Below are 245,825 nucleotides of genomic sequence, written 5' to 3' on the forward strand. Positions count from 1 at the left end.
CAATACAGAATAGCCAAGATATAGAATATTTGAAAGAACAATGAACTTTGGTAGGAAGATCTTAAATTATTTCCAGATACAAGTATGTTTGTAAATGTCACCCTTTTAGAAAACCTCAAGGTGATCTAGGAAAAAAAGGTTGACTTTTGCTCTTTAATGAATGGATTTCATAAAAACTGAGGGACTTCAAGGGGAAAGCATCAATTCAACAGACCCAGTGTATATGGAAACTCTCTGGGAGTGATGGAAAGCAGTTATCTCAGGGAGAAGGTGGATGATATGGGGAGATGGCAATGACTGGAACCTTTTTCAGTGATATAGGTTCAAGAAGCAGTAATGTTAATTTTCTTCAGGCTTCACTTGAGAAAAAAGTAATGGAAGGGGGACTAGGCTTTCTGTCCAGTTCAGTCACTCAGTCGTGTCCCACTCTGCAACCACATGGATTGCAGCATGCCAGGCTTTCCTGTCCATCACCAACTCCCAGAGCTTGCTCAAACTCATGTCCATCTAGTCGGTGATTCCATCCAACCAGGTCAGCTAAATGGGGTGAGAAATGGGTTTGGCAGAACATAAGAAAATGTGGAGACAGAATAGCAAGAAAGATGTGACCGGGGGACTCAAGACCTCAAGGATCAAGAGTCCCACTGACCAATTCCACATCGCCTTTATTGAGCTCTTGGTGTGCTGGTGGTGTCTAGTTTTATAGATAACACATGGTTCCCAGGCCCCCAGTCACATCCCAGGGTTAATGTTCTTCTTTGTACCTTTATGTTATCTCCTAGTACCAAGGACATCACACAGCAGGGGTGATCCTTGCAAGAATATCAGAGAACAATCAATGTGTTCACAGGCAGCATTCTAACTTGCGCTGACCTGTTATTCCTAAGTCTGCACCTCCTATCCTTTCACTGTTCATGCGGGTCTCACTGACCTCAGCTAATCAACCCATGTACCCTGGTTACTTTAAACTGTATTTCCTGTTGTTTTCTCAAGGCTTCAAAAAGACATCTGGATGTTTTCCCACAGTACCCTTTTCCTCTTGCCTTCAATCTTTCCCAACATTAGGGTCTTTTCAAATGAGTCAGCTCTTTGCATCAGTTGGCCAAAGTACTAGAGCTTCAGCTTCAGCATAAGTACTTCCAATGAGTATTCAGGACTGATTTTCTTTAGGATGGACTGGTTGGATCTCCTTGCAGTCCAAGGGACTCTCAAGAGTCTTCCCCACCACTGCATACAGTTCGAAAGCATCAGTTCTTCAGTACTCAGCTTCCTTTTTAGTCCAACTCTCACATCCATACATGACTACTGGAAAAACCATAGCTTTGACTAGATGGGCTTTTGTTGGCAAAGTAATGTCTCTGCTTTTTAATATGCTGTCTAGGTTGGTCATAGCTTTTCTTCTAAGGGGCAAGCAGGAAGTCAAATTTAGTTTTATGGCTGCAATCACTATCTTCAGTGATTTGGAGTCCAAGAAAATAAAGTTTGTCAATGTTTCTATTGTTTCCCCATCTATTTGCCATGAAGTGATGGGACCAGATGCCATGATCTTAGATTTCTGAATATTGAGTTTAAAGCCAGCTTTTTCACTCTCGTCTTTCTTTCACTTTCCTCACGAGGGCTCTTTAGTTCTTCACTTTCTGCCATAAGGGAGGTGTCATCTGCATATCTGAGGTTATTGGTATTTCTCCCAGCAATCTTGATTCCAGCTTGTGCTTCATCTACCCTGGCATTTCACATGATGTACATACAGCCTTGACATACTCCTTTCCTGATTTGGAACCAGTTCGTTGTTCCATGTCTGGTTCTAACTGATGCTTCTTGACCAGCATACAGATTTCTCAGGAGGCAGGTCAGGTGGTCTGGTATTCCCATCTTTTTAAGAATTTTCAACAGTTTTTTGTGATTCCTATGTATTCAGTACTAACCACAGGGTTTTAATCTATTGCACCTGTCACTTCCAAGGCGGTTCCCTCTGTTTTAGCTTCTTCTGTTTGCTGGTCTCTTCAGTGTCTGATATCAGCCCTGACACAAGGGGGCGGTGGTGGACACTTTTTTAAGGCTTACTTGTTCAGTCATGATGTGGGGAGGGAGGGACGCTGCAAACAAATAACACTGGTATGTGCTCGCAGTGTCTCAGCCACACTGGGCCTGCTCCCACTCACAGCACGTGTGCCCTTCCTTCCCACAGAGCTCAGGCTCTAGGTTGTTCCACTGGGAACCATCCGAGCCCAGCCCTGGGCTGCATGAACCTCCCAGGTCTAAGCCACTCAGGTTCAGGCACTCAAGTAGTCCTCAGAGACACAGACTCAGTTGTGCCTGCGTTTTGTGCCCTTCCCAGGTCTGAGAAGCTCAGGTGATGAGGTGTTTGGTGAGGACGGTCACTGTGACTTATCCCCTCCCCCGTCCCTGCTGCTTGGTTTTCTGGGTGTACAACTGGCGCACCTTTTCAGGTGGATGTTGACCATCCAGAACCCCAAGAAGTCTTAGCAAAGAATCGTGCTTGCAGTTTGACAGATAATGCCTCTCTGGGGCTGCGATTTCCCTTCTTCTAGCTCTGGCTGTGATGGCCGGCACACTCAGCGCAAGCGACTGCTATGACCGGCACACTCTGAGCAAGCGGCTGCGATGGCTGGCACACTAAGTTCGGCCGAGAGGAGCTACCCCACATCCGAGGTCAGGGGCAGCAGCCAAGAGTGCCAGCCTGCGACAGCGCAGGAACAGCCTAAAGGAGCCACCCCGCGTCCGAGGTCAGGGGCAGCAGCCGGGAGGAGCCACCCCGCATTTGAGGTCAGGGGCAATGGTCTGGAGGAGTCACCCCGTGTACAAGGCCAGGGTCAGGGGCCAGAAGGAGCCACCCCATGCCCGAGGCTAGGGGCAACGGCCAGGAAGATCAACCCAAGTCCAAGGAGCGGTGGCTGCCCTGGCGCAGGAGGGCCTAGAGGAGCTATCCCACGTTGAAGGTCAGGAAGGGTGGTGGTGAGGAGATACCCTTCATCCAAGGTAAGGAGCAGCGGCTGCGCTTTGCTGGAGCAGTCGTGAAGAGATACCCCACGCCCAAGGTAAGAGAAACCCAAGTAAGATGTTAGGTGTAGCAAGAGGGCTTCAGAGGGCAGACACACTGAAACCATACTCACAGAAAACTAGTCAATCTAATCACACTAGGACCACAGCCTTGCCTAACTCAATGAAACCAAGCCATGCCTGCAGGGCAACCCAAGATGGGCGGGTCATGGTGGAGAGGTCTGACAGAATGTGGTCCACTGGAGAAGGGAATGGCAAGGGAATTCTTGCCTTGAGAACCCCATGAACAGTATGAAAAGGCAAAAGAATAGGATACTGAATGAGGAACTCCCCAGGTCAGTAGGTGTCCAATATGCTACTGGAGATCAGTAGAGAAATAACTCCAGAAAGAATGAAGGGATGGAGCCAAAGCAAAAATAATACCCAGCTGTGGATGTGACTGGTGATAGAAGCAAGGTCTGATGCTGTAAAGAGCAATATTGCATAGGAACTGGAATGTCAGGTCCATGAATCAAGGAAATTGGAAGTGGGCAAACAAGAAATGGCAAGAGTGAACATTGACATTCTAGGAATCAGCAAACTAAAATGGACTGGAATGGGTGAATTTAACTCAGATGAACATTATATCTACTACTGTGGGCAGGAATCCCTCAGAAGAAATGGAGTAGCCATCATGGTCAACAACAGAGTCCGATGAAGATTTTTGGATGAAGTCTCAAAAATGACAGAATGATCCTATTCATTTCCAAGGCAAACCATTCGGTATCACCGTAATACAAGTCTATGTCCCAACTAGTAATGCTGAAGAAGCTGAAGTTGAATAGTTCTATGAAGACCTATAAGACCTTTAGAACTAACACCCAAAAAGATGTCCTTTTCATTCTAGGAGACTGGAATGCAAAAGTAGGAAGTCAAGAAACCCCTGGAGTAACAGGCAAATTTGGCCTTGGAATGTGGAAGGAGGCAGGGCAAAGACTAATAGGATTTTGCCAAGAAAATGCACTGGTCATAGCAAACACCCTCTTCCAGCAACACAAGAGAAGACTCTACATATGGACATCACCAGATGGTCAACACCAAAATCAGATTGATTATATTCTTTGCAGCCAAAGATGGAGAAGCTCAATACAGTCAACAAAAACAAGACCGGGAGCTGACTGTGGCTCAGATCATGAACTCCTTATTGCCAAATTCAGACTTAAATTGAAGAAAGCAGGGAAAACCACTAGACCATTTAGGCATGACCTAAATCAAATCCCTTATGATTATACAGTGGAAGTGAGAAATAGATTTAAGGGTCTAGATCTGATAGAGTGCCTGAGTAACTATGGAATGAGGTTCATGACATTGTACAGGAGACAGGGATCAAGACCATCCCCATGGAAAAGAAATGCCAAAAAGCAAAATGGCTGTCTGGGGAGGCCATACAAATAGCTGTGAAAAGAAGAGAGGCAAAAGCAAAGGAGAAAAGGCAATATATAAGCATTTGAATGCAGAGTTCCAAAGAATAGCAAGAAGAGATAAGAAAGCCTTCTTCAGCGATCAATGCAAAGAAATAGAGGAAAAGAACAGAATGGGAAAGACTAGAGATCTCTTCAAGAGAATTAGAGATACCAAGAGAATATTTCATGCAAAGATGGACTCGATAAAGGACAGAAATGGTATGGACCTAACAGAAGCAGAAGACATTAAGAAGAGGTGGCAAGAATACACAGAAGAACTGTACAAAAAAGATTTTCACCACCTGGATAATCACGATGGTGTGATCACTAATCTAGAGCCAGACATCCTAGAATGTGAAGTCGAGTAGGCCTTAGAAAGCATCACTATGATCAAGGCTAGTGGAGGTGATGGAATTCCAGTGGAGCTATTTCAAATCCTGAAAGATGATGCTGTGAAAGTGCTGCACTCAATATGCCAGCAAGTTTGGAAAACTCAGCAGTGGCCACAGGACTGGAAAAGGTCAGTTTTCATTCCAATCCCAAAGAAAGGCAATGCCAAAGAATGCTCAGACTACCACACAATTGCCCTCATCTCACACGGTAGTAAAGTAATGCTCAAAATTCTTCAAGCCAGGCTTCAACAGTATGTGAACCATGAACTTCCTGATGTTCAAGCTGGTTTTAGAAAAGGCAGAAGAACCAGAGATCAAATTGCCAACATCCACTGGATCATGGAAAAAGCAAGAGAGTTCCAGAAAAACATCTATTTCTGTTTTCTTGACTATGCCAAAGCCTTTGACTGTGTGGATCTCAATAAACTGTGGAAAATTCTGAAAGAGATGGGAATACCAGACCACCTAACCTGCCTCTTGAGAAATCTGTATGCAGGTCAGGAAGGAACAGCTAGAACTGGACATGGAACAACAGACTGGTTCCAAATAGGAAAAGGAGTATGTCAAGGCTGCATATTGTCACCCTCCTTATTTAACTTATACGCAGAGTACATCATGAGAAACCCTGGACTGGAAGAAATACAAGCTGGAATCAAGATTTCTGGGAGAAACATCAATAACCTCAGATATCCAGATGACACCACCCTTATAAGCAGAAAGTGAGGAGGAACTAAAAAGCCTCTTGATGAAAGTGAAAGAGGAGAGTGAAAAAGTTGGCTTAAAGCTCAACATTCAGAAAACGAAGATCATGGCATCTGGTCCCATCACTTCATGGGAAATAGATGGGAAAACAGTGAAAACAGTGTCAGACTTTATTTTTGGGGGCTCCAGAATCACTGCAGATGGTGACTGCAGCCATGAAATTAAAAGATGCTTACTCCTTGGAAGGAAAGTTATGACAAATCTAGATAGCATATTCAAAAGCAGAGACATTTCTCATTTTTTGTCTTTTATATTTTTTCCTACCTCCTTTCAAAGACAATGGGCTGCTTTTCTGGGTGCCTGATGTCCTCTGCTGGCATACAGAAGTTGTTTTGTGGAATTTACTCAGCGTTTAAATGTTCTTTTGATGAATTTGTGGGGGAGAAAGTGGTCTCTCCACTCTTTTCCTCTGCCATCTTGAGACCTTGTCTCTTAAAAAAGATCTACAAAGGGAAACTCCTTCCCCCAGTTAGGAAAGATAATCAGACTAAAAGAAATAGCATCAACTTTGACAAATATCTACAATTTGGGGGTCCACAGCCCTCTGCTGTGGGAAATAATGCATATATTCAGACTTCCTATAATCTTCATGGGTTCAGCTTGACTCAGGGAAAAGAAAGGACATATGCATTAGAGCCTATCTCAGCAGGAAGAGGCATCCTGTCCATAGCAGTGTGGATGGCTAAAGGACCTGGAAAAGTAGGCCATAATTGCAGCTGTGGGAGAGGTGACTGGGAGAAGTGTAAGGGTGACAACAGTAGGGGAAGAGTAGCCAAAGGATCTTTTTTTAAAATTAATTTTTATTGTAGTAAATCAATTTATAATGTGTTAGTTTCAGGTGTATAGCAGAGTAAATCGGTTGTACATATAGCCACTCAGTTTTAGATTCCATTTCCACACAGGTCATTAGAGAATATTGAGTAGAGTTATCCATGCTATACAGTATGTTCTTATTAGTTTCCTATTTTATATATAGTGGTGTGTATATGTCAGTCCCAATCTCCCAATTTATCCTTCCTCCCCTTCCTCATGGCAACCATAAGTTTATTTTCTATATCTGTGACTCGGTTGCTATTTTAAAAATATGTTCAATTGTACTATTTTTTTTAGATTCCTCTTTTAAGCAATATCAAATGATATTTGTCCTTCTCTGTGTGACTTGTATCATTCAGTATAACAAGCTCTAGGTCCATCCATATGGCTTCAAGGGACATTATTTTTTTTTTTTTTTTAGTGGCTGAGTAATATTCCATTGTGTGTGTATATATAACATCTTCTTTATCTGTTCCTCCATCAATGGACATTTAGATTTCTTCCATATCTTGGCTATCGTAAATAGTGCTGCAGTGAACACTGGGGTACCTATCTTTTCAAATTATGGTTTTCTCTAGATATATGCCCAGGAGTAGGATTGCCGGACCATATGGTAGCCATGCGCTCATGGAACAGGTTCAGCCCTGAGATGAGCTACAGAGCTTCTTAGTGGTATCCTCAGTCATTAACAACCAGAGAAGGCAATGGCACCCCACTCCAGTACTCTTGCCTGGAAAATCCCATGGACGGAGGAGCCTGGTGGGCTGCAGTCCACGGGGTCACTAAGAGTCGGACACGACTGAGCGACTTCACTTTGACTTTCCACTTTCATGCATTGGAGAAGGAAATGGCAACCCACTCCAGTGTTCTTGCCTGGAGAATCCCAGGGACGGCGGAGCCTGGTGGGCTGCCATCTATAGGGTTGCACAGAGTCTGACACGACTGAAGTGACTTAGCAGCAGCAGTCATTAACAACAGTGCCGCTGGCAAAGAGAAAGGAGCAAAAAGGAGGCAGGGATTTTAGAATGATGCTGGCTATGGGTTATGTTGCCAATGTTGAGTTACTCAAACTCCATTGATTATCTTTCCCAGGGCCAGTCACCAGGCATGTTATCAATATAGCTTTATTCATTTTTCTTAAAGCATAATGGCTCTAGGATTTTTGTTAAAATTATAAATTCCATTATAAAAAAATCAAACAATCTAGAAAAGATATGACAAAAGTAAGTTTTTCTCTCAATTTCACCATCTGGAAAAAAATCATTAACATTTGGTGAATATTTTGTGAAAATTGCATATTTGGCTATATAAGTAGAAATAATTTTAGGAAAATGGGATCATATACTGAACATTTGATTTAAAAATGAAATATTAAAATCGATACTTAAATTAAACTGAAGAAATAGTAATTAAAAGAATAATTTTTTTTTAAGTTTCTAAGTCATTTAATTTCCAACTCATTTAATTGATTTCCTGAATTGGTATATATGAATCGGTACTATACAAATCAATGTAAGAGGGGCTACCCCTGTCACCTGGGGCGATCCCCTGCCCAGATAAGTCAGGTTCCCTGCCTCCAGATTTGGTCCAGCATGTGAAACGAGTGACAGCTTACAGCCCCCTACCCACCTTTGACCAATTTTCCAGAAGAGTTCAGCTAGGGGGAAGAGAGCCTCGGGAGTTCAGAGGCTGACTAGGTTAGGGAAAGTGATTAGTGTTTTGGGGCCTACCCCCAAAGAAATGGGTTTCCAGAATATTCATGGTTCCTTCTTTTGCCTCAAAAAGCAACATTTATTCAAAGAAAAAAAATGGCAAGATGTCCAGCCCTTGGCTCCGTTCCTCCCCCTTCTTGCTGCTCCTTGGTCCCCCAAGGTCGATTCCTGGCTGGGGCTAGATAGTAGAACAGCTGCTGTCAGATGCAGTCAGCTACACTGAGGGGCAGCTCTTCATTGGAGGTGTTGCAGGAATTGTCTCCAAGGCCTGTCACCATGTTAATAGCCACACTACCACCACCAAAATGTTCACCATGACTGATTATATGGACTTACTTTTTCCTGTTGGTGGGAAGATCATAGTTTATGACTAAGGAAACCTGCTGCACATTGATACCTCTAGCCAGTAGGTCAATGGTAATCAATACTCTGCTAGAGCCAGAGGGGAACTCCGTCATGATTACATTTCATTTTTTGGTTCATATCTCTGCCCATGGCAGAGACAGTGAAGTCTCAGTATTGCATCTTCTTAGTGGACCAGGAGGCCTTCCTTCAGGTGTTGAAGATGACTGCCTGTGTAATGGTCAAGGTTTTGTTTAAGTCACACAGTGAGTCTGATTTCCACGTCTCTCGTTCCGCATTGATGTGGAATTGGTGGATACCCTCCAGGGTCAACTCTTCTTTCTTGACAAGAATTTGAATTGAGTCCCTCATGAACTTCTTGGTCACTTCAAGCACATTGAAAGGCATTGTAGCTGACAGCAGAACCACCTGGGTTTTGCTATTAAGCTTTTGGAATATGTCATAGATATTCTGGTCCTTAATCATTTCATCAACTTCATCTGGTATAAATATCTGAATGTGTTTGAGAGAAAGATGTCTCTTGTTAAGCATATCAAACCTATGGCCTAGGGTGCCCAAAGTGAAATGAGAGCTTCCTACCTGTGTGTTCTGCCCCTCAGCACACACATTAGTACTCGCAGTGGGTGTACCCCCAATGGAGGCATGGCAGAGGGCACCCATATAATCCCCTAATGCTGTGACTTCCTTCTGTATCTGCTGAGCCAACTCTGAATGGCTGCTAGGACCAAGGCCTGGTGGTCTTTAGATCAAATTCATTCTGTTGCAGAATTGATATGGCAAAGGTTGCCAGTTTACCAATCCCAGATTGGGCTTGAGCAGTCACATCATAGTCCTTGATACAATGAAGAATGGTTCAGTGCTGGATGGCAGTTGTCTCAAAACCATAGGTGTAGATGTCATGGAGGAGGCACTCAGAGAGGTTCATGTCATCAAAGTTGTCACCAGTCTCTTTCTTGTTACTCTTGATGATGCCTTAGGGCTTCATCCCAATGGGGCTATTTTCTCTGGGTTGGGAATCTTGAGTTGCAGACATGATCCGTACTGAATTAGCTAGCAAACTTCAGATCTATATTTTTTCAATCATAAAAATTTGGGGAGTGAATTTTTTGACATCATGTTATTGTTCAGCTGCCAAGTTGTGTCTCACTCTTTGAGACCCCCTGGTCTGCAGCATGCCAGGCTTCCCTGTCTCTCACCATCTTCCAGAGTTTTCCCAAGCTCGTGTCCATTGAACTAGTAATGCCATCTAACCATCTCATCCTCTGTTGCCCTCTTCTCCTTCTTCCTTCAATCTTTCCCAGCATCAGAGTCTTTTCCACTGAGTAGGCTGTTCACGTCAGGTGGCCGAAGTATTGAAGCTCCAGCTTCAGCATCAGTCCTTCCAATGTGTATTCAGGGTTGATTTCTTTCAAGATTGATCTCCTTGCTGTCCAAAGGACTCTTGAGTCTTCTCCAGCACCACAGTTTGAAAGCATCAGTTCTTCAGTTCTCCACCTTCTTTATGGTCCAGCTCTTTCTGTACATGACTACTGAAAGACCACAGCCTTGGCTATATGGGCTTTTGTTGGCAAAGTGATGTCTTTGCTTTCTAACACACCATCTAGGTTTGTCATAGCTTTCCTGCCAAGCAGCAATCATCTTCTAATTCATATGACATCATATAATACTGTAAAATGATGAATTTTATAAATCTATTTTTAATTAACAATAGATATAATAAAGCTTAATGCATTTTTATAAATGAATAAAACCATACAACTACAACCTAAATCAAAATTTAAAACATTCTCAGCCTCCCAATCAGTATTCTGGTCCCAAAGGTAACCACTATTTTGATTTCTGTCACCAAGGATTAATTTTGCTTGTCTTTGAATTGCATGTAAATAAAATATTCTTTTGTGTCTATCTTCTTTTGCACATTGTTAATATCTCTGAGATTCATGCATGCTGTTGAATGTAGCAGTAATTCAGTCTTTTTCATAATTGTATGTAAGTTTCACTACATAACATTACATTTAGTTTACTCATTCTACTACTGATGGACATTAAGGTTGTTTCTAGATTTTTCTGTTATGTGTAAAGTTTCTATGAATATTTTATGTTGTTGACATACATCTAAGAGTAGAAGTGCTGGATCATGTTCAGATTTAGCACATATTGACAGTTTTATGAAATAGCTATACTACATTACATTCCCATTAGTTCTATTTGCTCTATGTCTTTGCAAATACTTGGTAATTTAAAAAAATCATTCTAGTGGGATGTAGTGTTACCACATTGCATTTTCAGTTTGCATTTCTTGTGACCAAAGATGAGCACCTTTTTGTGTGCTTATTCTTCTGAAGTGCCTTTTCAAGCCTTTACCTATTGTTAAAAATATGAATTGTTCCCCCATCTCCTTTTTTTTTTTTTTTTTGGCTTTTTAGATGGCTCATGTACTCTGAATATGTCTTTTGACAGATAGTTAAATTCAGATGTCTTTCTCACATAACTTTTTAAAATGTCATCTTCATAGAATTTTATAGGAACCTGGGATTTAAGCATCTCATTTTACAGTTAAGAAAATAAACCCAACAAGTCTAGTTGATTTGCCCAAGGTGCCATAGAAGGCTAAAGATAAGAGCTACATTCCTCTCATTTTTAAAAATTCTAATACTCTGCCTATGCTAAAATTTAAAGGAAATAATTTAATCAACAGTCAAAGTTTTCACAGCATAGTCTATTCTACAGGTATTTGGATTTGTCTTCATTTATTAGTCAAACATCTTTCTTATCAAACTTACTGTTAATACTCTTAAAGTGAAAGCAGAGAGATCTTATGTTCTCCCACAGCACTGTGTGTCATTGCTTTCTTCTTAATGCCAGCTTGAGACTGAATTACTTAACTTCTATGCCCAAAGATAAGGTGAGGTCATTTACAGATTAGGTTAAAATGGAGGCATGATATTCAAGGATTTAGTAACTATTCCTTGGAGTCTAATCTCACAGTTTCAAGGTTGGATATTGCTTAAAATAAACCGTTCAAAGGTCATTTTAAAAAGCAGTAAAACCTTCCAGCAAAAAATTATCAACTACAGTATAAACTAAAAACAAAACAAAATGAAAGTCACTATTTAAAAGTTTATGGGCTTGCCTTTCTCTAACTAAAATGTCTGTGTTTTTTTTTTTTTTTTTTAATATATTGAGCTGCATGTGCTGCTTGTATATTTTGGAGATTAATCCTTTGTCAGCTGCTTCATTTTCAGATATTTTCTCCTACTCTAAAGGCTGTCTTTGCATCTTGTTTATGGTTTCTTTTGCTGTGCAAAAGTTTTAAAGTTTAATTAGGTCCTGTTTGTTTTTACTACCATTACTCCAGGAGGTGGGTCAAAAAGATCTTGCTGCAATTTATGTCAAAGAGTGTACTACCTATGTTTTCTGCTAAGAGCTTTATAGTTTCTGGCCTTATATTTAAATCCAATCCATTTTGAATTTATTTTTGTGTATGGTGTTAGGAAGTCTTCTAATTTCATTCTTTTACATATAGATGTCCAGTTTTCCCAGCACCATTTATTGAAGAGGCTCTATTTTCTCCATCGTATATTCTTGCCTCCCCTGTCAAAAGTAAGGTGTCCATCGGTGTCTGGGTTTATTTCTAGGCTATCTATCCTGTTTCATTGATTTATATTTCTGTATTTGTGCCAGTGCCACACTGTCTTGATTATTGTAGCCTTGTAGTATAGTCTGAAGTCAGGAAGGTTGATTCCTCCAGCTCCATTTTTCTTTCTCAAGATTGCTTTGGCTATTTAGCTATTGGCTTTGGCTATTTGTAAAATTTTTATTCAATTTCTGTGAAAAATTCTATTGGTAATTTGATAGGAATTGCATTAAATCTGTAGATTGCTTTGGGTAATATAGTTATTTTCACAATATTGATTCTTCCAATCCAAAGAGAGGGTATACCTCTTCATCTGTTTGTGTTGTCTTTGATTTCTTTCACTGTTTCCTGCATACAGATCTTTTTTCTCCTTAGGTATATTTATTTCTAAGTATTTTATTCTTTTTGATGTGTTGAAAGGGATTATTCCTTAATTTCTCTCTTTTTATTTGTTGCTGTTAGTGTATAGGAATGCAAGAGATTTGTTTCTGTGTATTAATTTTGTATCCTGTGACTTTATTGAATTCATTGGTTAGCTCTAGTAGTTTTCTGATGCCATCTTTAGAATTTTCTGTGTATAGTATCATGTCAGCTGCAAACAATAACAGTTATACTTCTTCTTTTCCAATCTGGATTCCTTTTATTTCTTTTTCTTCTCTGATTGCCATGAACTTCCAGAACTATGGACTTCCAGACGTATGCCAAATAATAATATTGAGAGTGAGCAGCCTTGTCTTGTTTGTGATCTTAGAGGAAATACTTTCAGGTTTTTACAATGAGAATAATTTTCAATGTGGGTTTATCATATATGACCTTTATTGTGTTGAGATAAGTTCCTTCTATGCCCATTTTTTTAGAGCTTTTATCATAAATGGGTGTTGAATTTTGTCAAAAGCATTTGCTGCATTTTTTGAAATTATCATTTTTTTAATCTTTCAATTTGTTAATATGGTTTTATCACATTGATTTATTTGCATATATTAAAGATTTGTTGCATCCTTGGTGTAATCTCTGCGTAACCATGACATATGTACAGACAATAAATGCTGGAGAAGATGTCGAGGAACAGGATCCTTCTTGGACTGTTGATGGGAATGTAGACTGATACAACTGCTGTGGAGAACAGTATGGAGATTCCTTAAGAAACTTGGAATAAAACTACCATATGACCCAGCATTCCCACTATAGGTCACATATCCTGAGAAAATCATAATTCAAACAGACACATGTACCCCAGTGTTCATTGCAGCACTATTTACAATAACCAGGACATGGAAACAACCTAAATGTCCATTGGCAGATAAATGGATAAAGAATATATTGGGCTTATAACAGGGAAATGTTATTTAACCATGAAAAAGAATGATATTGGGTCATTTGTAGTTTTGTGGATGAACCTAGAGTATGTCATACAGAGAGAATTAAATCAGAAAAAAAAAAAACCAGCAAATATTGTATATTATCACATGCATATGGAATCTAGACAAATGGTACCAATAAACCTATTTGCAGGACAGATATATAGACTTGTGGACACAGTAGAGGGAAGGAGGAGAGGGCGGGAAAAGTTGAAATAATAGCACTGACATATGTATACTACTATTTGTAAAACAGATAACTAGTGGGAAGCTGCTGTATAGCACAGGGAGCTCAGTTCAGTGCTCTGTTATGATGTAGAGGGGTGGGATGGTGGGAGTGGGAGGGAGGTTTGAGTGAGAGGGGGTAGATGTTCAAGCTGGTTTTAGAAAAGGCAGAGGAACCAGAGATCAAATTGAAAACATCTGCTGGATCATTAAAAAAGCAAGAGAGTTCCAGAAAAACATCTATTTCTACTTCCTTGACTATGCCAAAGCCTTTGACTGTGTGGATTACAATAAACTGTGGAAAATTCTGAAAGAGATGGGAAGACCAGACCACCTGACCTGCCTCTTGAAAAACCTGTATACAGGTCAGGAAGGAACAGTTAGAACTGGACATGGAACAACAGACTGGTTCCAAATAGGAAAAGGAGTACATCAAAGCTGTATATTGTCATCCTGCTTATTTAACTTATATGCAGAGTACATCATGAGAAACACTGGGCTGGAAGAAGCACAAGCTGGAATCAAGATTGCCGGGAGAAATATCGATAACCTCAGATATGCAGGTTACATCACCCTTATGGCAGAAAGTAAAGAGGAGCTAAAGAGCCTCTTGATGACAGTGAAAGAGGAGAGTGAAAAGTTGGCTTAAAGCTCAACATTCAGAAAACGAAGATCATGGCATCCAGTCCCATCACTTCTTGGCAAATAGATGGGAAACAGTGGAAACAGTGTCAGACTTTATTTTTCTGGGCTCCAAAATCACTGCGGATGGTGACTGCAGCCATGAAATTAAAAGACGCTTACTCCTTGGAAGGAAAGCTATGACTAACCTAGACAGCATATTGAAAAGCAGAGACATGACTTTGTCAACAAAGGTCCTTCTAGTCAAGGCTATGGTTTTTCCAGTAGTCATGTATGGATGTGAGAGTTGGACTGTGAAGAAAGCTGAGCGCCAAAGAATTGATGCTTTTGAACTGTAGTGTTGGAGAGACTCTTGAGAGTCCCTTGGACTGCAAGGAGACCTAACCAGTCCATCCTAAAGAAGATCAGTCCTGGGTGTTTATTGGAGGGACTGATGTTGAAGATGAATCTCCAATACTTTGGCCACCTGATGCGAAGAGTTAACTCATTGGAATAGACTCTGATGCTGGGAAAGATTGAGGGCAGGAGGAGAAGGGGACGACACAGGATGAGATGGCTGGATGGCATCACCGACTCAATGGATATGAATTTGAGTGAAGTCCGGGAATTGGTGATAGACAGGGAGGCCTGGTGTGCTGTGGTTCAAGGGGTCGCAAAGAGTCAGACATGATTGAGTGACTGAACTGAGCTGAACTGATGTCTGATTCATGTTGTTGTACAGGAGAAACTAACACAATATTGTAAAGCAATTATACTCCAATTTAAACAAACTTTTTACAGCTGATGGGAATGACTAATTTTGTCTTGTGTAAAATTTCTGGAGATAGCTTCCTACAGAGATTCAAAGAAAATATGAACTATGTAGTAATTTAGAAGGAAATGAAGTGACATACTGTGGGAACTGTTCAGTGGTTCTAGTGATTAGGGAGGCAGTGCTATCAAGGTTGCATGTGAAGAGCTTGAATAAATAGCTTTGTGCAGTGTAAGGATGGGGAAAAATTCAGTGTTTTAAAATTGCCATGTTTATTGTCATTTTACATCATACACCTGTATGAATGTGAGAGTGGGCCATAAAGAAAGCTGAGCAGTGAAGAATCGATGCTTTTGAACTGTGGTTTTTGAGAAGACTCTTGAGGGTCCCTTGGGTAGCAAGGAGATCCAACCAGTCTGTACTAAAAGAAATCAGTCCTGAATAGTCATTGGAAGGATTGATGCTGAAGATCCAACACTTTGGCCACCTGATGCAAAGAGCTGACTCATTGGAAAAGACCCTGATGCTGGGAAAGATTGAAGGCAGGAGAAGGGGGAGGACAGAGCATGAGATGATTAGATGGCATCAGTGACTCAGTGGACATGAATTTGAGCAAGCTCCAGGAGCTGGTGATGGACAGGGAGGCCTGGTGTGCTGCCGTCCATGGGGTCACAAAGAGTTGGACATGACTAAGTGACTGAACTGAAACAAATAATTTAAAATACGTATATAACAAAATGAACAAATTCTACTTTTATGGAGTGATCTTACTGTTTCATATACAGTCCTAAAATGTTATATTGTCAGTTCAGTTCAGTTCAGTCGCTCAGTCGTGTCCGACTCTTTGTGACCTCATGAATCGCAGCACGCCAGGCCTCCCTGTTCATCACCATCTCCTGGAGTTCACTCAGACTCGTGTCCATTGAGTCCGTGATGCCATCCAACTATCTCATCCTCGGTCATCCCCCTCTCCACCTGACCGCAATCCTTCCCAGCATCAGAGTCTTTTCCAATGAGTCAACTCTTTGCATGAGGTGGCCAAAGTACTGGAGTTTCAGCTTTAGCATCATTCCTTCCAAAGATATCCCAGGGCTGATCTCCTTCAGAATGGACTGGTTGGATCTCCTTGCAGTCCAAGGGACTCTCAAGAGTCTTCTCCAACACCACAGTTCAAAAGCATCAATTCTTCAGCACTCAGCCTTCTTCACAGTCCAACGCTCTCATCCATAAATGACTACTGGAAAAACCAAAGCCTTGACTAGACGGACCTTAGTCGGCAAAGTAATGTCTCTGCTTTTGAATATACTATCTAGGATGGTCATAAATTTTCTTCCAAGGAGTAAGCGTCTTTTAATTTCATGGCTGCACTTACCATCTGCAGTGATTTTGGAGCCCCCCCAAAATAAAGTCTGACACTGTTTCCACTGTTTCCCCATCTATTTCCCATGAAGTGATGGGGCTGGATGCCATGATCTTCGTTTTCTGGATGTTGAGCTTTAAGCCAACTTTTTCGCTCTCCTCTTTCACTTTCATCAAGAGGCTTTTTAGTTTTTATATTTTCAAGGAAGCCAAAATTTTTTGTTTGTAGGGTCTACTTATTGGGAAGTGAAGATCATTAGACATTTGGTGTAATTTACTGCTTGAATGTATTTGCTTCTTTTGTCCTTTTTGTGCTTTCCAGAGCCCAGAGAAACATGTTCTACTACTGACACAATTTTGAATTGCCACCCCATGTGTTGGCAATAAGACAGTGTGTTGTTTTAAATTGGAAAATGGTAATTAAACTGACTAAAATATGCTCTAGCTTTTATTATTACCACGTGCTGACAATTCTAAATGGTATCAGTGGTAAATGCTCTTCTTTACCCGAGGCTGTTCTCTATCACTGATCCAATCCACCTCCTCCCCAGCCACCATCATGTCATTGGTTCCTTTTAAGTTTTTAAAGGATCATAAGAAATTTCTGGTAACAAAAAGGAGAAAATGACAATAACCGTAGTTTCTCATAGGATCAAACTTTGCCAAACTGGAACCTTTGAGTAGACAAGTATTCAGTTGCAGAAAAAACACTGGTGTTGGAGTTAGGAGGTTAGGAAACCCCTTTCTGTCACTAATCAGGTCGTGTGTAAACCAATTCACCATTTCTGCCTTAGGAGAAATATCAATAAACTCAGATATGCAGATGACACCACCTTTATGGCAGAAAGTGAAGAGGAACTAAAAAGCGTCTTGATGAAACTGAAAGAGGAGAGTGAAAAAGTTGGTGTAAAGCTCAACATTCAGAAAACGAAGATCATGGCATCCAGTCCCATCACTTCATGGGAAATAGATGGGAAAACTGTGGAAACAGTGTCAGACTTTATTTTTTTGGGCTCCAAAATCACTATAGATGGTGACTGCAGCCATGAAATTAAAAGACGCTTACTCCTTGGAAGAAAAGTTATGATCAACCTAGATAGCATATTCAAAAGCAGAGACATTACTTTGCCGACTAAGGTCTGTCTAGTCAAGGCTATGGTTTTTCCAGTGGTCATGTATGGATGTGAGAGTTGGACTGTGAAGAAAGCTGAGCACCGAAGAATTGATGCTTTTGAACTGTGGTGTTGGAGATCCAACCAGTCCATTCTGAAGGAGATCAGCCCTGGAATTTCTTTGGAAGGAATGATGCTAAAGCTGAAACTCCAGTACTTTGGCCACCTCATGCAAAGAGTTGACTTATTGGAAAAGACTTTGATGCTGGGAGGGATTGGGGGTAGGAGGAGAAGGGGACGACAGAGGATGAGACAGCTGGATGGTATCACTGACTTGATGGACGTGAGTTTGAGTGAACTCTGGGAGATGGTGATGAACAGGGAGGCCTGGCGTGCTGCGATTCATGGGGTCGCAAAGCGTCGGACACGACTGAGTGACTGAACTGAACTGAACTGAACTTTTATTTATCTAGGAAAAGAATTGATAAGAAGGGTTGAACTTGATACTTCTAAACTTACTTCCAGCTGTTAGCTTCTGAATGCTGATATAGGATGCACGGCAGACAAAACACACCTTGTAGTCTTGCTGTCCCTGACTAATGTGATCTTAAGTAACTCAACTGGCCTTAATTTTGTAAGTTAAAGTCCAAGCTGCTCTGTGTAGCTTAGAAGGCACTTTTTCTGTTTCATCTTTCACACCACATTTTTTTTTTAATACTTGTCTGGTAAATCTGATTTTAAAAAGTTTCTGCAACTGTGTCTTTATATTAGTTCTAACCACTTGTGTTCCTTCGGATAACAAGAGAAAATCAGGTGATTTTTACGTAGCCAATTTTAGAATATTTTCTGATACAAAGTAGATACGTTGAAGTAGGTATCTTTGGATGAATGGTTTTATAATTTTTTAAAGCTTCTTCCACATTTTATCATTTTATATTTCCTTAAAATTCAGTCTCCTTTCATCACCATAACAACCCACAATCCATGACAACTATTAGATCATTATCAGGAAAGGTATGTGGATAATTCCACCAATCTTTGCATACATTTTGTGGCTACATTTTAATTTAGATCATTTAACATGTGTTGTCTATGAAACCCTCTCAGTTCAGTTCAGTTCTGTTCAGTCACTCAATCATGTCCGACTCTTTGTGACCCCAGGCCTCCCTATCCATTACCAACTCCCGGAGTTCACTCTAAGTCACGTCCATTGAGTCGGTGATGCCATCCAGCCATCTCACCCTCTGTTGTCCCCTTCTCCTCCTGCCCGCAATCCCTCCCAGCATCAGAGTCTTTTCCAATGAGTCAACTCTTCACATGAGGTAGCCAAAATACTGGAGTTTCAGCTTTAACATCATTCCCTCCAAAGAAACCCCAGGACTAATCTCCTTTAGAATGGACTGGTTGGATTTCTTTGCAGTCCAAGGGACTCTCAAGAATCTTCTCCAACACCACAATTCAAAAGCATCAATTCTTCGGCACTCAACTTTCTTCACAGTCCAACTCTCACATCCATACGCAACTACTGGAAAAACCGTAGCCTTGACTAGACAGACCTTTGTTGGCAAAGTAATGCCTCTGCTTTTTAATATGCTGTCTAGGTTGGTCATAACTTTTCTTCCAAGGAGTAAGTGTCTTTTAATTTTATGGCTGCAATCACCATCTGCAGTGATTTTGGAGCCCCCCAAAATAAAGTCTGACACTGTTTCCACTGTTTCCCCCTCTATGAGCCTTTAAAAATTTCAATTAGGGACAGAAGTTTTGGATAGCTTAGCACAAAGGATATGCCTTGGGTCTTTCTTTACATTATCTGATGAGCAAATACCAAAGTTACATAAATCCCACAAGGATGAAGTTGAAGGCAAAATATTTTAAGCCCAAAAGGAGACAATACCGTATGATGAATGAGAGCATAACTTCTGACTAGAGAGCTATATCTCAGGTCCAATTCCTTCTGGACCTTAGTTTCCTCAACTATAAAGTGGGAGGAATAATAATTCATACTTAAAAGGATTTTCCTGAGAATCAATTAAGAAGAAAAGCATTTAGAGCCATATTGGGCATTTAGTATATACTCAGTGTGTACCAGTTATTTTTGATATTATAGGTCACCCCTGGATAGCCTTGTGTAATAGATATAAATGTGTGTGATGTTAGAGGGATGTAAAGATTTTCCATTAGAGAACATAGAGCAAGACACACTGGGTATTGCAGATTTGAATCACAAATTCTTGCCTCTTAGAAAGTCCCTGTCATACATTGTGCTAAATTCTCCTCTCTATATTTCTGTATTCTAACCATTTCTTTACCTAATTAGTACTCTACGGTCAAGACTCACATCAGAGACTAAATCTTTTGAAACACTTCCAGTGACTATCTTCCTCAAGACTATTTTTCCAATTTTAACACACTAGACTGTAAGTTTCTTCATGTGCTCATGCTAGGTTCCTTCAGCCGTGTCTGACTCTGTGCAGTCCTTGGGACTGTAGCCTCCCATGGGCTCCTCTGTCTGTGGGATTCCTCAGGCAAGAATACAGGGGTGGGTTGCCATTCCCTTCTCCAGGGGACCTTCCTGATGTAGGGATTGAGCCTATAATCTCTTACGTATCCTGCGCTGGCAGAAGGGTTTTTTTTTTTTTTTTTTTTAAACCACTAGCACCACCTGGGAAGCCTTTTCATGTGCTCTGATGGCCTCAAATGCACACCTCCTTCATTGCCATCTTCATCTTTGTTGTTGTTGTTCAGTTGATAAGTCATGTCCGACTCTGCCACCCTATAAACTGCAGCATGCTAGGCTTCTCTGTCTTCACTATCTCTTGGACTTTGCTCAAACTCATGTCCATTGAGTCAGTGATGCCTTCCAACCATCTCATCCTCTGTTGCCCCCTTTTCCTCCTGCCCTCAATCTTTCCCAGCATCAGGGTCTTTTCCGGTGAGTCAACTCTTTGCTTCAAAGTATTGGAGCTTCAGCTTCAGCATCTGTCCTTTCAGTGAATATTCAGGGTTGATTTCCTATAGGACTGACTGATATGATCTCCTTTCTGTCCAAGGAACTCTTGAGAGTCTTTTCCAGCAACACAATTTGAAAACATCAATTCTTTGGTGCTCAACCTTCTTTATGGTCCAGTTCTCACATCCGTACATGACTACTGGAGAAACCATAGCCTTGACTAGATGGACCTTTGTTGGCAAAATGATATCTCTGATTTTAGTATGCTGTCTAGGTTTGCCATAGCTTTTCTTCCAAGGAGAAAGAGTCTTTTAATTTCATGGCTGCAGTCATCATCGGCAGTGATTTTGGAGCCCAAGAAAATGAAATCTGACATTGTTTCCATTTAACCAAACAAATATTAACTGAGCATAAAATTTGTGTTAGATGTGAGAAATGCTGGGATAAAATGGTCACAAGATCTCTATCCTCATGAGAGTTAACTAGAATGAAAGGTGAGCTGAGGAGTGGAGTTAAAGGACAGTAGATTTATGGAAATTAAGTTACAACAATGAGGAGCAAACCAGAGGTTAGAATTGGTCAAGAGCAAAGGAAGACTCGGCTATTAACCAATCTAAGACTTACAGGAAAGAGAGGAAATGATTGCTTGATGGAAAAGTAATATCTGAGGGAAAATTTTCAGTTTATTGAATTTTCAATTTATTGAATTGTTTACTTTTTTAAATGCAGAGACAAGCATATTTCTGGGCTGAGGGAAATATCCAGATGGAAGGCAGAAAAGAGAGGGCAAGAACAAATTGGGGGCTTGAGATCAAGAACACAAGAGGATCATCAGCCTTGAAATAGGGCCCCTTTCAAGCAGAATGGAGAGAGGATGCAGGGAGAATGTTAATTAAACTTTGAGACAAAGGAAAGAGAAATCTAGAGAGTTCACACTGGATGAATGGAATCTAGCTACTCTGAAAAGCAGAGAGGGAGAGGACCAGGCGTGGATTTGAAGAAACCTCCACAGGGAATTGTCACTGAGCCATGGCCTCATGTTCACAGAGATGGGAGAGGTCAGGTTGTGAAGTGGAGCAAGTGGGTACAGAAACTATAGCTTGAAAATTAAAAAAAAAAAAAGAGTGTAAGAAATGAAAAGTATATTAAGAAATGTGCATTTCATAGATACACTTGAAATAGTTATATTCTAGATTCCAAACAGTGAGAAAATGCAGATCTGCCAGTTGACTATCGAAATGGAAATACCCTTCTTGAAGCCAGAGAACAAAATCAAAACACGATTAAGTGGTTGGCAGTGCCTGCGGGTGGCAATCGCAGAGTACAGGCTCTAGAGGACAGATTGGCTTCTCTTGAAGGTCGGGTTATAACCAAGTGGGAAACAGACTGTGGCGGGATGTAGCCCTAGGACAAACAGGCTTCACTTGGTGGGGAGTGTTGGTGGAAGGGAGCCCCTCCAGCTTGGCCAGCTCACAATTCTTTTCTGCAGAAAAGGAATTCCCTTTGCTCCTCTTCTTACTGTGTAACCTCAAGCAGTTCAAATTTGGATATCTTATTTGTGTGTGAGAACCATGCTGAACCCCCAGAGATGGGCATAAATGTTTATGGGGCATTTTTTGCTAGGTCCCGGTCAGTGCTACTCACCTTTTTCCCAACAGGTGAATGGAGAGCTGAGGGGGTTGTTCCTTGGGGCTCACCTTGTAATTGGCAGGGTTCCTATGCACAGTCCTTCTTTTTATGAAGTAGGCTTAAGTTTTCTCCTCTCCCTCTTCTGTCTCTGAAATTGATTGGTTCAATAAGCCAGGGCTGGCTTTTCAGAATCCACCATCTTCAGTTGGAAGAAGAGAAAGCAGGAAACCTTAATAAGGTCTCCAGGACTAAGCTGTAGCCTACAGCTGTCACGTGTCAGCAGAGAGTTGTATCTTGATTGATTGTGGGGAGAGGGGCCATTTGGTTTCCCATTTGGCTACTATTTCTTGCATCTTCCTCTCTTCATTGGAAACTGTGCGTAAAGAAGTGTGATTCATGTCAAAGTATGGCAAAACCAATACAGTATTGTAAAGCAAAATAAAGTAAAAAAAAAAAAAAAAGAAGTGGAATAAGGGATAGTTGTCACTGGGTCTCATGAGAAGGTTGAGAAGAGAGAAGTGGCCCTATCTTTCTGAGATCAGAAGTTGAAGGAAGCAGAAGAAAGAGTGAAAAGAGAAAGAGACTCTCCAAGGACACTGTTTTGAGTGTCTGTTCTTACTGAGCCTGAATGTAGACAAATTCCTGGATTTTCCATTACATAAGCATGTTCCTACTTTTTTTTTTTTTTTCCTTTCAGTAATATGAGTTGGCTTTCTGTCACTTATCCGGAAAGAGTCCTGAATAAAACAGGAGGTGATTAGTGAGGCTGAATCTAGGCATGTTCAGGACCCCTACTGCAACTACTTTCTAAAATCATCAGAAGCTCACTCCTATGAGTACACAAGCCCTTTTTCTTTACATGAACATAGACGTTAACTTAAAAATAAAATAGCACTTTCTGAAAAGGACAGCTCTAGTGCACGGGAGCTAGTGCTTGAAGTGTACACCCATGGCGGATTCATGTTGATGTGTGGCAGAACCAATACAATATTGTAAAGCAATTAGCCTCCAATTAAAATAAATAAATTTAAATTTAAAAAAAAGAGAAATGGATGGAATCCATTCCATTGTTGAGCTCTTGAGAATAAGCATAGGCACTCTGGGGGTGGTTTAAATGCTATCCTGTCTAGAAGCAGAAGGGAGAATGGAGGAGGTCATCCCATCCCAGCAGTGCCAGCTGTTTCACACTGCTTTGTCAGAAACAAGGAGGGCTAGTTTAGACCATGTTGAGGGTAAATTGCTACTGACCACCTCCTATGCTCCCATTTTTATTCTTCCCCCTGAGTTTTAAATTCAGATTCAATAAAAACCAAAGGCAAGAAACACAAATACTATATGATATAACTTAAATGTGGAATCTAAAATATGACACAAATGATGGCTCAGATGGTAAAGAATCTGCCTGCAATGCAGGAGACCTGGGTTCGATTCCTGGGCTGGGAAGATCCCCTGGAGGAGGGCGTGGCAACCTGCTCCAGTATTCTTGTCTGGAGAATCCCCGTTGACAGAGGAACCTGGCAGGCTACAGTCCATGGAGTCGCAAAGGGTCAGACATGACTGAGCAACTAAGTGCACACAAGCACAAAACAGAAACAGACTCACAGACATAGAGAACAGACTTGTGGTTGTCAAAGAGTGGGGAGTTAGATTGGTAATTTGGGACCAGCAGATGCAACTGTTATATACAGAATGGATAAACAACAAGGTCCTATTTTATAGCACAAGGAACTATATATATATATATTTTTTCAATATCCTGTGATAAACCATAGTGAGAAAGAATATATGTGTATATAGGTATAACAATCATTTTTCTGTACGTCAGAAATTAACTCAACATTGTAAATCAACTGTAATTCAATAAAAACACCTCCTGAACCCCCCTATAAACCCAAGGCAAAATACTTATTGAGCACTTACAATTGGTCGGCTCTGTTGCACTTTTAGAATTACAGTGGGTTTTGGAGTTTATCTATGGGCTTCCTAGGAGCTTAGATGGTAAAGAATCTGCCTGTAATGTGGGAAACCGGGTTTGATCCCTGGGTTGGGAAGATCCCCTGGAAGGAAATGGCAACCCACTCCATTATTCTTGCCTGGAGAATTCCATGGACAGAGGAGCCTGACAGACTGCAGTCCATGGGATCGCAAAGAGTTGGACATGACTGAGTGACTTTCACACTGAGAGTTTATCTACTCCAGTGCCCTTCATTTAAAGTTGAGATAACTGAGATTCAGAAAGAGCAAATGATCTAGCCCAAAATGGGATAGTTAGTAAATAACAAAGCTGGGATTCAAACCCAGACTTTCCGACTCCAAATTTGTAGGTTTACATTATAATGTGTTCTTTCTCAAAGAACTATTGGAAGTAATTAGATCCTTTTAGACTTCAGGGGGTAACTGATGGTGGTGTGTGAAATGTAGAGTGAAACGGCAGTATATAGCTCTATTTATGACATAGTCAATGGGCTCTAGCTAATGCAGCTTTCAATAATTGGCTGGTAATCAAAACACAGGAAGAACTCAAGCACAAATACTGTATAAGCATACCTAATCAGAAATGTGCAATCTGAAATTTTAATTAGAAAGGGCAAAATATATTTTCAAAATTAAATCATTCTCTTGATTTCCTGGGGAGCAAAATCTCATGTATATTGTTCCACTTTAATAATTCCACATAATAAGAGATTATGTTTTTCTTTATACTAATATAACTTTCTTTGTTTCCATATGAGAGTCTTATCACATAAAATGGAAGGATGAAATGGGAAGTTCAATATTCAGAGATCTTAAGAGGTACCCAAATGGGTAATTTAGCTATCTAAAATAAAGCCAGGGGCTGGTAATAATCAAGTAAAACTCCTGAGATTTAAAAAAAAATTGTTTTGTGTCTGCCTGTGTATGATTTCTATGACCCTAAAAGGTTTAGGGCTCTTAAACTATACTGTGGCAAGTTGCATCTGAAAAATGAGAGGGGAGATGCCAGAGAGCCTCTTCTGTTTAGATGTTATGTAGTATTCCCCTTTCCTGATTTCAGATTTGAGATCAAGAGAGGTTGTTCCTTTCTCAAAGTCTCCATGGCTGCTAAGTGACTGGGCCATGGATCTGAAGCTGTGAATCCGAGGTCATCTGACTCCCAGTCATGTCTTCTAGTGGCTTCTCTGGATCTCTTGCTCAGTTTTGTACTCCAGTAATAGTTGTGGGCTTCTGTTTTTTTCTCTCCTTGATTTTTTTCTTCAAAACCTTTCAACACAGGAGATAATCCTCTGCCTCTGATTATGGTCTTCTGTGAAAAGTACTGTACTTATTTGTGAATACTGTACTTGGTCTATGAATAAGTATTCCTGCCCACCACCTTCCAGGCACTGAGCTAGCTGTTGTCTATGCCAGGACTAAACCATACTCATTCCTACCCACGTAAGGTTTATAATCCAGTGGGGGCCACAGCTGATAAATAAGTGTTTGAGAATGTTTTATTACAAATTGTGCTATGTCCTATGAAGTAAAACATAAGATGTTTTGAGAGGTAGGAAGAGGATCAGTTCAGTTCAGTAACTCAGTCGTGTCTGACTCTTTGTGACCCCATGAACTGCAGCACGCCAGGCCTCCCTGTCCATCACCAACTTCCAGAGTTCACTCAGATTCATGTCCATCGAGTCATTGATGCCATGCAGCCATCTCATCCTCTGTCGTCCCCTTCTCCTCCTGCTTCCAATCCCTCCCATCATCAAAGTCTTTTCCAATGAGTCAATTATTTGCATGAGGTGGCCAAAGTACTGGAGTTTCAGCTTTAGCGTCATTCCTTTCAAAGAAATCCCAGGGCTGACCTCCTTCAGAATGGACTGGTTGGATCTTCTTGCAGTCCAAGGGACTCTCAAGAGTTTCCTCCAACACCACAGTTCAAAAGCATCAATTCTTTGGCGCTCAGCTTTCTTCACAGTCCAATTCTCACATCCATACATAACCACTGGAAAAACCATAACCTTGACTAGACGGACCTTTGTTGGCAAAGTAGTGTCTCTGCTCTTCAACATGCTATCTAGGTTGGTCAAAACTTTTCTTATAAGAGGTAAGCGTCTTTTAATTTCATGGCTGCAGTCACCATCTGCAGTGATTTTGGAGCCCCCCAAAATAAAGTCTGACACTGTTTCCACAGTTTTCCCATCTATTTCCCATGAAGTGATGGGACCGGATGCCATGATCTTCATTTTCTGAATGTTGAGCTTTAAGCCAACTTTTTCACTCTCCTCTTTCACTTTCATCAAGAGGCTTTTAGTTCCTCTTCACTTTCTGCCATAAGGGTGGTATCATCTGCATATCTGAGGTTATTGTTAGGGAAACTTAAATTACTTGGTGGAAGAAAGGAAAGGTCTTTGAGGAAATAATACCTATGGTGTGATCTGAAAGTTGCATATCAGTATCAGTTCAGTCACTCTGTGTGATCCCTTGGACTGCAGCACACCATGCCTCCCTATCCATCACCAACTCCTGGAGCTTGCTCAAACTGATGTCAAGTCAGTGATGCCAGTTTTTCACATCAGGTGGCCAAAGTATTGGAGCTTCAGCTTTGACATCAGTCCATCCAATGAATATTTAGGACTGATTTCCTTTTGGATTGGCTGGCTTGATCATCTTTCAGTCCAAGGGACTCTCAAGAGTCTCCTCCAACACACAGTTCAAAAGCATCAATTCTTTGGTGCTCAGCTCAGTTGTATAGGATCCAGCTAAAAGAAGTAATGGGGTGAAGTGTTGTAGTGAGAAGTTGCAACGTGTGTGGGAAACTGATAAGGTTGGGGAGAGCTGGGTATGTTGAGAGATGGAAGGGTAGCCTTGTCTTTAGGCTTTACTTGGTACTGATAAGGAAAAAAATTGAAGTGGGATAAAGGAGATGGGTGGAATTCAGAATAGGCTTTTTGTTTTGTTATTCAGAGATGAATAATTTGCCAACTCCTTTTTTGATTAAATTTGTTCTTTCATTTAGTTCAGTTCAGTTCAGTTATTTAAACACTACATTGATCTCAGAAAGATATCAGGTATCTTTCTTGTTAGGACATCAAAGTCTTCACAGCATTTTTAATTTTTCTGTGATGATTATTACATGAAAAGAGAGATATTCCTGCTTTGTTGACTTTTTACTGTGTGACCCATGCATTAAACCCAGCCTGACTTCTGGATTTTCTTTTAGTTGGCTTATTTTACTGCATTTTGCCTTCAACTCAAAATCTACTCAGTTGTTTCAAATTTTTCATTTATATGGAAGTCACAGTATGGAAAATAAAGTCAGGAAGCCATAGAAATTTAGGTGAAAGAACAAAGAAATTATTATTTGATCTGTGAGTGTCTTGCTTCACAATTTTCTAAAAAATATTTATTTTTCAGTTTGATGTTAAATAACTGGAATAGGATAAATCAATGTATTTTTCTACTTATTGTTATAACTGTAACAACTTTCTTGGGTTGTGCTTTTGATTTCTTTGACTATTACGTACTTAGTGGTGATAAGACAGAGACTGTCTTAGGAGCTGGGGTACATGTGTAGTACTGGAAAGTGAAAGTGAAGTCACTCTGTCGTGTCCAACTCTCTGTGACCCCATGGACTGTAGCCTACCAGGCTCCTCTGTCCATGGGATTCTCCAGGCAATAGTACTGGAGTGGATTGCCACTGGAGTCCATCTGTATTCTCTGAGCATAGAATCTCAGTGGCTGTGAGGTTTTAGTTGGAAATAAGGGGAGGAAAATAGGCTTTTTTTTTTTAATAGGATTCAGACAGAGAGAAATGACTGGAGCAAAACACGTAACTAAGCTGACAGACCTCTTTAATCACTAATCTTGAGTAGTTCTTAGAGCGTTCAGAAATCTTACTTCACTTCCATCGTCAATTCACTTTTCTTCTCTCCAAGACAAAATCCATTTCACAGTTTCTCTTTTCCTCAAGGCTTTACTACTTCAAGGTCCTTCTTTATTCTCATTTAAAAACTTGGCTTTTTATTCTGCTGAGAAAATAGTAGCAAGCAAGACAGAACCTGTTTTTCCACCACAGCCTACCAGTGTCCACGACCATGTATTCCACTTCATATTTAAAATGGAAGAACTGTTTGTGTTCCTAAAACCAGTCCTGCACTTATACACTAGATTTTATCCCCTTTTTGCCTATGCAGGGAGGTTGAGCTTGTAAATATATCTTTCTTCTCTATCGCCTATTATTTCTTTCTTTAGGATCATTCCCATCATTATATGGACAGGCTGTAATTTCCCCCCCCCCCTTAAAAAAAATCCTCCTCTGATCAAAAATGTCACCTCAAATTGCCACTCATGTTCTTTGCAATTTTGCAAAGCAGGAAGGCATTCTTCACCTGCATGGTTCTAATAGGCGTGGATTTCAGTTTCCATAGTTTAGTTGAATAATACCAATCCCTCAACAGCAAGATTCTAGTTTCAGTTACCATAGTATGTTAGCTACTAGGAGCGGCAGATGTGTGGGTGCAGGAGGGCCATGAGGAGCTATTCCACGTTCAAGGTCAGGAGGGGCAACCTCATCCAAGGTAAGGAGCAGTGGCTGTGGTTTGCTGGAGCAGCCGTGAATAGATACCCCATGTCCAAGGTAAGAGAAACCCAGATAAGATGGTAGGTGTTGCAAGAGGGCATCAGAGGGCAGACACATTGAAACCATAATTAAAGGAAACCAGCCAATCTGATCACATGGACCACAGCCTTGTCTAATTCAATGAAACCAAGCCATGCCGTGTGGGGCCACCCAAGACTGACAGGTCATGGTGGAGAGGTCCCCAAAACATTGTCCACTGGAGTTGGGAATGGGAAACCACTTCAGTATTCTTGCCTTGAGAACCCCATGAACAGTATGAAAAGGCAAAATGATAGGATACTGAAAAAGGAACTCCCCAAGTTGGTAGGTGCCCAATATGCTACTGGAGATCAGTGGAGAAATAACTTCAGAAAGAATGAAGGGATGGAGCCAAAGCAAAAGCAATACCCAGTTGTGGATGTGACTAGTGATAGAAACAAGGTCCGATGCTGTGAAATTCAATATTGTATAGGAACCTGGAATGTCAGGTCCATGAATCAAGGCAAATTGGAAGTGGTCAAACAGGAGATGGCAAGAGTGAATGTCGACATTCCAGGAATCAGCAAACTAAAATGGACTGGAATGGGTGAATTTAACTCAGATGACCATTATATCTACTACTGTGGGCAGGAATCCCTTAGAAGAAATGGAGTAACCATGATGGTCAACAAAAGAGTCCAAATTGCAGTACTTGGATGCAATCTCAAAAATGACAGAATGATCTCTGTTCATTTCCAAGGCAAACCATTCAATATCACAGTAATCCAAGACTATGCCCCAACAAGTAATGCTGAAAAAGCTGAAGTTGAATGGTTCTATGAAGCCCTACAAGACCTTTTAGAACTAATACCCAAAAAGATGTCCTTTTCATTATAGGGGACTAGAATGTAAAAGTAGGAAGTGAAGAAACACCTGGCATAACAGACAAATTTGGCCTTTGAGTACTGAATGAAGCAGGGCAAATGCTAACAGGGTTTTGAAAAGAGAATGCACTGGTCATAGCAAACACCCTCTTCCAACAACACAAGAGAAGACTCTACACATGAACATCACCAGATGGTCAACACTGAAATCAGACTGATTATACTCTTTGCAGTCAAAGATGAGAAGCTCTCTACAGTCAGCAAAAACAAGACTGGGAGCTGACTGTGGGTCAGATCATGAACTCCTTATTGCCAAATTCAGACTTAAAATGAAGAAAGTAGGGAAAACCACTAGACCATTTAGGTATGACCTAAATCAAATCCCTTATGATTATACAGTGGAAGTGAGAAATAGATTTAAGGGACTATATCTGATAGAAAGAGTCCCTGATGAATGATGGACAGAGGTTTGAGACATTGTAAAGGAGACAGTCCTGGGTGTTCATTGGAAGGGATGATGCTGAAGCTGAAACTCCAGTACTTTGGCCACCTCATGAGAAGAGTTGACTCATTGGAAAATGTTCTGATGCTGGGAGGTATTGGGGGAAGGAGGATAAGGGGATGATAGAGGATGAGATGGCTGATGGCACCACTGACTCAATGGAAGTGAGTCTGAGTGAACTCTGGGAGTTGGTGATGGACAGGGAGGCCTGGCGTGCTGCAGCTCATGGGATTGCAAAGAATCGGACACAACTGAGTGACTGAACTGAACTGAACTAACTGAAAGGAGACAGGGATCAAGACCATCCCCATGGAAAAGAAATGCAAAAAAGCAAAATGGCTGTCTGAGGAGGCCTTACAAATAGCTGTGAAAAGAAGAGAAGAAAAAAGCAAAGAAGAAAAGATATAAAGACCTGAATGCAGAGTTCCAAAGAATAGCAAGAAGAGATAAGAAAGCCTTCCTAGGCTATTAACGCAAAGAAGTAGAGGAAAACAACAGAATGGGAAACACTAGAGATCTTTTCAAGAAAATTAGAGATAGCAAGAGAATATTTCATGCAAAAATGGGCTCAATAAAGGACAGAAATCTCATGGACCTAACAGAAGCAGAAGATATTAAGAAGAGGTGGCAAGAATACACAGAAGAACTGTACAAAAAAATATCTTCATGACCAAGATAATCACGATGGTGTGATCACTCACCTAGAGCCAGACATCCTGGAATGTGAGGTCAAGTGGGCCTTACGAATCATAACTACAAAAAAAGCTAGTGGAGGTGATGGAATTCCAGTGGAGCTATTTCAAATCCTGAAAGATAATGCTGTGAAAGTGTATTCAATATGCCAGTAAATTTGGAAAACTCAGCAGTGGCCACAGGACTGGAAAAGGTCAGTTTTCATTCCAATCCCAAAGAAAGGCAATGCCAAAGAATGCTCAAACTACTGCACAATTGCACTCATCTCACACACTAGTAAAGTAATGCTCAAAATTCTCCAAGCCAGGCTTCAGCAATATGTGAACCATGAACTTACAGATGTTCAAGCTGGTTTTAGAAAAGGCAAAGGAACCAGAGATCAAATTGACAACATCTGCTGGATCATCGAAAAAGCAAGAGAGTTTCAGAAAAACATCTATTTCTGCTTCCTTGACTATGACAAAGCCTTTGACTGTATGGATCACAACAAACTGTGGAAAATTCTGAAAGAGATGGGAATACCAGACCTCCTGACCTGCCTCTTGAGAAACCTTTATGCAGGTCAGGAAGGAACAGTTAGAACTGGACATGGAACAACAGACTGGTTCCAAATAGGAAAAGGAGTACGTCAAGACTGTATATTGTCACCCTGCTTATTTAACTTCTATGCAGAGTACATCATGAGAAACACTGGACTGGAAGAAGCACAAGCTGGAATCAAGATTGCCGGGAGAAATATCAATAACCTCAGATATGCAGATGACACCACCCTTATGGGCAGAAAGCGAAGAGGAACAAAAGAGCCTTTTGATGAAAGTGAAAGAGGAGAGTGAAAAAGTTGGCTTAAAGCTCAACATTCAGAAAACTAAGATTATGGCATCTGGTCCCATCACTTCATGGGAAATAGATAGGGAAACAGTGGAAACAGTGTCATATTTTATTTTTTGGGCTCCAAAATCACTGCAGATGGTGACTGCAGCCATGAAATTAAAAGACGCTTACTCCTTGGAAGAAAAGTTATGACCAACCTAGATAGCATATTCAAAAGCAGAGACATTTCTTTGCCAAAAGGTCCTTCTAGTCAAGGCTACGGTTTTTCCCGTGGTCATGTATGGATGTGAGAGTTGGAATGTGAAAAAATCTGAGTGCCGAAGAATTGATGCTTTTGAACTGTGGTGTTGGAGAAGACTCTTGAGAGTCCCTTGGACTGCAAGGAGATCCAACCTGTCCATCCTAAAGGAGATTAGTCCTAAATGTTCACTGGGAGCACTGATGCTTAGGCTGAAACTCCAATACTTTGGCCACCTCATGGGAAGAGTTGACTCATTGGAAAAGACCCTGATGCTGGGAGGAATTGGGGCAGGTGGAGAAGGGGACGACTGAGGATGAGATGGCTGGATGGCATCGCCGACTCAATGGACATGAGTGTGTGTAAACTCCTGGAGTTAGTGATGGACAGGGAGGCCTGGCATGCTGCTGTCCATGGGGTGGCAATGAGTCGGACACGACTGAGCGAGTGAACTGAACTGAGTATGTTAGGTGAATGATGGCAAAAGTACAAACTCAGCTGCCATCTTTTCAGGTCACAAATCACTATGCAAATAACAGTCGTACATCCTGATCAGTGAGGAGTCATGATATTTCTTTGACAGGCACATCTGATACTCAGTTACACACGGGCAACAAAGTTGTCTTGCCTTTGAGTAATAAACTCATGTGAAATGTTTTACAGAAATGGATATTCTCATCTGGAAATTGGCCAATGAAGATGAAATTGCCTCCAAGAAAGAGAAGTGTTATACTTCATACTGGAAGTGTAAGTCAAATTGGACATTGGTGGAAATATAGAAGTAATAGCTGACCATGAAATTGCTGAACCTTTGTCTTCAAGAGCCGTGAGATACATATCTTGAGCATGTCAGTAAAGGTGAACTTAGAAATATAAACGAGCAAAGTGGTTGTGAATGAAGATGTCCCAGATGAAGTAATGCTGTCAGACATTTCACATTAAAGGAACTCTTGGAGATACATTGAAAGCACAAAAAGCAAAATACTGAAAGATGACCCAAACTTAGGAATATGACAATTTGCATGGAAATGATGCTTGCTCCATATAGTGGGTTTGAACAAACTCCAGGGGATACTGAAGGACAGGGAAAACTGGTATGCTGCAGTTCATGGTGTCCCAAAGAGCTGGACACGACACAGTGACTGAACAACAACATGATGAGAAGAAAGCAAGCACTGACCAATCTATTCTTGATAATTTTTTACAAAGAAATAAAAAACTTTAACTACCTCAATGTTTCCAGTATTTTAAAATACATTGTACTAAATAAACTCAGAGAAGGGAATGGCACCTCACTCCAGTACTCTTGCTTGGAAAATCCCATGGATGGAGGAGCCTGGAAGGATGCAGTCCATGGGGTCGCTGAGGGTCGGACATGACTGGGCGACTTCACTTTCACTTTTCACTTTCATGCATTGGAGAAGGAAATGGCAAGCCACTTCAATGTTCTTGCCTGGAGAATCCCAGGGACGGGGGGAGCCTGGTGAGCTGCCGTCTGTCTATGGGGTCACACAGAGTCGGACACGACTGAAGGGATTTAGCAGCAGCAGCAGTACTAAATTGGTATATTTATAACTATCAACAGAAGAGTTTTTAATGTTTTGAAAAAGATTTTTAAAGGGCATGGAGCAACCCTAATTTTCCTCATGATTATTAAGATCACTTTGCATGGTTTCAGCTTGTATGCTCATTTCTATGGTTGTGCATTACTATGCAAAGTGAAAACTGCCTGTGTTGCCCTTAGACAGGGACAAGTGGAGTGCCTGCACTTCATAGGGTCCTGACTCATCTTTCTCCACCCATGCTGTCTGTCATTGCCCCTTCTCTGCTAGTCCATGCTGGATACTTGGGACCCCAGAATTCACTTCCCCAGTGACACTACAAAATGACACTTGGGACCCCAGAATTCACTTCCCCAATGACACTGTACAAAATGACACTATACAAAAAAGATCTTCATGACCCAGATAATCACAGTGGTGTGATCACTCATCTAGAGCCAGACATCCTGGAATGCAAAGTCAAGTGGGCCTTAGGAAACATCACTACGAGCAAAGCTAGTGGAGGTGATGGGATTCCAGTTGAGCTGCTTCAAATCCTAAAAGATGATGCTGTGAAAGTGCTACACTCAAAATGCCAGCAAATCTGGAAAGCTCAGCAGTGGCCACAGAACTGGAAAAGGTGTTTTCATTCCAATACCAAAGAAGGGCAATGCCAAAGAATGTTCGAACTACTGTACAATTTTGCTCATCTCACATGCTAGTAAAGCAATACTCAAAATTCTCTAAGCCAAGCTTCAACAGTACATGAACCATGAACTTCCAGATGTCCAAGCTGGATTTAGAAAAGGCAGGGGAACAAGAGATCAAATTGAAAATATTTGCTGGGTCATCAAAAAAGCAAGAAAGTTCCAGAAAAACATCTACTTCAGCTTTATTGACTACGTCAAAGCCTTTACTGTGTGGATCACAACAAACTGTGGAAAATTCTTCAGGAGATGGGAATACCAGACCACCTGACCTGCTCCCTGAGAAATCTGTATGCAGATCAAGAAGCAACAGTTAGAACTGGATATGGAGTAACAGACTGGTCCCAAATTGGGAAAGGAGTATATCAAGGCTGCAGATTGTCACCCTGCTTATTTAACCTATATGCAGAGTGCATCATGCAAAATGTCAGGCTGGATGAAACACAAGCTGGAATCAAGATTTCCAGGAGAAATATCAATAACCTTAGATATGCAGATGACATCACCCTTATGGCAGAAAGTAAAGAATAACTAAAAAGCCTCTTGCTGCAAGTGAAAGAGGAGAGTGAAAAAGTTGGCTTAAAACTCAATGTTCAGGAAACTAAGATTATGGCATCTGGTCCCATCACTTCTTGGCAAATAGATGGGAAAAGAATGGAAAAAGTGACAGATTTTATTTTGGGGGTCTCCAAAATCACTGCAGATGGTGATTGCAGTCACGAAATTAAAAGACACTTGCTCCATGGAAAGAAAGCTATGATCAACCTAGACAGCATATTAAAAAGCAGAGACATTACTTTGCCAACACAGGTCTGTCTGGTCAAAGCTATGGTTTTTTTCCAGTAGTCATATATGGATGTGAGAGTTGAACTATTGAAAAAGCTGAGCACCGAAGAATTGATGCTTTTGAACTGTGTTGTTGGAGAAGACTCTTGAGAGTTCCTTGGACTGCAAGGAAATCCAACCAGTCAGGACTGATACTGAAGCTGAAACTCTAATACTTGGGCCACCTGATGTGAAGAAGTGACTCACTAAAAAAGACCCTGATGCTGGGAAAGATTGAAGACAGGAGGAGAAGGGGACAAAAGAGGATTAGATATCTGGGCGGCATCACTGACTCGATGGACATGAATTTGAGTAGGCTCCGGGAGTTAATGATGGATAGGGAAGCCTAGCATGCTGCAGTACAATGGGGTCGCAAAGAGTCAGACACGACTGAGCGACTGCACTGAACTGACTGACACTGATTCTGCTTCTGTGAGCTTCTTCCCTAATATCTAGACACAACCAGTGTGCACACACTGAAGGGTGAAATGTTAGTTGCTCAGTTGTGTCTGACTCTTTGTGACCCCATGGACTGTATGTAGCTCACCAGTCTCCTCAGTCCATGGAATTCTTCAGGCAAGAATATTGGAGTGGGCTGACATTCCCTTCTCTAGGGGATCTTCCCCACCAAGACATCGAACCTGGGTCTCCTGCATTGCAGGGAGATTCTTTACTCTCTGAGCCATCATGGACGCCCATGTACACACTGGAGGTGGTCAAAAGATAGTTCTATGCAAGAGGTGGACCAGTCTTGAGTGAGCTGCCTGGGGTGTCCACATGCATTTGTGTGGAGAAGTGGAAACAAGAGGGCGGGGGACAAAAGTTCTGGGACTTCCATTTGCATTCCGGCTCTTCCTGTAGAAATGTTGGGGCAAGCCAGCTTCCTGGTAAACCTCCTCAGAAACAAATTCCATGCTCTCTGCCTCTACTTTAAGTACCCTTATTCTTTCAAAAACTTTTTTTCTGTCAGGCTTTCATTCCCACCATTGAAACTGTTATTATAACGTTCAATGACCTCCATGTTGTCAAATGGTTTGTTCTTTATCCTCAGTTCTCCTGCTCTCTAAGGGGAAGGTGGCATTGGTGGAACATTTCCTCCTCTTTTGAAATGCTTTCTTTACTTGGCTTCATAAAAGGCAATCTTCCAGATACTTTGGCTTCAGAGACTCGGTCTCTCTTGGTTATTTTCTTAGTTTATTTACTCTTTGTTGGTTCTTGGCTTTCTCTGCTTGTCCCTGTTGATTTCTTACCTGCTTCATGTTGCTGTGTCCCTAGCCTTGACCCTTGGTTTCGTTTTCTCTGTTATTTCCTTGGTGGTCTCATCTAATCTCATATCTTTCAGTTTTATCTATCTACTGACAACTCCAAAATTTATAGTTACAGTTTATATCTTACTTCTCCTAAGAACAACTGACTCATCCACCTAACTGTTTATTCTCTATACCCAGTTGGGTATTTGGGATAAAAATGTTAATAATGCCCCATTAGGGATCTTGGCTCTGTCTTCAAAATGTATCCAAAATAGGACTTAAAAAAAAATTACTTTCATAGCTGTGACTTTAGTCCAAGCTAAATTTTCTCAATTGGTTCTTGCAATAGTCCCTCAACTGTTTCCAACCTTGGAAGGAGTTTCATCATGCTATGCAATATGGCATTTAAAAAATTCTGAATCTGATCTTGTCACTCTCCTTAAAACCCTCAGCAGCACCCTCATCTCAATAAAATCCAAGGCCTTACCTTAACTTCTATAAAAGGCTTATAATTCCTATTCTCAGGACTACCCCAGCATCATCTCCTATAGTTTCTCCCTTTTATAACTGAGCTAAAGTCACACTAACATGTCTCTTCTGTGAATAGGCCAAGCTTCTGCAGTCTCAAGGTCTGCATAGAAGGATCCATTATCAAAACTCCAAAATGCCAATGGCATTTAAGCACAACCAGAGTTTATTTCTCCTGAAGTTCATGGTTTTATGTGGTTTGGTGATGAAGAAGAGTAGGGAGCCCTGACTTCATTCCACACTGTCATTTGGGACACAGGCTCCTTCCATCCTGGCGCTCTCTTGACACCTCCAAACCCAGGTCCAGGTGTTCTCTGTTCAGCTGAAGGATAGGAAAAATCAGAGAAGATTGTGAAAGGGGCCTGCAGAGAAGATTCTGTAGGTTAGAATTTGATCCCATGGTCCCACCTAAACTGAAGGGGAGGTTGGAAATGTAAATTAATATAGGAAGAAATGTGAATTTCAATGAGTACATTATCCTTAGTGCTTATGATAGGGCTTGGCACATAACAGACACCAAACAAATATTTGTTGGATGAATAAGAGTGGACTTGGGAACCATGGCAGGCTGAACCTTTAGTTACAGTCTGAGTGGGCCCTAATGCTAGGGTCAATTCATTTGGAGGCTGGTATTTGGAATATTTTGCTGTGCCTTAAATTTTGTTCTACCTTAATATATTTAAATATAATAAGACATCACTTCTTTTATATTACATGGTATATGATGTTAACCTTCTTAATTTAAAGGACCGTCTGTTTTTACAGATTAAAAATCTCATATTGCAAAGCATTTTTCTCTCTCTTACATCCTTATGGCAAGTGGACTCACTCTATAGCTGAGACCTTGAATATAAAGGGAGAAGGACTTTTTATTTCTTCTCTATCTAATCTTTATACCCATCTCACCTCTCTTTATATTTGTTTGCATCAGATTAAGAAACCCCAATTAATGTAATTTTTATTCATGCAAAACCTTGGAAGGTAAAAAGTATCATTGGACACATATTTATGAATCACAATGTTTCTCTCAATGCGTTCTGATATACTAATACATACATCTTCTCAAACATCCCAAATTCAGAACTACTGCAACCTATTCAGAGTGATTAGCTCTGTTAACAAAGCAAACAACTAGGCAAGCAACACACCCACATATTTTTCAAAGCTCCTTAATAAATTCCAAAATATTTTTGCAAGTTTTTCTGCCTACTTATTGCTGAATATCATTTTTTAAAAAATATCATTTAAGTAATTGGCTTTCTGCCAGCATCATGGTGTTTTGTGTAGGTAGGGCTATTCCTATTGGGCATCATATAGTCTTTCTTGTTTGATTCAAAAAATTAGGTTCTCAGCAGTCCTGTAAACCTTTGTTCTTTTTATGTTCTTCCACGTCCTCTTCTCTATCCCTGCTGTCACTGCTTTGACTTAGTGCTTTATTTTCTCTCTCTTGAATTTCTACAGCAGCCTTACTGTCTGGTCTGCTCCACTTTCAGTTTTAGCTACTAGAGTGTTGTTTCTCAAGTGCAAAGAAATGTCAAATGGAATCCAAAAATTAAAGCACTGATGACAGAGATAGAGATGACAGACAAGAGGTCCAGAGATACAAGAATGTCCATTGTATTCTTTGTCCCTGATAATAGAACCCCAAGTTTGAATTGGGTGATTTTTTTTTGTCAGAATGAATATATACTCCAACCTCCTTTGGAACTAAGAGTGGTCATTAAGTTTGATCTAGAAACTTGTAGGTGGAAAAATTCTATAGAAGTTCAGGAAAGGCTGCTTAAAGGCAGTTGACTCAGCTGAGAGATGTTGTTTTTATCCTCTCCTTTCTCCTCCTGTTACTTATTAGCAGTGTGTTCAGCCATCTTGGGCCAAAATTACTCTTAAGGATGGAAGCTAAGTGCTGAGGATGGCAGAACAGAAAAATAGGACACTGGTTTCCTGATGTCACCATGAAATCATTTCAGCTCCAGGTTTCTTTTATATGACAGAGAATTAACATTAAAATTTTTTTTTTCCTGATATATTCAGAAAGCATAGTATTAACTGGTTCATCATGGGATGAATAACGTGAGCCTTTGAGTTTGAGGAGATGGCTAGAAATCTGGACTAAGGTGTCATATAGGTAGTTGGAAATAGTGGATTGGGGGGCAGGTAAGAAAATAGAGAGGTTCAGAGTTATCTCTTTAACCAACATCGCTTGAGCCTTTACTGTGTATCAAGCTCTAAGTCCTAAAATAAAAGTGCTAACAGTATTAATATGAACTATTCCTTACCAATAAGTAGTTTCCGGTTTAATGGGAGAAACATAGGTACCTAAAGATATTTGTATTGCATTGTGATAAGAGATCAAATATGGGACAAAATGAAGATAAGTTTAATTTCATTAGGATGTTAGGGAAGACTTTTGTATGGTCATTAACCACGTCATGTTGTAAATTCCATTGTTTCCTCATGTATTTCCCAGGAAATGATGGGACTAGATGCCATGATCTTAGTTTCCGAATGTTGAGTTTTAAGCCAACTTTTTCACTCCCCAGGGGACCCACATGTGCCTTCCAGGGGACCCACATCGCTGTCTGGGGTACATACGACTGTACAAATGACTGTGGCAAGGATTTTCTGTCTGATTCTCATTCCACCTAGACTGTCACAGATCAGCTGCTTGACTCTCAGCCTCAAATGTTGCTCCTCTGTCCCTAAGAATTCCCTTGATGTGGGGATCAGACCACTGCTTCAGTTCCTCTACCTGCCAAGGGCAGGTCTAGTCCTCCTAACTCCTCTTTTCCCACTACTTCCTTCATCCTGCCCAGTTTTGCGTGGTTCTATATATTCTTTTCTGGTGCTCAGGTTCTGCTGCCTGCTCTCATTTGGTGTTTCGCAAGCGCTTCTGTGTCTGAAGGTGTATTCCTGATGTTTCCATGGAGAGAAACTACTCCATGTCCATCTATTCCCCCACCATCCTGTTCTCTCTCCATCCCTTCTTTCCTCATTTAACTCAACTCTGTTTGTAGGTTTCTATACAGTAGATGAAACAACCACCTCTCACAGTTTGAAGGAATGACCTTATACAGGTGGTGAACCTTATTATTCAACCCTGTCCTAGCTCTTTTTGGTCTCTCAAACCTTTGTGCTCATCCAAGCAGCCTATTATACTTTTAATAGCCCTGGTAGTTGAGGATATGCCAAGACATGCCAGTATCCCTAAGGGAAGTATTTCAGCACCTAGATTCAAGGTATTCAGAAGCCAGATCCTCAGGCAGCAGTTTTTGAAAGAATGCAAATATATACAATCCTATGGGACCTAAAGAGTAAGCTTTGCTGGCCAGAGGATCTGGCTGTGTTCCCTAGGTGGCGGTCTCAAAAATTAGGGGCTCCAGACAAGTGTATAAGTTCTTTTCTGAGAGACACCAGTGAGCTAGAGCAAGTCAGAGACAGAGCACCAAAATGGTGTCCACAGCCCATGTTTCTTAGAAGAAGTTCCTCAGTCCATTAGATGTGTGCCAACTCTGAAAAGGAAAAACAACAAAGCCGAAAGTAAGTACTAGACTAGAGCAGAAATAAATGAAATAGAGACTAAAAAGACATAGAAAAGGCAAAAAACTAAGAGTTGGTTTAAAAAAAAAAAAGTAAATTGATGTCTTTAGCTACAGTTACCAAAGCCAAGAAAAAAGACAGACTTAAAAAAAATCAGAAATGAAAGAAGGAATGTTACAATTGATAACATCTAATTACAAAGGATAATAAAAGACTGAACTCTGAACAATTATGCACCAACATATTGTACAATCTAGAAGAAATGGATAAATTCCTAGAAACATACAATCTCCAAAGACTCGGTCATGACAAAATAGAACATATCAATAGATTTATTACAGGTAAAGATTAAATTAGTAATGAAAAAAATTTCCCAATGGACAAAAGTCCAGGACCAGAAACCTCCACTGTGAATTCTAGTGAATATTCAAAGAATAATATGAACACTTCTCAAATTGTTCCAAAAATCTTCCAAACATCTCCAAGAGAAATGAAAATTATAGGCTGATTAACATAGATGAAAAAATCCACAACAAAATATTAGCAAATCAAATTCAAAAATACATTAAAAGGGTCATACACCATGATAAATAGGATTTATTCCACATCTACAAATCGGTCAGTGTGATATACCACATTATTAAAATGAAAGATAAAAATCATATGGTCACATAAACAGATGCAGAGAAAGCATATAACAAAATTCACCATCCATTTATGATTAAAAAAAAAAAACTTGCCAAAAAGTGAGCATTGAGGAAACATATCTTAACATATTAAAGGCCATATATATAACAAACCCAGAACTAATATCATACTCAACTATGAAAATCCTTTAAGATTGGATGCCCACTCCCACTTTTATTCAATATAGTATTGGAAATCCTAGCCAGAGCAATTAGTCAATAAAAATAAAAAGCATTCAAACTGAAAAGGAATAGGTGAAATTGTAGCTATTTGCACATGATATGATATTATATATTGTTGTTAAGTCACTCAGTCATGTCTGACTCTACTGCAGCATGCCTGGCCTCCCTGTCCTTCTCTATCTCCCAGAGTTTGCTCAAACTCATGTCCATTGAGTTGGTGATGCTGTCTAACCATCCCATCCTCTGCTGCCTCTTTCTCCTTTTGCCTTCAATCTTTCCCAGCGTCAGTGTCTTTTCCAATGAGTCAGCTCTTTGCATTAGGTGGCAAAGTGTTGGAGCCACCTGATGGAGGCTTGAGCATCAGCTGAAGTATTGGAGCTTCGGCTTCAGCATCAGTCCTTCCAATGAATATTGAGGATTGATTTCATAGGATTGGCTGGTTTGATCTCCTTGCAGTCCTAGGGACTCTTAAGAGTCTTTTCCAGCACCAGAGCTGGAAAGCATCAGTTTTTCAGTGCTCAACCGTCTTTACGTTCCAACTGTCATGTCTGTACATGACTACTGGAAAAACCATAGGTCTGACATATAGGCCCTTGTTGGCAAAGTGGTGACTCTGCTTTTTAATACACCGTCTAGGTTTGTCATAGGGTTTTTCCCAAGGAGCAAATGTCTTTTAATTTCATGGCTTCAGTCATAGTCCACAGTGATTTTGAAGCCAAGAAAATAAAGTCTGACACTTTATTTTCCCCTGATTTATTTGCCATGACGTGATGGGACCAGATTCATTTTTTGAATGTTGAGTTTTAAGCTAGCCTTTTCACTCTCCTCTTTCAGCTTCATTAAGAGGCTCTTTAGGATCTCCTAGCTTTCTACCATTAGGGTGGTGTCATCTGCATATCTGAAATTATTGACATTTCTTCTAGCAATCTTGATCCCAGCTTGTGATTCTTTCAGCCCAGCATTTCACATGATGTACTCTGCATATGAGGGCTTCCCTCATAGCTCAGTTGGTAAAAAATCCACCTACAATACAGGAGACCCCAGTTTGATTCCTGGGTAGGGAAGATCCGCTGGAGAAGGGATAGGGTACTCACTTCTGTATTCTTGGGCTTCTGTTGTGGCTGAGCCTGTAAAGAATCTGCCTGCAATGCAGGAGACCTGGGTTCAATCCCTGGGTTGCAAAGATCCCTTGGAGAAGGAAAAGGCTACCCACTCCAGTACTCTGGCCTGGAGAATTCCATGGACTTTATAGTCCTTGGGGTCACAGAGTCAAACACAGTGGAAAGAATTTCACTTTCATTCTGCAGTACAGAGCTTTAACATACTCCTTGCCCATTTTGAACTAGTCAGTTGTTCCATGTTTGGTTCTAACTCTTGCTTCTTGAGCTGCATACAGGTTTCTCAGCGGGCAGGTAAGGTGGTCTGATATTCCCATCTCTTTAAGAATTTTCCACAGTTTGCTGTGATCCATGCAGTCAAAGGCTTTAGCATAGTCAATGGAGCAGAAATAGATTTTGTTTTTTTTTTTTTTCTGGAATTGCCTTGCTTTCTCTATGATCCAGCAGATACTGACAATTTGATCTCTGGCTCCTCTGCCTTTTCTAAATCTTGCTTGTACATCTGGAAGTTCTTGGTTCACATATTGTTGAAGCATAGTTTGAAGCATAGCTTGAACATTTAAAGCAGTACCTTGCTAGCCTGTGAAATGAGCTCAAAATGTGCAGTAATTTGAATATTCTTTGTCATTGCCCTTCTTTGGGATTGGAATAAAAACTGAGCTTTTCCAGACCTGTGGCCATTGCTGAGTTTTCCAAATTCACTGGCATATTGAGTACAGTGCTTTAATAGCATCGACTTTTAAGATTTGAAATAGCTCAGCTGGAATTCCACCACCTCCACAAGCTTTGTTTGTAGTAATGCTTCCTAAGGTCCACTTGACTTCACACTCCAGGAGGTCTGGCTCTAGGTGAGTGATCATACTATCCTGGTTTTTTCAGGTCATTAAGGCCTGTTTCATACAGTTGTTCAGTGTATTCTTGCCCCTTCTTCTTAATCTCTTCTGCCTCTGTTAGGTCCTTGCTGTTTCTGTACTTTATTGTACCCATGTTTGCATGAAGTGTTCCCATAGAATCACTAATTTTCTTGAAGTGATCTCTAGTCTTTCCCATTCTATTTTCCCCTATGTTTCTTTGCATTGTTCACCTAAGAAGGCTTTCTTATCTCTCGTTGCTACTCTTTGGAACTCTGCATTCAGTTGGTATATCTTTCCCTTTCTATTTTGCCTTTCACTTCTCTTCTTTCCTCATTTGTTTGTAAAGCCTCCTCAGACAACCATTTTGCCTTCTTTTCCTTTTTCTTAGGGACTTCTTAGGGATTCATTTTTCTTTTTCTTAGGGATGGTTTTAGTTAACACCTCATGTACACAGTTATAGCCCTCTTCCATAGTTACTCAGGTACACTATCAGATCTAATCCTTTGTATGTGTTTGTCGCTTTTACTGTATAATTATAAGGGATTTGGTTTAAGTCATACCTGAATGACCTAGTGGTTTTTTCCTGCTTTCTTCAATTTAAGCCTGAATTTTGGAATAAGTAGCTTATAATCTGAGCCACAGTCAGCTCCAGGTCTTGTTTTTGCTGATTGTATAGAGCTTATCCATCTGCAAGGAATATAATCAATCTCATGTTGGTATTGAGAATCTGGGGTCCATGTGTCATCTCTTGTGTTGCTGGAAGAGTGTATTTGCTATGTCCGGTGCACTCTCTTGACAAAACTCTGTTAGACTTTGCTCTGCTTCATTCTGGACTCTTCTGTTAACTGTGAGAGCTATCCCATTTCTTCCAAGGAACTCTTGCCCACAGTAGTATATATAATGGTCATTTGAATTAAATTCACCCATTCCTATTCATTTTAGTTCACAAATTCCTAATGTTAATTTTCATTCTTGTCATCTCCTGTTTGACCACATCCAATTTACCTTGATTCATGGACCTAACTTTCTAGGTTCCTATGCAATATCGTTTTTCACAACATCAGACTTTACCTTTACAATCAGACACATCCACAGCTAGGCTTCATTTCTGCTTTGGCTCAATTTCTTTGTTCTTTCTGGAGCTATTTCTCCATACTTCCCCAGTAGCATATTGGATACCTACCAACCTGGGGCGCTCATCTTCTGGTGTCATATCTTTTTGCCTTTTTGTACTGTTCATGGGGTTTTAAACGCAAGTTTACTGAAGTGGCTTGCCATTCCCTTCTCCAGTGGACCACATTTTGTCAGAACTCTCCACCATGACCCATTCATCTTGGGTGGCCCTGCATGGCATGGCTTATAGTTTCATTGAGTTACACAAGGCTGTGGTTCATGCAATCATTTTGGTTAGTTTTCTTTTTGGAGGCCATGGTATTGTAGTTCTTGCTTCTTCCATCTTTCCATTTATGGTGAGGATAAGAAGCTTGTGCAAGCAAGCTTCCTGATGGGAGGGTCTGGCTGTGGGGAATCCTGGGTCTAGCTCTGGTGGACATGGCCATGCTCAGTAAACTTTTAATCCTATTTTCTGCTGATGGGTGGGGCTATGCTCCCTCTTTGACTTGTTGTTTGGCCTGAGTCAGCCCAGTCTTGAAGTCTTCAGTCTCTGTGGTAGGGCTACAGGCTCTATGGTAGGGCTAATGGTGACTTTCTCCAAGAGAACTTATGCCAACAAGCTGCACCTCCCAGTATTGCTGCTGCCAGTGCCCTGATCCTGTGTCAGGCCACTGTCAATCCACTCCTCTGCAGGAAACCCGCAAACACTGACAGGCAGGTCTGGCTCAGTCTCTTGTGGGAAAGGATATTCTGTTCATTAAATTGTGTTGGAAAATCTGGACAGCTGTGTGCAAAAGAATGGAATTCATCTACTATCTTCCATTATATTAAAAATATATTGAAATGAATCAAAGACTTGAACATAAGACCTGAAATCATAAAACTCCTAGAAGAAAATACAAACCATAAACTCTTTGACAGAGGTCTTAGATATGATTTTTTTAATTTGACACCAAAAGCAAAAGCCACAAAAATAAAGAAGTAGAATCATATCATTATAAAGGGCTTTTGTACAAAAAAGAAAATGATCAACAAAATGAGAAGACAACCTATTAAATGAGAGAACATCTTTGCAAATCATGTATCTAATAAGGGATTAAAATATATGAAAAACTCATACAACTCAATAGTAAAAATAAATGAAGCAAATTTAAAAAAAAACCTCCAACAATACAATTAAAAATGGGTAGAAGATCTAAGCAGAACTTTTCCCAAAGAAAACATAATACATGGCTAAGAGTCACTAAAACAACATTGTCAAGCAACCATACCCCAATTAAAAAAAGAGATGCTCAATATTATTAATCATTGTGGAAGTGCAAATCAAAACCACAATAAGATATAGTTTCATACTTTTTATTTATTTATTTATTTTAGTTTTGTATTTTTTAATTTTAAAATCTTTAATTCTTACATGCATTCCCAGACATGAACCCCCCTCCCACCTCCCCTCCCCATAACATCTCTCTGGGTCATCCCCATGCACTTTTTAGAATGGCTATTACCAAAAAGACAAGAAATGACATTTTTGTGACAATATGGAGGAAAAGGGACCTTCTCTTTGTGCATTGTTGGTGGTGTTGTATACTGGGACAGCCACTATTAAAAATGGTATGAAGTTTTCACACACACACACACACACACACACACACACACACACAAACTACAATATGATCCAGAAATTCCACTTCTAGATATTTACCCAAAAAAAACCAAAAACACTAACTCAAAAAGATACATATACCACCATGGTTATTGCAGCATTATTTGCAACAGCTAAAATGTAGAAAAAATCTGAGTGTCAATTAATGAAAGGATAAAAAAGATGTGGTATTCCTGTCCCTCGCCACCACCCCCCCCCCACACACACAATGGAGTATTATTCATCCATAATAGAATGAAATATTGCTATCTGCAATAACATCAGTGACCTTAAGCATTCATTACACTAAGTGAAGTAAGTCAGACATAGAAAGACAAATACTTAATGAATGATTCTTCTTATTAATGAAATATATTAAAAAAATACACACACACACACACACACACACAAAACAGGGTCATAGATACAGAGGTCTGGGTTTCCAGAGGTCTGGGTTGGAGGGTAGAAGAAATGTGTGAAGAAGGTCAAAAAGTTAAAAGGAGTTCAGTTCAGTCTCTCAGTCATGTCTGACTCTTTGCGACCCCATGGACCGCAGCACTGACAGGCCTCCCTGTCCATCACCAACTCCTGGAGTTCACACAAACTCATTTGCATCAAGTTGGTGATGCCATCCAGCCATCTCATCCTCTGTTGTCCCCTTCTCCTCCTGCCCCCAATCCCTCCCAGCATCAGGGTCTTTTCCAATGAGTCAATTCTTTGCATGAGGTGGCCAAAGTGTTGGAGTTTCAGCTTTAGCATCAGTCCTTCCAGTGAACACCCAGGACTGATTTCCTTCAGGATGGACTGGTTGGATCTCCTTGCAGTCCAAGGGACTCTCAAGAGTCCTCTCCAACTGCCAGAGTCCAGCTCCAGCAGCCAGGGAATCGGCCTGAAGGGGTGAGCAGTGTTGGCGGACAATGATGTAGCTTTTGACTCACAGTACAGAACTACATGTTTATTTCAAGCTTCAGGTTTTCTTTTATACTTTGACAAAAGCACTAGGTCAGAGGTTTGACATTTTTAGTTTTCCCCACCCAGATTTATTGTCTCCAGAAATCATTGTTGTCCTTCAAACAGAGTTCCTGCTTCAGCGGTTCTCTCAGAATCGGCCTTACTATCTATTATCTACTTTCTCTTATGTGTCCTATACTTAACTTGTGATTACATTGTAACTCATACCACATTCCTCTGTTTATTTATCTTTCTAAATCCTGTTTGCCTGTAGCATCTTAAGATCACTATATCCTGAAAAGACTTCTAGCTATTTTTAATGATTTCTAAACCCTAAGCTCAGCAAACTACTTTTGCCATAAATATTTCCTTCACAAACAGGTCTCAGAAAACAATCCTTCCCATAGCCTCAAGCTGTGCCCTACGTGCTCATCCTGGGACATTCTTTGTAAAGATCTTTGAACAAATGTCAATGGTTATTTTATAGATTATTTTCTGGGCACAACTGCAGAAGGCTTTGTGCTTTCTCATGCTTCTCTCAAGCACCTTAACATTCTTTGCAGCCAACTCAACAGAAGAAAGGAAAGAACAAGTCAGAATCATGAGGCCTAACTCCTTCATCCCAGGACCGTGCCTGTGAGATGAGGAGAGGAGGTTGGGGCCATGCCTCCATTTTGTCAGTAATGCCTAACGTGGCTCCCGACATCTCCCCCTTTCTTATTTTTTAGAGCATTAAGTATGAAACTCAGTAGATAAAGCAGAAACACTTCTGTTGAGTATTCTGAAAAGGCACGGGGCTAATACACAAATCAGAACCAACAGGCATAAGCACATGGCTGCATTAATCATTATTGTAAAAAAGGATCCATGGGAAAGATACCCCTCCAGATTTTTAAAGAGGGAATTAGAAAGCCATTGAGAGGAAAAGTCAGACTCCGCCTGTTTCATACTCTGAATATCCTGATGTAACTTAAAAATATCAATACTAAAATCTGAATGATTCCAGACACCTAAAATATGATTCCTAATGTGTTCCCAAGAATGTACAGAATCATTCCCTTGTAGAGGGGTAACACACATCCATTTAAATTCAGCATGGCACCTTTAAGATAACTTAATTTTTAAATTAATAATTTCTTGCCCTATAAGCAGGACTGCTTCTTCTAAAGCATTGATCTTATTTTCTATTTTCCTATCTAGAAGTTCCTGTGTAGTAAGAGCTACAGAGATATTTTTTGGACAGCTGATCGACAAACAAGGCAGTATGCACTTCTTTTGACAGGGCAAGAGCAGAAACTGTAACTGAAGCAATTATGGCAATCAAGGCAGTTATTCCCACAATCAGAGCTGCAATGAATATCTTAGGTCGAGAAATTAAGCCATTAAATTCATACAAAACTTTCAATGCATAATCATCAAACCATTGTCCCTCTAATTCTACAGGAACCATCAAATATGGTGGTTGCTTTACAATCATCACAGCCTTATAATTACTATAATCACTCCCATCAACACAATTTGATATAAAATAATACACACGTTCGACATTATAAACAGTTTCTCCTTCAAAAACTCCCAAATCACTCTGATTTTTGGCCAACAAAAAGGCATAGGGAGAATGTATGCAGGCCCGAACAATATACCTTTGTTCATTTAAAGGTCTGTGTTAAGTCACAGGTGCTATAGCAGCCAATGCTCTCCATAACTCCGGCTGCATGGGACCCGTTCCATTGAAACTCACTAAAGGAGGAACTCATCCCTTAACGTGCCATCTAGTAATTGCTAAAGAATAAGGGATGAATGAATCATTCCATATGGATCTATAAGGTTCTTCAAAAATCAAGTACAATCATTGATCCGAAAGATAGGGGCACCCCCATTCGGTCAGAAAATGTCTGGTGGCAACAACGGGAATAGATACCTTTATGGCGTACATGCATTTTTTTCCAGTGAGGAAAGCCAGAAATTCTGCTCATGATTCCCCAGGCCTGTAGTCCTTGTTCATCAGAATCCGGAGGGGAGAGTGAACAGCTCGGAAAGTCCTTTAAATGAGGGGCTGCCTGTTTTATGGCATTGTATAGTTTTTCTTGCAGCCCCGGCATCAGCAGCTGTGAGGACCAAAAGTCTCTCTTGCCATTGCTTCTCGGAGAATCAGTAAGCATGCCTTTCAAGGAAGTGCTAACACATCCATTCAAAACCGGAGCTGATTCTTGTAAGGATGAAGGTATGGCAAAGCAAATAGGTGGATAAACGGACACGCCTGAAAAATTGAAGAGAGTGCTGACCACTGTTTTAGCATTATTAGGATAGATGGAAGCCCCACCCAAAAGATGAGTATCCTTAACAAAAACACAAATGGGCTCATTCATCCAATCAACAGGCTGGAAAGAAGGTGGATTAGGCAAATAGGCACAATGAAGTTTTTCTGTGTTGGAGGGCCTCCGCCGACAAGCCAACACAGCAAGCATAGCCACAAACATTACCCTAGGAGTGGCCTCATGCCTCCCCCTTTCTATTAAATCTTCAGCCTGCTGAGGGAGACGTTTCAGCTGGCCCCAAGATGGCACCATGCTGGAGGTGGCTGCTTGAGTACGATGGTGGCAACGAGATGGAACAGAATATGGTTGGACTCGATCAACATGTCTCTCCTGAAGCGCCAGGTGCCTGAAGCGATGTACTAGTGGTGAAGCCTCAGGTGAAGGGTCACTTGCCCTTCGGCTTCTCCTTGGCTCCTTCAGGTCCGGACTCGACGAGCTTCTGATCTCCCCATCTTCCCTTGGTCCCGGACTCCAGGACTCCAGGGATCTCAGTGACCTCAGGACCAAGATCCTCATGTGATCTTGGAGATCTCATGGAACTGGACATGTTGAATCAGCCTGTCAGGAATCCAAACAGGAGAAGTGGAATCCTGTGGAAAGACACAAGCATACCCTCTCCTGCCAGTTAACAGCACATCTGGCCCTTTCCACTCTCCGGTAAGGAGGTCCTTCCAGTTGACCAGGGGCCGAGTCGTAGCCCCTTCAGGAATCCAGTGTCTCATCATTGCAGTCTGCTCCTGTGTGTCCATGATTAAATGATTAATTACAAAGAATGGTGTAGAACATGATGTGGAGAGAAATACTTAAATTCTCCCTGCCTTAATTTGAATATCCTAGACCTTCTCTATTCTTGTTAGGAACGATTTCTAATGGAGAAACAACTCTCTGCTGATCTTTACCAAGCTCCTTGTCAGGATTATACCTCATTTGCAGCATTTGGTTAGTAAACTTTTCATCTGGGCTGTATAAAAGCATTCTCATCTGAGATAATATCTCTCTCCCCATAAAGAAAAAGGTAGTGAAGGAATCACATATGGACAAAAGGTACCTTGTGCCCCCTTCTCATCTGACGTCAAAATTTGTGAGCTCTAGCAACCGAGGGCACTGACCCTATTCCCACCAAGACAACATTGGTCAAATGTGTCAGCCAGGATGAGGGCCAATCTTTTCCAGCAATGCAAGAGACATCTGCTCCAGTATCCAACAGTCTTGACATTCTATTTCCTTGAATTAAAAATCTTTCAAAAGCCTTGAAGCTGTAGTTTCCTGCACCCAAAAGGCTAGATCACTAGATCCAAATCCTCTGGGGCCCCTAGCTTGAGAAGTCAAGGTTTTTCCTGTCTGATAATAAGGTAAAAGCAAAAGCTGTGCTATTCTTTGACCTTTATTAATTTGCACAGTTTTGGCAGGCTGCGAGATCAAAACTTTAATTTCCCCGGTATAATCAGAATCTACTACACCAGGCACCACAGAAATTCCTTGAAGGGAAAGTGAGCTATACCCTAGCACAAGTCCTACAATGCCCTCAGGCAGGAGGCCAGCCTCTCTTGTTGGAATTGGAGTAACCAATACATCAGGGGTTAATATTGTTACAGTGGTGGAACTGAGGTCCAGTCCTGTGCTACCTGGGGTTGCTCTGAGGAGTTTTGAGATGGAACAAAGGGAATAAAGGGATTCATCACAACTGCCCCTATTGTTGTCTGGGGCCAGGGCTGCCCCTGCTGCCCATTTCCCTGAAACTGGGAAAAATTACTTCCTTGTACTTGGGGGGTGAGCACAGTCCCATCCTTATGGAATTTAGATCTACAGTCTTTTGCCCAATGATACCCCTTCTGGCATCAGGGGCAAGGTGTCTTTGGAAGGTTGGTTTTAGTCTGTATTGGCACCGGCTTGTTGTCCCTGCTTGGCAGGACATTGCAGGCAAAAATGCCCCATTTGGCCCCAAGAGAAACACTTTTTATTTGTAGAATCGTTTCCATTAGGGTTAATCTTTTTTCTCATTCCCTGAATAACTTGGGCAGCAGTTTCTCCCCTCAAGGCTGCGGCTAAGGCAACCCCCTGCATAAAGGAAGTTCCTACTTCCTGGCAGGTCTGTATGTAAGTCCAAAGACTTCCTTTACTTCTAACAGGTCTAAGCAATGCCTGACAGGTAGAATTGGCATTCTCATAAGCCAATTGTTTAAGAACTATCTTTGCTGGCTCAGTACTTTTAATAGTTTTTTCTACAGCAGTTTTCAATCTGGCCACAAAGTCTTCATCTCTCTCATCAGGTCCCTGTTTGATATTACTCAAAGTGGATAACTTTCCATCTGAAGGGGGCAACGATTTCCACGGCAAGATACCTATGGCCATAATCTGATTAAGTGCTTCTTCAGACAACCTTGCTTGGGCTATGTTAAATTCATATTCCCCATCTCCTTTTAATGCCACAGATCCCACTGTCCTGAGCTGTGCATCATTAGAGGTTTTGTTTTCTGCTGACTATAGTCTAGCCAACTTATCATACTCTGCCAACCACAGGAGGAACTCTCCTCCAGGAAGGCAAGCCTTTGCAACCATTCTCCAATCATATGATGTCATCCACCTTCCAGCCAAGGCATCTAGCAGGGTGAGTGTATAGGGGGAGGCAGGCCCACAATCATGACAAGCTTCTTTCATCTCTTTCAGTAGCTTATATGGGACGGGTTCCCATTTTCCCTCTTCCTTGCTTCCCCCTTCTGTTTTGATAAAGACTACCGGAAAGACCAGAGAGAGTTCCAAGTCCCCCAGTTGTTCCGCTTCTCTTCTAGCCTGGGTGAGGCCCCCCCTGAGGGGGTTTTCTCCAAAGAGCACCCTCTGTATATTGTGGATGCATCTGCTTCAAAAGCTGCTTTGTTTCAGAATACTCTTTATCTTCCTCAGCCTCAGGCAATGCTCTGGGAGGCTTTGGGGGCAAAGTGGGGAACTCCTGGGCCCTGGGAGTACAAACGGAGGCAGCGGCGATCGCCTTAAGTAAGAAAGTGATGGATAAATTTTTAAAGGTTTTCGTAGAGGAGGAGGGGCCTTGCTAGGGCTCCTGGCTGCAGCGTCCCGCAAGTCCTCCCTCTCCTCCGGAGACAGAGTACAGTCTCCCTCCGTTTTTTTGGTCAATGGCAGAAAACATGATCTGTGCAGAAGGCAGAGACCCACCATCCACTGCTGTAGCCTCTTCCATAGGCTGTCTAACAGCCTCATGCCCGAGGGTCCAGGACGTCCCTAATCATACTCCACAGAGCAAAAGCATCTACAGGAACCTTTTCTGGCCCATGCAAAGTATAAAACAAATGTAACTGATCTCCATCCTTAGTCCAGGTTTCTAGATTTACAGTAACCTTCTCAGGAAACCACGGGCATTGCTCTTGGACAAAAATTAGAAATTTAGACGGTCTTCCTGTGCTTACTTTAACACCTCTATGGGCTTACATGTGAAGTAGTATTTCAATAAACATTTGTCTATTCTTGGGTGCAGAGAGACCCATTTTCCTAGAGAATATTCTTATTCCTTCTGTACCCTCCTCACCCTGCCTAAACTGCAGAGGGGTGCCGGCCACCCACAGGTACAATCCTAACTGCTCTGCATTGCAGTCACGAAGCTACTTGGCCTTCAGATGTCCCTCTTTGAGGGCGCCACTTGCCAGAGTCCAGCTGCAGGAGCCAGGGAATCAGCCTGAAGGGGTTAGCGGTGTCGGCGGACAATGATGTAGCCTCTGATTCACAGTACGGAACTACATGTTTATTTCAAGCTTCAGGTTTTCTTTTCTACTTTGACAAAAGCATTAGGTCAGAAGTTTGAGCTACTTTTGCCATAAATATTTCCCTCACAAACAGGTCTCAGAAAACAATCCTTCCCATAGCCTCAAGCTGTGGCCTACATGCTCATCCTGGGACATTCTTTGTAAAGATCTTTGAACGAATGTCAATGGTTATTTTATAGATTATTTTCTGGGCACAACTGCAGAAGGCTTTGTGCTTTCTCATGCTTCTCTCAAGCACCTTAACATTCTTTGCAGCCAACTCAACAGAAGAAAGGAAAGAACAAGTCAGAATCACAAGGCCTAACTCCTTCATCCCAGGACCGTGCCTGTGAGATGAGGAGAAGGGGTTGGGGCCGTGCCTCCATTTTGTTAGTAATGCCTAACGTGGCTCCCGACATCCAACACCACAGTTCAAAAGCATCAATTCTTTGGCGCTCAGCCTTCTTCACAGTCCAACTCTCACATCTATACATGACCCCTGGAAAAACCATAGCCTTGACTAGATGGATCTTTGTTGGCAAAGTAAAAATAAAGACAAATTTACAAAATTGTTTTTATTCAAATTCACTAAAACCAATTAGAGTGCAAAATTTTAAAATTGATTCTACTAAAAAATCAATAGGAATTAAATACCAAGAAACAACTTTACTAGGAATTGTGAATAAACCAACACTTCAGTGAAAGACATAAAATAATTTTTAAATTAAACAAAAGGTTATTTGAACATATCACTTTCTCCCAAGCTGCTAAGTTGAATGCCATTCCAAGTAAAGTCCCAGTAGAAATTTTTTGGAGAAACTGATGCAGATTCCTATTTCTAGGAATCTTTAAAAGGTTGGTAAAGGAGTCTCTCCTCAGCCATCATTTGGTCTAACTATCATTGAAAAGATAAATGAAAATATCAAGAAATTAAATAAATATCAAGAATACTGTAATAAAATGTCCTATAATGCTATAATAATGAAATAGTTTGGTGCTGGCATTAGTATTGACAGATGAATCAATATATTTATACAAAATTTTCCCTGAGGTTGAATTCCTTGAGCACATACATCTTTTCACTAACAGGGACTCTGAAAATTCTCAGTCAAGGCCAGTGATTTATCAAAATTACAGATCCTACAAGTTGTCAAGGAAGTCTTCTTAGAAAGCAGTGCTATTTTTGGAGTTTTTCATGTAACTGTTTTTTTTTTCATGTAATTGTTCCATATATTGAAAGTCAATTATTCTTTGCCATAGGATGCTTTTAAATAATTTGGTTTGGGGCTTTTCTTTTCTTTGATTTTATGTTTATTTATTTTTTATTTATATACTTGAAAAGGAATTATAGATTTAACCCTTAAATATTTCAGTTTGGGGAACATGATAAACAGAGACTGTTTTCAGTGCAGTGTTATATCTAATATTTATTATTTTATGGAATTTATTTTATTTTTCAAAGTTTTTACTGATGTATAGTTGATATACAATATTGTTACAGGTGTGTAACATAGTGATTCACAATTAAAGATTATACTCCATTTATTGGAGAAGGAAATGGCAACCCACTCCAGTATTCTTGCCTGGAAAATACCATGGACAGAGGAGCCTGGTGGGCTACAATCCGTGAGGTTGCAAAAATCTGGACACAACTGATCAATTAACACATACACCATTTGTAGTTGTTATAAAATATTGACTATATTCCCCATGTTGTACAAGATGTTTTTATAGCTTATTTTATAATTATAAATCAATCATGTATAAATTAATTCTCTACCCATATTTTGCCCCTCCCTCCTTTTCTCTCCCTGTCCCTTTCCCCTTGGGAGAATGATCTTTAAAAGTCTTTTAAAGGAGTCACTTCTTGGTTTTGATTTAGTGCACAGAACACCATTGAGAGTAATACATAGAAAGAACTAGAACTGGATATATTAGAAAGGACTTAGGTTAAGAAGGGCACATTTAAATGATCATTTGTCAAGTCATTTGAAAGCAAACATAAAATCTCTATCTGCTCCATCTTATGATTCATCCCTCTTCATATCACTGTTTTTCTCTGAAGCCTATGAAATCTCAAAGGTGGCCACAAACTAATATTAACAATTTAATATGAATAAGTTGAGATTCCTGAGCAAACGTCCCAGTAAAAGTCATTTCTAATGAACTAAGGGTGTACTCTCTTCAGCAGCCACACCTATTACGAACAGATTTTGAGATCCTGATCCCCAACGTGATTCCCTAGGGAACAGATTAGTCAAAGGATGAATTTTCAGAGGATATTTTGTTCCAGGGAGGCTCATTTTAAAAGGGATAAGGGAAAAAGGAAATTCCATTCATCAATGGTGGACATTTGTGGAGAACAGTGTTTCAGCACAGAGAGGGAATCCTCACTAGAAAAAATCATGTTGCTAAATTCCAGAAAAACATAATTTTCAGGAAATTTATAACATAAAAATTATATATAAATTATATACGATATAATTATGATATATTAATTATTATAATATTATATTATATATTATTATAATGTAATAATATATAAGACTAAGTTCAGTTCAGTGGCTCAATAGTGTCCAAGTCTTTATGACCCATGAATCGCAACATGTCAGGCCTCTCTGTCCACCACCAACTCCTGGAGTTCACTCAAACTTATGTCAAAGGAGTAGGTGATACCACTAACCATCTCACCTTCTGTCTATATAGGAATAATTATAATGTATAAAATATATTATATATTTATAATATATAAAATTACACATATTTATATATTTATAAATTATATGTATCATATATATTTATATTATATAAATGTATATATTTATAAATTATATATTTATGATACATAATATATTTCAAATCCTGAAAGATGATGCTGTGAATGTGCTGCACTCAATATGCCAGCAAATTTGGAAAACTCAGCAGTGGCCACAGGACTGGAAAAGGTCAGTTTTCATTCCAATCCCAAAGAAAGGCAATGCCAAAGAATGCTCAAACTACCGCACAATTGCCCTCATCTCACATGCTAATAAAGTAATGCTCAAAATTCTCCAAGCCAGGCTTCAGCAATATGTGAACCATGAACTTCCAGATGTTCAAGCTGGTTTTAGAAAAGGCAGAGGAACCAGAGATCAAATTGCCAACATCCGCTGGATCATGGAAAAAGCAAGAGAGTTCCAGAAAATCTATTTCTACTTTACTGACTATGCCAAAGCCTTTGACTGTGTGATCACAATAAACTGTGGAAAATTCTGAAAGAGATGGGAATACAGACCACCTGACCTGCTTCTTGAGAAATCTGTATGCAGGTCAGGAAGCAACAGTTAGAACTGGACATGGAATAACAGACTGGTTTCAAATAGGAAAAGCCGTACATCAAGGCTGTATATTGTCACCCTGCTTATTTAAGTTATATGCAGAGTACATCATCAGAAACGCTGGGCTGGAAGAAACACAAGCTGGAATCAAGATTGCCAGTAGAAATATCAATAACCTCAGATATGCAGATGACACCACCCTTATGGCTGAAAGTGAAGAGGAGCTAAAAGCCTCTTGATGAAAGTGAAAGAGGAGAGTGAAAAAGTTGGCTTAAAGCTCAACATTCAGAAAATGAAGATCATGGCATCTGGTCCCATTGCTTCATGGGAAATAGATGGGAAACAGTGGAACCAGTGTCAGACTTTATTTTGGGGGGCTCCAAAATCACTGCAGATGGTGACTGCAGCCATGAAATTAAAAGACGCTTACTCCTTGGAAGAAAAGTTATGACCAACCTAGATAGTATATTCAAAAGCAGAGACATTACTTTGCCAAAAAAGGTCCATTTAGTCAAGGCTATGGTTTTTCCTATGGTCATGTATGGATGTGAGAGTTGGACTGTGAAGAAGGCTGAGCACCAAAGAATTGATGCATTTGAACTGTGGTGTTGGAGAAGACTCTTGAGAGTCCCTTGGACTGCAAGGAGAACCAACCAGTCCATTCTGAAGATCAGCCCTGGGATTTCTTTGGAAGGAATGATGCTAAAACTGAAACTCCAGTACTTTGGCCACCTCATGCGAAGAGTTGACTCATTGGAAAAGACTTTGATGCTGGGAGGGATTGGGGGCAGGAGGAGAAGGGGACGACAGAGGATGAGGTGGCTGGATGGCATCACTGACTCGATGGACGTGAGTCTGAGTGAACTCCGGGAGATGGTGATGAACAGGGAGGCCTGGCGTGCTGCGATTCATGGGGTCGCAAAGTGTCGGACACGACTGAGTGACTGAACTGAACTGATTGCATTTCAGACTCTTCTGTTGATTATAAGGGCTACTCCATTTTTTTCTATGAGATTCTTGCCCATAGTAGTAGATATAATGGTCACCTGAACTAAATTCATCCATTCCCGTCCATTTCGTTCACTGATTCCTAAGATGTCAATGTTTACTCTTGCCATCTTGCCTGACCATGTCTGGTTCACCTTGATTCACAGACCTCACATTCCAGATTCTTATATAAGACTGTTCTTCACAGCATCAGATTTTACTTTCAGCACCAGACATATCCACAACTGAGCATCATTTCTGCTTTGGCCCGGCTGCTTCATTCTTTCTGGAGCTATTAATAATTGCCCTCCACTCTTCCCTATTAGCATGTTAGACTCCTTTTGACCTGGGTTCTCATCTTCTACTGTCATATCTTTCTACCTTTTTATACTGTTCATGGGGTTCTCGCAGCAAGAAATACTGGAATGGTTTTCAGTTCTCCCCTCCAAAGGACCATATTTTATCAGAAGTCTCCACCATGACCCTTTTTGGGTGGCCATACATGGCATAGTTCATAACTTCATTGAGTTACCCAAGCCCCTTCTCCATCAAAAGGCAGTGATCCATGAAGGTGTTCCTTTTTTCAAAAGGACACTTAGAAGGATGAGGGCTCACCTTAATCCAGTATGACCTCAGCTCCTCTTGATTACATCTATAAAGACCCTAGCTCCAAATAAAGTTACAAGTATTAAGGATTAGGACTTAAACATATATCTTGGGGGAACCCAATTCAATCCACAAGAGGCAAATAGAGGGCGTTGATATTGGTACTGAAAAAGAAGCAACTAGCAGCCTGCAGGAAGGAGGGACGATCTTTCAGAGAAAGTGATGCAGGAGCCAGATTTTGAAAGATAGGCAGGTATTTGCCATCTAAAGAGCAAAGGGGAGGCCATTTACACAGATATCACAGCATATGCTGTAACACAGACACACTACAGGAATGTCAAGTTTTGTATAGTGAAGCATAAGGCATGCAGTGTCAAAGCTTTGGGGAAAGAGACCAGACATGCAGACTGATACCAGCTTGTAAAGGACTCTTACAGCTTTGCCCAAGAATTGGTCTTCACCCTGAAAAAAATGGGAATCTGTTGAGGCTTAGATGTAGGGAAGGAGTGAAATCAGATTTGTGTTTGAGAGATGTCTTTGTGCTGCTGTGAGGATGGATAGCAGGATGCAGGAAGAAGTTTAGGGCACTTACTTGGTTTCACGGCTGTTGTAATTGTCCAGGTAAGAGGGAATGAGGGCACAGGCTAAGGATGTGGACAAGGAAGAGGGCAGAAAAGAGGAAGACTTTGGAGGCAGAGTTGAATAGGCTTAATGAGGAAGGAGTAATTTGCTGGATTTTCTAGATTAGGAAGCCAAGTAGATGGTGAGATCAGTATCTATGACAGACACAAGGAAAGGAGGGATTTTGGTGAAAAGACAGTGGGTCAGTTTTGATCATGTTGAATTTGAAGGACTGGTGGACATCCACGTGGAACTGTCAGGTATGAATTTGCATCAGTCAGGGTCTGGAGCTCTTAGTCTGGAAATAACTGAGAATTGTCCTGAGAACGTTATATTGCTGATGAAGACTTTGGGCCTTCATCTGGGGGAAATGCATAGTATGTATAGGCTTCCTTTCAGTTTTCTCATTGATCTTTTGCCTGGGTGCAAATTTTGTGAATGGAAGTGAGAAGGTAACTGGTTTGTAAGATTGGCACACACTAAGTATCTTCTGTGCAGCCAAAAGCAGTTTTAAAATTTGGGGTCACAGGTAGCCCTAGGACTCAGTGGAGAATCTGACTTTAGCTTCTGTGGCTTGTGAAGGGTGTTTTGTAAAAAACAAACAAACAAAAAATTCCTGGATCTTTGTTATATTCCCTTGATTATATAAATATGTTTTAAGTGTTGTGGTTCTTTGAGGAACCACCCCAGTAGAAGTGATAAGGCAAGGGACCAACTTAAAAATTTCCCAAAACACTTCACATGAGATTTTATCTGCATACTTTTCTAAAAATACCATTGTCATGAACTTTCAGTTTGTAACAAAACTTCATAAGTTTGGCATATAAAGGACTGTTCTCCGTACTTGAGATCACATATGCTGGGGAGCCCTTGAGAGCTTAGCTAGATTTAAGATTTTCAAACTGTGCTCTGGGGAAGATAACATTCTGCAGGGGAATATGTAAAGGAGAAGGCCGAGTTTTAGAAAAATCTGCATGATTTTTTTCTACCCAGAATTATTTAGTTATCCTCTCTTCTTTCTCTAAATGTGTTCCTTTATTTACAGGTAACCTTTTTATTTATGGATCCATAGCTTTGTTTATTCCCTTCCTTCCATCCTGTGGGTGCCCTTCAACCCTTCTTTTTGCCTCTACTTGGCTGCTTCTACAATTGCCTGCAGTTTTCTTGGAGCCTAAGGCATAGTGTTCTCATTAAAAACAATCATCAGGTGCTAAAGATAGCTATTAAAGGCAAACAACATGCTTGAAGGATGCTTGAAGCTTCCTCTATAATGTGATCAGAGGAATTTAACAACAGCTTTGATAAAGGTAGGGCTTTTGAAGAGAAAATGGGCAGCTGAGGGCTTTTGTATCTGCTGGAAGATGGACAATGCATTTACGTGGAGTGAATCGTGACTATTAAAAGTACTGGCCAGCTTGTCTAGTTCTCAAAGTTTTTAAGTATGAAAGTTTTAGAATGTGAAACATAGCTTTCCTCCAGAATATAAAGATTGGATATTGACAAAAGCAACTTATAGACAACTAGTTCCTGGATGTGACTGTATGAGATGTAGGTGACCCAAAAGAAAAAATGCATCCATGCATGTTTCCGTATTAAATCCATTTCTTTCTAAACTAAATATACTATCCACTAGTCACTAATTTTATAGTTTTCTAAATTACTTTTCCTGTCTGGTGTGCACATTTCAGATCAGTTACTCGTGGGTGGGAACGTTTAACAGTGAACTTCCTTTTTTATTCCTGCCATTCCCTTCTGAAAGTAAGACTGCTGGACTTGGGAGAGCAGAATTCTGTTTCCTTTTTGGCTGTGGTTGTTCTTGACTGTTTCCTTTAGATAGAACAGACCACTGCTTGCCCTTAGGCATTTTCACATATGTTGCTGCTGCTGTTAAGTCATTTCAATCGTGTCTGATTCTGTGTGACCCCATAGACAGCAGCCCACCAGGCTACCCCATCCCTGGGATTCTCCAGGCAAGAACAATGGAGTGGCTTGCCATTTCCTTCTCCAATGCATGAAAGTGAAAAGTGAAAGTGAAGTTGTTCAGTCATGTCCGACTCTTAGCAACCCCATGGACTGCAGCCTACCAGGCTCCTCTGTCCATGGGATTTTCCAGGCAAGACTACTGGAGTGGGTTGCCATTGCCTTCTCTGATTTTCATATATTCTGCCCTATTTGTAGCATCTCAGCTTTGAAATGGGGCTTGTGCTATAGGAGGAAGAACATAGGTGTTGGAAACATGGTTTGGTTGAAAGTCCTCTTTTCTACTGTCAGTTTAATGGGCAGGAAAGCAAAGTTTTCCAAGCCTTTATTTCTGTCTATAACATGAGGTAGAGAGATCCTGAGCTCAAAAGTGTTGTATTTACCTCCTAGCACAGTCACTGTTACCTGCGTATTGAGAATAGGTAGCTTCTCAATGAATGGTAGTTTTTCCTTCCTACCCTTAAGAATTAGTGTTGGCTGTGACATGTTCAGCGTGGAATCTTTGAAGGTTATTTTAAGGCTAGCTTTAATAAAACACCCACAATATGCTTCTGTTATATTAGTGCTTCATTTCTGAAAGCATATGTTTAGACCTTGATGAACTCAAGGACTTTCCTTTCCTTGGCTCTTACCACTTCCATACAAAAAAATTGGAAGTCAAGAAGGGAAATGAGCTTTATTTCACAAGGAGGAGAGGAGTCACTCAAGATCAAGCACTCTGATGGGGCCACATTTTCAAAGGCAGATATGTCAGAGGGGCTGAAGTCCTGTGTGGAGATAATGTTGCTCCTCTCTTTGCGTCCTTCCATCTAGAAGAATAAGGAACAATGGGAGAAGGAAGCCTCCTTCTCTCTGTTTAAACTCGCTGCTTAACCTCTTACCTTGGCCTGAGAAGACCTGAAATAGGCGGGTTAATAATGAATCAACTTCTCTTTCAGTCTTTGTTCCCATCTGCTGTTCTCTGGTTTGGGAATAGAGTTTCCATGTGATATACCACCCTGTGTGTAAGATCTCAGGCTTAGTTGGAGTCAGCTGGGGAAACCAACAAAGCATGCTTCACACTCTGTTCATTTTCATCCCTGCCAGCCATCCTTGCTTGAGTAGCAGAGATCTCCATGCAGACTGGTCAAGTTTATCGGACTTGTTTGCTGGGCTTTGGGACCAAAGCCTCCAGCTCTGTGATTGAGAACTTTTTTGTTTCATTTGTACAACTTTCTAAGTTGCATTCCTAACTGTTTGTAAGCTGGTCAGATGCTGCTTCTCCCACCACAATCTTACAAAGTATACACCTAACTATGCTTTCTCAGTAAGGATACGTTGGCAATAACCATCCACATTTTCTTTATAAGTATACTAATTTATTTCCGGAAGCACACATTTGCTAGATTTGAGGTGAATTTCTGTGGATCAGAATGAAGCTAACTCACCCATGAGGGGCTGGAAAGCAGGACTGGAACTATACTGATATTATTTTCTGAGTGAGTTAACTAGTTATAGATGATCTGGATGCATGTTTAAGTATGAGCAAGGTGGGTGTCCTGGTGAAGGAGAGATTCACTTAGCCATCAGCTTATCCTATCCAGTTATTTTGGCTGTTAAGATAACAAAAATATTCTTTTTCAGTAAAGGTATTGATGGGAACACAGTATCATAGGTTGGCTTGTGTTCTGTAGTCGTGTCTCCAAACGATTGCCTAACCCATATGCACACACACATTCCCAGACCTTTAGGCTAGGTTAGATCCTCGTTGTCTGAGAAAAGTCACCCTGTGCTGGGTCCCTGCTCTCTGCCTGCTGTCCCTGGAGTGCAGTTATAACAGCCTTTCTCCATATGTCTGTTCTCCTGATTGACAGAAAGATACTTTCACCAGCAAGGAATCCTAAATTCCTTAAATCCCTATATAAAATTCCAGCAATGTGTAACTCATTGTGCTGTGCATACCTGGCTACTTTAAGACACCAGAAACATGAAAACATGACCTTAGGAACCCCCATATTTGTGAGGCATAAGACTTAAGTTTTGAGTCCAACACGAGACATACAGAATAACATTGCAGACTGTCTGAAGTAGATGGAATAAATCTACTCATCCTTTAACAGGAAACCCTGCCAATGCTGTGCTTCAGTTTAGCCATTTCCTTCTCTAGGGATCAATACTCATTTGATGCCTCTTTTGTGGAAGCATCCAATCTGGATTGTATTCCTCTAAAAGCAGTGGTTTGCAACCTTGCATACAAATGTTACCGCTTGGAGAGCTTTATGCACTCCTGATACCCAGGCTGCACTCCGGACCCGCTATTTATTATCATTTTCTCAGTGGCAGGAAGCTGACATCATTATTTTTTAAAGCTTGCAGATGATTCCAACATACAGTCAAGGTGGAGAAGCATTTCTGTAAAGACACTATAGCTTACAAATATTCTCCTTAAACTTTATTACCTGAAGTAATTTTTATTTTTACTTTATTTTACTTTACAATACTGTATTGGTTTTGCCATACATTGACATGAATACACCACGGGTGTACATGCGATCCCAAACATGAAACATCCCTCCCCACAACATCCCTCTGGGTCATCCCCCTGCACCAGCCCCAAGCATGCTGTATCCTGCATTGGACATAGACTGGAGATTCGATTCTTACATGATAGTATACATGTTCAGAAGAAAATTTGTTAATTCTCCTACAGCATCTATCTTAAAGAAAAAAATTTTCTAATTGAATCTTGGTACTCTTTCAAAATGTATTAGGTTGTGGAGGTAGGAGTAGGCCAACAGGTAGAAAGTAACAGAATAAAAATTAAAAGAGAGCGTCTGTCCTGTTTTCATAATGGCTTATGTATTTATTCCATTCATATCTGATGTTCTGACCTGGAGGCTTCTTTGTAAAATTTACAGCTCATTATGAGTATCATACATTCTCAGTATGTGTATCTTTGTTTATACTGTATGGTGTAATAAAGTAAGATTTAAGAAGGTGTCTCAAAGATACACTGCTACAAGGAAGAAAGAAGAGTGAAACTGGGATGCTAGCTTAAGGAAGAGGAGGCCATAGGTAAGGTTAGTTTCAAAGGCACATTCTAAGTTACTGAGATGGGTTCAATAGGCAGGGCACATGAACAGTTCTTGGTTCTTGCCTTTTATTGCCTTATAGTTATTCTTTTCAAAGAGATAAATGTACTCTATTTAATTTATGACATCCATAACATAGTAGTAATAATCACTGTGGCCCAAGGAAAGTACAACTCTTCTGAATACGGAGCGCTATGGAGTGACTTCCATAGATCAGGGAGTGATCTCTGCAGTGACCCACCTAGGAAAAATATCTTCTTAGTCTGGCACTTGTCCCAGCCTTTTGAAAGATCTATATTGTTTTCTGGAGTTTTAAATACCAACTTTTTTTGTCAGTTTTAATATAGAATTTTTTAAAAAATGTGTATTTTAACATACTTGAAGTTGGAAAGTATTGCTCAATCTGTGGGATTTTAGGTTCAGTGTATTTCATTTGGACTGTTTTAACTCAGATACCCAGGAGGTATCTTGTTATGTATAAACCTGCTCTTTCGCTATGTGCAAAGACTCCGTGTTTAAAAATGTTTAATTAAGACAAAGAAATCATCTGGTGTACATTCTTCACAGGCATGCCATGTTGAATTTAAGCTTCGAAAAGTTCCCTAGACTATAATTTCTATTTTGTCTCTGAGTTTCTGAATGCATATTATATATTTACCTGTGATCATTGACTCGATGGACGTGAGTCTGAGTGAACTCCGGGAGTTGGTGATGGACAGGGAGGCCTGGCGTGCTGCCATTCATGGGGTCGCAAAGAGTCAGACACGACTGAGCAACTGAACTGAACTGAACTGAACTGATTGCTTGCTTAGGGTAATATTAAATTTAATTGACATTTCTAAGGCCACAGAGAAGAGAACTGTCTGGGACCATATTGCATAGGAGCCTTGTTTGGAATTTACAAAAAATATGCAGGTAATTGAGAGTAGTTATAAAAGTTACAAAACTTCAGTTATTGTACGAGTGTGTTTTATGTCCTCCTCTAGAGATAAATTGACAGTAATTTTTCTATGAATGGTACTGCCCTAATATATTGGTTTTTTTGAAAAAATTTATTAGTAAGTTTTCCAAAAGATTCATCTGAAACAGTGGAGCCAACAAGCTAAATTTATTAATAGGATTAGGGTCAGAATGTTCTGATCTTATTAAATTTCTATTGCTACTTTGAAAGATCCCTTTTGATTAGAAAAGAGTGCAAGCTAGGAGAAGAATACTCTGAACATGATTTGAAATTTTATTGGACAGAGATGACTTTTTCTCTGTGTTACCAATGTCATTTATTAAAAGCAAAATAAATACATCCTTGCAGCACCGAACAACTGCAAAAGAAAGTAAAACTACTGCAAAATGAATTGCATTATATGTTAAACTATTGCTTGAGGGATTGCAAAAAGGAGGGTTTTTGCTGTTGTTGTTACGAGTTACTGATGTTTTCTTTGGTTAGTTCTTTTTCCAATTAGATTTAGCAGCCGTGTAATATATTAATACATATGTATAGCCACATATGGGCTTCCCTGGTGGCTCAGACAGTAAAGAATCCACCTGCAAGGTGGGAGATCTGGGTTCGATCCCTGGGTTGGGAAGATCCCTTGGAGAAGGGAACAGCTACCCACTCCAGTATTCTGGCCTGGAAAATTCCATGGACAAAGGGGCCTTGTGGGCTATAATCCATGGGGTCTCAAAGAGTCGGACGTACCTAGCGATTTCACTTATAACCACATATATACCCATATATATATTCACACATACAGAATGAGTCTTCATTTAAGTGTACATTTGTTAGATTATTCAACTATTTAAAGGTTGAAAGTATACAAAATAATAAACCTCATGAATGTTTAATAGTAATGGACAATAACTAGATTGGAGAGCTAGAAACAACAAATGAAAAGGCTTAACAGAAAAAAAATAAATAAATAAAAAAGAAAAGGCTTAACAGGAAAAAAAATTCTAAAATAAGAGTCTATATTGTTGTAGAGTATAGCTAAGCACCAGTCTCTATTTCTATAATTTGTTGTAGCCAAAATCTGACTTTGAATTAAGATAATCCGGCTTGAATCCTTGTTTCACTAGTTATTACCTGTGGGCTTTCTGAGAAAATTTTTTAAGGTTTCTACACCTCCATTTTTTCATAAATAAGGTAGGAATGTTAACAATAGTTCCTTGTTGAAATTTTTATGGTAATCAAATGAGTTTATAAATATAAAGTATTTAATTAAAATAGTGCATATAAGTACAAAATAATGTATAAGCTATTGCTGATGCTTTGAGATGTCAATTGTTGACATATGTTAAGATATCAAAAATCAGCTTTTATAAACATGTAGAAATAGAGAAAGATAATCACGTCATGTTGGGTTTTACAAGAAACAAAATGTGCAGTATTTAAGTTAAAGGAAGGTAAAGGTCATCTAGTTTACCCCCTTATTTTTTACAGATAAAGAGACAGATGCTTGTGGGATAAAGCATTTCCTCTAATATCATACGCCAGACTAGTGGGTTGCCATTTCCTTCTCCGGGGGATCTTCCTGACCTAGGGATTGAACCTGGGTCTATCTGCATTGCAGGCATATTCGTTACCATCTGAGTCACCAGGAAGTCTCACAGGAAATTCTAGAACCAAATCTGATACTCTCATCAAGGTGCTAGGTGGCATAACATAGGTGTCACTGTGGCATATTTCAAATGAAGACTGAATGAGTGAGGTCACCGTTCAAAATCTGGAATGAAAACCAAAGCTGAACTTATTTCTAACGTAAGGAAGGAAGAACTAGACTGAGCAGTCAAAGGCTCATTAAACAAAGTGAAGTGCTGATTTTACATAGGGTTGAGGGGAAGGATTTGTTCAAATGTATATTGGTTTCCGGGAAAGAAGTGGGTTAAATCAGTCTGAGAGACACGGTTGGATTGCTTGCACAAGACAATGTGTTGATAGTGTACTGACCTTTGCCTTAGAACCATGTTTTCTAGGGTAAGTCGTCTGCTAACTGGCTTTCGGTGTCACTAGTCGGTTGACTTTCAGAGGCGTGTTCAATGAAGCAAGTTGTCGCTGATCTATTCGGTTACACTAGCTGTGCTGGTTATTACCATGGCTGTGAAACAATCAATCTTTCCCTAGGAGTGTGAGACTGCTTTTTGTTTTTAAAGCAATATTCTAGCAGAAAAATTGTTCAGGATGGTGAATAATTATGTAGATGACTTAAAGTTGTTTCATATCATATAGAAGCACCATATATTTTTTAAAAAGCCAACATAAACATACAAAAAAGAGGGACACTTAGAGCAAGGAAGACACAGTGTTTCCTCACAAGAGCCAGAGCTTAGCAAAGTCCTCTTTTCTTCCCCTTCTGTGGGTCCATTAAACAGAAGGGAGCAAATAGAGACTCTTTTCTTGCCAGTTTGAGAGCTTGGAAACCTTAGTTACTCCATGTAAGAGCCTTTTCAACATTCCCATTGAGTGCACACTCCTCTCCTGGCCCCTCTTAGGTATCCTACCTCCGCTTTGAAGGCGCCATCACTGTTTCTAAATCCTTTTCTTCATTATGCAATCCTGAGCCACAGTATCTGTTTGATGAGTTAAACCACATTCCATAATCAGAGCACACACAAATATATCCACCTACTCCTGCAGTTTTCCTCCTGTCCTGACCCTCCTACATATTTAATAAGATGTCAAACCAAATGTGCCATCACCATTAAAAATACACATAAGCAAGGGAAAGGGACCTCTGGTCCTCTTTCTTCCACAACTATATCATCTGAAGGGTAAGGTCAACAAATGTATGACTTCTTGTATCAAGAAATAGACTTAGTGATTCATGATCCTTCAGTTCAGTTCAGTTCAGTTGCTTAGTAGTGTCCAACTCTTTGCGACCCCTTGGACTGCAGCACGCCAGGCCTCCCTGTCCATCACTAACTCCTGGAGTCCATCCAAACCCATGTCCATTAAGTCGGTGATGCCATCCAACCATCTTATCACCTCTCATCCCCTTCTCCTCCTGCCCTCAATCTTTCCCAGCATCAGGGTCTTTTCAAATGAGTCAGTTCTTCACAACAGGTGGCCAAAGTATTGGAGTTTCAGCTTCAACATCAGTCCTTCCAACGAATATTCAGGACTGATTTCCTTGAGAATGGACTGATTGGATCTCCTTGGGACACTCAAGAGTCTTCTCTAACACCACAGTTCAAAAACATCAATTCTTTGGTGCTCAGCTTTCTTCACAGTCCAACTCTCACATCCATACATGACTACTGGAAAAACCATAGCCTTGACTGGATGGACCTTTGTTGGCAAAATAAATGTCTCTGCTTTTTAATATGTTATCTAGGTTGGTCATAAATTTCCTTCCAAGTAGTAAGTGTCTTTTAATTCCATGGCTGCAATCACCATCTGTAGTGATTTTGGAGCCCCTCAAAATAAACTCAGCCACTGTTTCCACTGTTTCCCCATCTATTTCCCATGAAGTGATGGGACCAGATGTCATGATCTTCATTTTCTGAACGGTGAGCTTTAAACCAACTTTTCACTCTCCTTTCTCACTTTCATCAAGAGGCTCTTTAGTTCTTTGCTTTCTGCCATGAAGGTGGTGTCATCTGCATATCTGAGGTTATTGATATTTCTCCTGGCAATCTTGATTCCAGCTTGTGCTTCTTCCAGCCCAGTGTTTCTCATGATGTACTCTGCATATAAATTAAGTAAGCAGGGTGACAATATACAACCTTGATGTACTCCTTTTCCTATTTGGAACCAGTCTGTTATTCCATGTCCAGTTCTAATTGCTGCTTCCTGACCTGCATAAAGGTTTCTCAAGAGGCAGGTCAGGTGGTCTGGTAGTCCCATCTCTCTCAGAATTTTCCATAGTTCATTGTAATCCCCACAGTCAAAGGCTTTGGCATAGTCAATAAAGTAGAAATAGGTGTTTTTCTGGACCTCTCTCGCTTCTTGGTCAATGCATTTAATCTGCTGCAACTACAGCCACACTATATCCTCATCATAACAAGATCCTTAAGTTGGACTTATGATGGCTCTCACTGAAAGAAGGAAAGAAAAAGCTTTTCACTGCACTGCCTGCCTCATCTCGGATACTACAAATAAATCTTTCTTGCTGGGGTTTTGATCTGGCTACTCTGCATGTGGATTTATAATGAAGTTCAGAAGATTTAACCTATAGTTTAGAGGGTTTAAGTAGTTAAAGTATTTCAAGCTTCTGGTATCCAGGGACTCTTTTCCCTTCTTTGAGGTAGAAACTGAGGGACAAGACAGGGACAAAACATATCAGTGATTGCAGACATGCAGTAGATGATTAAGCATCACAGAGTCACCATCTCAATCTTTATTTTTAAAAATAGATGGGAGGGGGCAGTCCTAAGATGGTGGAGGGATAGGATGGGGAGACCACTTTCTCCCCCACAAATTCATCAAAATTACATTTAAACGCTGAGTAAATTCCACAAAACAACTTCTGAATGCTGGCAGAGGACATCAGGTACCCAGAAAAGCAGCCCATTGTCTTCGAAAGGAGGTAGGAAAAAAATATAAAAGACAAAAAAAGAAACAAAAGAGGTAGGGACAGAGTTCCACCCCAGGAAGGGAGTCTTAAAAAGAGAAGTTTCCAAACACCAGGAAACACTCTCATTGCTGCGTCTGTGGTGAGCCTTGGAAGCACAAAGGGCAACATAACAGGGAGGACAAATAAATAAATAATTAAAACCCACAGATTATGAGCCCAACGGTAACTACCCCAGAGGAGAAGCAGCGCAGATGCCTGTACCCAACACTAGCAACCGGGGGCTGGGCAGCAAGGCGCCGGCTGCATTGCTTAGAGTAAGGACCAGGCCTGAATGCCCCTAGGGCAATCTGAGCAAACTAACTTGGGCTAGCAAACCAGACTGTGGGATAGCTACCACGGAAAAGCCCTAACCTAAGACACTGCCAGGCCCACGCACAGAACAAAGGACTGAGCAGAACTAGCCGGCTGCAGACCATCCCCCTCCAGTGACAGGCAGCCAGAGCCAGAAGGGGGCAATCGCAGCCCCAGAGAGACATTATCTACCAAACTGCAAGCGGGCTTCTTTGATAACTAAGACTTCTTGGGGTTCTGGACATCCGCCTGCAAGTTGTACACCCAGAAAAACGAGCAACAGGGACGGGGGAGGCAATAAGTCACAGTGACCGTGCTCGCCAAACACCTCGTCACCTGCTAGGACCTGGGAGGGGCACAAAACACAGGCCCAGCTGAGTCTGCACCTCTGAGGACTACCCACTACCTGAACCTGAGCGGCTTAGACCTGGGAGGTGCATGCAGCCCAGGGCCAGCCTCGGACGGTTCCTGGCGGAGCAACCTAGAGCCTGAGCAGTGTGGGCAGGGAGGGCACACGTGCCGTGAGCAGGGGCAGGCCCAGTGTTGCTGAGACACTGCGAGCACACGCCAGTGTATAGCATTTATTTGTTTGCAGCGTCCCTCCCTCTCCGCAAGTGAGCCAAAAAAGTGTCCACCACCGCCCCCTTGTGTCAGGGCAGAAATCAGACACTGAGGAGACCAGCAAACAGACGAAGCTAAAACAGAGGGAACCGCCTTGGAAGTGAAGGGTGCAACAGATTAAACCCTGTCGTTAATACCAACTACATAGGAAGGGGCCTATAGATCTTGAGAAATATAAGCCAGATCAAGGAACTATCCAAAAATGAACTGACCCCACGCTGCCCACAACACCACTAGAGAAAATCCTAGATATATTTTTACTATTTTTACAATCATTGTTTTTTTTTAATTTTTTAAAAAATTTTTAAGTCCTCTATTACTCCTTTAATTTTCAATTTTATAACCTACTATTAATTTGCCAAAAAAAGACCCTATTTTTAAAGCAAACTTCATATATATATATTTTTTAAATAATTTTTGTGACTTTTTTTTTCTTCTTTTCTTTAATATTATATTTTTGAAAATATAACCTCTACTCTAGAATTTTATTCTTTGCTTTCTGGTATTTGTTATCATTTTTGTACCTTAAAAGCCCAATCTCCAGTACCCATTTTTACTTGGGAGCGAGATTACTGGCTTGACTTCTCTCTCCCCCTTTGCACTCTCCTTTTTCTCCACCAGGTCGCCTCTGTCTCCTCCCTCCCCCTTCTCTTCTCTACCCAACTCTGTGAATCTCTATCTGTTCCAGACGGTGGAGAACACTTAGGGAAATGATTACTGGCTGGATCTGTCTCTCTCCTTTTCATTCCCCCCTTTTATCCTCCTGGCACCTCTGTCTCCTTCCTCCCTCTTCTCTTCTCTGTGTAACTCAGTGAACATCTCTGAATGGTCCAGACTGTGGAGCGCACATAAGGAAGTGATTACTGCCTATCTTGCTCTCTCCACTTTTGATTCCACCTCATCTCATTCGGGTCACCTCTAACTCCCTCCTCCCTCTTCTCTTCTCCATGTAACTCTGTGAACCTCTCTGGGTATCCCTCACTGTGGAGAAAATTTTCATCTTTAACCTAGATGTTTTATCAACAGTGCTGTATAGAAGGAGAAGTCTTGAGACTACTGTAAAAATAAGACTGAAAACCAGAAGCAGGAGGCTTAAGTCCAAATCCTGAGAACACTGGAGGACTAATTCCAGGGAACATTAATCGACAGGAGCTCATCAAACGCATCCATAGCTACACTGAAACCAAGCACCACCCAAGGGCCAACAAGTTCCAGAGCAAGACATACCATGCAAATTCTCCAGCAACACAGGAACACAGTCCCAAGCTTCAATACACAGGCTGCCCAAAGTTACTCCAAACCCATTGACATCTCATAACACATTACTGGGTACTTCATTGTACTCCAGAGAGAAGAAATCCAGCTCGACCCATCAGAACACCGACACAAACTTCCCTAACCAGGAAACCTTGATAAGCCACCCATCCAACCCCAACCACAGCGAGGAAACTCCACAATAAAAAAATCTCCACAAACTGCCAGAATACAGAAAGGCCACCCCAAACTGAGCAATATAAACAAGATGAAGAGACAGAGGAATACCCAACAGGTAAAAGAACAGGATAAATGCCCACCAAACCAAACAAAAGAGGAAGAGATAGGGAATCTACCTGATAAAGAACTTTGAATAATGATAGTGAAAGTTATCTAAAACCTTGAAATCAAAATGGAATAGCTGGAATCAAAATGGATAAATAGCTGGAGACAAGGATTGAGAAGATGCAAGGAAGGTTTAACAAGGACCTAGAAGAAACAAAAAGAGTCAATATATAATGAATAATGCAATAAATGAGATCAAAAACACTCTGGAGGCAACAAATAGTAGAATTAGGGAGGCAGAAGATAGGATTAGTGAAGTAGAAGATAGAATGGTAGAAATAAATGAATCAGAGAGGAAAAAAGAAAAACGAATTAAAAGAAATGAGGACAATCTTAGAGACTTCTACAGATTCAGAGAGCAATCTACAGATTCAATGCAATCCCTATCAAGTTACCAGCAGTATTTTTCACAGAGCTAGAACAAATAATTTCACAATTTGTATGGAAATACAAAAACCCTCGAATAGCCAAAGCAATCTTGAGAAAGAATGGAACTGGAGGAATCAACCTGCCTGACTTCAGGCTCTACTACAAAGCCACAGTCATCAAGACAGTATGGTACTGGCACAAAGACAAAAATATAGATCAATGGAACAAAATAGAAAGCCCAAAGATAAATCCACACACTTATGGACACCTTATCTTTGACAAAGGAGGCGAGACTATATAATGGAGAAAAGACAATCTCTTTAACAAGTGGTGCTGAGAAAACTGGTCAACCACTTGCAAAAGAATGAAACTAGAACACTCTCTAACACCATACACAAAAATAAACTCAAAATGGATTAAAGATCTAAATGCAAGACCAGAAAATATAAAACTCCTAGGGGAGAACATAGGCAAAACACTCTCTGACATAAATCACAGCAGGATCCTCTATGACCCACTTTCCAGAATATTGGAAATAAAAGCAAAAATAAACAAATGGGACCTAATTAAAATTAAAAGCTTCTGCACAACAAAGGAAACTATAAGCAAGGTGAAAAGACAGCCTTCTGAATGGGAGAAAATAATAGCAAATGAAGCAACTGACAAACAACTAATCTCAAAAATATGCAAGCAACTCCTACAGCTCAATTCTAGAAATTTAAATGACCCAATGAAAAAAATGGGCCAAAGAACTAAATAGACATTTCTCCTAAGAAGACATACAGATGGCTAACAAACATATGAAAATATGCCCAACATCATTCATTATTAGAGAAATGCAAATCAAAACCACAATGAGGTACCATTTCACGCCAGTCAGAATGGCTCCGATCCAAAAGTCTACAAGCAATAAATGCTGGAGAGGGTATGGAGAAAAGGGAACCCTCTTACACTGTTGGTGGGAATGCAAACTAGTACAGCCACTATGGAGAACAGTGTGGAGATTCCTTTAAAAACTGGAAATAGAACTGCTTTATGACCCAGCAATCCCACTGCTGGGCATACACACCGAGAAACCAGAATTGAAAGAGACACGTGTACCCCAATGTTCATCGCAGCACTGTTTATAATAGCCAGGACATGGAAGCAACCTAGATGTCCATCAGCAGATGAATGGATAAGCAAGCTGTGGTACATATACACAATGGAGTATTACTCAGCCATTAAAAAGAATACATTTGAATCAGTTCTAATGAGGTGGATGAAACTGGAGCCTATTATACAGAGTGAAGTAAGCCAGAAAGAAAAACACCAATATAGTATACTAATGCATATATATGGAATTTAGAAAGATGGTAATGATAACCCTGTATGCGAGACAGCAAAAGAAACACAGATGTATGGAACAGTCTTTTAGACTCTGTGGGAGAGGGCAAGGGTGGGATGATTTGGGAGAATGGCATTGAAACATGTATTATATCATATAAGAAATGAATTGGCAGTCCAGGTTTGATGCAGGATACAGGATGCTTGGGGCTGGTGCACTGGGATGACCCAAAGGGATGGTACAGGGAGGGAAGAGGGAGGGGGGTTCAGGATGGGGAACACTTGTACACCCACGGCATATTCATGTTGATGTATGGCAAAACCAATACAATATTGTAAAAAATAAAATAAATAAATAAATAAATAAAAATAGAGGGAGTGGAGACAAATCTTTGAATGACTGAGGATGAGCTTAAGAGAAACTATTTGTTGAAGAGAAGGTCAGGGTTGGAAGTGAGAACACATAGGTTGCTGGGTACAAGCACTGGAGGAATGCAACCCAGGGATGGACAACACGGAAGATGTGAAGGCTTGTTCTGATGGTTTCCTGCTTTACTTTTTTATCCCTTAGCATCTGTCATAGAGTAGACTCTTAGTAAATGCTTTTGGGATTAAGGAGTTAATTGTGACGAGATTAGAGACTGGCTCCTTTTTTAGAGCATCGCACCCCAGGCTTTTAAGGAGGGCTAGGAAGATTAATGGCACCCCACTCCAGTATTCTTGCCTGGAAAATCCCATGGACGGAGGAGCCTGGTAGGCTGCAGTCCATGGGGTTGCAAAGACTCGGACACGACTGAGCAACTTCACTTTCACTTTTCACTTTCATGCATTGGAGAAGGAAATGGCAACCCACTCCATTGTTCTTGCCTGGAGAATCCCAGGGACGGGGGAGCCTGGCGGGCTGCCATCTATGAGGTTGCACAGAGTTGGACACAACTGAAGTGACTTAGCAGAAGCAGGAAGATTTTGACTTGTTACTCTTTATCAGGCATATCTGGACATCCTGGTCTCTCAGCTCTGAAAGATGTTTTGGCTGTGTCTGACCTTGCTGTTTCAGAGATGTGATGGAATGAAAACAGAGCACCCTGGAGCACAGAAACCCCAGAATCATATCCTGGCGGCTTCCAGAGTGCTGTAGTAATAGGATGGCAGCCCCAAATGTTACCAAGGATGGAGCCATTTATGAAGACACTGTCAGCGCAGGGTACATAAGAGCATTACCTCATCTGTCTAGATATTTAGGTTATATATGTTCCATAGTGATAGGTAGCACATTTGTTTGTCAAGGTTTCTGGTTTAAGAAGAGAATGAAACACTGATCTACTGTAACAAATATTTTATTAATATCTTAAAATGCTTAGGGTTTCTTTGCACACTAAAGTTTAAAATCCTTGTATTTTGCTTCCACTGGGAATTAACAATCTTTAGAGATTTGGAAGGAAAGTAGAAGTATGTAACTGTCATTTTGAATTCCAAGCACCTAAAAAAATGTCTACTTTGAGAGAGTCAGCTCTTTCTTCTAACAGTGTTTTCTGAGGTAGTACAGTTGACCCATTAACAACACGGATTTGAACTGTGTGGATCCACTTATATGCAGGTTAAAAATATATATATATGGGTTTCCCACGTGGCTCAGTGGTAAAAGAATCCTACTGCCAAGGCAGGAGTTGCAGGAGACACCAGTTCAATCCCTGGGTTCAGAAGATCCCCTGTAGAAGGGAATGGCAACCCACTCCAGTATTCTTGCCTGGAGAACCCCATGGACAGGAGGGCCTGGTGGGCTACAGTCCTTGGGGTTGCAAAGAGTCAGACAGGACTGAGCACACATGTGTATCACAGTACTACAGAGTGGGCAGTTGGTTGAACTGTGGATGTGGAACCACTGACATGGAGGGACAACTGAAGTGAAGTCGCTCAGTCGTGTCCGACTCTTTGCAACCCCATGGACTGCAGCCTACCAGACTCCTCCACCCACGGGATTCTCCAGGCAAGAATACTGGAGTAGGTTTCCATTTCCTTCTCCAATTATCTGGGGTATTTTCTTTTATTGTGGTTTGCTTATATTGCACTTCAAAATATTGTGTTTTGTTGTTGTTTTACAATTTGAAGCTTTATGGCAACCCTGTATTGTCAGATGATGGTTAGCATATTAAGCAATGAAACATTGTAAAATTAGGGTATTTACATCGATTTTTGCATATTCATTTGTTTACTTTTGGCTGCGCGGTGTCTCTGATGCTGCACTCAGGCTTGCTCTGGTTGTAGTGATTGCGGTCTGCCCTCCAGTTGCAGTGTGAGGGCTTCTCTTGTTGCAGGGAACAGGCTCCAGGGGGCTCAGGCTCAGTACTTGTGGCATGTGAGCTTAGTTTCCCTGTGGCATGTGGGACCTTCCTGTACCAGGGAACCTGTTTCTCCTGCATTGGCAGGTGGACGTTTAACCACTGGACCCCCAGGGAAGCCCTTACGTTGTTTTTTAAGACACAGTGCTACTACATACTCAATAGACTAAAGTGTAAACCTAACTTTTATATGTACTGGGAAACCAAAAAAATTTGTGCAACTCTCATTATGAATGTTTGATAGAATATAAATTAGTGTGGCCACTCTATAAACAGTATGGCGCTTCCTCAATAAAAAAATAGAGCTGCCATATGAACCAGCAGTTCTACTTTGCGGCATTAACCTGAAGAATTGAAAACAGTAACTCAAAAAGATATTTTCACCCACATGTTCATTACAGCATTATTTATAATAGCCAAGATATGGGAACAATGTGTGTATCCATTAATGCATAAATGGATAAAGAAATCATATGTATATATATGTACACAGGGGAATATTATTCAGCCATAAAAATAAATGAAATCTTATAACGCCCAGCAATATGGATAGACCTGAAGGCAATATGCAAAGCAAAAAAGTTAAAGACAAATGCTGTATTATCCTTTTTATATATGAAATATAAAACAAAAAAACAAGTAATAGATTCAGTTAACAGATTGTTGGTTTCCAGAGATAGAAGGGGAAGGGAAGGAGAAATGGGTGGAATATAAATTTATTTTAAAATGTTTTTAAAAAGAATAAGACATTCTCCTAGACAACTACCATAAAATTACTGCCCTTAAATGACTAACAATAGTTAGTAATTAGTAGTTTCATCATATTATCTAGTATTCAGTTCATATTCACAAAAAAAAAAAAGGAAAAAGAAGAAAATCTTGTGTGGTCAGCTTTCTATGCAATTATACACAGAGTAGGCAGAGTAATTGCCTTGTCTGTGTCTCTTTAGTTTCCTAATATGTAAATTGAGAGGGTTAGCTGGAATGTGCGGTAATGTCTGGCTTTATGATTCCATGATGTTACTTGAGGTTAGGAGGGTTTAAAAGTAAAACAGTATAATAAAACAAACAAATCAGACTTCCTTGACTTAATGGTTCCCTAGCTCCCCCAAGCTCCTGAGGCATTTCTGTGCTCCCCTGAGTGGCAATGCTTCTAACAAGAGTGGTCTGTAGGGCAGTTTTCATGCCATTGAAAGTGCTCGTGGTTTTCAATGACTCCCAGGATGATACTGCCATAGTCCCCCGACTGCCTCCTAGCATGCTCTTCTTGAAATGTGCCCTTCTCTTGGCTTCCATGGAACCATTTTCTCCTTTCTGGATTTTCTCCTACCTCACTAGATGATTCTTCTGTTTTTGTTGTTCTTTTGATTCTTCTTTTTCTACTCAATCTTGGAAAGTTAGAGAATCCCAAAGTCCTGGTCCTCTTCTTCACTAACTACAGTCTATTCTTAAGTGTGTCTTTTCTTTCTATGGCTTTCAATGATATTTATATTTTGACGGCTTTCAAAACAATGACCATTGCTGACTCCTCCACTTAAATTCAAATACATGGTTAATAGATATTTCCAAACTCAACATAGCCAAAACAGAACTTGTAGTTTTCCACCTCAAAACCCATCCTCCCTTAGCATTCCTCGGTTTAGCAAGTGGCACTACAGTTGTTGAAGCTGAGCATTTAAGACCTATCCATAATTCCCTTGTGTTCCTCAAACTTGAGATATCATCTGTTTCAGCTACATACTGCTATATAACAAACTACAACAAACATAGGGGCTTTAAAAATAATGGTTTATTGGTTTTCACAATTCTGTGGGCTGGGAGATTATCCTGCTAGGTTCATCTACACTCATGTGGCTCATTCAGCTGACAAGCTGGCTGGATTGCAAGGACCAAGAAGATTTTATTCACCTGTCTGGCAGTTGATGCTGTTAGTTGGAGTGCTTGACTCTTTTCCACATGACTCTTTGTTCAATAACAAGCTAAATACATTTTCTTATAAAAGTGCCTCATCACAACATTTCAAGAGAGCAAACCTTAAGCGGAAATATCTTTTAAGGTCTAGCTTTCAGATTTGCATGAAGTCACTTCTTCCCCCAATTTACTGGTCAATCAAGTTATAAAGCAACCAGATTCAAGAGGGTAGATAGATTTCATCTCTGGATGAGAGAAAAAATTCACCTTGCTTAGTGGAAATAAAAACAAATATTTTTAAAAAATGGGACCTAAAAAGTTTAAAGCCTTTGCCCATCAAGGGAAATTGTAAACAAAATGAAAAGATAACCATCAGAATGGGAGAAAATAATTGCCAATGAAGCAACTGACAAAGGGTTAAACTCCAAAATATATAAGTAGCTCATAAGGGGAGAGGATCTAAACATACATTTCTCCAAAAAAGACATGCAGATGGCCAATAAACACATAGAAAGATGCTTAATATCACTAATTATTCGAGAAATGCAAATCAAAACTACAATGAGGTACCTCATACCTGTCAGAAAGGCATCATCAAAAAATCTACAAACAATAAATGCTGGACAGGATGTGGAGAAAAGGGCACCCTCCTGTGCTGTTGGTGGGAATGTAAGCTGATACAGCCACTATGGAGAACAGTATGGAGTCCTTAAAAAAATCCTAGGAATAAATCTACCATATGGCCCAGCAACCCCACTACTGGACATACACTCTGGGAAAACTACAACTCTAAAAGACACGTGTACCCCAGTGTTCACTGAAGCAATATTTATAATATGCAGGACATGGAAGCAACCTAAATGTTCACAGTCAGATGAATGGTTAAAGAAGTTGTGGTACATTTATTACATTTATTATGGAATATTGCTCAGCCACCAAAAGGAATGAATTTGAGTTTGAGGTAGTGAGGTAGATGAACCTAGAACCTCTTATACAGAGTGAAGTAAGTCAGAGAAAGACAAATATTGTATATTAATGCATGTATATGGGATATAGAAAAATGGTACTGATGAAGATAGCAGAAAACAGACTTGTGGATCAAGTGGGGGAAGATGAGGGTCGGGTGAACTGAGAAAGTAGCGTTGACCTATGTACATTATCGTGTGTAAAGTAGTTAGTGGAAGGCTGCTAAAAAACACAGGGATCCTAGCCTGGTGCTCTGTGATGACCTACAGGGGTGGGATTGAGGAAGGAGAGGGAGAGGGAGGCCCAGGAACAAAGGACATATATATATATATATAAAATCATGACTGATTTATATTTTTGTATGGCAGAAACCACGACCCACCCGTCTTGGGTTGCCCCGGGGGGCATGGCTTAGTTTCATTGAGTTAGACAAGGCTGTGGTCCTAGTGTGATTAGACTGACTAGTTTTCTGTGAGTATGGTTTCACTGTCTGCCCTCTGATGCCCTCTTGCAACACCTACCATCTTACTTGGGTTACTCTTACCTTGGGTGTGGGGTATCTCTTCATGGCTGCTCCAGCAAAGCACAGCCGCTGCTCCTTACCTTGGACGAGGGGTATCTCCTTACTGCCATCGTTCCTGACCTTCAACGTGGGATAGCTCCTCTAGGCCCTTCTGTGCCTGCTCAGCCACCGCTCCTCAGGTTGCTCCTCCTGGCCGCTGGCCCTGGCCTCGGGTGTTAGTGGCTCCTCCCAGCTGCCACCCCTGGCCTCGGGCTTGGGGTGGCTCCTCAGGGTCACTGCCCCTGGCCTCAGGCACGAGGTGGCTTCTCCTGGCCGCCCTGACCTCGGACGTGGGGTGTCTCCTCCCGGCCGCCACTGGCCTCGGATGCGGGGTGTCTCCTCCCAGCCACCACTGACCTCGGATGTGGGGTGGCTCCTCCCGGCCGTTCCTGCGCTGTCACAGCCTGGCACTCTGAGCCGCTGTCCCTGCCTTCAGACGTGGGGTAGCTCTCAGCCGCACTTAGTGCGCCAGCCTGCTGCCACCTCCGCCGCTGCCTGCGCTTAGTGAACCGTGAACTCCCTGATGTTCAAGCTGGTTTTAGAAAAGGCAGAGGAACCAGAGATCAAATTGCCAACATCCGCTGGATCATGGAAAAAGCAAGAGAGTTCCAGAAAAACATCTATTTCTGCTTTATTGGCTATGCCAAAGCCTTTGACTGTGTGGATCACAATAAACTGTGGAAAATTCTGAAAGAGATGGGAATACCAGACCACCTCACCTGCCTCTTGAGAAATCTGTATGCAGGTCAGGAAGCAACAGTTAGAACTGGACATGGAACAACAGACTGGTTCCAAATAGGAAAAGGAGTACGTCAAGGCTGTATATTATAACCCTGCTTGTTTAACTTATATGCAGAGTACATCATGAGAAACGCTGGACTGGAAGAAACACAAGCTGGAATCAAGAATGCCGGGAGAAATATCGATAACCTCAGATATGCAGATGACACCACCCTTATGGCAGAAAGTGAAGAGGAGCTAAAAAGCCTCTTGATGAAAGTGAAAGTGGAGAGTGAAAAAGTTGGCCTAAAGCTCAACATTCAGAAAACGAAGATCATGGCATCCGGTCCCATCACTTCATGGGAAATAGATGGGAAACAGTGGAAACAGTGTCAGACTTTATTTTTGGGGGGCTCCAAAATCACTGCAGATGGTGACTGCAGCCATGAAATTAAAAGACGCTTACTCCTTGGAAGAAAAGTAATGACCAACCTAGATAGCATATTCAAAAGCAGAGACATTACTTTGCCGACTAAGGTCCGTCTAGTCAAGGCTATGGTTTTTCCCGTGGTCATGTATGGATGTGAGAGTTGGACTGTGAAGAAGGCTGAGCGCCAAAGAATTGATGCTTTTGAACTGTGGTGTTGGAGAAGACTCTTGAGAGTCCCTTGAACTGCAAGGAGATCCAACCAGTCCATTCTGAAGGAGATCAACCCTGGGATTTCTTTGGAAGGAATGATGCTAAAGCTGAAGCTCCAGTACTTTGGCCACCTCGTGTGAAGAGTTGACCCATTGGAAAAGACTCTGATGCTGGGAGGGATTGGGGGCAGGAGGAGAAGGGACGACTGAGGATGAGATGGCTGGATGGCATCGATGACTCAATGGACGTGAGTCTGGGTGAACTCCGGGAGTTGGTGATGAACAGGGAGGCCTGGTGTGCTGCGATTCATGGGGTCGCAAAGAGTCGGACACGACTGAGCGACTGAACTTAACTGAACTGAATGGCAGAAACCAACACAAAATTGTAAAGCAATTTTCCACCAATTAAAAGAATAAATAAAAGCTAGCAAAAATTAAAACAAAAGAAATTCACCTTGCAAGGGATATATATATTGGGATGGAAGAAATTTGTGTCAGCTAATTTATCACCCGTCTATATAATCCTATGAGTTCTAATTTCAAAATATATCATAAAATAACTGTAGTTGATGTTACTGTGTGGGTCTACTTATATAATACTTATATTTGTTTTCAATAGTTAATGCTACAGGCATATATAAGTGGTTTGAATACTATGTAAATACAATCCAGTGCTATATAATTGGATTGAATCAATAGATACAGAACCACAGATACAGAGAAACATGTACAAGGAGGGTAGTTATAAAAATTATATGTAAATTTTTGACTGTGAAGAGGGTTTCAGCACTTCTAACTTCCACTTTGTTCAAGGGTCAGCTGCCCTGCTCCTGACCCTCTGTGCTCAACCTGTCCATGATGGTAATATCTGGCCTGCCTCAGTAGCTCTCAACAGCTCACCCTGCTTCACTCCTACTAGCTACCCTCTTGCTAGTACAAGGAGCATGAAATTCTAGTTAATCAAGATGAATAAGCTCTAAAGATCTGCTATATAGCATTGTGTACACCCCTACATCCCTTCACATATACACATACATAGCAGCCAGAACGATCTTTTAAAATTCAAAGAAAATTATTAGCTCCTTCTGTGAAAACACTTTAATAACTTTTCACTGTTACTAGAATAAGATCTAAAGTTTGAAGACAACTTAGGAGGTACTTCACAATTCAGCTTCCAATTAACACGCTGAATTATTTCCTATCACTGTCCTTGATCACAATGCTCCTGAAAAATTCAGTTGATATTCAGTGGAAATGGCACATTGTCTTTTTTTTTCCTGTTTTTATAATTTTTAAACATGTTGAAATTTTTTTTCCTTTGGCTCTTTGTTTTGAATTTCTGCACCCAAACAATCGCTCATCTGACTCATTAAGATCTCACCCAGCTCAAACAGCTCTGCAGACAGGCCCTTCTTTGACCTTCATAATCTAGCAGTTATGTTCTCTAGCCGTCATGCTTTTTAAAAAAATTGTATTTTATTGTGATAAGAACACTTAGCATGAGCTCTATCTTCTTAACAAAGTTTTAATTCATTATTGTTAGCTATAAATACAATACTTAATTAACTGAAATTTTCTGCTCCTTGATTAGTAACTCCCATTTCCCTCTCTGCCTTACCCTCTGGAAGTCACTAGTCCACTCTTTGATTGTATAAACTTGACAATTTAGGTTCCTTATATTAGAAGAATTATGCAGTATTTGTTTATGTATTATTGGTTTATTTCACTTAGTATAGTGTCCTCAGGCTCATCCATGTTTTCACACGTAATGCAGTTTCCTTCTGATTTCCCTTCAGAATTAAGGCAAATCGTATGTGTCGTACTTTACGTATCCATCTGTCGATGGACGTTTAAGTTGTTTCCACATCCTGACTATTGTGCTGCAATGAACATGAAATGTTAATATATCTATGAGATTCTTCCTGATTTTAATTATTTTAAAAAATTTTTATTGAAGTACAGTTCATTTACAATGTTGTGTTAGTTTCAGGAGTACATCAAAGTGAATTTGTTATTCAAATATAAATATAAATACCCACTCTTTTTTAGCTTATTTTCATTATGGAGTGTTGAGTATGGTTCCCAGGGCTATGGATACATTATTAGTTACCTATTTTATATACAGTAGTGTATGTATGTACACCTCAATCCACTGATTCCTCTCTCTCCTTCCCTCCCTCCACCCACTTTCCCACTTGTTTTCTACATCTGTGACTCTATTTCTGTTGTGTAAATACGTTAATTTGTTGTTGTTGTTCAGTTGCTAAGTTGTGTCCAATTCTTTGCGACCCCATGGACTACAGCACCCCAGGCTTCCCTGTCCTTCCCTATCTCCCAGAGTGTGCTCAGACTCATGTCCTTTAAGTTGATAATGTCATCAACCATCTTGTCATCTGTCGTCCCCTTCTCCTGCCCACAGTGTTTTCCAGTATCAGGATCTTTTCCAAATTCATTGACTCTTAGCATCAGGTGGCCAAAGTATTGGAGCTTCAGCTTCACCATCAGTCCTTCCAATGAATATTAGGATTGATTTTCTTTAGGACTGATTTGTTTAATCTCTTTTGCTGTCCAAAGGACTCTCAAGAGTATTCTCCAGTACCACACTTTGAAAGCATCGATTCTTTGGCACTCAGCCTTTTTTATGGTCCAACTCTCATATCCGTACAACTGGAAAAACCATAAGCTTTGACTATATGGACCTTTGTCAGCAAAGCGATGTCCCTGCTTTTAATATGCTAAGCTTCTCATAGCTTTTCTTCCAAGGAGTAAGTGTATTTTAATTTCATGGCTATAGTCACTATCCACAGTGATTCTGGAGCCCCCCAAAATGAAGTCTGTTACTGTTCCCATTTCCCCTCCATCTATTTGTCATGAAGTGATGGGACCAGATGCCATGATCCTGGCTTCTTTTTGAATATTGATTTTAAGTCATATTTTTCACTGTTCTCTTTCACTCTTATCAAGAGGCTTTTTAGTTCCTCTTTGTTTTCTGCCATTAGGGTGGTGTCATCTACATATATGAGGTTATTGATATTTCTGCTGGCAGTCTTGATTCCAGCTTGTGATTCATATAGGCTGGTATTTTTCATGATGTGCTTTGCATATAAATTAAATAAACAGGGTGACAATATACAGCCTTGACGTACTCCTTTCCCAATTTGAAATCAGTCCATTGTTCCATTTTAGGTTCTAACTGTTGCTTCTTGACCTGCATACAGGTTTCTCAGGAGGCAGGAAAGGTGGTCTTGTATTCCCATCTCTTTCAGAATTTTCCACAGTATGTTGTGAGCCACATAGTCAAATGCTTTAGTGTAGTCAATGAAGCAGAAGTAGATGTTTTCTGGAATTCCCTTAGTTTTTCTATGGTCCAGTGGATGTTGGCAATTTGATCTCTGTTCCTCTGCCTTTTCTAAATCCAGCCTGTACATCTGGAAGTTCTTAGTTCATGTACTGTTGAAGTGTAGCTTGATGGGAGAATTACCTTGCTAGTATGTGAAATGAGTACAATTGTGCAGCAGTTTGGGCATTCTTTGGCATTGCCCTTCTTTGGGATTGGAATGAAAACTGACCTTTTCCAGTACTGTGGGCACTGCCGAGTTTTCCAAATTTGCTGGCGTATTGAGTGTAGCACTTTAACAGCATCATCTTTTAGGACTTGTAATAGCTCAACTGGAATTCCATCACCTCCAAGAGCTTTGTTCGTAGTAATGCTTCCTAATGCCCATTTGATTTCACACTTCAGGATATCTGGCTCTAGGTGAGTGATCACACCATCATTGTTATCCGGGTCATTCAGAGTTGTTTTTTTTTTTTTTAACAGTTCTGTGATTTCTTGCCACCTCTCCTTTATCTCTTCTGCTTCTGATAGGTCCATACCACTTCTGTCCTTTATTGTGCCCATCTTTGCATGAAATTCATACTTGGTATCTCTAATGCTCTTGAAGTGATCTCTAGTCTTTCCCATTTTATTGTTTTCCTGTCTTTCTTTACATTGTTCACTTAAGAAGGCTTTTTTATCTCTCATTGCTATTCTTGGGAACTCTTCATTCAGATGGCTATGTCTTTACTTTTCTCCTTTACCTTTCACTTCTCTTCTTTTCTCAGCTGTTTGTAAGGCCTCCTCAGACAAGCAGTTTGCCTTGTTGCATTTATTTTTCTTGATGGTTTTGGTCACCGACTCCTGTATAGTGTTATGAACTTCCATCCATAGTCCTTCAGGCACTCTGTGTATAAGATCTAATCCCTTGAATCTATTTGTTCATTTGTATAATTTAAAAAATTCTTTTGACTACATACCCAGATATAAGACTGTTGGATCAAATGATAGTTCTGTTTTTAGTTTTTTAGGACCCTCCATAGTATTTTCCACGGTGACTATACCATTTTGCATTCTCGACAGAAGTGTGCTAATGTCCTAATTTATCCACCTTCTTCCCAGCACTTGTTGTTGTAGTTTTTGTTTTGTTTTTTGATAATAGCCATCTAAATAGGTGTGAGGTGACATCTCATTGTGTGTCTGACTTTAATTTCCCTGATTATTAGTGATGTTGTTGTTCAGTCATGGCAGACTCTTTGCGGCCCTGTGGCCTGCAGCAAACCAGGCCTTCCTGTCCTGCCCAACCTCCCAGAGTTTGCTCAAACTCATGTTCACTGCATCAGTGATGCCCTCCAACCATCTCATCCTCTGCCATCCCCTTCTCCTGCCTTCAATCTTTCCCAGGATCAGGGTCTTTTCCAATGAGTAAACTCTTTGCATCAGGTGGCCAAAGTCTTGGCCACTTCAGCTTCAGCATCAGACCTTCCAATGAATATGCAGGGTTGATCCCCTTTAGGATGGACTGGTTTGATCTTGCAGTTCAAGGGACTCTCAAGAGTCTTCTCCAACACCACAGTCCAAAAGCATCAATTCTTCACCATTTGTAAGTTTTCCTTGAAGAAATGCTTATTTAAGTCCTTAGCCCATTTTAAACTTGGTTATTGAAATTTTTCTTTTTTTAGTTTTATAGGAGTATATATTTTGACAAGTAATCTGTTGTTGCATATATGGTTTGCAAATATTTTCTCCCATTCCGTATGTTACCATTTAGTTGTTTGTTTTGCTATAGAGAAGCTTTTTAGTTTAACGTAGTCCAACTTTCTTATTTTTGTTGCCTGATCTTTCAGTGCCATATCCCAGAAATTATTGTTTAGACTAGCATGAAGCTTTTCCTCTATATTTTCTTCTAGAAATTGTTATAGTTTTGGATCTCATATTTAAGCCTTTAATACATTTTAAGTTGATTTTTGCATATAATATAAAGGTCCAGTTTCACTGTTTTGTACATGGATATCCACTTTACACAACAGAGTTTGTTGAAGATGCTATCCTTTCTCCACTGTATTTTATCAGAACCCTTGTCAAAGATCTGTTGGCTGTATATGTGTGTGTTTATTTCTGAGCTCTCTATTCTGTTCCATCAGTCTATATGTCTATCTTATGCAAGCGCCATAATGTTCTGATTACTGAAGCTGTGTAATATATTTAAAATCAGGAGGTGTGATGTCTCCAGCTTTTCTCTTCTTTCTCAAAATTTCTTGAGCTATTAGTGTTCTTTTGTGGTTCCATATAAATTTTCAAATTTTTAACAATTTCTATGAAAAATGCCATTGGGATTTTGATATAGATCATTTTGGGTAGTATGGACATTTAAAAAATATTTTCTGTCAACCCACGGCCACAGAATATTGTTCCATTTGTTTGTGTTTTCCTTAACTTCTTCCATTAATAGTTTGTACTTTTCAGCATACAGCTCTCACCCCTCCCCAGTTAAGTTTATTCTCAAGAGTTTTATTCTTTTTAGTGTCATTGTAAGTGGGATTATTTTCCTAATTTGTTTTCCAGACAACTGATTTTTGTATATTGATTATGTGTCCTATAACATTACTAAATTTATGTTTTAGTTCTAAGAGTTTTAGATGTAGTCTTCGGGGTTTCCTACGTATAAGACTATTTCAACTGCAAACATGAAAGATTTTACTTTTCCTTTCTGATTTGAGTGCCTTTTACTGCTTTTCCTTGCCTACTTGATCTGGCTTGGACTTCTAGTACTATGTTGAATAGAAGTGCTGAGAGTAGGCATTCTAGCCTGGTTTCTAATCTTAGGGAAAAAGCTTTCAGTTTTCACTGTTGAGTATGTTACCTATGGGATTTTCATATATATACTCTATTTTGTTCAGGCACTTTCCATCTATTTCTAGCTTATTGAGAGTTTTTATTTTTAAAGGGTGTTGAATTTTATCAAATGCTTTTTCTGCATCTATTGAGATGACAGTGTGATTTTAATCTTCTATTCCCTTAATGTAACATATCACATTAATTAATTTTCGTATGTTGAACCATCCTTGCATCCCAGAGATAAATTCCTTTTGGTCATGATGTATGATCCTTCTAATATACTGTTGAACTCAGTTTGTTAGTATTTTGTTAGGGATTTTTGTATCTGTGTTCATCCATAAAACATATTAAAAATACATCCCATCTTTGCATTCCAATCATGCACAAATAGGATTTTTTTTTTTTCCTAGTGGTGTCTTTGTCTAGCTCTGGTATCAGCATAATGTGGGCCTCAAAATGATTTTGGAAGTACTCTGTTCTCTTCAGTTTTTGAGAAGAAATTGAAAATGATCGACATTAACTAATCTTTAAATATTTGGTCAAATTACAGCAAAACCATCTGATTTTGGGTTTTTATTTGGCTGGTAGTTTGTGATTACCAACGCAATCTCTAAATTAGTAATAGATCTGTTCAGATTTTCTGTTTCTTCATAAATGTGATCAGATTATATGTTTCTAGTAATTTGTCTATTTATTCAAGGTTATTCAGTTCGTTAGCATGTAATTTGCTGTATTACGTAAGTTTTGGAGTATTGTGTTGTTCTTTTAATCTTGAGATATTTTCTATTTCTCTTGTTCATTTCTTCTCCGACTTTATGATTATTTAAGAGTATGTTGTTTAATTTTCACATATTTGTGGATTTTCCAGTCTTCCTTCTGGAAAGTTATTGATTTCTAGTTTCAGCTGTCACAGTCAAAAAGGTATTTGTTGTGATTTCAGTCTTCTTAGGTTTGTTGAGATTGTTTTGGACCTAACTGTGATCTATCCCACAGAAAGATCTATACACACTTAAGAATGCGTATTCTGTTACTGTTTGGTGCATTGTTCTGTGTATATCTCTTGGTCCATTGGTAAATAGTATTAGCCAAGTCCTCTGTTTCCTTACGATCTTCTATCTGTATAGTCTATCTACAGTTAACAGTGGGATATTGAAGTCTCCTACTATCTTTGTATTGATGTCTATTTCCCCCCTTAGTTCTGTCACTGCTTGCTTTATATATTTAGATATTCTGATGTTGGGCGCATATATAATTGTGTTAAAGCTTCCTGGGATTGACCCTTTTATCGTTATATAATGTTCTCCTTTATTTATTGTGGCAGTTTTTGAGAGTTTAAACTTAAGTTCACATTTATTTTGTCTCATTAAAGTATAGCCCCAACTGCTGTCTTTTAGTTACTGTTTGCATGGAATATCTATTTTTTAAAATCTCTTTGCTTTCAGCATATCTGTGTTCTTAAATCTAAAGTGAGTTTTTTGTGGATGACATATAGCTGGGTCTTAAAAATATTTTTTTACGTTTAGAAAATATTTTAACATTTTGTGTGTGTGGTGGGGTCTTTTTTTTTTAAACTCATTCATCACTTTATACCTTTTGATTAGATGTTTTAATTCATTTACACTTAAACTAACTATTGATAGAAAGGATTTGCTATTACTGTTTTGTTGTTTTCTGTTAGTTTTATAGTTATTTTCCTGTCTTTTTCTCTCTGCCTTCCTTTATATTTTATCAAGTTTTTGTACTGATATGATTTGCTTCTTTTTTACTCTTTTGTTTTTTTTATACTTAACAGCAATTTTAATACTTTTTTACATAAGATCATATTAAGGAATACATAGATTTATGAAGAAACTTTGAAACAGACCGACAAAAATAGCTGCAAGCAACTCAGTTGCATATACTGAGTACTAAGTAAAGCAGGATTTTAAAAACTGCAGTATAATAAACAATGAATAAATGTGTAAAGTATATTCTTTTTCTACATTGGTAAAAAATCAATAGTTATCATCATAGTTCTCCCCAGCAAAAATAAAGAAAAGTTAATGGGTATTTTCTACTATTTTCTACATAATGAATAATTACAGTATGTGCCCCCCAATTTCAACATGTATATTTAATTGTTCAGTAATACTGAATCTCTATCAGGAATGCTGAATCTCTATCAGGCATGGTCTGTGTCACAGTCTACCAAAGTTCATTAGGTAAAAAGTGAAGAGTACATATACATATAAATGCACAATGGAGTTGATAATTATATAAATAAGTAAAATATAAACCTCTTTTTAAAATGTACTAGTATATGTAGTTTGACAATTCAATTCTAATCCAAATATGAAACAGTTTTTGCGAAATCACAGTGGTATGGAAGAACAACACTTCAGGTTTAGAGAAACTTCAATTAAGTAATCAGCTGAATTAATTAATTTGATTAGTATTTATTGTAACTTACTCCATTTTCAGATTAAAGGACAGGAATACTAATACAAGACCTCATCTAACTATATGCAGATATAATTCCCTTAATTGCATTTAAGATAATGCATGATTAATAACTCTTCCCAAAGATAAAATAGACAGGAACCACTTAACCTTAAAAAAGGACATCTAATTTAAAAAAATTAAAAGAAAAAAATATTATGACCAACACACTTATAACCCTTAATAAGATCAGCAATTTTAAAAAGTTTGATTTTTAAAATAAATTTATTTATTTTAATTGGAGGTTAATTACTTTACAATATTGTATTGGTTTTCCCATATATCACCATGTATCTGCCACAGGTATACATGTGTTCCCCATCCTGAACTCCCCTCCCACGTCCCTCCCCATACCATCCCTCTGGGTCATCCCAGTGCACCAGCCTCAAGCATCCAGTACCACACATTAAACCTGGACTGGTGACTCGTTTCATATATGATATTATATAAGTTTCAATGCCATTCTCCCAAATCATCCCACCCTTGCCCTCTCCCACAGAGTCCAAAAGACTGTTCCATACATCTGTGTCTCTTTTGCTATCTCGCATACAGGGTTATCATTACCATCTTTCTAAATTCCATATATATATGTTAGTATACTGTATTGGTGTTTTTCTTTCTGGCTTACTTCACTCTGTATAATCGGCTCCAGTTTCATCCACCTCATTAGAACTGATTCAAATGTATTCTTTTTAATGGCTGAGTAATACTCCATTGTGTATATGTACCACAGCTTTCTTATCCATTCATCTGCTGATGGACATCTAGGTTGCTTCCATATCCTGGCTATTACAAACAGTGCTGCGATGAACATTGAGGTACATGAGTCTCTTTCCATTCTGGTTTCCTTGGTGTGTATGCCCAGCAGTGGGATTGCTGGGTCATAAAGCAGTTCTATTTGCAATTTTTTAAGGAATCTCCACACTGTTCTCCATAGTGGCTGTACTAGTTTGCATTCCCACCAACAGTGTAAGAGGGTTCCCTTTTCTCCACACCCTCTCCAGCATTTATTTCTTGTAGACTTTTGGATCACAGCAATTCTGACTGGTGTGAAATGGTACCTCATTGTGGTTTTGATTTGCATTTCTCTGATAATGAGTGATGTTGGGCATCTTTTCATGTGTTTGTTAGCCATCTGTATGTCTTCTTTGGAGAAATGTCTATTTAGTTCTTTGGCCCATTTTTTGATGGGTCGTTTATTTTTCTGGAATTGAGCTGTAGGTGTTGCTTGCATATTTTGAGATTAGTTGCTTGTCAGTTGCTTCAAAAATTAGAAATGAAAAAGAAGTTACAATGAACACCAAAGAAATAGAAAGGGTCATGAGATACAATAACCAATTTATGCCAATAAAATGGATAACCTGGAAGAAATGGCCAAATCCCTAGAAAATCACAGTTTCCTAAGACTGAACCAGGATGGAATAGAAAATATCAATAGACCAATCATAACTTCTGAAATTGAAACTGTGACTAAAACAGCTTCCCATGAATGAAAGTCCAGAATCAGATGGCTTCACAGGTGAATTCTATCAAACAGAAAAGAGTTAACCCCTTTCTGTCTGAACTGTTCCAAAAAATTGAGGAAGAAATACTCCAAAACTCATTCTATATGGCCACCACTACCCTGACACCAAAAACAAAGACACCACACATACAAAAATGGAAATTACAAGTCAGCATTACTGATGAACATAGATGCAAAAGTCCTCAACAAATACTAGCAATCCAAATCCCACAATATATTAAAAGGACCATATACCATGATCAAGAGGAATTTATCCCAGAGATGCAAAGTTTTTTTTTTTATATCTGCAAATCAATCAGTGTGACACACCAAATTATATTCAACAGTGAAAAGCTGAAACCATTTCCTCTAAGATCAGGAAGAAGACAAGCATGTCTACTCTCATCACTTTTATTCAACACAGTCTTGGGAGTCCTAGCCAATCAGAAGGAAAAGAAGTAAAATGAATACAAATTGGAAAAGAAAAAGTAAATTGTTACTGTTTGCAGATGACATACTATGCATAGCAGACACTAAAGATGCTATCAGAAAATTAGTAGAGTGCATCATGAATTCAGAAAGTTGCAGGATACAACTTGCACTTCCTAGGTGGCGCTAGTGGTAAAGAACCTGCCTGCCAATGCTGAAGATTCAAGAGATACAGGTTTGATCCCTTAGTAGGCTGTCTAGGTTTGTCATAGCTTTTCTTCCAAGGAGCAAGTGACTTTTAATTTCATGGCTGTAGTCACCATCTGCAGTGATTTCAGAGCCTAAGAAAATGAAGTTTGTCATTTTTCCCTTTGTTGTCCCATCTATTTACCATGAAGTGATGGGACCAGATGCCATGATCTTCACTTTCTGAATATTGAGTTTTAAGCGAACTTTTTCACTCTCCTCTTTCACTTTCATCAAGATCTCTTTAGTTCCTGTTTGCTTTCTGCCATAAGGGAGGTGGCATCTGCATATCTGAGGTTATTGATATTTCTCCCGGCAATCTTGATTCCAGTTCAGTTCAGTTCAGTTCAATCACTCAGTCATGTCCGACTCTTTGCGACCCCATGAATCGCAGCACGCCAGGCCTCCCTGTCCATCACCATCTCCCGGAGTTCACTCAGACTCACATCCATTGAGTCTGTGATGCCATCCAGCCATCTCATCCTCGGTCGTCCCCTTCTCCTCTTGCCCCCAATCCCTCCCAGCATCAGAGTCTTTTCCAATGAGTCAACTCTTTGCATGAGGTGGCCAAAGTACTGGAGCTTCAGCTTTAGCATCATTCTTTCCAAAGAAATCCCAGGGTTGATCTCCTTCAGAATGGACTGGTTGGATCTCCTTGCAGTCCAAGGGACTCTCAAGAGTCTTCTCCAACACCATAGTTCAAAAGCATCAATTCTTTGGCGCTCAGCCTTCTTCACAGTCCAACTCTCACATCCATACATGACCACGGGAAAAACCATAGCCTTGACTAGACGGACCTTAGTCGGCAAAGTAATGTCTCTGCTTTTGAATATACTATCTAGGTTGGTCATAACTTTTCTTCCAAGGAGTAAGCGTCTTTTAATTTCATGGCTGCAGTCACCATCTGCAGTGATTTTGGAGCCCAAAAAAATAAAGTCTGACACTGTTTCCACTGTTTCCCCATCTATTTCCCATGAAATAGACGGATGCCATGATCTTCATTTTCTGAATGTTGAGTTTTAAGCCAACTTTTCGCTCTCCTCTTTCACTTTCATCAAGAGGCTTTTAGCTCCTCTTCACTTTCTGCCATAAGGGTGGTGTCATCTGCATATCTGAGGTTATTGATATTTCTCCCAGCAATCTTGATTCCAGCTTGTGTTTCTTCCAGTCCAGGGTTTCTCATGATGTACTCTTCATATAAGTCAAATAAGCAGGGTGACAATATACAGCCTTGACGTACTCCTTTTCCTATTTGGAACCAGTCTGTTGTTCCATGTCCAGTTCTAACTGCTGCTTCCTGACCTATATACAGATTTCTCAAGAGGCAGGTGAGGTGGTCTGGTATTCCCATCTCTTTCAGAATTTTCCACAGTTTATTGTGATCCACATAGTCAAAGGCTTTGGCATAGTCAATAAAGTAGAAAGACTAGAGATCTCTTTAAGAGAATTAGAGATACCAAGGGAACATTTCATGCAAAGATGGGCTTGATAAAGGACAGAAATGGTATGGACCTAACAGAAGCAGAAGATATTAAGAAGAGGTGGCAAGAATACATGGAAGAACTGTACAAAAAGATCTTCATGACCCAGATAATCATGATGTGATCACTAATCTAGAGCCAGACACCTTGGGATGTGAAGTCAAGTGGGCCTTAGAAAGCATCACAATGAACAAAGCTAGTGGAGGTGATGGAATTCCAGTTGAGCTGTTTGAAATCCTGAAAGATGATGCTGTGAAAGTGCTGCACTCAATATGTCAGCAAATTTGGAAAACTCAGCAGTGGCCACAGGACTGGAAAAGGTCAGTTTTCATTCCAATCCCAAAGAAAGGCAATGCCAAAGAATGCTCAAACTACCGCACAATTGCACTCATCTCACATTCTAGTAAAGTAATGCTCAAAATTCTCCAAGCCAGGCTTCAGCAATACATGAAACATGAACTTCCAGATGTTCAAGCTGGTTTTAGAAAAGGCAGAGGAACCAGAGATCAAATTGCCAACATCCGCTGGATCATGGAAAAAGCAAGAGAGTTCCAGAAAACATCTATTTCTGCTTTATTGACTATGCCAACGCCTTTGACTGTGTGGATCATAATCTTGATTCCAGTTTGTGCTTTATCCAGCCTGGCATCTCACATGATGGACTCTGCAAGATGTACTTGCAGAGTACATCATATTTAACTCTTGCAAATTAAATAGAAAGATGACAATATACAGCATTGATGTACTCATTTCCCAATTTTGAACCATTCCTTTTTCCATGTCTGGTTCTAACTGTTGATTCTTGACTTGTATACAGATTTTTCAGACACAGGAAGGTTTTCTGGTATTCCCATCTCTTTCAGAATTTCCCACAGTTTGTTGTGATCCACATAGTCAAAGGCTTTAGCATAGTCAATAAAGCAGAAGTAGATGTGTGGTGTTTTTTTTTTTTTTAATTCTTTTGCTTTTTCTATGATCCAACAAATTTGGCATTTTGACCTGTTGTTCCCCTGCCTTTTCTAAATCCAGCCTGAACATCTAGAAGTTCTCAGTTCACATACTGTTGAAGCCTAGCTTGGAGAATTTTGAGCATTACTTTGCTAACGTGTGAAATGAGGCAGTTGTGCGGTAGTTTGAACATTCTTTGGCATTGCCCTTCTTTGGAATTGGAATGAAAACTGACCTTTTCCGGTCCTGTGGCCACTGCTGAGTTTTCCAAATTCCCTGGCATATTGAGTGCAACACTTTCACAGCATCAACTTTTAGGATTTGAAATAGCTCAATTGGATTTCCAACACCTCCACAAGCTTTGTTCGTAGTGATGCTTCCTAAGGCCCACTACACTTTGCACTCCAGAATTTCTGGCTCTAGGTGAGTGATCACACCATCATGGTTATCTGAGTCATGAAAATCTTTTTTGTATAGTTCTTCTGTGTATTCTTGCCACCTCTTCTTAATATCTTCTGCTTCCGTTAGGTCCATACAATTTCTTCTTTATTGTGCCCATCTTTGAATGAAATGTTCCCTTGGTATTTCTAATTTTTTGAAGAGGTCTCTAGTCTTTCCCATTCTGTTCTTTTCCTCTATCTCTTTGCATTGATCACTGAGGAAGTCTTTCTTCTCTCTCCTTGCTGGTCTTTGGGACCCTGCATTCAGATGGATATATCGTTCCTTTGCCTTTTGCTTGTCTTCTTTTCTCAGCTATTTGTAAGGCCTCCTCAGACAATCATTTTGCATTTTTGTATTTCTTCTTCTTGGGAATGGTTTTGATCATCGCCTTCTGTACAATGTTACAGATGTCCGTCGATAGTTCTGCAGACACTCTATCTATCAAGATATTGCCAACCCTATAATCCTTTCCCACAAGAGTCCCCAGTCAACTACTGAGGTTTCCTAGCACTTTAGAAATAAAGATAATTATAGTTAGAAATAGCATTCCTGAGCCCTCATTATCTGCCACCATATTTACAAATTATACTAACTCTCCCATGTAATCACTGCAATATGTAACACCATTACTACCTGTTTACATAGCTTAGAAAATTAGGGTTTAGAGAGACTAAGTAAATTGCCTGAGGCCACCTAGCAATTAAATTCAGAATCTAGAAATAGCACCAGGCAATTTAATGCCAGAGCCCACATGCTTAATCACTATGGTGCTCAGTGCTTTGCAGTAAGAAAAAATGCATTATCATTCTCCCGCAAGCTCCATGGAGACAAGCCCATAGACTGTGAGCATTCTCAAATGCTCTGCAGAGAAACTTTAAATACAAACCAGGCCATTGTTTGAAAAAATAAGAAATCTCACATATCATGCTCTTATTATGCCCCACATGTGTATCCTTGTATAGAATATATGTAACTAGCCTCCGTGCAGATACTCTCTCCCTGTTTCTCTACCTCTTTCTAGATGGCTTTTCTGGAATCATCTGTTCCTAACTATGTGGGGGAAAAGAAGGCTTGCTTCTAAAGTACACCTATGAGAGAATGTGCTATAGGCCAATTTTCCAGGTTCACCTTGCTTGGGCATCTGCTCGTTGGATAGCTTCTACCTGCCTAGAACTTCTCAGTAGGCTGTTTGGTGAGCCCTGGGGACGAGGGTGGGGGGACAGTACAGGGTAGGGCAAACCATGCTTTACTTAAAAGGAACAAAGTTCACTGCTGTTCCATTAACTTTCAAAGTATCACTGCCCAACATAAGTACAAGAAATAGACTTAATCAAGCAACTACTGAAAAATAACTACAGAAAACTGCAACATAGCAGACAACAACTTAACATTTGACACTAAATATAATTGATTCTAAGAATTCAAGGAAAAGGTAAGCCCTTCTGGGATGTATTCTCATAGGCGTATTCATTTTTGGTCTTAAGGTCTTCCTCTTTTGTCTCAGAAAGATATCTTCCTCTTCATTTTCAAACAATAAATCCTCAGCCAAGTTCAGGAAAATCTTATTGTCTGACCATTGAATCTTTTTCTGAGAATCCACTCCATGTCAATAACCTATGACAATGCATTTTTCAAGGGACCCAGTTCCTACTCTGCAGACACAGTGGGTGGGTGAGGCAGCCTTCGGTGCCCAGGTGTGAGCCTCCTGCACCCCACCCTGGAGGGATCTGGTGATGTGTCACCACCTGTTTCTGTGGCCTTCCACATGTGCTCCAAGTCTCTTGCTCTAATCCTTGCACAGATGTCTGTCTCTCCTTTCCCCTTTCCTACTGTGCAGACATACCTCTGACCTTCATATAACTTCAAGGACAAATAATATCTCAGTAGATTGTGTAAACAACTGTAAGACAAAGGCAACTGCCTTCTTGTGGGGCACATCACTAGTGGCATTCTTCTATTTGCTGATGAAGGATAGTAATACAAAGATTTCCTTGTGGAGCCTTGTCCACAAAGTGATACAGAGCACTTCCGCTTGCTCATTCTCTTCCTGTCTCCTCTTCAGGGTATGATAAATATAATCTATTACAGAATTAAGCCAACAGACTCCTCTTCCAAGATGCTGCCACAATTCCTGAGGAGACTGAGCTATATTATTTTATTTAATAATATTGCTTTTCTTGCTAGTACCAGGCTCTGAGGCTACAATTTTGGAAAACAAGACATATCAAAAAGTCCCTATGCTGTCATCATTGGAAGAGGATATACTTTAATTTTACTAGGAGGTTAAGAAGCTGTATGATAAAAATAGCAGACTTTTGTTTCAGAGTGACAGGGATTGAATCTTCTTCCTATTATAAACAGAGAGAGCTTTTTTTGTTAAATAGGTCCATAGCAAGGTGGCTGACTCACTGACCATGATCTCATCTATAGACGTAGATCTCTACCCATGGGGAATGAGCAATAGTTTTGTTTGGCTTGGTCCTGTCACCAGCATCATACACCAAGGAACTCAAAAGTAGTCCTGCTTACTCTGTATTTGGTAATAGACACACAGTCCTTGGTTCCAGCTGTGGATCCTGAAGTAACCTCTTGGCTATGTCTGGGAGCCCCTGGAGATAAACCCATCAAACTGGGTCAGACTGTGGACACTGAAAGGAACTTGTAATGGGGTAAAAAGGCCATTAGACAAAGAAGTAACATTATATTCATTAGTGAAAAGATGGAAGTGTTTCTTATAAAATCAGGAAGAAGACAGGGATGCTCACTCTTGCCACTTACATTAAACATAGTATCAGGAATCCTACCCAGAGCAATTAGTCAGGAAAAGAAATAAAAAGCACCCAAATCAGAAAGAAAGAAGTAAAATTGTATCAATTTTCAAGTGACATTACCTTATTTATAGGAAACTCTAAAGACTCCACCAAAGAACTTTTAGAATAAATGAAGTCAGTAAAGTTGCAGGATATAAAACAACATACATAAAATCAGTTGATTTTCTATATATAGCAAAAATAACTGAATGAGCAATAAAGAAAAAAATCCCATTTACAGTAGAATCATAAACAATAAAGTAATTGTTATCATTTGCAATTATGTTTGTTATGATTACAAGAGCATATATTCTTAGAAAAAAATAGTGGTATATAGGACATCCCAGCTTCCCCCAATGAATATCAGTGATTAGAGAGCTATCCACAAACAAAAGACAGCACCTGGAGACCCATATATTCCACTTAGGAAGTTTTAGGGACACCACAGAACAACACACACACACACACACAAAACAGAGTAATTGCACAAGAAGAAAGTACAACTTCATTTTGTCTGTGTCACCCTATATCACAAACTGGCACTGTCCAGCACCAAGAAGGAACTCCTCCCCTTGAAGGAATTTCTCTCATCAGGAAAGGAAGAGTGAGATGGGTGACCAGCTTCTCTAGCTCTTACAGGATACTGCATTAATGTCTAGCTTTGGTTTCACCCCACCCAGATAAGCAAAGAGCTGGCCAGGAACAAGAAAGTAAAGCAGAGGCTCTTATTAGCAAACACGTAGCAAGACTGTTTATCAATTCACAAAGACCTGCTCTGCAGACAAAGGAGCAGCTTCTGCAACTGACAGTCAGGGGTTAGCTACAAAGATCTCACCAGTTGCCCCACAGGTATTTACGTTTTGAATGCCAGTTTTACCTCAGTGCCTCTCTCCTCCTTCCCCAACCAATACTCTCTCTCTCTCATACCCTTCACACTTTGACTGGAGGCCAGGCCCACACTGACAGCTGTCCAAGCTCTCTGTGGTTATGCAAGTATAAATGTCAGACACTGAGGCCTCTCCCTGTCCCCCACTAGAGCCTGGGAGCTATGCTGGCAACTAGCTCAGCCTCCTTTAGCTGTGCAAGTGCAAGAACCCAGCACAGTGCCTCCTATGCTCCTTACTCCCACCAGCAGGTCCATGCTTGGGGCTCGCACAGCAAGCTGTGCCACTGTCCTGATGCCCAAAACTGGCCTCGATCACAGCAGGAGTGAGGAGACAACACAGCCATGAGTAAACCCATCAACAACCAGGGCTCACACAGCAGTGCATGGGATTGCAGATACACAAGGCCAAATATAAAGTTATACGAGGATTTTTAACTGCACAGCACGGGGAGTACCCCAACCCCTGCATTGTACAAAAGTCAACTGTAGAGGTGCAAAAATTCTCAACAAAGTATTAACAAACCAAATTTAACGGCACATTAAAAGAACCATTTACCATAATTAAGTGGATTTCATTCCTAGGATGCAAGGATAGTTTAGCATAGGAAAAAATCAATGTGATAACCTGCATTAACAAAGTGAAGGATAAAAATTATTTAATCATCTTAGTAGATGCAATAAAAGCACTTAACAAAGTATAAAAATCCTTTAATGATAAGAACTCTCAACAAAATAGGTATAGAAAAAAGCTACCTCAACAAAATAAAGGCTATATGTGACAAACTCACAGCCTGTATTTATTATACTCTGTGGTAAAATGTTGAATACTTATCTAAGATCAGAAATAAAACAAGCATGCCCACTCTCACACTCCTATTCAACAGAGTACTGGAAATCTTAGCCAGAGAAATTGGGAAAGAAAAAGAAATAAAAGACTTCCAAACAGGAAAGAAAGAAAAAATAAAATTGCTTTCTTTTTTTTTTTTTTTTTGCAGATTATAGGATCTTACATATAGAAAATCCCAAAGACTCCACAAAACACTGCTAGAACTAGTCAAAACGTCAATAGGGTTTCAGGATGCAAAATCAACATATAGAAAAGCACTTGAATATATATAACAGTATATTCAACTATCAATAGAATGTCTGAAAAAGAAAGAAAGAATCCCAGCCACATACCATCAAAAACAATAAAATACTTAGGAATAAATCTAACCAAGAAAGTGAAATTCTTTGAATTGTAAACTACAAGACTTTGATAGAAGAAATTAAGGACAAAACAAATGGAAAATATTTTTTGTTCATGGATTAGAGGAATTAATGTAAACATATTAGCAATATTGATTAGATTTAGATTTATTAGATTGGTTAAATTTATTCTAACCAAGAATAAGATTGCTTCTCCCCTGGAGAAGGAAATGGCAAACCACTCCAGTATTCTTGCCTGGGAAATCCCATGGACAGAAGGAGACTGGAGGGCTACAATCCTTGGGGTTGCAAAAGAGTCATACGTGACTTAGTGGCCAAGCAACAGCAATAGCATATCTATATCACCCAAGTTATCTATAGATTCAATGTACTTCCAGTGGCATTTTTCACAGAAATAGAAAAACCAATCTTAAAATTTGTATGGAGCCACATACCCCAAACAGCCAAAACAATCCTAAGAAAGAAGACAAAGTTGGAGATATCTCACTTCCTGATTGCAAATTATACTACAAAGCTACTTTAGCCGAAGCAGAATGCTTGGAACAGATTTGAGAGCCCAGAAATGAATCTTTTCGTATTTAGCCAACTAATATTGACAAAGCAGCCAAGGATACTCAATGGGAGAAGTGTCTTTTCAATAAATGGTGTTGGGAAAACTGGATAACCACATGGAAAAGATTAAAATTGGCCTCCTACCTCTCTCCACTCACAAAAAAATGCACTCAAAATGGATTAAAGACTTAAATTTAAGTTCTGAAACCATAAATGTTCTAGAAAAAAATGAAAAGAGTCTCCTTGGCATTGGTATAACCAGTGATTTACTGAATGTGATACCACAATCAGCAAAAGCAAAAACCAATAAGTGGAATCACATTAAACTAAAAAGATTCTACACGTAAAACAATCAACAAAATGAAAAGGCAATCAATAGAATAGGAGAAAATGTTTGTAAATTATATATATGATAAAGAGTTCTTTATATATCTTAGATATATTTATATATATATAATATATATATATTTCAAGAGCAAAAAATCTAACACAGTTGTTTTAAAAAAAATGGGAGAGGAACTGAATAGTTTTCCAAGGAAGAGGTGCAAATGACCAATAGGTGCATGTACAGATTCTCAACATTGCTAATCACTAGGCAAATACAAAACAAAGGCACAATGAGATATCACCTAAAACAGTTAGAATGGCTTTCATTAAAAAGAAAAGAAATAGCAAGTATTGGTGAGGGTGTGTAGCAAAGGAAATCCTAGTGCCTGGTTGGTGGGAATGTAAATTGGTACAACCACTATGAAAAAGATGGAAGTCCTCAAAAACTTAAAAATAGAACTGCCATATGACCCATCAATTCCACTCTTGCGTATATATCCAAAGAAATTGAAATCAGGAGCTTATAGAGGTATCTGCCCTCACATGTTCTTGAAGCAATATTCACAATAACAAAGTCATGGAAGCAATGTAAGTGGCCTTCAACAGATGATTGCATAAAGAAGACAGACACAGGCATAGACAGACAGACAGATACAGACACAGACACACATATATGGAATATTGTATGGAATATTATTCAGCCCTGAGGAAGAAGGATATCTTGCCACTTGCAACAACTTGGGTGGACCTTGAAGGTATTATGTTAAGTGAAATTAATCAAAGACAAATACTTTGTGATAATCACTTATATGTAGGATCAAAAAAAAAAAAACATAAACTCACCGGAAGAGTAGAGTAGTGCTTATGTGAAGTTAGTGAGTAGTGGAAAAGGGGAGATATTACTCAAACGATGCAAACCTCCAGTTGTAAGAATAATAACTTTGGCGATCCAATGTACAGCATGGTTATCATAGCTAAAAATACTGTATCATATACTAGAATGCTGTTAAGAGAGTAAATCTTAAATATTCTCACAAAAGAAAAGAGATGATAACTATATGATGGAATTGCAGTAGTAGCTAATTATATGGTAGTAATCATTTTTCAATCTATAAATTAATCAAGTAAACATGTAAACTTACACAATGTTCCATGTTAGGTATATGTCAATAAAGCTGGGGGGGCGTGGCAAATAAAATACCTATGAATACATTTAACCAAAAAATGAAAGATCTGCACGCTGAAACTATAAGATATTGATTAAAAAAAATTGAAGACACAAATAAATGAAAATATGAATAGTCCATAGTCATGGAGCAGAACACCAAAATGCCCATGCCACCTAAAGTCATCTATAAATACAATGCAATTCCTATCTAAATTCCAATGACACTTTTTACAGAAATAAAAGTAGCAATCCCCAAACTCATATGAAACCACAAAAGACCCTGAATAGCCAAAGCAATCTTGAATGAGAACAAAGCTGGAGACATTACACTTCCTGATTTCAAATTATATTACAAAGATTTGGAGCGCACCAAAATTGCAACTAACGGTTAAACAACCATCAACAGGAGGACACCGGAACACACCAAAAAAAGATATCCTATGATAAAAGGCAAAGAAGCAGCAGCAATGAGATGGTAGGATGGGTGCAATCATGATAAAATCAAATCCCATACCTGTTGGGTGGGCGAGCCACAAACTGGAGACAAATAATACCAAAGAAATTCTCCCACTGTTGTGAAGGTCCTGAGTGCCATGTCAGGCTTGTCAGTCTGGGAATTCAATGGAGTGAATGGGAATCCTCAGGGAACCTGCCTTTGAAAGCCAGCAGCATTTTATTACAGGACTTCCAGAATACTGGGGGAAACAGACATCACTCTTGGAGGGCACAAACAAAATATAGTGTGCACAAAAACCCCGGGCAAAGGAGCAGTGACCTCACAGGAGACTGAACTTGCTAGTGTTGGAGTGTCTCCTGTGGAAGCATGGGTCAGCAGTTGCTTGCCACAGGGATGGGGCGCTGGAAGTAGGAGTCCAGCAAGGCATCCCTTGGCCTAAGGCCTTCTGGAAATTGCCACTAACCCTACCATAGAGCCCATAGACACCAGGGCTAGGTAACCTCAGGCTAAACAACTAACAAGGGGGGAGCACAACCCCACCCATCAACAGACAATTGGATTAAAGTTTTGCTGAGCACAGCCCTGCCAACCAGAGAAAGATCCAGTTTTTCCCACTGCCAGTCTCTCCCATCAGAAGGCTTACACAAACCTCTTAACCTCCTCCATCAGAGGGCAGATAGAAGAAGCAAGAAGAGCACAATCCCACAGCAGCTAGAACAAAAGCCACATTATAGAAAGCTAATCAGGATGAAAAAACAGAAAGTTATGTTCCAGATGAAGGAGCAAGATAAAACCCCAGAAAATCAACTAAATGAAGTGGAGATAGGCAACCTTCCAGAAAAAGAATTCAGAATAACGATAGTGAAGATGATCTAGGATCTTGGGAAAATAATGGAGAGGATGCAATAAATGTTTACCAAAGACCTACAAGAACTAAAGAACAAAGAGAGATAAATAATACACTAGGAAGAAATAACAGAGAATAACTGAGGCAGAAGAATGTATAAATGACCTGGAGGACAGAATGATGGAAATCGTTGCTGCAGTACTAAATAGAGAAAAGTACCAATAGGGAAAAGAATGAAAAGAAATGGTATAAGAGACCTCTGGAACAATATTAGATGCACCAACATTCACATTGTAGGGGTCCCAGAAGGAGGAGATAGAGAGAGGAAGGACCTGAGAAGATATTTCAAGAGATAATAGCTGAAAACTTCCCAAACATGGTAAAGGAAACAGTCAACCAACTCAGGAAGCAAAGAGGGTCCCAGGCAGAATAATCCCAAGGAGGAAGACACACCAAGACACACAGTTATCAAACTGACAAAAATTAAGAACAGGTAAAATATTAAAAACAACAAGGGAAAAGTGACAAACAACATATAAGGGAACTCCCATAAAGTTATCAACTGATTTCTCAACAGAAACTCTACAAGCCAGAAGGGAATGGCATGATATATTTAAAGTGATGAAAGAGAAGGAGCTACAACCAAGAATACTCTACCCAGCAAGACTCTCATTCAGATTTGATGGAGGAATCAAAAGCTTTACAGACAAGCAACAGTTAAGAGAATTCAGTACCACCAAACCAGCTTTACAATGAATGCTAAAGGGACTTCTCTAAGCAGGAAACTCAAGAGAAGGAAAAGACTTACACAAAATTAAACAATTACGAAAATGGTAGTAGGACCATATATATTGATAATTACCTTAATGTAAATGGATTAAATGCAAAACCAAAAGACATAGATTGGCTGGGAAGATGAAAACATGTGTTGTATGCACTTCCACTTACTACACCATCCTACTTAATCCCCTAGTGGAAGAAAAAGTACATAGTGAAAGAAAAAGTCGCTCAGTCATGTCTGACTCTTTGTGACCCCATGGACTATAGCCCACCAGGCTCCTCTGTCCATTGGATTTTCCAGGCAAGAATACCGGAGTGGGTTACCATTTCCTTCTCCAGGGGATCGTCCCAACTCAGAGATCGAACCCAGGTCTCCTGAATTGCAGGCAGACACTTGACCCTCTTGAGCCACCAGGGAAGCCCTAAATTTAATTATTTTATATGGTTAGGTTAATCATGTTTCCATATGGCTCACATTTGTAATGATCTTTTATTTTTGCCTGGCTATTGATTATAAAAACTGATAAACTTCTACTATTGTGATTTTTGCTTAATACAATAAATTTATCATAATTGGTCAACAGAAAATAATAGAATTCTATATCACTAAAACCACCATTTAATAGAAAACAAGTAATCACTTTTTAAAATCCAGATGTATATCAGAATTATCTTGAAATTTTTTTTGAAAAATACAAATGCCCAGGTATAGCTTTTTTTCTTCTTCTCAAAGTGCCAGGTGTGTTTCTAATGAGCAGCCATGTTTAAAACCACCTGGACTGCATGATGACCTTTTACTTTTATCTAGTATGTTTCACTGTTTCTATTTTATTCGCATTACCATTTCATTTATGTTTTTCTTTTTTTAAATTTTATTTTACTTTACAATACTGTATTGGTTTTGCCATGCGTGTTTTTCAATTTCTCTTTTTTTAAAAAAATGTTCTTTCTCAAACCTTCACCAAGTTAGCAGAAAAGCGTTTGTGTACATACTGTGTGTGTGTGTGTGTGTGTGTGTGTGTGTGTGTGTGTGTGTAGAGAGAGTATATAAAAAAACTTCTGAAATTTTGATTCTACTTTTTTGACTTAGTAGAGTAGAATAGAATGCTAGATTTCTAATTTATATTCACTGAAAATTTTGATATTTTGGCATCTAGTATTAGTATATCAAATTGGTTCATAATGCTTTTCAGGTGTACTATATTCTACTTCTCTGTACATTCATTCTATTAATTTCTGAGAGTTTGATATTGAAACTCCAACTAAAAATGTTACTTTATCTATTCAAAACAAACAATTGTAATATATAGTGGAATTATATGTAAGTTTGTTCTGTATTTGCCAAGTCTCCTGTAAATGTGTTACCATATTTTCATAATTTAGAAAATAAAAAATAAATAACTTAGGGGGAAAAAAACTATATTACAAAGATTTAGTAACCAAAATGTATGTTAATGTCATAAAAGCAGACACAAAGATCCATGGGATAGAAGAGAGAGTCCAGAAATAAATCCATGCATATATGGTAAACTAATATTTGACAAGGGAGCCAAAAATACTCAAGGACAGAAAGGCAAAGTTTTCAATGAATGGTTCTGAGACAAATAAATATTCATATGTAGACTCCTACCTCACACCACTCATAAAAATAAACTCAAAATGGATTAAAGACTTAAATACAAGACTTGAAACCATGAAATTCATAGAAGAAAACATAGTGGACAATCTCCTTGACACTCATTTTGGCATTAGTTTTTTGGATATGACACCAAAAGCACAAGAAAAATTAACAAACTACTACATTATTTGATATTGTTGGTTGAACTACAGCAAATTAAAAAGTCTTTTCATAGCAAAATAAACAATCAAGAATATAAAGAAGCAACCAATATACTGGGAGAAAATATTTGCAAACCATATATCAGATAAGGGATTAATAATTAAAATATGTAATGAATTCATGCAACTCAATAGGAAAAAATAATCTAATATGCAGAGAAAGGCTGGAGACAATATGATAAAGAACAACTTGAGCTCACCCCCTCCATTCATTAAAACACAAAAATCACAACTAACTGCTGAACAACCACCAGCAAAAAATAGTGGAACCTACCAAAACAGACATTCTACATCCAAAGACAAAGAAGCCACAACAAAACAGTAGAAAAAGATCACTCATGATAAAATCAAATCCCATACCTATGGAGTGGGTGACTCACAAACTGGAAAATAAGTATATCACAGAGGTTATCCCACAAGAGTATGAACTTTTAAGCCCCAAGTCAGGCTCCCCAACATGGGAGTATGGCATTAGGAGGAGGAGTCCCGAGAACATTTGGATTTGAAAGCCAGTGGCGTCTAATCGCAAGAAATTTACAGAACTAAGGGAAAAAGAAACTCCACTCTTGGAGGGTACACAAGGTCTTGTGTGCACCAGGACACAGGGAAAAGTCAGTGACTTCATAGGAGCCTGGATCAGACCTAACTGTGGGTCTTGAAGGGTATCCTGGGGCGGTGGAATGGAGCTGTGGCTCACTGTGGGGACCAGGGCAGTAGCAGCAGTAGTACCAGGAAAAGCTAATTGGTGTGGGCTCTCTTGGAGGCCACCATATTAACAATATTTGAGCATTTTGATAGGCTGGCCCCACATGACACCTTTATGTTCCGGGGCTGGACATAAAGACAACAAACAAGGTGGGGAACATAGCCCCACTCATCATCAGACAGACGCCTAAAGTCTAGACAACAAACAAGGTGGGGAACATAGCCCCACTCATCATCAGACAGACTGCCTAAAGTCTTCCTGAGCCCATATAGCTACCTCTAAACATACCTTCTAACACGGCCCTCTCATCAGAGGGACAAGGCACAGCTCCAGACATCAGTGGGCAGGCACCAGTCCTACCCACTAAGAAACTTGTGCAAACCTCTTAGATTAGCCTCACACACCATGGGGAAGACACCAGAAGCAAGAGGAATATAGTCCTGTAGTCTGTGGGGCAAAAACCACTATCACAGAAATCAGGTCAAAATGAAAATACAGAATATTTTTTGTTTCAGATGAAGGGACAAGGTAAAACCCCAGAAGAACAGCTAAATGAAATAGAGAGAGCAATCTACCAAAAATACAGAAGAAAATTCAGAATAATGAGAGTAAAGATGATTTAAGATCTTAGAAAAAGAATGGAGGCACAGACCAAGAAACAAGCAATGTTTAACAAAGAGCTGCTGCTGCTGCTGCTGCTGCTGCTGCTGCTGCTGCTGCTGCTGCTGCTGCTGCTGCTGCTGCTGCTGCTGCTGCATTGCTTTGGTCGTGTCCGACTCTGTGCGACCCCATAGATGGCAGCCCACCAGGCTCCCTGTCCCTGGGCTAGAAGATATAAGGAACAGAGATGAGCAATAACTGGAATGAAAAAAATTCACTAGAGGGAATCAATAGCAGTAAAAATGAGACAGAAGTGCAAATAGTGAGCTGTAGGTAAATAGAATAGTGAAAATCACTTCTGTGGGACAGGATAAAGAAGAAAGAACAAGAAGAAATGAGGATAAATTGAGAGACCTCAAGGACAACATTGTTGTTGTTCAGTTGCTAAGCTATGTCTGACTCTTTGCGACTTCATGGAATGCAGCACACCAGGCTTCCCTGGCCTTTACTATCTGCTGGAGTTTGCTCAAATTCATGTACACTGAGTCAATGATGCTATCCAACCATCTCATCCTCTGTCACCCCCTTCTCCTCCTGCCCTCAATCTTTCCCAGCATTAGGGTCTTTTCTGGAGAGTCAGCTCTTTGCATCAGATTGCCAAATTATTGCAGCTTCAGCATCAGTCCTTCCAATGAATATTCAGAGTTAATTTCCTTCAGGATTGCCTGGTTTGATCTCTGTGCCATACAATGGACTCTCAAGGGTCTTCTCCAGCACCACAGTTTGAAAGCATCAGTTCTTCAGTGCTCAGCCTTCTTTATGGTCCATCTCTCACATCTGTGCGTGACTATAGGAAAAACCATAGCTTTGACTACACTTTGTCGCCAAAGTGATGTCTTTGCTTTACAATATGCTATCTAGGTTTGTCATGGCTTTTCTCCCAAGGAACAAGCATCTTAATTTCATGGCAGCAGTCACTGTCTGCAGTGATTTTGGAGCCCCCCAAAAGAAAAATCTGTCATTGTCTCCACTTTTTCCCCTTCTATATGACATGAAATGATAGGACTGAATGCCATGACCTTAGTTTTTTGAGTGTTGACTTTTAAGAAAGCTTTTTGACTCTCCCCTTTCACCTTCATCAAGCGGTTCTTTAGTTACTCTTCGCTTTCTGCTGTAAGGGTGATGTCATCTGCATATATTAAGTTATTGATATTTCTCCTGGTAATCTTGATTCCAGCTTGTGCTTCATCCAGCCCAGAATTTCACATGATGTACTCTGCATATAAGTTAAATAAGCAAGGTAACAATATACAGGCTTGACATACTCCTTTCCCAATTTTGAACCAGTCCATCATTCCATGTCAGGTTCTAACTTGTTCCTTGACCTGCATACAGGTTTCTTAGGAGAAATGTAAAGTGATCTGGTATTCCATCTCTTTAAGAATTTTCTACAGCTTTTTGTGACCCACACAGTCAAAGCTTTAGTGTAGTCAATGAAGCAGGAGTATATTTTTTTCCTATGATCCAGAGGATGTTGGCAATTTGATCTCTGGTTCCTCTGCCTTTCCTAAATACAGCTTGTACTTCTGGAATTTCTCTGTTCACATATGGTTGAAGAAGTACAACATTTGAATGACATTAAATGTAGCAAAATTCGCACTATAGTTATTCCAGAAGGAGAAGAGAAAGAGAAAAGCTCTGAGAAAAATATCTGATGAGATGATAGCTGAATATGTTTCTAACAGGGGGAAGGAAATAGGCACCTTAGACCAGGAAGTGCAGAGAGTCCTGTATAGGATAAACACAAGGAGGGGCATGCCAAGACACATATTAATCAAACTGATAAAAATTAAAGTAAATGGAAAAAAGTCAAAGCAACAAGGGAAAAGCAAAACATATACAAAGGAATCCCCATAAAGTTATCAAGTGATTTTTCAGCAGAAACACTACAGGTCAGAGGGGAGTGGCACAATATACTTAAAATGATGAGAAAGAAGAAGCTACAAAAACCATCCAGGAACCTCTCATTTAGATTTGATGGAGAAATCAAAAACTTTACAGATATGTGAAAGCTAAGAGACTTCAGCAACACCAATTCAGTCTTTTGGACTCTGTGAGAGAGGGAGACGGTGGGATGATTTGGGAGAATGGCATTGAAAAATGTATAATATCATATAAGAAACGAATCGCCAGTCTAGGTTCGATGCAGGATACAGGAAGCTTGGGGCTGGTGCATTGGGATGACCCAGAGAGATGGTATGGGGAGGGAGGTGGGGGGGGGGGGGTCAGGATTGGGAACACATATACATCCGTGGCAGATTCATGTTGATGTATGGCAAAACCAACACAATATTGTAAAGTAAAAAAAATTAAAATAAAAACAGAGACATTACTTTGTCAACAAAAGTCCTTCCAGTCAAGGCTATGTTTTTTTTTTCCAGTAGTCATGTATGGATGTGAGATTTGGAGTATAAAGAAAGCTGAGCACCAAACAATTGTTGCTTTTGAACTGTGTTGTTGGGGAAGACTCTTGAGAGTCCCTTGGAGTGCAAGAAGATCCAACCAGTCCATTCTAAGGGAAATCAGTCCTGAATATTAGTTGGAAGGACTGATGTTGAAGCTGAAACCCCAATACTTTGGCCACCTATTGCGAAGAACTGACTCATTTGAAAGGACCATGATGCTAGGAAAGATTGAAGGCAGGTGGAGAAGGGGATGACAGAGGAGGAGATGGTTGGATGGCATCACTGACTCAATGGACATGAGTTTGAGTAAATTCTGGCAGTTGGTGATGGACAGGGTGGTCTGGCGTGCTGCAGTCCATGGGTCGCAAAGAGTCGGACATGACTGAGTGACTGAACTGAACTTAACTGAACACAGGGGGCTGGGGGAAATGGGGAAAAAATTCAAAACAATCTACAGAACAAGTCAAAACAAAAGAATAATAAATGTTTTGTTGAGTCACTAAAAAAAACAAAATAAACAAACAAACAAAATAAATAAATAAAAGCTAAAGGGATACAGCATGCTTGGGGCTGGTGCACGGGGATGACCCAGAGGGATGTTGTGGGGAGGGAGGTGGGAGGGGGGTTCATGTTTGGGATCACATGTACAAACATGTGATTCGTGTCAATGTATGGCAAAACCAATACAGTATTGTAAAGTAAAATAAAGTAAAAAAAAAAAAAAGCTAAAGGGACTGCTGTAGGCTGAAAAGAAAAGCATACAACTAGAAACAAGAAAATTGCCAATGGAAAGCTTACCAGTAAAGGAAAGCACACAGAAAAGGTAGGACACCATCCACACATAAATAGGATGATATCAAAACCAGCAGTTGTGAGAAGGGGAGAGTAAAATGCAAAATATTGGTGATGCATTTTAAATCAAAAGATTAGCAACTTAAAACAATATTGTTTATACGTAGACTGCTGTATCAAAACGTTGTGGTAACTGCAAACCAAAAAAAATACACACACAAAAAAATAAAAGGAATCCAAACACATCATTAAATTTAGTCATCAAATCACAAGAGAAGAAAACAAAGAGTGAGGTAAGAAAAAAGACTACCAAAACAAATCGTGAACAGTTGACAAAATGACAAAACAAACATATATACCAAGTAATTATCTTAAATGTAAATAGTTTGACTGCTTCAATCAAAAACACAGACTGGCCGAATGGATTTAAAACAACAAAACAGGCCTCTATATATCCTATGAGAGATCCACTTCAGATCTAGGGGCACAAAGACTGAAAGTGAAGGAATGGAAAAAGTTATTACGTGCAAATAGAGATCAAAAGAAAGCTGGTGAAGCAATACTTTATCAGACAAAAGACAGTTTAAAATAAAGACTTTTATAAGAGACAGAGTAGAACATTACATAATGATCAAGGGATCAATCCAAGAAGAAGCTATAACAATTATAAATATATAAGCACCCAGCATACAAGTACCTCAATATAGAATACAAATGCTAACAGTCATAAAAGGAGAAATTGATAGTAACACAATAATACTGGAAGACTTGAACACCCCACTTGCATCAAAGAACAGATTACCCAGACAGAAAATCAGTAAGGAAAACAAGTCTTAAATGACACATTATAGGAAATGGGATTAATTGATATTTATAGAGCATTCCATCCAAAAGCAGCAGAAAATACATTCTCTCCAGTGAACATTCTCCAGGATAGATCACATGCTGGGCTAAAAGGAAGCTTTAGTAAATTTAAGAAAGTTGAAATAATTTGTTATCTTTTTTGACCAGAACACTACGAAATTAGAAATAAACTGCAAAAAACAAACAAACAAACAAAAAAAAAATACAAGCACCTGGAGGCTGAACAATATGTTGCCAAACAACTGGTGAATCACTGAAGAATTCAAAGAGGAAATGTATGGCAAATGTCAATGTATGGCAAAACCAATACAGTATTGTAAAGTAAAATAAAGTAAAAATAAAAATTAAAAAAAATACCTAATGAAGAATGTAAATGTGTCAGAACCAATACAATATTGTAATGTAATTAGCCTCCAATTTAAATAAATAAATTTAAATATAAAAAAGAATGCAAATGAAAACATGATGATCCAAATCCTATGAGATGTAGCAAAAGCAGTTCTAAGAAGGTTTACAGCAATGTAATCTTATCTCAAGAAAGAGAAAAATCTCAAATAAACAACCTAAACCTACACCTAAGCAACTAGAGAAAGAACAAACAAAATTCAAAGTTAGTAGAAGGGAAAAAAACACAAAGATCAAAGCAGAAATAAGTGAAATATAGACAAAATGACAGAAAAGATCACTGAGACTAAAAGTTGGTCCTTTGAAAAGATAAACAAAATTGATAAATCTTCATCCAGATTAATAAAAAAATGATTAGCACCAAAATCAATAAAGTTAGATATGAAAACAGAGAATTATAGCTGATACCACAGAAACACAAAGAATCATAAAAGAATACTACAAGCAACTATGCCAATAAAGTGGAAAACCAGTAGAAATGGACAAACTCTTAGAAAGGTTTAATCTCCCACAACTGAATCAAGAGGGGGGAAAAAAAAAAAACAGAGAAAATGAACAGATCAATCACAAATAGTGAAACTGAAATTGTAATTTTAAAACTCCTAACAAACAAAAGTCTAGGACCAGTCTAGCTTCCAGGCGAATTCTATCAAACATTTAAATGAGAACTGACTCTTATCCTCTGAAACTATTCTAAAAAATTGCAAAAGAGAGAACACTTGCAAACTCATTTTATGAGGACACCATCACCAGAGGTCAATCAGTCCAAGCTACCACAAAATAGAAAATTATGAGCTAATATCACTTACGATCATAGACACAATAATACTTTACAAAATACTAGAAAACTGAATCCAACAATACATTAAAATAGTCATACACCACAATCAAGTGGGATTATCCCAGGGATGCAAGGATTTTTCAATATCTGCAAATCATTCAGTGTGATAATTCAAATTAACCCATGCATCTATGGTTACTTAATCTGCAACAAAGAAGGCAAGAATATACAATGGAGAAAAGACAGTCTGTTCAATAAGTGGTACTTGGAAAACTAGAAAGGTACATGTAAAAGAATAAAATTAGAACATTCACTAACACCATACACAAAAATAAACAAAAATATATTAAGGCTTAAATATATGACTGGGCACTATAGAACTCTTAGAGGAAACATAAGCAGCAGATTCTTTGATATAAATTGCAGCAATATCATTTTGATCCACCACATAGTGTAATGAAAATAAAAAGAAAAATAAACAGAGGTAATTAAACTTAAAAGTTTTTTGCACAACAAAAGAAAACATAAACAAAATGAGAAAACAACATCAGAATGGGAGAAAATATTTTCAAATGAAGCAATCAACTGGGGATTAATCTCCAAAATACATAAACTGCAAAACTGCTCATGCAGTTCAATGTAAAAAAAAAAAAACCCAAACAACATAATCAAAAATGATAAGAAGACCTAAATAGATATGTCTCCAAACAAAATATGCACATGGCCAAAAATCACATGAAAAGATGCACAACATTATTAATTATTAGAGAAACACAAATCAAATCTACAATGAGGTATCATCTCACACTGGTTAGATGGCCATCATCGAAAAGTCTACAAGCAATAAATCATAGAGAGGGTGTGCAGTAAAGGGAACGCTCTTACACTGTTGGTGGGAATATAAATTTGTACAGCCAATAGGGAGAACAATATGGAAATTTCTTAAATAACTAAAAATAGAGATGCTGTATGATCTTCCAACAACACAAGAGAAGACTAAACATGGACATCACCAGAGGGTCAACACCAAAATCGGACTGATTATGTTCTTTGCAGCCAAAGATGGAAAAGCTCTATACAGTCAGCAAAAACAAGACCGGGAGTTGACTGTGGCTCAGATCATGAACTCCTTATTGCCAAATTCAGACTTAAATTGAAGAAAGTAGGGAAAACCAGTAGACCATTCTGGTATGACCTGAATTAAATCCCTTATGATTACACAGCGGAAGTGGGAAATAGATTTAAGGGACTAGACCTGAGAGACAGAGTGTCTGATGAACTATGGACAGAGGTTCATGACGCTGTACAGGAGACAGGGATCAAGACCATCCCCAAGAAAAAGAAATGCACAAAAGCAAAATGGCTCTCTAAGGAGGCCTTACAAATATCTGTGAAAAGAAGAGAGGTGGAAAGCAAAGGAGAAAAGGAAAGATACCCATTTGAATGCAGCATTCCAAAGAATAGCAAGGAGATATAAGAAAGCCTTTCTCGATGATCAGGGCAAAGAAATAGAGGAAAACAATAGAATGGGAAAGACTAGAGATCTGTTCAAGAAAATTAGAGATACCAAGGGAACATTTCATGCAAAGATGGGCTCAAAAACAGACAGAAACCATATGGACCTAACAGAGGCAGAAGATATTAAGAAGTGGCAAGAATGCACAAAAAACTATACAAATAAGATATTCATGACCCAGATGATCACGATGGTGTGATCACTCACCTAGAATCAGACATGCTGGGATGCAAAGTCAAGTGGGCCTTAGAAAACATCACTACGAACAAAGCTAGTGGAGGTGATACAATTCCAGTTTAGCTATTTCAAATCCTAAAAGATGATGCTGTGACAAAGTGCTGTACTCAATATGCCAGCAAATTTGAAAAATTCAGCAATGGCAACAGGACTGGAAAATATCAGTTTTTATTCCAACCCCTAAGAAAGGCAATGCCATAGAATGTTCAAACTACTGCACAATTGCACTCATCTCACATGCTAGTAAAGTAATGCTCAAAATTATCTAAGCCAGGCTTCAACAATACCGGAACCGTGAATTTCCAGATGTTCAAGCTGGATTTAGAAAAGGCAGAGGAACCAGAGATCAAATTGCCAACATCTGCTGGGTCATCAAAAAAGCAAGAGAGTTCCAGAAAAACATCTATTTCTACTTCCTTGACTATGCCAAAGCCTTTAACTATCTGGATCACCACAAACTATGCAAAATTCTGAGAGATGGGAATACCAGACCACCTGACCTACCTCTTGAGAAATCTGTATGCAGGTCAGGAAGCAACAGTTAGCACTGGACATGGAACAACAGACTGGTTCCAAATAGGAAAAGGAGTATGTTAAGGCTGTATATTGTCACCCTGCTTATTTAACTTATATGCAAAGTACATCATGTGAAATGCCAGGCTAGATGAAGCAGAAGCTGGAATCAAGATTGCTGGGAGAAATATCAATAACCTCAGATATGCAGATGACATCACCCTTACGGTAGAAAGTGAAGAACTAAAGAGCCTCTTGATGAAAGTGAAAGAGGAGAGTGAAAAAGTTGGTTTAAAGCTCAACATTCAGAAAACTAAGATTATTGCATCTGGTCCCGTCACTTCATGGCAGATAGATGGGGAAACAGTGGCATGAAAGCTGGCAGACTTTTATCTTTTGGGCTCCAAAATCACTGATGGTGATTGAAGCCATGAAAGTAAAAGATGCTTACTCCTTGCAAGATATGTTGTGGCCAACCAAGACAGCATATTCAAAAGCAGAGACATTACTTTGCCAACAAGGTCCATCTAGTCAAGAGTATGGTTTTTCCAGTAGTCATGTATGGATGTGAGAGTTGGACTGTAAAGAAAGCTGAGTGCCAAAGAATTGATGTTTTTGAACTGTGGTGTTGGAGAAGGATATTGAAAGTCACTTGGACTGCAAGAACATCCAACCAGTCAATCCTAAAATAAATCAGTCCTGGATATTCATTGGAAAAACTGATGCTGAAGCTGAAACTCCAGTACTTTGGTCACCTGTTGCAAAGAACTGACTCATTGGAAAAAACCCTTATGCTGGGAAAGATTGAGGGTGGGAGGAGAAGTGGATGACAGAGGATGAGATGATTGGATGGCATCACCGACTGCAATGGACATGGGTTTGGGTAAACTTCAGGAGTTGGTGATGGACAGGGAGGCCAGGCATGCTACAGCCCATGGGGTTGCAAAGAGTCAGACACAACTGAGTGACTGAATTGAACTGAACTGATCATCTTTCAATGACCTCATGGCCATATATACAGAGAAAATCGTAATTCAAAAAGATACCTGAGTGTTCACTGCAGCATTATTTACAATAGGCAAGACGTGGAAGAAATCTAAACATCCATTGACAGCCGAATGAATAAAGAAAATGTGGTCCATATATACAGTGGATATAACTCAACCATAAAAAGGGAGAAGAGTCAAATCAATAAAATTAGAAATTAAAAAGAAGAAATTACAACAGACAATGCAGAAATACAAAGGATCATAAGAGACTAGAGACTATGAGCAACTGTATGCTAATAAACTGGATAACCTGCAAGAAACAGGCAAATTCTTAGAAAAGTACAACCTTCCAAGACTGAACTAGGAAGAAATAGAAAATATGAGCAAACCAGTCACAAGCACTGAAATTGAAACTGTGATCAAAAATCTTCCACAAACAAAAGCCCAGAGCCAGATGGCTTCACAGGTGAATTCTATCAAATGTCTAGAGAAGAGCTAACACCCATCCTGCTCAAACTCTTCCTAAAAATTGCAGAGGAAGGAAAACTCTCAGTCATTCTATGGTGTCCCCATTACCTTGATACAAAAACCAACGATATCACAGAAAAAGGAAATTATAGGCCAATGTCACTGACAAACATAGATTCAAAAATCCTCAACAAAATCCTAGCAAACAGAATACAACAACCCATTAAAAGGATTATACACCATGATCAAGTGGGGTTTATCCCAAGGATGCAAGGATTCCTCAGTATATGCAAATTAATGTGATATACCATGTTAACAAATTGCAAGATAAGAACCATGTGATCACCTCAATGGATGCAGAAAAAGATTTTGACAAAATTCAACACTCATTTGTCATAAAAAAAATAAAACTCTACAGAAAATAAGAAGAGAAGTAACCAAACTCAGTATAATAAAGACAGTATATGGCTTTCCTGGTGGCTCAGCTGGTAAATAATCCGCCTGCAATGCGGGAGACCTGGGTTCGATCCATGGATTGGGAAGATCCCCTGGAGAAGGGAAAGACTACCCACTCCAATATTCTGGCCTAGAGAATTCCATGGACTGTATAGTCCATGGTGTCGCAAAGAGTCAGACACGACTGAGCAACTTTCATTCACTCACTCACTTCACGACATATACACAGCAAACATTTCTCTCAACAGTGAAAAACTGAAAGCATTTCCTCTAATATCAGTAACAAGACAAGATGCCCACTATCACCACTGTTATTCAATATAGTTTTGGAAATCCTAGTCATGGCAGTCAGAGAGGAAAAGGAAATAAAAGGAATCCAGATTGGAAAAGAAGTAAAACTCTCACTGTTTCCAAATGATATGATACTATACATAGAAAATCCTAAAGATGCCACCAGAAAATTACTAGAGCTAATCAATGAATTTAGTAAAGTTGCAAGATACAAAATTAATGCATAGAAATCCCTTACATTCCTATACACTGAAAAATCAGGAAGACAAATTAAGGAAACAATCTCATTCACCATTGTAATAAAATATCTAGGAAAAACCTACCCAAAGAAACAGAATACCTGTATGCAGAAAACCATAAGACACTGATGAAAGAAATCAAAGATGACGCAAATGGAAAGATATACCATGTTCTTGGATTGCAAGAATCAATATTGTGAAAATGACTATAATATCCAAAGCAATCTAGAAAGTCAGTGCAACACCTATCAAGTTACCAATGGCATTTTTCACAGAACTAGAACAAAAAAGTTTACAATTTGTATGAAAACACAAAATACCCTAACAGCTAAAGCAACTTTGAGAAAAGAGAATGGAACTGGAGGAATCAACCTTCCTGACTTTAGACTACACTACAAAGCTTGTCATTAAGATAATATGGTAGTGGCACAAAAACAGAAATATAGAGCAATGGAACAAGAAAGAAAGCCCAGAGATAAGCCCATGCACATATGGGCACCTTATCATTGATAAAGGAGGCAAAAATATACAATGGAGGAAACACAGCCTCTTCAAAAGTGGTGCTGGGAAAACTGAATAGCTACATGTAAAAGAATGAAATTAGTACAATCCCTAACACGGTACACAAAAATAAACTCAAAATGGATAAAAGGCTTAAATGTAAGGCCAGAAACTGAACCTCTTAGAGGAGGGCATAGGCAGTGCACTCTTCGATATAAATCCCAGCAAGATCCTCTCTGACGAACCTCTTAGAGGAATGGAAATAAAAATAAACAATTGTAACCTAATTAAAAGATTTTGCACAGCAATGAATACTATAAACAAAACGAAGACGACCCAGAGAATGAAGAAAACAATTGCAAACAAAGCATCTGACAAAGGATTAATCTCCAGAATATATAAGTAGCTTGTACAGTTCAATATTAGCAAAACAAACAAATTAAAAAATGGTCAGAAGACCTAAACAGTCTTTTTCAAAGAAGACATACAGACGTCCAATAAACACATGAAAAGGTGCTAAATATTTCTCATTGTTAGAGAAATGCAAATCAAACTTACAAAGTATCATCTCACACCAATCAGAATGGCCATCATCAAAAAATCTAAACAGTAAGTGCCAGACAGGGTGTGGAAAAAAGCACACCTTCTGCACTGTTGGTAATATAAACTGATGCAGCCATTTTGGAGAACAGATGGAGATTCCTTAAAAAAAATCTACCATATGACCCAGAAATCCCACTACTGGGTCTATACCCTGAGAAAGCCAGGATTCAAAAGACACATAACCAATATTTGTTGCAGCACTATTCACAATACCTAGAACGTGGAAGCAACCTACATGTCCATCAACAGATGAACATATGAAGAAGATGTGGTATATATATATAATATGCAATGGAATATTACTAATCCATAAAAAGGAACAAATTTGAGTTAGTTGTAGTGAGGTGGATGAACCTAGAGCCTGTTATACAGAGTTAAATCAGTCAGAAAGAGAAATATACATATTGTATATTAACATGTATATATGGAATCTGAAAAAATGGTACTGATGAACCCATTTGCAGGGAAGGAATGAATACACAGATATAGAGAATGGGCTTATGGACACGTGGTGAAGGTGGGACAAGTTGAGAAAGTAGCGTTGGTATATATACACTATCATGTGTAAAATAGATAGTTAGTGGGAAGCTGATATATAACACAGGGAGCCCAGCCTGGCACTTTGCGATGATCTGACTTAGCAGCAGCAGAGGGGTGAGATTGGAGGAGGGGAGGAGGGTGTGTGGGGGCATGTGTATGTGTGTGTGTATAATTATGATTGATTTACATTATTTTACAGCTGAAACCAACACAACATTTTAAAGCAATTTTTCTCCAAATAAAAAATAAATTTTAAAAAGAAAATTTGGTACAGACATACAATGGAACATAACTATCACAAAGAATGAAATAAGGTCATTTGCAGCAACATGAGGGGATCTGGATTTTATCATACTCAGTAAAGTTAGAGAAAGACAAACAGCATATAATATCATTTACTTGTGGAAGTTCATAAAATGATACAAATGAACTTCTTTACAAAACAGAAACAGAGTCAAAGACTTCAAAAACAAACTTACGGTTACCAATATGGAAATGTGGTGGTGGTGGGGGGGGGGGGTAAATTAGGAGTTTGGTATTAAAATATGCACATTATTGTTCATAAAATAGATGATCAACAAGGACCTATATATACATATAGCACAGGGAACTCCAATATATGAAAAGAGAATCTGAAAAAAGATGAATATACATACATGTATATTAAATCATCATATTATACACCTTCAGTTCAGTTCAGTTCAGTCGCTCAGTCGTGTCCACCTCTTTGCGACCCCATGAATCGCAGCACGCCAGGCCTCCCTGTCCATCACCAACTCCCAGAGTTCACTCAGACTCACGTCCATCGAGTCAGTGATGCCATCCAGCCATCTCATCCTTGGTCGTCCCCTTCTCCTCCTGCCCCCAATCCCTCCCAGCATCAGTCTTCTCCAATGAGTCAGCTCTTTGCATGAGGTGGCCAAAGTACTGGAGTCTCAGCTTTATCATCATTCCTTCCGAAGAAATCCCAGGGCTGATCTCCTTCAGAATGGACTGGTTGGATCTCCTTGCAGTCCAAGGGACTCTCAAGAGTCTTCTCCAACACCACAGTTCAAAAGCATCAATTTTATCTCAAATATATGTCAATAAGCTGGGAAAGATAATGTACCTCTTTAGATGTAAGGACCAAGGGAGATATGCGTATAACTTGCCTTTTTTTTTTTTTTAAAGGGATTTGTTCTCTTTTTTTTACTCACAATCTATCAGTACAATAGAGGTCAAATCCAGTTCGGTGAAGGTCATTTAAATTTACCTGCTAAAGGAATAAACCTTTAAAATGAGGCTTTTATAGCACAAATGAAATTAAATAAACCAAATAGAAGGTGGCAAACCCTTTTAAGTATCTCAAAAATCACATTTCCATGCACCATAAAGGGAAACACAACATAAATATTTCCAGTATTTTCACTGCAAAACATGGCAGATCTGAGAAGAATTAGGTTATGCATTTAACAGGCTCCATAGACTACTATATTCTTTGCAGACAAAGATGGAGAAGTTCTATACAGTCAGTAAAAACAAGGCAAGGAGCTGACTGTGGCTCAGATCAGGAACTCCTGATTGTCAAATTCAGACTTAAATTGAAGAAAGAAGGGAAAATCACTTGGCCTTTCAGGTATGACCTAAATCAAATCCCTTATGATTTTACAGTGGAAGTGAGAAATAGATTCAAGGGATTAGATCTGATAGACAGAGTGCCTGAAGAACTATGGACAGAGGCTCATGACATTGTACAGGAGACAGGGATCAGACCATCCCCAAGAATAAGAAATGCAAGAAAGAAAAATGGCTCTCTGAGGAGGCCTTGCAAATAGCTGAGAAAGGAAGAGAAGCAAAAGGCAAAGGAGAAAAGGAAAGATATATCCATATGAGTGCAGAGTTCCAAAGAATAGCAAGGAGAGATAAGAAACTCTTCCTCAGAGATCAGTGCAAAGAAATAGAGGAAAATAATAGAATGGAAAAGACGGGAACTCAAGTACACCCATGGCTGATTCATGTCAATGTATGGCAAAACCTATACAGTATTGTAAAGCAAAATAAAGTTAAAATAAAAAAAGAAGAAGAAGAAGAAGATTAGAGACACCAAGGGAATATTTCATTCAAAGATGGTCACAATAAAAGACAGAAATGATTTTGACCTAACAGAAACAGAGGATATTAAGAAGAGGTGGCAAGAACACACAGAAGAACTATACAAAAAAGATCTTCACGACCCAGATAATGTGATCTAGGTGATGGTGTGATCACTCACCAAGAGTCAGACATCCTGGAATGTGAAGTCAAGTGGGCCTTAGGAAGCATCACTACGAACAAAGCTAGTGGAGGTGATGGAATTCCAGTTAAGCTATTTCAAATCCTGAAAGATGATATTGTGACAAAGTGCTCAATATGCCAGCCAACTTGGAAAACTCAGCAGTGGCCACAGGACTGGAAAAGGTCAGTTTTCATTCCAATCCCAAAGAAAGGCAATGACAAAGAATGCTCAAACTACCACACAATTGCACTCATCTCACACACTAGTAAAATAATGCTCAAAATTCTTCAAGCCAGGCTTCAAAAGTATGTGAACTGTGAACTTCCAGATGTACAAGCTGGATTTATAAAAGGCAGAGGAAACGGTGATCAAATTGCTGGCATCCACTGGAGCATTGAAAAAGCCAGGGAGCTCCAGGAAAACATCTACTTCTGCTCTATTGACTATGCCAAAGCCTTTGACTGTGTGGATCACCACAAACTGGAAAATTCTGAAAGAGATGGGAATATCAGACCATCTGACCTGCCTCTTGAGAAATCTGTATGCAGGTCAGGAAGCAACAGTCAGAACTGGACATGGAACAACAGACTGGTTCCAAATAGGAAAAGGAGTATGTCAAGGCTGTAAATTGTCAGTCTGCTTATTTAATTTCATGCAGAGTACATCATGAGAAATGCTGGGCTGGATGAAACACAAGCTGGAATCAAGATTGCTGGGAAAAATATCAGTAACCTCAGATATGCAGATGACCACCCTTTTGGCAGAAAGTGAAGAAGAACTAAACAGCCTCTTGATGAAAGTGAAAGAGGAGAGTGAAAAAGTTGTCTTAAAACTCAGCACTTAGAAAACTCTGATCATGGCATCCAGTCCCATCACTTCATGGCAAATAGATGGAGAAACAGTGGAAACAGTGGCAGAGTATCTTTTTGGGCTCCAAAATCACTGCAGCCATAAAATTAAAAAACACTTGCTCCTTGGAAGAAAAGCTATGACCAACCTAGACAGCATATTGAAAAGCAGAGGCCTTACTATGCCAACAAAATCCGTCTAGTCAAAGCTATGGTTTTTCCAGTAGTCATGTGTGGATGTGAGAGTTGGACTATAAAGAAAGCTGAGTGCTGAAAACTTGATGCTTTTGAACTATGGTGTTGGAGAAGACTCTTTTTAAAATTTATTTATTTTAATTGGAGGCTAATTACTTATAATATTGTAGTAGTTTTTGCCATACATTGACATGAATCAGCCATGGGTGTACATGTGTTCCCCATCCTGAACCCCCCTCCCATCTTCCTCCCCATCCCATCCTTCAGGGTCATCCCACTGCACCAGCCCTGAGCACCCTGTCTCATGCATCGAACCTGGACTGGTGATCTGTTTCACATATGATAAAGTCCCTTGGACTGCAAGGAGATCCAACCAGTTCATCCTAAAGGAAATCAGTCCTGAATATTCATTGGAAGAACTGATGCTCAAGCTGAAACGCCAATACTTTGGCCACCATATGCGATGAGCTGACTCACTGGAAAAGACCCTGCTGCTGGGAAAGATTGAGAGTGGGAGGAGAAGGGGACCACAGAGGAGGAGATGGTTGGATGACATCACTATCTCAACAGACATGAGTTTGGGTAAACTCCAGGAGTTGGTGATAGACAGGGAGGCCTGACATGCTGCAGTCCATGGGGTTGCAAAGAGTTGGACACGATCAAGCGACTGAACTAAACTGAATGGACTATTCCACTGACCACTTGCATACCATGATCACTTATCCATGTCAACATTTGTGAACTTGAGATCTGTGAAATTAAAAATTCATTGCATTACTTGGGGCTGGTAAATGCAGACTCATTCTGTGCAATTATCTTATGTCTCTTCCCTGCCAGGTCCAGGGAATCTTGGTGAACGACAGCCATTCAGATTCAGGGCCCTGATGGTTTTCTGTAAGGTGGATACCTTATAGCTATAGGAAGTAGAGAATCAGCTAGTCTTCTTTCTTGGATAAAGCTGATCATCTGATTTGTCAACATTTTATTCAGAAAAATAATTATAATATATTTGACAAATTTAAGTGTCAGCATCCTTCCTTGTCCCTTCCAGTTTATTGTATATCTACATTTATTTTCTGGGAGATGTACCTGGAACTTTTGGTTTGCATCTTGATGTGAAATCAAGCCATGCTAAGCAATTTCTTGAAATTATCCTATTTAATCCTCACAACAGCCTTATGTAATTGATATTATAATCCCCATTTCACAGGCAAGGACACTAAGGCTGAAGCAGTGTGCTCAAAGTAATTTAGATGGTATGAGATTCTGTACATAGAACATGATAAAGAGAGGCACAAGACAAGTAATAGAAAAATAGAAAGTGTTTTTTGAAAGTTTTAAATTAACATGGAAGAAACGCATTTTAACTATTGGCTCCTTAAGACTAGAAGTTATATTATATGGTAGTTTCCTTTATTAGATCAAAGCGGTATCTGTGTGTGCATCTTTTAAATTTTGACATCTGGAATTTAGTTATGCCCTTGTTTGAAAAAGGACATGCCTTTTCTGTGACCTTGTAGGAAAACTTGAATATAATCAAAGTTAGCATCAGACAGTAGAATTTGTTGGTAATATACGAAATATGTTGTATAGGCATTTTTCCAAGTATTTTCTCTTAAGCATTTTTAAAAGTTTTTAAATATCTGACTTTTACTTCTCTTTTTTTATGCCATGATCTTAGTTTTCTGAATGTTGAGCTTTAAGCCAACTTTTTCACTCTCCTTTTTCTTAGTTCTTCTTCACTTTCTTTCTTTTTTTACTCTAATTGAATGGCAATGCTTTATTACAGTCATGTATCAAACAGGGACATCATAAATGCCATACATTTATGATAACACATTTATGATGTATTTATCATAAATGTCATAGAGCTATTTGCCAGTCCAATTTCGATGCATGATACAGGATGCTCGGGGCTGACTTTTACTTTAAAGAACCGGAATAAAACTCTCATTTCATATTCTCTTCAGAGAATCGATTTCAGGTCAATCATCTAAGGCCTGGGTGGCTCTATCCCAGGCTCTTGGCAGGACACCTACCTGGTAATGGTTTTCCCAGGGTGGATTCTAGTCATCTGGTCAAGAATTGTCAGAACAATTTCCTCAAATCACGTTAGACTGAAGTAATTATTATAAGTGATGCTTCTTCTGAGTTATCTAAGACAGATATTTCAGAGCTGGTTCCTCACAAATACAGTTTAAAGAACAATAATGTATACACTTTCTGAACATTTATCCTTTCTCCACAGCTCTTTCTTTGTGTCTCCAAGACAGAAATGTCTGTTTTGTCAAGAAAGATTTGGCACATGGTTTGTTTTAATAATAGACCCTGTTTGTTTTCACAGGGCTCCTTTTACAGCTCTCACATTAATCTAGAAGGGGATATTTCTTAGCAGAACATCCACTGAAGCACGTGATTCATGATAGGATCATTACTATCTATGAAACCATCCAGCACCTTCATGCAATTGATCTGATTTATGAAGCTTTAATACAAAAAGGCTTACTTTCATTTATTCCTAAATTGAACTTTGGGGAAACTCATTAATTAAACTGTATAGAAGAGATAGATATCACTGATCCTTCAGTTCTCTATCTGTGAAATGGGGAGAGTTGATGGTATTTGCTGTTTCTATAGATACTGTTATTAGGGAGTATAGAAGTTCCTTTTTGCTACTCTAACAATTTGCTACAAACCTAATGGTTCCAATTTGTTAATTTACAATACAAGTTTATTAATTTACAGTTTTGGAGAATGGGAGCCTGATATTTGTCTTAAATTGCTAAAGGATTTAAGCAAAGTTGTGCTCTTTTTGAAAGCTCTAGGGAACAATCCATTTTCTTAGCTTTCCCAACTATTTGAGGCCACGTTTATCTTGTGACCCTTTCCTCGGTCTTTGGGACTAAGGGTGTAGCATCTTCAAATACCTGATTTCTATCACCCCGTTCCTTTTCTGATTCTGACACTCTGGCTTCCCTCCTATAAAGACACTGTGACTTCACTGGGCATACTCAAAAAATTCAGGATCATCTCTCATCTAAATGTCCTTAACTTAATGGTGTCTACAAAATCTCTTTTGCCATGTAGAGTATACGATAGAGGCTTCTGGGATTAGGATGTGGACATCTTTGGAGGGTCATTATTCTGCCCACTACAGAGGGGAGAGGGGGTACTGATTAAACCTCTGTGGTGTCAACTTTTACTTACATACAACATGAACACATATGACTGCACAAATGAAGGCATGTAACAGTTGGCTTGGGATAAGAAGGGAATACATATAGCACAGCCTTCTTGGAAGCTGTATGCTTTCAGTAATATAAAGGACAGATTCTAAAGACACCAGTCATGGAACGGATTTTCTTAATGGGTCAGCTGATGGTAGATGTAATAAAAATTGTACAAATGACTGATTATTAGATCTGTGGAATATAAATTTAAGTGAAAAAATTCATTTTAGTTTAAACATCAGTGGTCCTAATGAAAAGAACGTCTCTGAATTACAGAAACTAGCACTAATTCCCATCTATTTACCGTGAAAATAAAGCTTTCACATCCAAATTTAACCTCACATCCACCTTCTCTGAAGACAGAGGTGCTGAGAAAGTGTCACAAGGGATCTGATGAACCCTCACATGTATGCAGAAAGCAAAGAGACTACCTTTCATGGAGGCCTGTGGCTGCATTTTATTACAGCTCAGAAATTCCCTTATATTTGAAGGATTTTTTCCCTGCTGTCTGACTTGCCAGCAAGGCGAATTGTACAACGTGTCAACTCACTGAATATTTTCTGCTCACTGTAGACTCTGTGCCTTCAGACTTTAAGAAACAGAGGAACTTTAGACATGTTCTAATCCAACTGTGGTATTTTACAAAATGAATAGACACACAGAGGCTAATTAACCTTCCCAGAGTCACACAGGCAGCATTTGAGCTACAATCAGGGCTCTAACTTGACACACACTTCAGGGCATTAACTTCTATGCCAGGGAAACTCTGACCTCTGTCTTCAGAGAAGGTGGATGTGAGGTTAAATTTGGATGTGAAAGATTTATTTTCACTGTAAATAGATGGGAATTAGTGCTAGTTTCTGTAATTCAGAGACGTTCTTTTCATTAGGACCACTGATGTTTAAACTAAAATGAATTTTTTCACTTAAATTTATATTCCACAGATCTAATAATCAGTCATTTGTACAATTTTTATTACATCTACCATCATCTGGCAAAATGGTTATTATTCTTTAATGCTCCAAACACTGTAAAGAGTAGAGGAAAACAATAGAATGGGAAAGACTAGAGATCTCTTCAGGAAAATTGGAGATATCAAGGGAATACTTCAAGCAAAAATGGGCATAATAAAGGACAGAAATAGTAAAGACCTAACAGAAGCAGAAGAGATTAAAAAGAGGTGGCAAGAATACACAAAACTATACAAAAAAAAAATGTCTTAATGATCCAGATAAACCCGATGGTGTGGTCATTCACCTAGAGCCAAACATCCTGGAGTCTGAAGTCAAGCGGGCCTTAGGAAGCATTACTACAAACAAGGCTAGTGGAGATGATGGAATTCCAGCTGAGCTATTTCAAATCCTAAAAGATGATGTTATTAATCTGCTGCACCAATACACCAGCAAATCTGAAATATTCCGCAGTGGCCATGGGCCTGGAAAAGGTCAGTGTTCATTCCAGTCCCAAAGAAGGACAGTGTCAAAAACGGTGAGAACTACCATACAACTGTGCTCACTTTGCATGTTAGTAAGGTTATGCTGAAAATCCTTCAAGCTAGGCTTCAGCAGTATGTGAACCAAGAACTTCCACATGTACAAGCTGGATTTAGAAAAAGCAGAGGAACCAGAGATCAAATTGTCAACATTCACTGGATCATAGAGAAAGCAAGGGGATTCCAGAAAAGCATCTACTTCTGCTTCTATGCTAAAGCCTTTGACTGTGGGGACCACAGCAAACTGTGCAAAATTATTAAAGAGATGGGAATACCAGACCACCTTACCTGTCTCCTGAGAAACCTGTATGCAACTGGACATGGAACAATGGACTGGTTCAAAACCTGGAAAGGAGTATGGGTGTTCTTTGGAAGGAATGATGCAAAGAATGATGGAAGGAATGATGCAAGAATACAAAGAAGCGTTAAGAAAGCCTTCTTAAATGAACAATGCAAAGAAATAGAGGGAAACAATAGAGTGGGAAAGACTAGAAATCTCCTCAAGAAAATTAGAGATGCCAAGGGAACATTTCACGCAAAGATGGACACAATAAAGGATAGAAATGGTATGGACTTCACAGAAACAGAAGATATTAAGAAAAGGTGGCAAGGATACACAGAAGAACTATACAAAAAAAGTTAGTGACCCAGATAACCACGATGGTGTGGTCATTCACCTGAGCCAGACATCCTGGATTGTGAACTCAAGTGGGGCTGAGGAAACATTACTGCTAACAAGGTTAGCGGAGGTGATGGAATTCCAGCTGAGCTATTTCAAATTTTAAATGATGCTGTGCAAGTGCTGAACTCAATATACCAGCAAATTTTGAAAACTCAGCAGTGACCACAGGACTGGAAAATGTCAGTTTCATTCCAATCCCAAAGAAGGGCAATGCCAAAGAAGGTTCAAACTACTGCAAAATTACCCTCATGTTAGATGCTAGCAAGGTAATGCTCAAAATCCTTCAAGCTAGGCTTCAGCAGTACATAGACTGAGAACTTCCAGATGTACAAGCTGGATTTAGAAAAGACAGAGCAACCAGAGATCAAATTGCCAACAAAAAAGCAAAGGAATTTAAGAAAAAAAAATCTGCTTCAATGATTATGCTAAAGCCTTTGACTGTGTGGATCACAACAAACTGTGGAAAATTCTTCAAGAGATGGGAATACCAGACCACCTGACCTGCCTCCTGAGAAACCTATATGCAGGACAAGAAGCCACAGTTAGAACCAGATATGAAACAATGAACTGGTTCAAAATTGGGAAAGGAGTATGTAAAGGCTATACATCATCATCCTACTTATTTAACTTATTAAAAGAGTATATCATGTGAAATGCTTATCTGGATGAAGCTCAAGCTGGAATCAAGGTTTCTGGGAGAAATATCAATAATCTCAGATATGCAGATGACACCACCCAGAAAGTGAAGAGGAACTAAAAAGCCTCCTGATGAAAGTGAAAGAGGAGAGTCAAAAATTTGGCTTAAAACTCTGCATTCAAAAACCAAGATCATGACATCCAGTAATATCACTTCATGGCAAATAGATGGGGTAATAATGGAAGCAGTGACAGATTTTATTTTGTTTGGCTCCAAATCCCTGCAGATGGTGTCTGCAGCCATAATATTAAAAGACACTCTCTTCTTGGAAAAAAAAGCAACAACAAAAACCTAGACAGCATATTGAAAAGCAGAGCCATCAGCTTGCTGACAAAAATCTGTATAGTCAAAGCTATGGCTTTTCCAGGAGTCATGTATGGATGTGAGAATTGGACTATAAAGAAAGTTGAGCACCAAAGAATTGATGCTTTTGAACTGTGGTGTTGGAGAAGACTCTTGAGGGTCCCTTGGACTGCAAGGAGATAAAACCAGTCAATCCTGAAGGAAATGAACTCTGAATACTCATTAGAAGGAGTGATGCTGAAGCACCAATACTTTGGTCACCTGATGTAAAGGGCTGACTCATTGGAAAAGACCCTGATACTGGGAAAGGTTGAGTGCAGGAGGAGAAGAGGGTGACAAAGGATAAGATGATTGGATGTCCACGACTCAATGGACGTGAGTTTGAGCAAACTCTGGGAGGTAGCAAAGGACAGGGAAGCCTGATGTGCTGCAGCCCATGGGGTCTCAAACAGTCAGACATAATTGAGTGACTGATCAACAACAATTAGCAGTGCTGGGCATCTTCTCATGTACCTGTTGGCCATCTTCTCATGTGCCTGTTGGCCATCTGTATGTCTTCTTTGCAAATTTTTCTATTTATGTCTTCTATGGAGAAGGTGATAGCACCCCAATTCAGTACTCTTGCCTGGAAAATCTCATGGACAGAGGCGCATGGTAGGCTGCGGTCCATGGGGTCACGAAGAGTCGGACACGACTGAGCGACTTCCCTTTCACTTTTCACTTTCATGCATTGGAGAAGGAAATGGCAACCCACTCCAGTGTTCTTGCCTGGAGAATCCCAGGAATGGGGGAGCCTGGTGGACTGCCATCTATGGGGTCACACAGAGTCAGACACGACTGAAGTGACTTAGCAGAGTAGCAGACACATTTTTTGATTGGATGTTTTTAATATTGAATGGTATGAACTGTTTTTATACTTTACATATTAATCCCTTGCCAGTCTCATTCTTTGAAAATGTTTTCTCTTAATCTGTAGGTTGTTTTTTTTTATTATTTTGTTATGGTTTTCTTTGCTGTGAAAAAGTTTTTCATTTTAATTAGGTCCCATTTGTTTATTTTTATTTTTTGCCTTGGGAAACTGATTAAGAAAATCTTGCTACAATTTATTGAGAGAATGTTTTGCCTATGTTTCCTGCTAGGAGTTTGATGGTGCTGTGTTTAAATTGAGGTCTTTAAATCATTTATTTTTGTAAGTGGTATGAGGGAGTGTTCTAATTTCTGCTGATTTGCATATAACTTTCCAGATTTCCTAACACCAGTTGTGGAAGATACTGTCTATTCTCCTTTGTATATTCTTGCTTCCTTTGTTGTAGATTACTTGACTTAAGGTGTGTGGGTTTACTTCTGGACTCTCTATTCTGTTCATTGATCTATATGTCTGTTTTCGTGCCATTAACACTCAGTTTTGATCACTGTAGCTTTGTAGTGTTATCTACAATCTGGAAGAGTTGTGCCTCCAGCTTTTTTTTTTTTTTTTTTTTTTCTTTTAGCTCAGGATGGCTTTGTCAGTCCTTTATGGTTCCATATTAATTTTAGGATTTTTTCTAGCTCGGTAAAGATTGTCATGGATATTTTGATAGGAATTCATTAAATTTGCAGATTGTATGGGGGTAGTATAGCAACTCCCAATCCCAGAGCAAGGGATATCTTTCCATTTCTTTGAATAACCTTTAATTTCCTTTATCAGTGCTTTATACTTTTTAGCACAGAAGTATTTCACTTCCTTGGCTAAGGTTTTTCCTAGATATATTTTTTTCAAATATTTTCTTGTGTTCTTTCTCTCTCTCTTCTCTTTCTGGGACCCCTATAATGTGAATGTTTGTGTGTTAATGTCCCAAGGGTCTCTTACACTGCCTTCATTTCTTTTCATTCTTTTCTTTGTATTCTGTTTTGCAGCAGTGATTTCCACCATTCTGTCTTCAAGGTCACTTATCCATTTTTCTGACTTAGTTATCCTGCTACTGACTGCTTCTAGTGTGTTGTTCATTTCTGTTTGTTTGTTCTTTTGTTCTAGTTTTTGGTAAACATTTCTTGCATAGTCTTCATTCTTTTTCTGAGATCTTGGATCATCTTTACTATTATTAGTCTGAAGGCTTTTTCTGAAGGTTGCCTATCTCCACTTCATTTAGTTGCTTTTCTGGGGATTTATCTGTTCCTTCATCTGAGACATAGTCCTATTCCTATTCATTTTGATTAGGTTTCCATTCTGGAGGCTACAGGATTGTGGTTCTTCTTGCTTCTCCTGTGGCCCTAGATAGGTCTAGTTCAGTCTCCTTTGGGGTCATTGCTCCTTTCCCCTGGGTCCTGGTGCATGCAAAGCATTTTTTGTGTGTGCCCTCCAGGAGTGGAGTCTCTGTTTTCCCTAGTCTTGTGGAAGTCCATCTTATTGCAGCTTCTCTGTCATCTTTGGATGTGGGATATCTTTCTTTCTTTCTTTTTGGTGGGTTTGGCATTCTCCTGTCGAAGTTTGTTCGGCAGATAGCTGTGATTTGGGGGCTCTTTCAGGAGAAGATGAGCACGTGTTCTTCTCCTCCATCATTTTGAACCAACCACTTAATGTGATTTTAAATGGAATTGATTTGTTTACTTTCTTTTTCTGGATATTTTGTTGTTAGTATAAAGAAACACAAAAGATTTCTGTGTGTCCTGCTATTTTGCTGAATGCTGCTAGTTCTAATAATTTTGTATGGAGACTTAGGGTTATCTGAACAGAGTCATCTGCAAATAGTGACAGTTTTACCTCTTTCTTTCCAATCTGGATACATTTTATTTCCTTTCCTAGTGAGAATAGGCATCCTTGCCTTTTTTCTGAATTGAGCAGGAAGGTTTTCAAATTTTACCATAGAGTACTATTTTGGCTGTGGGTTTGTCATAAATGGCCTTGTCATAAATGGCCTTTATTAGATTCAGATATGTTCTCCTTATATCCAATTTGGTGAGAGTTTTTATCCTGAATGGATGATAAATTTTGTCAGATGCCTTTTCTGTGTTCATTGAGATGATCATGTGTTTTTATATCTTTCTTTTTGTTAATGTGGTGTATCACATTGATTGACTTGTGTTTGCTGAACCATCCTTGTAACATTGGAATGAGTCCAACTTGATTACAGTTTATGATACTTTCTGCATTTACTGGACTTAGTTTGCTACTATTATGTTGAGTATTTTTGCATCCTTATTCAAAAAGATGGCTTCCCAGTTGGCTCAGTGGTGAAGAACCCGCCAGCCACACAGGAGATGCAGGTTCAGTCCTTTGATATGGAAGATCTCCTGGAGTAGGAAATGGTAACCCACTCCCATATTCTTGCCTGGAAAAGTCTGTGGAAAAAGGAGCCTGGTGAGCTGCAGTCCAGGGGGTCACAAACTGTTGGAGATGACTTAGTGTGCATGTTCATAAAAGATGATGGTCTATGATTTTCTTTTTTTGTGGTGTCTTTGTCTGGTTTTGGTATCAGAGTGATGGCAGCCTCACAAAGTAAATTTTGAAGTGCTTCCTCCTTTTAGATTTTTGGAAGAGTTTGAAAAAGATAAATATAAGTTCTTTTTTGTATGTTTAGAACTACCCAGTGAAACCACCCAAGCTTTTGTTTGCAGGAAGTTTGTGTGTGTGTGTGTGTTTTTTAATTACAGATAAGATTTTACTTCTAGTGATCAGTTTGATCAAATTATCTGTTTCTTCTTGACTCAGTTTTGAAAGCCTGTATATTTCTAAAACCTTGTCCATTTCTTCTAGAGGATTCAATTTGTTTGCATATAATTGGTCATGGTATTCTATTTGGGTCCTCCCTCTTTTCTTCTTGGTGCTCTGGTAAATGGTTTTTTTTTTTTTTTAATTTTGCTTTTCTTTAAAAAAAAATCTCTAGGTTTTTCATCATCATTTTTTATTTTTTTAACCTTGATTACTCTCCTCAGATCTTTATTATTTCCTTTCTTCTGTAGACTCTGGGCTTTATTTTCCCTTTTTTATAACTCTTTTAGATGATAGGTTTGATTATTTATTTGAGGCTTTTCTTCTTTCTTGAGTAAGGTCTGTATTTCTGCAAACTTCCCCCTTATGACTGCTATTTGCTGTTGTCCACAGATTTTGTAGGATTATATTTTTATTTTTGTTCAAGTTACTTTCTGATTTCTTCTTTATCTTATCATTGAGCCATTGGGTTTTTAGTAGCATACTGTTTAGTAACCTTGTGATTTTGTCCCCTATTTTCTCTCTGTGTTTGGTTTCTAGCTTTATAGTGTGTGATTAGAAATGATGCTTGAGATAATTTCTATCTTCTTGAATTTGTTGAGCCTTATTTTGTGACATAGTATGTGGTCTGTCCTATAGAATATTCCATGAGTGTTTGAAAATAATGTGTGTTCTGTTTTTGAGGGTTTTTTTTTTTAATTTGGATGTAGTTTAGATATCATATAAAGTACAGTTGGTGTAAAGATGCACATGTTGTCTTATTAATTTTCTGTTTGAAAGATCTGTTCTTTGATGTCAGTGGAGTGTTAACAATTCTGGTGCTCTGATATTGGGTGTATATATGTTAATGAGTGTAATATCATTTTACATTGAATCCTTTATCATTATATAATGCCTTGTCTTTCTTTATGACCTTTGTTTTAAAGTCTTGTGTTTTTTTTTTTTTTTGGTCTGATATAAATGTTGCTAATCTTGCTTGTCATTTCTGTTCACATAAAATATCTTTTTTTCCCCCCATAGGAAATATTGCTTACTTTATTTTATGAAATTAAAACCACTTAAGGAGAAGAGCAGAAAGAACAAAGACTGTTTCATTATGAGTGTAAATTAAAACAACAACAACTAAATAATAGCAAACTGAATCCAATAGAGTAAGAAGAAGATATGTCATAATCTAATTGAGCACAATCCAGGGATACTAAGATTGAGTACATAAATATGCTTTCTGATGTTGCACCAATCACATTAATGGAATAAGGTAGAAAAATGGCATGATGATCTCAATAGATAAAGAAAAAGCACTGGAATATTAACTCACAAAAAATTTAAAAAAACGACCAATACCCTCACCCTCTTTTCCCTGCTCCAGCAAACCAAGAAGTGGAGGGAGCTTGCTAAGTCATCATCAGTGATTAAAACACTGGAAACAGTCCCTTTAAAAATTAAAACAAGCATATCCCCTATTACTAGTAATATTTAACATCGTACTATGCAATATCACAAAAGAAAAACCCCATCATTGTCTGCAATGTATATACTTTCATGTACAGAAAGCCCAAGAATCCAAAGACAAACAGAAATATTAAGAAAATTTTTAAATGGCTGGTTCTAAGATCAACATCCAAAAAAACAGAAGCATGAAAACCAACAAAACAAAATTTTAAAAAATAACAAGATTTAAATAACAATAAACGAACCGGGAACAATGTATTAACAAAGGATTATAGGACTTACACTTTTTAATAACTTTTTAAACATCGAGCTGATAACACTCTTCACCTCTTGGCCCGGAAAATCAACAATGGCCCGTTCACTTTGTTTTTTGTTTTTCTTCTTTTTTTTCCCACGAATTCTTTTTATTTTTAAACTTTAACAGCTTTATTGAGGTATAATTGACACACATGCATATTTACACCATTTTTATAACTTTTGACATATCCATAAGTGAAACCATCAGCACAATCAAGATAATGAACCATCCATTACTACCAAATGTCTACTTTTGTTGCTTTCAAATCACTTCCTGCCTCTCCTCACACATAAGCAATTGCTAATCTGTTGCTACAGATTAGCTTGCATTTTCTAGAACTCATATAAATGGAGTGGTGTGGTATGTGTTCTTTTGTAATCTGGCTTCTTTCACTCAGCACAATCATTTTGAGATTTATCCATGTCATAATGAGTATCATTTCTTTTTATTGCTGAGTATTATTTTTGTGTGCTGATCCATTCACCTATTGCTACATGGAATATTTCTCCTTTTTTCTATTTTTATCTTTATTATTTATTTTCAGTTCAGTTCAGTCGCTCAGTCGTGTTCGACTTTTTGCGACTTCATGAATTGCAGCAAGCCAGTCCTCCCTATCCATCACCAATGCCCGGAGTTCACTCAGACTTGCATCCATCGAGTCAGTAATGCCATCCAGCCATCTCATTCTCGGTCGTCCCCTTCTCCTCCTGCCCCCAATCCCTCCCAGCATCAAAGTCTTTTCCAATGAGTCAACTCTTCACATGAGGTGGCCAAAGTACTGGAGTTTCAGCTTTATCATCATTCCTTCCAAAGAAATCCCAGGGCTGATCTCCTTCAGAATGGTTTGGTTGGATCTCCTTGCAGTCCAAGGGACCCTCAAGAGTCTTCTCCGACACCACAGTTCAAAAGCATCAGTTCTTCGACACTCAGGCTTCTTCACAGTCCAACTCTCACATCCATACATGATCACAGGAAAACCATAGCCTTGACTAGATGGACCTTAGTCAGCAAAGTAATGTCTCTGCTTTTGAATATACTATCTAGGTTGATCATACCTTTTCTTCCAAGGAGTAAGCGTCTTTTAATTTCATGGCTGCAGTCAACATCTGCAATGATTTTGGAGCTCAAAACACAAAGTCTGACACTGTTTCCACTGTTTCCCCATCTATTACCCATGGAGTGATGGGACCAGATGCCATGATCTTCGTTTTCTGAATGTCGAGTTTTAAGCCAACTTTTTCACTCTCCTCTTTCACTTTCATCAAGAGGCTTTTTAGTTCCTCTTCACTTTCTGCCATAAGGATGGTGACATCTGCATATCTGAGGTTATTGATATTTCTCCCCGCAATCTTCATTCCAGCTTGTGTTTCTTCCAACCCAGCGTTTCTCATGATGTACACTGCATATAAGTTAAATAAGCAGGGTAACAATACACAGCCTTGACATACTCCTTTTCCTATTTGGAACCAGGCTGTTGTTCCATGTCCAGTGCCAACCATTGTTTCCTGGCCTGCATACAGATTTCTCAGGAGGCAGGTCAGGTGGTCTGTATTCCCATCTCTTTCAGAATTTTCCACAGTTTCTTGTGATCCACACAGTCAAAGGCTTTGGCATAGTCAAGAAAGCAGAAATAGATGTTTTCCTGGAACTCTCTTGCTTTTTCCATGATCCAGCAGATGCTGGCAATTTGATCTCTGGTTCCTCTCCCTTTTCTAAAACCAGCTTGAACATCAGGAAGTTCACAGTTCACATATTGCTGAAGCCTGGCTTGGAGAATTTTGAGCATTACGTTACAGGTGTGTGAGATGAGTGCAATTGTGTAGTAGTTTGAGCATTCTTTGGCATTGCCTGTCTTTGGCATTGGAATGAAAACTGACCTTTTCCAGTCCTACGGCCACTGCTGAGGTTTCCAAATTTGCTGGCATATTGAGTGCAGCACTTTCACAGCATCATCTTTCAGGATTTGAATTAGCTCAACTGGAATGCCATCACCTCCACTAGCTTTGTTCATAGTGATGCTTTCTAAGGCCCACTTGGCTTCACATTCCAAGATGTCTGGTTCTAGATGAGTGATCACACCATCGTGATTATCCAAGTCATGAAGATCCTATTTGTACAGTTCTTCCATGTATTCTTGCCACCTCTCCTTAACATCTTCTGCTTCTGTTAGGTCCATGCCATTTCTGTCCTTTATCGAGCCCATCTTTGTATGAAATATTCCCTTGATATCTCTAATTTTCTTGAAGAGATCTCTAGTCTTTCCCATTCTGTTGTTTTCCTCTATTTCTTTGCATTCATCGCTGAAGAAGGCTTTCTTATCTCTTCTTGCTATTCTTTGGAACTCTGCATTCAGATGCTTATATCTTTCCTTTTCTCCTTGGCTTTTAGCCTCTCTTCTTCTCACAGCTACTTGTAAGGCCTCCCCAGACAGCCATTTTGCTTTTTTGCATTTCTTTTCCATGGGGATGGTTTGATCCCTGTCTCCTGTACAATGTAAGGAACCTCATTCCATAGTTCATCAGGCACTCGGCCTATCAGATCTAGGCCCTTAAATCTATTTCTCACTTCCACTGAATAATCATAAGGGATTTGATTTAGGTCATACCTGAATGGTCTAGCGGTTTTCCCTGTTTTTTTTTTTCAATTTGAGTTTGAATTTGGTAGGAAGGAGTTCATGATCTGAGCCACAGTCAGCTCCTGGTCTTGTTTTTGTTGACTGTGTAGAGCTTCTTCATCTTTGGCTGCAAAGAATATAATCAATCTGATTTTGGTGTTGACCATCTGATGATGTCCATGTGTAGAGACTTCTCTTGTGTTGTTGGAAGAGAGTGTTTGCTATGACCAGTGCATTATCTTGGCAAAACTCTGTTAGTCTTTGCCCTGCTTAATTCCGTATTCCAAGGCCAAATTTGCCTGTTACTCCAGGTGTTTCTTGACTTCCTACTTTTGCATTCCAGTCCCCTATAATGAAAAGGACATCTTTTTTGGGTGTTAGTTCTAAAAGGTCTTGTAGGTCTTCATAGAACCGTTCAACTTCAGCTTCCTCAGTGTTACTGGTTGGGGCATAGACTTGGATTACTGTGATATTGAATGGTTTGCCTTGGAAATGAACAGAGATCATTGTGTCGTTTTTGAGATGCACCCAAGTACTGCATTTCGGACTCTTTTGTTGACCATGATGGCTACTCCACTTCTTCTGAGGGATTCCTGCCCTCAGTAGTAGATATAATGGTCATCTGAGTTAAATTCACCCATTCCAGTCCCTTTTAGTTTGCTGATTCCTAGAATGTCGACGTTCAGTCTTGCTGTCTCCTGTTTGACCACTTCCTATTTGCCTTGATTCATAGACCTGACATTCCAAGTTCCTATGCAATATTGCTCTTTACAGCATCGGACCTTGCTTCTATCACCAGTCACATCCACAGCTCGGTATCGTTTTTGCTTTGGCTCCATCCCTTCATTCTTTCTGGATTTATTTCTCCACTGATCTCCAGTAGCATATTGGGCACCTACTGACATGGGGAGTACCTATTTCAGTATCCTATCATTTTGCCTTTTCATACTGTTCATGGGGTTCTCAAGGCAAGAATACTGCAGTGTTTTGCCATTCCCTTCTCCAGTGGACCACATTCTGTCAGACTCTCCACCATGACCCGCCCGTCTTGGGTTGCCCCGCGGGCATGGCTTAGTTTTATTGAGTTAGACAAGGCTGTGGTCCTAGTGTGATTAGATTGACTAGATTTCTGTGAGTATGGTTTCAGTGTGTCTGCCCTCTTATGCCCTCTTGCAACACCTACCATTTTACTTGGGTTACTCTTACCTTGGGCGTGGGGTATCTCTTCACGGCTGCTCCAGCAAAGCACAGCTGCTGCTCCTCACCTTGGATGAGGGGTATCTCCTCCCGCCGCACTTCCTGAACTTCAGCATGGGATGGCTCCTCTAGGCCCTCCTGCGCCTGGGCAGCTATAATAAAAGCTATTTATTTTACCTATTTTTATTTAATTTTTAAAAATTTATTTATTTATTTACTTTACAATACTGTATTGTTTTTGCCATGCATAGACATGAATCCGCCACAGGTGTACATGAGTTCCTAATCCTGAACCCCCTTCCCACCTCCCTCCCTATATCATCTCTCTGGGTCATCCCAGTGCACCAGCCCCAAGCATTATATCTATTTTTTTACCCCTTAAATTTCAGTTCCCCTTTATGGATCATGGGCTTCCCTGGTGGCTCAGACGGTAAACTGTCTGCCTGCAATGCGGGAGACCTGGGTTCGATTCCTGGGATAGGAAGATCCTCTGGAGAAGGAAATGGCAATCCTCTCCAGCACTCTTGCCTGGAAAATCCCATGGATGGAGGAGCCTGATAGGCTACAGTCCACAGGGTCGCAAAGAGTCGGACACAACTGAGCAACTTCACTTCATTTCACTTTATGGATCACAACCTTGTTGTGGTGAAGGGTCTTTCCTAACTCAATGCTATGCAGAGCTACCTAAGACAAATAGGTCACAGTGGAGGGTTCTGACAAAATGTGGCCCACTGGAGGAGGAAATGGCAAACCATACCAGTATTCTTGCCAAGACAATCCCATGAACAGTATGAAAAGGCCAAAAGGAATGATACCAGATGAGCCCCCCATGTTGGAAGGTGTCCAATATGCTATTGGCGAAGAGCAGAGGGCAATTACTAATAGCTTCAGAAAGAATGAAGTGGATGGGCCAAAGCAGAAATGACTCTCAGTTGTGGATGTGTCTGGTGGTGAAAGTAAAGTCTGATGTTCTAAAAAATAATATTTCATAGGAATCTGGAATGTTAGATCTTTGAATCAAGGTAAATTGGAAGTGATCAAACTGGAGATGGCAAGAATAAATATCAACATCTTAGAAGTCAGTGAAGTAAAATGGATAGGAATTAGCAAATTTAACTCAGATGACCATTATCTCTATTACTGTTGCCAAGGAGCCCTTAGAAGAAATGGTAAGCCTTCGTTTTTCAGACGCAACAAAGTATGAAATGCAGTACTTGAGTGCAACCTCAAAAATGACAGAATGATCTTAGTTCATTCCCAAGGCAAACCATTCAGCACCAGTAATCCAAGTCTATGACCCAACCACTGATGCGGAAGAAGCTGCACCTTCTAGAACTAACACCAAAAAAGATGACCTTTCTATATAGAGGATAAGAATGAAAAAGTAGGAAGTCAAGAAACACTTGAAATAAGAGGTAAATTTTTCGTTGGAGTACAAAATGAAGCAGGGCAAAGGCTAACAGAGTTTTGTCAAGAGAACATACTGATCATAGCAAATGCCCTTTTTCAACAGCACAAGAGATGAATCCACACATAGACATTATCAGTTGGTCAATACCAAATTCAGATTAATTATGTTCTTTGCAGCTGAAGATGGAGAATTTCTATTTTAGTCAGCAAATCAAAACCTGGAGTTGACTGTGGCTCAGAGCATGAGCTCTCTGTTGCAAAATTCAGGCTTTAATTGAAAAAAGTGGGGAAAACCACTAGGCCATTCAGATATGACCTAAACCAACTCCCTTATGATTATAAAATGGAGGTGAGAAATTGCCGGGAGCCAGCGTGAGGAACTAAGCCCATGGCAAAGGTCATGAGGAAGGAGGCTTGGCATATGCAAAGGTGTGATCAAGTCTCAGGAAACGCTCTGTTCCCGAGCATCTACCCCCAAAACCAGAGTCTATCTACTTTACTGTTTCATGCTCTCACCTACACCTCTGACTTTACAGGGGTCTGTTCCCCACGGTTTCTCTCGGAGAAGGAGTAAACGTGCAGCTCCAAGTCAATAAAAATTCCTGGGTGTGACAAGAGTGTTTCAAATTATGAACTCCTCTGAAGGTTATCTAGCCCACCTGTATAGGTTCGTCCAACCACATGTGATTGTTTACAGCTTCCCAACCTGAGAGGAATGAAGCAGGGCAAAGACTAACAGAGTTTTGCCAAGAAAACGCACTGGTCATAGCAAACACCCTCGTCCAACAACACAAGAGAAGATTCTACACATGGACATCACCAGATGGTCAACACCAAAATCAGATTGATTGTATTCTATGCAGCCAAAGATGGTGAAGCTCTATACAGTCAACAAAAACAAGACCAGGAGCTGACTGTGGCCCAGATCATGAACTCCTTCGTACCACATTCAGACTCAAACTGAAGAAAACAGGGAAAACTGCTAGACCATTCAGGTATGACCTAAATCAAATCCCTTATGATTATTCGGTGGAAGTGAGAAATAGATTTAAGGGCCTAGATCTGATAGGTCGTGTGCCTGATGAACTATGGAATGAAGTTCATGACATTGTACAGGAGACAGGGATCAAGACCATCCCCATGGAAAAGAAATGCAAAAAAGCAAAATGGCTCTCTGGGGAGGCCTTACAAATAGCTGTGAAGAGAAGAAAGGCAAAAAGCAAAGGAGAAAAGGGAAGATATAGGCATGTAAATGCAGAGTTCCAAAGAATAGCAAGAAGAGATAAGAAAGCCTTCTTCAGTGATCAATGCAAAGAAATAGAGGAAAACAACAGAATGGGAAAGACTAGAGATCTCTTTAAGGAAATTAGAGATACGAAGGGAATATTTCACACAAAGATGGGCTCGATATAGGACAGAAATGGCATGGACTTAACAGAAGCAGAAGATATTAAGAAGAGGTGGCAAGAATACACGGAAGAACTGTACAAAAAAGATCTTCAGGACCCAGATAGTCATGATGATGTGATCACTAATCTAGAACCAGACATCTTGGAATGTGAAGTCAAGTGGGCCTTAGAAAGCATCGCTACGAACAAAGCTAGTGGTGGTGATGGAATTCCAATTGAACTGCTTCAAATCCTGAAAGATGATGCTGTGAAAGTGCTGCACTCAATATGCCAGCAAATTTGGAAACCTCAGCAGTGGCCGTAGGACTGGAAAAGGTCAGTTTTCATTCCAATCCCAAAGAAAGTCAATGCCAAAGAATGTTCAAACTACCACACAATTGCACTCATCTCACATGCTAGTAAAGTAACGCTCAAAATTCTCCAAGCCAGGCTTCAGCAATACATGAACCGTTAACTTCCTGACGTTCAAGCTGGTTTTAGGAGAGGCGGAGGAACGAGAGATCAAATTGCCAACATCTGCTGGATCATGGAAAAAGTAAGAGAGTTGCAGAAAAACATCTATTTCTGCTTTATTGACTATGCCAAAGCCTTTGACTGTGTGGATCATAAGAAACTGTGGAAAATTCTGAAAGAGATGGGAATACCAGACTACCTGACCTGCCTCTTGAGAAATCTGTATGCAGGTCAGGAAGCAACAGTCAGAACTGGACATGGAACAACAGCCTGGTTCCAAATAGGAAAAGGAGTAGGTCAAGGCTGTATATTGTCACCCTGCTTATTTAACTTCTATGCAGATTACATCATGAGAAACGCTGGACTGGAAGAAACACAAGCTAGAATCAAGAATGCCGGAAGAAATATCAATAACCTCAGATATGCAGATGACACCACCCTTATGGCAGAAAGTGAAGAGGAACTAAAAGCCTCTTGATGAAAGTGAAAGTGGAGAGTGAAGAAGTTGGCCTACAGCTTAACATTCAGAAAACGAAGATCATGGCATCCGGTCCCATCACTTCATGGGAAATAGATTGAGAAACAGTGGAAACAGTGTCAGACTTTATTTTGGGGGGCTCCAAAATCACAGCAGATGGTGACTGCAGCCATGAAATTATGGACGCTTACTCCTTGGAAGAAAAGTTATGACCAACCTAGATAGTATATTCAAAAGCAGAGACATTACTTTGCCAACTAAGGTCCGTCTAGTCAAGGCTATAGTTTTTCCAGTAGTCATGTATGGATATGAGAGTTGGACTGTGAAGAAGGCTGAGTGCCGAAGAATAGATGCTTTTGAACTGTGGTGTTGGAGAAGACTCTTCAGAGTCCCTTGGACTGCAAGGAGATCCAACCAGTCCATTCTGAAGGAGATCAGCCTTGGGATTTCTTTGGAAGGAATGATGCTAAAGCTGAAACTCCAGTACTTTGGCCACCTCATGCGAAGAGCTGACTCATTGGAAAAGACTTTGATGCTGGGAGGGATTGGGGGCAGGAGGAGAAGGGGACGACACAGGATGAGATGGCTGGATGGCATCACTGACTCGATGGACGTGAGTCTGAGTGAACTCTGGGAGATGGTGATGGACAGGGAGGACTGGCGTGCTGTGATTCATGGGGTCGCAAAGAGTCGGACACATTAAGCGACTGAACTGAACTGAACTGAACTGAAAGTCTGATTTAGCCTTCTGAGAAACAAAGGGGAAATGTTTGTCTATTATAGTATCTTTTTTTTTTCTTTCTTTCTTGAGGAATGTAGTGAGTGTGGTGATTCCATACATTCATCTTTGGCTGTTGATATTTTATACAGAAAAAACTTACCTAGAGCAAACTTTCATCCAAAGGTGTCACATGAGATGATTGTTAACAGTGAAGACTACTTCACTGTTAAGGCAAAATTATGAGGTGGTATATTTGAATTTGACATAATTGTTTTTATGCAGCACCAGTTGTTTTCCCCCTAGCCCCAAGAAGATAACTTTTCCTTTCTTTTATTGAAGATACATTTCCAAGGCCAGTAACTATCTGTCTAGGAAAAGTGGAAATCAGAAAAACTCTGGTTTTCCTTTAAATTTGACTCAGTTCAGATTTTTGCTATGTCACTAGTGATGTGATGTGGCCAAGTTAATATATGTTCTGACCTCCAGTTGACAAGGAGGTAATAACTGTCAGAAGGGCATGATGGTACATCCTGATTATATGATGTCTAGCTCAGTTTGTGTTCATTCCCTTCCTCTTCTCACCGATGATGTTCCTAGTTGTATGGAGGGGCATGGCGTCAAATTCAGTACAGCCCAGTCTCAAAGATACTGTAAGTTCTGTTCCAAACTACTATCATAAAGTGAATATTGCAATAAGGTCACATGAAATTTTTTGGTTTCCCAGTGCAAATAAAAGGTATGTTTACTATCGTGTAGTCTCTTAAATGTGCGATAGCATTATGTCTTAAAAGTAATGTACATATCTTCATTAAAAACATTTGTTGGGAAATTGGTACCAATAGGGTTACTCAATGCAAAGCTGCCACAAATCTTCAATTTGCAATAAAATATATGCAAAATATATTAAAGCAAATCACAATCAAACAAGTGTGCCTGTAAACATTGTTTTATATATATATATATATATATATATATATATATATATATATGTAAACTTACTTGGAAATTCTTGTGAATACCGAAGTTTAACAAACCCTGATTGATTAGACAAAAGAACAAGAGGAAAATCTATATGAGGTTATGATATAATGATTTAAACAGGCAATGCCTGGTTAGAACCATGGCATCTGGTCCCATCACTTCATGATAAATAGATGGGGAAACAGTGGAAACAGTGGCTAACTTTATTTTTCTGGGCTCCAAAATCACTGCAGATGGTGATTACAGCCATGAAATCAAAAGATGCTTGCTCCTTTGAAAGAAAGTTATGACCAACCTAGATAGCATATTCAAAAGCAGAGACATTAGTTTGCTAACAAAGGTCCGTCTATCAAGACTATGGTTTTTCCAGTAGTCACATATTGATGTGAGAGATTGACTATAATGAAAGCTGAGCACTGAAGAATTGCTGCTTTTCAACTGTGGTGTTGAAGAAGACTCTTGAGAGTCCCTTGGACTGCAAGGAGATCCAACCAGTCCATCCTAAAGGAGATTAGTCCTGGGTGTTCATTGGAAGGACTGATGTTGAAGTTGAAACTCCAATACTTTGGGTACCTGATGCAAAGAGCTGACTCATTTGAGAAGACCCTGATGCTGGGAAAGATTGAGGGCAAGTGGAGAAGGGGATGACAGAGGATGAGATGGTTGTATGGCATCACCAACTCAATAGACATGGGTTTGGATGGACTCCGGGAGTTGGTGATGGACAAGGAGGCCTGGTGTGCTACAATTCATGGGGTTGCAAAGAGTCAGACATGACTGAGCGACTTCAATTTCACTTTTCACTTTCATGCATTGGAGAAGGAAATCGCAAACCACTCCAGTGTTCTTGCCTGGAGAATCCCAGGGATGGAGGAGCCTAGTGGGCTGCCATCTACGGGGTCACACAGAGTTGGATACAACTGAAGCGACTTAGTAGCAGCAGCCAGATATCAACATGAATCAGCCACAGGTATACTCATGTTCCCTCCCTCTTGAACCTCCTTCTCATCTCCCTCTCCATCCCACACCTGTTTGAGTTCTTGAGTAATAGAGAAAATTCCCATTGGTTATCTATTTTACATATGGTAATATAAGCTTCCATGTTATTCTCTCCATACATCTCACCCTCTCCTACCCTCCTCATGGGCCCGCCATGTCCATAAATTTATTCTCTATGTCTAAAAATGTGGAACACGTCATGAATTTGTGTATCATTCTCACACAGGAGCCATGCTAACCTCTGAATCATTCTGATTTTAGTATATGTGCTGCTAAAAATGAGCTCTGAAATTTTTTTTTTTTGAAAAGCAAAAGTATTGAGAGCTTTCTAAGTTTGTTAACCTTAACACTTCTTACTTTTATGGAACACATTCTAAACATCTCAAATCAGATGGAAAGAGAAGTGAGACTAGATAATTATTGCTGTTTTTAGTTCAAAAAGAAACTAAATGGAGAAATGCAAAATTGCTTTAAAGATGTTTTTACTTTGACTTTTTAAAAATCACATCTTTAAGTAATGCATACCAATGAATTATAAAGAAATAAGTTTTCAACCAGAGTGTACCAAACTGAATTAGTGTACCAGCTGTTCCCTTTTGGCCTATAGTCATGACAGAAATTAATTATCCCAATAATACAAGGAGTGGGCTTTCAATAGACCTCATTTTGTTATTGTCTTCTCAAACTACTGAACTGTTAACCAAAAGTTTATCAGAGCTGAGTCCCCTACATGAAAAAAGCAAAGATTATGTAATCATAGAAGTAAAATTCTTCCCACTGTGCAAAAGAAAGAACTATATTTAATTTCTGATCACTCTTTTAATATCCTCTATATCTCCAAGTACATTGGGAATATAGTGAAATCATAATTAGCCAGTTTTTAGGAATGAAATTCATTTATCAAAAAAGTTTTAAAAATAGTTCAACTGAAAAATCAATAGGTCATTTAAGCAAAGTTGCACAACCCACAGGCCTGAGTGGTTAAATCCCTGTATAGCTTCTAGTAGCCACTCCCAAGTGACGGTTCTCAACTTTGAACTAGACAAAGTTACGATTTCCAAATTTTATCTTTTATTTCTGTATTTCTTAACTTAAAAAAAATCATGGCCATTTTTTATGATTTCTTCTACTTCTCTAGAATAGAGAAGATTTTGATATCATTCATCCAAATATCGATCTTTGTTTCCCTTCTATACCTTTAGTTTCTAATTCTGTTTGGTCTATGTTGGGCATCTATAAGCAGGTAGACCCTTTGGTGGGGCCAGCAATAGTCATTGAATCACATTTGTACTGTTAGAGATCAATTCCCAGGAGGTTTGGGAAGTAAAAGTGTCTGTTTCTCCTGCGTTTTGAAATTTGGAGCTTTTTTCCCCACCATAGCTCTTTCTATCCTCTTTTCCCAGCCCTTTTCCAACTTCCCCTCTGAGCAGGGAGACTGAGTGATGAGGATTCATGTTGATGTATGGCAAAACCAATACAATATTGTAAAGTAATTAACCTCCAATTAAAATAAATAAATTTATATATTTTTTTAAAAAAAGAAAGAGCTTTGGGACCACACAGACCTGGGCTTGAGCTAGGTTATGAGACTTGGTTTTTTCAGCTAAAAAAGAAAACAATACATACTTTCTGGCTTGAAGCAGAAAGAATGTATGTGAAACTTTTGACACATTATAGACACTGAATAAATGTCAGTTGTTATTGCAGATAATTCAGACAGTCCTTTACATAATGTAAAACATCTTTCCATCCCATGATTGCCAATTCATATCTTGTTTCCCACTTGATGTTAATTTAATTAGTATTTAATGCAACTTTTCTGAACTCCTAGAAAGTAGTAAAATCTAGTAGTACTAAAGTAATTAAATTCCTGATCAATAAATTATCTTTGGGATTATCTTTTTCATTTACAGAGAATGAATATACTCACTGGTCTTAATAGACTGATTATCTGAATTTGATAACAAATTTTGTTGTCTTGAGCCAGAAGTTAATAAAGTTTCTTTTGGAAAGAGAGACAAGAAGAGCTTCTTCTGATCTCTTTCTAGATTATAGAGCTGTAAGAGATGTCTTAAAAGCATAATTTTCCCTGTTGTAGAAATACAAGCCTTAGGAGCTAAATTGCCTACACCTGCAAAACTAACAGTTCTCCATTGTTAGTTCTCCACTAAAGCCAGGGGATCTGACTCTTAGTTAGGTCCTAGTTGTAGGGTTGGCCAGGCTTCCCTGGTGGCTCAGTTGGTAAAGAATATGCCTGCAATGCAGGAAGATGCCTGCAGGAGACCATGGGTTTGGTCCCTGGGTCGGGAAGATCCCCTAGAGAAGGAAATTGTAACCCACTCCAGTATTCTTGCCTGGGAAATCCCAAGGACAGGGGAGCCTGAAGGACTACTGTCCATGGAGCCTCAAGAATCAGACATGGCTTAGTGACTAAACCACCACCACTACTAGGGTTGACCACAGGCAAGCACCATTATCTACTGTTGGAAGAAAGTTCCCAAGTGTGACCTAGACGAGGGTAGGCTTTAATTCATCTCTGATCCCAATCTTTGTTAAATACTCTAAAATACTGTGTAAACATCCTTCACCTCTGAGAATCAGAGATTAATTTGTCTAATTTGGGAAACTAAAAATTCCTTTTACTCCTTCAGAGCTGTTTATTTTGTTTATTTTTACTTTCTTTCTTCTTTGGCTGCATTGATTATTCTTTTAGCCAAATGTCATGGCACGTCTGCAAACTTGTGAATGTTCTTTTCTTTTTGTGGTCATGAATGTTTATATTTCCTTTAATTTTTAGTAGTGGACTTCCAGGTCTAAATTATATTTACATTTTTACCTAGAAACACACCAGAGAAAGCACAGCTATTTCTTAGGGCAAATGTAACTGTGTATATATGTTTTCCATTTTTCTATGCACAAAAGGTTATAATCTATGAATTTGACAGTTAGCATAAGAAATAAGAATCTCTGTAGTCTACAAAAATATAAACTTCAATGAAAGGAAGGTTACTATGAGGTGGAACACTCAGGTTATAGTCTTATCTTTTTTTTTTCTGTAACCTTATTTCTAACATATGGTTGTATATTATTTCTAACATAAATCATAATATTTATGTTTAATCAAAAACAAGGTGACTGGACTTGATAAACTATTCTCAGACTTGTTCAGATTTCAGAAGTTTTGTAAATCAGCATTATTTTGAGGAATATGGATCTATTTAATTCCATCAAACTAATGGGTAACAGATTTTAAATTAGGTTATATAGTAAATCACAACTACTGAAAGTATGTAGTGTACCCATTCAATCAGTCATAAAACAATAGTAAATGAATAAATTATAAAATGACCAAAGTTTATAAAAATGATAGGAAAAAGCACTTAAAATTCCAAGTATTTTATCCTCTGGCTGAATACTTTCTTTACACTGAAGAAAATACCAGAGTCCAATGTTAAATTTCAACCCTTTTCCAAAGTATTAAAGGCCAGGATTCTTAAAAAGCTCTGTTTAAGAACTTCTGGATATATCTACAAGCTCTAAGATGTCTAAAATACTTCTTGTTGGAAGATTGCGTCTTCTGATTTTAACTGTGTCTTCTGATTTTACGTGCTTTTCGGTTGTAGATACTAGGTAGGTATTTTATATCTTATTGTAAATGCTAATTCAAGTGGAATAACCATTGAAATGGAAATTTGGTTCAGGTACAGATTATACTCTGGATCAAAGCTTCTGGAACACAGAGCTTTCTTCCAGTGCTATTCAGATGTCTCCATGGAAACACTCCTCCCCACAGAGAGTAAAGGTGCATCCCAGGGTCTGAGTATTTTGAGGCCCATTATAGGTGCATATGTTTGAAATCTGAATCCTAACTTTGAGAATTATGTTAAAAGTTTCTGTAGAATTTTAAAAATTACTTATCATCAGAAAAACCCCTACAGTTTGAACTGAATTCGAATGGCTGGACTCTTTCTCCTGAGACCCGCTGCTCTGTGGGTGGTGGGAGGTAGGAGTGCACCTCCTCCAATTTTCCATCCTCATCCTGGCTCAGGACTTCTTTTTATCTATCTAGCGGATAATCACCATCAAAATATCATTACCATTACGAGGACAGAGAAAATTACCATTTGCCTACAGCAAAAATACCTGTAGCCCTGTTACAAACTAATTACCACAAGCAGGGAAAGTTAAAAATAAGACTTTGTTAATTGTCAGGGTTTGTGTCCAGATTAAACACTAGGCTGCCTGCATCCATGTGTTGACTCAGTTCCTAGGTGACTCATTATGTAACCTTGGGATAGTAGCTTTTAGTGGGAATGGAAACACCATATAAATTCTTTTAAACAGGAAGGAGATCCTGTTTTGCAATGACTGAATCCTGAGTGAAAGGAAACTGGTAAAAGACAAAGGAAAGAGACACAGTTGAAAAAGGATGTTAATTAATGCATGTTCTTTCTCAAGGTAGTATTTATGACGTAGACCAAGCTGCTGTTGAATAATTTAACCCTCCTGAAACATTCTGAATATTCGTAGTTGAAATTACAAATCTCCTGTATTTTGAATTAGATAATTACCTTGAGCTTTCATTGTGCTCTCCTTGTTCAAAGCAAAACTAAATGTTTAAGATACACTGTCTTATTTCCAAACATGAGAAGGAGAAATGAGGGAAAACTTTGCCTATTTATCTGTTTTGCAAGTTCAAGATTAATTTTATAGACAAATAGGAGATAAGTATGCCCTAGATTGATATGCCTCCATCACCACCCCAAAATCTCTTGATCCTTTGGCCTTTTATGGGAACTATCCTGTCATTCATTCCTTCAACAAATAATTTTTAAGTTTCAATGACCTTTCAAAGGACTGCTGTTAGATACCAGAGAAACAGGTATACAAGATGAAGCCCTAGCCCATGAGAAGTAAATGCACAAAGAGCGGGAAAGGGCATATACAACTCCATTAGTAAATAGTGCTACACAAAAAAATAATAAGGCAGGATAAAGTGATAGACAGTGCCCAGACAAGACTATTCAGAAAGAGTGTTCTGAGTCTTGTTAAGACATGCTATCCTTCACATCAGTCTTGGGATTGATTTCATGGATTTGACATGAAAGCAAAGACAATAAATGTAAAATAAAGGAGCAGGACTATATCAAACTAAAAAGCTTCTGCACAGCAAAGGAAACCATTGATGAGATGAAATGGAATGGGGAAAAAATTGCAAATCTTATATCTGACAAAAGGCTAAGATCCAAAGGATATTAAGAACTCATATGGCTTACCAGCCACATTAAACAGAAACAGTTGACTTTAAAATGGGCAGAAGATCTGAATAGACATTTTCCCAAGACATACAGATGCCCAACAGGTATATGAAATGTGCTCAATATCACTAAGCATAAGGGAAATGCAAACCAAACCATAATGAGATCTCATCTCATATCTATTTGCATAGCTATCATCAAAAAGATAAGAAATAATAAGTGTTATAAGGATATGGAGAAGAGGGAATACTTATGTGTTATTGTAGAAATGTAAAATGGTTCAGCCACTATGAAAGGCAGTATGGAGATTCCTCAAAAAATTAAAAGTAGAACTATCATTTTGATCCAACAATTCTAATTCTGGGTCTTTATTCAAAGGGAACAAAATCACTATTTCAAGAAGATATCTACACCCTGTGGTCATTGCAATATTATTCAGAACAGCCCAAACATGGACACAAGCTAGGTATCCATCAGTGAATGAGTAGATAAAGAAAATGTTGCACACACACACACACACACAAATATACACAAACACACTGGAATATTATTCAGCCATAAAAGGAAGAAATTCCTGTCATTTATGACATGTATGGAATTTGGGGGCATTAAGTTAAGATAAATACTGTATGATCTCACATATACACAATAAAAAAGAACCATTGACATCAGATAGAGGGAACAGATTGATGATGACAAAAGCAGTAAGGGTGGGTAGGGGGTTGGGCGAAAGGGGTGAAGTTGATCAAAAGATACAAACTTCCAGTTATAAGTTCTGAGAATGTAATGCAGAAAAAGAAAGGAAGAAATTCTCTTTGATCAGCAACCTGAAATAACGAAGGGAGAGAACCTGATGGAGATCTGGAAGAAGGATATCCTTGAATCCAGGGGGAAACACTTGGTTTAGTTAAGGAAGAGCCAGGAAGCTCTGTGGCTGAAGCAGAGCAATCAGGGAGGCTGGTGGTAAGAGATGAGTATGGAATGGTGAGAAGGGGCAGGCCCTCCAAGGTCTCAGAGGCCTTTGGTGAGGACTTTAGGTTTGTTTTTAGAATGATGAGAAAGTATTGGAGAAATTTCAAGATGAAAGATGTGATTTTATTTATATTTTAAAAGACCACTTTGGTTGCTGTGCAGAAAAAATAGACTGTGGAGAAGCAGAAGAATGGAGACAATTTAAGTTGGTATACCGAGTCTAGACAGGAGATGATGGTGGCTTCAACCAGCCTAGAAGCTGTGGAGATGGTATAAAGTGGCTGAATTGGGGACATATTTGAAAGCAGAGTCCACAGAGAAGCTGTGTAGTGCGTTGAATGTTTTCAGTCACTCAGTCGTGTCTGACTCTTTGTGAACCTATGCCCACCAGGCTCTCTGTCCATGGGATTTTCCCTGCAAGAATGGGTTGCCATTTCCTTCTCCAGTAAGGGGTTGAATGGTGGCCCCTAGAAAGATACATCTACATCCTAATCCCTGAAACCTGTGAATATCACTTTATTTGGAAACAAGATATTTCTGGATGTAATTAAATAGGATCATTCTGAATTATTTGGTATGCCTTAAATCCAATGACAAGTATCCTTATATGAAAGAAGAGAAGCCACAGACACAGGAAAGAAGTGGAGAAAGCCATGTGAAATTGGCAGCAGAAACTAGAGTTATATAGCCATAAGCTCAGGAATGCTTGTAAGAGACAGTAAGGATTTTTTTCCAATGGCATTTGGAGGGCAGGCAACCCTGCCAACACCTTGATTTCAGACTTCTGGCCTCCGGACCAATGAAATATTTAATTCCTTTTATTTTAGGCCACTAAGTTTGCTGTGATTTGGTACATCAGCCCTAGGAAACAGGATGGTAAATTGGATACAGTATCTGAGGCAAATCTGTAGCTCAGAAAGAAGCCAGGGTTCTTGCCTGTATATTATTACATTGAAAGCTCTGAAATCAATCAGCAGGAATCAGGGTAGGTAAAAGACAAAAAGGCAGTGATGTCATTGAACCTAAGAAAGTGTGTAAGGGAGAGAACAACCAACTGTATCAAATGTTGCCAAAAAGTTCAGTGAGATGAGGAACAAGACTCGACCACTAGATTTGCTGAGATTGCTCATGATCTTGTCAAGAATGGTTTCAGTGGCAAGGCAGAAAAGAACTTTAAGAAACCTCCCAAGTTCCGCCTACTGCTGTGCTGCATTTCATGGGATTGCAAAGAGTTGGACATGACTTAGCGACTGAACAATAGTCATCATTATCGTGATTGTGTGTGTGTGTGTGTGTGTGTGTGTGCGTGCAAGCACACGCTTGGTCACTCTTTGCAACGCCATGGACTGTAGTGCACCAGGCTCCTCTGTCCATGGAATTCTCCAGGCAAGAATACTGGAGTGGGTAGTCATTTTCTTTTCCAGGGGATCTTCCTAACCCAGGGATTGAATCTGGGTCTCTTGCATTTTAGGCAGATTCTTAACCATCTGTGGAGAAGGAAATGGCAACCCACTCCAGTATTCTTGCCTGGAAAAATCCCATGGACGGGGGAGACTGATAGGCTACAGTCCATGGGGTCACAAGCAGTCAGATACGACTGAGCGACTTCACTTCGCTTTTACCATCAGAGCCACCAGGGAAGCCCCATCATGATCATACCTATTGTTTATTGAATGTTTACTATGTGCTAAAGAACCTGTGTTGAATGATGTAGAAATGCACATATGTAATCTTATCCCTCCATCAACTTTGAGAAGTAAGTTTTATTCCCATTTTACAGATGAAAAAATTGTGATCAGCTTTGGCACTTAATACATTATTGTAGTTAGGACCTCTAATATCACATGATTCCATATCTAAGATCTAAAGCATTTTACATTATTTTTACTTAAGGAATTGTTACAATATCTCTTGCTAGAGAGATGGATATATATTCTTTAATTTTCTTCCAATTCCACTTGAGATTTCTATAACTCCAGAGTAAAGATATTGAAGACTAAGGTACACCTGAAATTTTTAGTTCTTTACTTTGGAGGTGACATAACTGACAAGATGTAAAAACTCACAAGGAGAAAATAATGTATGGAGTAATTATTATGTATCAGGCATTGTGCTAACTATTTTATGTGCATTAATTAAAACATCAAATGCCCAATGACGCACAGAATGTTTAAGTGATTTAGCTAAGGACCCATATCAAATAAGGGGCAAGGCTAAAATTTCAATCCATGTTGGTCTAGTTTTAAAATCCATTCCCTTTACCACAAACTGCTTAAATAACCTACACATTGGGATATTGATTGTTACCATGAGAAGAGAGTACAAAATTGGGAGGGAACCTATAATGGATCTGGTTTTATCCTACCTTTCTAGATTTTGTTTGTGTTCCCTTATATGTACCCTATGTTTTAGACAAATGCCTTACATTTTCCTTCCTGTTAAGGTTTTACTCACCCATCATTCCATTTGCTTTAATTCTGTTTATTCTTGAGATACCAATTCAAATATTAACTCCTACATGTAGTCCTTCCTTGACCCCTTTCAGAGTTTCTCTCCCTCTAGTCCATAACTTTCTTACAGAAAATATCCCTAAGTGACTTGTGCTGAGATTATATGTATACAGACACACACACACACACACACACACACACACACACACACACATTTTATCTCTATTCTAGTCTGAAATGTTATTTAGAGGCAAAGAATATCTTCTTGAACTTTGTTTATTGTCAACAGTATCTTTTCTTTCAATGGTACTCAATTTGTGGACTTTGTTATTTTGAAACAACTAGGAAATTTATAAGTTATGATTAAATGCAATCATGCTTTAATGGACAAATTTTCTTATGGTGTTTATAACCACAGGGTCACTGCTTTCAGCTCTTTCTGGTAAAAATATTATAACAATGACTCAAACTTTAATGTGCATAGGAATACACAATGGACCTTGTTAAAATGAAGATTCTGATTCTGTAGGACTTGAGATTCTTTATTTCTAACAAGATCCCAGATGATGGCAATGCTGCTGATTCACAAACCAATTTTTGAGTAATGAGAGATTTTTAATCCTAATGAAACACAATAAATCATTGTCAACAATTAAGAATGTTTCATTTACCTGACTAGGTAATACCCTACTTTGCAGACAGGCTAAGCAAATTCTTTCTTGTTCCCAAGGCAACACATTCTCCAAACTTATACCTAGACAAGGAAAAAGAACAGGTTATCTTTAATTCACTGAGCAGATATTGAATTGCTACCTGAAGGACTTTTAAAGGGGGGGGGGGGAACCTTTCTCCACTGACTTAGCACCACCTAATTTGTGTGTGCACTGTATTTTAATCTTTGGAATAAGAACAATTAATTCAATTTGGAAAATTCTTAAAATCTTGGATTTAGGTGCTAATACAATTTTATGAGTAAAAAGGATTTGAAATTGTAATATTAGGTAGTGTTCAGGAATAGATACTAGGTACTATATGTTTCTCAATTTATTGTTGGTAAAAGCATAAATGAAGTTTGAAAAAGTCTCCTTGAATACTAAAATGCTTTTAAGACTGTTCTTTTTAAGATAAGCTATCCTGGAAAATAATAGCCTTTCTCAGGATTCGGGCAGATTTCTTTCCCTTGGCATTACCAGTCTAGTGACTAACCAAGATTTGGAAAGCATTTTGTGCTGCTCAATGGAATGCAAAAATATATAAATATATTGAACAAAAACCTATAAGACATTCAATGGAAATATCTTTATCTCTTGCTTCTATTTTAACTTTCTCTTATTAAAAAATTATCCTTACAGTTAGGACTTTGGGAAGGTCATGTATACACTGCTGTATTTAAAATGAATAACAAACAAGGACCTATTGTATACCATATGGAACTCTGCTCACTGTTTTGTGCCAGCCTGGCTGGGAGGGGGCTTTGGGAAAGAAGGGTAAATGTATATAGATGGCTGGGCCCCTTGGCTATTAACCTGAAACTACAACATTGCTTATTGGCTATACCCCAACACAATATAAAAAGTTTAAAGTTAGGAAAAAAGAAAAAAAAATATCATTCGTGGACATCTAAACCAAAGATTTTCAAGCTGGTTTTAGAAAAGGCAGAGGAACCAGAAATCAAATTGCCAACATCGACTGCATCATGGAAAAAGCAAGAGAGTTCCAGAAAAACATCTATTTCTGCTTTATTGACTGTGCCAAAGCCTTTGACTGCTTGGATCACAATAAACTGTGGAAAATTCTGAAAGATATGGAAATACCAGACCACCTGATCTGCCTCCTGAGAAATCTGTATGCATTTATCAGGAAGCAACAGTTAGCACTGGACATGGAAAAACAGACTGGTTCCAAATAGGAAAAGGAGGACGTCAAGGCTGTATATTGTCACCCTGCTTATTGATATGCAGAGTACATCATGAGAAACGCTGGGCTGGAAGAAGCACAAGCTGGAATCAAGATTGCTGGGAAAAATATCAATAACCTCAGATATGCAGATGACACCACCCTTATGGCAGAAAGTGAAGAGGAACTAAAAAGCCTCTTGATGAAAGTGAGAGAGGAGAGTGAAAAAGTTGGCTTAAAGCTCAACATTCAGAAAACTAAGATCATGGCATCTTGTCCCATCACTTCATGGGAAATAGATGGGGAAACAGTGGAAACACTATCACATTTTACTTTTTGGGGCTCCAAAATCACTGCAGATGGTAATTACAGCCATGAAATTAAAAGACGCTTACTCCTTGAAAGGAAAGTTATAACCAACCTAGTTAGCATATTAAAAAGCAGAGACATTGCTTTGTCAACAAAGGTCCATCTAGTCAAGGTTATAGTTTTTCCAGTAGTCATGTATGGATGTGAGAGTTGGACTGTGAAGAAAGCTGAGCACTGAAGAATTGATGCTTTTGAACTGTGGTGTTGGAGAAGACTCTTGAGAGTCCCTTGGACTGCAAGGAGATCCAAACAGTCCATTGTAAAGGAGATCAGTCCTGGATATTCTTTGGAAGGATGATGCTAAAGCTGAAACTCCAGTACTTTGGCCACCTCAGGTGAAGAGTTGACTCACTGGAAAAGACTCTGACGCTGGGAGGGATTGGGGGCAGGAGGAGAAGGGGACAACAGAGGATGAGATGGCTGGATGGCATCACTGACTTGATGGATGCGAGTCTGAGTGAACTCCGGGAGTTGGTGATGGACAGGGAGGCGTCCATCCCCTGGCGTGCTGCAATTCATGGGGTCGCAAAGAGTCAGACACGACTGAGCAATTGAGCTGAACTGACCGAAACCAAAGATGTTCTGAGAATTCTGCATATAGTTTTTTCCTAGTTCTTAAATGTAGAAGGTTTTAAATATATATATTTTTTGAATATGTAACAGTGTTTAACATAGTACTTAAATATCAATATGTGACATGTTTTCAAAAATACATAGAATTACAATGCTTCAATCTCAGATTTGTGGTTATGAAATTACGAAAGTCTCACTAAAGATTATCTAGGATGATGTTTCAGTTCAGTTGTTCAGTCGTCTCCGACTGTTGCAAACCCATGGACTATAGCACATGGACAGGCTTCCCTGTCCATCACTAACTCCCAGAGCTCACTCAAACTCAAACTCATGTCCATTGAGTTGGTGATGCGATCCAGCCATCTTATCCTCTGTCATCCCCTTCTCCTGTTCCTAGAATCTTTCCCAGGATCAGGGTCTTTTCCAGTGAGTCAGTTCTTCACATCAAGTGGTCAAAGTATGGGAGTTTCAGATTCAGCATCATTCTTTCCAATGAATAGTGAGGACTGATTTCCTTCAGGATTGACCAGTTGGATCTCCTTTCAGTCCAAGGGACTCTCAAGAGTCTTCTCCAACACCACAGTTTGAAAGCATCAGTTCTTCAACACTCAACTTTCTTTATAGTCCAACCTTCACATCCATACATGACTACTGGAAAAACCATAGCTTTGACTAGATGGACCTTGGTTGGCAAAGCAATATCTCTGCTTTTTTTTTTTCCTGTGCTGTCTAGGTTGGTCATAGTTTTTCTTCCAAAGAGCAAGTGTCTTTTAATTCCATGGCTGCAGTCACCATCTGCAGTGATTTTGGAACCCAAGAAAATAGTCTCTCACTGTTTCCAGTGTTTCCTCATCTATTTGCCATGAAGTGATGGGACCAGATGCCATGATCTTAGTTTTCTGAATGTTGAGTTTTAAGCCAACTTTTTCACTCTCCTCTTTCACTTTCATCAAGGGGCTCTTTAGTTCTTCTTTGCTTTCTGTCATTAGGATGATGTCATCTGCATATCTGAGGTTATTTATTTTTCTCCCAGCAATCTTTATCCCAGCATGTGCTTCATCCAGCCTGGCATTTTGCATGAAGTACTCTGCATGCAAATTAAATAAGAAAGGTGACAATACACAGCCTTGACATACTCCAATTTAGAACCAGTCTGTTGTTCCATGTCCAGTTCTGTTACTTCTTGAACCCCCTACAGATTTCTCAGGAGGCATTTAGGGTGGTCTGGTACTTCCATGTATTTTCCACAGTTTGTTGTGATTTACACAATCAAAGGCATTGGCATCATCAATAAAGCAGAAGTGGTTGTTTTTCTGGAACTCTCTTGCTTTTTCTATGATCCAACGGATATTGTCAATTTGATCTCTGGTTTTTCTGTCTTTTTAAAATTCAGCTTGAACATCTGGAAATTCTTGGTTAATGTACTGTTGAAGCCTGGCTTAGAGAATTTTGAGCATTATTTTGCTGGCATGTGAGACGAGTGCAATTGTGTGGTAGCTTGAACATTCTTTGGCATTGCCTTTCTTTGGATTCGATCTCTGAGTTGGGAAGATCCCCTGGAAAAGGCAAAGGCTACCCACTCCAGTGTTCCTCCCTAGAGAATTCGATGGAATATACAATCCTTGGGGTTGCAAAGAGTCGGACACAATTTAGTGGCTTTCACTTTTCTTTGGATGCTAGTAGCTGCTTAAATTCAAATCTGTCTCTCTAAAGATGCTCTACAGCCACACAGTTAGATCATTTGTGTCACATTGGAGAAAATTCTGTAAACTTTATTTTTAAAGGGGGACTAATCATCCAAGAGCACTGTAGTTGGCTCTGGAGCTCAGGACAGAGTGAAGTCAATAGGGAATACACAGAAGAGAGGTGAATACAGGTTGGAATTGGATCAGGTGGGAGTGGAAATCAAAGTATCAGTTAGGGCTCACCTCCAGAAGTAGATTATCCACTTTAAGTCAGAAAATACTGGAGATATAACTAAGCCCTGGTAGGTCTGAAAAAGACCTACTAAAGACTCAAAAGGAAGGAGTTCAGGAAGTGTATGGAACTAGAGGCAGCAGTCTTGAGAAGTTATTCCTAGCATTTGAGAAACATTCCCAAAGGTGGCCATAACAACCCTCTCATCCCTCATGCTTTCTTCCCCCCCCCCCCCCGCAACGTGGTTTTGCATTTTTCCCACTAAGAAATGGAGTTCTGAATCTAGGTCCCCACTGTGACTTTCTGTAAGATTAGAACTTGGTAAAAACAAGGATACATAACTTCTGAGGCCAGGGCTTAAGAGGCCTTGCAGCTTGCATTTGTGACCTGTCTGGTCTCTGGGCCGTCATGTGAAGAAGCTGAGCTACCATACTGGAACTTACATGAAAACAAAAGGATGGAAAGTTGAAAAGTCTTGAGAGAAAATAATTTCTGGAGAATAAAGTGCCACAAGGAAGAAAAAGTACTACAGGAGAAAAAGCTCCAGTATTCCAGTCATTCTAGTAGAGGTTACCAAAACCATCTTGACTCCTCCATCCTAAATTGCATTTGCATGAATGAGTCTACTAGATACTATGCAAACTATGGACAAGCTATCCCAGGTGAGTTCTTCTCAGTTAATTTACAAAATCACTGGCAAATATTATTTTAACCACTAAGTTTTGGGGGTGATTTATTATGCAGCTTTGGATAACCTTTACAGAAGGGTAACTCCTTCCCTGGGAAATATCAGATAACCTGAATGTTTGGTGGTGAGAGGAAAAAAAGAGTAAAGATAAAATATCCTACTAAATCAACATAGATTGGAAGCTAAGAAAAATAAAGGATATCAACAACAACAAAAACTATGTCTTCATGTTGATGTATGGCAAAACCAATACAATATTGTAAAGTAATTAACCTCCAATTAAAATAAATAAATTTATATATTTTAAAGAAACTGCACTCAGTGTAGTAACATCAGAGAGAACTCATGAAGTAAGAAACAGTTATCCAAACTCTCCTCTTGCTATTGCTAGTTTGGGAAAAAAGTAAAAAGAAAGTCAAAGTGTTAGGTCACTCAGTCATGTCCAACTCTTTGTGACCCCATAGATTGCAGCCTACCAGACTCTTCTGTCCATGCAATTTCCCAGGCAAGAGTCCAGGAAAATGAAACACAAATAAATATGAACATAAAATAAAAACAAAAGACACTACATATTTAGTAGAAATCCCAATAATTATTAAGAAGAAAATGATTATCAATATATTTTGGTGTGTTAAAACCTAAAAGGAAAATATGAAAAACATACACATTAACACAACTTTCCAAAATGAATTTAATGTCATTGAACAAGTAATTGCTGATATGAGATAACAGCATAAATCATAAGTTCAAAGTCTGAAAATATTAAATGGAAAAGCAAGAGGAAAATGCAAATGGATTCTAAACAAACTCAGATCAAAAACTGAAGAAAAAGACAAAATATCTCAGGAATGAATGCTAAATTATAGGGTGACCAAAGGAGAAGAAATATGCTTAAAAAAATAGCAAGGTACAGAAGATGAGAAGGAAAAAAGATTTAAAAAATTAAACTATAATAAACTTATGTGATAATATATTCAGAACACTGAGGGGCTTAGGGGAGGTCAAACAAAAATGGATTAAAGACCTAAATGTAAGACCAGAATCTATAAAACTCTTAGAGGAAAACACAGGCAGAACACTTGATGACATAAATCAAAGCAAGATTCTCTATGACCCAAGTCCTAGAGTAATGGAAATAAAAACAAAAGTAAACAAGTGGGACCTGATTAAACTTAAAAGCTTTCACACAGCAAAGGAAACTATAAGTGAGGTGAAAAGACAACCATCAGAATATGAGGAGACAATAGCAAATGAAACAACTGACAAAGGATTAATTTCCAAAATATACAAGCAGATCACACAACTCAATACCAGAAAAACAAACAACCAAATCAAAAAGTGGGGAAAAGACCTAAACAGACATTTCTCCAAAGAAGACATACAGATAGCTAACAAACACATGAAAAGATGCTCAACATCCCTCATTATTAGAGAAATGCAAATCAAAACTACAATGAGATATCATCTCACACCAGTCAGAATGACTGTCATCAAAACTTCTGGGCATACACACCGAGGAAACCAGAATTGAAAGAGACACATGTACCCCAATGTTCATCGCAGCACTGTTTATAATAGCCAGGACATGGAAACAACCTAGATGTCCATCAGCAGATGAATGGATAAGAAAGCTTTGGTACATATACACAATGGAGTATTACTCAGCAGTTAAAAAGAATTCATTTGAATCAGTTCTGATGAGATGGATGAAACTGGAGCCGATTATACAGAGTGAAGTAAGCCAGAAAGAAAACACCAATACAGTATACTAACACATATATATGGAATTTAGGAAGATGGCAATGACGACCCTGTATGCAAGACAGGGAAAGAGACACAGATGTGTATAACGGACTTTTGGACTCAGAGGGAGAGGGAGAGGGTGGGATGATTTGGGAGAATGACATTCTAACATGTATACTATCATGTGAATTGAATCGCCAGTCTATGTCTGACGCAGGATGCAGCATGCTTGGGGCTGGTGCATGGGGATGACCCAGAAAGATGTTATGGGGAGGGAGGTGGGAGGGGGGTTCATGTTTGGGAATGCATGTAAGAATTAAAGATTTTAAAATTTTAAAAATAAAATTTAAAAAAAAAAAAGAAATGTAAATAAAAAAATAAAAAATAAAAAATAAAAAAAAAATGTCTACAAACAATAAATGCTGGAAAAGGTGTGGAGAAAAGGGAATCCTCTTGCAGTGTTGATGGGAATGTAAATTGATACAGCTTCTATCAAAGATAGTATGGAGATTTCTTAAAAGACTAGAAATAAAACCACCATATGAGCCAGCAATCCCACTCCTAGGCATGTACCCTGAGGAAACCAAAATTGAAAAAGACACATGTATCCCATTGTTCACTGCAACACTATGTACAATAGCTAAAACATGGAAGCAATTTAGATGTCCTTCAACAAATGAATGGATAAAGAAGTTGTGGAAAATATACACAATGGAATATTACTCAGCCATAAAAAGAAATGCATTTAAGTCAGTTCTAATGATATGGATGAACCTAGAGACTATTATACAGAGTGAAGTATGTCAGAAGGAGAAAGAAAAATATCGTATACTAATGCACATATATGGAATCTAGGAAAATGGTACTGAAGAATTTATTTGCAGGGCAGCATTGGAGAAACAAACATAGAGAATAGACTTATGGACATGGGGAGGTGAGATGTATGGAGAGAGTAACATGGAGACTTACATTACCATATATAAAATAGATATCCAGTAGGAATTTGGTATATGTCTCAGGAAACCCAAACACGGTCTCTGTATCAACCTAGAGAGGTGGGATGGGGAGGGAGATGGGAGTGAGTTTAAAAACGGATGGGGATATATGTATACCTATTATTATAGCTGATTCATTTTGAGGTTTGACAGAAAACAACTAAATTCTGTAAAGCAACTATCCTTCAATTAAAAATAAATAAATAAATTAAGTGAAAAAGATGTTAACTGAATTAAGAATGTTAAAAAAAAATACATATCCTTGTAACAAGGAACTGGAAACTTACAGATGAGCTAATCAAAAATCAATTACCAAGATAAAAACCAATCTAGAAGCAACTAAATAGCAAAATGAATGAAAAAGAAAAACAAACAAGTGATCTGGCTGATAAAATAGTGGAAATCGCCCAATCAGAACAGCAAACAGAAAGACAAATTAAAAACTGAATACACAGCATACAAGATATGTAGAAAAATATAAAATGTGCCGACCTATACATAATAGGAGATCCATAAGGGCATCACGATGTGTTAAAAAAATTATAGCTAAACACGGTCAAATCTAGAAAGCAGTTGCATGATATAGTCAAATCCTAAAAGGTAAAACTCTGCAACCTAGGATACTCTACCGAGCAAGAGTATCCTTTAGAATAGAAGGAGTGGTAAATAATTTCTCATGTAAGGAAAAAGCTCTCTGGAAAAAAAGTTCAGCAGTACTAAACTGAAAGTGAAAAGTGTTAGTCTGTCACACATGCCTGACTCTCTGTGAACCCATGGTCTGTAGCCCACCAGGTTCCTCCATCCATGGAATTCTCCCATCAGGAATATTGAAGTGGGTATCCATTCCCTTCTCCAGGGGATCTTCCAAACCCAAGGCTCAAACCCAGGTCTCCCCCATTGCAGACAGATTCATTACCATCTGAGCCACCAGGGAAGCCCTACCGAGCCTACCCTAAAAGAAGTATTCAAGGGTCTTCTCCAGATAGAAAAAAGCAAGAATCTATAAGAAAGGGAAACTCGGAGCGGGTCTGGGGCGGGATGAACATGGCGGCGCGTCGGGGGCCAGGGCTCTCAGGGCTCGCCATTGCAGCTGGGAATGCTCGTTTTGTGGGCTCCTGGGTCCCCGTCGATTGGCATCCAGCGAGCAGAGCGCAGGGCTGTGGGCCACAGAACTTGGGCTCTGGAGCATGCAAACTTCAAGAGCTGTTCAAGGGCTTCGTTGCCCCTGGGCGTGTGGAATCTCCTACACAGGAATTGAACCCGTGTTCCCTGCATCGGCATTCTGAATTGGGATCCTTCTTGGGGGCACACGCATCACTCAGCTGAGATGGATTCCAGCGAAGTGGATCCTGGGAGGTCATCCAGAGGACCCAAGACATGGTGGTTACTAATAGACTTCCCACACTACTTCTTCATTCCACGTGGACTCCTTCACGGGCAGTGAGCATCGCAGCTTCCCTTGAACTTCATCTGGATTTAATGACAACAGGCTCAACTTTTCATTCACTTGTATGACTATGAGCAGTTTGAGCAAGTTGAAGAAGATGACTCGTTTGTAGTCTTCCTCATCAGCTCATTCCATCTACTGGCTTTAAAATGATTTAGTACAGAGCTCACCGTCTAGGTGTTCATCCAGTGTTTTGTTTGCTTATCATGCAGGATCATTTTAAAAGGAAAAGTATGTGTGTATGAGTTAGAGCTCTGATCCCAGGAGTCCATGTAGAAGCTTCCCCTGAGAAATGTATCGTTTTTGCACCAATGCTACTGAAATGTGTGAATGTGGTATACCACGCGTCCCAATAAGTGTAAACAGCGTCATAGGCTACTTATTTGAAATGACCAGTACTCATGACATTCCATTCAACTGAGGACTAAATATAGCCAACGTAGGCTGTGTTTGCCAAATAGACTTTGAAGTATTCTTCACACAGTCCTTCATCGATGCCAGTTTTCAGATCGAAGAAACCCTTGTTCCATGAAGTTTGTGAACACATATACTCATGTTTTGTTTGAGATTTTAAAGTCATTCTTCAGTTTTGTTGGAGGAATGGTTCTGTATATGCCCTGTGGATCCCCAAAGCCACTGATGTTCATGTGTCTTGGGGCTTCCCAGGTGGTTCTAGTGGTAAAGAACATGCAGAACATACCCATGCAGGAGACATGGGAGGTATGGATTCCATCCCTGGGGCAGGAAGATCTCCTGAGGGAGAGCATGGCAACCCCCTCCAGTATCTTTGCCTAGAGAATCTCATGGAGAGAGGAGCCTGGTGGGGCCTAGTCCATATGATCCCAAGGAGTTGGACACAATGTAAGTGACTTCGCACAGCACATGATTCATTGTCATAGCTAATATAATGGAGATGACATAAAAAGAAGCACCAGCGGGCGAAAGTCAATATCCATCACTTTTAAACTTTGGAATGTATTGTGATATTTTACATCCATATTTGTATGACTTGATAGTTGGAGAATCGATGCATGTGAAGGCCTGGTTGTGTTATATGTATGTTGAGGGAAGATATATTTTTATGTGGTTTGACATATAGGTCCCATTTCATTCGTAGACATATGCATACTCATCACTTATCATCATTTTTTTTTTTTGAAAAGACCATTGTTTGGAAAGGTTGTTGTCTAACCATGAAAGATGCTTGAATTCTTGGGCTCCTTAGAGGAAGAATTCAACCCGGGGCCAGTGATGAGGCTTGATCAGTCAGAGCTTTTGTGTCCCAACGTTTTATTAAAGTATAAAAGAGAGAAAGCTTCTGACATAGACATCAGAAGGGGGCAGAAAGAGTGCCCCCTACTCATCTTTGGCTGGATGTTATCTAGCTACTAGCAGTCTACTCATTAGAGAAAGGAATGGCAGCAGACCCCTCACCCACAAGATATATGGAGATGACCGTGGCACCAGGTGAGTCATCCTGGGCCATAAAACGATTGATATGAGCAAATGGATAGCTTCATTCACATAGATCAGGAGAGCCATGTATGAGTAAAGCATATTGGTTTGTCAAGTCAGTTCTGAGCCTTTAGGCAGAACCTACTTGAAGATAGAGTCTAGGGTAAATACATAGTACATTCACATAGCTTAAGGCAAACCTTTCCATGAGAAAAATGCCTTGGTCAGCTCAAAGTATGAGAAAAGTGAAGTTCAGGCGGAACCAGGTGTCATTATAGCAACACAGAATTGTAAGAGAAAATCTCTTTTAAATTTGTATCAAGAAGGGGAAAAAGATAACAGCTTGTTTCCTCCTGCCTCGGAAGTGACAGATAACAACTGTCTGACACTTGCACCCCATTTCCTCCCTTTGGAGACCCCTGGCCTTCCTGGCTGTTACCCTCTCAGTTTCATTCATTGAGCGTTTTCTGCCTTGTGAAACATTGGGCATAGAAGTATGTGTTTATTTAGGGTATTTCATCCAATTTCATTTAAATGCATATGTGAATTAGAAAGTTTGACATGCTGTTGCTTTGTATACCGATTGGGAAATGTGAGCCTCCAAGCTTAATTTAGTTTTTCATGTTCATTTTTCTTTTAGGGTACAAAGAAAAATAATATGACTGTTAAGATCAGCTTTCGTATTTTTTGCCAAATATGAATTGGGATCACATCGATCAGAGATGAGTCTGTGCATGAAAGCCCTAATAACTAATGCTAATTGACTTCACTACCATGGGATGTTTTCATATCTATTGAGGATTCACTTCATGTATTTCGATTTTAACTTTCTGTCTTACAGCCTTGTTTGTAGATCAAAGCTATTTGAAATTGTCATCTGGTTTCAAATGGCTTGTGAGGTTATTCATGAATGGTTTATAAAACCGAATGGATTGTACGTAGCCATACTTTGTTGTCATTCTATGAATTTGAAGAATGTCTGAAGAATGTCTGCAGTTATGCCTTAAAGATTCATACAATTGATGTCCAATATTTATCTCAATAGACTTGCTTTCAATTTGTAGTTTCCTATGCGTATGTCTTTCTTTATGGATTTGGGTAGAACTTGTATTGGAACACTGAAAAATCTGTGATATCAACCGTGCTGACCTTTCTGGTGGTCATCATTAAGATTTTCACGCTCTATGGATCCTAGTGGAAACAGGTGCTGTTCATCCTACTTTTGTGAAGATTGAACTCATCGTAGAAAGTGGAATTTGTTGAAATATTTATGGTATAAATAAATCTTGTCTATATAATTAAAAAAAAAAAAAGAAAGGGAAACTCACAACAGGAAAGTCAAATATATAAAAGGATTGAAAATCACTAAACTAAGCCAGTACATAGAGTTAAAAACAATCAAAAAATTGTAAAAGTGATCATAACCATAACAATATCAAAAAGATAAAAATGATTTAAAATAGGACATCAAAATCATAAAATGTGAGTGAGGAGAGTATAAAACTTTAGATCTTTTAGAAAGTGTTTGAACTTATATGACTGCTAGGCTAAAGCAAGTAGATATAGATATGGATCCAAATATTTGAACTCTGTGGTCCACAAACCAAAAATACACATTAAGTTCACAAAACCCAAACAGGACTTAATACAAAAGAAAACCATCAAACCACAAAAGAAAATTCAAAGACAAGAAATGAAAAAGCAAGAACTACAAAACAATTGAAAATTAAGAAATAAGGTGGCAAAAGGTACACGCTTACTGATAATTATTTTTAATGTCAAATGACTAAATGTTCCAATCAAAAGACAAAGAATGGGAGGCTGCATAAGAAAACAAGAACCTGCAATGTGTCACCTATACGTCAGGGTGAAAGGCACACACAGAATGAAAGTGAGGGAATTAATAGAGGTATTTCATGAAAACAGAAATTACAAGAAAAAGGAGGTAGCAATACTAACATCAGACAAAATAAGCTTGAAAACAAACAGCCATAGAGAAAGACAAAGAGGGGCATTATACAATGATAAGGTGACAAATATGAGGATATTACTCATTATCATATAGGAACTCAATATGATAGTGTCTAAATGTATAAAGCAAATACTAACAGACATGAAAGGAGAAATTGACAATACTGCAATAGCAGTAGGGGAACTTAACAACCCAGAGACATCAATGGACAGATAATCCAGATAGAAAATAATAAAGCAAATGTGGTCTTAAATGACACAGTAGATCAGTTAAACTTGATGATATCTAGTTGATATCTACAGGACACTACCTCCCCCCCCCCCCACACACACACACCCCACCACAATTAGAATGCAACATACTTTCAAGAGCATATAGAATGATTTCTAGGATAGACCACATACTAGGTTACAAAAAGAATCCTCAACAAATTTAAGAGGAAAGAAATTATTTCAAGCACCTTCTGACCAGAATGGTATGAAAATAAAAAAACAACCACAAAAGAAAAACGGGGCAGTCGGGGGTGGGGGGGAGGGAAGTGGGGAATCGCATGGAGACAAGACAATATGCTATTAAAAAACCTTTTATTTCAGTGATGAAAGTTCAAGTCAGTTCAGTCACTCAGTTCTGTCCAACTCTGTGACCCCATGGACTGCAGCATGCCAGGCCTCCCTGTCTATCACCAACTCCTGCAGTTAATTCAAACTCATGTTCATTGAGTCAGTGATGCCATCCAACCATTTCATCCTCTGTTGTGCTCTTCTCCTCTCTCCTTCAATCTTTCCCAGCATCAGGGTCTTTTCAATTGAGTCAGTTCATTCCATCAGGTAGCCAAAGTATTGGAATTTCAGCTTCAGCATCCAATGAACAGTCAGAACTGATTTCCTTTAAGATCAACTGGTTGGATCTCCTTGCAGTCCAAGGGACTCTCAAGAGTCTTCTCCAACACCACAGTTCAAAAGCATCAATTCTTCTGCACTGAGCTTTCTTTATAGTCCAACTCTCACATCCATACACGACTACTGGAAAAACCATAGCCCTGACTAGATGGACCTTTGCTGGCAAAGTAACATCTCTGCTTACTTTTCTTCCAAGGAGTAAGCGTCTTTTTATTTCATGGCTGCAGTCACCATCTGCAGTGATTTTAGAGCAACCCCCCCCCTAAAAAAAAAAAAAAACAACTCTGCCACTGTTTCCACTGTTTCTCCATCTATTTGCCAAGGCAATGGGACCGGATGCCATGATCTTTGTTTTCTGAATGTAGAATAGAAAAACCTTTGATTTCATCATTTGATTTCCATGATGAAATCAAAAGAGAAGTCAGAAAATACATTGAGGCAAATGAAAAATGAAAGCACAACCTAACGAATCTATGGAATGAAGCAAGAGCAGTCCTAAGAGGGAAATTCATACTACTACCATCTTACTCAAAAAATAAAAAAATATGTCAAATAAATATCTAACTTTCCACCTAAAAGAATTAGAAAAAGAAGAACAAACAAAACCCAAAGCCAAAAAAGTAAGGAAATAAAGATATGAGAAGAAATAATCAAGATTTTAAAAATAGAAAATATGAATAAAACCAAAAGTAGGTTTTTCAAAAAAGATAAACAAAATCAACAAATCTCTCACCAGCCCCCCAAGATGAAAAGATGACCCAACTAAACAAAATAGGAAATGAAAGGGGCAAACAGCAATCAATACCACATAAATTCAAAAGAATCATAGTAGAATAGTATGAACAGTTATATGTCAACAAATTGGACACTCTGGAAGAAATGGACAGGTTATTAGAGTTTCCCTGCCAAAACTGAGTTAGAAAGATGCATAGTGAACAGACTTTTCAAATTATCTGCAATGAAAATACTCCCTGTGACCAAAATTCTAGGACAGAAGGTCTTTACTGGGGAATTATATCAAACATACAGATAATAGCATATCTATCTTTATCAAACTATCCCAAAAAATCAAATGGGAGGGAACATGCAAAAATTTATTTTTATCACTCTAATACCAAAATCAGTCAATGATGCTAATATATATATATATATATATATATATATGCCAATATCTTATAAACACAGATGCCAAAATCCCCAACAATGTACTAGCAAATGAAATCCAAAATAGAGAAAATGTATCATGCATCATTTCCCCCTTGGACTCATTCCAGAGTCACTAGAATGGTTTAATGTATGCACATTAATCAATGTGATATAACACCTTACCAAAAAGAGAGAGAAAAACCAAATGATTATCTAAACAGATGCAGAAAAAGTATTTAATGAAAGTTAAAATCCATTATGACAAAAACTCTCACTAAAGGAGTATAGAGGGAACATATCTCAGCATAATAAAGGCCATTCATGGCAAACTCATATGTAATATCATAGTCAACAGTGAAAAGCTGAAAGCCATCTTGCTAAATTCAGGAACAGGACAAGGATGCCTACTCTCACTAGTTCTATGCAATACAGTATTGGGAACTACAGTATTTAGAACTATAGAATTAGTTCTTCCAATCCAAGAACAAGGCATATCTTTCCATTTTTTAAAAATCATCTTCAGTTTCCTTTAACAGTGTATGGTCTTTCACCTCCTTTGTTAAGTTTATTTCTAGATATTCCATTTTAGAATATTCTAGTAGAATATTCTATACTAATATAGTAGATATCTAAGAAACATCATATCTAATATATATATACACTAATATTCTGCTGAATATTAGATGAGGAATATGTAAGCATATCCCAGTAGGCATCCTTATGCCTAATCTCACCAGTTCTATTCAATGCAGTATTAGAAATTCTAACCACAGCAGTCAAACAAGAAAAAGAAACAAAAGATATACAGAGACTGGAAGGGATGAGGTAAAACTGCCACTATTTGCAGATGACATGATATTCTAAATAAAGACCTTAAAGTCTCCACACAAAAACAATTCAGATTAAGAAATCAACTCAGCAAGGTAGCAGGATACAAGATTAATGTACAAGCATCTGTTGTATTTCTTTACACTAATAATTAGATATCCAGTAAGAGAAAGTAACAATGCAATCCCATTTTAAATAATGTCAAAAAAATGGAATATCTAAATAAGCTTAACAAAGGAGGTGAAAGACCAAACACTGCTAAAGGAAACTAAAGATGATTTTTTAAAAAAGGAAATATATCCCATGTTCTTGGATTAGAAGAACTAATTTTGTTAAAATGGCTGTACTGCCCAAAACAATCTACAGATGTAATGTAATTTCTATCAAAATGCCAATGACAACATTCACAGAACTAGAACAAATCATCATAAAATTTGTATGGAGCCACAAAAGGCCCAGAAAAGCCAAAGCAATCCTGAGCCGAAAAAACAAAGCTGGAAGTCTCAATATATTCCTTTCAAACTTCAGACTATACTACAGATCTACAGTTATCAAAACAGTGTGGAACTTGCTCAGAAACAGACATGTAGATCAATGGGAAAAAACAGAGAGCACAGAAGTAAACCACACACGTATGGCCCCATAGACTATGACAAACGAGGCAAGGATACACAGTGGAGAAAAGACAGTTTCTTCAATAATTGATATTGGGAAAGCTTGACAATTACATGTTAACCAATGAAATTAAAACATTACTTCATACAATATATGAAAATAGAAGCAAAATGGATTAAATATATTAGTATAAAAATGAGAACATAAAACTCATAGAAGAGAGTATAGGCAAAACATTCTTTGACATAAATTGCAGCAATGTTTTCCTACAACAAGGCAAAAGATGCAAAAGCAAAAATAAACAGGAACCTAAAGCAACTTAAGAGTTTTTATATAGCAAGGGAAAACATTAATAAAATGAAAAGAAAACCTACCCAATGGAAGAAAGTACTTACAAATTATGTGACTGACAAAGGATTAATACCCCAATTATACACACAACTCATACAACTCAATATCGAAAGAATAAACAACACAATTAAAAGGGGGGGGGGGCAGAAGACCTAAATAGACGTTTTTCAAAGAGGGACATACAAGATGGCCCATCTGTGTGCCCTCTTTGAAAAACGCACATGAAAAGATGCTCTGCTATCACTAATTATTAGAGAAACGCAAATTAAAACCAGAATAAGGTATTGCCTCACAATGGTCAGAAACAGCTCAGTTCAGTTCATTTCAGTCGCTCAGTCGTGTCTAACTCTTTGTGATCCCATGAATCATCGCAGCACGCCAGGCCTCCCTGTCCATCACCAACTCCCAAAGTTCACTCTAACACGTCCATTGAGTCGGTGATGCCATCCAGCCATCTCATCCTCTGTCGTCCCCTTCTCCTGCTGCCCCCAGTCCCTCCCAGCATCAGAGTCTTTTCCAATGAGTCAACTCTTCACATGAGGTGGCCAAAGTACTGGAGATTCAGCTTTAGCATCATTCCCTCCAAAGAAAACCCAGGGCTGATCTCCTTCAGAAAGGACTGGTTGGATCTCCTTGCAGTCCAAGGGACTCTCAAGAGTCTTCTCCAACACCACACTTCAAAAGCATCAATTCTTCGGTCCTCAGCTTTCTTCATAGTGCAACTCTCACATCTATACATGACCACTGGGAAAAAGATAGCTTTGGTCAGAATAGCTATCATCAACATGTCTACAGATAATAAATGCTAGAGAGGGTATGGAGAAAAGGGAACTCCCTTAAGCTATTGAAATGTATGTGTATGTATGATGCAGGGAACCCAAGGCTAATGCTCTGTGACAACCTAGAGGGGTGAAATGGGAGGGATGTTCAAGAGAGGGGAGACATATGTATACCTATGAAAGATTCATGTTTTTGTATGGTAGAAACTATCATAACATTGTAAAGTAATTATCCTTCAATTAAAAACAAAAAAATTTTTTAAAGAATTTGTTCTTTGAAAAGATAGATATATTAATAATTGACAAACTTTTAACTAGTCTAACCAAAAACCCATAAAACATAAAAGGCAAAGGACCCAAATAGACAAAATTGTAAGATGGTGGAGCAGAAGGATGTGAGTTAACCCCTTCTCATAAAAACATCAAAGTCACAACTAACTGCTAAGCAACCATGACCAAAAAAAAAAAAAAAGGAAGAAAGAAAAAAAAAATTAGAACCTACTAAAAAGAAAAAAAAAAAATGCTGGACCTACAAGAAAAGATAATAAACACCCAAAGACAAATAAGAAGTCACAAACAAGCAGTAGGAGGGAAACCATCAGAATAAAATCAAATCTCATACCCATTGAATGGCAAGCTACAAACCGGAAAATAATTATACCACGGAAATTCTTCCACATAAGCAAAAGTCCTGAGTCCCACATCAGCTCTCCAGCCTGGGAATCTGACAATGAGAGGAGGAACTCTCAGAGATCTTGCACTGAAGGCCAGCAAGGTTTCATCGCAGGAATTCCATAAGGCTGAGGAAAACAGTAATTCTACTCTTGGATGATGACACAGGATTTGGTGCATACCAGGACAGAGGGGAAAAAAGCAGTGACCTAATAAGAGATGGGATCAGACCTGCCTGCTAGTATTTGAGGGTTTCCTGCAGAGCTGGGCATGACTTTGGCTCACTGGGGGAACAAAGGTACTGGCAATGGCATCCAGAGAGTATTCATTGGTGTGAACTGTTGTGGAAGTTGCCATTTCCCCCACAAGACCTAGCCCCACCCAAAAAACTGTAGACCCCAGTGCTTTGACACTTCAGGCCAATCAACAGGGTGGCATACAGCCTCATCATCAGCAGGAAGTCTTCTTAAAGTCTTCCTGAACACAGCCCTGCCCACCAGAGGGAAACGACCCACCCCCAAGCCACCAACAGGTGGAACCAGGCCCTCCCAACAGGAAGCCTACACAAACTTTTAAGACAACCTCATCCACCACAGGGCAGACAGCAAAAGCACCCTGTGTAAAGGAAAATGCAATCACAAAAAGAGGCAAAATGAAACCGCACAGGAATATGTTCCAGATGAAGGAACAGGATAAAACCACAGAAAAACAACGAAGTAAAGTAGAAATAGGAAATCTACTGGGAAAGGAATTCAGAGAAATGATAGTGAGGAAGATCCACGATCTGAGAAAAAGAATGGAGGTGCAGATTGTGAAGATACAAGAAGTGTTAAACAAAGACCTAGAAGAACTAAAAAACAAACACAGGGAAGATCAGTACAATAACTGAAATGAAATATAAACTAGAAGGAATCATCAGTTCAGAGTGACTGAGGTAGAAGATGAGAGACCTGTGGCAAATAGAATAGTGGAAATTACTGCCACAAATAGAACAAATTTTTAAAAATGTAAAGAAATGAAGACAGTCTTAGAGATCTCTGGGACAACATTAAATGCAATATTTTGCATACTAGGGGTTCCAGAAAAAGAAGAGAGAAAGGACCTGAGAATGTATTTGAAGTGAAAATAGCTGAAAAAATTCTCTAACTCAGAAAAGAAACAATCATTCAATTCCAGGAAGTTCAGGGGGTCCCAGGAAGTATAAAAAGCTAGGAGGAACCTGCCAATACACATAGTAATCAAATTGACAAAAATTTAAGAAAAAATATTAAAAACAACAAGGAAGAGCAACATAGAACATTCAAGGGGATTCCCAAAAGGTTATCAGCTAATTTCTCAGCAGAAACTCTGGAGACTAGATGGGAGTGGCTATATTTAAAGTGATGAAGAATAACTGTGCAATGGAAATTTCACAAGAATTTTCCATTCCTATAACTAAGAATACTCTGCCCAGCAAGGCTCTGACTGAGATTCAATGGTGAGGTCAGAAGTTGACAGACAAGCAAATGCTAAAAGCACCACCAGATAAAATGAGTGACGAAACGCTAAAGAAAGTTTTCTAAGCAGAAAAGCCAACTACAAGAAACATGAAATGTACAAATGGAAAAGAACACCAGAAAGGCAAACATGTAAAGGTAGGCATTCATCTGTGTGCAAATATAATATCAAAACTAGCAATTGTGGGAACAGGAGAGCACAAACGGTGGTTATTGGAAATGCATTTAAAATTAAAAGACCAGCAAGTTAAAATAATCTTGCTTATGTATAGATGGTTATATTAAACCTTCATGGTATCTTCAAACCAATAATTTACACTATATACACACTATAAAAAGAAAACAGAATCCAAAAACACACAAAAGTTAGTCATCAGATCACAAGGGAAAAGAACAAAAGGGGAAGGGGATAAAAAGGACCTACAAAAACAGATCCAACACAATTAAGAAAATGATGATAAGAACATACACATCAATAATTAATTTAAATGTAAATGAATTAAAACTTGAAACCAGAAGAATAGAATGGCTGTGTGGATATATAAAAGCAATACCTATATGTATGCTATCTATAAGAAGGCCATTTCACATCTAGGGATACTTACAGACTAAAAGTGAGGGGAGGGCAAAAAGTACTCTATGCTAATTGAAATCATGAGAAAACTAGAGTAGCAACACTCATAGCAGACAAAATAGACTTTAAAATAAAAGCTGTAACAAAAGTCAAAGAAGAACACTACATAATGGCCAAGGAATCAGTCCAAGAAGATATAACATAATAAATACACATGCATCCAACATAGGAACACCCCAAATATAAGGCAAATACTAACAGTCATAAATATTTCATGCAAAGATGGGCACAATAAAGGACAGAAATAACAAGGATAAAGCAGAAGAGATTAAGAATAGGTGGCATGAAAACACAGAAGAACTATACAAAAAAGATCTTAATGATACAGATAATCATGACAGTGTGGCTACTCACCTAGAGCCAGACATCCTGGAGTGTGAAGTCAAATGGGCCTTAGGAAACATTACGATGAACAATGAACAAAGCTAGTGGAGGTGATGGAATTCCAGCTGGGTTATTTCAAATCCTAAAACATGGTGCTGTGAAAGTGCTCCACGCCTTATGCCAACAAATTTGCAAAACTCAGCAGTGACCATAAGACTAGAAAATGTCAGTTTTCGTTCCGATCTCCAAGAGAGGCAATGCCAAAGAATGTTCAAATTACTGTACAGTTGGACACATTTCACATGCTAGCAAAATTATGTTCAAAATTCTTCAAGTTAGGCTTCAGCAGTACATGAACCAAGAACTTCCAGATGTATAAGCTGGATTTAGAAAAGGCAGAAGAACCAGAGATCAGACCAGAATTGCCAACATCTGGTAGATCATAGAAAAAGGAAGGGAATTCCAGAAAAACAACTACTTCTACTTCATCAACTCTGTGTGGATCACAGAAAACTGTGGAAATTTTCTTAAAGAGATGGGAATGCCAGACCACATTGCCTCTCTTCTAAGAAACCAGTATGCAGCACAAAAAGCAATAGTTAAACTGGACATGGAACACACACTGCTTCAAAGTTGAGAAAGGAGTATATCAAGGTTATATATTGTCACCCTGCTTGTTTAACTTATATGCAGAGTGCTGGCTGGATGACTCAAAAGCTGGAATCAAGATTGCCAGGAAAAATATCAGCAGCCTCATATATGCAGATGATGCCACTTTAATGGCAGAAAGCAAGGAGGAACTAAAGAACCTCTTGATGAAGGTGAAAGAGGAGAGTAAAAAAGTTGACATAAAACTCAGCATTAATAAACTAAGATCATTGCATCCAGTCCTATCACTTCATGGCAAACAGATGGGTAAAAAAGTGGAGACAGTGACAGATTTCATTTTCTTGGCCTCCAAAATCTCTGCAGACAGTGAGTGCAGCCATGAAATTAAAAGACACTTACTCCTTGGAAGAAAAATTACGACCACCCTAGACAGCATATTAAAAAGCAGAGACATCACTTTGACAACAAAGTGACAATAGCTTTGACAATAATCCAAGCTATGATTTTTCCAGTAGTCATGTATGGATGTAGTAGTTGGACCATAAAGAAAACTGAAGAATAGATGCTTTTGAATTGTGGTACTGGAGAAGACTCTTGAGAGTCCCTTGGACATCAAGGTGATAAAACCAGTCAATCCTAAAGGAAATCAACCGTGAATTTTCATTGGAAGAACTGATGCTGAAGCTGAAGCTCCAATACTTTGGCCACGTGCTGTGAACAGTCAACTCACAGAAAAAGACCCTGATGCTGGGAAAGATTGAGGGCAGAAGAAGAAGGGGACGACAGAGAATGAGATGTTTGGATGGCATCACTGACTCAATGGACATGAGTTTGAGCAAACTCCAAGAGACAGTGAAGGACAGGGAAGCCTGGCGTGCTGCAGTTCATGGGATTGCAAAGAGTGGGACCTGATTTAGCAACTGAACAATGACAACAGATGTAAAGGAGACAATGACAGTAACAGAATAACAGTGAGGTACTTTAACATCCACTTTCATGAATACTCAGATCAGTAAGACTAATAAGGAAACACAGACCTTAAATGATGCATTAGATCAGGTAGACTAATTATATAAAAAATCTTTTCCAAACACAGCACTGTAAGAAATCAATTACAAGAAAAAATCATAAAAAAAAACACTAGCACATGGAGGCTATACAATATACTGCCAAACAACTAATGTATCACTAAAGAAGACAGGAGAAAATTTAAACATAGAGACAACAGGAAATGAAAACACAGCAATCCAAAATCTATAGGACATGGCAAAAGCAATTCTAAGAGGAAAGTTAATAGCAATACAATCTTAGGAAAAAAGAAAAATCATAAATAAAAAACCTAACCTTAGAACTAAAGCAACTATAAAAAGAATAGCAAACAAAATTCTAAGTTAGAAGAAGGAAAAAAATAATAAAATCAGAGCTGAAATAAATGAAATAGAAGCAAAGAAAAAAATTGAAAAGATCAATGAAACTCAAAGCTGATTCTTTGAAAAGATAAACCAAATTGATACACCTTTATCCAGGCTCATCAAGAAAAAGGAGAGGGGACTCAAATCTTTAAAATTAGAAATGAAAAAGGAGGAATTACAGTGGACAACTCAAAAATACAAAATATCATGAGACTACCACAAGCAACTCTATAGCAATAAAATAGACAACCTAGAAGAAACAAACAAATTCTTAGAAAGGTACAATCTCCCATGACTGACCCAGGAAGAAGCAGAAAATATGAACAGACCAATGACGAGTACTGAAATTGTTATTTAAAAACTCTCCCCAAATGTCCAGAACAAAATGCCATTCCATGAGGGCACCATCACCCTGATACCAAAACAACTCCAAGATAACAAAAAAAGAGAAAATTATAGGCCACTATCACCGATGAACATAGGTGCAAAAATTCTCAACAAAATATTAGTAAACCAAATCCAACAGTACATAAAAATAATATACCATGATCAAGTGAGATTTATCCCAAGCATGCAAGAATTTGTTAGTATCCATAAATAATCAGTGTGATACCCTACATCAATAAACAGAAGAATAAAAACCACACAATCATATCAATGGATGCAAAAAATGTTATGACAAAATTCAACACTGTTTATGATAACACCTCTCCAAAGTAAGCATATGCCTCAACATAATTAAGGCCTTATATGACAAACCCTCAGCTTGCATCATAATAAATAGTGAAAAATTGAAAGCATTTCCTCTGAAATCAGGGACAAGACAAAGATGTTCACTCTTTCTACTTTTCTTCAACATAGTTTTAAAAGTTCTGCCATGTAAATCAAAGACCAAAAAGAAATTGAAAAAAATCCAAATTGGAAAGTAAGTAGTAAAACGGTCACTATTTGCAAATGACATGATACTATACTATACTGTACTATAGCATACCGTACAATACTATCAGTTCAGTTCAGTCACTAAGTCAGGTCCGACTCTGTGACCCCATGAACTGCAGCACACCAAACGTCCCTATCCATTACCAACTCTCAGAGCTTTCTCAAACTCATGTCCATTGAGTCAGTGATGCCATCCAACAATCTCATCCTCTGTCATCCCCTTCTTCTCCTACCTTCAATCTTCCTCAGTATCAAGGTCTTTTCCAATGAGTCAGTTCTTCACAACAGGTGGCCAAAAGTATTGGAGTTTCAGCTTCAGCATCAGTCTTTCCAATGAGTATTCAGGACTGATTTCCTTTAGGATGTACTGGTTGGATCTCCTTGTAGTCCAACGGACTCTCAAGAGTTGTCTCCAACACCACAGTTGAAACGTATCAATTTTTCAGCACTCAGCTTTCTTTGCAGGCCAGTTCTCACATCCATACATGACTACTGGGAAAACCACCGCTTTGAAAGACAGACATTTGCTGGCAAAATAATGTCTCTGCTTTTTAAAACGCTGTCTAGTTTGTTCATGGCTTTTTTTCCAAGGAGAAAGCGTCTTTTAACTTCATGGCTGCAGTCACCATCTACAGTGATTTTGGAGGCCAAAAAATAAAGTCTGTAACTCTTTCCATTGTTTCCCCACCTATTCGCCATGAAGTGATGGGACCAGATTCCGTGATCTTAGTTTTCTGAATGTTGAGTTTTGTTTTTTTTTTTTACTTTACTTTATTTTACTTTATAATATTGTATTGGTTTTGCCATACATCAACATGAATCTGCCATGCGTGTACACGTGTTCCCAATCCTGAACACCCCTCCCACTTCCAGCCCCATACCATCTCTCTGGGTCATCCCAGTGCACCAGCCCCAAGCATCCTGTATCCTGCATCGAACATGGACTGGCAATTCATTCCATATATGCTATTATACATGTTTCAATGGCATTCTCCCAAATCACCCCACCCTCTCCCTCTCCCACAGAATCCAAAGACTGTTCTATACATATGTATCTCTTTTGCTGTCTTGCATACAGGGTTATCGTTACCATCTTTCTAAATTCCATATATATGTGTTAGTATACTGTATTGGTGTTTTTCTTTCTGGCTTACTTCACTCTGCATAATTGGCTCCAGTTTCATCCACCTTATTAGAACTGATTCAAATGTACTCTTTTTAATGGATAAGTAATACTCCATTGTGTATATATACCACAGCCTTCTTATCCATTCATCTGCTGATGGACATCTAGGTTGCTTCCATGTCCTGGCTATTATAAACAGTGCTGCAGTGAACATTGGGGTACACATGTCTCTTTCGATTCTGGTTTCCTTGGTGTATATGCCCAGAGTTGGGATTGCTGGGTCATAAGGCAATTCTATTTCCAGTTTTTTAATTTCCACACTGTTCTCCATAGAGGCTGTACTAGTTTGCATTCCCACCAACAGTGTAAGAGGGTTCCCTTTTCTCCATACCCTCTCCAGTATTTATAGCTTGTGGACTTTTGGATTGCAGCCATTCTGACTGATGTGAAATGGTACCTCATTGTGGTCTTGATTTGCATTTCTCTGATAATGAGTGATGTTGAGCATCTTTTCATGTGTTTGTTAGCCATCTGTATACCTTCTTTGGAGAAATGTCTATTTAGTTCTTTGGTCCATTTTTTGATTGAGTCGTTCATTTTTCTGGAATTGAGCTGCATGTGTTGCTTGTATATTTTTGAGATTAGTTGTGTGTCAGTTGCTTCATTTGCTATTATTTTCTCCCATTCCAAAGGCTGTTTTTTCACCTTGCTTATACTTTCCTTTGTTGTGCAGAAGCTTTTAATTTTAATTAGATCCCATTTGTTTATTGTTGCTTTTATTTCCCGTATTCTGGGAGGTGGGTCATAAAGGATCCTGCTGTGATTTATGTCAGAGAGTGTTTTGCCTATGTTCTCCTCTAGGAGTTTTATAGTTTCTGGTCTTACGTTTAGATCTTTAATCCATTTTGAGTTTGTTTTTTGATGTGGTGTTAGAAAGTGTTCTAGTTTCATTCTTTTACAAGTGGTTGACCAGTTTTACCAGCACCAATTGTTAAGAGATTGTCTTTAATCCATTGTATATTCTTGCCTCCCTTGTCAAAGATACAGTGCCCATAGGTGTGTGGATTTATCTCTGGGCCTTCTATTTTGTTCCATTGATCTATATTTCTGTCTTTGTGCCAGTACCAAACTGTCTTCATGACTGTGGCTTTGTAGTAGAGCCTAAAGTCAGGCAGGTTGATTCCTCCAGTTCCATTCTTCTTTCTCAAGATTACTTTGGCTATTCAAGGTTTTTAAGCCAACTTTTTCACTCTCCTCTTTCACTTTCATCAAGAGGCTCTTCAGTTCTTCTTCCCTTTCTTTACATAAGGGTGTTGTCATCTGAGGTTATTGATATTTCATCTGCCAATCTTGATTCCAGTTTGTGCTTCATCCAGCCTGGGATTTCTCATGATGTATTCTTCATATAAGTTAAATAAGCAGGGCAACAATATACAGCTCTGATGTTTTCCTTTTCTGATTTGGAACCAGTCACCCCATGCCCAAGTTAAGAGAAATCCAACTAAGATGGTAGGTGTTACAAGAGGGCATCAAAGGGCAGACACACTGAAACTATACTCACAGAAAACTAGTCAGTCTAATCACACTAGGACCACAGCCTTGACTAACTCAATGAAACCAAGCCATGCCCGTGGGGCAACCCAAGATGGGCGGGTCATGGTGGAGAGGTCTGACAGAATGTGGTCCACTGGAAAAGGGAATGGCAAACCACTTCAGCATTCTTGCCTTGAGAGCCCCATGAACAGTATGAAAAGGAAAAATGATAGGATACCAAAAGAGGAACTCCCCAGATCAGTAGGTGCCCAATATGCTACTGGAGATCAGTGGAGAAATAACTCCAGAAAAAATGAAGGGATGAAGCCAAAGCAAAAACAATATCCAGCTGTGGATGTGACTGGTGATAGAAGCAAGGTCCGATGGTGTAAAGAGCAATATTGCATAGGAACCTGGAATGTCAGGTCCATGAATCAAGGCAAATTGGAAGTGGTCAAACAAGAGATGGCAAGAGTGAACGTCGACATTCTAGGAATCAGCGAACTAAAATGCACTGGAATGGGTGAATTTAACTCAGATAACCATTAAACCTACTACTGCAGGCAGGAATCCCTCAGAAGAAATGGAGTAACCATCATGGTCAACAAAAGAGTTCAAAATGCAGTACTTGGATCCAATCTCAAAAATGACAGAATGAACTCTGTTCGTCTACAAGGCAAACAAGTCTAAGCCCCAACCAGTAATGCTGAAAAAGCTAAAGTTGAACGGTTTTACGAAGACCTACAAGACCTTTTTGAACTAACACCCAAAAAAGATGTCCTTTTCATTATGGGGGAATGGAATGCAAAGGTAGGAAGTCAAGAAACACCTGGAATAACAGGCAAATTTGGCCTTGAAATGCGAAATGAAGCAGGGCAAAGACTAATAGAGTTTTGCCAAGAAGATGCACTGGTCATAGAAAACACCCTTTTCCAACAACACAAGAGAAGACTCTACACATGGACATCACCAGATGGTTAACACCAAAATCAGATTGATTATATTCTTTGCATCCAAAGATGGAGAAGCTCTATACAATCAACAAAAGCAAGACCGGGAGCTGACTGTGGCTCAGATCATGAACTCCTTCTTACCAAATTCAGGCTCAAATTGAAGAAAGTAGGGAAAACCACTAGCCCATTCAGGTATGACCTAAATCAAATCCCTTATGATTATACAGTGGAAGTGAGAAATAGATTTAAGGGCCTAGATCTGACAGGTAGAGTGCCTGATGAACTATGGAATGAGGTTCCTGACATTGCACAGGAGAGAGGGATCAAGACCATCCCCATGGAAAAGAAATGCAAAAAAAGCAAAATGGCTGTCTGGGGAGGCCTTACAAGTAGCTGTGAAAAGAAGAGAGGCAAAAAGCAAAGGAAAAAAGGAAAGATATAAGCATCTGAATGCAGAGTTCCAAAGAATATCAAGAAGAGATAAAAAAAGCCTTCTTCAGTGATCAGTGCAAAGAAATAGAGGAAAACAACAGAATGGGAAAGACTAGAGATCTCTTTAAGGAAATTAGAGATACCAAGGTAATATTTCATACAAAGATGGGCTCGATAAAGGACAGAAATGGCATGGACCTAACAGAAGCAGAAGATATTAAGAAGAGGTGGCAAGAATACACAGAAGAACTGTACAAAAAAGATCTTCACGACCCAGATAATCATGATGGTGTGATCACTATTCTAGAGCCAGCCATCCTGGAATATGAAGCCAAGTGGGCCTTGGAAAGCATCACTATGAACAAAGCTAGTGGAGGTGATGGAATTCCAGTTGAGCTGTTTGAAATCCTGAAAGATGATGCTGTGAAAGTGCTGCACTCAATATGCCAGCAACTTTGGAAAACTCAGCAGTGGCCACAGGACTGGTCAGTTTTCATTCCAATTCCAAAGAAAGGGAATGCCAAAGAATGCTCAAACTACTGCACAATTGCACTCATCTCACATGCTAGAAAAGCAATGCTCAAAATTCTCCAAGCCAGGCTTCAGCAATACGTAAACCATGAACTCCCAGATGTTCAAGCTGGTTTTAGAAAAGGCAGAGGAACCAGAAATCAAATTGCCAACAACCACTGGATCATGGAAAAAGCAAGAGAGTTCCAGAAAAACATCTATTTCTGCTTTATTGACTATGCCAAAGCCTTTGACTGTAAGGATCACAAGAAACTGTGGAAAATTCTGAAAGAGATGGGAATACAGACCACCTGACCTGCCTCTTGAGAAATCTGCATGCAGGCCAGGAAGCAACAGTTAGAACTGAACATGGAAAAACAGACTGGTTCCAAATAGGAAAAGGAGTATGTCAAGGCTGTATATTGTCACCCTGCTTATTTAACTTCTATGCAGATTATATCATGAGAAACGCTGGGCTGGAAGAAACACAAGCTGGAATGAAGATTGCTGGGAGAAATATCAATAACCTCAGATATGCAGATGACACCACCCTTATGGCAGAAAGTGAAGAGGAACTAAAAAGTCTCTTGATGAAAGTGAAAGTGGAGAGTGAAGAAGTTGGCCTAAAGCTTAACATTCAGAAAACGAAGATCATGGCATCCGGTCCCATCACTTTATGGGAAATAGATGGAGAAACAGTGGAAACAGTGTCAGACTTTATTTTGGGCGGCTCCAAAATCACTGCAGATGGTGATTGCAGCCACGAAATTAAAATACGCTTACTCCTTGGAAGAAAAGTTATGACCAACCTAGATAGTATATTCAAAAGCAGAGACATTACTTTGCCATCTAAGGTCCGTCTAGTCAAGGCTATGGTTTTTCCTGTGGTCATGTATGGATGCGAGAGTTGGACTGTGAAGAAGGCTGTGTGCCAAAGAACTAATGCTTTTGAACTGTGGTGTTGGAGAAGACTCTTGAGAGTCCCTTGGGCTGCAAGGAGATCCAAACAAACCATTCTGAAGGAGATCAGCCCTGGGATTTCTTTGGAAGGAATGATGCTGAAGCCTAAACTCCAGTACTTTGGCCACCTCATGTGAAGAGTTGACTCATTGGAAAAGACTTTGATGCTGGGAGGGATTGGGGGCAGGAGGAGAAGGGGACGACTGAGGATGAGATGGCTGGATGGCATCACTGGCTCGATGGACGTGCTTCTGAGTTGGTGATGAACAGGGAGGCCTGGTGTGCTGCGATTCATGGCGTTGCAAAGAGTCAGACATGACTGAGCAACTGAACTGAACTAAACTGAACCATAGGGCTTCCATGGTGGCTCATTGGTAAAGAACTGCCTGTCATTGCAGGTGCCGGGGTCCAGCCCCGGTGGATCCAGGGTGATTCGAAGGTGGGGGGACGGAGTCGGCGTCTTTGGAAAAATACATATTTAATCACAGTACAGAGAGATTAGAAATGGATAGTGTAGTAGGAAGATTAGTGGAGAAAAGGAGGCTGAATAACTTGGACTACGTGGAATAGCATCCATGCTCCAGATGGGAATTCAGCCAGAAAAACGGGAGCAAGAAAGAAGTGACATGGGAGAATCAGTCTTTCTGGAAACTGATCCGATTTCTTTATTTTGGGGTTTGCGTATATACCTTTTGTTACACATAGGGTTGAATACAGAGTCACGTGGGGGTCAGCAGTCCTGACCTTTATCAAAATCAGGTGCTTCACATAAATGTATAAAAAAAAGGTCTTAGGAATATTACATCATCTTCTGGCCATGAGTGAGACCTGCTTACATTTTATGATCCTTTCTTTCTGATAACCAAAAAACTTATTTTTTCCAAGGGTGTTTTTTCTTAAACCAGGCACCATCCTCCAAATAAAGCTGCATTCCTATAGGGTGAGGGTGTAGTGAGTTACAATCAAGAAAGGAATTTATTCAACCCAAGGTTAACATGATTAGTCTTAAAGGTTAATACTTATTTCTCCTATATGCTTAAAGGTTAATACTTATTTCTTCCTATATGCTAGTTATATTCATTATAAGGGTAGGGAACATGGAGATTTAGCAGCAAACATCAACCCAACAAATGAAAATCCCTTCACCAATGCTCCCCTTAAGATCTATTTAGTCTTAAGATGTGATAAAGTTACATTCTTACATAGCAAGGACACAGTGATTTATAACAAAGGACAGTGATCTATTACAAAAGAGAAAATCCATTAACTCAAAAAGTCTAGTATTGCTAACATCAAAAACTACCATATTTCCTTTGCTATATTCCAAATACATTGATTAATATATCCCAGGTGCCTAAGGATATAGAGGCCTGGCAGCGATCATTGACTCAACAAGAAGAAAAAGTCCTATGCTAATTAAGACTCTCAAAATACTCCAAAACTCTCTGTGCTGTTTATGGTTGAGAGGTAGTAAACAATCATGTGCCTAGTGACAGCAGTAAGGATAATCCTGTCACACAAGCTAGTCTGTCAGCAGAGAGGTTTGACCTGAGACATCCTTGTCCCACCCAGAGCAGGGAATTAGCAACAATTATTGACACAACAAATGAAAAACCCTTCACCAAATAATTCCTAACCAACACACTATACTAATAATTTCCAACTCCCCAAAATAATTTGCCTTTAGTAAGTCTAAAACATCTCATGCCTCTCAGATTTGGAGGCTGTAAAAAATCACATGTGGCCGGACAAACCTATACAGGTGGGCTAGATAACCTTCAGAGGAGTCCGTAAGCTGAAACACTCTTGTCACACCCAGGAATTTTTATTGCCTTGGAGCTGCATGTTTACTCCTTCTCCGAGAGAAACGGTTATGGGGGAGAGCCCCTGTAAAGTCAGAGGTGTAGGTGAGAGCATAAAACAGACTCTGGTTTTGGGGTTAGATGCTCAGGAACAGGGGTTTCCTGAGGCTTGATCACGCCTTTGCATATGCCAAGCCTCCTTCCTCATGACCTTTGCCATGGGCGGAATTCCTCACGCTGGCCCCCGGCATGCAGGAGACTCAGTTTTGATCCTTGGGTCACGAAGATCCCTGGAGAAGGAAATGGCAAACCACTCCAGTATTCTTGCCTGGAAAAGCCCATGGGGAGAGGAGCATGGTGGCTTTTCAGTCCATGGGGTCATAAAAGAGTTGGACACAACTTAGTGACTAAGCAACAACAATGATAAACCTACATAAAGAGACAAGAAACGTGTATGCAGAAAACTGTAAGATGTTTGTGAAAGAAAGCAAAGATGACACAAACGGATGGAGAGATACACTATGTCCTCAGATTGAAACAATCAATGTCGTAAAAATGACTACACTATCCAAAGTAATCTACAGATTCAATGCAATCCCTATCAAATTACCAATTGGCATTTTCACAAAACTAGAACAAAACATTTTACAACTTGTATGGAAACAGAAAAGACCCTGAATAGCCAAAGTAATCTTGAGAAAGACAAATGGAGCTGAAGGAAATAAACCTTCCTGACTTCAGGCTATACTACAAAGCTACAGTAATCAGAACAGTATGATTGTAAAGTAAAATAAAGTAAAAATAAAAATTAAAAAAAAAAAGAACAGTATGGTACTGGCACAGAAACAGAAACATAGACCAATAGAACAAGATAGAAAGCCCATAGATAAGCCCATGCACCTACAGGCACCTTATCATTAATGAAAGGGGCAAGAAATAGACAATGGAGAAAAGACAGCCTCTTCAACAAGTAGTCCTTGAAAAACTGAACAGCTACAGATAAAATAAAGAAATTAGAAAACTTTTTAACACCATACACAAAAATAAACTTAAAATGGATTAAATATCTAAATATAAGGCCAGAAACCATAAACTCTTAGAGGAAAACATAGGTACTGCACGCTTTGACATAAATCACAGCAACAGCCTCCTTGACTCACCTCCTAAATTAATGGAAATAAAAACAAAAATAAGCAAAGGGGACCTAGTCAAACTTAAAAGCTGTTTAGCAAAGGAAACTATAAACAAGTTGAAAAGACAACCCTAATAATGGGATAAAATAATTGCAAATGAATCAACCAATAATGGATTAATCTGCAAAATATACAAGCAGCTCAAATGCAGCTCCATATCATAAAAAAAACTTAAAATGGACACAAGACCTAAACACATATGTTTTCATTGCCAAAGAAGACATACAGATGAGCACATGAAAAGATGTTTAGCATCACTCACTATTAGAGAAATGCAAATTAAACTATAATGAGGTATCACCTCACACTGGTAAGAATGGTCATCATCAAAAAACCCTACAAAACAATGTTGAGGACATGAAGAGAACTCTCCTGTACTGTTGGCAAGAATGTATATTGATATAGACATTATAGAGAACAGTATGTTGTTGTTTTGTGTCCGACACTTTGCAATGCCATGGTCTATAGTACACCAGGCTTCCCTGTCCTTCACTATCCCCCAGAGTCTGCATAAACTCACATCCATTGAGTCGATGATGTCATCTAACCATCTCTTCCTGTGTCACGCCTTTCTCTTCCTGCCCTCAATCTTTCTCAGCCTCAGGGTCTTTTCCAGTGAGTTGGTTCTTCACATTAGCTGGCCAAAGATTCACAACTTCAGCTTCAGCTTCAGTACTTCTAATGAATAATTAGGGCTGACTTCCATTAGGATGGGCTTCCTGTAGGATTGACTGGTTTGGTCTCCTTGCTGTCCAAGGAACTCTCAAGAGTCCTCTCGAACACCACAGTTCTGCACCACATACTGGAGAACAGTATGGAGATTCCTTAAAAGCTATGAATAAAACTACCATATGATCCAGCAAACTGGATATACCCTGAGGTATAGGCATATACCCTGAGGAAACCATAATTCAAAAAGACACAGGTATCCCTTTGTTCCTTGTAGCACCATTTACAATAGTGGCAACAACCTATACGTCCATCAACAGATGAAATGATAAAGAAATTGTGTTATATATATACAATGGAATATTACTCAACCATGAAAAAGAATGGATTTGAATCATTTCTAGTGAGGTGGATGAAATTAGAGCCTGTTATAGAGTGAAGTAAGTCAGAAAGAGAGAAAAAAAATATTTTCTATTAATATATATATATATATGATATCTAGAAAAATGGTACCCATGAACCTATGTGCAGGGCAAGAATAGAGATGCAGACAAAGAGAACAGACTTTTGGACACATTGGGGGAATTAAAAGGTGGGATGAATTGAGAAAGTAGCATTGACATATATACACTACCATGTGTGAAACAGCTAGTAGGAAATTGCTATATAACACGGGGAGCCCAGCCTGGCACTCTGTGATGACCTAGAGGGTTGGGATGGGGTGGGGGTGGGAGGTAACCTCAAGAGGGAGAAGATATTTACATATATATATGTAAATATGTATATGTATATATATATATATATATATATATATAGTTATGGCTGATTCATGTTGTGTGGCAGAAACTAACACAATATTATATAGCAATTACCCTCTAATCAAAAACTAATAATTAGTGATTAATAATCACTTCATGGCAAATAGATGGGGGAACAGTGGAAACAGTGACAGACTTTATTTTTGGGGGGCTCCAAAATCACTGCAGATGATGATTGCAGCCATGAAATTAAGACACTTACTCCTCGGAAGGAAAGTTATGACCAACCTAGACAGCATATTAAAAATCAGAGACATTACTTTGCCAACAAAGGTCCACCTAGTCAAGGCTATGGTTTTTCCAGTAGTCATGTATGGATGTGAGAGTTGGACTATAAAGAAAGCTGAGCACTGAAGAATTGATGCTTTTGAACTGTGGTGTTGGAGAAGACTCTTGAGAGTCCCTTGGACTTCAGGGAGATCCAACTAGTCCATCCTAAAGGAGATCAGTCCTGGGTATTCATTGGAAGGACTGATTTTGATGCTGAAACTCCAATACTTTGCCCACCTGATGCGAAAAGCTGACTCATTTGAAAAGACCCTGATGCTGGGAAAGACTGAGGGCAGGAGAAGGGGACGACAGAGGATGAGATGGTTGGATGACATCACCGACTCAATGGACATGAGTTTGGTTAGGTTCTGGAAGTTGGTGTTGGACAGGAAGGCCTTGCGTGCTGCGGTTCATGGGGTCACAAAGAGTTGGACATGACTGAGTGACTGAATTGAACTGAACTGAGTTAGTTAAACAAAGTTTTCCAGCAGCCCAGTTGAAATACACTATGAGCTGATTTCATTAAGATACATCATCTGAACTCTCCCAAAAGCTAAATGATCCATTTACAAGCCTGTATGCAACATTTCATGAAAAGGGCACTTATCTTCTGATATAAAAATCATTTTTAATTTTGTTTCTTTTTAAATTAATTAATTTATTTATTTATTTTTAAATTTTAAAATCTTTAATTCTTACATGAGTTCCCAAACATGAACCCCCCTCCCACCTCCCTCCCCACAACATCTCTCTGGGTCATCCCCGTGCACCAGCCCCAAGCATGCTGCACCCTGCGTCAGACATAGACTGGCGATTCAATTCTTACATGATTTGCATTTAAGCCACAATCGTCATTATAGCTGATCTGGAAATTATATTCATGTTAGGCTAATTATATCCATACATCTGTTCCTATTACAAGTAAGTATCTTTAATTTACATCATTTTTAGATTGTGTCAATTTACATACATACACACACACACACACACACACACACACACACGGTATCTTTTGCAAAGTAGTTCTGATTTTTCTCTTCCATTTATCTTCCAAACCATATATTTTTCTTTTACCAAAATAATAGCAAATATTGACAGGTAATGTTATTTTATATTTTTAAAATAATTTTAATAATAATCTCAAAATTGGTGCTTCATTCAAAATAAGATGTACCCATTTAAAAAAAAAAAAGATATACCATGTTTTTGGATTGGAAGAATCAATATTGTCCAAAGTGACTATACTACCTAAGAAAAACTACAGATTCAAACCAATCTTTATCAAATTACCAGGGCATTTTTTTCACAGAACTAGAGCTAAAATGGAAATGACTCTGATGCTGGGAGGGATTGGGGGCAGGAGGAGAAGGGGACGACAGAGGATGAGATGGCTGGATGGCATCACTGACTTGACAGACGTGAGTTTGAATGAACTCAGGGAGTTGGTGATGGACATGATGGACAGGGAGGCCTGGCGTGCTGCAATTCATGGGGTTGCAAAGAGTCGGACGTGACTGAGCGACTAAACTGAACTGAACTGAAAGCTAAAAAATCTTAAAATTTATATGGAAAAACAATTATCAATCAAAAAGGAAATATTACAGGTGATACTATAGAAATACAAAGAAGCATAAGAGGCTACTGTGAAAAATTATATGTGAACACACTGGATAATCTAATAAAAATGAATAAATTCTTAGAAACATACAGCCTACCAAGATTGAGTCATGAAGAAGTAAAAAAAAATTTGAACAGGCTAATTTCAAGTAAGTATATTTAATCAAGGGACAAAAATCTCCCAAGAAACTAAAGTTTAGGACCAAACAGCCTCACTGGTGAATTCTACCATATATTAAAGGAACTTAATGCCAATTGTTTTAAAATTCTTCCACAAAATAGAAGGAAAGGGAATACTTTCAAATTCATATTATGACTTTCTAATTATCCTGATACCAACACCAGAAAAAGAATCTACAAGAAAAGAAAATTACAGATGGGTCTCCATCCTAAATGTGGATGTGAAAATCCTCAACAAAGTATCAGCAAACTGAATTTAGTAGCACATTAAATGGGTCATACACTATGATAAAGTGGACTTTATTACAAGTATTTAAGTTTAGTTCAACATCTACAAGTCAATATGATATACTACATTAACAAAATCAAGAATTAAAACCATAGGTTCATCTCAGTAGATATAGAAATGAGCATCTGACAAAATTCAACACCCATTTATGATAAAATGGTACAACAAAGGGAATATAAAGGGAACAAGCCTCCATATAATAAAGGCTGTATATGACAAGCCCACAGTGATCATGTGCTCTGTGTGCTCAGTTGCTCAGTCATGTCCAACTCTCCGCAACCCCATGGACTGTAACCCACCAGGCTCCTCTGTCCATGGGATTCTCCAGGCAAAAATACTGGGGTATGTTGCCATGCCCTCCTCCAGGGGATCTTCCTGACCCAAGGATCAAGCCTGTGTCTCTTGTGGGCAGGTTCTTTACCCACTGAGCCACCTGGGAAGCCCATACTTAATAGTAAAAAGCCGAAAGCTTTTCATTTACAATCAGAAACAAGACAAGGATACCCACTCTTACCACTTTTTATTCAACATAACATTGAAACTTTTGGCCAGGACAATCAGACAAAAAAGGAAAAAACAGGAAAGAAAAGGTAGCCAAATTGGAAAGGAGAAGTAAAATTGTTTCTATTTGTGGATAATATGGTTTAATATATAGAAAATGCTAATGAATCCACCAAAAAATCCTGTTAGATCTAATGAACAAATTCAACATAACTCCAGGATACAAAATTAACATCATAAACATCAGTATTGTTTTGATATACTAATGAGAGATTATCTGAAAAAGAAATAAATTATCCCATTTATGATATAATCAATAACAATAAAAATAGTTAGAAATAAATTTCACCCAGGATATGAAAGATCTGTCCACTGAAAACCATGCGAAATTGATGAAAGTAATTTAAGACTCAAATAAATGGAAAGATATCACATGTTAATGAATCAAAAAAATTAATTTTCTTGACATTTCCATACTACTCAATGCCATCTACAGACTTAATGCAATCCCTATTAAGATTCCAACATTTTTTTTACAGAAGTAGATAAAACAACTCTAAAGTTTGTGTGCAAACGCAAAAGATTCTGAGTAGCCAAAACATCTGAGAAACAAGAATAATGCTGGAGGTATGAATTTCCTGAATTCAAATTACATAGCAAAGCTAACCAAAGCTGTGTTGGTGTAAGAATGGACATATAAAGTAACAGAACATAATCAAAAGCTGATAAATAAACCCAGGCAAATACAGTCAACTAATATTTCACAAGGAAGCCATGGATATTCAGTGGAGAAAGACAATCTTTGCAATAAATGGTTCAGGGGAAGTGAAATATTCTCACGTAAAAGAATGAAATCAGACCACTGACAAAAAATTTCACACCACTAACAACAACAACAAAAAAGATGCTCATAATAAGTACTTAAATGTTAGATTGTAAATCATAAAACTCCTAGAAGAAAACAAAGAAAAGCCCCTTGACATGAATATTGATAAATTTTTTTTGAAATGACACCTAAAGCATAAGCAACAAAACAAACAGAACTGTACTGAACTAATAAAACCTTCTACACAGCAGAAGAAACAATCTAGAAATTGAAAAGGCAATCTACAAAACTGGAGAAAATACTGGCAAATCATATACATGATAAGGGGTTAATATCCAAAATATATAAAGAACTAATATAATTCAATAGCAGAAAAACAAGTAATCCAATTTAAAAATAGGCATAGGACCTGATTTTCCAAAGATTTTTAGATCAACAGTTACATGAAAAAATGTTCAACATTACTAATTGTCAGGGGAATACAAATTAAAACCACATTAGATATAATCTCATACTTGTTAGAATGGCCATCACTGAAAAGACTCCGGAAGTTGGTGATGGACAGGGAGGCCTGGCGTACTGGGATTCATGGGGTCACAAAGAGTTAGACTTGACTGAGCGACTGAACCGAACTGAACTGAACTGAACTGAAAAGACAAGAGAGAACTAATGCAACGAGGATATAGAGAAAAGGTTAACTGTTATGCACTGTTGGGGGATGTAAACTGATGAAACCACTATGGAAAGCAATATGGAAGTCTCTGAAAATATTAAGAATAGAACTATCATATGACACAGCAATTTCACCTCAGGCTATATAATCTAAAGAAAACAAAATCACTATTGATGAAATATACATACCCCCATGCTTACTGCAGCACTACATATGATAGCCAAGATACGAAAGCAATCTAAACTGTCAATGCACAGGTGAAGGATAAAAATGTGGTTTGTGTTTACCAATGCAGTTGAATAGCATTCAACTCTTAAAAAAGGAGGAAATCCTCTTTGGGACAACATGAGTAGACTGTGAGGGTATTATTCTAAGTTAAATAAGTCAGATAGACACAAATACTAAACAACTTCATTTTTATGTGAAATTTAAAAGAAAAACAATAAAACTAATATAGAAGTACAGATTTTGGGGTACCAAATATAGAGGAAGGGGGTGATGGAATTTGATTAAGGTAATCAAATGTTGCAAACTTTCAGTTAAAAAACAAGTACTAGAGATGTAATATCGGAGAAGACAATGGCACCTCACTCCAGTACTCTTGCCTGAAAAATCCCATGGACAGAGGAGCCTGGTGGGCTGCAGTCCATGGAGTCGCTAAGCATCGGACACGACTGAGTGACTTCACTTTCACTTTTCACTTTCATGCATTGGAGAAGGAAATGGCAAACCACTCCAGTGTTCTTGCCTGGAGAATCCCAGGGACGGCAGAGCCTGGTGGGTTGCCGTCTATGGGGTCGCACAGAGTAGGACACTACTGAAGCGACTTAGCAGCAGCAGCAGCAGCAGCAGCAGCAGCAGCAGCAGAGATGTAATATATCAATAAAACATGGTGGCTGTATGATATATATGAAAGTTGCTAAGACAATATCCTAAAAATTTTCATCACAAGGAGAAGTTTTCTTTTTTATATCTATATTAGATGGTAGATATTAAATACGTATATTATGGCAATCTTTTTGCAACATATATAAGTCAAATCATTATACTGTACACCTTGAACTTATACAGTGCTGTATGTCATTATATCTCAATAAAACTGGAATTAAAAATGAATGTACAGAAGTGAGGAACTGTGAAAAAGGCAGAAGAAAGTAAGCGATAGAAATGAAAGACAGGAAAAGAAGATCTATTTTATGTACAATATATAATTTAACTCCTTATGTAGGGAAAAATACAGTTGAAAAGAAAATTTTCAGCTCAGTTCAGTTCAGTCGCCCACTCGTGTCTGACTCTTCGCGGACTTCATGGACTGCAGCAGGCCAGGTCTCCCTGTCCAACACCAACTCCCTGTGTTTACTCAAACTCATGTCCATTGAGTCAGTGATGCCATCCAACCATCTCATCCTCTGTCATCCCCTTTTCCTCCTGCCTTCAATCTTTTCCAGCAACAGGGTTTTTCAAATGAGTCAGTTATTTGCATCAGGTGGCCAAAATATTGGAGATTCAGCTTCAGCATCAGTCCTTCCAATGAAAACTCAGGACTGATTTCCTTAGGGATGGACTGGTTGAATCTCCTTGCAGTCCAAAGGACTCTCGAGAGTCTTCTCCAATACCACAGTTCAAAAGCATCAATTCTTCAGCACTCAGCTTTGATCAGTTGGACATTTGTCAGCAGAGCAATGTCTCTGCTTTTTATATAGGTAAATTTTTCTAAAACACACATATCCTTAAATCTACATGTTGAAAGGGCCCTGTTTCCACCAAGTACCTAGCACTATTGATTCCAAAAGTTCAATTCTAACTCACATTCTAGTAAAACTATTGAACTTTAAAGAAAAGGAATAATAATAAGAAAAAATACACTGTGTCTCTAGGTAAATGTACCAGGTCACTCAGGAAAGAAATCAGGTTGGTGTAAGTCTGTTGTTCAACAGAAACATACTAAAAAAATTATAAAGTCTACATCTTGGTAGTTGAAAAATATATTAATAGTTTTAAACATGCAATAACTCTGATTTATTTTATCTACATGTCCTTTTTAAGGAATCAATGAGAAGATGAATTTCAGACATGAATAGGGAGACTTCTGTAAAAAAAAAAAAGTGGGCATTTAAGACTAAAATAAAGGCAGAAGAAAAACATATACGCTTTGACAACCAAAAAGTGGAAAAAAGTAAAGAAAAAGAGAAGATGAATTTACCCATAAATAACATGTGACAGATGAGGCTGTGAAAGTGCTGCACTCAATATGCCAGCAAATTTAGAAAACTCAGCAGTGGCCATAGGACTGGAAAAGGTCAGTTTTCATTCCAATCCCAAAGAAAGGCAATGCCAAAGAATGCTCAAACTACCGCACAATTGCACTCATCTCACATGCTAGTAAAGTAATGCTCAAAATTCTCCAAGCCAGGCTTCAGCAATACATGAAACGTGAACTCCCTGATGTTCAAGCTGGTTTTAGAAAAGGCAGAGGAACCAGAGATCAAACTGCCAACATCGGCTAGATCATGAAAAAAGCAAGAGAGTTCCAGAAAAACATCTCTTTCTGCTTTATTGATTATGCCAAAGCCTTTGACCGTAGGGATCACAAAAATTGTGGAAAATTCTGAAAGAGATGGGAATACAGAGCACCTGACCTGCCTCTTGAGAAATCTGTATGCAGGTCAGGAAGCAACAGTTAGAACTGGACATGGAACAACAGCCTGTTCCAAATAGGAAAAGGAGTACGTCAAGGCTGTATATTGTCACCTTGCTTTTTTAACTTCTATGTAGAGTACATCATGAGAAACGCTGGACTGGAAGAAACACAAGCTGGAATCAAGATTGCCGGGAGAAATATCAATAACCTCAGATATGCAGATGACACCACCCTTATGGCAGAAAGTGAAGGGGAGCTAAAAAGCCTCTTGATGGAAGTGAAAGAGGAGAGCGAAAAAGTTGGCTTAAAGCTCAACATTCGGAAAACGAAGATCATGGCATCTGGTCCCATCACTTTATGGGAAATAGATGGGGAAACAGTGGAAACAGTGTCAGACTTTATTTTGGGGGGCTCCAAAATCACTGCAGATGGTGACTGCAGCCATGAAATTAAAAGACGCTTACTCCTTGGAAGAAAAGGTATGACCAACCTAGATAGCATATTCAAAAGCAGAGACATTATTTTGCCGACTAAGGTCCATCTGGTTAAGGCTATGGTTTTTTCTGTGGTCATGTATAGATGTGAGAGTTGGACTGTGAAGAAGGCTGAGCACCGAAGAACTGATGCTTTTGAACTGTGGTGTTGGAGAAGACTCTTGAGAGTCCCTTGGACTGCAAGGAAATCCAACCAGTCCATTCTGAAGGAGATCAACCCTGGGATTTCTTTGTAAGGAATGATGCTAAAGCTGAAGCTTCAGTACTTTGGCCACCTCATGCGAAGAGTCGACTCATTGGAAAAGACTTTGATGCTGGGAGGGATTGGGGGCAGGAGGAGAATGGGACGAGCGAGGATGAGATGGCTGGATGGCATCACCGACTCAATGGACGTGAGTCTGAGTGAACTCTGAGAGATGGTGATGGACAGGGAGGCCTGGCGTGCTGCAATTCATGGGTTTGCAAAGAGTCAGACATGACTGAGCGACTGAACTGAACTGAGCATGTGACAGATACAGATAATCTTTTAAAGATGATGAACTTAAGAGTGAATGTTCAAGAAAAGAAAAAAGGGAAAGGGAATTATATAAAAGTATTAGGACAAAGATCACTACTACACTATTAGAACAAAAATACACACCTTCCAAAACCTGAGAAAATTCAAAATAAAAGAGAACATTTAATGAAAGACACATAGTAAATATAACTTGAAATATTTAAAAGATAGAGATAAAAATATGTTGGTCATATTAATAAATGCAAGTGGACTCAATTTACTATTAAAATAAAAAATAAGATTGGCTTAAAAGTAGAATTCAACTCTGTATCATATAAAGGACAGATACTTAAAAGAGAGCAATTAAGAAAAACTAAAGTGAAAAAGGCTAAAAGTAAAAATAAAAAAAACAATGGAAAGTAACTCAGACAAATGCAAATAAAAGTAAAGTGGTGGAGGAGCTCCAATCAATATGACAAAATAGAAGGACATGGAGCTCAACTCCTCCCCCAAATGAATCAAAAATACATCTACATGTGGAACAGTTCTCAAAAACTACCTGCTGAATGTTAGCAGATCTCAGCTAAAAGTGCAAGAAAGATCTCCATGTAACTAGGAAGGACAAAATGGGGAAAAAAGAAGCAGGATGGGACCTGTACCACTAGGAGGAAGTTGTGAAGAGGAAATGTTCCTTCATCCTGAGAGGCACTCATCAGTGGGGAGTGTCAAAGAAGAGTGCAACCACTGGTTTGAGAAGTAGAACAGAAAGAGATCTGCACAGATGGTCTATGCAACCCCCAGCCTGAGACACACGTGTTCTGGTACAGGCATGGCCTGGGGACTAAAACTTGGCCTTTAGAGGACATACCTAGGGAGAGGACTGGGGTTGGCCGCATGTAGACAGCCTGAAGGGGCTGCAGAGTTGTATGGCCACAATGAGGGGTTTACATGGGAGAAGCTTAGGCCCACCATAGAAGCAAAGCAACACTGTTAGGTGGTGCATGAATGGAGGGCCATAGGAACCTTTCTAAGAATGTTCTCAGCTCACTGAGAGCCATCTCCAAGTTCTGTCATGCACAACTACCAGTGGATTTTCCACATGGGAGGCGGGGCTGAAATCAGAGCTCCTCCCCAAGAGCCGTGTGACTTAGGAAGTAGGGCTGAAATCTGAGCCCTGTCCCAGCATCTTAGTGATCCATGGATTTATGCTGCTTCCACTGGCTTTCTAAACTCAGCATCCATGGGATGTCCAAGTGGACAATGGATGCTCCTATAGCTGGAATGGCTCTGGCCATAGCATCTGTGGGCTTAGAGGGCATGCAAAGGCAGGACTGGGATCTAGGCTGCTTCCATAGCTTCCATAGTGGGTCCGAGTACTGTAATCCTGGTACCTGACTTCAGTGGATCTTTGTGAAGATCTTTGTAGAGATAACATCTGATTGACACCAGGGCCAGTTGCTGGCTTTGCCATGGTTGAGGCAGGGCTGAGGGCAGTGCCAACAACAGTGTAAGTTATGAGTCCACACTACAGATGGAAAGTCACATCACAGAATACAGTCCACAGTGAACAGCTCCAGGGAAGGAATACTCATTGGCTCCTCTCCCAGTAGGAGAGTTCCAATTCCTCATACCACAGCTCCGAAATGGATCAGAGAACTTATAATCCAACAAATAGGAAACATATCCTGCCTATGAAAGGGCCATAAGAGCCACAAAGCAAAGAGGAGGCCCTGCAGACTCCAGAGCAGACTCTTGTCACCACAACACCGGTCCACAACTCCTATCAAGTGGATAATGTCCAGCACACAGTGAGGAAAGAGGCAGCAGGCATCCATACTAAAAACAGCCCTGGCAACAAAAATATTAAACCCACGCAGGCTACATTGAAGTGCTCCCACATAAAAAATATTCATCCAAGATCACAGAAGATAATTGTTTCTCTTAAACTCATAGAGTCAAAGAAATATAAGTAAAATGAAGAAGCAGAAGAATTACTCCTAATTAAAATATCAAGAGAATTCTCCTGAAAGAGGAAACAGTGAAACAGACTTCTTTAGTCTAATATACACTGAGTTAAAAAAAAAAAAAGGAATAAATGAAAATACTGAAGGAATTAAGAAAGATTATCAATAGAAATGAAGATACTGGAGGGTCAAGACAAGAAAGAATGTGAACTATCTTGAGAGTAGCACATGAGCTTAGCTCTTTTTAAGGAAACACCAAAATTACAGCTAATGGTTGAATAACCATAGACAAAAAACTGCTGAAACCTACTATAAAAGATACCCTGCTGGGGTCCAGCCCCAGTGGATCCAGGATATCTGAAGCAGGGACGGGGTTGGCGAGGAGAGATTTATTTATTTAGAGATATAAAGAGAGATTAGGAAAGAATAGTGTAGTGGAGAAAATAGAGAAGAAAAAGAGGCTGATATTCCTTGGTTTACACAGGAAGACAGTAAAGCCCTAAGACAAGGGACTTGCACTGCCTACGTAGGCCGCAGGTGCCCTCCCAGTCTCCTGAGGGAGTGAAGACACAGAGCTCCTTCCCGTTCAGGTCTTAGAAGCCCAGGCAAATAAGTAGACACGGCGAGCCTCTGTGCTCCAGATGGGAATTAGTCTGAAAAGGAGAGAAAGAAAAGAAGACACGGGGGAAACCAGTCTTTCCAGGAACTGGTCCATCTCTTTATTTTTCAGGAAAGCTTTTATACTTTAAGTTGTACATAGGGATAAATGGAAAATACAAAGTCATGCAAGGTCAGCAGACCTGACCCTTATCGAGACCAGGCACTCTTTATGCATGCATACAAAGAAAGGTCTTAGGTGGTTTTACACCATCTTCTGGCCAGGGGGCCTGCTAACATTTTATGACCCTTTCTTTCTGATAATGGTCAGTCAACCAGAAAACTTATTTTTTCCAAAGGTGATTTTTCTTAAGTCAGGCACCACCCGCTGAAGGCACCAGATAAAGTTGCTTTCCTACAGGGCAAAAGTGCAGTGGGCTATAATCAAGAAAAGAATTTACTAGCCTAAGGTTTAACGTGATTAATATCAAAGGCTATTACTCATTTTTCCTATATGCCAGTTATATCAATTAATGTATATAAGGGACAAGGGGTATGGAGACTTAACAGCAAATATTGGCTCAACAATGAAACCCTTCACCGGTATATTTCTAACAATCCACTAATACTACACTAATCATTTCTAACTTCTCAAAAGACTCTGTATTTAGAAAGTTTAGAGCATCTCTTGCCTCTCACAGTTGGAAGGCTGTGAACAATCACATGTGTGGTTGTAAGAGGCTGGATAAACTTGTCAGGCAGGCTAGAGAGCCATCAGAGGAGTTTTTGGACTGAAACACTCTTGTTATACCCAGGAGACTTATTAACTGGAGCTCTACGTTAACTCTTTTCAGAGAAAGGTGGTGGGGGATAGCCCCCTGTTAATGTCAGAAGAGTTGGTGAAAGCATAATGCAATAAGGCAGACAGACTCTATTTTTGAGGTGGATGCTCAAGAAGGTCCAGGGGTGTTCCCTCGAGGCCTGATCTCACCTTTGCCTGTCAGGCTTCATCCTCATGACCTTTGCCACGGGCGGGATTCCCCATGCTGGCTCCCAGCATCTCCCCCTTTTTTATTTCTTAAAACAGCCAGATGTAATTCAGTCGCAAGCTTCTGAATGCTCTGCCGAAGGATCCTGACAATACAAGGAAGAATGATTATAAGAAGCAAAATTAGAGCACCCACAGCAGCATAGCTAAAGATAGTAGACAGAATGTTCTTTCCAGAAATGAAGGTAGAGAAGGTGTGAAAAAAGTCATTGGCTGCTCCTGCAGCAATTAAATCAAATCGGGAGTGTTCCATGGTTGTTATTTGATTATGAAGTTTCCCTAAATCCAGACCAATGTCAGAGCTGTTCCAAACACCTGAAATATGATTTTTAATATTCTCCCATTCACAATCTGTCTCGTTCACTTTCACCAGTAGTTGGTGTGACAGGACAAAGCCATCTTTACTTTTAAGGCCTGTAATTCAGTCCCAGTATGCATTATTGCTTCTTCTAAGGTGTCTACCCTCATCTCTAGCTTCCTATCTATAGCTTCCTGTGTTGCCAGTGCTGAGGAAACACTTTTGGTCATAGTATCAACATATTGAGCAGCATGTACTTGTTGAGTCAATGATATTGCTTCCACAGTAACAGAGGTAATTGCAGCTCAGAAAGCTGATATTCCCAAAATAAGTAAGCCCACAAACCGTCATGTTTGCATTAAATCTTGTAGTTGTTGTAACACAGCAAGACCATAATTATCATACCCATGAGTGGTTACAGTTACAGGCACCATAATATAGGGTGGACTTTTTGGCACCACAAAAGAACAAACATTATGTTGAGGAGTTAAACAAGATGAAAGCATACATTGTTCACAAGACACTACATTAGGCCCACCTGAATAATTCATTTGTATATTAAGTCTTCCTGAGTCATTAGTGAAAAGAAAAGCATAAGGAGAGGGTAGACAAGCTAAAATAGAGTAAATAGAATTATTTTTTTCCTCCTCCTGGTATTCTGTAATCAATTCTCAAATTATAAGTACAAAATTTCCGCATCGGATACCCTGAGCAATCATCTATAGTGTTCCATATGACATCTGAGGGAGCAACTGAGGAGATCCTGAGGCACCAGCCCACAGACTTGCTGGAGTTTGTGCTGCAGCAGCTCTGTCAGTCCTGCCGGGATCTCGATGTTTATCTTGCCTCTCCTGCTGATGGGTGCCCAGGCGCCGCCCTTGCCCCCTTGCTGAACCAGCCTTGGGCCCAGCGGTGGCCAAGTGACTGCAGATGGACACTGGCAGGGCCACCAGCTGCGAGCGTGGCACACTGGGCCCCAGCAGCCAGGCTGCCCCGCCCACTGCTCCTGGTGCGTGGCTGTTCTGTGCAGTGGCAGCGGTGGCAGCAGGGACAGAGGAATGCCCTTCCTCTTTTGTGATTGAAGCAATGGGGGAACCAGATGTCTGGGGGACTGCGACATGGCAAATCAGTCTGTCCGGGATCCAAATTAGTGAATCTGCGTTCTGTGGAAAAATATAAGCTCATCCTCGATCACTAGTTAACAATGGGTCAGGACCCCTCCATTGTCCAGAGAGGAGGTCCTTCCATTTTATTAACGGCTTTGTATTTTGTTGTTCCAGACACCAATGACGAAGCATTACAGTGGTTCCGGACAAATCAGCATTTAAGTTATTTATTACAAAGGGTGCATGTTGTAAAATCTGATGGGGGGAACTATACTTAAATTCCCCTTCCTGTAATTTTTGAATCTGTGTTTTTAATGTTTGATGTGCTCTTTCCACGATGGCTTGCCCTTGTGGATTATAAGGTATGCCTGTATTATGTTTTATTTGAAACATTGTACAAAATTCTTGAAAAGACTTAGAAGTGTAAGCAAGAGCATTATCAGTTTTTAAAGCTTTTGGCAGACCCAAATATGAAACACAAGTAAAGAGATGTTGTATTATATCCTTATAATAAGCTTTTTTTTTAAGCAAATCTAATTTTATTTTATTTTATTTTAGTATCTCAGAATATTATTCCACTAAATGATACTGCAAGTTACTTGTTTCTTTGTTTCTTTTTTTTTTTTTCCTTACATGATAGTATACATGTTTCAATGCCATTCTCCCAAATCATCCCACCCTCTCCCTCTCCCTCAGAGTCCAAAAGTCTACTCTACACATCTGTGTCTCTTTTGCTGTCTCGCATACAGGGTCATCATTGCCATTAGCTGACCCATCAGTAAAAGCTATCTGAGCATCTGGAATGGGGAATTGTTTGCACCTAACAGGGAAGATAACTGGGTGTCTAGATATAAAATTTAACAAAACATGTGAAGGTAAATGATGCAGAATTTGACCAAAATAGTTTTCTATAGCAATCTGCCAATTTTCATCAGACATTAAAAGAGCATCAAGCTGTTCCTTGTTATATGGAATTACAATTTTTGATGGCTCTTTGCCAAACAATTCAATGCTCCGCTTTCTTCCTTTTAATACCAATGTAGCTATCAAGCCTGGATAAGAAGCCACTACTTTTTTAGCTTGGGCGGGAAGATGGACCCCCTCTAGGGGGCCGCTTTGCCGTAAAACTCCCTTAGGTGCAGTTGGGGTAGCTAGCAAAGGAATTGCCAGTTCGCTGCTAAATCAATTCTTTTTACCTAGCTATCAGATAAAGCCTTTTCTACTTTGCCTAGGGCCTCCCGAGCCTCAGCAGTCAATTGTCTTTTTGATGTTGGATCAGGATCCCTGCATAAAATGTTAAAAAAAGGCTTTAATTCGGCAGTGGTTAATTTTAAATAGGGCCTTATCCAATTAATATCACCTAAAAATTTTTGATAATCATTCAAAGCGACAAGATTGTCCTTTCTTAATTGTAGCGGGGCATGAGTCACTGTTTATGAATTTATAACCCTTCCTAAGTAGGTTATGGGTGGATTGATTTGAATTTTCTCTGGGGCAGTTTTTAGGCCTCTAGCTGACAATGCCTGGGCTAAATTTTGGAGGACAGTGTGCAAATGAGCTCTGTCTGAATGAGCTACTAAAATATCATCCATAGAGTGAATCATATATACTTGTTCATATTTAGCTCTAATATTTTCTAAAGCAGCATTGACAAATTTCTGACATAAGGTAGGGCTATTTTTCATTCCCTGAGGTAGTACTTTCCATTGAAACCTCAAATAAGGCTGTTTAAGATTTTCTGATGGCAGACTAAAAGCAAATCGCTTTTTATCCTCATCATTTAAGGGAATGGTGAAAAAACAATCTTGTAAATCAATTACAATTATATTATATCCCTCTGGAATGGCTACTAGGAAGGCTGTAAGGCCCCCATATCCTCCATGGTGGCATTAATTGCTCTCAAATCCTGTAAAAGTCGCCATTTACCAGATTTTTTCTTAATAACAAAAATAGGAGTGTTCTACGGGTTATTGGAGGGCTCAATATGTCCCAATTCTAGTGGTTCAAAAATTGACGTTTTAGCTGCCAGTAATTTTTCTTTAGCCAGAGGCCATTGTTCCACCCACACTGGGTCTTGAGATTTCCAGGTAATGGGGTCAGCAGCAGAAACAATGGCCTCCATTATAAATTTGGATACCCCAATCCAGTAGTAGCTGTCGAGGAGTTGGGCAGATTAGCTCAATTATTCCTGTTTGTTGTTTACCTAATCCTTTTGATGGATCATAGCCCATTTGCAGTATTTGAGAGGTCACTTTATCATCAGGGCTAAAAAGTAGCACTCCCATTTAAGACAGCACATCCCTCCCCCACAGGGTAAAGGGGAGCAAAGGAATTACGTAAGGTTGGAAACTTCCACAGGTATCCTCAAACTGTCAATCTAATATTTTTGCACTCTTAGCTACTGTGGGGGCTCTTCCTAATCCCACAAACTCATTTTCAGTAGTATGTGTGGGCCAGGAGCTGGGCCAGTCTTTTCCTGAAATGCAAGAAACATCTGCTCCTGTGTCTAATAACCCCACAATAGACTTGCCACTGACCAGAATAGTTTTCATAGGGCGTTTCTGAGTAATTTCTGTTATACAAAAAACCATATCACTAGACCCAAATCCTTTATCCTGCCTTTCATTCTGAGTAGCTGTGTGCCCAGTTGCAGTGTGGTAAGGCAAAAGTAAAAGTTGAGTTATTCTTTGTCCCTGATGAATTTGTATAGTTTTAGTTGGGGGTGAAATCGTTACCTGAATTTCTCCTGTATAGTCTGAGTCAATTACTCCCGGGATAATTGTGAGACCTTGCATAGCTAAGGAACTTCCGCCTAATATAATTCCCACCAAACCTGTCAGTAATGGACCTTTAACCCTTGTAGGGATTTTTATAGTGGGACTATTGCGGGTAATGTCTCCCTTTTGGCCACAGGAAAAACAAGTTTTAGACAAGCTAGTATTTTGGCCTTGGTTACTGGGGTAACTCTGTGATGGGTTGTTCTTATTTGTAAAAAAAGGATTGAACTGTCTGTTGATAAGAGTTCCCTGTTATTGCTGCGGCTATGGCAACGCCCTGCAGCATTGCTCCTCCTACATCTGTACATTGCCTGATATAATCTACTATTTGCCCAGATTTTTTTATAGGACGTAAAATGGCTTGGCAGGTAGAGTTAGCATTCTCAAACTCCAGTTGTCTTAAAATTAGAAATTACTCTATGAACTGCCTCTGTAAGTCATGAAATAAAGTCCTCATATGGCTCTTCTGGGTTTTTTTGTTTTTGTTTTTTTGTTTTTTGATGTTTGAAAAGGAAAAAGTTGAGTCTCTCCCTTCAGGTAACAATCGCCAAGCTGCAAGGGCGCAGGAGGTTACTTGGTTTAGAGTAATTTTGTCTAATCCCATCTGATCTTTAAGTGCTCCAAATTCATTAGTCCCTGTCAACATACTTTTTACAATATATTTTGGACCATATTTTTGGTTGTTATCGGCTTGTTTTGGGGCAAGATCATCATATTCAGCTCTCCAAAGTACATATTGTCCTCCAGATAGACAAGCCTTAGCGACTGTCATAGGGTGGCATCCATCTGACCGCTAAGGCCTCTACCAATTGCATAGTGTACGGGGCTTTAGGCCCATGCGATGCACAAGCCTGTTTGAGTTCTTCAACCATTTTCATTGAAATGGGTTCCCAGTGGGGAGCCCTTCCCTCACCGCTTTTGTCAAATATTACAGGAAAACAAGCCTCAAGGTGGGGATCAAATTCATCTTCGGAGCTAGAAAGAACCCTTCTCCAGGGAGTTTCTAGTGGAGGCCCCTCACCCCTATAAGGGGGGTGGGGGGGAGGGGAGGGCTGGAGTGTCCCATGTCTTTCTTTTTTTACTCCGGAGATCTTTTAACTGTTTGATGTTTAAATCTTATGAATGGTCTAATTGGGGATGTTTCCCTTAAGCTCCTGGGAGCGGATGGCCTGATTGGGGAGGTTTCTCTTAAACTCCTGTGAGTATCTTTATCTAAGAGAGGCCAGTCTTCGTCAGAGTGATATCAAACTGCTATTTCTTCTAAATCTTCCTCGTCCTCAGGGGAAAGCTGATCTTTCTTTTCATCTCTGTCTTTTACACACTCATTGGCAGTCATAGCAGCTAGCGTTTTATTGAACTGCCGATAAGTAGGTATAGCCTCTTTTTCTTCACTTTCCTCTTTTACAGGTACCTTTTTTTCTTCACTTTCCTCTTTAACATGTACCTTTTCAGATTCAGAAGCAGGGTCTAAATCATCTCTAATCATATTCCATAAGGAAAAGGCATCAGCAGGCACCTTTTCCAGACCATGTTCAGCATAGTAAGTTTTTAGCTGTTTTCCTGCTGTTGCTGCTGCTAAGTCGCTTCAGTGGTGTCCGACTCTATGTGACCCCATAGATGGCAGCCCACTAGGCTCCTCTGTCTCTGGGATTCTCCAGGCAAGAATACTGGAGTGGGCTGCCACTTCCTTCTTCAATGCATGAAAGTGAAAAGTGAAAGTGAAGTCACTCAGTCGTGCCCGACTCTTAGCGACCCCATGGACTGCAGCCTACCAGGCTCCTCCATCCATGGGATTTTCCAGGCAAGAGTGCTGGAGTGGGGTGCCACTGCCTTCTCCTACTCTTTCCCAAGTATCTAAGTTAACAGTGCCCTCTTCTGGAAACAAAGGGCATTGTTCTTGTACAAATGAAAAAAAGGAATGAATATTGGTTTTCTTAACTTTAATTCCTCTTTTACTTAACAATTGCAAGGTTACTCCTATAAAAAGCTATCCTTCTGTTGACTCACTGTTACCCATGTCAGAAAATTAAGTTTTGTAAAGAAGGTTTCATTTCAACCTTTGCAAAGAGGGGGTTTCTTTTCAACCCTTAGAAAGCAGGTTTCTTTCAACCCTTAGAACACTTCCCACTCCTACTTACCCCACTTATCTTATGCAGGGGGGTCCTAGGCACCCTGAGTGGGGTCCTATCCATCCCAAAAACTGAGCACTGAGGGAGACCTACCTTTGAATTGTCTGTTCTGGGAGCCACTTGCCAGGGTCCAGCCCCGGCGGATCCAGGGTATCCAAAGTGGGGAAGGTGTCGGTGAGGAGAGATTTATTTATTTAGAGATATAAAGAGAGATTAGGAAAGAATAGTGTAGTGGAGAAAATAGAAGAGAAAAAGAGGCTGAAACTCCTTGGTTTACACAGGAAGACAATAAAGCCCCAAGACAAGGGACTTGCACCGTTGCTTTCCTACAGGGCAAAAGTGCAGTGGGCTATAATCAAGAAAAGAATTTACTAGCCTAAGGTCTAACGTGATTAATATCAAAGGCTATTACTCATTTTTCCTATATGCCAGTTATATCAATTAATGTATATAAGGGACAAGGGATATGGAGACTTAACAGCAAATATTGGCTCAACAATGAAACTCTCCACCGGTATATTTCTAACAATCCACTAATACTACACTAATCATTTCTAACTTCTCAAAAGACTCTGTATTTAGAAAGTTTAGAGCGTCTCGTGCCTCTCACGGCTGGAAGGCTGTGAACAATCACATGTGTGGTTGTAAGAGGCTGGATAAACTTGTCAGGCAGGCTAGAGAGCCATCAGAGGAGTTTTTGGACTGAAACACTCTTGTTACACCCAGAAAACTTGTTAACTGGAGCTCTAAGTTAACTCTTTTCAGAGAAAGGTGGTGGGGGATAGCCCCCTGTTAATGTCAGAAGAGTTGGTGAAAGCATAATGCAATAAGGTGGACAGACTCTATTTTTGGGGTGGATGCTCGAGAAGGTCCAGAGGGATTCTCTCGAGGCCTGATCTCCCCTTTGCCTGTCAGGCTTCTTCCTCATGGCCTTTGCCATGCGCGGGATTCCCCATGCTGGCTCCCGGCAATACCCTATACCCAAAGCAAAAGAAGCAACCACAATGAGACAGTAGGAGGGGTGCAATCACAAGAAAATCAGATTCTACACATGCCCAGTGAGCAATCCACATACTCGAAAAATAATTATATCACGAAAGTTCTTCCACAGGAGATAAAGTTTTGAGCCCCATGTCAGGCTCCCCAGCCTGGGAGTCTGGCAACAGGAGGAACTCCCACTATCTCTAAAAACCAGTATGGTTTAGGGGTTCCATAGAACTGGGAAAAATAGGAACTCCATTCTTAAGATGTGTACACAAGATCTCCTGCACATTGAACCCAGGGAAAAAAGCAGTGGCCTCATAAGAACCTGAGCCAGACTTATCTCCTAGTATCAAAGGGTTTCCTGCAGAGGCTGGGGGTGGCTATAGCTCACTGTTGGGACAAGGAACTATCACTGGCAGTGATAGTTCTGGAGAATATTGATAAGGGTGAGCCCTCTTGGAGGCCACCGCTTTCTCATCTAGTCTTATCCACAGCCTGCAGGCTCTAGTGCTGGGACACCTCAGGCCAAAAAGTCATCAGAACAGGAACTCTGCTGTACACCAGCAGAAAGGATACTTAAAGTATTCCTGAGCTCACAGTTGCCTGATAAACACACAGCCTGACATGGCCCTGCCCAGACAGACAAGATTGAACTCCACCCACCTGTGAGCAGGAACCAGTCCCTCCCTCCAGGAAGCCTGCACAAGGCTCTTAAACTCACACTCCAGGGTTCAGACAGCATGGGCTAGAAAACTGCAACCCTTCAGCCTACAGAATGGGAAATATAATCATAGAATGTTACAAAAATTAGACGGCAAAGAAATATGTTCCAGATGAAAGAACAAGATAAAATCACAGAGCAACTAATCGAAGTGAAGATAGACAATATACCCACAAAAATTTCAGAGTAATGATAGTAAAGATGAGCCAAGATCTCAGAAAAAGAATGGTGGCACAGATCAGGAAGAGACAAGAAATGAGTAACAAAGACCTAGAAGAACTAAAGAATAAATAAATGGAAAATGAGGAATGCAATAACTGAAATGAAAAAAAAAATCACTAAAAGGAATATAAAGCAGAATAACTGAGATAGATGAATGGATGAGTGAGTTGGAAGACAGAATGGTGGAAATCACTGCTGTGGAAAAGAACAAAGAAAAAGGAATGAAAAGAAGTGAAGATAATCTGAGATGCCTGTGGGCTAATGTTGAATAATAATTTTAAATGCATCAGCATTCACTTATAGGCCTCCATGAAAATAAGAGAGAAAGGACTTGAGAAAATATGTGAAGAGATAGTGGTGAAAATTTCCCTAACATGGAAAAAAAAAAAAATCACCCAAGTCCAGAAAGCATAGAGAGCTCCAGGCAGCATAAACTCAAGGAAGAACATGCTGAGATGCATAGAAACCAAACTGACAAAAAGTTTAAGACAAATAAAAAATATTAAAAATAACACGTGAAAAGCAACAAATAACATCCAAGGAAATTCCCGTGAGGTTATCAGCTGAACTCTCAGCAGAAACTCTGCAGGCCAGAAGGGAGTAGCATGATGTGATCACAGTGATATAAAGAAGAACCTACAACCTAGAATAGTCTACTCAGCAGGCCCTCATTCAGATTTGACAGAGAAACAAAAAGCTTTACAAACAGGCAAAAGCTAAAAGAATTCAACAAGACCAAACCAGCTTTACAACAAATGCTAAAACAACAGCACTAGGCTGAAAAACACACAACTAGAAGCAAGAAAATTACCAATGCAGAAGCTCACCAGAAAAGGCAAGCATACATTAAAGGCAGGAAATCAGCTGCAGACAAATATGATATTAAAACAAGCAATGTTGAGAAGGGAAGGATACAAATGTAGAATATTGGAAGTGCACTTGAAATTAAAAGAGCAGCAACTTAAGACAATGTTGTTTATACGTAGGCCGTTGTATCAAATCTTCATGGTAACAGCAAACTGAAAATCTACAACAAATAGACAAAAAAACAAAAATGAATCCAAACATAAAAGGAAAATTAGTGGTCAAGTCACAAGAGATGAGACTGAAAGAGGAAGGGGGGAAAATGACCTACAAAAAAATCCAAAATAACAAATGGTAATAGGAACATACATATCAATAATTAACTTAAATGAAAACAGATAACTAACTTACACGTAAATGTACATGCTCCAACCAAGAAACAAAAACAAGACACATAAATGCTGTCTACAGGAGACTCACTTCACATCTAGGGACAGATATAGAATGAAAGCGTGGGGATCGAAAAAGGTATTCTATGCAAACAGAAATCAAGAAAGCTGGAGGAACAATATTCATGTTAGACTAAAATAGACTTTAAAATAAACTCTTTAACAGGAGACAACTTCTATTTCTGCTTCACCAACTATGCTAAAGCCTTTGACTGTGTGGATCACAACAAACTGTGGAAAATTATTAAAGAGATGGGAATACCAGATCAGTTTACCTGCCTCCTGAGAAACATGCATGCAGGTCAAGAAGCAAAGTTAGAACCAGACATGGAACAATAAGCTGGTTAAATCTGGGAAAGGAGTATGTCAAGGCTGTATATTGTCACTCTGCTTATTTAACTTCTATGTAGAGCATACCATGTGAAATGACAGGTTGGATGAAACTCAAACTGGAATCACACTGATTCCAACTCAAACTGATATTGCTAGAAGAGAAATATCAACAACCTCAGATATGCAGATGACACCACTCTAACGGCAGAAAGCAAAGAGGAACTAAAGAGCCACTTGATGAAGGTGAAAGTTCAGTTCAGTTCAGTCGCTTAGTCGTGTCCAATTCTTTGCGACCCCATGAATTGCAGCATGCCAGGCCTCCCTGTCCATCACCAACTCCCGGAGTCTACCCAAACCCATGTCCATCGAATCAGCAATGCCATCCAGCCATCTCATCCTCTGTCATCCCCTTCTCCTCCTGCCCCCAATCCTTCCCAGCATTAGAGTCTTTTCCAATGAGTCAACTCTTTGCATGAGGTGGCCAAATTATTGGAGTTTCAGCTTCAACATCAGTCCTTCCAATGAACACCCAGGACTGATCTCCTTTAGAATGGACTGGTTGGATCTTCTTGCAGTCCAGAAAGAGAAGAGTGAAACAGTTGACTTAAAACTCAACATTCAAAAAACTAATATCATGGCATCCGGTCCTATCAATTCATGGCAAATAGATATGAGAAAACGGAAACAGTCACAGACTTTGTTTTCTTGGGCTCCAAAATCACTGTGGATGGTGACCTCAGCCATGAAATTGAAAGACACTTGCTCCTTGGAAGAAAAGCTATGACAAATCTAGGCAGCATATTAAAAAGCAGAGATATCACTTTGCTGACAGAGATCTGTATAGTCAAAGCTATGGTTTTCCAAGTAGTCACATACAGATGTGAGAGTTGGACCATAAACACTGAGTGCTCATAATTGATGCTTTTGAACTGTGGTGCTAGAGAAGACTCTTGAGGGGCCCTTGGACAGCAAGGAGATCAAATAAGTCAATCCTAAAGGAAATAAGCCCTGAATATTCATTGAAAGGACTGATGCCTAAGGTGAAGCTCCAATAATTTGGCCACCTGATGTGAAGAGCCAACTCATTGGAAAAGACCCTGATGCTGGGAAAGATTGAGGGCAGGAGGAGAAGGGGATGACAGAGGATGAGATTGCTGGATGGGATTATCAACTCAATGGACAAAAGTGTAAGCAAACTCAGCGAGAGAGATAGTGAAAGACAGAGAAGCCTGGTGTGCTACAGTCCACAGGGTTGTAAAGAGTCGAACACAACTGAGCAGATGAACAACAGGAAACAAAGACAGTTCCCTACATAAAGATCTAGGGATCAGTCCAAGAAGATATAACAAATCTAATTATATACGCACCCAGCATAGGAGCACCTCAACATATAAGGCAAATTCTAAGAGCCTTAAGAGAAGACATCAACAGTAACACAGTAATAGTGGTGAACTATAAAACACCACTTTCATCCAGATCATCCAGACAGGAGATCAACAAGGAAACACAGGCCTTAAATGAGACACTAGATCTGGTAGATTTAATTGATATTTATTAGTATCACATCCAAAAGCAGCAGAATACACATTTTTTTCAAGTGCACATAGAACATTCTCCAGGATTGATCACATGCGGGACCAAAGAGTAAACCTCAGTAAAAATTTTAAGAAAATTAAAATCAAACATCTTTTCCCACAAACTCAGTACTATGAGATCATAAATCAACTATAAGGGGAAAAAACTAAAAAAAAAAAAAAAAACAACAACAACTGGAGGTTAAATAATATTTTACTAACCAACAAGTGGATCACTGAAAAAAAATAGAGGAAATTAAATAGAGCTACCTTATGACCCAGCATTCCCACTGCTGGGCATACACACTGAAGAAACCAGAATTGAAAGAGACACATGTACCCCAGTGTTCATCGCAGCACTGTTTATAATAGCCAGGACATGGAAACAACCTAGATGTCCATCAGCAGATGAATGGATAAGAAAGCTGTGGTACATATACACAATGGAGTATTACTCAGCCGTTAAAAAGAATACATTTGAATCAGTTCTGATGAGATGGATGAAACTGGAGCCGATTATACAGAGTGAAGTAAGCCAGAAAGAAAAACACCAATACAGTATACTAACACATATATATGGAATTTAGAAAGATGGCAATGACGACCCTGTATGCAAGACAGCAAAAAAGACACAGATGTGTATAACGGACTTTTTGGACTCAGAGGGAGAGGGAGAGGGAGAGGGAGAGGGTGGGATGATTTGGGAAAATGGCATTCTAACATGTATACTATCATGTAAGAATCGAATCGCCAGTCTATGTCCAATGCAGGATACAGCATGCTTGGGGCTGGTGCACGGTGATGACCCAGAGAGATGTTATAGGGAGGGAGGTGGGAGGGGGTTCATGTTTGGGAACGCATGTACACCCGTGGTTGATTCATGTCAATGTATGGCAAAACCAATACAGTATTGCAAAGTAAAATAAAATAAAAATTAAAATTAAAATAAATAAATAAATTTTAAAAAAATAAAAATAAAATAAAAAATACCTAGAAACAAATGAATACAAAAGTATGATGAGCCAAAACAAATGGGATGTGGCAAAAGCTGGTCTAAGAGGGAATTTTATAGCAATGCAATCTTACCTCAGGGCACAAGAAAAGTCTCAAGTAAACAACCTAACCCTATGCCTGTACCGAGCAGAGAAAAAACAAACCCCGAGTTAGTAGAAGGAAAGAAACCATAAAATCAGAGCAGAATAAATGAAATACAGACTACAGAAATAAAAGAAAAGATCAATAGGAATAAAGCTGGTTCTAGGAAGAGATAACAAATGGATAAACATTTCAGTTCAGTTCAGTTCAGTCGCTCAGCTGTGTCCAACTCTTTGCAACCCCATGGACCGCAGCATGTCAGGCTTCCCTGTCCATCACTAACTCCCAGAGTTTACTCAAACTCATGTCTATTGAGTCGGTGATAGCATCCAACTATCTCATCCTCTGTCTTCCCCTTCTCCTCCCACCTTCAATCTTTCCCAGCATCAGGGAAAGATTTAAAAATAGTAAAAAATCAGTATAAACAAGAGCTGGTTCTTTGAAAGGGTATAAACAAGATTGACAAATTTCTGGCTAGGCTCACCAAGAAGAAAAGAAAGAGGATCCAAATAAACAAAATAAGAAATGAAAAAGAGAGACGGCAACCAATACCACAAAAATACAAAAACCATAAGAGTACAATGAACAATTATATGCCAACAAATTTGACAACCTAGAAAAAAATGAACAAGTTTCACTAAAGCTGAATCAAGAAGAAATAGATAATTTGAACAGACCAATGACTAGAAGTTAAAAGAATCTCTCAATTTAAAATACTCTCTAAAAACAAAACCAGGGACCCAATGGCTTCACAGGTAAATTCTACCAAACACATGAAGAAGAATTTACATCATTCCTTCTCAAGACTATTCCAAAATACTGAATAGAAAGGAATACTCCCAAAGACATTCTGTGAAGCCAACATCAACCTGATACCAAAACCAGACAAAGACACTACCAAAACAGAAAATTACAAGCTAATATCTCTGATGAATATCAATGCAAGAATTCTCAACAAAATAATAGCAAATGAGTAAGTTAATCCAACAGCACAAAAAATGATTATACACGTGTACACCCATGGCTGATTCATGTCAATGTATGGCAAAAGCCACTACAATGTTGTAAAGTAATTAGCCTCCAATTAAAATAAATTAATTAATTTTTAATGATTATACACCATGACCAAGTTGGATTCATCCCATGGTTATGAGGATGTTTCAAAATATACAAACTAATCAATGTGATGCATCACATTAATAAAAGACAAAAGCCAGAAAAAGCAATTGCTAAAACTCAACATTCATTCATGACAAAAACTCTTACCAAAGCGGGTATAGAGACAACATATCTCAATATTGTAAAGACTATTTATCACAAACCACAACCAATATAACACTCAGAGGTGAAGACCTGAAAGCTCTCCTGCTACAAGAATGCTCACTCTCACCACTTCTATCCAATATGGCATCCGAAATCCTAGCCACAGCAAGCAGAGAAAGAAATCATAGAATCAAGAAACAAAGGGTATACAGATTGAAAGGGAATAGGTAAAGTTGTCATCATATGCAGATGACTATTAGAACTGATAAATAAATTCAGTAAGGTAGCAAGATACAAGATTAACATACAGAAATCAGTTGCATTTCTTTAAGCTAACAATAAAATATCAGAAAAGGAATTTATTTATTTTTGAGATTGCATTTCTCATTTATCAGTTTGGTAAAAATCTGAGATTTTACAACATAGTCTGTTGATGAGGCTACAGGGAACAGGCATTTTCATATATTGCCAGTGGGAAGCAAAATTACAAATATTTTTACCCGTTCACCCAGCAATCACACTTCAGGGAATTTGTTCTGCCAATATATCTGCATACACCCAAAACGTTGTATGTATATAGTTATCGACCCTGGCATTAATTTACAACAGTAAAATACTAGGAAAAAACAAGCATTTTTCTAAGGAGAGCTGGTCAAATAAACAACTATACATCCACACAATGGAATACCAAGCCACTTGACAAAAGAATAAGGAAGTTTTCATGGACATAATGGAAAATGAAAACATCAATGTGTAGAACAATGTATATAGAATATTTTTTAAAATGAGATAATATCAGGACTTCCCCAGAGTTCAGTGGTTGAGACTCCACCTTCCAATACAGGGGGAACAGGTTCAGGGAATTAAGATCCCACATGCCACACTGTGGCCAAAAAAAATAAGTAAAACAAGATAGTATGTTCATATTTATTCATATCTTATTTTTTAAAACACTGGAACTTAACAATCTGAATATAATTAACACTACTAAACTGTACACTTAAAAATAATTTTGATGGTAATTGTGTTCTGTGTTTTTTGGTGTGTGCTCAGTTGCTCAATCACATCCAACTCTTTGTGACCCTATGGACTGCACCCAGCCAGGCTCCTCTGTCCATGGAATTCTCCAAGCAAGAATACTGGAGTGGGTTGCCACCCCCTCAACTAGAGGATCCTCTTGACACAGGGATGAAACCTGCCCTTCCCATGTCCCCCACTCCATAGGCAGACTATTCACTGCTGAGCCACTAGGGGAGCCCCCGTGTGTGTGTGTGTATGTGTGTGTGTGTGTGTGTGTGTGTGTGTTTTCCACAACTTAAAAACAAACAAGCATGAGAAGTGTCTGTCAGAAGCTTAGATAATATAGTTGCTTATTTGGGAGGTGACAGGATGCATAAAGTCACTTATTTTACTTTTTAAAAAAATGTTTGGCTGTGCTGGGTCCTCATTGGTGTGAGGGCTTTTCCCTGCTTGAAGTGCATGGGTTTCTCATTGCAGTGACCTCTCTTGTTGCAGAGCACCAGTTCTAGGGTGCACTGGCTTCAGTAGTTGCAGCACTGGTTTCAGTAATTGGACTCATTAGGTGCAGCCCCTGGGCTCAGAAAGCGAATTTAAATAAACAATCTCCTTAAACTTGCATCTTAAAAAGTAAAATATCGAGTAAAAATCCTGACCAAGGAGGTAAAAGATTTAGATGCTAAGAACTATAAAACATTAATAAAGGAAATTGAAGATGATTCAAAGAAATGGAGAGATAACCCATGCTCTCCAGTTGAAAGAATTAATATTTTTAAAATGGCCATACTAGTCAAAGTGATTTACAGATTTAATGGGGTCTTTATCAAATTATCCATGACATTTTTCACAGAACTAGAATAATTCTAAAATTTATATGGCACCATAAAAGACAGAATTGCCAAAACAATTCCAAGAATGTAGAACAATGCAGGAGGCATAACCCTCCCAGACAATACTATAAAGCTACATTAATCAAAACAGCGTGATATTGGTACAAATTCAGAGATGTGGATCAATGTAACAGAGTAGACAGCATAGAAATAAACCCACACACCCATGGTCAATTAATCCATGACAAAGGAGGCAAGAATGTACTATGGAAAAAAGACAGTCTGTTCAGCAACTGGTGTTGGGAAAGCTGGACAGTCATATGTAAAAAAATGAATTTAGAACATGCCCTTTTACCATATACAAACATAAACTCAAAATGATTTAAAGACATAAAGCTAAGACATGATACCATAAAACTCATAGAAGTGAACATAGGCAAAATATTTTCTGACATAAATTATACCAAATGTTTTCTTAGGTCAGTCTCCCAAGGCAATAGAAATAAAAGCAAAAATAAACAAATGGGACCTCATCAAGCTCTTGGACAGCAAAGGAAGCCATAAACAAAACAAGGGAAATCATAAGCAAAAAGACAATTGACAGACTGAGGGAAAATATTTGGAAATGATGCAACTGACAAGAGGTTAAAGTATAGAAAGAACTCATACAACACAATAACAAAAAACCCACAGGAAAAAAAAAAAAAACAATCGAAAAATGGGTGGAAAATGTAAATACACATTTTTCCAAAGAAGACATACAGGTGGCCAACATGGCCATGAAAAGATGTTCAACATCACTAATTAATAGAGAAATGCAAATTAAAACTACAGTGAGGTACCACCTCACACTGTTCAGAATACCCATCATTAAAATGTCTGCAAATTACATGCTTGAAAGGATATAGAAAAAAGGGAACTGTTGGTGGGAATATAAATTGGTTTATTCACTACAGAAAATAGAATGGAAATTCCTTTAAAAATCTGAAAATAATCTTCCCACATTAGTCACTCAGTCGTGCCCAACTCTTTGGAACCCCATGGACTGTAGCCCACCAAGTTCGTCTCTCCATACTTTCCCAGGCAAGAATACTGATGTGGGTTACCATTCCCTTCTCTAAAGGGTCTTCCCAACCCAGGAATTAAACCCAGGTCTTCCACATTGCAGGCAGATTCTTTACTCTCTGAGCTGCCAGGGAAGACCATATGTTCCCATATGATTAACAACACCACTCCTGGGCATATATACTGACAGAACAATAATTAAATTCTACATGCACCCTTATGTTCATAACTGCACTATTCCCAATAGCTGAGATAAGGAAGTAGCATAGATATTTATTGACAGATGAATGGATAAAGAAGTTGTAGTATACACCATGATGAAATAATACTCAACCAGAAAAAATAATGAAATAACGCCATTTGAAGCAACATGGATATAACTAGAGATCATTATACTAAGTGAAGTAAGTCAGAAAGAGAAAGACAAATACCATATGATATTACTTATATGTGGAATCTAAAATATGACATCATGAACTTATCTGTGAAATAGAAACAGAGTCACAGATGTAGAGCATAGACTTGTGTTTCCTGAGAGTGAAGGAGGTTGAGGGAGGAATTGATTGGGAGTTTAGGATTAGCAAATGCAAGCTACTGCACATAGAATGGATTTTAAAAAGTACTACTGCATAGCACAGAGAGCTCTATTAAATATGCTATGATAAGCCATAATGGGAAAGAATATAAAAAGGAATGTATATACATATATAACTGAATCACATTGCTGCATAGCAGAAATTAACAAAAATTGTAAATCAATTATACCACAATAAAATAAATTTTTAAAAATGAAGTAAGTCAGGATTTACAACCTTGAATTCTTAATCAGGTAAATTCAGGCAAATCATTAACAAAGACAAAAGAAGGACATTTATAAAGCTGAAACTCCCCATTTATAATAAAAATAAGTTATTAATATCAATGCTCAAATAACACAGAAGTAATCTACATAAAGTTGAAACTATATAAAGAAATAGAAATACCCCAAAATTTAGAGATTGTAACTCTACTTGTAGGCAAGGCAGGTCAAGTTGACAATAAGTAAAGATACATGAGATCTGAACACCATGAATAAAAGAGGTCTTATAAGTTTATGTAAAAATCTGAAAAATAGTAGAAAATAGAGCTGTTTTCTCTACTGCACACGCACCATTTTAAAATTTTGCCATGTGTTAGGTCACAAAGAAAAATCTTGAAAAGTTAGTGATATACAGAGAGGCCCCCTAAAAAATATCCATGCCTGGTTCCCTAAAATATGTAAGTAAGTTACATAACATGGCCAAAGGGATTATGCAGAGGTGATTAGAGTTATAAACATTAACAGAGGAAAATTATACTGAATTATCAGGTGGGCCCAATCTAATCACCTGAGCCCTTAAAAGTAGAGAACTTTCATCAGCTGGAGTCAGAAGTAGTAAAAAGAGGATTCAGACAGACTGAGAGCATGAAAGATAGATGACCTACTATCACTGGAGGGAACCACATGCGAAGCCTGAGGAGGAACATGGGCAAGAACAAAGACTGGCATTCATCTTTTAGCCAATAAGGAAACAGGGAACTCAGTCCTACAAACCATTGAATTGAATTCTGCCTGCAACTAGAATAAACTTGGAAGCAGATTCTATTCCAAAGTTCCTTGATAAAAGTCCAAGTTAATTGACATCTTAATTTCTGCTTTGTGAGATCTGAAACAAAGAAACCTTCTAAGCCCACTGGACTTCTGACCTCCAGAGCTGTGGAAAAAATAAATTTGTCTTGGTTTAAGATGCTAAGTTGATGGCAACTTGCTAAGGCAGCAGTAGTAAAATAATACAGTGCCATAAAGCAGAAATGATATAAACAACAGTTTCTGATCACAAAATGAAATAAGATTATTTACTAATAAAAGCAAATAGAAATTACTTGGGATATATTTGCCTTTGACTCCAAAATTGAAAATTTCTAAAACAAAGTTAAAATTCTACACATCACAATTATTAAAGCATTAATAAGAATACTTATACACCAATACAGTATGGTAGTGGCACAAAACCAGAAATAAAGACCAATGGAACAAGATAGAAAGCCCAGAAATAAACCCAGGCACCTATGGGTACCTTATTTTTGACAAAGGAGGCAAGAATATACAATGGGGCAAAGACAGCCTCTTCAATAAATGGTCCTGGGAAAACTGGACAGCTCCATGTAAAAGAATGAAATTAGAGCATTTCCTAACACCACACACAAAGAAAAACTCAAAATGGATCAAAGACCTAAATGTAAGATCAGAAACTATAAAACTCTTAGAGGAAAACACAGGCAGAACGCTTGATGACATAAATCAAAGCAAGATCCTCTATGACCCACCTCCTAGAGTAATAGAAATAAAAACAAAAATAAACAAGTGGGAACTAATTAAACTTAAAAGCTTTTGCACAGCAAAGGAAGCTAAAAACAAGGTGAAAGGACAACACTCCGAATGGGAGAAAATAATAGCAAAGGAACCAACTGAAAAATAATTAATTTCCAAAATATACAAGCAGTTGATACAACTCAATACCAGAAAAAGCAACAACCCAATCAAAAAGTGGTAAAAAGACGTAAACAGACATTTCTCCAAAGAAAACATACAGTTGGCTAACAAATACATGAAAAGATGCTCAAGATCGCTCATTATTAGAGAAATACAAATCAGAACTACAAGGAGATACAACCTCACACCAGTCACAATGACCATCATCAAAAAATCTACAACAATAAATGCTGGAGAGGGTGTGGAGAAAAGGGAACCCTCTTACATTGCTGGTGGGAACATAAATTGATACAGCCATTATGGAAGATGGTATGGAGATTCCTTAAAAAACTAAGAATAAATTCACCGTTCAGTTCAGCTCAGTCGCTCAGCGGTGTTCGACTCTTTGTGACCCCATGAATTGCAGCACGCCAGGCCTCCCTGTCCATCACCAACTCCAGGAGTTCACTCAAACTCACACCCATCGAATCAGTGATGCCATCCAGCCATCTCATTCTCGGTCGTCCCCTTCTCCTCCTGCCCCCAATCCCTCCCAGCATCAGAGTCTTTTCCAATGAGTCAACTCTTTGCATGAGGTGGCCAAAGTACTGGAGTTTCAGCTTTAGCATCATTCCTTCCAAAAAACACCCAGGACTGATCTCCTTTAGAATGGACTGGTTGGATCTCCTTGCTGTCCAAGGGACTCTCAAGAATCTTCTCCAACATCACAGTTCAAAAGCGTCAATTCTTTGGTGCTCAGCTTTCTTCACAGTCCAACTCTGACATCCATATATGACTACTGGAATCCACCATATGACTCAGCAATCCCACTCCTAGGCATATACCCTGAGGAAACCAAAACTGAAGACACATGTACCCCAATGTTCATTACAGCACTATTTACAATAACTAGAACATTTACAAAAACTAGATGTCCATCAACAGATGAATGAAGAATTTTGGTGCATATATATAATGTAACATTAAGTAAGTAAAGACACTCAATCGTGTCTGACTCTTTGTAACCCCGTGGACCGCAGCCCACAAGGCTCCTCAGTCCATGGGACTCTCCAGGCAAGAATACTGGAGTGGGTTGCCATTTCCTTCTCCAGGGGAATCTCGCCGACCCAGGGATTGAACCCGGGTCTCCTGCATTGGAGGCAGACGCTTTAACCTCTGAGCCACCAGGGAAGCCTAGCCATAAAAAGGAATGCATTTTAGTCAGTTCTAATGAGGTTGACAAATCTAGATCCTATTTTAACAGAAAAGTCAGAAAGAGAAAGATGAATATATATTAATGCATATATATGAAATCTGGAAAGAAAGCACTGATAAATTTATTTGCAGGGCAGCAATGGAGAGACAGACATAGAGAACAGATGTATGGACTTGGTGGGCAGGGAGGGGAGAAAGGAGAGGGTGAGATGTATGGAGAGAGTAACATGGAAACTTACAACACCATAAGTAAACTATATAGTCAGTAGGAATTTGCTGTATAATGCAGGGAACTCAAACAGGGGCTCTGTAACAATCTAGAGGGGTAGGATGGGGAGGGAGATGAGAGGGAGGTTAAAGAGTGAGGGGATACACACACACACACACACACACACACACATATATGTATGGCTGATTCATGTTGATGTTTGGCAGAAAACAACAAAATTCTGTAAAGCAATTATCCTTCAAATAAAAAAAATGTAAAAATATTTTAACAGAAAAAAAAGAATATGTGGTACATATACATAGTGGAATAGTACTGAGCCATAAAAAAGATTGAAATAATGTCATTTGCAGCAACATGGATGAACATAGAGATTATCATACTAAGTAAGGCAGAAAGACAAATGTAAGATATTACTTACATATGAAATCTAGAAGAATGATACAAGTGAACTTATTTACAAAACAGAAACAGACTGATAGACTTTGAAAACGAAATTATGGCTACCAAAGGGAAAGGCGGGGGAGAGGGATAAATCAGGATATTGGGGTTAACAGATGCACACTTCTATATATAAAGTAAATAATCAACAAGACCGACTATATGGCACAGGGAACCCTATTACTCTGTAATAAACTCCTGCATTGGCAGGCACATTCCTTATCACTGAGCCAACATGGAAGCCCCTAAAATGGTTTTCTTTAAATAGCATTTTTTTTTTTTTAAGTTCTGGAGATGGAGAGTGATGATAGCTGCACAATATTGTGAATGTACTTAATGCTACTGAACTGTACACTCAAAAATGGTTGAAATGATAAATTTTACATTGTGTATATTTTACCACACACAAATTTAAGTTAAACAAAACACTAGCAAAAGATTTGAATAGCCATTTCTACAAAGAAGATATTTAAATGCCAACAAGCACATGAAAAGATGCTCAACATCATTAGTCACTGTCGAAATGCAAATCAAAACCACAACAAGAAACCACTTCATACCCACTTTGGTGGTCATTAAAAAACAATGTTTTTTAATGGAAAGTAAACAAGTGTTGGGGAGCATGTGAAGAAGTGGAAACCTTCATACATTGCTGGTAGGACTATAAAATGGTGCAACCACTGTTCTGCCCCTAGGTATGTACACAAAAGGATTGAAAACAGGTTTCCAAACAAAACTTTGTGCAGGAATGTTCATAGCATTATTCCAAATAATCAAAAGATGGAAATAACCGAAATGTCCATTAACTGATGCCCAGATAAACAAAATGTGGTATATCCTTATGATGGAATATTATTTGATCATAAAAATGAGTGAAATACTAATATTTGTTATAGTTTGGATAGACCCGGAAAACCTGATGCTAAGCGAAAGAAGCCAGACACGAAAGGTCACATGGTATATGATTCCATTCATATCAAATTTCAAGAATAGGAAGACTCTATAGATACAGAAAACTGATCAGTGGTTGCCAGGGGCAGAAAGGAGCAGGGAAATAAATATGCAATTTCTTTTGGGAGGGGCTAAAAATGTTCTGGAAGCTAATCATGGTGATGGTTGCACAACATGCTGAATTGTGAAGTTTACTGAATTGTAGAGTTTGAGAGAGTGTTAATCACTCAGTCATGTCCGACTCTTTGTGACCCCAGGACTTCAGCCTGCCAGGCTCCTCTGTCCATGGAATTCTCTGGGCAAGAATACTGCAGAATTAGATATATGTATAACTAAATCCCTTTGTTGTACACCTGAAACTTACAAAATTGTCAATCAACTGCACTGCAATATTAAATAAAATTTTATAAAGTGGAAAAAGTGCACAAAGTTTATGCTGAAAAATCAGCTGGTTATCTTATGGATGTTCTCTTATATTTAACAAGTTGTTATTTTCTTGTTACTCTTAATGTTCTCTCGTCTTTAACAGTTAACTGTAATGTGCCTTGGGGTGGGACTCTGCTTCTTGGACTTGGATGACTGTTTGCTTCATCAAGTTAAGGACGTTTGTAGCCATTATTTCTTCAAACATGTTTTCCATCCTTTTCTCTCTTCTCTTTTTGGAACTCTTATGATGCAAATATTAGTATGCTTGATGTTGTCCCAGGGGCTGCCTTAAACTACTCTTGCTTACTTTCTCCTTTTTAGTTTTCTGGATGGGTGATTTCTATTACCCTATGTGTCAGATCTCTGGGTCACTCTTCTGCCTCCTCTGATCTGTTGATTCCCTCGAGTGCTATTATATTCACTTCAGTTATTATGCTCTTCAGTTCTGATTGGTTTTTCAGAAATATTTTGTATCTGTTTGTGAGATTTTCACTGAGTTCACCCATCCCTCTCCTAAGTTTGGTTAACATGGTTATGACTATTACTTTGAACTCTTTATCTAGTTAAGTTGCTTATCTCCATTTTGGTTAGTTCCTTTTCTAAGGTTTCGTCTTGAAAACATTCTCTTCATTTTGCTTTGTTCTCTTTATTAGCTATATTAGCACCACACCTGGTCTTGAAGGAGTGGCCTCATTATAGAACGTGTCCTTTGGGGCCCAGTGGCATAACCCTCTCTGATCACCAGAGCTGGGTGCTCCAAGGTATGCCCTGCATGACCTGTATGCACCCTTCTACTCAGACTGGGCCACAATTGCTATAGGTATTCTGGTGAATGGGCTTCCCTGGTAGCTCAGACAGTAAAGAATCTGTCTGCAATGCAAGAGGCCAGGTTCAACCCCTGGGTCAGGAAAATTCCCTGGAGGATGAAATGTCAACCCACTGTAGTATACTTGCCTGGAAAATCCCACGGACAAAGAAGCCTAGAGGGCTTTACAGTCCATGGGGTCACAGAGAGTCGGATACGACTGAGCGACTAACACTACACCACTAATATTCTGGTGAATGGGACTAGCCCATGGATGACTGTGTGGCTCAGTTGTGACTGCTTCAGGCACCCTGGTGAGCAGGGCTTGTCCCTGGTCCAGTTTTATCTGAGGCCTGGCCATGACTGCTGTGGCAGTTTTGGTGTGTATGGCTGGCCCTCTGCTGTGGAGATGCTTTTCAAGGGATATCAGAGCAGGCCAAGTCTGGCCACTGGGTGAGGCTGTCCCAGAAGACAGCTAGAGTAGATAGATCGGGCACAGCTGGTCCTCAAGAAACCATCAGGGTGGGGTGAATGGTGTTAGTTAAATTGATGGTGAGTGACAGAAATAGTACCTACCAGTACCAGGTCAGCTAAGTGAAGGAGAGTGAAAAAGACTGCCACCTACCAACACTTTCATCCCTAGGGAAATTTCCACCAAATCCTTGCCATTCCACTTGTATCCTAAAATTAGTCATTGAATCTCCTTATATGACGTAGATGCTTTTAAAGCTTTTGTCTCTGCACTGGAAATTGGAGACAGTGAAACTGTGCACGAATCCTTCAAGAATAGAGTCTTGGTTTCCCACAGCCCTCCCACTCTCCCAAATATAAGCCCTGTTGGTTTTCAAAGCCAGACATATTAGGGGCTCATCTTTCCAGTGCAGGAGTCTCAGTAAAGAATCTGAGCCTGATGTGGGACTCAGACCCCTCATTCCTCAGGGGGCCCCCATGCTTGTGATGTTCCTCCTGCTTATAGATTGCTGCTCCAGGAGTGTGGGTTCTAACTAGTCTGCATCTCTGCCTCTCCTGCCCATTTTGATGTGATGCATCCGCACCACACACACTCATCCTTAGTTTCAGAAAATCTGCTCCCCTGGGCTTCAGGTTGTTCTCAGAGACAGTTGTTCTATATGTAATTGTGGTTTGGGTATGTCCATGTGAGAATGTAAGCCTGGGATCTTCCCATTCCACCATCATGATTTGCTAGCTACAGCTTGAAAGTCAAGGCAGATGTAAACTTTACAGCCTGAAGTTGTTTGTTTATTTGTTTACAAAACTGATGAATGGACAAAGAAGATATGGTACAAGTATACAACAGAATATAAAGGTATGAAATTGGGTCATTTCCAGAGACTTGGATGGACCTAGAGTCTGTCATACAGAGCAAGTCAGAAAGAGAGAAACACATACTGAATATTAATACATGTATATATGGAATCCAGGAAAATGATACAGATGAACCTATTTTCAGGGCAGGAGTAGAGCCATAGGTGTAGGGAATGGATGTGTGGATAGTGGGGGAGTTGGGTGGGATGAACTGGGAGGTTGGGGATGACATGTGCACTGCCACGTGTAAGACAGATAACTAGTGGGAACCTATTGTATAGTGCAGGGAGTTCAGCTTGGTGCTCTGTGATGACCTAGACAGATGGTACTGAAGGGTGGTGGGAGGGAAGTCCAAGAGGGATGGAATTATATGTATACCTATAGCTGATTCTCTTTGTTGTACAGCAGAAACTAACACAACATTGTGAAATAACTGTACCACAAAAAAAATTTAAAAATATTTTTTACATATTAAAATACATGTATTAACATTTTGAAAAATTTGAGCCCCAGTGGTAATATGTGCGCTTCTTTATTAACATGTTAAATAATAAGATCTAGCAGTGAGTCTGAGGATGATCATAATTTTGAAGAAGTAATAGGCATAAGTGATATTTTTGAGATATCTAACAATTATATTTAGTATAACATCTGTGATGTCTGTTGATGACAAGCACACAGGTACTATTATAAGTTGCTCCATTTTCGTAAAGGGTAGTGAAAGTAAAGATACAGCCTTTATGTCCTCTAAGTTCTGAATACTGTAAGAATTTCTTCAGTTTGGCTCATGGACCCTACGTTAAGAAAGGTTTTTATTTCGTAAATTATTATTATTTTTTTCTTTTTTTAATTTAAATTTATTTATTTTAAAAAATTGTAAAGGCAATTTGGCTTTTCTGATAGAGGAAAGATATGTCTTATTCAGCAGAGCATGCAAATGGCTGTATACATTGTTTATAAGTAGTATTCATTACCAAGCAGACTGGCTGATTCTGGCACATCATTTTTCCTATCTTGAAAATAAGGCTATGGGAATTTTCAACTAAAGGAACTTAAATTCCAGATGGATCATAAATGGAAACAGGAAATGTTGTTCCAAAGAACTTAACACAGGTGTTCTTTAAAATCCAATTAAAAAGAAAACATATGTGGATGGGATTGCAAAGGAGTGAGCAGGATCAAGACATGAAAATAGGTAGAACTGGATGTTTCTGTTTTGCTAGAAGACATAATTCTTCCTCTTACCCTAAGGTGGAAATTCTTGCTGGGTTCAGGAGTGAGCAGGACCAAGACATGAAAACAGGTAGAACTGGATGTTTCTGTTTTGCTAGAAGACTCATAATTCTTCCTCTCACCCTAAGGTGGAAATTCTTGCTGGGTTCAGAACTTTTACCCTGCTTATTTGCAAATAAACTCTGAAGTCTTTTTCATTCTTTCACATACCTTTCAAGACCAATAGAAGTAGTCTTTCTGAGGCTGCTTATAAGTATAGAAAACATTGGAAATGTTTGAAAACTCTCCAGTTCCTATGTTGTCTTTATTCTCCTTGTGCTTATGAAGTTATTCAAAATTACCTTCCCAAATTAGAAATGTGTTATGTGTTTAGAATAAATTTCAACCAGAAAACATTTTAGACAGCAGTTGAATATAAATTAGTTTAATCTAACATATCTGGTATGTCCTTTGCCTAAAAGGGAGATCTTTTAGGGACAATGAGGAGGTTGGAGAGCAAATGCTCTCAATGAAAGAACAGATAAAATTATGAAGAACTAAGTGAAGTGGAGTTGGACAATCTACATGAGAAAGAGTTTAGGGTAATAATCATAAAGATGATCAAATAATTAAGGAGAATAATGAATGCAAGAGTTAGTTGTAGAATATAAAAAACAACCAAACAGATGAATATAATAACTGAAATGAAAACACATCTAGAAGGAATCTGCAGTAGACTAAATGACACAGGGGGATGAATTAGAGAGCTGAAAGAGGGAGGAGTGGAAATCACGGATTCTAAACAGAAGAGAAAAGAATTTTTAAAATGTGGACAGTGTATGAAACCTCTGGGAAAACAAGAACACTAATATTAGCATTTTAGGGGTCTCAGAAGGAGAAAAGAGAGGAAAAGGGGCCAGGAGCATGTTTGAAGACATCATAGCTAAAACTTTCCCTAACCTGGGAAGGGAAACAATCCTCCATGTCCAGGAAGTGCAAAGAGATTCCATACAGGATAAACTCAAAGAGGAACACACAAACACACAGTGTAAGAAAAATAACCCCAAGAAGTAAATAAATAAATAAAGACAAAAAGAGAATACTAAAGGCTGCAAGGAAGAAACAATGATTAAAATACAAGGGAACCCCCAAAAGGCTGTAAGTTGACTTTTCGGCAGAAACCCTGCAGGCCAAAAGGGAGTGTCACTATATACTTGAAGTGCTTAAAGGGGAAAAAACCTACAACTAATACTCTATCTAGTGAGTCGTTCATTCAGATTTGATGGAAAAATCAAAAAGTTTTATAGACAAACAAAAGCTAAAAGAATTTAGCACCACCAAATTAGCTTTACAAGAAATATTAAAGGAACTTCTCTAAGCAAGAAAGGTCACAATTAGAAATATTAAAATTGTAAAAGGAAAAAGCCTATCAGTAAAGGAAAATATAAAGTTGGGAAGTTATCCATACACAAAGTTAGAAGGAAAGTTAAAAAAAAAAAGTATAATCATTCATACCCATAGAAGCAATTAAGTGATACATAAAGCAATTAGATATAAAATTTATAACAGATACATATTACAAAGAAAAAGGAATCCAAACATTACACTAAAGACAGTCACAACAGAAGAAAAGGGGCAAAAAGACCTATAAAAGTAACTGCAAGACAATGAACATGACTACCATGTGAACCACATATCAGTAATTACCTAAATCCTCTAATAAAAAGACAAGTAGCTAAACAGACACAAAATAAGATATATATATATATACACACACATGCTGCCCACAAGAACTCATTCGGATCTAAAGACACACACAGACTGAAAATGAAGAGATTAATGGAAATCTCAAGGTAGCAATACTTATATAAGACAAAATAGACCATTACATAAACACTGTTAGAACAGATGAAATACAACACTATGTAATAAAGATCAAGGGATAAATCTAAGAAGATGTAATAATTGTAAATATATATGCACCCAACATAGTATCATCTAAATACATAAAGCAAACATTAAAGGACATAAAGGGACAGTAACACAATAAATGTTAAGGGACTTAAACATCCCACTTACATCAATGGAAGTAGCATCCAGACAGAAAATCAACAAGGAAACCCTGGCCTCAAATGGCACATTAGACCAGATCCAATTAATGGATGTGTATAGAACTTGACATCTGAAAGCAACAGAATGTACATTTTATTCAAGTGTACACAGAACATTCTCCCAAATAGATCACATCTAGGCCACAAAACAAGCCTCAATAAATATAAGACTGAAATAATATCAAGCATCTTTTCTGAACACAATACGATGAGACTAAAAATCAACTACAAGAAAAATACTGCAAAAATCACAAACATGTGGAGGTTGAACAATATGCTACTAAACAACCAATGGTTCACTGAAGAAATCAAAAGAGGACATTAAAAAAAAAATACCTAGAGAAAATGAAAATAAAAGCATGATGATCCAAAACTTATGGGATGCAGCAAAAATAGTTCCAAGAGGGACGTTTAAGTAATAAAATGTTTTCTTATAAAACAAGAAAAATCTCAAATAAACTAATTTTACATCTAGAGGAACTAGTGAAAGAAGAACAAATAAAATCCAAATTAGCAGAAGGAAAGAAATCATAAAGATCAGAGCAAAAATAAATGAAATGAAGACTGAGAAACAATAGAAAAAAAAGTCAATGAACCTAAAAACTGGTCTTTGAAAAGGTAAAATTGATAAAACTTTAGCCAAACTCATCAAGAAAAAAAGGGAGAGGGCCCAAATCAATGAAAAAGGAGAAGTTACAACTGACATTACAGATATATAAGAAACACTACTGTGAACAACTATATACAATAAAATAGACAGCCTAGGATAAATGGACAAATTCTTAGAAAGGTACAGTTTTCTAAGCAAGACTGAACCAACAAGAAATAGAAAATATGAACAAACTACCAGTACTAAAATGGAATCAATATAATGGTGCTTGGGAAATTGCACCCTGCTAAGAACTTGTCCATTTTCCTAGCTTGTCTGTTTTTTGGCATATATTTGTTCATAGTGGTCTCTTATTTGTGTATCTGTGGTGCCAGTTGTACCTTCGTTTTTATTTCTAACTTTATTGATTTGGGCCCTCTCCCTTTTTTTTCTTGATAAATCTGGCTAAATGATCTTACTCAGTCATTCAAAAGAAATAAATAATAATATCTGCAGCAACATCCGCAGGGCCATCTCTAGATGGAGCTAGAGATTGTCATAACTGAGTGAAGTATCAATAAGTCAGACAAAGAAACAGAAATATCATATGATGTTGCTCACATACAAAAAAAAAAATATATATATATATATATATATCAAAAGAACTTACTTACAAAATAGACTCACAAAATTAGAAAATGAACTTATGGTTACTGGGGGTACTAGTAGGGGTGAGGGATAGTTAGCGAGCCTGGATTTGGCATGTACACACTACTATATTTAAAATGGATAACCAACAAGGACCTGTTATATAGCATAGGGAACTCTACTCACTATTCTGCAACAATTTAAGTGGGAAAAGAATTTGAAAAAGAATAAATACATGTATACCTATAGCTGAACCACTGTGTCGTACACCTGAAACTAACACATTGTTAATCAATTATACTCTAGTATAAAATGAAAAGTTGAAAAAAATGGATCAGTAATTTTAAAACTCCCAACAAATAAAAGTCTAGGAATAGGTGCTTCACAGTTGAATTCTACCAAACACCTATCTTTCTCAAGTGAAAATGAAAGTCACTGGGTCGTGCCCAATTCTTTGCGACCCCATGGACTATAGAGTTCATGGAATTCTCCAGGCCAGAATACTGGAGTGGGTAGCCTTTCCCTTCTATAGGGGATCTTCCCAACCCAGGAATCAAACCAGGGTCTCCTGCATTGCAGGCAGATTCTTTACCAACCGAGCTATCAGAGAAGCCCCTGATATCTTTCTCAAAGTATTCTAAAACACTGCAGAGGATGAAACACTTTCAAACTCATTCTATGAGGCCAGCATCAATATGATACAAAAATCAAAGATATCACCAAAAAGCAAATTACAGGCCAATATTGCTGAAGAACATCCCCAATAAAATATTAACAAACTGAATACAACAGTATATTAAAAGGATCATTCACCATGATTAAATGGAATTAACAGAGAAACAAAGATTTTTCAATACCCACAAATCAATGTGATACACATTAACAAACCAAAGAATGAAAACCACAGGATCATCTCAACAGAGGCAGAAAAATCTTTTCACAAAAGTTCATATCTTATTATAATAATAAAAACTTTCCAGAATGTGGGCATAGAAGGAACCCACCTCAACATAATAGAGACCATCTATGATAGATCCATAGCTAACATCATGCTCAGTGGTAAAAAGGTAAAATTATTTCTTCTAAAGTCAAGAACAAGCAAACAAGGCAAGAATGTCCACTCTTGATACTTTTCTTCAACACAGTATTGAAAGCCCTAGACACAGAATTGGGACAACAAAAAGAAATAAAAGGAATCCAAATTGGAAAGAAGTAAAACTGTTACTATTTGCAGATGGCATGATACTGTACATAAAAAATGCTAAAGATGCCACAATAAACCTATTAAAGCTCATCAGTGAGTTAAGTTGCAGGATACAAAATTAATAGACAGTAATCTGTTGCATTTCTGACCATTAACAGTAAACTACCAGGAAGAGAAATTAAGGGCATGATCCCATTCACCATTGCATTCAAAATAAAATATCTAGAAATAAGCCTGACTATGGAGGCAAAAGACATGTACTCAGAAAACTATGATACTGATGAAATGAACTGAAGATAATACAAACAGATGGAAAGATGTATCATGTTCTTGGGTTGGAATAATTAGTATTGCTAAAATGATCATACAACCCATGGCAATCTAAAGACTGTATGCAATCCCTAGCAAGATACTGGGCTTCTCTGGTGGCTCAATGGTAAAGAATCCTCCTACTAATGGAGCAGATGTGGGGCCGATCCCTCGGTTGGGAAGATCCCCTGGAGAAGGATACAACAACCCACTCCAGTATTCTTGCCTGGGAAACCCCATGGAGAAAGGAGCCTAATGGGCTGCAGTCCATGCAGTTGCAGAAAAGAGTCGGACACAACTTAGCAACTAAGCAATAACAATCAGCATATCAATGGATATTTCACAGAACTAGAACAAATAATTTTACAATTTGTATGGAAGCACAAAAGATTCTGAATAGACAAAACAATCTTGAGAAAGAAGAACAGAGCTGGAGGGATGATGTTCTATGACTTCAGACTGTACTATATACTATTATAGTAATCATAATCATCAAGGCTGAGCGCCAAAGAATTGATGCTTTTGAACTGTGGTGTTGGAGAAGACTCTTGAGAGTCCCTTGGACTGCAAGGAGATCCAACCAGTCCATTCTGAAGGAGATCAGCCCTGGGTGTTCTTTGGAAGGAATGATGCTAAAGCTGAAACTTCAGTACTTTGGCCACCTCATGCGAAGAGTTGACTCATTGGAAAAAACTCTGATGCTGGGAGGGATTGGGGGCAGGAGGAGAAGGGGACGACAGAGTATGAGATGGCTGGATGGCGTCACTGACTCGATGGACATAAGTCTGTGAACTCTGGGAGTTGGTGATGGACAGGGAGGCCTGGTGTGCTGCAATTCATGGGTTCACAAAGAGTCAGACACGACTGAGCGACTGAACTGAACTGAACTGAACTGTATCATCAATTCAGTTCAGTTGCTCAGTCATGTCCAACTCTTTGAGACCCCATGGACTACAGCACACCAAGCCTCCCTGTCCATTACCAACTTTCGGAGCTTGCTCAAACTCATGTCCATCGAGTTGGACATGCCATCCAGCAATCTCATCTAATCAATTCATCCTTCTTCTCCCACTTTTAATCTTTCCCAGCATCAGGGTCTCTTTCAATGAGTCAGTTCTTCACATCATGTGGCCAAAGTATTGGAGTTTCAGCTTTAGCATCACTACTTCCAATCAATATTCAGGACTGATTTCCCTTAGGATGGACTGGTTGGGTCTCCTTGCAGTCCAAGGGACTCTCAAGAGTCTTCTCCAACACCACAGTTCAAAAGCATCAATTCTTTGGCACTCAGCTTTCTTTATATGCTAACTCTCACATCCATACATGATTACTGGAAAAACCATATCTTTGACTAGATAGACCTTTGTTGGCAAAGTAATGTCTCTGCTTTTGAATATGCTGTCTAGGTCGGTCATAGCTTTTCTGCCAAGGAACAAGCATCTTTTAATTTCATGGCTGTAGGCACCATCTGCAGTGATTTTGCAGCCCAAGAAAATAGTCTGTAGCTCTTTTCACTGTTTCCCCATCTATTTCCCATGAAGTGATGGGACTGGATGCTATGATCTTAGTTTTCTGAATGTTAAGCTTTAAGCCAACATTTTCACTCTCCTCTTTCACTTTCATCAAGAGGCTCTTTAGTTCTTCTTCACTTTTTGCCATAAGGGTGGTGTCATCAGCATATCTGAGGTTATTGATATTTCCCCAGCAATCTTGATTTCATCCTTTGCTTCATCCAGCCCAGTGTTTCTCATGATGTACTCTGCATGTAAGTTAAATAAGCAGGGTGACAATACACAGCCTTTATGTACTCCTTTCCTGATTTGGAACCAGTCTGTTGTTCCATATCTAGTTCTAACTGTTACTTCTTGACCTGCACATAGATTTCTCAGGAGGCAGGTCAGGTGGTCTGGTATTCCCATTTCTTGAAGAATTTTCCACAGTTTGTGTGATCCGCACAGTCAAAAGCTTTGGCATAGTCAATAAAGCAGAAGTAGATGTTTTTCTGGAACTCTCTTGTTTTTTCCATGATCCAGCAGATGTTGGCAATTTGATTTCTGGTTCCTCTGCCTTTTCTAAATCCAGCTTGAACATCCAGAAGTTCACAGCTCACATTCTGTTGAAGCCTGGCTTGGAGTACTTTGAGCATTACTTTGCTAGTGTGTGAGATGAGTGCAATTGTGCGGTAGTTTGAGCATTCTCTGGCATTGTCTTTTCTTGAGGATTGGAATGAAAACTGACCTTTTCCAGTCCTGTGGCCACTGCTGCATTGTTCAAATTTGCTGGCGTATTGAGTGCAGCACTTTCACAGCATCCTCTTTCAGGGTTTGAAATAGCTCACCTGGAATTCCATCACCTCCACTAGCTTTGTTTGTAGTGATGCTTCCTAAGGCCCACTTGACTTCACATTTCAACACGTCTGACTCTAAGTGAGTGATCACACCATCATGGCTATCTGTGTCATGAAAATCTTTTTTGTACAGTTATTCTGTATATTCTTGCCACCTCTTCTTAATATCTTTGGCTTCTGTCAGCTTCATACCATTTCTGTCCTTTATTGAGCCCATCTCTGCATGAAATGTTCCTTTAGTATCTCTAATTTTCCCAAAGAGATCTCTAGTCTTTCCCATTCTATTGTCTTCCTCTATTTCTTTGCATTGATCACTGAGGAAGGCTTTCTTATCTCTCCTTGCTATTCTTTTGGAACTCTGCATTCAGATGGGTATATCTTACCTTAAAACAGTATGGTAATGGCATAAAAACAGACATGCAGGTCAATGGAACATATGAGCACAGAAATAAACCCACACACTTATGGTTAATTAATTTATGCTCGATTAACCTATGACAAAGAAGTCAAGAATAAACAGTGAAGATAGTCACTTCAATAAGTATTGCTCAGAAAATTGGACAGATACATGTAATCAAGTAAATTAAAACATCCTCTAAAATCATGCAAAAAAAATAATAATCTCATTTGGATGAAAGACCTAAGTGTAAAACATAAAGCTATATAACTTCTAGGGGGAAATTATAGGCAGTACACTCTGTCATAAATTATAGCAATGTTTTTTTGGACCTGTCTCTAAAATCAGAAGCAAATAAATGGGAAGTAATTAAAATGAAAAGCGTTAGCACAGCAAAGGAAACTACCAGTAAAATGAAAGACAATATACTGAATGGAGAAAATATTTGCTGATGATATGACCCATATGACTGATAAGACAAATCAATGTGAAAGAAATAAACAATCTGATTAAAAATGGGCAGAGAAATGAACAGACATTTTTCCAAAAAGGACATCCAGATGGTCAACTGGCATATGAAAAGATGCTCAATACCATTAATCATCAGGGAAATGAAAATGAAAATCACAGTGAAATATCACCTCATATCTGTCAGAAAACGATCATCAAAAAGAACATAAATAACAGATGTTGGTGAGGATGTGGAGAAAAGGGAACCCTCATGAACTGTTGGTGGGAAAGTAAACTGGTGCAGCCACTGTGGAAAACACTACAGTGGTGGTGGTTTAGTTGCCAAGTCGTGTCCTACTCTTGCGACCCCGTGGACTGTAGCCCTCCAGGCTCCTGTGTCCATGGGATTCTCCAGGCAAGAACATTGATGTGGGTTACCATTCCCTTCTCCAGGGGATCTTCTCAACCCAGGAATTGAACCGGGGTCTCATTGTACGTGGATTCTTTACCAACTGAGCTACCCAGGACACTAATTTTCCATAATTTTAACTAATGGCTAACATTTGTTGATTGTTTATCAGGTGTCAGGAACTGAACAAAGACTTTATATTAAATAGTTCAAAAGGCTATGAGGTAAATACTGTTACATTTCCATTCTGTGATGGAGAGAAAGAGAGGGTCAGAAAAATGAAACAGCATGCTCAAATTTCACAGCAAGTAAATGACAGCTGAGATTCAAAGGTAGGCAATGGGACTTTGTAGCCTTAATGGCTATGCATTAGCAGAGAATTCTTGACTGCTTCCTTACAGGGTAGACATGAAGACAAAAATAACAGTCTAAACGAAAGCAATCCAAACAATATAAAGAACTATATGATAGATAATGTAGGTGCTAGAAACTTCCATAAATTCTAAAGATGAGAGTAGTGTTTGATCAATGTGCTCCAAAATACCCTTTGAGAAAATACATTTCAAAATTAAAAGTTATGGGTGTATATTTCAACTATACATATGTGCAAAATTGTATGGAGTTATTAACTTCTAGGATTTATGCAATGTATTTTTAAATACTTAACATTTGATAATATCAGCTACTTTGTAAAAGTAAAATACAAAATCAGGATTAAAAACTTGCTATACTGTATGCACACCATGTTCATAGCAGTATTATTTACAATTGCCAAGATATAAAAGCTACTTAAATGTCCATCAACAGATGAATAGATAAAGAAGATCTGGTAGTATATATATACAATGGAATACCGGTGGTGGTGGTGGTGCTTGGTTGTTAAGTCACGTCCAACTCTTTTGCAACCCCATGGGCTGTAGTCCTTTAGGCTCCTCAGTCCATGGGATTTCCCAGACAAGAATACTGGACTGAGTTGCCATGCCCTCCTCCAGGGAATCTTCCTGACCTAAGGATCAAACCACAGCTCCTGCATTACAGGCTGGTTCTTTACCACTGACCACCTGGGAAGCCCCGCAGTGGAATATTACTCAGCCATAAAAGGGAAGAGATTGTGTCATTTGCAGACACATAGATAGACCTAGAGACTGTCATATGGAATTAAGTCAAAAAGAGAAAAACAAGTATCATGTAGTATCACTTATATGTGGAATCTAGAAAAATGGTACAGACAAACTCATCTGCAAAGCAGAAATAAAGATACAGACATAGAGAACAAATTTACGGATGGATACCAAGGGGAAAGGGAGGGTGGGATGACTTGGGAGATTGGGATTGACATACATACACTACTATTGTAAAAGAGATAACCAACGAGAACATGCTGTGGAGTAGAGGAAACTCTACTCAATGTTCTGTGGTGAAGTAAATGGGAAGGAAATCCCCCAAAGAGGGGATATAGAGAGAGCTGATTCACTTTGCTGTACAGCAGAAACTAACGCAGCATTGTAAAGTGACTCTACTACAATAAAAAAGACTTTTTAAAGATGTGGTACATATATATACAATGTATTACTCAGGCATAAAAAAAGGATGAAATTTGGCATTTGCAGCAACATGGATGGACTTGAAGAGTACTATGCTAACTGAAATAAGTCATACAAATATGAAAAAGACAAATCCTGTATGATACCACTTACATGTGGAATCTGAAAATTATAACTAGTGAGTATAACAGAAAAGAATCAGACTCACAGATGTAGAGAGCAGATTAGCGGTCACCAGGGGGGGAGAACAGGGGGAGGGGCAAAACAGGAGTGGGGGGTGGGGCTATAAACTATTGGAAGGAAGGCAGACCACTACATGGGGGATATAGTCAATATCTTATAATAACTGTAAATGGAGTGTGACCTTGAAAAATTGTATAAAAATGGGGGAAAATATGTCCTATTGTAATTATTTTCCCACCGTATTATTTTAACAACAGAAATCCATACCATTCTCTAAGGAAGAATAAGAATGTGTAAATTTATGATGATGAGGGTTTGCTTGGGATAAAGAAACAAGGCTAGGAGCATAAGACAAAAAAGAATGTGTTGCATGCTTTCTGCTGTATTTCCAGTGGTATAGGAGCCCAGTAATTATTACCACAGGCAAGAAAACAGACAATGGATAATGATTAAAACGGGAAACTTGGGGTCTAGAAAATCATATTTAATGAGATAGGTTAGGCAATCTAAGTAGCACAGCCTCCAACAGGCTGGATTCCATAAATTTTCAGTCCGCTTTGGGATAAACCCAGTAGGTCTGTTGGCATCATTGCCTTGAAAGCTGCCCAAAGCTACCCAAAACAATACAGAGTTGATAATTCACTCTGGGCTGTTTTTTTCAAACAAAATAAGGTAAATTTTGAGCCGCTTTAATAAAACCTTCATATTCTAAGTATTTTAACACAAATCTACCCTGCAAGTCTAAGAAGGTACAGTCTGAAGCAATAGCACTCTAGGCCAAATGCTCTTCTGGAAAGATCCCTAGAAATCCTGGGTAGTGGTGGTTTAGGCACTAAGTCGTATCCAATTCTTACGACCCCATGTACTGTAGTCAACAAGGCTCCTCTGTCCTTGGGATTCTCCAGGCAAGAATGCTGGAGTGGGCAGCCATTTCCTTCCCCAGGGGATCTTCCCAACTCAGGGATTGAACCCAGGTATCCTGCATTGCAAGCAGATTCTTTACTGACTAACTACAAGAGAAGCCCTTTATGACACTTGTATGCATTTAAAAAGATGAAAACTTAAAATCCCAAGTGGGAAGGTGTCAGGTGTTCCTGCCACTCAGAATGTGTGGTCCTGTCCTGCATTCATCCTCTTACTTCTCCGGGCAGGTAAGGCCAGAGGAGCTAGTGACAGCCGTCCTCCTGCCATGATGGCAGCATGGAGAAAATGGCTGAGGTCAACAGCGTTTTGCCACTAAACCTGGTGAGAGAGTCACTGGCTTTTCAGAGATAAAGTTTGTAACCAGTTAGCCAGAGCACTTTGGGGCAGGATGTCATATGATAGCTCCTCTGAGTCCACGCTGCATATACTAAGATTTTAGGCTCCAGCTTCCATGTGATACAGAAATACTGGCCCCTTAGGACTGTGTTTCCTGGTGGCTGACCCTCACCAAGAACCATAATTGAAAAGTTGTCTCTGCCCTGAGCATTGCCAATCCCAGAAAATCTGAGAAGCACAGCCTTCTGCAATTTCATGTCTCTTCTCCAGACTGTAAAGTAGCTGAAAAATAAACATTAAAAAAAAAAACATAAATACAAACACGGGACAGAGTTTTGAGGACTAATGGGTGAATCTCACGTGCTGTTCCTCATCCAAGGAAGTTGATTTACATCCTATTTCCTGATAGGAAAGTAACAGACAAAGAACACCCACAGATTCTAATTGTAATCATCTCTGTCATCCATTCAGGTACAGATAATTTTGATAAAACATGTTTCTTTAAGAAATACATCTTATCTTATTTCCTCCACTTCTAAATGCCAGAGTTGGGACTTTAATTATCAGATACACAGCTCATCCAGGAACATGCCTACACACAAAGTCAGGAGGGAATTTCTGATCTGAGGCTCGCTGAAGATTTACTTATTTCAGAAGCATTTCTGCAGCAGTGTGAATTTCTATAGCAGTGTTAAGGCATTCTTCTAGGTGGTTTACAAATATACATTCCTTTAATCTTACTTTTCTGGACTCTGTTTTATAGATGAAGAAGCTGCCCAAGTTTTCCCAGTGAGTACTTGACAGAGCCAGGATTCAAACCTGGCAACTCTGAATCAGTCGTGCTGTGCTATGCTTTGCTGCCTCTCACATCGGCTTGCTGAGACTGACTATAAATTTATTCTGTGATGGGAATTATACACATTTAACCAGTCAACCCTAAAGGGAATCAATGCTGGGTATTCATTGGAAGGACTGATGCTAAAGCTGAAGCTGCAATACTTGGGCCACCTGATGCAAAGAGCCAACTCATTGGGAAAGACCCTGATGATGGGAAAGATTGAGAGCAAGCGGATGAGATGATTGGATGGCCTCAGTGACTCAATGGGTATGAGTCTGAGCAAACTCAAGGAGATAGTGAAAGACGGGGAAGCTTGGCATGCTGCAGTTTATGGGTCTCAAAGAGTTGGACGCAATTTAGTGAACAACAACACAGCATACAAGGACTATACAAGAAAGTTATATGGTAGTTGTGAATGGCTTCTGTCTCCTCACTCAAAAAGTGGCCATTGTCTTTGACTAATGCAGCTAAGGACTCTTCCTCTACAGCCTATGCACTTCAGAGTTCCTAATAGAAATCATAGAAAACATCTATACCTCTGTTCATTGTTCCAGATTTGGTCTTTAAGCAGCATGCAATCAATTTGTTCAAAAATGTTGCTTCCTTCCAAAACACTGAGCAAAATTTTGCCTCCCTGACTTGCTTACCAGCCTCAGGAATTTTGCAGCTCCCAGACTCTCTAATCTAAATACCCACAACTTCAGTTGTGGCTGTGGTCTCTCTGCAGTCATGGGACTCTGTCTTGCTAACAGGTGGCCCAAACACTTTAATATCCTTTTGGCTAAAAGAACTATTTGCTACTCAGACTCTAAAATAAAAACTGATTTCCCATTCTGTGGTAGGCTGTCATTTCCTGGAAAATGTAGCATCAGTTACTATTTTTGTAGAAATGCCCAGAAATTGTCCTGAGGGAGAGTCTCTGCTTAAACCAGTAGCACATGGGTTAGACTATCCTGGGAACATCAGCAAGTGTGTATCACTCTTATCATAAACAAACCCACAGGAATGATAAAAAGCTTCTGAGCACAATCTCTGCATAAGTACACACACCATTCTGAAGACAGAGGCCTTTCCCCTGCCCTTGCGGCTCCCTTGATAAAGCTCAAAATGATCACTTGCTCCATCAATTTGGCAATTATTTATTGTTTTTCACAGTTTTTATAGTGTTTCTCATAGTACTAGAATTCAGAAACAAGCATTGTAAACTCAACACAAGTACCTCCCAAATTGGGTCACAAAACTGATTCTTTTCAGTTGCTTTTAATCTATAGTTTGGTTAGCTGCCATTAGACTCATTTATTATAAAATGACCTATTTAGTTAAAGGAAACTCTCGACCCAGGGATCAAAGCCGGGTCTCCCGCATTGGAGGCAGACGCTTTACCATCTGAGCCACCAGGGAAGCCCAAGAAAACCTCTTAAATACCAGTTCTTATTAGTAACTGCTTGATCTATTTTTAATTGTTTTACTCAGACAAACCTCTTTTGGAATGTTATATAGCAAATTAAGCCATATATCGTGTACCAGGAACATTAGCTTAAAACTATTTGTTAACATTGACAATGCACGTTCCTATGAAAATCTTCATGTAATTGTCTTCCCTGTCATTCTCTTTAAAAAGTTCTGAACCTTTTACCTTTTTAGTTGAAAACATATAAATTATAAAGTGAAAGAAAGAATGGGTCTTGCAGTTAAGTCAGGTCTGGAGTCAAATCCCAGCTCTGCCATTGGCTATCTGGGCTCCTTCACCTCTCTGAGCCTGTTTTCTCCTCTACAAAATGGGGATAAATATAATGCACGTGAATGTGCATGCAGCAGGGTCCCAGGCCTAGATGAGACCCTCCTCCACTGTTCCCAGACCTTGGTTTCCCCATCTAGGCAATGCAGTAGGGAAAAAAATAAAGTGACTCTCCTCTACCCAAACAAGTGAACAAGCACTCCTCTTTTGTTCTTACCTGAAGTACCATCATCCCAGAATACTTAAAAGTCCTCCCTGGGAGCCCTCTCCTGTGCTGCAGGCATTCTTACCCCTGGTAACTGCCTTCCCGACATTCCTGGTTTACCCCCTCTCCGAGTTTCTGACACCCAAGTTCAGCACAAAAGCAAGCAGCTCTGGGGCCCCCCGGCTCCAGGCAGCACTTCCCTTTCTCTGCCGTGCAGCCTGCAGGAGAGAGAGGCTCCTCCAGCCTCAGGCCCCAGGAAAGGGGCCCTCTGGCTGCTCCCTTCTCCTCAGGTCACTCTGCTTCACGGTGGCCCGTGAGGTTTGCTCACAGAGGCCATGGAGGTCCTGCAGCTGCTGCCAGCTAAGCCTGACGGGGGCCCTGAACCAGACCTCTGGAACAGTGCCGAGTCCCTCTTAAAGTGGGCACATACATAGCTGTTGATTATCATCTGCCTTTTAGTCCACCCTCAGTGTTATGTCTCTACTTTTCTCTTCTCCACCTCCAGCCTCTGAGGCTGGCCCTGACCTGAGATAACCTCCCTTTCTTACTCCCTTTCTTCCCTCTGGCATCTGTAGTCTAAACCCCAAACATCAGCCCCAGACTGGGCTGGCCACATGCTGCCAGATCTCACTGATGATCTCACTGCCAGATCGGTCTGCTGTTGTGGCCTTATGACTCTGCCAGGCCTCTGGGAATCCATGTGCCAGTCTCCCTGGATGATCTCTGCTTTACTGTCAACGCCTGTGGAGACTTGTCCCAGTGACCTCCTCTGCCCTTGGGGTTCTGTGGAGTCTCCGCTTATTGGCCTTTTCTAGCCTGACCCACCCCACGTGCCGTTTGAACTGAAGTGTGGCAGCTTTCTCTCCCTGGGAGCTGGGGGTTATGATAAGTTACTCATGTGCACACAGAATTTTGTTTTTACTGGACTGTGTCACCAGCTTCTAGCAGTTGTCCCCACCTGTCTCAAGATGGCTGGCACAGATTTCCCTTTATTTAAAGGGGCCAGGTCATTTTTCATAAAACATTTAAAAAGCACATATACCTGGGGCAAACCTGTAAGCTGGTGTGCAGTAGCTTCTGGGGCTTCACAGGGCATCATGTTTTCCATGCCCTCTGCATCCCTCATCTGCATCCATCACTGACCAGACTCCTCCTTCTCTCTGTCTCTGCACGTCCCTCCTCATATCCCTCAATCGTCAGTTTCAATACCCATTCCTCAGGCTCTGGCTGCATATTAGAGTTACCTGAGTCCCTTCAATTAAACTACAGTCTCTGCAGGTGGGGCCCGGCATTGGCACTATGAAAGGCTCCTCGGATGATTCTAATCTGCTTTCAAACATGAGAACTTCTGACAGGAAAATTTAGGCTTCAGTTCTTTTCCAGGAAGGTCAAGAAGCTCCGCCACCAAGAATTAATCTCTATCTAACTTATAATTTTACTCCTCATATATAACATAGCATGTAGCATATCTTGGGGATAATATGTGCTTGATGAATAAATAAATGGATATTCTGAATTTTTACAACTTTGTCCTAAGCCTGGAAGCTATGATTTATATCCACTAAGCCAAACTGGCTAGAAAATTTGAAAAAAACACATTCCAAGCATGTTCTCATCCAGTTATAAAAATTTTAGATTTTGACATTCCTCATCACCATATTAAAATTCAAAATATTTCTCCCATTTTTATATACACTAATTGTAGAAAAAACAGAAAATACTTCCGATCAAAATAATCTAAATAACATCTGTGCTTATACCATCACTGTTAACCCTTTGTCATCTCTCATTTACTATGCCCACACACTATTGCATATATTAAATTGAATCATACCTTATTCCTTCAGCAATATGTTGTGTAAAACTTTAGTCTCATTAAAAGTAACTTGGAGACAAGTCAGCTAAACATTAGGGAGGTTAAAACTTAAGTGTCTAAGTCCCCTTGAAGGACACTGAGCTTTCTAACGTTTGGCTACATTCTTATGTTCAATATATGTGTGTGTGTTAGTCACTCAGTCATGTCCGACTCTTTGTAACATCACGGACTATAGACCGCCAGGCTCCTCTGTCCATGGAATTCTCCAGGCAAGAATACTGGAGTGGATTGCCATTCCCTTCTCCAGGGGATCTTCCTGACCCAGGGATCAAATCTGGGTTTCCTGTAGTTCTCACAAATTCTTTACCATCTGAGCTAACAGTGTAGCCCATGCCTGTATTCTCTTATTAGTCAAGTCGGTAAATGACACTTGTATTTGAAAACATGAACCTTAGGTGACTGTGAAATAGGGAAAGTTACTCTCCAGTGACTACATATAGGGACAAAGAGAACATTTTTAATAAAAATGAAAACAATTTCTGAGGGTTTCAAATCTTAAACTCATAACATTATTTTGAACCTATGCTTGCTTTTTTATTTTGACAGAAGAAAATCACGATGACTAATGTTTATCAGCCACTTTTTTGTTAGGCACTGTACTAAACAATTTATGTAAACTATTTTGCTTATTGCTCACAATAGAACCAGTAAGTAGGTATTATATCCCCCGGTTATGAATAAGGAAGCTGAGGCTTAGACAGACTAACAGGTTCAGCTGGGTTCTGCAGGTAGCGAGTGACAGAGCTAGGATTGAGGGATGAGAAGGGTCTCCCCGACCACAGTGTTCTACTGCTAGTCTCCGTTCACTCACCATGTCCGACTCTTTGCGACCCCACGGAACACGCCGGGCTTCCCTGTCCATCACCAACTCCCAGAGCTTGCCCAAACTCATGTCCATTGAGTCAGTGATGCCATTCAACCATTTCATCCTCTGTCATCCCCTTCTCTCCCTGCCTTCAATCTTTCCCAGCATCAGGCTCTTTTCCAATGAGTCAGTTCTTCATATCTGGTGACCAAAGTATTGGAGATTCAGCTTCAGTATCAGCCCTTCCAATGAATAGTTAGTCTTGATTTCCTTTAGGATGGACTGGTTGGATCTCCTTGCAGTCCAAGGGACTCTCAAGGGTCTTCTCCAGCACCACAGTTCAAAAGCATAAATTCTTCAGCACTCAGCTTTCTTTACGGTCCAACTCTCACATCCGTACATGACCACTCGAAAAACCACAGCTTTGATTGTATGGACCTTTGTTGGCAAAGTAATGTCTCTGCTTTTTAATATGCTCTCTACGTTTGTCACAGTTTTCTTCCAAGGAGCAAGTGTCTTTCAATTTCATGGCTGCAATCACCATCTGCAGTGATAAGAAAATAAAGTTGTGTCTAGCAACTGCTAGTCTAGTAGCACCTAATAAAATGCAGTACTTTGACAAACCTTGTTCTTAATAAAAAACCTGTGTTGATAATCTCCTTCCTTTTATTAAATTACTCTATAATTTTACTGGAACTCGCCTTAAATGTATGGTTTAAAAATCGCCACATCTAGTCCACACTATTTTTATTGTTTTTTTTTTTTTTTCCTAAAGATTCTCAGTGGCAGTTCTTCAGCCCCATGGGTTGTTAGTCCTCCTCATAGACAGTGTATTAAAAAGAAGAGACATCACTTTGCTGACAAAGGTCCATATAGTCAAAGCTATGGTTTTTTTCCCAGTAGTCATGCACAGATGTGTGAGTTGGACCATAAAGAAGTCTGAGCACCAAAGAATTGATGCTTTCAAACTGTGGTATTGGAGAAGACCCTTGAGAGTCCCTTGGACAGCAAGATCAAACCAGTCAATCCTAAAGGAAGTTAGTCCTGAATATTTATTGGAAGTACTGATGCTTAAGCTGAAACTCCAATACTTTAACCACTTAATGCAAAGAATTGACTCTTTGGAAAAGATCCTGATGCTGGGAAAGATCGAAGGCAAGAGGAGAGGGGACAACAGAGGATGAGATGGTTGGATGGCATCACTGAGTTAATGGACATGAATCTGAGCAAACTCCGGGAGATAGTAAAGGACAGGGAAGCCTGGTGGGCTGCAGTCCATGGGATCGCAAACATGACTTAGGGACTAAACAACAACAAACATGCTTTCCAGCTCTACAGTCTGTTGCTGACCGCATGCAGAATCAGAGGGATCCACTTGAACAGTAGGACAGTGCAGCTGATCCCTTAACTTTCCTAACAAACCCACTAGCTCGTAAATATGCTGTGTCCAGAGCACATGGGTCTCTTTCAATCAACAGCAGAAATTACCTCGTTTATCTCAGTTTACAGCCATTTCCTATATGCAGCTCCTGTCCAAAGCCTGACAAATACAATTGATATTCAGGGCTGGTAGTTTATGAGACGTGAATAGTAACACATTTCCTAAGCTTTCTCCTACCCAGCCAAATCGCCGGAAAGCAGCATGCCTGCATTTTATTACTCTGGCTTTCCATACACCTCATTTTAGGGGTTATGACTCGAGTTATGCCTTCAGCTGGCATCGTTTGTCCTATGAATGGTGACATGCCGAATGTCCGCTACTGCTGAAGACACATCAGCATGTACTTTCCCTTTTTTTCTATAAAGGCTGGTATGGTCAATTCCTGCTGCAGTTCAGAGTCAGAAAAAGCCTGGTCTCTTCTGACATACAAGTATGCTTCTTTTCTCTTTTGAGTAATGAAGAATGACTCCCTTCTGCATGAAGGAGAGGGGAGTCCTTCCTCCCTACTCCCTTCCCTTCAGGAAGCTGGTAGCTAAATATTCTACTCAGTTGCTGTAGCTTCTTATCTAGATTCACTGGTATAAGTGCCTGCTTGTCTTTCTTCATTACCAACTCTATGCCTATATCCCCCGCCTCTCCTTCTTTTTGTTTTGTCCTGGTAAGTTTAATAGATTTTTGCTGGATAGTAAAGACAGTATGGGCTTAAGAACCTTACTTGCTGGAATTCTTTAGAAACTAACAGTTTTGAGCTGTGTGAACTTGAGTGAGTTTCATAATATTGTCTATGCCTCCCTTTTTCATTTATAAAATGAGAATAATAAAAGCACCTGCCTCACACAGTTGTTGTAAAAATAAAATAATGCAACGTGTAGTTCAAATGATGCTATTATTAATGCTTTCGCTCCCTTTAAGAAAATACTCGATGCATGATGGAGGATGCTTGGGGCTGGTGCACTGGGATGACCCAGAGGGATGGTTTGCGGAGGGAGTTGGGAGGGGGGTTCAGGATGGGGAACACGTGTACACCTGTGGTGGATTCATGCTGATATATGGCAAAACCAATACAATATTATAAAGTAATTAGCCTCCAATTAAAACTAATAAATTTATATTTAAAAAAGAAAGAAAAAAATACTGGTTAAATACACAAACCATAAAATTTACTATCTTAACCATTTGTAAGTGTGCAGTTTAGTAGTGTAGTATATCCACATCATTGTGCAACCAATCTCTAGAACTCTTTACAGTTTGCAAGACTGAGATGCTTGATATACCCCAACAACTCTCCATCTGCTCCAGCACTTAACACCTGGCAGCCACCATTCTACTTTCTATCTCAATGAATTTGACTACCCTAAGTACCTCAGATAAGTGGAACCATACAGCATTTGTCTTTTTGCGACTGGTTTATTTCACTTAGCATAATGTCCCAAGGTTAATTCATGTTGTAGCACATGTCAGGATTTCCTTCTCTTTTAAGACTGAATAATATCCCATTATATATATATATATACACACACACATATATATATATGTGTTGTGTGTGTGTGTGTATATACACTCACATATAATACCACATTTTGTTTATATATTTATCCATTGATAGACACTTGGGTTGTTTCCACTTTTTTGCCTATTGTGACTAATGCTCTACATCTGTGTCTCTATTTTTGCTTTGTGAATAGATCATCTATACCATTTTTCTTAAGCCTTAAAATAGCTTAAGTGCAAATCTAACAAAATATTATGCAGGCCTTATATGCTGAAAACTGCAAACTGCTGATGAAAGAAATCAAAGAAGACCTAAATATACAATGAGACCTACTCTGTTTACAGATTTATTCATAGCAGAGATCTCAATTCCTATCAAAATCCTAGAAAGACATTTTGTAGAGACACACAAATATATTATAATATTTATACAAATAGGCACAGGCCCTAGAATATCTAAAATTCTTTTTTTAAAGAAGAAAGTGGCAGAAATCACTCTACTTGGTTTCAAGACTTACATAGCTGCAGTATTCACAACTGTGAAGGATTAGAGGACAAAGAGACACTTCAGTCAGTGGAACAGAATAGAGAGCTCAAAATGTCAGATGTAAAACCACAGAACTCTTAGAAAAGGACACAGGAGAAAAGCCTAGGGACAGGGAATCTGGTGAAGAGTTCTCAGACTGGATGTCAAAAGTATAACTAATAAAATTAAAAAAGGATAAATGGGACCTGATCAAAATTGAAACCTTTGAGAAGGAAGGTATATATGTACACATAGAGCCAATTCACTTCATTGTACAGCAGAAACTAACAGACCATTGTAAAGCAACTGTACTCCAATAAAAAATTTAAAAATGAAAACTTTGATCCATGAGAGACTCTGTAAAGGGGATAAACAACAGGGTATAAACAGAAGGAAAGATTACAAGACACTTATTTGACAAAGAATTAGCATCTAGCACTCTAGTACTCTTGCTTAGAAAATTCCATGGATGGAGGAGAGTGGTGGGCTACAGTCCATGGGGTTGCAAAGAGTTGGACACAACTGAGCGACTTCACTTTACTTTCACTTTATACAAAGTGTACCTTCTAAACTCAACAGCAAATAGGCCAAACAGTTCAATTAGAAAATGGGTAAGTATATTTTAAAAAATATTTCACTGAAGAAGATACTGGGATGGCAAATATATACATGAGAAGATATTCAATATCATTTGCTATTAGAAGAATGCAAATTAAGACTCAATGAGATATCACTGAACACTTATTAAAACAGCTAAAATAAAAGTAATGAGACAACACCAAGGATGTGGAGAAACGGAAATTCTAATATGTAGATGTTGGAAAGTTAAAATGTACAACTATTCCAAAAAGTAGTTTGACAATTTCTTGCTGTTGCTCAGTCACTTAGTTGTGTCCGACTTTGCAACCAGCACGGGAAGGCCTGGACTTTGCAGCACACCAGTGCTTTCCTGTCCATCACCAACTCCAGGAGCTTGGTCAAACTCATGTCCATCAAGTCAGTGATGCCATCCAACCATCTTATCCTCTGTCATCCCCTTCTCTTCCTGCCTTCAATCTTTCCTAGCATCAAAGTTTTTTCCAATGAGTCAGTTCTTCGCATCAGGTGGCCCACGTATTGGAGCTTCAGCTTTAGCATCAGTCCTTCCAATGAGTATTCAGGACTGATTTCCTTTAGGATTGACTGGTTTGATCTCCTTGCTGTCCAAGGGAGTCTCAAGAGTCTTCTCCAGCACCACAGTTTGAAGGCATCAATTCCTTGGGGCTCAGCCTTTTTTATTGCCCAGCTTTCACATCTGTACATGACTACTGGAAAAAACATAACTTTGACTAGAGGACCTTTGGCAAGGTAATATCTCTGCTTTTTAATATGCTGTCTAGGTTGTTCATAACTTTTCTTCCAAGGAGCAAGCATCTTAATTTCACGGCTGCAGGCACTATCCACAGTGATAATGGAGCCCAAGAAAATAAAGTCAGCCACTGTTTCCACTGTTTCCCCATCTACTTACCGTGGAGTGATGGGACCGGATGCCACAATCTTAGTTTTCTGAATGTTGTTTAGTTTTAAGCCAAATTTTTCACTCTCCTCTTTCACTTTCATCAAGAGGCTCTTTAGTTCTTCTTCGTTTTTTTTGCCATACAGGTGGTGTCACTTGCATATCTGAGGTTATTGATATTTCTCCCATCAATCTTGATTCCAGCTTGTGATTCGTCCAGCCAGATATTTCATATGATGTATTCTGTATATAAGTTAAATAAGCAGGGTGACAATATACAGCCTTGATGTACTCCTTGGCAATTTCTTAAAAACCTAAATATTTAATTTCTTAAAAACAATAGACTGTACAAGCAAAGTGAAGAGAAGTGTTAGTCATTCAGTTGTGTATGACTCTTTGCAACCCCATGGACTGTAGCCCGCCAGGCTCCTCTGTCCATGGAATTCTCCAGGCCAAAATACTGGAGTGGGTTGCCATTCCGTCTTTCAGGCGATTTTCCTGACCCAGGGATTGAACCTGGGTCTCCTGCATTGCATGCAAATTCTTTACCATTTGAGCCACCAGGAAAGCCCAGAATGGACAAGCAAACTTTTTGTCATTTCTCAAAGAAATGAACACATACACACAAAAATCTGTACCTGGCTCTTCATAGCAGCTGTATTTGTAATAGCCCCAAACTGGAAACAACCAAAATATCTTATTATGGGTGACTGGTTAAACTGTGATATATGCTCAGCAGTAAAAATGCAACTACCGATACACCTAACAACTTGGATGAATTTTAAGAGCATTATGCTGAGTGGGGAAAAAAATTGATATCAAAAGATCATATACTGTGTGATTGTTTATACAACCTGCCAAAATACAGAG

At 39.2% G+C, this 245,825-nt stretch overlaps 1 protein-coding gene, 1 non-coding gene and 2 pseudogenes across 5 annotated transcripts; all 4 read right to left on the reverse strand.

The window, feature by feature from the left end:
• Positions 1 to 8,342: 8,342 nt before the first annotated feature.
• Positions 8,343 to 9,538, reverse strand: LOC101114704 (eukaryotic initiation factor 4A-I-like; annotated as a pseudogene).
• Positions 9,539 to 46,799: 37,261 nt separating this feature from the next.
• Positions 46,800 to 237,676, reverse strand: LOC132659993 (endogenous retrovirus group K member 19 Env polyprotein-like). 4 transcript variants are annotated; one of them, XM_060417517.1, is made up of 3 exons: positions 237,407 to 237,676; positions 136,857 to 136,999; positions 46,800 to 49,865 (listed from the first exon to the last, which is right to left on the reverse strand). In XM_060417517.1, the coding sequence occupies exon 3, from the start codon at positions 49,642 to 49,644 to the stop codon at positions 48,643 to 48,645; it is 1,002 nt and encodes a 333-aa protein (XP_060273500.1). In that variant the 5' UTR covers positions 49,645 to 49,865; positions 136,857 to 136,999; positions 237,407 to 237,676; the 3' UTR covers positions 46,800 to 48,642. The 4 variants fall into 4 exon arrangements, with proteins under 4 accessions (XP_060273500.1, XP_060273499.1, XP_060273502.1 ...); XM_060417516.1 differs by having other exon boundaries at positions 136,857 to 137,011; positions 237,407 to 237,601; XM_060417519.1 differs by lacking the exon at positions 136,857 to 136,999 and having other exon boundaries at positions 46,800 to 49,686.
• LOC114115440 (U6 spliceosomal RNA) lies at positions 143,480 to 143,584 on the reverse strand. The gene has a single exon (XR_003589783.1). It is a non-coding gene; the product is annotated as a U6 spliceosomal RNA (small nuclear RNA).
• LOC132659987 (uncharacterized) lies at positions 196,436 to 200,855 on the reverse strand (annotated as a pseudogene).
• Positions 237,677 to 245,825: the final 8,149 nt, after the last annotated feature.

Source organism: Ovis aries, chromosome 6 (genome assembly GCF_016772045.2).
Source record: "Ovis aries strain OAR_USU_Benz2616 breed Rambouillet chromosome 6, ARS-UI_Ramb_v3.0, whole genome shotgun sequence".
NCBI classification, from domain to species: domain Eukaryota; kingdom Metazoa; phylum Chordata; class Mammalia; order Artiodactyla; family Bovidae; genus Ovis; species Ovis aries.

Bases quoted from the DNA above. Each gene is read 5' to 3' on its own strand.
- LOC132659993 (XM_060417519.1), bottom strand. From the start codon at position 49,644: ATGAGGATCTTGGTCCTGAGGTCACTGAGATCCCTGGAGTCCTGGAGT.